The sequence below is a fragment of the Sitophilus oryzae genome, unplaced genomic scaffold (genome assembly GCF_002938485.1).
Source record: "Sitophilus oryzae breed Bouriz unplaced genomic scaffold, Soryzae_2.0 scaffold_1500_pilon_pilon, whole genome shotgun sequence".
Lineage (NCBI taxonomy): Eukaryota > Metazoa > Arthropoda > Insecta > Coleoptera > Curculionidae > Sitophilus > Sitophilus oryzae.
Genome location: NW_022146171.1, coordinates 404108 through 692465, shown reverse-complemented (window position 1 = coordinate 692465; position 288358 = coordinate 404108). Strand labels below are relative to the sequence as shown.

Sequence of the window (288358 nt, the reverse complement as noted above, 5' to 3'; positions counted from 1 at the left end):
AGCGCCATTAAAAAATAAAGAGTATGGCCCAAGGTAATGACACCTATGGCTTGACCTTGCCAAAATTATCATCGATTGACATTCCTCAGCCATCTTTGACGCCGTTTTTTTCATACGGCACTTCTTCAACAAAACATTACAATATGCCTCTCTTTTGTGACTGGTATGGCAATGTGGGTCCTTTTCTCCGCAAGAGAGTGGAATATACAGGGTTTCCCAGAAATAAGTGCAAATATTTTAATTGGTAGTATAGTTCAACCCCAGAAACACGCCTATGAGGTTCTTTTCGCGAAAAAAAAATTTTGAAAATTCAAAATTTTTTGGAATTTTTTTTAGTTTTTAGTTAAAAAACATAATTTAAATTTTGATAATATGGCAACATAGGTGTTAGATTAAATTTACAAGAAAGAAAATCCAGAAAAGATCCAGTGGTTCTCAAAATTTTAGCAAAAAATCATTTCTTTTTTGGAAATTTTCAAAATAAAATAACTCCGTTATTTTGGACATATTTGAAAAACGATAAAGAGAAAATATGTTTCTTTTATCGAGATCTACCACCCCTTAAAATACTTGCACTTATTTTTGGGACACCCTGTATAATGACACTCAGTCGACAAAAAATTTGGAAGAATATGAATATCCATGCAATGGATATAATACAATGACACTCAGTCGACAAAAAATTTGCAGTATTAATTTGCTATAATTTCGTTTTCCTATAAACCTTACCAAACTGTATTTCTAAATAATACTGAAGAATATGAATATTTATGCAAAAAAAAATTGAAATTATGCACCAATAAATACGTTTTTCTGAATAAAATTTAAAAGTTTATAATCATATCAATTCTCAAATAATTAAATTAACAACCTATACGTACACTCAATACAGCAGCATGAAGCGGATGTCTACCTTTATCATCAGGATTTGGCCAGTTTTTGTCAGCCCCCAAAGCAAGTGCCTCGCACATAATGGGAATATTATGTGCTGCTGAAGCTTTATACAATAAGAGATTTGGATGTAACTTTGAAATGTCTTCTTCATCTAAACAAAATCAAATATAATAAATACAGAACCATTCTTTGCTTTTTAACAATGTAATTAAATTTGGTAACTTACCAACTATCTCATTTTCTTCTCCTTCTGTGCTTTCTTGGTCACTGCTTAAATCGATATTACTTATGCGTTGCTTTTCCAGACCACTTCCGAATAATAAAAGGTCATTTTGGGTTTCTGCTAAACTCTTATGAACAGCAGTATTATCACGAATTTTACCTTGGTCGTCATTGGTATTTACGTTCGTTGCAGAGTCTACAGGTTCACCCGACTCGTTAGCTATCTGTTGTTTTTCAACAATCTAAAAAAAATCAGGTCTTTTTTAAGTTTTCTATTTATTATCGACATGATAATTTGTAAGTTTGTACTAAAAACTGACAAATTTTTAACAGTTTAAAATTTATATCCCAGTTGCTGAAAAAATATACTCTGTTTTACGACTCAGGGAATTTCGTCATACAATGACAGAAAAGAAGCAGATGACGTCCATATCAATCCATTTATTTCATTGAAAAAAGCTCCAAATATTTTTTAAGTTAACTATGGATGGGTTTATATATAAATCCGTCATGGCGTCGTCGCATTGTTGTTTTTAATCTTATTGGTTTAAAACGACAATTTTGTAATAAAAAATGTGAAGTTGCCAAATTGATTTATTTATTTCCTGAAATTGTCATTCGTTTTGACACTTCAGTTTTGGTTTAAACCTTTGAATAAGAAGACTAAGGAAGGAGCATATCAAAAATCTTAGGTACACCGCGATGGGCCTCAAATATGGCCGACTTAAATTCCCGTTTATCAGTGTCGTTCTAATTTTATTAAAAAAATGTAAAACTATGATGTAGGGTAGACGTGGGGTAGACTCAATAATTTGTTGTTTTATTTTACGTTGTGAATAAATGTTGGTAGTTATTAAAATTGTTATAAAAATATATAATTCTAATAATAATAGATAAGTTATAAGTATTTATTAACACAAACATCCCATACGCTACTGAAGCAGGTAAGTCAAATTAACGTATCTAAATTCTTTGACAAGTAATAAATAAAAGCAAAATGCAAGAAAAATATATAATTTAGTTAATTTAAGTGAATTTCATAAATGATCGGTTTTACTACACGTATGTATATTATATAGTCACTTACTAGCGAAAAGTTGTTCGATTATTTTCCTCAATTTTGCAGAGATCTACCGCACGCTACACAACCCAACTATTTTAGAGTCTTTTTCGATAAATCGCGATAGTGTCACTGTTAATTTAAGTTCTGCCACAATTTCCATCTAGATTTACTACCTTTATACAGCTATCAGTAGTAGAATAAATAATAAATTACATAAAATAAGCTCCGTAAAGACTGACAAATCCACAAAATTTCAAATCAAATTCAAATGTGTCAAATGAATCGTCAAATAGAACTGTCAAGGATCCCCACCCTAGAGTGCTTTTATGGCGCTTTTTCCGCCCACCATGCATGAATACATGGATAGCATTATGCTCCTTCCTTAGTCTTCTTATTCAAAGGTTTAAACGAATTGTATTTAACTTTTGACATTTTCGCATATAGTTTACTTGAAATTGTAACATGCGGTTCATAACGACAATATGACTCGAAATATCAAGTGTGTGGTACCAAATTATTCGTAAAAAAATGTTTTTTTCCAAATATGCTAACGAGCCACTCTTGTTCCATTTAAAAAAAATGAGATATGATTAAATGAGATACGATTTGGGCATCTTTTAACTGGCCAGGACAAGACACGAAAAACATTAAACAATCAAAACTATTTCTCCGAGGCTCTTTGATTAAAAATTAGTGTTTTTAACACAACCATGGCACTCTAGATTGAAATTTAAAATACGATTTGTTTTTAATCGGAAATGTCAAAAGTTGACATATGATTGCCATTCTATTTAGAGTGTCATTTTCTATGGAATAAAGTAGAAATATACCAAGGGTGCATTTAAAAATGAAAAGTTGTAGTCATTTCCGGTGAAACAGGAAGGGACCAACAATAATTAAATACGTCGGTCAATCCTAATTTATGTCTTATACTAACTCGTTTCTGAAAAAACTAACGCATGCATACAGTAGCCATAAATCGAATAGCTATTAATATTTAATTTACCAAACGCATTCGTAATTAATAGGAACACAACGGTAGCCGTCTAGTCGTCATAGCACAACTTTCCAAGCTGAGTTATATGCTATTGAAACCTGTGTACTGTTCAATTTGCGAAGTTTGAAACTTTCGTCATTATTTTCGGCGCCATATTGGTTTTCACGTATTTCTTGACTTGGTCCATGAGTTGTTTATATCTCTGGTTGTAAACTAACAATAACAAATTTAATAACAAAATATTAAACAATGACAAATTTATTGTAGCCTACCCGCAGTGTATACAATGAATAAATACGTCCTCTATTAATATGTTCATGGATCTTATAAGCAGGAATTCCAGGGGACAAACGAATATTGTGACATTGTGACTTGTTTTGCTGATTTTTGTTCTTTATCTTTCACGATTCCTCTGGAACTTATTTTTTGCACAGTCGAGAATGAAATTCCTAAAGCCTCCGATGCTCTCTATAAAACAGGTGAATATTTTCGATTTAGTTACAAAATATTAACTCGGTAGTTGTCCAATTACATCGTAAACAGCCGACACAGGTAAAAGGTTTTTTTCCACCATCTTTTTCGAGTTTCAAATACTCGATAACTTTTAATATGAGCCCTTGTTCTTTTTCACTAAAACGGGACGGCATTTTAAACACAAATTAAATCACAAATAACCAAATAAACACAGAAAATCCCACAAAAATTTACGGGAAACTATCGGAGTCGTTAAAATTTAACGACAACGTTGACAGTCGGCGATATTCTTTTGTTCGATTTCGGCGGGTAACACAATAAATATGACGTTTGCCTTTTTCTATTCATGCACATTAGACAAGGAAGTACGATTCTTTATACGTAATGAAGGTGATCCGTATACAAAACGAAAAAAATAATCTTATGATGTAAGAAATATAATGGACTTACGTTTTTGACACAAAATTTCCATTTCATGTGATAAACATGGATAAGAGAGAGAATGACAATATGTGACGAAAGACTCAAACTTCGCAAATTGAACAGTACATCAGCTGGTAGAACGGCAATACACCGGGAAAACAATAAGCAAATTTTCGGATAGTCAAGCCGTGTTGAAAGCGCTTGAGGCAACGAAAAGCAAGGCTATGACTGTTCTTCATTGTAGAAAACTACTCAATTTATTAGGAGCTAGGAACAAAGTATCGCTAATATGGATACCGGGACGCGTATTTACTAAATCTAATATCACAGATCATAATCTTTCAGATCATAACGTTTTTTCTTTATTGTTTTTCGTGGTTCCAATTTTCGGAATCGGGCACTAGTTAGGTGACTAGTTTGCGCACATAGCACGCCCACTTATGGTCTCTAAAATTGTGCACAGCGCCTGACCGGCACAGTTATTCGAGAGATATCGGAAATCCGAATAGCGTCATCCAGTATTTACGCGTACCTTATCATGGTTACGATATGCGCGAGTCAATTTTTAACGCAACACCCGCTAATAACGTTACCGCCTAACGTAATTTGCGGATCAATTACACCAAGCGCTCTTTCTAAATAACCTCTGATAACGTTTAAAAATTGCTTAAATGGGCATGTGCGGGTATTTGACAACGGAGCCGGCCGGCGAGATCTTTTATTTTAGGTTATGTTTGAATTGTTTTGAATTATTGCTTTAGTTTTATTAGGTAATTTGATATTTAAGTTGCTGGGATTAGTTTTAATTAAATAAATATGGCCCAAAATATGGATTCCACCTCTTCCAATACTAAAGAACCTATAAAGAGTCTTAGGTTTACAGCAGATGACGACTTAGCCCTTATAAGAGAAATTGTTGCTTGTTGCCCTAAACCCACTGGCAGACGTTGAACAATAAAGCACTGGAAATAAGCACTTTAGCCCTTTAGTTTTAAAATACCTAGTAAACAAAACATTTTCAAAGTTTTAAATTCAAAGTTAGGTTAAGTTTAAATAGCGGACGCGACGCGATCAGAATTCTTTCCGATCCAATAACTATAAATGAAGAGAGTTAATACCACCTCACGTAAAGGAAATAACACCTGGCTAAATATTAACGTCCATGCACGCTATTCGGTTTAGCGATATCTCTCTATTACGCTGTTTATTGTTATTTTACGCGAGTTTATTTTTGCGCACAGGAAATTTGACTCGTTTGCACATCGTCATAAAAAACAATTTTCGTACCACGAATTAGGGACAAGATTTTTACCTGTATACTTATAAGATACCTAATCTGTGCTAATATAGTGCAACGCAAGTAATGCCCCCGTTTAATTTTATTGGTCAATTTAAAATCTAATCCATCACAACGTATCGTTTTAAAATCTAATTGAATACAACGCAGCCACAAACGCCTTACGAGACGCTTGAAAAAAAAATTAGGCTTCTAAATACACACGGTTATAACGCAACCTAGGAAACTCTAATTCGTTGCAGCGCAACCTCTGTTTATTTTCCTTTAAATAAGGTTTGTTAAGGGTTTTCAACCCCAAGAGGTTTTAATTGATGTGGCCAATAATAATAATACAGGTAAGTTGTTTTAAATATTTGTAAAATGATTCGCTAATCTTTTTTTTCTATCGAAAGTATTAATGAAGAACATAAAACAGCGGTGGCTGAATTAAAATCAGAGTTGAGTAGAATCTCCAATTTAGCGGAAACTCAAACATGCAATATTGACCTTATCAAGAAATTTACCAATGCATTGAAAAAATTAACACTGGTAACCAATTAGAATCGTTTTTTGCAATCAACAGACCGACAATGAGACAAGGAGGGATGCAACCAACCAACTGCCCGTGTCAGAAGAAATGCTTCCATTGGATCTAGGCGTGGTGTGCTAAAAGGGTTCAAAGTGGCAGACCAGCAAAGAGTCAAAACATTCCCTAGCGCTAAATATCATGTCCAATATAGTTATTGCTAAAATTCATTAATGCAGTTTTTTTATGTATTGTAATACTTAATCTTGCAATAAAGTTCCTTTGTTTATCTTAATTAATAAAGCTAGCAGGTATCATTTATTAGTGTACGTATATCAGTCGTCCGAAATAAAAAGCGATGCACGTCATCAATGGCACCATGCGTTAACTTATGGAGTTTACTGGTGGTCGTATTGTGACGTGCAAGGATTTTCGATGACCATTGTAACCACCTTATTATTATTGTGTTCATACGCTTTTATACAGGCGGCGCCAAAAAATGTGCTGCAATGAATTAGGTTTTGTCAACAAAATAACAACAATACTCATTACTCGCCGACACTAATAATTGGAGGTTATGTTGTAATATTCTTGTTTTGATTAGATTAATGGCCTTATTTAAAGGAAAATAAACAGAGGTTGCGCTGCAACGAATTAGAGTTTCCTAATTTGGCGTTATAACCGTGTGTATTTAGGAGCCTAATGTCAAAAGGCTCGTAAGACGTTTGTGGCTGCGTTGTATTCAATTAGATTTTAAAACGATACGTTGTGACGGATTAGATTTTAAATTGACCAATAAAATTGAACGGGGGCGTTACTTGCGCTGCACTATATTAGGTTTAGTAAATACGCTACCGGGGCATGTCGGCCTAGAGGAAAACGAACGTACTGACTCGGTCGCCAAAACAGGTGCAGTTAGCGCCCTGCCTTACCCCCGGTGTTTTCAGGTATAGATAGCGCGTTATAATCCGCCATATATATTTTATTTGATGGATAGCAGAAAAAAGTGTGTCTTCACCTATAGATACCAATATCTATTAGATAAAATAACCTTATCCGTCAGATATCCTATTTGGGACCTGAACTGCCAAATATAGCTTTATTTGTTGGATAAATATTTGACAGAAGATTTTGATCTAATTTAATAATAAGTACTTACACATACTTTTTTTCTTGTTTTAATTTCTTATAAATCGCATTCCATCAACAGATCTATTCCACAACTACTATTGAAACTGATTCCCTTTTTCCATAAAGGTAAAATTAATTAACGTATACCATAATAGAACTAGTCAGAGTTGAACACAAAATATATTTTAGTTGAATTTTATTGTTTTTATTTTCATTTTGACGATCTTTTGACAACTGAATAATAACCTCACTTTTTAATCTAACGATTTGAAATTCCCAGTTTTTGTCTCTGTCTGTTGCATAGACTTTTCATATATAACCATCTCAATTTCAGATATCTTATATTGGCAACACTTTCTCTACGGTGTGTCTAACGGTCCGTAGGCGGCCCGTCCTCCAAATTGTTATCTTTTGGACTATTTTGTATGAAAATGAACACAATGTTACCCAGATAAATCGGGCTCATTATAATAATAAAATTATGATTAGGTAGGTAGGTAATAAGTATTGTGTTAAGATGGGTTAATACAGTATTTAAAATAAAACTCTCTATGCATTTGTTTAATATCTATTTATTTCTCCTTATTAACAATTTATTTTTATTTGTTCCGCCTTTAAAATTCGTATTTATGTGATATATTCATATTATGCGATGGTCAGAATTCAACTAAACCCTGACCTGCCCTGATTAAACCGGTAACGCCGCTACATTGAAAGGTGTTACCCGCTCATAAAGGAATTTTTAGGTTAGCCATCGTTTCGCGCGCATTTTGAGAGTCAACCTTCTGGTTGATTTCTATTTTGTGATGAAACTATGAAGCACGTTATGTGTACCTGCTCCGCTGAACAGGTTTGAGGTGTTTGGAACAGGTTTGAGGTGTTTGGCAAAATTACGCTAGACATGAGACCCATAAGACTTATCACCCTCGGATATGACAGCCTATGTTTAAAGGCTGGGTCTTTAATACTTTTTTTAAAGAGATTGTAGAGCTGATCCAGCCACCGCGGCCGCAGTGGAGTGTCCCCACCTGGGACCCACTCTTAGTAAATACAATAATAGTCGCCATGGCGAGGTTACTTATCGCGCTACTTATTTTATTAAACTAATATCACATCTATGTTGGGTTGAATACCCTTACCTTTCCTTTCTTCTCCCTGGAATTTACGCTTCTAGGTCTTCGCCGAATTTTCCTAACACTCCATTTTCGAACTTCCATCAAACCATCTGAGGAATTAGGAGAACTTTGATCAGCACTAAATCGTGGAAATCGTTTAACGTACTTTTTCTCTACATACTTTGTTCTTATCCATTCTTCCCTTATAGTACTGTATAAATCAAAAAAATAAGATATCAGAAGAATCAATATTGTAAGTTTATAAAAAATCTAACCCGGGACAATCTCTAGAAGCTTTAACAACTCCTTCAGGTACGCTGGCTTCATAAATTTGCTTCGAAATATTATTACCTAATTCAGCCATAACTTTTATAATTTCTGGTTCCCAATCGTCTAGGGTCAGTGACCTAACTTTACTATAATGAACTCCTAAACTACGATGAACCCCTGAACATTCTAAAATATTATTTTTATAAAAATTAAAATAAATCTTGAATGTATTTTATACATACCAATACACAAAGTTATTCCTAAATTAATACTAGCCCAACTAGGATTAGGGCAACCGCAATCACAGCAAAAGTTATTTCCAGGAATTTTTAATAATTGCTCCCACATTCTAAAACATTTGAGTAAACTACATACTGAGTTGTCTCAGTCATATTTTAGTGTAAAGATAAATTGTTTCTTTCTATCAATTTTTGGGCGTACCAGTGACGGCTTGACGGCTCGTGACCCGTGTGACTGGGGAGGTGACAAAATTTTAGTTGCGTCTATTAATCTATAATTTACATAATACCCTAGTCCAGTTTGTAAATATATGTTATCTCTGGGTTAAAAACATAGCTCAAAAATATTTAGGACAAAACTAAAGCAAAAATAACAGCATTCAACGTAATGGCATAATGTACAAGTATAGTTTTTATTAATCTATTTTATCTATTATTTCTTTTATCTATTACTATGGAGTAGAGTCACTATGGAGTACATCATAGAATTTTATTTTATTTTTATTTATTTACGCACACTTAAAAATTGGTAGTATTGAGAGAAAGAATAATTATGTTTTATATATTAAATTTAGTCGGTCTCTTAATACCTCGGATGCAAAATTACAAGCTCAGGATTTCTGGAAGAAGAAGTAAGGAAACAAGCCAATAAAGCTGCCGCAATATCAGGACATCTTAAATATCCCATATGGAAAAACAAACATTTGAGTACAGAATGTAAGTCAAGAATATACAAAACCTGCATACGACCAGTGATGACATATGGTGCGAAACCAGAGCTGAAACATCAATAACAAAGAGAATCCTACGAACTACTGAAATGAAGACCTTAAGAATGATAACTGGATACACATTGAGGGACAGACAGAGAAATGTAGACATAAGAGAAAAGTGCCCAACAAACGACGTTGTCAGATGGATAAGGCAGAGAAGAAGAGAATGGAACCAGCATGTCAATAGAATGGGCCCCGACAGAATGGTCATAATAATTCGCAACAACGTACCCCATGGCAGAAGACCTACTGGACGACCACCTAAACGTTGGCAAGACAGTTGGCAGTCAACCTCGCAAGAGTTGCTTCGACGAGGAGGAAACCGGAACTAAACAGGCGATACGCCTTCTAAAAGAAGAAGAAGAAGGTCTCTTAATAAAGAAAAGTTATTTATTATTATATCAGTAAAATTATCAGATTGTTGAAGAGCTATGAAAAGATCTTTTTAGATTGAAAGTAAGGCACGTGGCGATAAACGTTTATTTTTCATGGAATCTCTACTATAAATTTTAATGCATTTCAAACATGAAAAATGTCTCTCAACCCAAGTACTTGTAAATGGTGTAGTAACAAACAAAACAAACAATTTGAAAGCCTCTGGAAATATATTTCCAGAATTATTCTCCTTAAATTATTTTATGCTAGAAATTATCATATCTATTATTAATACCTGCAATTTATTCATTAATTTATGTTGGTCAATAACATTTTTTGTTTGTTAAATCACTATTAAATGCGTTGGAAGTTGGAAATGTATCAATATAACAAGTTTGTTAAAACAGATATTAAATGCATTGGAAACTTTTTATAGGATTCCTTAAATTTCGGATCCGCAAGAGATAAATAAAAATATTTGAGACATACGAGTACCTATCTGCAAACCCTATTTCTAAATGTATAACAATGTTATCTAATATTTCATAAAATAAAATTCGCAAAGATATTTGACTTAGCCGCTTTTATTAACATATCGAATTGAAATAGCAGAGAGCCTTATCTGTAATATCTGTTGTATCGTCTTCTTGCACCGGATATAATAACGCGCTTTTTTATTTCGGATTCTTTTATTTCTGTGGCGTGTTCTGAAATACAACCGGTTATATCATTTGTAATAATTTCGAACAAGCCCGAAAAATGTTCCCAATTTGCTTTAAACGCTTCTCAATTTCCATATAAAAGTTTTAAATGCTACGTATAATGTGTGTGTGAATCATATGAAATATCCCCTTAATGAAATGTGATATATCTCCTTATGAAATATCCGGAATATCCCCTTAACATCTAAGCTTACCGAGCCTCCACGACTTCATGCGAAGGCGACCGGAGATTTCGCCTAAGCCTCGCCTTAATATGATACAACTCTGACTTACGTCGCGTCGCTACCGCACGATGAGTTAGATAGAAACAGAAGACTGCCGTATGTAGTGCATCGCCTCTGATAGTAGGCGATGTAGAAATTGCCGAACAAAGGCACTCCAACGGTCAAAATTATTTTGTTTTCTAATGCAGCGGCACAGTCATCGGTCAGCGTACGCCAGCGGTAGTGAATATGTTAATATACAAGACCACAAATATTAAAATAATATTGATTATTCAAACACACTTCCGTGTATTAACAGTATTTTTATCTATTGGCAACATTAATAGTTAATAATGTAATGTAATAAATCGCTTAAATTCTGCCAAAATCTTAGGGTAGGCGCCGCCTACCTTGCCTACTCTGACGAGCAGCCACTGGGGCGTACTACTTGAGAGCTACTAATTTAGGAAACTTACCGAATTTTCTTAATTTTATTATTGTTATTATTTGCTGAAGTGTCATTATCAGATCCATAAAAACTACTGTTACGATTCTCGCGTTTTTTGTGGCTTTCTATTTCGCTACTTCGAATTCGTTGTATAGCGGCCCCGATTCCTTTCTGAAGAGCTTCAATCCATGCGTCGTACATTTCTTTAGAGTCCGCTTGCAAAATATGGCTTCTAAAAATTAATATGTAAAAAATAACCCATCAGACTACAGTTAAATTTATGAGAAAAGAACTAATTATTATTGTTGATATATCAATGGTCCAAATCTAGCTGCAGCAATGAAACAGTTGGACGGTTTTAAATTATCGATGTAACATTTGGAAATGCCATATAGAATAATAATTGTATCAACACACTGAGTCTTTTTTCTCATATTATATTTTTCAGTTACGATATCTTCATTATCTTACAAGTTAAAATTCAGACCACAGATTTAGGATGACCAAGTGTGTAAAAGTTTATATTAATATTTTTGTAAAACTGTACTTTTAAATAAATTAAGAACACAAAATATTTTATAAATGATAAATGATTCAACACATATATTTATACTGCATTTATAAAGGGAATCTATTTATACTTACTTAGAAGGAGAAACAATTTCAAAACAAAATCTTCTTTCTCCATCAATAACAGGTTTAACAGTACAAATTCTTAGATCGTCTTCCATAACTGTTTCTTGTTCCTCCCCTGACCTTTTCCTAATTAAATAATAAAAAACTGAACTTAAAGGTAATAAATAAGACTTACAGTCTACATACTATTGCAAAAAGTTCAATGCTAGTATTTAATTAAGGTGAACCACAGAAAAATAATGTAATATCTCTTTTATTATTCCAGGTTTTTTAAGAATATATATGTATCACACTTTTCCTAGATTGATAAAAATTAGTAATTTTTATCAAAATTAAAGCGTTTTAATAGTTTCAATCACTAGAGTACTACCACTAATTTTAACATTCTAAATGCTTATATTGAAGTTAGAAGAACAAATTTCTATGCTAATTGAAAACACTAATTTTGAGCTTCTGAATGAAGCATAACTTCAAGAGCCCTCTGTTGTTAATTGAGATTTGCAGTGTCAGATAATATATGGAAGAAATATTTGAGAATTTGAAGTAAATAATGTTCTAAGTGCCAAAATTATTATTTGTGATAAACGGATGTAAACGTTTTGAAATTCTTGATAGGAAATCCGGCAATACCGTATGGAATGAATATATTCGCTCACTTTTTTTCTCTTTTTAACATGTTTCGTTTTTTTAGGGTTCCGTACCTAAAGGGTAAAAACGGGAACCCTATTACTAAGACTTCGCTGTCCGTCCGTCCGTCTGTCACAAAGGTCTATCTTATGAACCGTTATAGCTAGACAGTTGAAATTTTTACAGATAATGTATCTATGTTGCCGCTATAAGAACAAATACTAAAAACTGAATTAAATAAATGTTTATAAATAAAAAAGTACTTTCACTAAACATTATCATTATTATTAAGAATTTTACAGAGAATCTTTCAAGTCCTCAGTGGCCGCGTGGTTTAAAGCGTTACGCTGCTATGACGTGTGAGCCGTAGTAAGGCAGGTTCGAATCCTAGTCAAGGCGACTTTTTTTAATATATAATATCTTGTATAGATAATAAATGGTACGGAACCCTTCGTGCGCGAGTCCGACTCGCACTTGACCAATTTTTTTTTGCTTAACTAAAGGTGTTGTCGTGTTAAGTTGCATAAATGTAATTGAATTGGTTTCTCTCTAAAAATACCTACAGAAATAGCTAAACATATACAGTAGTAGACCGTATGGCGCATCGGAATACGGGACATAAAAAATCCCCTGTAAATTTTGAAAAGGTAAAATATTATCGCTCAAGAAGTCGTTCGGCAAAAGATCCTGGGATCTTTTCCTACTGTAACCCCAACAGACGGGAGTCAATGTTTCTTCTATTATTATTACTATCTATCGGCTCTGGTGCATAATAGGTCCCCAAGCATTTAATACTTTTTTGGGATTTTTTTCAAGATTATCTTAAATTGAACATTTTTAAGCATAAAAATTGTTGGATGAATGTGTTTTATCTTTCAAAAGCGGCAAAAAAAACGTATTTTAGGTACAGGCGACGGACAGTAAATATGTAAAATTTTCTACACGGATTCAGTAAAAACATCACATATTAGCATATTACATACGTGGAATGATCTAATTTAAGCACAAAAATGTAACGAATCTTCTTTGTAAGCATAAAAATTAAGAAAATATATTTATTTACATCATCTTAAGCCAGCAATTTTATGACTTTTTCGATTGACAGTTAATCGATCATCGGTATGTCATCTATGGCCTTCGCATAGTATTTGCGACGTTGTCAATAAAATTATTTTATATGATTTTCTTCTAAAATAAAGTTGACGTTGTGGAGGGACTTAAAACGGTAAGTTATCACTTTAGTGCAACAAAAATTGAACGCTGTCTAGTAGCTTATTGGTTAGTGTGGATTATTTTAAAGCAATTTCTGAAATAAAATTTGCGGGTTTTTCAGGTTCTACGAAAATATAAGTTTTTTAAATATATACTATTTTTCGACGCGTAATCAATGAAGTTTTGTCATTAGGCACAATTAGGTTAGCCTGATTATTTGGAGGGTGGTAATGCATTGGTTAGCCTGGTTATTTGGAGGGTGTTAATGCATTGGTTAGCCTGGTCATTTGGGGGAGGTGTTAATGCATTGGTTAGGTTAGGTCAGATTGTGGGTTAGGTTAGATCAATAGAGTAATCAAAACACGCGTAAGCGTGTTTTGATTGTTCTTGTTTCACTTTGTTTTTTTCCTTTTTCTCTTTTTTAATACGAATTTGATTTAGGTTCTTGTGACGAATATGTATGCAGTCTCCCTTTATGGGAAGTTGCGAAAATCTTAATTATTTTATACAAAATTACTCTATTTGGTACCTACAAATTTTTGGAAACAAAATGTGACATCGAATTTGAGAATGACACAATCACATTTTTGCTGGTATTTTAATTGTAGCTTTCTCTGGGCCGCACTGTGGTTAATTTTGTCAAATTAGCCGGAAAAAAATATTAGTGAAAATTACTTAACTTTGATTACTAGCTATATCCGATTTTATATGTTAGGTATCATAAAATTACATTAAAAATATAATTAATAAGAACAAGTCGTATACAGGGTGTATAATAATTAAAAACTTGGAAAAGTTTCGTTATTTTTTATTTTAAATAGATTTTGGTCGCGATCATTTGCATATGTTAGAGATTTACAAATTATCATATTATAGGAATAATACTATGGATCTTACAGATTTTGCTAACAGTTGCTTTTAAAAAGTCAACAACCTCCAAGCCAAGGATATATAGAATAAGGATATTCGACTGGCCCAAAAAAAACGTGCCGTATTTTGTCGAGGAAGTCGATTTCGTCACGACCAATGGGCGTCGAGTATTTGAAATTGAAAACATATAAATTGACGGTAACCTATGTTTTTTGACTCATTTCACTGACAAATGTGATGAGATTGTTATTGTAATTTATAGATCCAAACGTTTTTTGAAAAAATAATGTATTTTAAAGTTATTTCCTAGAGTTTGGTTTGGCCTTCTATATTCTGGTATTTGTCTACTAATAAATAATATCTTATTTTGTATTTCGATGTATGGAAATCCGCAAGTTTTGTATCTGAAGCCGCAAAGAAATTTCGCTCTATAGTGAGAAAAATGTTATATCTTTTAGACGCGTAGAATAAATTAAAAAAATCTTATTTCAGATGTTCTAAATGTGAGTGCTTAATGTCAAAAATTAAAATATATACTTGAAATATTGGTTGAAATATTTCAAAGTTATACCCTTTGCCTTTGGAAGTAAACAAATATTGAAGAAAGTGTTGTGCCTTCACAGAATTTAAATTGGCATTAGGAATAGATTTCCTTGATTTAGTAATGATATTGCTCATAGAAATTGATAATATACTATTTTATATTCACTCGTTCAAGTGCTGATCTATTTTTAAATTGAATATTTATGTAAGTATTATGTATAACACAATATAAATAATTTAAGGACATAAGAAATTAAAATTTCCAATATATGATTATTTTTCCAGTTTTGTTGACCTTCAAATATATTGAAATTAATATGGAAACAAAAGTTCATAAATATTATTCTTAATTTGTACAAGAATTGAGATTTGGGGATAAGTTTGAAAAGCCATGTCAGAAGAGTATGATTAAAGACAAAGTATGAAGGTAACATATATTTGCATAAAGTTTTTAATAACACTGACAATTTTATTTGTTTATGTTTATTAATTAAAATTTAGTTGCAATTTATTTCATATTCTAATATTTTTGAGAAAATTTTACTTATATACCTGAATATTATGCTGCTTTTTATTTTAAAGTGTGCTGACTGTGCTGTTATTTTTATACTAGTAATATTGTATACTGTAGGTATCGTATTCATATATAGTTATATATATATATATATATATGTATATATATATATATATATATATATATATATATATATATATATATATATATATATATATATATATATATATATATATATATATATATATATATATATATATATATATATATATATATATATATCAGTAGTATAGATACTTACTTTCTTTCTATGCGTACTTATATCCTTTATAGTCTTTCTAAGTGCATATAATACTACTTTTTTAAGAGAAGGCAGTTTTTAATAATCTATTGTTAATTCCCCTAATTCTGTGTCCCCTGGTTCTGCTATACAACAATTATATATTTTTTTATCATTACTGATTTTAAAAGTTTCTTTTCAAAGAATTTTTTTTTCAGAGTAATTGGGCTGTTCCTGAACAATATTGAATATAAATATTCAAAAATATGATTGATAACTGCATATCCTACTAAGTAGATGAATACCAAAATCCCATTAGAGAAATAAGTTAAAATTATGTTTTACTTGTATAATTTTCTTGCTATTTGTCCACCATTATTTGTGACTTAGAAATTAAATAGTCAAAAAGCATTTAGTACCAGTTTTTATTTCCCAAAAAAATTAATTGTTAAATAATTACATATTGCTTAAGATACAGTATATTATATTGTGTTTATAGTTGATAATTCTAGTTCTTAGTTGTTTATAGTTGATAATTAACAATATTTCTGATGTTAGATATTATATTAGATAAAAAAATTTAATTACCAATAGCTACCTACCTATGTAGCTGCAGATTATATATTGTGTAGTAGGTACTGTATAATTCTTTAGTTCAAGAAACAAATATCAGCACAAGTATATAACCAAAAAAAAAATGTTGATGCAATTTCTTTGTATAACATACGTACCCCTATGGTATTCAACTTTTCATTGTTCTTTTAATTAGATACACAATAAGCACATTAATTCGTTTATTAAACAACCAAAACTAACTACTTAAATTCACAATAAATGTATAAGCTTTGATCAATTCCTATTATTAATACCTGACGACTTCATATTTTATAACTACCATAAATATAAATCTGTTCTAAAAAAATACAAAAAAAGACATCGTTATTGCAATAATATAGAAATATATTCCATGTATCATTAACTACCTATAAATACAATACCCACATCTTCTTTTACGCGAATAGTGCGTTAGGAGGCAGAAATATTGCCTGCATTGTACATCGTACAAATTGGCTAGAATTTATTAATATCCATTGCAAACATTTCTCTTTCAAAGGGTCTAAATGTGTTGTCTTTTACTGTGTCCCTGTAATATGTTATCAATTAACAACAGTTATCAAATATGACCTGGACAATAATAATTGTTTTACCTTTTTTTCAAACTAAACTCTTTAAACAAACTATATAAATAAAATTTATCTCATAACCTAACTTGCTGCTAGAATTTCTTTCTTGTTATTCTATGTTCCTGTATTGTTATTCTTCACATTATCAATTTCTATGAGCAATATCATTACTAAATCAAGGAAATCTATTCCTAATGCCAATTTAAATTCTGTGAAGGCACAACACTTTCTTCAATATTTGTTTACTTCCAAAAAATGTCAAAGCATATAACTTGAAATAATATTTCAAGTATATATTTAAATTTTTGACATGCACTCACATTTAGAACATCTGAAATAAGAAATGTTGTAATTCTACACGTCTAAAAAGATATAATAACATTTTTCTCACTATAGAGCGAAATTTCTTTGCTATAAAACTGAATGAAAATGATATAAAACTTGCGGATTTCCATACATCGAAATACAAAATAAGATATTATTTATTAGTAGACAAATACCAGAATATAGAAGGCCAAACCAAACTCTATGAAATAACTTTAAAATACATTATTTTTTCAAAAAACGTTTGGATCTATAAATTAAAATAATAACCTCATCACATCTGTCAGTGAAATGAGTGAAAAAACATAGGTTACCGTCAATTTATATGTTTTCAATTTCAAATACCCGACGCTCATTGGTCGTGACGAAATCGTCTTCCTCGACAAAATACGGCATATTTTCCAACATAGCCCGCTATAGGGAGTTGAATATCCTTCTTCTATATATCCTTACTCCAAGCATTTAATATGGGCAATACGTCCTAAAAATTGCCTGGACTTAATAGACGGACTAGGACGGTAAATTTGTAGGTTTGGTAAAGTTGTCTAATGGTTTAACTATCAACTTAACTTTATTTAAAACTGAAACCTCATAAGACTTTTTTCTGCTAGTTTATTAAAAAAATGTATATTCTAATAATTTAAAAAAAAATCTAACCATATCAAAATTATTTACTCATATTTAATACTCAACAGAAGAACATTAATGTCAAAAAAACTTACTAACAACAATTGCTCTTTCCATTTTAGATAGTATTAATGACATATAACTTTTTGCACGGAATACGCAAATTAAAAACTTTATTTATGTGCAAATAACAAGATTATTTAGTTTAATTTGTCAACTATATACTACACTTTCAATCGAAATAACAGTAAGTTCGCAACGACCTTTGACATATTTGTTCATGAAATGTTTTTAGCAACTATTTCAAAGCCTACTTATGGAGTTTTTGACGCCGCTTAGCCTTATCAGATTTTTTAATATTTTCCTGTTAATTTTTAAAAATTGACCACAGTGGGCCGTATTATAAATTTTACTAATTTGAAGGTAGATTTTTACCAATAACTTTAAATTACTATTCCAAATGAAACGAAATTCCAGACAAAAGTACAAACTTAACGCGTATTCAAAAAAGTCTAATACAACTTATGCATAAAATTATCTGGGGATATAATATTTCACCTTTTCAAAATTTACATGGGATTTACGGTCCCGTGTTCCGATACACCACACGGTATACTTAGCTAGTCTGGTTAGGTTAAGTTACAAATTAACAAAAAATTTAAACATTTTCAGTAAACCTATAACTAAACAATTTTGTGAGTTGTTCTAAAAAATATCTATAACTACTAATATAAGAAAAATGATACTTACATCATCAGCTAATGATTTAAAAAAAGGTTGAAGATCGTCACATAAATCCGACCCCTGATGATAATAAGTAGTACAGGCATGCATATATGATAGAAGCTGAAATAATAAACAAAAAATCATTAGCTTAATAAGTAATATAGTCTTTAAGTCGTTAAGTTTCATAACTATGTTATGTTGTTATATTTGTAGTGGAGTAGAAAATATATCATTGCAGAATGATTTAATGTGTTTGGAAATGTACAGTTATAAGTCAATGATTATCAAAGAAGGTAGTAGGTTAGAAGTAGGGAATTCAATCCCGGGATCCCGGGAAAATAATAACAGATCCCGGGATTTTATATAATATAGTAAAACGCTATTTTTAAGGTTGTATATGCAAAAACTTTCTTTTAGTTGAATTCCTTATAGCGCCGCCGCCGGGCGCCGCCGACAAGCGATACGTCGGTGATTCTTGGAATAATAAAAAACTTTTGAAACAAGAAGTAGCAAACCTCTTAAAACGACTATATATAACAAGTAAAATCATATTAGATTCTTCAGATAGTTCGGAATCGGATGAAGATTTGCCAATTGCTACTATTTAGAACAGGTACCAGGCCTTAAATGATGACCTGTCATTTTCGGAGAGGCTAGATGAAGCGTTAACCAAAAAAATGTCAAATCGAATGACAGTGCCACCAGTAACAAAAACTGATAACTTGGAAGCCCAAATAAAAAATGAAATGGATACGTTCCAGAAGAGTGGACAACGTGGAACAAACTTACAACTAGCTTTTGATTTTTTAAGTACAATACCGCCTACAAGTGTAGAATCGGAAAGGTGTTTTTCGTCAGCAGGCTTGATAGTTACAAAATTTCGTTCTACTATGGGACATGACACAATAGACAATATTATATTTTTGCGCTATTTTTTTAAAAATATGGAATAATATTATCAGTCCAGTTTCTTTTTTGTTTTGTTTGAGATTTTTAATTTTTGTTTAATGTTATTTAAGAAGAATATTTACTTATTTTTGTGTTCCGAAGACTTTGTTTTTGTTTTAACTAATTAACGTTAATTTTAATAAAATGTTATTTCAAAGTAACATTGGTAACATTATTACTGAAATCCCGGGATTGAATCCCCATCATTTCTTGAAATACTTCTCTAACTTTTTTCGATTCTGCATTATCGCATGCAGAATTAAACATCTCGGTTTTTACAGCTCCTGGGCAATAACTTAAGACAGTAAGACTCGGTTGTTCAATAGCTAAAATTTTGAAAAACTGTTGACGTGCTGCTTTGGACGATCCATACAAGGAAAAGTTTTCATATGGCACTATTCCACATCCAGAACTAATATTGATCACAATAGTTTTCTGAGTAACAGGACTTATTTTATGTAGGAAGGCGTTATTTAACAAAACAGTTGAGAACAGATTAAATTCATAGAAGTCTCGCCAGATTTGTAGGTCACTGAGTCCAGCTATTTCTTTGAGTGGTCCATTACTAGCAGCGTTATGAAAAATATACCCATATTCTGTACCAGTAGAATCAATAGTTTTTAAGACTCCATCAAACAGATCATTATAAAATTTAAAATTGGGTTTAGAGAGGTCTGTTACATACGTTAAAACTTTTAAGCCTTTGTCTATTTTTCCAATCTGGGTTTTAGTTTCTTCTAAACCCTCTGTAGATCTTGCCAGTAAAATAAAAACTGAATTTTTATTTACGTTTTTCGCTAGCATTGTTGAAATTTCACGTCCAATGCCTTTCACTGAATCTAATGTGGTTAGTTATCGCGTGTTATGTTAATAACTAATTAATTAAATTGTCGCGATTACTGATGTTCTCTAGTTATAAAAAAATGGACACCTTAACGATATCCTTATAATTCCATTTCAGATGCTCAGACACAGATCTAATGATTTTATCTCGTTATCTTTGCAAAAAAAAAGTCTCTTAAAAATAAGCGGTTTGCTATCGTCATTTTACTTTACTTGATGGGGAAAGTCGTACTGGAGAAATGTGGCAACATTGAGCAACGCCGCAACAGCACACGCACCCAAAAGTAAAAGTTGCCAGCATGGTATGTCGAGGAAAATTTAATTTTAATACTCAGATTAATAGTTATAGAGTGAGAAACCAAGGGTGGCGCCTCTCATACGCCGCCGCGGAGGCTCCAAGGAGAACGACAGTTTGTATTGAAATGAAATTTTGTGGGCATATGTAGGTTAATTCGGAGCACTTTTTAAAAATATAGAGAGTTCTACAGGGTGCCCCCAAAAAAAGTTACATATCAAAGTCGTGTTTTTTGTAATGGAACACCCTATACATTAATTGATTTTCGGATTCTGTGAAATGTAAGGTTTTTGAAATATTTAACATTTTTTAGAAATAAAAAACAATTTTTAAATTACAATAAAGGCTACCTAAATTGGATATAGCCTAATATGTAGTTAAATTAACTATTGCACTTTAGATCAAATTAAAACTTGATCCAAAAAGTCATACAGGGTAAGACAAAATTAATATTGAACATTGGTCACATTTAAAAGCATATTACTCTTTTATTTTAAATGGAACACCCAGTATATTATCCCGTTATTAAATGGAGAATTCATGTCTCTTCAAAACACTGTTAAAGTTGCCTACCCCTCAAACAAAGATTTTCTTAGATATTTTAATTTATATGATTTCATCTGAGTAGATCTTTATTATTTGATAAAATCTAGGTGGCTGTGATATGTCTGAGCTACTTCAACATAGCTTCTCTAATTCGTCCAACTTTAACAACTAGTTATCATTTTGTGTCAGTTACAACAACAAAATTTCTCAGAAATTTACCGAAAATGCAAACTCTACTCTCGATCTACATCAGAGAGAATTGACATGATTCTGTTAGTTGGTGAATGCAGTGTGCATTTACCAATTAATAGAATACTTAAATGCTCGTGATTTTATCTAGTCTGGTTGTTTATGGGGATATGTTAAAGACAGTGTTTACAAAACTCGACCAACTATTGTCGACAACATGAGAGAAATTATTGTTAGTGATGTAAACTTTAGTTACTTTTATGGACTCGTAACTACTATAGTCTGTCCAACGAGAAGATCCTTGACAGTGATAGATGTGTCTGTCATTTTAATTTCAAAGTAGTTTATTTTATTTTACAAAGAAATAAGTTGGTACAACTGGAACGCATAGCAGGATATATTTAAAATTTGATTGACAAGATGACAAGTGATTACTTCAAAATATTGTGAAAAAACTGTATAAAACTGAAAAATGTAATCGAGTTATTTTATTTAATAAAAACGGTATGTGTTAATACAAAACAAACAAGAACAAGGCACTACATACCAAAAAAATATAAAAAATAACTATTATTTACTTTCAAGCTTTATGAAACTACCCGCATTTATGATTATATTTATCAATATAACTTATGTACAAATACAAATTTGTAATATTCCACAGGTATAAATAAAACAACATAGGTAAATACAACAACTATTTTATTAATAATAACACCTACCAAATTTTATACCTTAAAGGTGGATTAATTACCTTTAATCTTAATTTTTTTAAACCAGTACCTTTTGACATTATTTTTCTGCACCAGTACTAAAATCCATTATTTACCTATCGTGTGATGTCGATATTTTACAGCTACTCCAGTTTTTAGTATGTGTTTAGTTTGATCCTTATATACGAAATGCACTTATCTACGACGAAATGGTATACAAACTTTATCGATGGCAACTTCATTGGTGTATAAGACTTTCTGCCTGGGCAGCGTGTATTAACCATAAACTGTGCTCTGGGCCTACAGTTAATTTTCACTCGATTTTTCCTCCACTTGACTTCAAAAGACACAAAACACACGTAATAATACGAATCAAAATGCATCATCTTTCAAAATGCAGGGTATTTAACAAAAGTTGACACAAAATTATAACCAATAATTTGGCAAGACTTTGACAAGCGTCAAAAATGACAAAAATCTAAAGGCGAGTTCATACGCATCGGCGTCCGTTTGTCGTTCATCGTTCCGTCAAACCAATAAAATTGAAATACGATCTGTCATTTTTTAAATAAACCAATAAAACTGGTTAAAAACAACAAGACACGACGCATGACGGATTTATATTTAAACCCATCCATAGATAACTTTAAAATTATTAGAAACTTTTTTTAGTAAAATAAATAGATTGGTATGGGACGTCATCTGCTTTTCTTCTGTCATCGTCTGTCGAAATCTTACGTGAGAAAAAAAACAGAGTATAGTTACTTTTGGTAATAGGACTCGTTACTTTGGACTCGTTACTTTAGTTACTCGTTACTTTGGTACTTAGTATCGTTACTTTATAATCGTTGTTTTGTGTACAGGTTGGAATACTTGGGCTTGACGTGGAACTTCAGGGTTTCTACTTTCTACTTTCTTCTAGTGTAAGGGCTTAATAGGATAATTTCAATACTCGGTATTGAAGTACTCAATAATATGTTTTCAATACTATGTATAATATTTTTATAATGATATGTTAAATAAAACTATGTACTATTAATAAAATTAAAAATAAAAGAAAACAAATCAAACAAAGAAAATATGTGTATAATAAACATTAAGTATTTTTATACTCTCTCTCTCTCTCTCTCTCTCTCTCTCTCTCTCTCTCTCTCTCTCTCTCTCTTTGTATTACATTAATAAATACGAAAACATTAAAGAATAAAAATTAAAAAAATGTATAATTTTTGTTAAAATGTAAAAATATTAAAAAAATGTATATTCCTCTGTGGCGGATTCATCACTTCAAAAAAGTCCTTTAGATTAACGCCCAGCAGTGTTTACTAAAAATTACTATTTTTATTTTGTAGATTTTCTTACAGTGTAAGTGGCGAAATTTCTATTCTCTTTTGAAGAAGAAAAATATTTGCTCTGCTTTTTCAGATGTTAACTTTTTTTGTGACTAACGTGAATCCATTTTTAATTAATATCTAAGACATGTTAATCTAAATAAACAATTCTATTCTATAAATAAAAAGCGACAACAAACGGCAAAGGGACAAACCGCCTCCGGGTCGGCATGTCAATCATAATAATTGTAATAAAAATATCACACATTTGCTATCCAAAACACCGGCCGGCGTCAAGTCAACACTTTAAACATAAACATATTCATAACAACTAGACCTACGTCGAAGCATAACGTCGAAGTAAGGAATATTTCAGTATCGAGTTTCGAGTCCTCGGTTCGTGCATTTCCAGGGATTACGATTACTGCCAGCGCAAAAGTAACGAATTAGCTTAGTAACGAGTAACGAGTCCTAAATTCAAATAGTAAGCGTTACTTCGAGTCCTCGTAAAGTAACTATTACTTTGTAACAATTACTCAGAATTTTTACATCACTAATTATTGTAGCTGCTTTTCGAGATAGAACTCCACATATGCCTTTTAAAATAGAAAGATCCTTTTGAAAAGACAATCATTTTATGCAGTTAACAGGAAAGGAAGCATTTTGAGCACTTCAAATCTAGCTAATTTTTGTTACATAATAATGTTTATATCTAGTTTTAATTGTGTAATAATTAAAATATGTTTTAAACGTGTATTTTTTTTATTACCCTTGGTATTTTACTCTACAATCTTTAATTAATGTTAAGTTAACAAAAGGTATATTACACAGCCACCCTAGATTTTTTCAAATAATAAAGATCTACTGACGCAAAATCATAAAAATTAAAATATATAAGAAAATCTTTGTCTGAGGGGTAGGCAACTTTAATAATATTTTGAAGATATATAAATTCCCCATTGAATATCGAAAAAATATACTGGGTGTTCCATTTAAAATAAATGAGTAACTTGCTTTTAAAACTGACTAATGCTCAATATTAATTTTATCTCACCCTATATAACTTTTCGGGTCAAATTTCAATTTGGTTAACATACAATGGTTACTGTAATTAAATATCAGGCTATACAAGTAGTCAACTAAAATTTAGGTAGCTATTATCGAAATTTAAAATTTGCTCTTCATTTTCACAAAATGTGAAATATGTCAAAATCCTTATATTTTAGATATATGCTTCTTTAATAAAACTCACCTTTATTTTTTCCTAGAATCTGAAAATCAATTAATATATAGGGGGTTCCATTAGAAAAAAACACAACTTTGACGGGTAATTTTTTTTGGGGACACCCTGTATAATTCTATATATTTTTATAAAATGCTTTCAGTTAACCTACATATGTTGCCAAATTTTTATTTCGATATAAACTACCGTTCTCCTTGGAGCTTCGGCGGGGTATGAGAGGCGCCACCCTGTACAGTTTATTTGGCATTTTTAGGCATATTGTTTTAGTAATTCACGCAGATAAAACACGTTTTTGAATAAATAAGTTCAATTAAGGAATTCGCGAAATCTATTGTGGCAGCACCGGCGAAGAATGCACCAAGCCTATAAGCTTTATAGTTGTAATAAAGTATTATCAATAAGCGTAACATCTCTTACAGTGGAACCTTACAGTGGAAAAATTCGAGAGATTTTTCCACTTTAGAACTCTGAATTCAAAAATCGATATCTCGAAATCCATTAGAAATAATTGATTGCAGTTTTTTTTTCAAAAACTTTTTGATCTCTTAGACAACGTGGAAAACCTTGAATATAATCCAAAGAATTTTCTAGTTTGCAATAGAAGTTAGGGAAAATATCTGTTAAGAGTATTTAAAAAGGGAAGAGCGCGATCAGCCAGTTTTAAAGTTTTTAAAAGTTTGAGGTTTGAATAAGTTTTGAATTGTCGATTGAATCGTATGTTTTAAGTTATGAACCCACGGACTCCGTAACAGCCTTAAAAAGATTAATAAAAAAGAAAACTCAATTCCCACATAAAACAAAATACCTAATTAAACTAGTTATTAAAATATGAATTTAAGTGTTTATTTAACTCAATATAACGATATTATTAAAATAAATATCAGAAAAACTTACGGTACTCAAAATTTCATGCCTTTTTTTAGTTTGCAACACACAAATACTGTTAACATAATCCAAAGTTTGATGCCCAAAACAAGATCTTACTGCAAGTAATATATGCTCGACTTCGTCAACCTCTTGCTGCTTACTTCTAGATGTATGAGAATTTCGTACCAACACGTTATCATATTCGGTAGATATTTTTTCGAAGTGCTGCTTGAAGTCTCTCACTGTTTTAATATCCCTAAAATAAAAATAAAATATTATATAAGAAAACATTCTTATTCTTCTGGACGGGCCTCTTGCACACGTTGGGTACAATATAACTATTTATGATTACTAACACATTTTTAGAAAAAAAAATAAAAAAGTAATTATGTAGTTACAAATACAAATATGACTTTTATATACAGAGTGATTCACGGTCATGGCACGTTAGATCTATATGGAGAACCGGTGATAAGATTTTTTTTGAAAATTTAGATTTTTGCATAAAGATACCTGCTCCATCTGTCTAAATTATTTGCAGCATTACAGTGTTGCCGCTTCATACTAAAAGTGGTAGGATCTTTGTTATTTTAAACATTTTTTCAAGTAATTCTTTCTTTATGAATCTATTTTGGGTATCTAAATAGCATAAGATTTTTACAAAAATATTCATTTGTAGTATTTAGAATACACCATATTATAGGTTATAGACATTTATCAAGCAATAACGTGATAACACCGGGGGTTGTAATACAATAATTAAATGTATGGCAATCGCTTCTTTGATTTTAAAGAACATAACATATGTTATGTTTATTTATAACATACGTAAAATTTAAAAATAATCATACAGAAAGTTTGAGGCTTTTTGGTTTTACCTTATTAAGTAATTGTTATCAGGTAGTAATTGTTAATTTTGAAGTTTAACTTGATATAATGTCATTTTAACAGAACGTCAACGGTTTCTTGTAGACGCAGGGGCCGGAAAGTGAAATAGCAAAAGCGGTTCTACCGTTTCCACGGCAATTTCAAATAAAATAGTTCCAGCCTCGGGCGCTAGGTGGTAGTGCAATTAATTTTTAGGTTAAGAAATTGCTACTAGTTATTGCCAGATGGCGTTCAATCAGATTTTTTTTGTAGTTTCCATAGTTTCCAACGGCCATTGTCATACTATTGTCAAATTCTCAAAAAATATTGTTGTTGTCATAGCGCCAATCATCAAAAATGGTTATCAAAACGTTTTTCAAACTAATTTGTTATATGTGTTTTTATTAGACAATTCCTTTTGTTTGTGGCCCTAAAAATATAGTAAGTCTTTTATTTTTGTCATCATTTAAGTACCTATTTATATTTACTCCATTTACAAAACTTTGGGCGTATTACGGTGGTTTTGTTTTATTATAATAAACGATGTTTAAATATTTGACTTATAAATAGAAACTTTAAATAATAAATAATATTTACACGTTTGGCTTTACTTTTATTTAATAATTGTATAAATTATACTGTTAAATCCTATTTTTTACACATCACAACGATACTTGTTATTAGTATTGTTGAATTTGTGTAAAAAATAAGATTTAATGATCAAATTTAATTATTTTAGAGCAAAATTCAATAAATACGGTCATTTAAAAAGCCCGCGCTTCGATCCATTTAAAACAAGCCCTACTCAATAGATGACGCCACTTCTGTAGGACCATTTTTCAGTATGGCAGAGTCCATTCTTTTTCTTCTGTTTTAAAAAAAACTAAAGTGTTCTCATAATAGTTTGAATTTAAATGTTTTAAATAGTTTTTTTCTTTATTCTTTGATTTTTTTTTGCTTCCGACGACGGAAAGAGATATACTTTCCGAAACGTTAAGCATTTTTTTCTTTGTTAGGCAAATTTGTATAACTGTAAACATAACTTCTGACAAGCAGTGTCTGTTTACAGTACGTCTGCTGGATCTGTGTCTATAAAAGGAATGCGGACAACAAATATTTAAATAAACAACAATATATTTTATACGTCGACTTGACGAGTACGTCACCACAAATCGCTCCGCCCACTCATTTTATTGGCTACTTGCAAATTTGTCGAATTTTTATTGATGGGAAGTGTCGTCTAATTTTTTACGAAAAACATCGAGAGAATATTGTTTCCCCTCTCACCGATACCACGTAGCTACAGAACGGACATACGTACTGTAGGTTTAACGCAGAAGTGTTTACAAAAAATAACTATTTTATTTTATAGATTTTCTTGCAGTGCAGTGGCGAAATACCCATAAAGGATTTTTTTTGGAGAGATGAATCCGCCACATAGGTATAGACATTTTTTAATAATTAAATATCAAACTACAAAGGAAAAGAAAAAAGTAAAATAGAGGGTGAGTTTTCTACGATGTTTTCTATGGGTATCTCGAAAACTACTGGAGATAGAGAGTCGGTTAAATGGGGAAAGAATTGTAGTTTTGCGGGGTCATAAATATGCACCTTTCAGATTTTTGAAAAAATTCATGGCTTACTAGATATTTCGAAAAAAATATATTTCGGCTATTTTAAAAATTGTCCCTAATTCCATTATAATCTATTTTAGACAAAAAGTTTTCAGATAAAAGTTGTAGATAATCACATCCTTAATGAGATTGTGTCCCCCGTTTTTTTATAAAGCCTGTCATTTCTGACATATGACACAAACATATTTTTTTTTAATGGAAACTATAGTTGGCCATGACTTCATAAAAAGCGCAATTTTTTAAGCTTTTCGGCGATATAAGCTATATGTTTTGTTCGAAAAATTACCGAGTTATACCCAATCATTTTTAAACAATTTCACTTAGTTAGCCATGGAAACAAGTTCAATTGTCGTTGCTCTCAGAAATGTGAATCTGTCACATCCACACTTTGTAAATTAAAATAAATAAATATTGTAAATATGATTTTTTCAAATGAAGAAAAGCGTGTAGAATTAGTGGTTCAACTTTTCTTGGCCATGCATTTTCGAGGACACATTGACCGGTGAACGTTACTTACGTTTTTTAGAGAACAGTTTTCAAGACATGTTAGAAAAGCTAAATTTAGATACTCACGTATCAATAGGGTGAGTATCATTGTGACCTCCCCCCTCTCCATAATGAAAGAAATGTTAAAAATTATTTTAACCTTATATCATATAATTATGCAAACTCACGGATAGGAAGAGGTGGGCCAATTACATGGGATGGGACACACATTAGGGATGTGATCATCTACAACTTTTATCTGAAAACTTTTCGTCTAAAGTAGATTATAATTGAATTAGGGACAATTTTTAAAATAGTCAAAATTTATTTTTTCCAAATATCTAGTAAGCCGTGAACTTTTTCAAAAATCTGAAAGGCGCATATTTATGACCCCACAAAACTGCAATTCTTTCCCAATTTAACCGACTTTCTATCTTCAGTAGTTTCCGAGATACCCATAGAGAACATCGTAGGAAACTCACCCTGTATATATCAGTTAATTACGACTCTTACAGCGCTTTCACATGGAGCGGACCGTCCGCGACGCAGCGTCGGTGACTTCGAGCAAGTACCATGAGTTTATATGAACAATTTCACATGGGTCACGTATGCTCCGTCCGGATGAGCTATCTTGAAAAAACATCCGCGCGGACGCTCCACGCGCACCGTCCGCTCCATCTGAACGTGCTGTTATGGGCTATAGAAATATAAGGATATTAAAATACGCAACCAACCGTCATACAACCGTCCAATCAAATGAAAGGAGCAATCGTCGTAGATCGTGCGGTATCGCTGAAACTCGGTCCCGGAAAAAAAGCGGGAGAATTGATATTACAACCATAATTGACACTTGCAATTTTGCGCTTTTTGCATCTAACTGCAGCATTTTATATGCTTGTGTTTGAGAATTATTTATTTTTTCTGACTTTTTAGTTGTGAATAAATATAATAATTACTAAAATCAGCAGTTCTTATTGCTATTTAGAGTGTTTACCAATCATTGGTGTTTATTATCGGCAAATTGGTGATTTGTGATTTTAACAACATTTAATAATTTTCAACATTTTAACAACATTTAATAATCTGATATAATCCTCTTTAGTTCTTTATCTCTGGTTTTATATTAAAACAATAAAATCCAAGAAATCAAAAATTATCTATTAACATGGATTTGAATTTGAACGATAATAGGTAAGTATACTTTATAAAGTTATTTCTATTTGCTATAAAATTGTTTATCAGGTTTTCAGTTTGCGATGTTTGTGGAAAAAGATTTTCATGCTCATCGTCTCTGAATCGGCATATGAAGAATATCCACGGAAAAGTAGTCAGTCTGAAGATAAACCAACACATCGTTTGTCCTTTGTGTTCAAACGAAAAGATTTGCTTTTCTTGCCATGAGGGATTATTGGATCATTTAAAAAATATCCACAAGGTAAGTATTAAAGAGAGCGTCTTAAATTTTAGGAACCTTCAAGAATTTGATGCTTGGAAGTGTTTAGAAAATAGAGAAATTGATTATGCTTGTCATCGAAAAATAAAAAAAGCCAATGGAGATGAATATGTATATTATAATTGTAATAGAAGCGATTCTAGGGGTAAAATACTTTATAATTAGTAACTTGTTTTTTTTGATAAGTAGTTGTTTTAGGTTTTGAGAGTAAATCAGTTGAACGGAACCCAAAGTCTGGAGGAAGTATTCGCATACAAGGAATATGCCCAGCAAGGATAATAGTCCAAATCTGTGTTAATGGTAGGCAATTATTCAAGATTTATTCTGTTTAATATTTTAAGTGACTGAAATATGAAATAATTTAAAATATTGGTATTTCCACGTAAGACAATATTATTTTTTTAGGGATGATTAGGGTCCGATACTTCGAAACTCATGTTGGGCATAATATAGAGTTGAGGAGTAGACGACTGACCAAATCTGAACAACAGACAGTCGCAGAAAAATTAATAGCTGGGGTTTCCGTCAATAGAATTATTCAGGATGCAAGAAAAATAGAAAACAGCACATTGGAAAGGATAAATATTATGTCAAGAGGAGATTTAGCATATTTAATGAGAAAATTTAATATTTATAACCAAAGAGATAAAGATGACATGATAGCAACTGCATTGAAAGTTGAAGAATGGAACAAGGACGGAAGGAATTATGCATTTTTGTTCAAACAGATTGGTTTAGTTTATTAAATTCTTTCTAGATACATTATTTTTTGAAACCTTTGTGGTTTATAGGTACAAGCTATCCAGGATTAAAGGATGAAGATTTTGCAGTGGGCTTCATGAATAATATAATGGAAAAAAATTGAAGGATTTTTCAAAGATCATTTGTATGGATGGTACTCACGGAACTAATAGGAGAAATTGGCAGCCGACTACAGTTTTAGTAAAAGATGATCAAAATATGGGTTTCCCTGTGGCATTTTTGGTAACTAATAGATTAGATCAAGTAATACAAAACATTTTTTTTAGAGAATTGAAATCAAGACTGGGACAAACTATCGACGCTGAATATATAATGACTGATGATGATCCAAAATACTATAATGCTTGGACCTTGAACATGGAAACAGGTCAGTCTATATTATATAATATATAATTGTTAGATAAACATTTTTTATAAATGTTCTTAATTATACTCTGTAAATAGAAGAAAAACCAAGAAGACTGCTTTGTACTTGGCATGTGGTTGGTTTCAGTTTATTGTAACACATGTAAGGTATGCATACACAGGTATACATGTCAGTGCCCTGAGTACTTAGTGAAAACTGCAATGTGTAAACATATACATGCTGTTGCCACATTTGAGCAGAGAAGCGAGTCTGTTTCAGGTTCAATTGATAGCCAGGAAGATAATAATTTGTACCTTGAACAGCCAGCAAGTACATCTCAATACAATAATGAATTGGACCATTTTATTCAAGAGAGGGAAGTCAATGATGATTTATACGTAGATAATGAAAGAAGACGTGAGGTATACCTCAGGGTTAAATAATCAGATTTGCAGCAGCAGAGATCTAACAAAAAAGAAACATATTGTAGATTATTTTGCAAGAAATGTGCAACGATATCCGTAGTTATGGCAGTAATTTAAATAATAACGGGTTTGAACAGTTTGTAGTTAGATTTGCAGATTTTAAAAAAAGTTTGAGTTTCACAAGTAATACTGAAACGTCAAGAAAAAGAAAAATAGAGAAACAGGTTTATTTTCCAAATAAAAAATCTAAATAAGGTCTGTTAAAATTGTATAAGTCATATAAAGAAACATTTATATGGATATTTATTTTTCCAGATTCCTTTACTTTTATTTACTTGGTTGTGGTGTTTGCAGATAGAAGCATGTTTTTTTGTTTTAACCAAATACTTTATTTTTGTGAAGATGGTTTATGGCATGTTCATTGTTTATTTTGGTGGTGGAATTTTAACAGAATAATATATTCAGATAACTCGCCTGTTAAAAAAGAGACATTTAATTTTAACACACTCTGTATACATCTTCCTTTCTTGTAATATTTTGTGTTAAAGCTTTGCCTGATTTAATTTGACAATTGTATTATATAACATTTGTATGTATTTAACAGATTTGATTTATGCTGTGAATAATTTTTGTTTTAAAGTTAAATCTAAATGCAATCGGTTACTGTCTATTCGTATTGAGTTTTGTAGTTTACTATGGTCTAGTGTGACAGCAAGAGCCTTGATAATGTAACTAATATTTTCCAAAACATGGCCTGCTAACTAACAAATACCTCTTCAGTTCTGAATGTAACAAATGGGGCATATTTTGGAATGTGTTAAACTACAATTTTTGATATGAGGATAGTACTTAAATTATTATTATTACTCTTTTCTTAAAGTTAACAGCATAATTGGATTCTTTGTAATAACGATCGGGGTTTTCTCTGCCGTGCTCTTTCCCTTGTGAATTCCAGGTTGAGTACACTCCAGGTTGAGTACAGGGCACTCTTTTCATTTATTTAATAAAATAAGTAGGGATGTTTACAAATTTAGCCTTTGATTTACACAACCCATTCTCCTAAAAGTTCTCTAATTTTGTTTGGGCATGTAGTTTTCCATATTTGTTTTATGTAGGTATTTACAATTCCAAATTTCAGGTGAGCGTTTTTTTAACACAAATTATTTTTACACTTTTATGGTGACTTGACATTGTTTTTTTGCTTGAATGTATATATTTTAAATATAATGCATGATTTTGAATTTTTAAAATATATAAATATTATAACTGCCTTTACAAAACTCCATTAAACTGTTAAAGGTGTAATTTACTTCAAACAAATATACATATATATTTATATCAAAAAAATAGTTTTTATTTGCCTAGCACTAATTTAATCATCACATACATATAAACATATATTTTCGTTATTTCAAATGATCTAAAAATTCAACAGGAATGACCTATATTATGCAGCAGACACATATATTAAATTATCGATATATTTTTGTGGGCATTTCACAAAGTCAAATGTCTGATCAAAAACTGAAAATGCAAAACAGATAGTAAGCTTTATAAGTACCTATACAATTTTTAATCATACCTTTACAACTTATATTTATTTAGGTCCTAAAATCCAACAAATAATTTAATATCTAAAGTAAATAATTAAACTTTTTATACCAAGAACAGTAATGTTTCCAAGTGTTCATATAAATCTTTATTTAAATATCCAGGATTAAAAAATATACGATTGTAATTCTTGTTATTTTCCTAAATACGTAATTACAAAATGTAACAAAACAGAAAAATATCTGAAAATATGATGTATGTAAAAACAACAGAAAAATCAGAGAGAAAAACAATAACAAATTGACTACCCTAACCAAAGATTTACCCGTCATACGTCAAACGCATCACGTGACTGCGCAATGCCCTTCGATAGGGTACGATACCTCTTGAATCTGATTGGACGGTTGGTTGCGTATTTTAATGTATCCTAGAAATATAGCCTCAGAAAAAAACAAGGTACTCAACATAACCCTAGAAACATTTTATTCCCTACAATACCATACAGACTAAAAAAAAATATATATCATAGATCAAACAAGAATTTCACCATAAAATTGATCTTTCGTTTAAAACGCCTTTTAAAAGACAAAGAACACTTCAAGGCAATTAAAGTTGTTAAGAGTAAATGTCTATGTAAATTAGCAAATAAAGCGACACATAGACAAATAGACAATTCAAATATAAGAATGTTCTCTAAAGCTTGTCAAAATATTTAGTTGGCTATAGGATGACCTACTCTTCCAAAAGCTCTTTTATTCTATGTATCGATAAGCCGCAATGTAGGGTCTCCAGTGTAGGATAGGATTTAGGGTCTCCAATGAAGGGTCTCCAGTGTCACAACCAAACCTAATTAATGTAAAATTATATGATATGTAAATATCCTTACATTGAGAATTCGTTTGGTCAAAATATTAGTCATAACAAGAATTTATTTTGTTATGAGTTTTTAGCCCAGAATCATATAAAATAAATACATTTTAAAACTACAGAACATTGTTTTTTTTTAGTTTTTGTGCTAATATTTCCAATTAAAATTACCGAATATATTTTGCGGTATAGGTAACCTATTGTTCTTTATTATGGTATAACTGGTCTGAAAACTCAATGCTAACAGAAAAGATGAATTTTGTGCTTTTTAATTATACATTATATTAATTATATTATTAATGTAAATAATATATATTGATATTCAATATAAAAATTAGTTTTTCACATGTATCTACTTTTCTTTTGTAATTAATATTATCTAAATAACAAAACGGCAATAATGTGGCCGGCCGTAGCTCCAGCAGTAGTGTGTCGATCTGCGGAGCGGAAGGTACTGGGTTCGATCCCCAGCCAGTACGGTTGCTTAATTTATTTAAATAAAAATATTTATTTATCTAAATAGAGCGACTAACGAGCCGCCACCTCAAGGAAGGCAATGGCAAACCACCTTGAGTATATTTGCCTTGTACAGGGTGTCCCATTTTGGTTGAAATCGTACGGTATCTCCGTTATTAGTAAAGATAGAAGGGTGCGGTTTGCACCAACCTGTGCCACTTTTTTGTCAAACGGAAGATGCCGTAAACGAAATTTTCATAGCTCTCTTAATTTCTGAGCTGCAGGGTCTTTTCGAAAATTTTACAATTTGGGACAGCCCCCGTATCTCCGTTATTATAGATGATATCGAGAAGGCAAAAACTGATTCTTGTAGAACTTTTTACGTAGAATACGTAATATATTAAATGCGTAGACTGTTTTTCTGCGAAAAAAATATTTTTGAAAATATGAACTAAAGTTATGTATTTTTCAAATGGAACACCCTGTATATTATAAATCCTATGATCCGCCTTGCTATGAGCTTCTCAAATATATAATCACTCTATATTTATTTTTACTATTTACTGCAATATTTAAAATATATAATTTTCTTATTAGTAGGCCGTGATAAATAACAAAATCAAAATGGTATTTCCTAATATAGACATACACATATTAAAATTTTATTTGGGATTGATATATTTTACTTTTGAACTGTTACCACTGAACCTCTGAATATATTTTTCTCTTTTCTATAACAGAATTTATTATAATGGGATGGGTTTGCAAATATCTAAAAGCTTGCATTATTAAAGCATTTTCCAGGTGTTCGACATCGTATTAGTTGCCACGATATATTTCATATTTCAAAAATCCCCAAAATCAGAAATTGAGAACGGACAAATCCGGAAATCAGGGAGGCCATCATATGGGTACATTGGTTCCAATTAATTGATTTGAGAAATAATAATTTAATAAAATTGTTGTAAATTAAGTTGTGAGGGGGAGCCCCATCTTGCTGAAAGTATATTTCACGTAAATTAGCTAAAGAAATATTTAAAAGTTACGATAGCTTCCAAGATTTACAAATAGCGGTAGAGAGTTACGTTTCCCTAATATATAAAGAATTAATTAGTGACTCTCAAAATAAAACAAGAGACAGATAGTAGTATTACTTTTAATAATTCTGTAGTTTTTTTATATACAATCATGGCCTACGAATAAATATGATCTTTTAATATATTTTTTAAAATATTCCATTAAATAATGAAAATAAATATAGAGTATTATATATTTTTGAGAAGATTATGGCAAGCCATATAATCATATAATTTATAAATATACACGGTGTTCCATTTAAGAAAACATAACTTTAGTTCATATCTTTAAAAATATTCTTTTAGTAGAATAACAGACTACGCCACTGTATTCTACGTAAAAAGTTCTACAATAAACAGTTTTCGTAAACAGAGAGGGTGTCCCAAATTGCAAAATTTTCAAAAAGACCCTGTAGCTCAGAAACGAAGAGAGTTATGAAAATTTTGTTTACGGCATCTTCCGTTTGACAAAAAAGTGGCACAGGTTTGTGCAAACCGCGCCCTTCTATCTTCACGAATAACGGAGATACCGTATGATTTCAACCAAAATGGGACACCCTGTACAGCCTCTCAAATAGTGCCGTTGGGATTCGACGATAAACTGTAGGTCCCGTGTACTTGTGAAACACTGATGACACACATCACAAGTAGGGGGGGGGGCTGGTACTGATCCCAGGGGGGGCCTAAGCCCGTGGTTACATTGAATGCGTGCCCGTGCGTTTTTTTGGTCGTACGTGGTCGTACGTGCACGCAGCAAAAAATAAGCAAATGGTATCTACGCAGGCGGTTACATTGCATCGGAGTTTGCGCGTCCGTGCACATACGTCGATTTCCGTTGGTCGGATGAAAACAAACTGGTTTGTTTTTTTAATACGTGTACATCCGAGCGTTCGAATTTTTATATCTCTGGGCCCAATACATTCCCGAAAAATTTGAATATTTTTATTCAAAAATGTTCAGGTTTATATTTTTATTTTAGATATATTAATGTTGCTGGAAACATTCTAAAATATTCAAAAAATTTGACAGGTTGCTGTTTTAATACACCAAATATTTTAAATATTCATTTTCTTCCCCTTTTCTTGCATATAAATCATTTACCTAACATTTTCTTCTGTTCATAAGTAGTTATTTTAACATTAAATCCTCAGACAGCAAAGTAGTGGCGTCCGTTTTGACAAATTCGACACACAGGACACCAAGATCGCATGATCGCATGCGCATCTAATGTAACCACTAAAATAAAATAGTCGTGCGAGTAAATTCCGTCAGAGTTCGCACGTTTAAAAAAACGCCCGGACCCACGTCCAATGTAACCGCGGGCTAACTCTTTTGTTTTTTAAAAAATTAAGAAAAATTAAAAAAACACGTTATTTGAATAAAACGTTTACATGAATTTCTCTATCAATAAATTTCATAGATTTGGTTATCAAATCGTGTTCCCGTAGATTACTAAAATACCTACAAATTTTCTAAAAAAATAAAAATTAACACATTTTTTGAACACAACAAAATAATATTAATTAAACAAAACTCGAAAACGTCATTTTTAGTACATCACAAGCAAATAAAAATTAATACGTAGGCAAGAGTCATAATTTAAGATTTCTCGGGGGGGTGCCCATAAACACATTTTTTTATAGTGTTTGTTAAATATTTTATAGCATATATTATGTATTTATAATAATTTATTAGTTTTATTGCATGAACACGTTTTTAAAATTTATTATTAAAAAAATATTTTATCTATGCCTCTAACCACCGACTTCTATATCTCTGGCTTTTACTCATCAATGAAATCTCAAGGATAAATTCTGTTTTGATGCTCTTCTGCTTTAAACTCCCCTACCACTTTCCTCTTTACCCCGCTGTCGCAACCATAAACTAGGGTAGTGGGGGCACTCACCGATAAAACGATGTGGGCACCTCGATTTTGTGAATTTATGAATGACTTGCTCTATCTATTTTTATTCTTAATCTAAGGTGTTCACTGACCCTGTATATACCAAGCTATTTAGCCCATTTTATTTTGACTACTTATTCCAATAATAAGAAAAGGATCAATAATTAACTTTTTTTTTAAACTCTGAAAGAGCAATTGTGTAGAGAAAACCTTAATCTAAAAATAAAGATTTTTCTAAAACTGCTAGGTACATATTATGCCAATATGATATTTTTGGAATAGGAATCTCAAATCCACTTAAGACAATAAACATTCCGTTTTAAAAAAAACCCATCTTCTGCATAAAATATATTTGAGTCACCCGTATATCTATAAAACTATTCTTAAAATGTGTGCGGATATAGGCTTGGTGCATTTCAGTTTATTTTAAAAATTCCGGCCGCGGCGCTCGATACGGCAGAAATCAGAGGTTTTCGGCTCTGTATTTCACCCCGTCCCGGATACAGTTCATGTTGATCACATTAAAATGACATTGAAATCGTGGTTTTGTCATAATATTTAAGTATTTTAGTTTTTTGCTAGTGCAGTAGTTATTTGCTGTCCTCCATTCGCGAACTTCGAGTTCCGGGCTTTACGCCCTGGGGCTACTCGAGAACGACTCGAGAAGGAGCTGTGCGCGATAGCCAGGTGCCTCAATTGCTGTCCTCCTTTCACGCAGTTGAGCAGCTCTGAACTGTTCAAGAACGCGATACTCCCACTCCCTTCAATTGAGTCATAAAGTTCCAGAACTGTTCCGCGCCATATGGAGGTTATGGAGGTATGAAGTTCGCGAATGGAGGACAGTAAATATGGCGCGGAACAGTTCTGAACTTTATGACTCAAATGAATGGAGGGAGAGTATCGCGTTCTTGAACAGTTCGGAGCTGCTCAACTGCGTGAAAGGAGGGCAGCAATTGAAACTATAAACACTCAGGTACGAGGTTTGTGTGATATAACGCTGTTTCGGGTAGTAAAAATTAAGTAAAAAAGAACTCGAACTGGACATCGCGTTGTGTTGTGACAATTTCAAATGTTAATAAAATCGCCGAAAAAATGTTAACGTGTAAAAGAGGGCGTAATTACGTAGTTGTTGGGTGTTTTTTTCGGATGACGTTCTTTTCGGTTGAAAAAAAATCGGTCGTCGGTTGAGTTGGAAAATACTTATACTAAAATTTATGTAGGGGTGGGGGTAGTTTTCACCCTTCCCGTCCTTTACTTTATTTTTTTGAAAGTCAAATGTTAAAGCATGTAGGAAAACACAGACACATTGCGAATGCAAAGCGCCCTGAAGATTGTGGAATCATGGGTGACACGGAAGGGACTAAATATCAGTCCTACAAAAGACCGTAATAATCCCCTTCACCAAGCGAAGAATTTTGGAAGATCAAGGACCTCTGAAACTCTACGGTGATGAGATTCCTCTCTCGTGGGAGGTCAAGTATCTAGGAATCACGCTGGATACCAAACTGACATGGAACCGACAATTGGTCACAAGGAGGGCGGTGACTACACGAGCGGTAGTCAGTAGTCAGACGACTTCATGGAAAAATCTGGGGCCTCAGATCACAGATGGTGCACTGGCTGTACACTGGAGTAGTGAGGCCTTCAGTAACATATGCATCCTTGGTATGGTGGCCTAAGGTAATGCAACAAACAACAATGCTCAGCCTCAGCAAGGTGCAAAAATTTGCTTGACTGAGCATAACAGAGGCGATGAATCCACGCCTCTTCACATAGTGATCCAGGCGGAGACAAGAATGAGACTCTATCGACAACAAAGTGTGTTGTCTCTGGGAAATAGGAGATAAACAGGATACTTAAAGATGGGAGATTCTATGGGGGGACCTCTACTCCAAATGAGATAGGACCAAATGACCCCTCTTTATCACTACCACAAACCATTCGAGGTGAACAAAATGGATCGAGGAATGTGGACAGATATAACATTCCTTCAGGATGGACTAACCTGGAACACAGAGGGGTCAAAGACCGTTGAAGAAACAGGAGCTGGAGTATTTGGGGAAAAACAAGGGTAAGCTTATCCTTTTCCTTGGGTAAATACTCAACCGTATTCAAGACAGCAATCTTCGCCGTTCTACAATATGCGAGAGAAAATAATAGAAGAGCTTATTCAGGTAAGCTCATCAATATATGCTCAGACAGTCAGGCGGCACTTGGGGCGCTTGGGGCGCTTATGAGCCCAAAGGTATCGTTGAGACTCGTCTGAGAATGCCTAGGTGAACTGGGAGCTCTAACACGAAGACAGAGAATTAAATTATTCTGGGTGCCGTGTCACAGCGGCATCCAAGGCAACGAAAAAGCCGATGAGCTAGCTAGGCAAGGATCATCGGCATCCTATCGTGGTCCAGAGCCAGTACTGGGAATACCCAAATGTATGGCCCGAAGTGCACTAAAACACAGGAAAGATCAGGGAAAAGTAGAATGTCCTTTGGGGAAACAGACAGGGGCACAGGAACAGCAAGGCCTTCTTTCTTCAAGAAGGAAGTCTTTGCTGCAGACTGCGATAAAGGTTCTGAAACAGTGAAGCACATAATATGTCACTGCAAGGCTCTGAATCGCAAGCGTCACTTTTTATTTGGGAAAGCTAAGCTAGAACCCGAGGAACTATGCTCCCATCCTAACAAGGACCTGCATAAGTTAGTACAGGACACAGAGAGACTGGAGACTGGTTGTAGATATAGAAAGGGGACAACCACAATAGGCCTCACAGGTCGCCCCTTGTTAATTGAGAAAAAAAAAGACACTTAAAATCTCATTCAAATCGGAATAACGGTTCTTAAAATATCTGAAAAAATGTATTTATTTTTTTAAAGTTTTATGAACGGACAAAGGAAGCAGTTTTGGATAGAGGTAAATTATGTCCAATGAACTTATATTGATTCCAAAAATACATAGTAGTTATATGTCCACGGAATATTGGGACACCCTGTATATACATATCTACATGCCCTGGTGGCAGTGGCGTAGCGTGAGTTAGGGGCGCCCGGGGCGGAGAACCTTTAGGAGGGAAGTTTGCCGCCCCTACAGAATCCGTCTGCCACCTCTATAACAATTTTTTGTCGCACCGCAGGTACTTGGAAGGTCACCGCCCGGGGCAAAAATGTTGCATTTTTCGACCACCTTTGTATTTCGCCCATAACAAGGGGACTAGAATAAATCTATGTGTAGCATCTTTAGTTTCATGAAAAAGTAGTACACTGATAAATGCATAAATGAGATAATACATAAACGAGAAGCCCTATAAAACACACAAAATGGGAAGGCCTCTACTGTCAAGTACCAACATTAATGAAGTTTTAGTTATAATCTCCTATAGTTTAAAACTGAAAACCCTTATGTGTTAAGTAATTGTAAGATTTCAAGCTGACATTAATAGTGTAATGCCTATTTTGCAATAACTGTAATTGAACACTCTTTGGAGAATTCTTTAACTGAAAACAAAAAGAGGTTCCTCTATCATAGCTGTTTGAAATAAACATATTGATATACAGACCATTACCTTTAGAGCTTCATAGAGAAAAACATATTCTTATAAATAACATATTCCAAAATATTTAATAGAGTTAATATTTAAATTATCACATTAAACAATTAATATTAACTAGGTCTGGCATTAAAACATTAAAATACGGCATTGAAAAGATCTTGTATTATTAATAGTATTAATACTTACTTTTTGATAAATGAAGTAAGGTTCTTCAATACTGTTCGGGAGGCCTGATCCAATAAAATTGTATGAAACTTATTCATTTCTTGCAAACTATGGATTAACTTATTTAGCGAAGATAGAACTTCAGGATCATCTTTAAAATGGGTGCTTAAGTCCCACAGGCTATTAGCAAAAAGACTAACAAACAAAAGAATGATACAAGTTATTATTATGGACTAAAATTATAACTAATCTTTACTACCTTTGCTGTCCAACATACGTTTTTCCACTGTCAATCATGCTACCACAAACTTTTAATATTTTATCCAATCTTTGTTCAAGTTGATCTATACTTTGCTCTTCATGTTCCAGCAATAGTCTATAAAATATTAAAAGATAAGTACTTGGTCCTCTTGTTAATAAAGTTATCATATTTCGCTTACCTAAATTTAGGAGAATCCCTAAGGCACTCTTGTAACTCTATTTTTACAACCATGTTAACTTAAGTGTACATCAACAGTGTAATAATAAGTAGGTAGTTGAATTAAATTTAAATTATTAGAACAGTATTACAATCTAAACTTAAACAGTGTCATGAATCATAAAAACATACTGTTAACAAGAAATTACTCTTCGCAGTATAATCAAGTATAATTCTGTAAATATAATGAAAGGAAATGAATGCCAGTCATATAAACAAGACGACACGAGAACGAAGTAAACTAAAAATATAACTAAAAATACAATATACCGTTAGAATATTGAAATAGCACTGAACTATGCAAATTCAGAATACAATTAATATCTTCTAACACCACATATGTTTTAATAAAACTATAATAACCACCTCCGTAACCACCAACAGAGACAAATTCTGACAAAAATAAATATCTAAATGACCACAGAAATATATAATAATTTAATGACGTCTTAATGACTAATAATAACCATAGAAAAAAACATACATAATTAGGGATGTTCCAAGTTCAAAAACACTGACAAACGTTGGGTTCATATTCACAGATTCAGCTACCAATATTTATATATGATCGACCCTTGGATCGACCTTGCATAGCATCGGTGTCTCGTGCATAGATAAAGGTAGACCTATTATCTATGAGATGAACCTGTCAAAGTCAAAAAGTTTTTAGGTTAAAATATTTAAATCTTTTTCACATCTCATATCTTTAAATGTTTTTTATTACTGCAAATTAACAAATAAACTGATTTTTCCCACATTATATCTTTAAAGATGAAAACTAACGTTAAAATTTCTAATAATCTAATTGAGGTAAGAACCTACTATACACAAAAAATTATTATTTTAAACATATGTTTTTAGAAACTTCAAAAGCTTCATGACCCTTGTTTTGGAAAATTATATGGAATTGTTATTAAAGATACAATATATGTCTTAGGTCTCCAAGTGGATAAAGATGATGCGAATATATTGTATTCATTTCCTAATGAAGTGGATTTCTGTGGGCTTTTTCAATCATATTTGCAAAATCCCGATACTGACACAATAATTCAAAGATGTAATGATATTGACGTTACCGATACCCCAGTTTTCCTTGGAATTAAAATTAATGGTAACAATAACCATATAGTTAGTCATGTTATAGAGAGCAATAAAGTAACAGATGCTAGTTACGTACCAGTAAAGTTAAATGAAATTTACTCAAACTTTGTTCATGTAAGAATAAGAGGAAACCTGTTTTTGAATTCTGAAGCAAGTGAAACAAGATTGCAGGAGAGTTTTAATGAATTGAGTAAGGATATCTTATCAGGTATGTGAATTTAATTCTTTTTAACAAGGAAATATTAATACACAGTAATCCAGCATTCTAAAAAACTTTATATCAAGTTTCTAGTGTTAGAAAATTAAAATCTTCTTTTAATTCTGTAGAATTTGTCATATTCTAGGAGAGTCCGGATTGCAGGAAAGGCACCACATATTGATATGATAGAAAAGAATACAAATAAAATCTATTTTAGGTACTTTAGCGTTTAAATTGCCCAAAGGAAACGTTATATTGACTGGAAAAGATACTGGAAATAATACAGTTGGCCTGGTAGGAGATCCAACCCTTGGTGATATTTTGGAATTAAACCAGAGCAATGAAATAACCCAGAAAAAAAGAAAAGTGGAAGATGATGATTATTCTTTGGACATTATAAATTTAAATTTTATTAAAAAAGTTTCAAACGATAAATATGTTGTTGATCAAAAACAGCATGCCCCTGTTGTCGTATTGGATAAAAGTAAGTAACTGCTTTTTGTTGTTAAATTAAGCAGAACAGTATTTTTATTATAAAATAAATTATTTTCCTGTTACGGCAACAACATATAGTAGGGGAGCTCAAGTGGGTATTCCACCCTGTTAAGTACCCCCACCATACATGAACCTTTTATACAGGGTCGTGCATGTAGGGTAGCCGATCAGAGTAGTAAAGAAAGTCCTTGTTAGAAAAACTCGAGCGCGTCAGATTAAGGTAAGGCAAGTTAATTACATGCAGAAAAGTGTGCATTTAAATAATCTGATAATTTAAGCTTGACATAATGAAATGGGGGGGGAGGGGGTCACAAAGTTGTAAAAAAAAGTTGTCAGCTTGGTATTCTCGAGCGTTGTTATTTTTTTCTAGTTTGAGAGAAATTATTCAAGTATCATGGAAATAACATAATCTGCTGATTCCCGCAAGCCAAAGTAGCTAAAATCAAGAAAGTCCCTCTTCAAAAAAGTCCTCTGAGTATTTCGTCACTTGCGCCATAAAAAAATCTACAAAATAAAATAGTTATTTTTTGTAAACACCGCTGCAACGGATACCAAGTTGTCAGCGATAATTTACTAATAAACAAATTTGCCTAACGGACAAAAAATACTTAACGTTTTGGGAAGTATCGTCGGAACCAAAAAAAAAACAAAGAACAAAGAAAAACTATTTAAAATATCTAAATACAACCAGAGATACAACTATTCAAGAATATTTTGGTTTTTTTTCCCAACAGATATGTCTATTAAAAACCGTTGATGTTAAAATAGTCATTATATCAAGTTAAACTTCAAAATTAACAATTACTACCTGATAACAATTAATTTTAGTTTTTAATTTTTACTTATGTTTATTATAATCAAAGAAGCAAAAGCAATACATTACTAACCTCTACAGATGCCTGAGCAATACATTTTTTTTCAGACGTCACAAAATTATTAATTCTTGCGACGTGATTGACAATATAAAAAGTTATTTTAACGCCTAGGCATAAGAGTAAAGCACTTTTACGCCTAAACACAAAAGTACGAGAATATATTATTAAACTGACGTCTAAAACGTCGAGATGCGGAGACGTAAAAATCGTCTCCGCATCCGATAGACCCTCTGTAGTTAATAAGAGGTATGGCATAACCTAATACCAAAAAAATATAGATAACAATAAATAAAGATTTCAGTTTCATTAATAGAAGGAATAAATACGGTGCAGTGATGGGCATTACGATTTTTTTTAGTGAATCGAATCACACGATTCAGTTTCTCATATTGAATCGACTCCTACGATTTGTTCATTTGAACGAACCACATGCACAATTTACGTTTCATAAAAACAAGAATCGTAACTGGCACTACCGGCGATAATTTGGTCAATTACTTAAGGGACCAGAAAAGAAATATACAGTTCTTTCAACACTTTATGGGACTAATAATATTAAATTATCAATCCAATTCATATGTACTAATTATACCCGAAAATTAAATGCATTACAGATACTCCCATACTAAGCACAATATAAATAAGTTTTTTTCCTGTAAATAACTTTCGTATCGTTTGCATTTATGCCCATGATGCTTGTTTAGGGCTTTTGTTCAAGTCGTATTTGTGCCCAACTATCTCTATGCCAACTCTATGCCAATATCACTGTCGCGCGTTAGAAACGCGCTAGTCGCATTATGATCCGATTCAATTCTTAAGGCCCCTACAGGCGGACGTTTTTGTACGCGTTTATGTACGTGTGTTCAAAAACGTGCACACAAAAACGTCAATGTGTATGCACAGAAACGTCATGTTCTTGAATGATACTAAGCACAATATAAATAAGTTTTTTTTTCTGTAAATAACTTTCGTATCGTTTGCATTTATGCCCATGATGCTTGTTTAGGGCTTTTGTTCAAGTCGTATTTGTGCCCAACTATCTCTATGCCAACTCTATGCCAATATCACTGTCGCGCGTTAGAAACGCGCTAGTCGCATTATGATCCGATTCAATTCTTAAGGCCCCTACAGGCGGACGTTTTTGTACGCGTTTATGTACGTGTGTTCAAAAACGTGCACACAAAAACGTCAATGTGTATGCACAGAAACGTCATGTTCTTGAATGCACATTCGTTTTGAACGACGCTCATGATTTCTGTCGACGACAGAAATTTTGTACGTGCACGCAGGATTTTCTTTCAAGTCTCAACGTGTGGATGTGAACTGTGCGTCGCACAACAGTAGCGTCGATTGGTCCAACAAGCTGCAGCGTTCTGTTGATTTGACTTTGCTAATAATTTCTTAGTAGAAATGTCTGATTGTAGAACACTATCCCGTGAATTCCTGCTGGAATTTATTAAATTGTACAGAGAAATGCCAGGTCTTTGGCAAGTAAAATCCAAACAATATTTAGATAGAATTAAAAAAAAACGAGGCTTACGCAAAGCTGGTTAGGAAGCTACAAGTTGTTCAGCCAAACGCGACTAAGGCTTGAGTTATAACTAAACTTAACAGTCTTCGGGGAGGATGTGGGAGGACTTGGAGGAACTGAACATAAAAAGGTTGTTGACTCCAAGAGATCTGGTTCGGGAGCGGATGAAGTGTATGTTCCATCACTTTGGTATTATGACCAAACCTTTGGCGTTGAAGAAGCCACTCTTTACACCAAATACGGCGCGGTTAGGAAGTTTATTTATTTAGATTAGGTTATTTTTTTTAACTTTCGTTTGAAGCACAGCAGTGCACGCCACTGCTGCCAATGCTAACTCAACCACTTCCTTGGACATCGCTCTAAAATACTGTGGATTTTCAGATTTTGTATGTGCATCTATATGCACTGCTAGTGCACGTTTTTGTGTGCACGTTTTTGAACGCGCGTACATAAACGTGCACACTTAAAATTTATTATTATTTTCTTTTAATTTTATAAATAAAATACAGTGTGGTTGCATACATGAAACTTTATTTTATATAACGACATGTATGATGTATGAAATACCTATGAAGCATTGGAAACCGACGTTATGCCATGATTCACGATGGTTTTTGCAGCTCACAGTTCACAGCACAACTTTTAAAGTTTTTAATGCCACTTTTTCACAATTATCATGGGTTTGAGTAAATAAAACTTAAATTAAACTTACAAGATACACGTGACGTCATACGCCATACAAAAAAACATCCATATTGTTCAATTGCCACTAATAAAAAGAGACCTAAAATAGGGAAGAATTAGGACATAGCCCCAAAAATTTTGTCAAATCATCGAGCTTGACATTTGAAAAGTTATGACACATTTATTGTGTCATCTGTTCGACACTTTGAAATTGGCGCGCAGAGCTTGCCGACCAATAGTGCTGTTTATCTCCTGTCAAGGTTATTAAAAGGTAAGAAGGTTGTCTCGTAACTCGATCCGCCATTATCGAAAACGTCATCTACTACGTCACAAGGATGCTACCGCTCATAGATAAAGGGATAAAAACAGCCGACAGACCGACGGTGCATTTCCAAATCGATATTCATTGTGTATATGGTGTATGGCGTCCATAGTTTCTAGTTGTTTGATGTTTGTTTTCTTTATTACATTGCCCATATATCTCTCTTTGTCCGTTGCATTCTATTCTTTATTCTTTTTATCTATGATTTTATACGTTCTGTCTACGTCACAGTGATGATATTCCGCTTCGCTCCTATTGGTCCAAAAGTTATGAGACAACCTTACCTTGTAATAACCTTGATCTCCTGTGACGTAGTGATCAACTTGCGCAATATCATACCTTGTTTTCTTTGTATCATGTAATTACCCTATAATCACTTACAAGGTATTACTTTTAAATAGTTCTATATTATTTGGGAGATTTGAAATTGTTTAAAAAATTATTTGTGGAATTTGAAAAAAAAATAGCATGTTCTATTCGGAGTAAAAATTACTTTTTGCGCCTCGCCTGTATGTCAAACGTACAACCTCGCCACGAAAAGTAACATCCTAATAAACAATATACTATTAGACTTACTTAGACAATATGTATTAAAAAAAGCCTCTTTTGTTTTTCGTTTAGAAGCAATCGGTTCTTTCATAATAATTTTTGTGTTGTTAAAATCTACTCTTTGTGTCCCACGAATGCTGAGAAATCTTAGATTTGCGAGATCCCCCTTTTTTAAATAATCTTTTTGTTCTTTAATTCGAACATCTAACGATTTAAAGGTTTCACCAATATAAAATTTATCAAGAGAGTGTGATGCTAAGAACTATACAGGGTTGTTCACCACATACGACACGGAGCATTGTAGCCAAACGATTAGATTTTTACAAATTTAAGTTTTGGGTTCGTTGAAGGACTATTAGAGTTACAATTTAAAAATATTTTTCAAGATACAGAGTGTACCAAATAAATAAAAAAATATCAAAGTTGTATTTTTTTAAATGGCACACCTTGTATATTACTGCATTTTTAGTTTCTACGATTAAAATAAAGGTAAATTTGATTAAGGTTTATCACACTTAAACCTTACCGTTTTTGAAATATTTTCAATTTTGTGAAATTGCAGTATAAATTTTAAGGCTTCATTTCTCCGAGGGTATCAAAGTTTTTAATACTAAATATTTACTGAAGTTTATTTATTGATGAGTTATTGTGTTACAATAATAAAAATTATACTACCTTATACAGAGTGTCTAAAAATTTGTTTTAAATAATTACTAGCTTTAAACGGCAATAACTTGTTTAATTTAAATGGAACACCCTGTATATTTTATGAGAATCAGATGCACAATTTAATTGTCCATCAAGTTGTATTATACCACTTTTTACCTATCCCTTCAAGTTCTCGTAGAAAATGCATTTCCTTATAATTTAGACCTCATTTATCAATATACCCATGGAATATGGACATTTTAGATTGTTTTTAAAACAACAAATGTACAAAATATACAGGCTAGTAATATTATCGTTTTTAGTAAAACGATAATATTACTAGCCCATTTGTATGCAAAAAGAAAATTATTTAAATCTTTATAAAAGAGTATACCATTAATTAAATATATCACAAGTATTTCCGCCCAAATACTAATTAATTACATACTTAATTGTGTTCGTTAATAAATTATTCTAAATAAATGTGGATTTGAATCAGAAATCAATATAATAATAAGTGATGAGAATGAACGTCTCTGTTGTTATAAATAAGCATTTGTCAAAAAACAAAATATCATTTTTAAGGTGTTTACCACACTGTCTAAGTTTTTTTACCACACTGTCTAATACACATACATAATTCAGTTTTTTAGTATTTGGAGCAATTATTATTATCAACGCAAACAGTCAATGTAGTTTGAATACTGGAATCATATTAATTGGTCCTCTTTAACAAATATTTAAACAGTTTTTTTTTTATTTTTAAATGAAATAAACAAACTATATCGACAATATTAGTATCTGTACTCTTTAAAAATTTGGTACATCTTTAAAAATAATCTAAAATGCCAGTATTTCATGGGTATATTGATAAATGAGTTCTAAATTACAAGAAAATGCATTTTCTACGGAAACTTGAAGAGATAGGTAAAAAATAGTATAATACAATTTGATAGACAATTAAATTGTGCATCTGATTTTCATAAAATATACAGGGTGTTCCATTTAAATTAAACAAGTTATTGCCGTTTAGACACTTTGTATAAGGTAGTAAAATTTTTATTATTGCAACACAGTAACTAATCAATAAATAAACTTCAGTAAATATTTAGTATTAAAAACTTTGATACCCTCGGAGAAATGAACCCTTAAAATTTATAAATTTATACTGCAATTTCACAAAATTGAAAATAGTTCAAAAACGGTAAGGTTTAAGTGTAATAAACCTAAATCAGATTTACCTTTATTTTAATCGTATAAACTAAAAATGTAATAATATACAGGGTGTTCTAGTTAAAAAAATACAACTTTGATATTTTTTATTTATTTGGGACACTCTGTATCTTGTAAAAATATTTTTAAATTGTAGCTCTAATAGTCCTGATAATAATAATCCTAATTTGATCGTTTAGTTACCATATTCCTTGTCGTATGTGGTGAACAACCCTGTATATTTATAAAAAATCTACTATGATTTTTGGTCGCGTCCAAATATAGAATTTTTATGGTTTACTTAACATCCCATATGAATGTCTAACGCTTTCGAATATTTTTTCTTTCTTATTTTCTACTCTTTAGTATATATGGCCATCCCCACCATGCAAATCAGCAGATGAATATACCTTTCTTATCAGAAACACGTTGGGCGTATTTTTAATTCTCTATTAGTACTATTTATACCCGAATGCACTATTAATACTGGAAACGCCCCAGTATTTCTTTGTAACTTATTTTACCCTTTACTTTTTAGAAAACCCTGTACATGCTACCCATTTTCACAATCCATCACACCCTATCTAGCTATCTGGGGCTCCCCTACTAATCAAATTTAAATGGAGTTTGTAGGTACATATATAATTATTTATTTATTTTAGAACTTGCTGATGTAATAAAAGTCCCAATCAAAATTGATTTTTTGTCTTTAATTCAAAGGAACGTGCATTTTTCAACATTATATAATATTATGCTAGAAAGTATTCTGAAGAATTTGAATTTATTTGAAAATTGTTTGTATGTCGTTTTACGAGAAAATGAAATAAAAGGAAAAATTGATTCGCCAGAAACATTGCATTTCTTTGTCAAAGAATGTGGTCACTTTGTCACACAAATTGTTTTTAACCGTTCAACAGAAATATTAAGTAAGTACGTATGTTATAATTTGAAGGGTGTAGGAAAAAAATAGATATGTAACATTTTATTGAAAATTTGAATATTTGGCGCTATTGAATTATCGGACTTCAGATGTATATTTTAGACAAGTAAAAATGGGGACAAAAACAGCATCTTAAGTAAAATAATATTTAATATATACCCTCAAGGGAAAGAAACAGCTTTGCCCAAGCATCAAGGTAACAGCTCAAGATATCATGTAAATATATGAAGTACTATATAAGATTTTGTCATAGTAAATAACTTGAATATATACAGGGTGTCCCAAAAATGATAGATCGAATTAAAGTAGGAGGTAGGGGAGGTTATTTCCAACAAAAAAAGTCCTATAGACATATGTCCGATTCATGAGCGTTTCCGAGTTATTGCTATTTTTGTAATTTTTATGATAATCTCACATTTCTTTCCAATTTTTTTTCATTATTTTTTTCCCAAATAAAATTTTACTAGCATCCCTATAAAAGATTCTTTATTGTACGGCGCATTTTTTATTGTGCGTGCTGATTATGCAACCTACTGTCATTTTTAAGCACATTTTTAGGATTTTAATTGAAAAACTTTAATGTTTGTGGTAATTTTTCAGAAAAAATACTCAATTAAGAAGGTGTCCCATAACATAAAAAACTACAGTCAGGTATTCTTCTTTAAATAGGGTACTTTTTAAAAATACTCAAATAATTGTTATTGCTGAAATTTGTTAAACATAATAATTGTAATGTCAAAAAAGTGAATTTAAATAAATACATAATATTGATTAATATCAGAGACATAAGACAATGTGATAGTAAGGAGTAAGTTTATTTATAACAAAATTATTTACATAAAAAAACTTATAATAATTATATTACAAAAGGTGCTTAAAATGTCCCTCATTTGCTCTAATACACACTCTGCATCGACGTATAAAATTTCGTTTTATGCGCCTTAAAGTGGGAACATTGGTACGAATTTGCTGTGCCACTACTCCTATTCTTTCACGAAGTTCATCTTCGTTATATTTAAAAAAAAATCCAACGGATTTAAATCCAGCCAACGTGGTGGCCATCTTATTGTTCCTCCTCGCCCTATCCACCTGTTGGGAAATGTTTGGTCAAGAAACTGTCTCACATTGCTAGCAAAGTGAGGGGGAGCCCCGTCAAGCTGAAACCACATATTCGCACGTAAAGCAATCGGAATAGCCTCCAATATCATGTTTAGATCGTCTTGTAAAAAATTAAGGTAATTTGCTCCATTCAGTCTTCTTGGTATTTCAAAGGGGTCTATCAAAGTGCCGTTGATTTAACACGGCTTCCATATCATCGTCATATTGCCTTGGCCTTCCTATATGTTCTATTGGGACTCCAGGTAACCTTCCAGCAACATATGCATTATGTATCCATATAAAAATACGATAATCGGGATAGTGTTGTCGGTTCGTGTAACGTTGACAATAAAGTCTTGCAGCACGTCGAGCACGTCCATTACACGATCCATAAACAAAATGCATTTCTGCATATTCTTGCGAGGTAAAAAGCATTTTGTTAATCTTGTCAGAACTGAACACTTGTCAATACACGACTAAAATACTCTCGTAAAGGCAATGGAATTTTGGTAAAATAAAAACTGTAGGTATTTTCCTCGGTATTTGCAGAATTTTACTAAGTTAATAAACAGATAATTCAATTGGCAGATAAACATTTGACCCATCGAGTTTTAAGAATGTTTAGGCTAAAATGTTGAATTAAAAATTTTACTGTTCCTTCCAATAAGACACAAATAGCTAAATCAGGAGGAAAAATATATATTTTTAATAAAATTTAACAATTAAATTTGTTTTTTGGAAAAAGTGTTAAATTATTATAATAAATCATAAATGGAAAAAATTTTCACCAGCCTTTGTAACCTACTTTTTCTGAGTATTTTCTAATTTGAATAATTTCGTTATAAATAAACTCACTCATTACTATCAAATTGTCTTATTTCTCTGATATAAATTAATATTAAATGTACTTATTTAAATTCAGTTTTTTGACATTACAACTTTAATTCGATCCATCATTTTTGGGACACCCTGAATATATTCAAGTTGTTTACTATGACAAAATCTTATATAGTACTTCGTATATTTACATGATATCGCTGTTACCTTGATGCTTGGACAAAGCTGTTTCTTTCCCAGGGTGTTTTTTGAGGGTATATATTAAATATTATTTTACTTAAGATTATGCTGTTTTTGTTCCCATTTTTACTTGTCTAAAATATACATCTGAAGTCGGATAATTCAATAGCGCCAAATATTCAAATTTTCAATAAAATGTGACATATCTGTTTTTTTTCCTTGGAAATAACTTCCCCTACCTCCTACTTTAATTTGATCCATCATTTTTGGTACACCCTGTATTTTTAGAATAAAAATATTTCGTTTTGACCATTAAAATTTTATTTGCTCAGTTTGAAAATAAAGCAACATGTCTGATTTTTTTCCATACCCTTCATTTATTAGTCAATTAGATTTTTTATTCTATACTTTATATAACTATACCTACAGTGTTTGCCAAAAATTTTACAATAAATGTAATGGATTTTTATTGAATAATCGAAAAAAATAAGCTAATCAATCAAAAGTCATATGACAACTGTCATGACTGGATTTACAATCTCACCGCTATGTGTAGTATAAAATAAAATAAGGAAAAATGTCGAAGAAAAACTTTGTTCGACCTGCAGTTTCCTAAGTAATATCTTAAAAATATCAAATATTTTAGAGAAGGAAAGAGAAGCACTTCATGACATACTCTTAATAAGTAAACAGTACCCAGTATTTCGCAAAGGAAATAAATACCAGTTTTATGATGAAAATAGAAAAAATAAACTATTACTAAATCCACATAAAGGATTAAAGTCAACAAATAATAGTAAGTATTTTAGGTAATATTTCGTTATTATTTTTTTCTAATTTGAAATAAAAATATACCTTGACAAGTTATAGGGGTAATTTTAGATAAGTATAAATATATAAGTAAGTATATATTTTATATAATAAGTATTTAAATTATTTACGCAGTTTGCTGAATATAATTTTAACTAGTGATGGGAAAAACCGATTAATTTCAATAATCGAGTACTCGAGTATCAAGCGATTGCAATAACCGAGTGATCACTCGAGCGAAATATCGCTCGTATTTAAAAATACGATTTTTTGTCCGTCGCATGTTGTAAGTACTCGTTAACGCCAAGCGCCAAGCAGTAAGCTGCGTGCGCAGGCTACATATTCTTTCGGTAATGAACGGCAAGTAGTAAGTGGCGAGCGATTCGCTTGATCGCCTGATGCCTGATTTAGTTTATTTCGAAGCATTGTCGATGTAGATCGTAAAATTTTGTCTCTCAGATACGCAACGAATAAATATACCGGGTGCGTCTCAAAAGTGGATCATCCCTATAAGTTTTTTATTTTTCCAGATAAAACAACGAGATTTGGTATGTTAGTATATGACATAAATTAGGATTGATTGACATATTCAATTGTTTTCGGTCACTTCCGGTTTCACCCGAAATTACTGCAACTTTTTGACATTTTCGCATATGGTTCATTTGAAATTGTAACATGCGGTTCATAACGACAATTCGACTCGAAGTACCAAGTGTGTGGTATCAAATTATTCGTAAAAAAATTCTTTTTCGAAATATGCTAATGATCCACCCTCGTTCCATTTGAAAAAAATTGAGATATGATCAAAAATACGATTTGGGCATCTTTTAACCGGCCAGGGCAAGACACTAAAAACATTAGACGATCAAATCTATTTTTCCAAGGCTTCTTGATTAAAAATTAGCGTTTTTAATACAGCCATGGCACTCTAGATTGCAATTTAAAGTACAATTTGTTTTTAAGCGAATATGTCAAAAGTTGACATATGATACGTCATTCTATTTAGAATGTCATTTTCTATCGAATAAAGTAAAAAAAATACCGAGGGTGCCATTTAAAAATCAAAAATTGTAGTCATTTCCGGTGAAACAGGAAGTGACAGAAAACAATTGAATACGTTAATCAATCCTAATTTATCTCTTATACTAACATACCAAATCTCATTTTTTTATCTAAAAAATAAAAAAGTAATAGGGGTGAGTCACATTTGAGACGCACCCGGTATATACGGCGTCGTATAAATTTGCTACCTTCAATGTATGTAGAAAATTCGCTCGGCTTTTTATCGAATATGTCACATTGGTAGGTACTCGTCACTTGCATCGCTCGTTCATAATCGAGCGATGTCGGTTATTTCAATAATCGAGTACTCGAGCGAATTTTTTATACCCATAAAAATTGTTGTTTCTACATCTTTCCGTTTTCGTATAATCAACCGAAGCGAATGAGGTGCGCCACCCTGTATTTCTGTGATTTTTTACGTAAAAAATGTCTTGGTAAAAATCGCTCCGAGCAACCATTCTCAAGATATTTAGAATGGAAATACTTTAATCAACGAGTGTTTCGCTCGTACGAGCATCATCAGACAAATACAATAAAAGTCAATCCACACACACGTTCACATTTTACATATTGACATATTGATATGTAAAATGTGAACGTGTGTGTGGATTGACTTTTATTGCGTTTGTCTGATGATGCTTGTATCAGCGAAACACGTGTCACTGTTTAACTTAATATAAACGATGAGACCGAGACTTTGAGTCTTTTTTATACTTCTTTTTAATTTAAACCAGGTCTCTTTGAGAATAATGGACGTCTTCTTTAAATTAGATAGTTATATAACTGAAATGATAAATTTGGGAACTTTTTATTTTTTTAAATTAATCATAAATTTATCTTCGAAAAAATGATGATATAACAGTTACTGTTGAATTTTTGGCACACAAATATTTAAAATTTATGATTTCAGTCTAATAGTTATTTAGTCAACATATTTAATTTATGGAAATGAGATAGGGTAATAATTTCGATTTCAAATATCTCGAGAACCGTTACTCATAGCAATTTTTACCTAGATATCTTTTTTACGTAAAAACCTCATAAATGTATATTTTCTTACTCGGTAGTTTTATACAGGTACGGACGAAACGTTATTACTCTTCAAACCAGTTAAAAAATATGTAGGTGGCGCCCTCTACAAACAGGAGTCATACTGACAACAAAATCAAATTTTTCACATAAAAAACTTTTTTGACACCAATTGTCATCCAAATATTGAGGTTACTTCAGAAATTATTTGGAAAAAATCGAAATAAAAATGAAATTTCTACACCCTGTATCTCCGAAACGAAACATTTTAGGACATACATTTATAAGAACTTTTTTACTTATTTTTATATGAAGAATATGCTGCCGAATTTTCCGGAATACAGTTCGGACCACCCTGTATGTATCGGCGGAATACCGAATATTAAAAGAAGTGCCCGAATACCGTATAGTAGCCGAATATTCGTCGCATGTCTACTGGAAAGACTAAAATAAAATAATTTTCTTATTTTTAGGCGGAAAAGTATGTTTAGTTAAAGGAAATTATGAATATTATCACTATTGTCAGGATAAAATTGATGACAATGGATGGGGTTGTGCTTACAGATCATTACAAACTTTAGCGTCATGGTTTAAATTGCAAGTAAGTAAAATGAAAATATATATGGTAATCGCAAAACATTTTCCGATGCACGTGATCAATTTTGAGTGACAAACGATGGCGACAGCGCTGCCAGATTGTGATGGATTTATGAGATGAATCTTAATTTAAAAGTGACAAACAATATATTTATTATTATCATTTTCTTAGATCTTATAAACTTCGTGGATAAAGCTATGCCATATGTATATTACACACGACTTTGTTTACGGGACTTTCACATGCATTTTTCTATTTATTTCTTTCTCGACCAAGATTATCATATAAATCTATCCTTCTCTCTGCGTATGCTACTGAGCATGCGCAGAACGATATTAGACGTAAATGCTAACTTGGAGTGATTTTTTCGCTGCGTTGACAACAATTACTAAAAATATAGACCACTAAAAGTTTTCAATCAAGATATTATCAAGATATAACTGATACGTGTATTTATTATTTTGAAAATATTTGTCATATTATTTCCAATATACTTTTTATATATATTTTAAACAAAAATTAAATCATATAACGATAAATTCTTTTTTAAAAACGTTTTAAAATACTACATTAAAAAATAGCTATTATGAATGAGCAACACATAGAAATCAGTAACCAGGGAAACGTTAAAATATGTTTTGACATTGAAAAGTCAAAACATATTTTAATAAAATAATTTAATTTATGTCATAGATAAATGCAACAAGTTTAGATTGGAAAGCCCGTAAAAATTTTAGGTCGCGAAATTATTTTGGGTCGCGACCGTTATACGCGATCTGGCGCTGCTATAGCGGTCGCTAAGAACAACGGCAAACAAAAACAGAAATAATTTTGTCTCGTCAAAGTCAGAATCTCCAAAAATCATAATAATCTTTCAAAATCTAAACCGCTCTCATTAAAGAAATTCCGAAAAGTGTTTATAGCGTTCATTTTCAAAGTAATTATTGCTATCTTGTGAGTTAAATTCAAGTTTTATTTACTCCAACCGGTGATAATTGTGAAAAAGTGGCATTAAAAGCTTAAAAAGCTGTGCTGTGAACTTTGAACAGCAAAAACCATCGTGGATCGTGGCATAACGTCTGTTTCCAATGTTTCATAGGTATTTCATACATGCGTCCTTATATAAAATAAAGTTTCTTGTATGCAACACACTGTATTTTATTTATAAAATTAAACGAAAATAATAATAAATTTGAATAAACAATATTTGGCGATATAATTCCGGAAAAAGCCGAACCGCTCCGAAATTTTCAAAAGTTTTGGGTCGCGACCGTTGCAAGAACAGCGCCAAATAGTGTTTACATTGTCCTTATGGGCACTTTCCAATCTAAACTTGTTTCATTTATCTATGATTTATGTCACATTTTGTGCTTTTTGTATACTGTTTCACTCGTGATAATAAAGAGTTAATTTGTGGAATTCCGACGAGATATTTTAAATTTGTGTTCTTTTTGAAAGTTTGTTTTTGTAGTGCGATAAAGTTAGTGAATAAATATATAGACATTATGACTGATAAAAGTGTTATATGTGAAGCTGTCCGCAATAGGAAAAATCTTATCCTTAAAAGAACTCCACAACACTATAAAAGTACAAAAGTATGAAAACCTCTGAAGTATGTTCCATATTTTTAAAAAACAAGATATATATTATTTAAAATCGTTTCTTCAACTGACTTTTATTCAGCGAAATACATATTTATGTTAGATAACTTAATCACTTTAAATACTATTAGGTAATTTACCTTTGATTTTTTTTTCGTTAAATAGTTAATATACTAGTTAATATTATCCAATAAATAATTAATATCCCGAATAACAATATTATTTTCTCAAATTTATATATTTACATTTTCTATTTTATACATAAAAATGACATACACAAAACAAAGACAGACGATTGGTCAATCAGTGTCAAAGACAAAGATAATCAGACAGTCGAATGTCGCTGATGTGTTTTCAACAAAAATTAAGCGAATTTACTTATGCACGAAGTTTATAAGATCTAAGATCATTTTTTAAAAAATTTTACGTTTTATTTTTAATTTAATAACTAATATTTTGGTAATTAATTGATTTATTTGTTTTATAGCTTATTTTACTTATTACATATTACAGTTGAGGGTTGGAACCTTTGGTGTTACACAGCAAAATAAAATACTAAATCACCACAATACACCAAAGCACTTTTACTTTTAAATTTACCATGTTAGCATCATCAGTAGATGATTATAAACTAAAATACAATCTACAGTTGGAGCGTTTATATACTCGCTCAGTGGGCACAGAGTGGGCGTGGCAAGATCTAGCCAACCGAGTCAGAACCATCATAGTTTTCCACTTTCCGACGAAAGATATGAAATAGAAAGAGATTACATTAGGAATGTAGCTGAGTGTAATGGATATTCTCTTTCACTAGTTGATAAAATAATTAGAAAACGTAGGTATAGGTTAATGATTTCTGAAAATTCGACTTTTCAAGTGGAGAAAGATACGTCAAAATATTTTTCAATACCGTTTGATAGACAGTTATCCCGTGGTCTAAAAGGAATTTTTAAGATTGTCAATTATAAACTTGTGTATAGTGCTAATAATAAATTACAACAATTATTAAGTAATCCAAAGGATAAAACACCTCTACTGGAAAGGTCGGGTATTTATGAAATCTCCTGTAAAGATTGTAATCAGAAATATGTTGGGCAAACTAGAAGATCAATATTAACTAGATTTAAAGAACATTTAGCTCAGATAAGATATGGTAGACCTGGTAAATCTTGCGTTGCCGAACATATTGTTGATAAAGAACATTGTATAGATCTTAATAACTTAAAATTACTTAAACAAGTCTCAAATTACAGGCAATTAGATGCATATGAAAGCATCAGAATTAATAAATGTAAAGATAGTATGAACAGAGACAACGGTCCAATTCCTTCAAGTTCTTTGTTCCTACTACTCTAGTGGCTGAAATCTAACTGTTACGCTCGGTGGGCTCTGACTCGGCTGGCTAGATCTTGCCACGCCCACTCTGTGCCCACTGAGCGAGTATATAAACGCTCCAATTGTAGATTGTATTTTAGTTTATAATCATCTGCTGATGATGCTAACATGGTTAGCGAAACGCGCGTCCAGTGTAAAAGTGTTTTGGTGTATTGTGGTGATTTAGTGTTTTATTTTGTTATTACATATTGGCAAAAACTAGTCTATTATGAAGATTTTTCTAAGCGTTATTATTGGTTATTTATTTATTTATTGATGTACATCTTACAACGCCAACGCCAACAGAATTTAATAAAAACTAACGTAGAAATAACTTTGAAAGTGGTATAATGTGCTTATCAATCAAACGTACTTCTCCGACTGCAGTCAAGGGTAATACACCTTTATTGTCACGTTCTCGTTCAAAATAGTTTATCAGGGAAGCTACAAGTTCTTTGCTTCGGCTGTTCAAATGCTTCGGCATATTTTCAACACACAATTTCAAGAAATGCAATACAAAAACTCGAAAATTTAGTTCTTGAAAGAACTGTTTGTGCTTAAAAGTACAATTTAAAAAAAATACTATGAAAATAGGCAAAAAAACGAGAATTACTCACAAAGATTCAAGAACAACACGATATTATACAAAATAATAACTGACATTAGGATAATTGTCAAATAATAAACGACAACCTTGCTGAAACCGGCGCAATGTGACCAACATAGCGATAATGAAATTCGGTTTAAACTAATTTTTGCAGCTTTAATCTAAATAAAATACCTGTTACAATCATTTGCTCTATAAAGTAAAATGAAAAGCTGCTCGGTATCTTAAATTATTCAACAAATTTAAACATTCTTGTCAAAATTTTATTTAGTCAGGTTTATAGACTTTAGTGTCAATGTCGATATATAATTGATGACGTGCATCGGAAAATGTTTTGCGATTGCAGTATTTAAATTAAGCGGTACTTTTAAATGATTATTAATACTTTGTATAAGACAAAACTATAAATTTAATTAACTTAATATTTGCTTGAATAAGCTCTTTATAATAATTTGTTTTTTTTTATGATATTATTGTTAGGGATTCCGTGGGTCCACTAATTTAAACTCACGATAAAATACTTAACGGATTTATTTTTCTCACTATATACACGATTTCTACTTTAACTTTTTTTGTACCTTCGCCAATTAATCCACAATTCGCTATTCAAAAACTAACCGTATTTCAAAACTGAACTTCTGAGCGCGGTTGCGCTTATATACCTCCTAGCGGCTGCTTCTCGAACGTTCGAAAATTATCTGTAACGTTCTTTTTGGTTCCTGTAATTTCCACCGACTAGGAATTTTTTATTACAAAACTCGCTTTTCTACTTGGCGCGTTCCCCGAAGATGTCGCCACACATACACCTTGACAATATGATGTTATAACGGATTTCGTAGCGTCTTCAGTCTGCTTTTGTAACCACATTACCTTACCACTACTATAGTCTAGCCAGTGTGAGGGTCCAGCAATGACAGTTTTGTGTGTCATTTTAATTCACAGGTAAATTGTATTTTCTGCCATTTTTTGGATGTCGTCTGGCGCAAACTTTCCTCGAAATCCCTGACTTGTTGGACGAACTATACAAAGAAGACCAGGCTACTAGTAACATAGCAAGTTGCCGGACGAATTTACGTTTACCCGATTTGCGTTTGTACTCGAGATTCACTGCCGGCTAGTCGGCTGGTCAGGCAGTACGCAGTTGCAGTTGTGCTTGGACGGGTCGGTCGTGACAGACTAGGAATACGACGCGAGGAATGCCGAGTATTTATTATTTTCATTTTAAGTGTTTACCTTCACTTAAAATAATATTTAGAATAAAAATACATAAATATTTATTATTTGAGTGTGTTTACAATATTGCGGGCCACAGAATAGTTCCATTTCCACTAATTAAACGGTTGGGAAAAAAATTGTTCAAATATTTTTGAACAATACGGGCATTGTGGGCAGGGCAACCACCTCAGCAATTTGATTACTTGAAAACGTGGGATTTTGATCCGCGGTAGCACAAATGAACACTTGCTTTAACTCCTGTTCTTCATTAATCAACACATCAGGCTTTTTGTGTTTTTGTGGGGACACGCACCCATGTGTTTCAAAATTATTAATAACTCTTGATATAGTAGGTAAAGATGGAATTGGCCTGTTTACAAAACTTTGTGGAAAAATTGTTTGTATATCCCGATAAGACCTATTTTGTAAATACCATTGTACAATTTGAATTTTCTCACGAACTTCGTAAACATCCATTCTTTTACTTAAAAAATAAATTTTACACGAGAACTGTCGCGAGAATCTATGTATTCGTTTGGGCTATTAAAACACGAATAAATACAAATTCTGAAACATTCGTATCACATATCTACCTATTTTTATTTTATCGCATTTTTTCGCCTGCTTTTTATCCGGCGGACGAGTATAGGTTAATTAATCCGGTTCTGTTTATGTTACTACTACCCTTGTTTATATATTCTTAAAGTTGGTCAACCGACTAGACAAAATGTGCTGCTAACTGGAGGACAAATCGTGAACCTTTCGGGGCGGAGTCAAAAATATCGATTATTTTCGTTATTTTCCTCAGAGCAATGTAATAATATAGCCCGGGTATCTGCGAACTTTAATAGTGATCAGCTGATTAAGAAATTTAAACGAAATTTTTATTTTACTGTAAATTGTGGATTATTTTTGCCTGTTATTTTAAGAATTCTAAACTGTATTAACAAAGAAATTATTATTTCGATATGTTGGTACATTATTTATAATTTATGATAATGCTAATTGGCTGTTAATTAATATTTAAAAAAAAGTTACATACCTATTTTAATTTGATTTAATGCAGGTTTATAAAAGAATCATTTCATTCTGAGATTATTTTATTCTAAATTGAGTGCTTTACAGATTTTACGATATTTTTTGAAACATAAAACTTTTTACATTTTGATGCTAACTAATTGGCATGGTATTATTGGTATGGAAATTAGCCAAAAAAGAAAAAGAATTGGCTATAACTTGTAATTTTTCGAAAAAAACATATTATACCTATCGCCGAAAAGCTTAAAAAATGGCGCTTTTTATGAAGTCATGGCCAACTATGGTTTACTAAAAAAACATATGTTTGTGTCATATGTCAAAAAATGACAGACTTTAGAAAAAACAGAAAAACACAAACTCATTAGGTATGTGATTATCTACAACTTTTATCTGAAAACTTTTTGTCTAAAAATACCGTATGATCGAATAAAAACGGCGTCAGCGATGGCTATGAAATGACGATCAATATTTATTTCCATAATTTTACATATAAAATGACAGCGATCTTCACTTCATAGCCATCGTTGACGCCGTTTTTATTCTTCGATCATACAGTAGATTATAATGGAATTAGAGACAAGTTTTAAAATAGCCAAATTTTTTTTTCGAAATATCTAATAAGCCTTGAACTTCTCGAAAAATCCAAAAGGCGCATATTTATAACCCCACAAAATTACAATTCTTTCCCTATTAACCCGACTCTGTATCTCCATTAGTTTCCGAGATGCTCGCAGAAACATCGTAGGAAACTCACCCTGTATGCGCCTGTAAGTACCTATTTTGAAACTAACTATTATTATTATTTGACTAGTTTAATTTGATTAATAAGGCTAGATTAATTTAATTTCAAATAAATTTGATCAGATTTTTTTTCGTATATTCTGCTACCAGAAAACCAAGATTATAACGAAGTTGAAGGAAGATATAGTGTATCTATCACAATACTTAATAGAACTACTACAATTATTACAAGAAAAACAAAAACTTCTTTTTGTTTTTCTTGTAATAATTGTAATAATTGCTAAATACCCCTTGACACTGAACAAATTATCAAACTTACTAATTTATCAAACAAAAAGAAAAAATAACAAAATTATCCCTTCACCTACTATTTAACTACAAAATAAACTATATAAAAACACTACTAAACTATTTTTGGTAGACTACACTAACATGCTACACTAAACACTATAATTAAACTTAATAAATTAATCTTATTTTACACTACACCTACAAAGAGAAGAGAAATATGAACATTTTCTAAAACTAGAAGAAACAGAACTTCCATACGTGCGACCAGGATAATAGGTCAAGGGGACAAAGAATATAAAATACTTTAAAATGTGCATTCAGAAAGAAAAAATACCTCGAAAATTATCTAAACAAACATTTTTATTTGTTATCAGTGAGAAGCATCGGCCTTGTCGGCCTTGAAGAAATTTGTCGGGTATTTACAATGGTCAGATTGTACATAATTGCCAGCTTTTATAGCATATCTAATAGACAAAAAGTATCTGGTCGATTAGTAAACAATTGGCACAGTCCGAAAATTATCGATTTTTATTTTCTCTGTTTTTATTGGTACAGCTTCAAAATTCAGAGTAACAAAAAATATTTTCTGTAGGAAACCGGTCCTGCCATCTAGTAGTCTTAGTCCATAAACGTCTTAGGTTGATCTACTTTATAAATATATTTATATATATATATATATATATATATATATATATATATATATATATATATATATATATATATATATATTATATATATATATATATATATATATATATATATATATATATATATATATATATATATATATATATCTATATATATATATATATATATATATATATATATATATATATACGGGTTTAACAAAGCTACTGTTAGCAATAGGAGATTCTCAATGCGATAAAAAAGATGATGTGCGGCTGCAGTCTACCCTGCAGTGTAAACAAAGACAGATAACTCTGTTTTCCTTCCCACTGATTAGAAGAAGTGACACGATGAGTGAGAAGATCGTTTCTGGGAGAGGGGGCGGGACCACAAGCGTCTGCTTCGCGTCGGCGGTGGAATTTCGACAAACGAAAAAATTCCGGAAAAGAACTTATTAATGAGTGGCAGGACAGGGTTGCCAGATTTCTTAAATAGTAAATTTATTTATTTCCTATTTGATGGTCTTTTATTTATAAATCAAAAGCTTTATTAAATAAAATAATTAGATAATATTTTACGACTTTCTTTTGTTAACAAATATCGATATTTCAAATAATCAGTCAAAAATCAAAAGTATAATAAACTGCGCAAACAAAATAAAATGTTAAATAATTATATTAAACTACAAAATTTGCATTTTTATGTGTTCCTAGAATTAAATACGCAAATAAAATACAAACAAAATAAATATAATAAGAATTATAAATAGCTAGGTATAATATCATTTAATATCAAAAAATCTTATTAACTTAAATTATATTCATATATTAATAAAAACATTTAAAACTAATAAGTAGGGGTATCAGTTACTGTTTACCTTTGTACAAAGTTGGTTAACTCATATCACAAACTAACTTAAACAGATGCGACACCTTATGGGAAATTTTGTGTTCAAAAAGACCTATGTTCGGAAGTGCGACGACAGAGCGGCGATACCGTCGATGAAGGCAAAATATTCGGCCAAACAAACAGCCGTGGTGACTTCAAATGCGTTCCCGCACACCCCCTTCTCTAAGCTTCCATTTCTTTCGTTCTTTCTCGCATTTAACCTTGCCTTTGATACACCGCGCCGCCTCGTCTGGCCGTCGCAGCCGACGTACGATTATAAAGTCAAAGCGAGATTGCCAGCTTGAATTTTTTTTATGTGAGAATTAAATATTATATGTACTTGTATTAGCGCTTTCTCCTGGATAATAATAAATAACTATAATTACATGATGTTAGGAAATATTAGCTAATATTTATTTGCAAAGTATGAGAAATTTACAAACTTGAACAATGGGTTAAGATCAATACATATGTATAAAGAAAATGACGATATCTTTAAAATTAAAAATGATATAAAATATCACAAATATAAAATTCTTAAAGAATAGGATCTTTGTTGTCAGCTTGCCGTTTGTATTTAGCTGTATTTCCAGCTGTTAATTTCAAATATTAATCTAAAAGTTCAGTCCACTATTAGACAGCTTAAATTATCTTTAATTATTTTTATATCCTGCTTGTTAATAGTTTTATACTTTTCTATCATTTTATTTGATATTTTAAATTGATTTAAAATTTAGCAGCTGATCTTTTATATAGCAAATAGGTACTTTTATGATACAGACACGGCATATTGTTTGCATGTGCCGTGATACCGATATAGTTTATACAAATTGGTAAGTAGAATTGGCAACAGTGTCCTAGAAAAGAATATGGGAATCTAAGATGGGAATATTGAGAGAAGGCTTTCAGAGGATTTTAAGTCAGTTTCTTCAGTTGTTTCACATGGATATTACATACATCATTATTATTAGCTGTTTCTGATTTTAATTTTCTGTTGGGTTTTGTTGGTTTACATTTAGTTAGTTCACGGTGTTCTTAGTATTGTTTTAGTTAATTCAGCTATTCAGTTTAAGTTTCTTGTTTTGATTTTATTTAAAATGCTTTTAAAAAATGTGCATTCAATGGATGAGAAAACACTAAAAACTGAAGAAGATACATTTTTAGATTTTCTAGGACTAAATTATATCAAAAACTGTGGGTGTTTTTCCAAAATACCTAGATTTTCTAATAGGAAAAAAGCGAATAGACATACAGTTCGATCAAATAATCGACTTATTAACTACATAAACTTTGTAAAAATATTATACTTCTATGCCAGGTAGTAATAAATTTTCATACCAACTTTCACCCCTATATCATCCCGAGATGATAAATTTTCAAAAATTTCCATTAACATACAAACTGGATAAAATGTTCTCCACATTTATGTCCTGAGCCTGAGAAAAAACAATATGGCGATATTATTATATAACTTGGTAATATATATTTATTGGGTAGTTTCATCTCATTGGAATTTGACTTTCGAAAATCTGTTTGTCAAAATAATTTTTTTTACGTCAAGCAGTTAAGCAGAATCGTAGTTAATCAATTACCCAACTTTTGGAACACCCAGTATGATTTTAAAAAATTCAAAATATAAAAAAACAAAAATAAATTATGCGTGTCCAAGCGTTTTCCCGAAAAGACTAACCGTTTTTTAAATAACAAATATTGTAATATTTGAGGGCATTTTCACCCTCTTGGAATCGAGAACCCCCTCCTTATGGAATCTACACCCCACAGTCAATCCGTTTGCCAAAAAAATCATCAGCTTTAAACGTCAAGCAGTTTAAGCAGAATCGTGATTACTCAATGGTCATATTTTATGAAACACCCTGTATAATTTTTTAAAAATCTTAAAATATGTAAAACAACAAAATAAAATATACGTTTTAGCGAGCTTTTCGAAAAACTCATCGGTTCTTAAATAAAAATATTCTAATATTTGAGGGTGGTTTCACTTGCCCCCTTAGAATTCGAGTTTCGAAAAATCCTTCTTATCGAACCTCTACACCTAAAGTCAATCCGTTTTCCAAAATCAGCTTTTTACGTCAAGCGCTTTAAGCAGGATCGTGATTAATCAATGACCAGATTTTTTCGAAACACCCTGTATACATTTTTTAAAAAAATCTTAAATTATGTAAAAAACAAAATAACATATACGTGTTTAAGCGTTTTTCCGAAACTTGACCGTTTTTAAATAAAAAATATTGTAATATTTGAGGATGGTTTCACCCCTTGGAACTGGAATTTCGAAAAATTTCTTCTTTTTCGAACCTCTACACCCTAGAATCAACCTGTATGTCAAAATTGAGCTTCTTACGTTGAGTGGTTTGAGCAGGATCGTGATTAATCAGTGAGTCAGTCACTTAAGAATTTTATATATTAGTAGGTATAGATTGTGAATGTATCAAAAATTGAAAAAAACTAATGAAATTAAAATCATCTCTATTTGATTCCGAACTACAAAATTCCCTCTCTATTTTCTACACGAAGGAGGCGTGGCTTCTTAGTAAACGAATGGAGGTTACTTTGCTGGTCCGCTGTAAAATTCGCCTATATGACAAATCTAACGGAAAAATTTGCCTGGCGCATTCGCCAAAATGTAATTTTCACATTTGCATTGTTTGTCGCATCTGTTTAGGTTAGTCTGTGCTCATATCTAGAATTAATTTCATTTCAATGGGAAAACTGTTTACTCTCAACTCTCTTTTATTATTATATTTTTTAGACAGAAGAAACACACAAATATTTGTCCGTATTTAGTTTGTTTCTTAACTTAGATTTTTTTCTTTGTTTATTTTTTTGGGGAGAAATGCGGGTTCAACTTAGCAGTAGATGAATAAGACAAAATATTTTCTAAAGATATCATCTTCGGAAATGCCGGAGAAAAGGATAATACGAATGTTTGAGAATATCTCCGTAATTATGCAACCAGACAGAACGATGATCTATAATTTCTAAACAAAATTTAATAAACAATAATATTTACGAATGTCAGATTATACGGTTTACGATGCGATAGTCGCTTAAATGTGTTAGATTTTTAAAAGTGCTTCTATTGTAAAGGCTAAAGACGCAGTTGAACATATCTCTAGACTTTTGTTTAAATCGGTAGATAGGTAGCTTACAGACGAAATCGGTAAGACCTGGCAACTCTGTGGTGGCCTGGCGCGCTGGCGCGACGCGGAGGCGCGGAAGAGAAATAATATTGATGGCGATAAAGGGCAGGTGGGTGGGAGGCGGCGCGGAGGCGGTGCTATTTCCAAATTTGTTGTCTTATTGAGTTTGTCTAACTCGACAGTCACAGTGGAAGTGGAAACGGGGAAGTTGTTATCCATCTCTGTTTTAAGCTTAGACTTTTTATAGGCGTTTCATTCCAATGCATGTAATTCCTATGCCTAGATCTGACATTACCAGACGTGTATATATATATATATATATATATATATATATATATATATATATATATATATATATATATATATATATATATATATACTGAGCTACTACGGTGGTCCGGTCTGTATACTAGTAAATCGTCGCTGAAATGTGATAACCTGCTAACTCCATTATTCCTAATTTTACAGGAGAGCAAAAAAACGGTACAAAAAATATGTACACATGTAGGAAGTACCTATATTCATACGTTAATATAGTAAAGAGATAAGAATATTATTTGTTAGGGAACAATAAAACTCAATATTTCATGTTGCTTTATTTTTTTCAGACAAAATAAGGAGATAGCAGATATTCGTCTTCCAGAAATAAGAAATATAAATATATTTCTGGAGATAGCAACCTTTATTGTTTGAAATTTTGAAAATGGAATTGAATATTACCCAAACATATTTAGAAATAAATCAATTAAATTTAAAAAATATGATATTCATAATTATATATTTATAATATCGTCGGTCTAGAAGCAAAACATAACAGTCCAAAAACGAATAAATTTTTAATTCATTTTTAAGGAACTAAAGTAGCACCATTTTGTACTTAATGAATATGAAAATAATTTAAAAATTAAACTTATAATTCTTAGAAGTTATGGTAGAATCCTTCCATAATGTACAGGGTGAGTCAACGATAGAGTAAAGTCCATTATCTCATTTGTTTCGAGGTTTACAAAAAAACTTTAAATACAAAAGTTATAGGGAAGGTTAGGATACACATGTTAAAATTATTATAGAGTATACAAGGTGCTTCAAAAAAGTGTGGCGGATATAACATGTTTTTTAAATGCAACACCCTATTTTTTATTTTATTTTTAGATTCTGCATAAAATTCCCTAACTTTTTGTATATAATGTTATATACCTAAAACTAATAGTTTTTATAATATTTAAATTTGTTTAAACAAATGTTAAATGTCAGTGTAGTAAAAAATTGTCAGTAGTGTCATTGTTTCTGAAGTTAAAGTACCAAAATTTGGTAGGAGAGTTTTATAGAGATGAAAAGATATATATAAGAAAATACATTTTAGTTAAATGATACAGGGTGTTCAAAATATATTTATAAATTTCAACTACTTCAAATTAAAAAATATCAAATTTTTTAAATGGTACACCCTATATATTATCATTTTTTCTGGTAGATTTTACAAAACTCTTCAACTTTTATTAAGTATGTCATATACCTATTTTTAATAGTTTGCGATTTATTCCAATTTTTTCTATTTTTACCCATATTTTTAATAACAATTACGCTATTACATCATAGTTGCCATGACAAAACAAAACTATTTATTACTTATATTTAACAAGTAGCTTAATAACAATTAGTTACAATTGTTAGAATTAGTTAAAATTAATTAACTTTACTCAAGCAAACTAAAATCGCAGTCGTGAATATCTTGGTGTATTTCTATCGATTTCTATATTATTAAAGATGACACTTGGATTTTCCGTCAGGGCGAATAGCCACAGATTAAGGTAATACTAGATTACCTAATTGTTGATGACTACTGATATAGGAATTTTCTTCAAAATACACGAAGTTTTTTTTTTCGTAGTAATTCTGGCTTATAATTCATTTCATATAGCCAATATTACTACTGCCGCGTAACCGTCCCATTACACACTGAAAATAATATATAATATAATATGAAAATGTTTTCTAGGTAATCTGCATCTATTCTTATAGTGCTTAATAAAGTATTATATAATATATAGTACTGAACCAAAAAATATGTTTTTCTTGACTTCTTCGTGTATATCAGTCATATTGACTAATTCATTTTTCAGGGAAATCTGTAACTATTATCTCTACCAATTTATACTTATTACAACAAATTAAACTAAAATTTAAGTTTTGCTCTTAACTTGCTTAACAGATATGCAATTTTGATAATTATTACTTTTTGTCATGGTAACTATGATGTTATAGCGTAATTGTATTAAAAATATGGGTAAAAATAGAAAATATTGGAATAAATCGCAAACTATTAAAAATAGGTATATGACATACTTAATAAAATTTGAAGAGTTTTATAAAATCTATCAGAAAAAATGATAATATATAGGGTGTACCATTTAAAAAATTTGAAATTTCTTAATTTTAAGTAGTTGAAATTCATAAATATATTTTGAACACCCTGTAGCATCTAACTAAAATATCTTTACATAGGTCTATTGCTATATCTCTATAAAATTATCCGACCAAATTTTACTTGTCCAACTTGAGAAACAATGACATCACTGACAATTTTTTACCACACTGCAATCTAACATTTGTTTAAACAAATTTAAATATTACAAAAACTATTAATTTTAGGTATATAACATTATATACAAAAAAGTTATGGAGTTTTACGCGGAATCTAAAAATAAAATAAAAAATAGGGTATTGCATTTAAAAAAACATATGTTATATTCGCCACACTTTTTTGGAGCACCCTGTATACTCTGTAATAATTTTAGAAAGTGTATCTTGACCTACCCTAAAACTTTTAGATTTAACATTTTTTCGTAAACCTCGAAACAAATGAGATAATGGACTTTACTCTATCGTTGACTCACCCTGTACAGCCCTATATTTTGGAAGAAATCTAGTCAAATGATATTACATTGGCCACTTGGAAATTTGTCGAACTTTAATTGACGGGATGCTTTTCCTATTTTTTTACAACAGTAGTAGACCGCGCTTGGAAAACAGTGCGGTCGTTATATTTGAAATTCTTGTACAAGTAAGTAGTTATTTAAAATATTTATAGCACGCCGATGAATTGCTCGTATATAGAAAATTTCGTTTTTCCCCTTACCCTTTACGGTTACGGATACCCCGTATTTACAGAACGGATCGACGCAGGGTCGGACTGGCCATATTCTATAATATAACTATTAGGGGGGCCCCAGCCTTCGCGGGCCCTCTTTATAGTTCATTATTTATTCTTAACAATATTTGCATTTACATTGCATTGGTTTATCTTGCATTAGGGTAGTTTCCTGATTTCTATACAGGGTGAGTCTTAAATAAGTGCAAATATTTTCAGGACTGGTAAATCTCGATAAAAGAAACATAATATTTTCCCTTTACCTTTTTTTCAAATAAATCCAAAATAACCGAATTATTTCATTTTTGCAATTTCCAATTTTTTGCTAAAATTTTGAGAATCACTGGATTTTCTTTCTTGTAAATTTAATCTACTACCTATGTTGCCATATTACCAACAAAGTATGTTTTTAAATTACAAATTAAAAAAAAATCCAATTTTTTTTTAAATTCCAAATTTTCCAAAAAAAAATGTTCGCGCAAAAAAACCTCATAATCGTGTTTCTTGAGTCGAAATATACTACCCCTAAAAATATTTGCACTTATTTAAGACTCGCCCTGTATATGTATAATAGGGAAAAATTGACCAAAACGTAAGGCGAAAAAATACGCAAAAAAAATCCACACGGGCCCCTTTGGCCTAGTGCGACCCTGGATCGACGTACTGTACTAAAGGAGCATACGAGTAAGAATCCGTGTGTTTGCTTTAGCGTGATCGTAACGGAAATTACGGAGATAGCAGCATTTCGGTGGCTATTTCAGATCACTGGGAGTTAGCAGATATTATTGAGTTAAAATAGCAACTTTTCTTTAATTGTAAAAAATGTATTTGCTTTCCATACTTATAGAGTATTTTTTTCTCTTTCTAATGGTATAAAAAACTTATTAACGTAAAAAATGGAGTTTATTACGCAGATTATTAGCAGATTATTACGTTTCACTGACGAAATTTACTTTTGAATTCTTTGAATAAAAATATTAAAGAAGGAGCATATCAAAAATCTTAGTTCGACCGCGACGGGGTCCTAGAATGGTCGACTTAAATTCCGATTTATCAGTGCCGTTCTAATTTTATTCGAAAAGTATAAAAATATGATGTAGGGTAGACACGGGGTAGACTCAATAATTCGTTTTTTTTTATTTTACGTTGTCAATAAATGTTGGTAGTTATTAAAATTATTATAAAAATATACAATTCTAATAAAAATTGATAAGTTATAATAATTATTTATTAACACAAACATCCGATACGCTACTGAAGCAGGTAAGTCAAATTGACCTATCTAATTCTTTGACATCTAATCTTTGACAAGTACTAAATAAAAGCAAAAATGCAAAAAAATATATAATTAGTTTATTTAAAGTGAATTTCATAAATGATCGGTTTACTACACGTATAGTCACTTACTAGCGTAAAGTTATTCCATTATTTTCCTCGATTTTTGACCGAGATCTACTGCACACCATCTGCACACTACACAACCAACTATTTTACAGTCTTTTTATTTATTTAAAAATTTATACTGTTAATTTAAGTGCTGCTACAAAATTTCCTTCTAGCTTAACTACCTCTAAACAACTATCAGTAGTAGAATAAATAATAAATAACATAAAATAAGCTCAGTAAAGACTGACAAATCCACAAAATTTCAAATCAAATTCAAATGTGTCAAATGAATTGTCAATCAGAACTGTCAAGGATCCCTACCCTAAGGCCCTTTGTCCGTCTACCTTGCATGAATACATGGATAGCATTATACCGTAACCACCGCAATAACAAAGCCGGACAGCTGTGACTAAATAAATAGGGATAATATAATACGGAAAAATTGACCAAAACGTAAGGCGAAAAAATACGCAAAAAAAATCCACACGGACCCCTCCTTACATTGCCATCCGGGCCCCTTTGGCCTAGTGCGACCCTGGATCGACGTACTGTACTATCTCGTGACGTCACCAACTGGAGGCCCAACTCTATTTAGCAGCGTTGATAATTACCCGATAAAAGTTCAAATTGTGGATCTTTTTCCACTCGCCAAATATATTTCGAAGTTTTAAAATGTCTTTTCCGAGTTTTTAAGAATATTATAGTATATAAAAATAGTTTTAATAGAATACGGAAAAAATCATACCAGTCAATAAATGTTTATCTCTCACTTTTTATCAATCAAATTTAATAAAGGAATATTTTAAGTTCACAATAGTGTATAATATGAGAAAAAAACAATAAAAAATAGATATCTTTTATAGTGTATATTATGTATTTTATCGATATTTCACGCCCCCTGCTCCGGGGCGACGGCGCCTGTCGTAGCGCGTAGCGGACTGGTATTACCGCAGTTGACAGTCATCGATTTATCGGTAGGTGTGCGAACGTGGTAATTATAATCGATAATAGAAGGGTGAAAAAAGTTATAAATCTGTAAAAAGAGGTGTTTAAACTATAAAGTGATTATGTGTGTGTGCAATTATACAATTTAAAAGGTATAATGCCTTATAATGTCTAAATAATAAGATGTGAATATTATATTTCAAGCTATATTTCTTCTGTTTTCTCAAATATATTTATATGTATTTTCTAAAGCTTTAACTTATCTTTTACCTCATCTCAAACCTTTCATATTTGAAAGTTACATAAACTAGACCCTCTACATCGATTAACTACAGTCTGACAAACGGATCTGAAACAACGGGGCAACGGTAAGGGGATCGCAATTTTGTGAAATCATGACCGATTTCATTCATAAAATATCCAGGAGCGTGCGGTGTTTCATAAAAATATATCAGGAATTTTTATAATATTTTCAAGTAAAGTTTATAATATTATTTTACTTTAAATGTACCCACATTTTGTTTAGTCATTTCCCAAATATAGTAATACTTGTTAAAACGCGTGTACTTACAATAAGCAGAAATCAAGTTAAAGGCATAAAACACAATATAATACACCGCCACTGGAGTTTTCAGTAGTAGCGGCTGTTTCTACTATTCCTAGAGAGGGACATAAAGTTGGGGGTAATGGCGGCAAGACGTGCGAGAATCTCGACCAATCAGATTGGTTGAATCCGGGATGCCATGATGAATTTTGTCAGCGTTGCCAGCTTGCCCTAAGCGGACGTTATTTTTAGGAAATACTTTACCTTTTATAATAGGCAGAATGAAGGAGATCAGTTAATTAGATAAATATACGTTAATACAATAAGAACAACGTCAAGATATTAGCATATATATAATTATGTATGCTGAAAAGAACAAAAATATATTCAATTTATAGGTAATATTGAGCAACTTTGCTTTTCTATTATTAAGCGTGACAACGTCGACTTTTTTTGCCCGAATTCATCTTGCTATTTTAGATCCGTTTGTCAGATAATACATGTAATGTAGTTTTTAAGAGTAACGTGTAGTTTTCCGAACCCTAATATTAATACTGATCAAATTATTAGTCATGCTTGTTATTTACTAAATTCTTTAAAAGGCGATGAAAATAATAAAAAATTTCTAACTTTTATCTGTGTTCAATATTAAGTTATTAACTTGAGTTGAGTAATAGATTGAGCTTGAAGTAATAAAATATTGTTTTAATGAGTAAAATATGAGGTATGTTTTACTAGAGAACTTGCAAACTGATCCTCTTGAAAGTAGGTTTGGAAAATATAGACAGTTAGCCGGGAGTCAGTACAGTATTTGTGTTCGACATTTATATGAAGGCGAAAAGAAACTTAAGATTCAGTCATTAATGTCACCAAAAATAATTTAACATTTTCAGACAACACTGATATTGAACAAAATTCACTTATAAAAAACCTTACTAAAGGCAGTCTTGGGTTTCCAAAAGATGAACTAACTAATATAGTTTTATTTGAATATATAATTTTTAACAAAGTCTTGCAAGGAGTCATGAGGAGTTTCTCAAAATTCACAATAAAAAAATATTCTTATCAAAAATATCTTTGGATTACATTAAAAGTAATAACACCATTATTAAAATGTTCGCAATGTACTATTTATAATGCTAAGTTATTGTAAAAATTGTCATAAATTCTATTGGAAATACACGTCTGAAAAACTATTGTTGTTAAAAAATAATGATAGACTTGGAAAAGAAAATAAAGAAACTTAGACACACTTACAGCATAAATAAATACAATGACGATGGATAGTGTGAGATAGGATATCAATCTGATGTTTTTTAAATTTTATGTTTAATTATTATTTATTAAAAATTCGGTGCAATTAAAGTTTATATCCATTATATACGTATAAAGTGTATCAAATGCAATCAAAGTTTAGGCCTCCAGTTGATGACGTCACGAATAAGCTGTCCGGCCTTGTTATTACGGTGGTTACGATTATACTCCTTCCTTAATATTTTATTCAAAGTTTGAATTAAAATGACAAAACTGTCATATGCTCATTTGCTGAGCTGACTTCATTTAAAAGTTTTATTTGCAGTTCGCTAATCAAAAACTTATTAAAAGTAAAATTTCTAATTTTCAAATATTTTTTCAAGCGGCCAATTGATTATATCTAAGAAAATATTTTTTCAGGGATATGCAAACAAAGAAGTCCCCACATTTAAGGATATTCAAACATGTCTGGTGGACATCGGCGATAAACCCAGTAGTTTTATAGACTCACGACAGTGGATTGGTTCAACAGAAGTTAGCTTTGTATTGAATACTTTATTAGGTAATTTGTGCGATATGATCAAACGGTTTTAAGCTCAAGCGTGCTTTGTATGATGACGGATAAACAAAAACGGAGTCATTTATCGTTTGTACTTAAATTACTTTTTTTCTAATAAAGTTTCTAATATTTTGAAAAATATTTTTAGGTGTGACTTCAAAAATATTACATGTGAGTTCTGGTGAAGAAATGGCATTTAAAGGACCTGAACTAGTAAATCATTTTGAAGTACATGGATCGCCAATAATGATAGGTAATTATTGTAGTTGTGATTTCACCAGCAGCCTACCATTATACTTAGAAAAAGTTCAAGATAACACTCTGTTGTTTTAGTAGCAATTTTATTTTTAATACCCTAGATCATGTGAACGCAACAAGATTAGCATTAGAAATAATGTCTCCATCATCTCGATAGGCCATTTTGATACCTTCTCTATTGAGCTTATGAATTGTTCAATAGATTTGTCCTTCTGAGAAGCTACATTGCGCAAGTTAGTGGAGCAATTAATAATTGTCCGTATTTTCAATATAATCACAAGTAGTGTGACGTGCACAATATTGTATTAATTTTGTACAAAATATTGGACAATTCATTTGGGAACATTTTAGGAATTTTATATACAATGTGTCCCAATATTACATGGACATAGAACTACTATGTATTTTTGGAATCAAAATAAGTTCATTGGGCACAATTTACCTCTATTCAAAAGTGCTTCGTTTATCCGTTAGAGGGCATCAAACTCTCAAAAAATAAACACGTTTTTTAAGATAGTTTAAGAACCGTTATCCCGATTTGAATGAGATTTTTATGTGTCTATGTTTTGTTAGGTTAGGTTGTAACTAAGAGCTTTAACATTTGGCTGACACAAAAACCAAGAGAAAGTACGGGAAGGATGAAATTACCAACCTAACCTAACCTAACCCACCCCCAAGGATACTATAGAGATAAGGATAGTTCGATTCCTATCTTCCTGTACTGTCAGTTTTTTCACATCATCTAGGGACCGAGTTGAAGTTCGCGCTAAATATTTTAGACAGTGACAGTTATTTTTGCGTTTAACGGACGAGCGCACAGTACGGCGTAGTAAGATAAGTCTAGCGGGACAAAACCATTTGGTTAGAAATAAGCCAAAAAATGTGTACTGATAAGAATTTATTCTTATCAGTACACATTTTTGACATTCCAATTGATAAAAAAATGCATGTATTATTTTTTGGTTCTATATATTCTTTGTATTTCGATACATTTTTATCAACCAAATTTGGTCGTTTTCTGCTCAGCAAGGCAGAGGTTATACGAAAACAAAATATTTACAAGTGCTTATACATTTTATTCCAAAGCCAAATTATGTACTTAAGATTGCCAAAGGTATGTACTTTTATACTGTACATATTAAGATAGTTGAATTTGTTAAAATTCTTCGTGCCTTTGTTCTGCAGATATCAAACTTTCACTTTTTCTTAAATATCGATATATTGAATGATGTTGATCTTTTGATTTACCAATAGTTACCAAAAAGTAGTAGGCAATTTTGATGCTAGAATGTTTGTAGTTTCCATGACCATATTTATTTTTACCGGGTGTTGCCAAATTGTTGAAAAAAAACATGATTTTTAGGAGTCTCGCACCAGTTCAGCTGCCAGGAATTTTTTGAAGCCTTCAAAAAAAAAGGCGTTTTAAAACACATCTAAGACCCGTTTGGCCGTTTTGTGGAATGTCGTGATACAATTTTTGGATCCCAACTCTCTAAGGATATCTACATAGTGAGGCATATCGATGAGATGTTCGCCGCGATGCATCCTACGCGCACTTACTCGCCGTTTTAAAATAGTGCTTAAAACGGGCGTGTAGAATGCATCGCGGCGAGCATAGCATCGAGATGCCCACTCTGTTTGTACCCTTAGTGACGATGAAAAGAAAGGTGTTGAGACCCATCTGAGATCATTTTATTTATTTGTTATGTATTTTTTATTATTAATTTTTTATTTATTTAGCAATAGTTTACAGTATGGTTTTTGTGTGTCATGTACGAATAATATCGTAGTTTTATTATCTTGTATTTATTTATTTATTAATAAATTAAGTTGTTAATAAATAAATAAATTTAACCATTTGGTTGCTATATATTAGACCATTTGCTACGTTCTTAGATTTTAAGTCCCAAATATCGTTCCTGAGATTTTGTCTCGCTAGAATTATCATCAGCCGTACTGTGGAGCGCTGGTCCCTGCGTGACGTAAGCATCCACGGCGACTACGACGGCGACGACTTGAATCGATCGAACAGTCCTTTAGAATATATGCAGTCCTTGACCCACCCCTACATACATTTTAGTATAAATATTTTCAAACTCAACCGAGGACAACTTCTATTATTTGCTACATTTCTTGTCTCTTGTAAAAAAACGCCATCACCCATACTTTTTAAGGAAAAAAATATTTTTCCGAAGCTAACTTCCAAAAAATATTTTTTGTCACATCAAGCTATGGAGGCAAATAAAAACTATTATGCTCTGTTAATCTAGTTGGCGAAAATATGAAATTTTATATTAGTACCACAAATTATATTTGATAACAAGCTTCATAAATGGTTAAAAAAATTAATAAATTTTAAATTAACGAACGGGTTTATTTTTTATTAATGCCATCTAATGGACAAACGAAGCACTTTTGTATCAAAGTAAATTATGTTACAGTTGGGGGTTGGAACCTTTGGTGTTACACAGCAAAATAAAACACTAAATCACCACAATACACCAAAATACTTTTACTTTTACACTGGACTAAATTATATGTAATTAACTTATTTTATTCAAAAAATACGTACCTGTTTCTATGTCCACGGAATATTGGATTTTGTCGGTCTGCTTTGGAAAAATCAATACTCAATATTTTTAAAAAAATAAAAATAAAAAATTCTAAAAATTTTTCTCAAAAAGTATGCGATGTGGCGAGACAAAAAATGTAGTAAACTAAAAGAACCATTTTACGGAAAGAACATCTGTCGTCGGTTGAGTTGGAAAATATTTATACTAAAATTTGTGTAGGGGTGGGGGTAGTTTTCACCCTTTCCGTACGTTTTCTGGATTTTTGTGAAGTCAAATGTTAAAGCACTTAGCAAAACATAAACACCTAAAATCTCATTTAACTCGGAATAACCGTTCTTAAAATATCTGAAAAAATGAAAAGCATGGTACAAAATTCATTGGCAACTTTGAATTTCGTAAACTCTCATTGGTTCTTTAGGGTAATGTCAGCGATACAATAGGTCTGTGGATCAGACTTGGGGATAAAGCTAACGCAGCTTTAATTGTCCCTATATATTCTTGAAAATGACTTGGTAGTTGTCACATGACATCATTTTTTATTTTCTTAGGTGGTGGTGTCCTTGCTCATACAATTCTAGGAGTTGATTATAATCAAGAAACTGGAAATATTAAGTTTCTGATTCTCGATCCTCATTATACTGGTGAAGAAGACTTAAGTATTGTACAAAACAAGGGCTGGTGTGGATGGAAGGGTACAGAATTTTGGGATAAAGGATCATATTATAATATGTGTTTACCTCAGGTTCAGATAGGGGTCTAAAGTGTACATATCAACATTATATATAAAATATTTATTAAAAGGTTTTTGTTAATAATATATGCACATTTTTATAGTGGTTCTTTCATTTATTGATGCAACATGATTTTGTATAACGATTTTTTCATAACGCTGAATGTACCGGGTGACCATGAAATATTTGAACAAACCACGCGGAGTATTGTAGCTAAATGATTAAATTTTTGGAAATTGAAATTGATTGTTGAGGTCAAGGATGGACTCATATGCTACAATTTAAAATTATTTTTGTAAGGTAGGTACAGATTATTTCAAATAAATAAAAAATATTAAAGTTGTATTTTTGGATCAAGGTTTGCCTCATTAATAATTGATCAAGGGCTACCTCATTTAAATCGGTTTTTGAAATACACATTTAAAATCCTTAGAAATTGCAGTAACAATTTTAATGCGTTATTTCGTATGGCGTATTTTTTAGGCGTATTAATGATGTTTTTAAAACCAGATAATGCACTGAGGTTGTTTTATTTACTAGTAATTTTGATTACTAATATTGCACAGTAATACTAAAATATATTAGCTTATACAGTATGTCTAAAATTATAATTTTAAATAATTACAAATTTTAAAACTACAATATCTCATTAATTGGAACACCATGTATATTTTGCAAGCATGAAATGCAAAAGTTAATTATCTATGGAATAATTGAGCGTCCGGATTGCACAATGACATTAGCGCGTGGCCGCGGGCAGCCCAGTAGGCAAACAAGGCAGCGACGCGTTGCGTTGTTGCGCGCCGATTTAACAAAATAAATAATTTTAAACCTGCCGTCATTTCGTTAATAATTATCGTATCGTGTTGAATTTTGCATAGAAATACGCATGAGTCTTTAGCGCTTCCGACAAGCCTAAATAACTGGATTATTTTTTATATATTTTCGATTTGTTTACATTGCCCGAGCCTATTAATAACTTTGAGATAAAAATCTCTGTTATAATTTGTTGTGACAGATATGAATACTATCATTTTATTAGTTATACATTTAGTTACAACATATTCAAAATTTAGGTCTATCGGTTTATTCTAGCAGTAATAACGAGTATAAATAAAAAAAATGGTCAGTATAGTCTCGCCGTTTTTAGCGCACGCTCAGTTTTGGTTTTAGTTTTAGCGCTATTTTTACAGAAAATAAATTCTGAACCTTGATCAAATGACAAGAACGGTATCATTGCCGATATCTCCTGGTTATAATGTAGTTCTTTTTTCAAAATATTGCATTGTTTTAGCTTAAAAAACTTGTATTATGCGGTTTTTTGCGAGAGCTACCGGCGCTGCGTTAATCAAGAGATGGCTGTGTACGTCAATCGAACGACAGTATTTGCGATAGTCTTTTGTTTACACGGAGTATAGAAAATTTTTGCCACAGTTTGTTTACTACCAGTAGTATTTGTGCGTTTTTTTAAATTATTTATTATTAAATAGAGGGAAATGCGACCGAAAAGAAAGGTCAAAAGTTAGTAGAAATCCGGGTAAATGGAAGTGCAATATTTCCAAGAAAATCTCGTGACGAGGTAAAATTATAGTCTATTGTGGCTATGATTGACGTACATAGCCATCTGTTTATTAACGCAGCTCCGGTAGCTCTCGCAAAAAAAACCCGCATAATTCAATTTTTTTTAGGCTAAAACAATGCAATATTTTGAATTATGCAATGATAATATTCTTGTCATTTGATCAAAGTTCAGAATTTATTTGCTGTAAAAATAGCGCTAAAACTAAACCCAAAGCTGAAAGTGCGCTAAAAACGGCGAGCGTTGTACCACAGATTAGGTATCCTATAAGTATACAGATAAAAATCTTGTCCCTAATTCGTGGTACGAAAATTGTTTTTTATGACGATGTGCAAACGAGTCAAATTTCCTGTGCGCAAAAATAAACTCGCGTAAAATAACAATAAACAGCGTAATAGAGAGATATCGCTAAACCGAATAGCGTGCATGGACGTTAATAAGGCCAGGTTTTATTTCCTTTACGTGAGGTGGTATTAACTCTCTTCATTTATAGTTATCGGATCGGAAAGAATTCTGATCGCGTCGCGTCCGCTATATTTAAATTTAACCTAACTTTGAATTTAAACCTTTGAAATTGTTTTGTTTACTAGGTATTTTAAAACTAAAGGGCTAAAGTGCTTATTTCCGGTGCTTTATTGTTCAACGTCTGCCAGTGGGTTTAGGGCAACAAGCAACAAATTCTCTTAGAAGGGCTAAGTCGTCATCTGCTGTAAACCTAAGACTCTTTATAGGTTCTTTAGTATTGGAAGAGGTGGAATCCATATTTTGAGCCATATTTATTTAATTAAAACTAATCCCAGCTACTTAAATATCAAATTACCTAATAAAACTAAAGCAATAATTCAAAACAATTCATGCATAACCTAAAATAAAAGATCTCGCCGACCGGCTCCGGTTGTCAAATACCCGCACATGCCCATTTAAGCAATTTTTAAACGTTATCAGAGGTTATTTAGAAAGAGCGCTTGGTGTAATTGATCTGCAAATTACGTCAGGCGGTAACGTTATTAGCGGGTGTTGCGTTAAAAATTGACTCGCGCATATCGTAACCATGATAAGGTACGCGTAAATCCTGCATGTCGCTATTCGGTTTTCCGATATCTCTCTAATAACTGTGCCGGTTAGGCGCTGTGCACAATTTTAGAGGCCATAAGTGGGCGTGCTATGTGCGCAAACTAGTCACCTAACTAGTGCCCAATTCCGAAAATTGGAACCACGAAAAACAATAAAGAAAAAACAAAGATTATAATCTGTATAATCTGTGGTTGTACTGACCATTTTTTTATTTATACACGTTATTACTGCTAGCATAAACCGATAGACCTAAATTTTGAATATGTTGTAACTAAATGTATAACTAATTAAATGATAGTATTCCATATTTGTCAGTTTTAAAATTTATAACAGAGATTTTTATCTCAAAGTTATAATATGCTCGCGCAATGTAAACAAATCGAAAATATAAAAAATAATCCAGTTATTTAGGCTTGTCGGAAGCGCTAAAGACTCATGAGTATTTCTATGTAAAAATCAACACGATACGATAATTATTAACGAAATGACGGCAGTTTTAAAATTATTTATTTTGTTAAATCGGCGCGCAGCAAAGCGTCGATGTCCCGCTTGCATAATGGGCTGCCCGCGGCCACGCGCTAAGTTCGCTGTGCAATCCGGACTCTCAATTCTATTACACCATTTTTAATTTTATCTCCTCAAATTTTTGAATAAAATGCATATTTTTATTAATCAATATACCCTTGAATTTTGACATATTTTGTCAAAAACAGGTCAAAATTCTTGATTTTTTTTATGTTTTAAAGTTCTTGGCTCATTTGATAAAAAAAATAAAACTATTTAAATATTTGTAAAAGACTACAAATTACGTACGTCACTATTATTTCCGCAAAATCATTAATTATTTCCTTAACTGTTCTAAATATAATATGTAGATTTGAATCAGAAATAATAATAAAACATATGTTTGTGCACGTGGCCGTATTATAAATAAATAAATATTCGTCTTTTATTCCTAAGGTCTACGAGTATATTATTATTTCTTAAGACATCCTACTGTATTAATTTTTCATGTCACTTTTTTGACAATCAATAATAAGACTGTATTATTTCTAAGATTTATTTAGAAAACATATTTTATATTACAAACAATTTAGACGTGAGCATTGCGAATATTAATTTCTAAAAATAAGTATACAGGGTGTCCCAGGCTGAGCGTGCATTACAAGTTTCTAAAGAACTGTAATATCTAGATCGGAGATTTTTTGCACATCATTGTTTTACAAGGAGATCTATCGATTAAAAATATTTTCAATATGGCGGCACTTCCAGAAATATCCGAAGTTGATAGCAACTTTCTTATTTTAAATGGGTACACACATTTTTTATTACATATTTAAATTATCTATAAAATTTTCTGAATTTTTATATTAAACACACTATAACTAACATTAACGGTTTTTGAGAAAAAAAAATATTTCAAATTTTTGGAGAAAAAATTTGCCTGTCAAAAAAGATTATGTAGCCTAAAGGTCAAATTTAGTGATTACAACAGACACTGTGACATAAAGAGAAAACATGGGCCTATCTTTTTCAAAAATTAAATTGTTTGAATGTCATATAATATTTGCCGTAGGCTGTCGTGGAACTGACAGATTAATTATATTTGATTATTAAGAATTATCACATATTTTTTTTTCAAATGGAAACCTACTTTTTTATTTCACTATTAAAAAGGTTTTTTAATTCGTTACTTTTTGATTATACATGTTCCTATATCTAAAATAAATCGTTTTTAGGTTATTTAAGATTTAGTTTTAAAGCGTTATTTTTCTGCTTTTTAACCAGTAGCCTATGACTTTAATCGTCAAGCAATGTAAAATAATACCGTATCATCGAAAAAAAAGGCGTCCAGTTGGCTTGAAAATGACGATCGATGACATTTCCCATATAATTTTACATATAAAATGACAGCGATCTTCATTTCATAGCCATCGTTGACGCCGTTTTTATTCGATCATACGGTATATCTAGCCATGCTATATTGCGACACTTTATTAAAAAACCTGTATATCAAGGATGGTCAATTCCAAGCCAACTTTGCGCCATTTTTTTTTCGATCATATTGAATCATATTGAATGAATACTGAAAGTGACGATATAACTCTAGGAATACCTCAGGGAAGTGTAATCGGTCCAATTTTATTCTTAGTGTATATAAATGATATATTAGAAATAACAGAAAATATTAATTATTGTAACATAGTGACATATGCTGACGATACAAATCTCCTCATTAAAGCAAAAAATATGCCAGAGTTGTTAGATAGATCAAGGGAAATTATAGACAATGCAAACATTTGGTTTAACAAAAATCAGCTTATTTTGAACAAAACTAAAACTAAAATTATTTTCTTTCAAACGAAGCGCACGAATATACAAGAATCTGATATTATTCTTACAGACGATACACATTTAACACCAGAAAACAACGTAAAATTTTTAGGATTATATCTAGACAAAAATCTTTCATGGAGTTTACATGTTAAACATGTTGCTCAGAAAATCTCTAGATCGGTCTACAATCTGCGCATATTAAAAAGATATTTAGACTTTAAAACTTTAAAAAGTGTATACCACGCCATATTTGAGAGTAACATCAGGTATGGAATGGTAATATACGGAAGTACAAATGAACTACATAAAATTTTTAGTTCAGAAAAAAGCCCTACGCGTTATGTTAGGCATGAAAATTAAGGAATCTTGTAGAAATAAGTTTAAAGAGAATAACATACTAACAGTGACGCTATTTTAATTCAGGAGTGCACTTTATTTTTCTTTAAAATAAAAAACCTATTTAACATTGATAAGCCACAGATAGTATATAACACCAGGCATTCTGATTATAATTATCCAGTCCACAGGCTTAAATTAACAGAATTAGGACCATATTATTATTGTTTGAAATTATTTAATAACCTACCCGATTATATGAAACAAATAGATAATATTGTGCCTTTCAAAAATCATTTGTATAAATTTTTAATAGATTTGGAACCATATAATTTAAAGGATTACCTATCTGTAAATTAATATAAATTAATCATAAAACTAGGTTAAGTTATTTTTGTTTTTGACTCTGTTTCGTTTTATGCTATTTAACATACTTTTGAAATAAAGATTATTTATTTATTTATTTATTTATTATTGTTTATTATTCATATCAACTATTAGATGTCACTAAAATACGAGATATATTTTTATAAATACACTTTATAAAGTTTTAGCGCAAAAAGTAACGAATTGAAAAACCTTTTCACTAGTGAAATAAAAAAGTGGGTTTCCATTTGAAAAAAAAATGATTTATGATAATTTTTTAATCTCTCAATTCCTTGACATCTACTGCCATTATTATATGACATTCAAACAATTTAATTTTTGAAATAGACATCCACATGTCTTCTCTTTATGACACAGTAGCTGTGGTAATCAGTAAATTTGACGTTTAGGCTATATACATTTTTTTTGATAGGCAATTCTCTTCCTCTAAAATATTTTAATATTTTTTTTTTCAAAAACAGTCAATGTTAGATATAGACTGTTTTATATCAAAATTCATAAAATTGTACTTTTTTTTTTAAATTCATGTAATTGTAATGGGGATACCCATTTGAAATAAGAAAGTTGCTGTAAAGCTTCCGGTATTTCAGGAAGTGCCACCACATTGAAAATATTTTTAATCGATAGATCTCATTGTAAAACAATGATGTGCAAAAAATCTCCGAATCTAGATATTGTAGTTCTCTAGAAACTTCTATTGCACGCTCAGCCTGTGACACCCTGTATACGTTATTAGAAATTACGTATTGTTAGAAAATAGCAATTTATCATTATTTTATAAAATATAAAAAAATATATAATAAACATAATAATACTTTTTAGACATAAGGTTTTGTTTTGTGAATATAATTCTAAGATACATCTATTTATTTCTCTTTATGATTATTATACTGAGAGTGGCAAGTAAAATTATCCATATTACTGCTACTCCGACACCGAGAATAACACTTTGATGCCATAATGGCCATTTCTTTAGCATCACATTCCGAAATGATTCAATACCTGTCGTACACGGTAGTATTGTTGCTAGTAATCTTAAAAATGTAGGCATACCTTCTATTGGCCAAATTACCCCTGAAAATAAAAGTCAAGAACACTTAAGTACATGGAGTGACTAGTAGAAATTTGGAGTTTAAATAATAAATTTGTTGTACGTGTTGACCCTGGCTGAGCTTTCACTAGAAGTTTCTAGAAAATTAAAACATGATAGAGAGTTTTCTGCAACGGTGCGTCGGGCATCGATATGGTCCAATATACAGGGTTCGGCAATAGTGCGTCGGGCATCTGTAGCTTCTAGAATAAAAAATTTGGGAATTATGTTTAATTTGAAATCTAAAATATGTACTAGGATGTATTTCAAGAAAATATTTTAACTTCTACAGGTTGACTCAAAAAATTGTGGATAGATATATTTTTTTAAATGGAACACCCTGTATATTGTTGCATTTTTGCCTTCCTTTCAGATCACTTTACATAGTCCTAAGATGTGAGTAAATATATTTCCATATTTTTAGAGATATTAACAAATAAATAAAAAATATATATTTTTTAGCCTTTCTTAAAAAAATTTCAAATAAAAGAACTGTCCTGAAATCAAAACTATATTTCTATACTTGGTCTATACTTACTTTGCTATAAATATCGTAATCTTAAATCATGCAGGGTGTTCAAAATTCTAAGGCAAACTTTCTAAAATAAAAAATCATTTCTTCGTTTTTTTTAATAGAACCATGTATATTATTTTCTTAATAGATAGAGAATTAAAGAATTAACATTTTTTTCTATTTAGAGTATTTCAAAAAATTTTACGTTTTCGCAGATACTCGCGGTATTATTTTATATGGCTCTTTCAACGGTAAAATACGGGAGAAACATCATTGGGTTGCTTAGATACAAATTTACTATGGAACATGCCATAATGAAATATAAAACCGCGAATATCTTCGAAACCGTTAAATATTTTAAAATACTAATATTTTAATACTAAATAATAAAATTCTCTCCTTTTAATCTATTAAAAATGTAATATACATTGTTTCCATTTAAAAAAAAAACAAAGAAAAATTATTTTATATTTTAGAGAGTTTGGCGTAGAATTTTGAACACCATGTATGATTTAAGTTTACGATATTTATTTATAGCAAAGCAAGTACAGACCATCTAAAGTAAATACCTAAATATAGTTTTGATCACGATACACGGTAAACACGGTATGTCCGATAGTAGGACGCATTTTAGTCAACTCCGCGCACGTACGTCATCTGCGCTGCAAGCCTATACAGATGGCCGATACGACACATAATCTTTTTAAACGCTGCGTCTGGTTGCTTGTTCAAACGATATTTGCATTTAGCATCGAATTAGTTTGTCTTATCTTCAAGAGACGCATGTTTGTAAAATATTAGGGATTTATTGTGCTATTGTTATTAATAACAAGTATACCCCAGACTTTATTTAAAAATGGTAAACTGTGCTGTGACCGGATGTAAAAACTATGACAGAAATACGAAAGGATCCGATATTAAATATTTTCGGTTTCCGAAAATCGATGAATTTTCAAAACAGTGGTTACGAAAAAAAACAGCCGTCGCCAAGATAAAGTTAATCTAAAAAATGGTGAGTTTTTCTGTAGATATCTATTTAGACAGACAAATTGCCAGATTTTCGAGAATAGAAGAGATAGTATACGACTTCAAAATAATAACGTATTATATCTTTTTAGCAACAATTTGCTCAATCCACTTTGCTTCCGATTGTTATGAAATTCCTTTGAGGTATAAACTATTAAATTATCAACCTAAAACTGCCAGACTCTTGAAGAAAGATGCAATTCCAACGTTAAATTTACCTGGAAATTCAGCTGAGAAACCAATTTTTAAACGATCTATACGAATGGCAAAAAAAGACGGATTGAGTTTATTAGCAATATTTTAACAAAATATGAAGAAGCTTCGACAAGTGCAAAAGGGTTATTTGAAAGTCAGACGGGACTGGAAAATGGGGAGGAAAAAGACTCTGTTGATACAACACATCAATGTGAGCCAAAGTAAGTAATCTGTCTTAAAAACCTATAACATGCCTACAAAGTAAGTTTGTATTTAGTTGCCTATTAAAACAATTGTCCAACTTTAATTTTGTAGGATGCATGAGGGAAATGAAGAAATCATGAGATTAAAAGAAAAAGTCGCGAGTTTAGAAAAATTCAAAAAGGACTTGGAACTTAAAATTCAAAAGATGCAAAATGAAAATGCGGATGCAGTGAAAACTGTTTTGAGTCGGATTTTTACTCCAGGACAAATAAGAAAAATGTTAAATCCTGAAATTAAAACTGTACGTTGGTCGCCAGAAGACATAGCCTCAGCAATTTCGTTATGAAGTGTAAGTCCAAAGGCTTATAGATATTTGAGAGCTAATGGATTTCCTTTACCTGGACTTTCGACACTCAGGACTTGGGCTGGTACGTTTAATTTTGAAGAAGGAATTTTACACAACGTATTTCCATTGCTAAAAGCTAAAGTAGTAGAATTAAGTGAAACTGACAGACTTTGCGTTTTGTCCTTCGACGAAATTTATGTCTCGAATCGAATCGACATTGATAAAAAAAATGAAAAAAAAATAGGTCCACATAAAAATTGCCAAACAATAATGGCAAGGGGACTCCTTAAACACTGGAAGCAACCTATTTATTATAAATTCGATCAGCCCATGAACATTCAAATAATAAACGAAGTAATTTCCGAGTTATATAAAGTAAAATATACTGTCGTTACAGTAGTTAGTGATATGGGTCCTGGAAACAGGAAACTCTGGGCAGAACTTGGTATAAGCTACGATAAGTCTTGTTTCTTTAATCGCCCTGCGAATGACTCCTTAAAAGTTTATGTGTTTGCAGACGCTCCTCATTTAATTAAGCTTGTTCGCAATCATATTATTGACGGAGGAGTTGTTTTGAAAAATTGTTAACTTGCTCAAACTCTGAATTAACGCTAGCACACAAACTTACCCAGTATCATTTAGATGTCAAAGGATCACAGAGACAGCAGGTTAGGCCAGCTGTACAACTACTCTCATTCTCTGTGTCAAAGGCAATTGAATATTTAGGTGAAAAAGGATACATTCCTAACAGCTATTCCTGGAAAAAAGTTTCCGAAATTGTACTAATATTTAATGACTGGTTCGATTTACTCAATTCTAGGTCAAAGTTTATGGGTTGTCCAGAGAAGAATGGCTTTGGCACTAACCCAAAAAGGCAAGAAGAAATATTACATAAAGTATCAAAGGAAATTTTGTCAATCGTCGCTGGAAAACACAAAACACTCCTTTCTTTTAAAAAAGGAATTTTATTAACTAATAAGTCTTTATTAGAGCTCTTTAAATATGTAAATGCAAAATATAATGTAGAATACATTTTGACTTCTAGGCTCAACCAGGATGTCCTCGAAAATTTCTTTTCATATATACGGGGCGTAGGTGGTGCCAATGATCATCCTCATCCTTTAGATTTTAAATATCGCCTGAAATGGTATGTTTTAGGGAAAAACTCGAGTGTATTATTCGCCACAAATAAAAATACCGAGGAAACTTCAGAATCCTGCCTGTTACAACCATTAAAAGCAATCAAGACTGAAAGCATATTCAGTAGTTTAAAAGCCAATTGTGTTGGTAACGTTCAGATTTGTAGTGATGAAATCGCCATAAATGCTAATTCAAGTTTTATTAAACCTCAGTATCAAGAAGAAAACCTTCAAAAATTTGGAACTAATTACGAAATGGAGGAGTCGTTTCAAAATTATGAAATTCAAGACAGAGTTAACAAGGACGCTTTAATATACATTGCGGGATATGTAGCTCATAAATTTAGAGGCAAATACGACGATTTGGGAGTGGCAACTAAAAATATAGAAGTTAATAGAGCATCACATTGTTGGCTGAATTTTATTTCTCGCGGAAATCTACTGTACCCAAACGAAAATTTGTTACGTGTGACTACGTGAGTTTAAAGAAATGCATGGTACTTCCTTGGCAGATGACAAACATTTGTTTACAAATTTATGCAACAGAACGATTGCAAAACTAACCAATGATTTAAAAGCAACAATACCACAAGAAGTAATTTTATGCTTAGCAAGGACACGAACTTACATTAGACTACGTGACTTGAACCGAAGAATTAGTTTTGAAAATTGTCGTAAACGATTGGATAAGAAAATGCCTAAATTTTTAAACTCTAAAAAATAAACTGTATCATTTTCACAATATATTATATTAAAAAAGAATCATGTATCGTTCATACTCTATTTATGTGTTAAGTATGTCACTTCAAAAAAAATAATTGAAATAATTTTTTTATAATTTCCTGTTGTTTATTTTAAATTTTAATTAGTAAAAACACCTAATACACCTAATAAAGGCAATCGGTGTCAAAAAAAATTTTATGATAATATAATAATTCACTTGTAAACATTTTGTTATTTTATCTGTAATCAGTAGAAAGAAAATTGATTACCTTTATTATAATTATATTCACCTGAATAATTATATTGTAATTATTATTGTACAGACATGCTTGTAGTAGCTAAGTTATTTGAATCATGTTTTACTTGTCACTTAAATAATGTTCTCAATAAGTCATAACAAATTTTAGAAATCTTCAAAATTGCATATGTAAAACGGTATTTTCTAAAGAAACGCGCGTTATTTATGCGGATTCTTCATAAGCGCGACTCGTTTTGCAGCGCAGGTGACGTCACGAATTCGATGTCGAGCCAGCCTGCCTGCGCGCGGACATACCGTGTTTATGTGTATCGTGGTTTTGATATCAGGATTGTTCTTATATTTATTTTTAATATTTTTTTAAAGGCTAAAAATACATATTTTTATTTATTTATTAATATCTCTGAAACTATCGAAATATATTTACTCATATCTTAGGATTATGTAAAGTGATATGAAAGGAAGCCAAAAATGCAATAATATGCAGGGTGTTCCATATAAAAAAAATCACCCCGATCCACTCATTTCTCAAAAGTTGTAAATATTTATTAGCAATCAAAATACGGATTGCGTTGGTTTCACTCTTTTTGGTGAGGTTAGACTGATAATTTGGTGGGGTTAGTTGCGTTGGTTATTTGGTGGGGTTGATTGCGTTGGTTAGGTTAGCTATTTGGTGGGGTTGGTTTGGTTTTTACTAATTTACATTTGTTTAGCGTTGGTTAGTCTCTGGGGTAAGTTGTTGGCATTTTTATTTCCGGAGCCGGCATCTGTGCTCCCGAATTTTGGAAGCCGGCACCTACTTCCTTTTAATTAAGTTTATAACTTGTTAGCAAAAATATCATAAGCTGTCAAATGTCACAGATATTGGCATAAAGTATATATTTTTAAATGGGACACCCTGTATATTAGAAGGAAATATAAGAGCTAAAACACACGAGACGCTAAAAAACACGAGGCAAGCTTAGCCAGGACCACGTCTTTAAAAACAAATCTAATAAAAATGGACTAATTTTGTATTACATAATATATTAATAAAATTATACCGGATGCGTCTCAAAAGTTACTCACCCCTATGACTTTTAATTTTTTTTTTTCAGATAAACAACGAAATTTGGTATATTAGTATATGACATAAATTAGGATTGATTGACATATTTAATTGTTTTCGGTCATTTCGGGTTTCACCGGAAATTACTACAATTTTTGATTTTTAAATTACACCCTCGGTATTTTTTACTTTATTCGATAGTCATAAATATGTCAACTTTTGACATTTTCGCATATGGTTTATTTGAAATTGTAAATTATTCATAAAAAACTGCTTTTTCCAAATATGCTTATGAGCCAACCTCGTTCCATTTGAAAAAATTGAGATATGATTAAAAATACGATTTGGGCATCCTTTAACCGGCCAGGACAAGACTCGCAACCTAGATTGAAATTTAAAATACAATTTGTTTTAGAGCGAATATGTCAAAAGTTGACATATGATATGTCATTTCGATTCAGCGTGTCATTTTCTATCAAATAAAGTAAAAAAATACCGAGGGTGCCATTTAAAAATCAAAAGTTTTTTGTAGTCCCCGTTGTGGTCATTTCCGGTGAAACAGGAAGTGACCAAAAACAATTGAATACGTCAATCAATCTTAATTTATGTCATATTATACTAACATACCAAATTTTTTCGTTTTTTTTTATCTGAAAAAAATAAAAAAGTTATAGAGGTGAGCCACTTTTGAGACGCACTCGGTATATAACTTACCACAAATCACTGTCATAGGTAAATATCCACCAGTACACATAATATTAGCTTCTGTAGGAGTCTTACAAATAGAAGACCCAAAGAAACCTGTTAAAAAAATATATGTTCTATTTAAGGATCGTTCTCACAGCTGTAAGAAACATATTTCCAACAGATAATCATGCGCAATAGGGTAAAACGCGTTCGCACAGAAATGTTTGATTGGTTTCCAACCAACAGTACGCTGTTCGCACAGAAAATTCTGATTGTTAGCTGATAGTTAGACCTGTTAGCGGATCTTTTGCAAATAAAGTGTCCGGCGCATGCGTATTGTGATCCGACGTCATTAATTAGTAAACTTAACATACAAAACATGTGTTGTTTTTGTTTAGTGTTTTTTTATTCAAAAAATAAAGAAAAGAAATGAGAGATTTTGAATCTTCCGCAGAATCTGAGGCGTCCGAATTTTCGGATACAGACACAGACCTAGAAGAGCTGATGGAGTCAGGCCCAAGAATCAAAATTATAAAACATTAAAACATTAAAAAGAACAAAACCAAAAACATTAAAAGATGTCTTTGGTTAATTCCCTGTTCGTTTTCTTCTTTATTCGGTATTACTTAAGAGTTAAAATTAGTGGTATTATTAGATCAAAAAATAAGAGTAGGGGATTCTCTGTTCGCACAGACAGTTTGAAATCGACAAGAAACTGCATTATTTGGGACCTGCGCATTAACACCGGTTTGGAAGAAGTCACATACATGTGGGGAACACGCTGTGAGAACAAACCTTTAAACGAACAAATACTGTTTTGTAGTTAAAAGAAGTTTTTAGTGAAAAACGTCGTCGTTTGAAAAAATAAATTAATAATATCGTATTGCTTGACTGAACTCAAGGGAGGGCTAGAACCCCCAAAGCAAAAAACTAAAACTGGAACCCTGAGAGCTGTCTGATACAGTGGGTTAACCTTGTATGTGTAATATATTTTCTTACCAAATGCCATACCGCAGACACCTGTCACATAACAAATTAAAAACATGGTACACAATTTGTCTTCTACGTCCAATCTTAATAGAAAAAACACCATTACGATGCATTCTATACATTGAAAGAACATAATCGCCGATTGGAATAAAAGATGAGCCAAAGTAATTTCTAAAGACGAAGTTCCAGCTATAATACTTCGTTCCCAAATTCCATCCATACGTTCTTTAACGATAATTTCAGAGGTCATCGTTGAGCCTAGTAAAAATGTCAATCTAAAATATAAAAAATAACATAAATAGAATTTAACAGTTTTTTTTAGCTAATCTCACAATACAATGAATCCAGGAGCCATGAAGATTGTCAATGATTGTTGATTGTTTCCATAATAGAATTCTGTTTTGAAAGGAAACTCTAGCAATTTCTTTGATATATTACAATGGATAAAAAGATCTTGTTCAAATTCAGTGAATTGATCGATAAGTTTTCGCTGCAACATTGTACCGACTTGTGAGTTTGACATATCCAAGAAAATTTTAATTTCGCCAAACTCTAAAGTGGATTTTCCGGCTTTATTGCCTAGTCGGATCTAATGCATTAAGATTGCGATTACATTTTTATTATCTGATTAAATTATCGGTGTAAAACTAATAACCATTATTAATTTTATACAGGGTGTCTCTTCTGAAACTACATCGATAGATAATAGCACCATCGACAAAAAAATGACGTTACAGAGTCCTTGAAGTTATAACTGAAATTACATAGTTACAATGAAATTAAATTTTTGAAGCATATGTAGTTTTACATACAGTACGTCCCCGGATTGTCTTTACAAGAGGAAAAACTACGAACTTTTTTCTACGATCGTGCAAAAAGTAGCTATTTTTTACACTATCTATTGTATTAAAAGTCATTTTTTTTTAAAACACCTTGACATTATTAATGACAAGTTGAGCTAAAGAGAGAAAAAATGTAAATTCTTATAAATACTTAAACATGTACCAAATCATGGAAGGTAAACGAAGTACTAGTACTGCCAGTACTGGACACCTCGCAGCAACATTCCGGAAAAGAGTTTTAAGTGAAGAACAAGAAACCGAGACCTCCACGAGCAGAAATGGGAATAAAATTCAAAAGACTACTGGAAATGAAGTTTATCCCTCAATTACCTTAGTGAATTGTTCAAACTGCGACATTAAAATTACAATCAACTAGAAAAAAAAATATTAAAAAATTGTGTGAATTACTGTAAAAACTTTTTAATAAACATTTAAATAAGAATTTCAAATCGATCGTAGAAAAAATCTTGTGTGCAACATGTGCAAAAAGCATATTTGTTGCGCTCAGCATGATTGCAGCTCGAGACGAAGTCGAAGCTCATGCGCCGTACAACAAATATGTACTTTTTGCACTAGTTACACAAATAACTATTATTATTAACATTTTAAAAATTCATTCTTCAGAAAAAATTTTGCTTGTTTTAAAATGGTTAATCCCGTTTATAGGTACATTTATAAATTCACCGGCAAAAAAACCGGCCGCTAAAAACTACCAGTAGTCCCAATTTCAAAGTTGGATTTCTCGCGAACCACTTATTAGATTTTGATGATTTTTTTTTAAATTGCTAATTTACAATTTAAATTGTTTGTTCAAAATTTTTTTTCCTTCTTAACGGATGCTTCGTCAGAAATTTTTATTCCGAATTTATTTTGAACATATACAGGGCACAAGAATGAGATGAAGTTTTGCCGGAACTTTGTAACACCCTGTAGGGTGCAGCAGCTGTAGTAGCTATTGCTAAATCAAATCACATTGTAGCCTCATCTTTTGTGAGCATTTTGTTTTTGTAATCACGACATTATCTCTTTTTTTATTGGAGATACGCTGCTTTAAAGCGAACGTCTTGGAAAAATGCTTCGCAGGCAGAAAGTGTTAGGTGTAAAATCAAGGCGACATAGGCGAAAACGGATTTATGAGTATTTGCAACATGACAACAATGGTTGTCAAATTAAAAAATGCCATTATCATAGGATGCCTGGAATCGGTATATGGAAACGGGAAATTTCACCAGACGAGTGGGTTCCGGAAGGCAAATGCAATTGACGACCACTGTATTGTCCTGAATACTTTACGAAATCGTAGAATTACAGCGTTTCAGAATCGACATCTGCTACTAGCCGTGCGTAGAACTCAAGTCAGTGAGAGAACAATCCAACAAAGACTAAAAGAAAACAGCTTGTCTGCAAGGAGGCCTACCACAGGACCCCAGTTACTTCCAAGACATCGTCGAGCACGTCTTCAGTTTGCGCGTTTACATGTGAATTGGTTTGGTCGCGGTTTTGTCTACAAAGTATTTTTTCGAGACGTTCATTTTAAAGCAGCGTATCTCCAATACAAACAGAGATAATGTGATTATAAAAATATGAGCTCACAAAAGATGAGGCTACAATGTGATTTGATTTAGCAATAGCTACCACAGCTGCTGCACCCTACAGGGTCAGTTCGAGCAAAAAACTTCGTCTTATTGTTGTGGCCTGTATATGCTCAAAATAAATTGGGAATAAAAATTTCTGACGTAGCATCCGTTAAGAAGGAATTGATTTACAATTTAAAAAAAAATCATCAAAATCTAATGAGTGGTTCGCGAGAAATCCAACTCTGAAATTGGAACTAGTTTTTAGTGGCCGATTTTTTTGCCGGTGAGTGTATATTTCCATACCGATTTAGAGAAAATTCAAAAAAAAACATGAAAATATGGTTGAAGTCCTAAAAACCAAGACGCGTTTCTATGGTAATATAATTTCGATTTCGTTCTTTGATAGATATTATTAATTTTGATTAAGTTATATTTTTTGCTGTTGTTAAAAATGTATCGCCCGTTCCGTTGCATTGAACTAAATAAATTTTGTGTTTCTTTAACATTTTAAAACAGCAAACAATATGACGTTAATTAAAATTCTACCAATAACAATCTATCAATATATTACTTGGTTTTTGGATTTCAGGCCAGTTTCATTAAAGAAGTTTATTTCATTTCTGAAAAATGAAGAACAAATTAAAAAACAAGGATACAAGCTACCTAAAATTACAACTTACCCTCTATATAGTAAACGCCACGAATGTTTGGGAGTGATTCAGCGCTTGATGATGTTAGAATCGACACGCGCGCTATCATTTTTACATTAAATTAAATAATAATTAAAAAATTAATTTTTTTCCGCAGACGTAGGTTTTTGAAGGCCCGGTCTAATCATATGCTTGCGCTCCTCCTACTTATTCTAAAATGTTAGCGTGATTGACAAAGACGATACTATATCGCGTTTCTTTGATTGATTCGTTTTTGTGCGTTAGTCCATTGGTGTGCTTGCAGTGCGACCAATGGGGCCATTCCATTTTATATTTTATAACCAAATATATGTTTTGACATGGTTTTGACAAGACTTTGACAGTTAAAACAACAAATTACAACAGATTATATATTGACTATTATATGACTTGAAACACCACGGCACTGGAATTAAGTTTTATGTGACCTTGAACAGATTAGTTCACATGGTAGCGACCGATGAATCACTCCCAAACATTCGTGGAGTTTACTATAGTAATTCAGTAATGTTAAAGTAACCGTTACACGATAAACCACATTTAAATTCGATGTAAGAATATATACAAGGTGAGACCAAATTTATATCCCTGGGACCCCCAGTATATTATTTTGCTGTTAGATGCAGAAATTAGGTTTATCCCCAATACTGTTAAGGTTGCCTCCCTTTTAAATAGTTTTTTAGTTATTTTCACTTTTATGTTACATATTAAAAAGAGCTAGAAGTAAGGAAAGAATGAAAACGTAGCCTTATCATCAACGTAGCTTATATCAACGTAGCCTTATCGGTCAGATACACTTGCCGTTGAGCTACAGGCCAAACTCGTTAAGGTGCGGTATCTGTGAAGTAATTTATGAAGAGACACCATGTATACATCTGAATTAAATGAAATAGTAAAAATTACATATTACCCTATCTTCATAAGATTTTGAAAAATTATATGGTATATCCACTACACCGATAAGTTTACCATGTTTCACATCATCAATTGCAATTGATGTAGAATTATAGAATTTCTAAAATAATTTTATAAAAAAATTGTTTGTTATAATATATGTATATGAAAATAATTAAAAAAATAGCTACTTTTATGATCATCGGTGGTTGAAAATAATTTATCATATTGCATGAGATATATTCCAACTGGCACTTCTCATTATTGGAAGGAAGGACAGACATATTCCAGTTCATAAATTCTAAACATGTATTTGATAGTTCACCATTTACAATACCAACATTTAAGTTTATTGGAGTAGTTCCAAGAGAATTAGCAAAAAACCATAATTGTAATATTGGAAAAGATATTAGAAACAAAATTCCCCTAAAAATAATATATATGTATATTTATATCACACAATCAATAAAGTATAATAAATTAATTATTAAACATAAAATATATACATAAATAATAAGAATTTCAGTCCGGAATAAAACAAATGTAGATATTTAATATAATAATGATAATTATTATTATCATAAAGAATATCAACGAATGCTCTCTTCAGGCGGAGATTGACTCGAGCCGACAAGTCAAGTCACTCAACGCTACAGAACAAGAAGTAATAAAAGAACTACTTGATCATAATATCGACATCTGCGCCGTACAGGAAACTAAAAAGAAAGGAAAAGGTCAAAAACAATACCAAGAATACCTAATGATCTACAGTGGAGACGAAAGGCAGGAACGAGCCAAAGAAAGAGTGGCCTTACTGATACACAATAAATATAAGTCAAATATAAACGAATGCCGTTATATATCATCACGCATACTTGTCGCTAAATATGCACCGGAAGATAATAAACCCAGGCACGAGCGCGAGGCATTCTATGATCAACCATGACACGATCAATTCTTTACCAGCAAATGAAATGATAATTATTCTAGGAGACTTCAATGCACAAATTGGCAGCGAAATAATACCAAGAGTGAAACAACGATTTAACGAATGTCTAAATAGCAACGGGGAGATTATAATTAACTTTTGCACGCTAAACGAACTAAGAATAAATAATACATTCTTTGATCATAAACCTCAATTTAAATATACATTCGAAAACACAAGAGGACAAAGATCAACAACTGACTACATACTAAGCAACAGACGGGTACGTTCAACACAGATACAAGACGTCAGAATATTAAATTCAGCCAGTGTCGGTAGTGATCATAGTCTGTTCTCGGAAAGATCAAAATAAAACTTTCCCAGATCAAAGTTTCCCAGAGAATAAACAGAGAACCAGAAAGAAAAGAATAAAAATTAATATAGAAACGTTATGGAACTATTCGACAAGAGCGCTGTATCAAAACAGATTAGAAGTGAAGATAGATATAAACCCAATAAATGAGATAGAAGATGTAAATACCCAGCTGGGAATAAATTAAAGGATAACATCCAAGGAGCTGCAGTCGAAGCACTTGGTACCCGCACTATAAGCAGACCTAACAAAAAACACAATAAAACACCATGGTTCTCTCAATAAATCAATAATAAAAGCGAAGAAAAGAAGAAAGCTTATCTAAACTATCGAACACTGAGGACACCAGACGTATATGAATAATATAAGGCAATTCGCAATGAGACGAGAGCACTAGTAAGAAGAATTAAGGCCGATCACTGGAAAGTTTTCTCAAGAAGAATGGAAGGAGACTTTTACGATCTCGAAAAACAAATCTGGGGATTAATTAGAAATCAAAAGAAGGAGACTAACGAACTAATTGAACCTCAGCATATTATAAAGGATACTTGGGTTGACTACCCCACAAGGCTCTACAGCAAAGAGGAAGATACAATCGAGCAGAATGATACACCAGAGATAATCACTAACGAAAACATACAAATAGAAAGTAAAGACATAGATATGGCGCTCCGACAATTAAAAAACAGAAAAAGTCCTGGACAAGACAACATCCCGAATGAACTACTTAAGAATGGAGGACAATATCTAATCCAGCAACTAACTAAACTAATTAAATATATCTTTCGCTACCATAGAATACCCGACGAATGGCGAACAAGTACCACTATACTTATGTTTAAGAAGGGAGATAAAGAACGGCCATAAAACTATAGAGGCATAAATCTTCTCAGCATAACATTAAAATTAACAGTAGTACTAAAAAACTTAAACTAACCCTTAGTAGATGTTGTACATTTACTTTATGTCAGACAAGTACCCTTAATTAAAGTCATAGAAAATATATACAGGGTGGCGCACCTCATTCGCCTCGGTTGATTATACAAAAACGAAAAGATGTAGAAACGAAATATTTTATGAGTATATGTGGGAGGGCAATGTGCACAATTTAAAATTATTTTGAAATGTACAGGGTGTTTCAGAACTAAGATCCATACCAAAGTTGTATTTTTTCTTATGGAACACCCTGTATTTTACTTCATTTTTGGATTCTTGGGCCCAAAAAAAGGTATTTATTATAAGGGTTAAATATGTTTAAAATCTTTGGTTTTTGAGATATTTAAAGATGTTTGAAAATGCATGCTACAATAGAATAGCTTATTAACACCCTGTACATTGCTTTTCAGAATGTAAGTCAGAGAAATAAACTTTACTGAAAAAATTAATTCCTTCGTTTACTGAATACAGGGGTATCAAAAATTGCTGGTCTATTTTAAATATTTATTTTACATAAAAACTTCGTTATTTCAAATACAACACCCTGTATTTTTTCAAATAAATCGAAGCAGATTTAAATGCTCTTTCAAACTATTAAGGGTTTCCTATACCTATCTAGCTCAGATTTTGAATAAAGAGCCATTTTTCAATAAAATGGGAACCAAGATGGCTGATGTCAAGTTTTTAGTGACAGTTAGTAGCTATTTTCAAAATCGAAATTAGTTTATGGACTTTATTTAAATGTATAGCAGTTTACTTTTATTTAATTTGCCTACAGTAGTTTAATAAATAATATTTATTAAATATGTATTTATTATTCTTTCAAGAAAAACGAAGAAGTAGTTCTCTCATTTATTTTATGATCACTCGTATATATATGGATTTTCTATAAAAGAGCCAATTACGGCAAATTCATTTTCTTTACTTCCAACGACAGGTTTCTGCCTAATAGGTTTTTTATAAACCACATTACCATAGCTCTGCGAAATAGAAAAGTATTTTTTCAAGGAACGCTTATCAGGAAGATTCCTATATCTTTGAGCATAAACTCTTGAGGCGAAGAAACAATTTTCCTCACAAAATAAAACCACTAGTAACATATCCATTCGTTCCGCCAGCAGATACTGCTTTATTTTTCTTGAAAAAATACTGAATAATGAAGTTTAATTAGTATTGAACTATTGTAGCTAAATTTAAGTAAACTGTTATAAATCTAAATAATAATGTCCACAAACTAATGTGGATTTTGAAAAGAGTTACTAGCTTTAACCAGAAAATTGCCATAGCGACACCAGCCATCTTGATTGCCATTTTATTGAAAAATCGCTTTTTATTTAAAATCTGTGCTAGATAGGTATAGGAAACCCTTATATAGTTTGAAAGAGCATTTAAATCTGCTTCGATTTATTTGAAAAAATACAGGGTGTTGTATTTGAAATAACGAAGTTTTTATGTAAAATAAATATTTAAAATAGACCAGCAATTTTTGATACCCCTGTATTCAGTAAACGAAGGAATTAATTTTTTCAGTAAAGTTTATTTCTCTGACTTAAAAGTCAGCACAGCAATTAGTTCTGAAAAGCAATGTACAGGATGTTAATAGTCTATTCTAATGTAGCATGCATTTTTAAATATTCTTAAATATCTCAAAAACCAAAGATTTTAAACATATTTAATCCTTATAATAAATACCTTTTTTTGGGCCCAAGAATCCAAAATTGAAATAAAATACCGGGTGTTCCATAAGAAAAAATATAACTTAATAATCATGGGCGAAATAATCAAACAAGTGCGCCATTTAAATGGATACAAAATGGGAGACCGTAATATGACAATTCTATGTTATGCCGACCACGCTGTGCTACTCACAGAAAATTAGGACGACCTCCAAAGACTATTATATCGCTTCAATCTAGAATAGGGTTGCCAAGTTTTTCAAAAGCTAGGGGAGGACATTTCTTTTTTGAGGGGGGGAGGGGGGTATACAAATATTTGGATTGCAATACTGCATGAACGATTTATTGAAAAAAAAACATTTTTTTAAAGAAAAATAAAAACTAGGTATCTACATAATGAATAACAAGGATAAACTAAAAAAGCATCCATATCAATATTACCAACTTCACATCATCTCAGGTACAAACCTATTTTTTTATAATAAACTTAGATTTCACTGGTTTAAGGTATTTTTTTTGTCAAAGATTGCAAAAGAAGGACATTTGGGTACAAAAGGAGGCAGGAGGACATTTCTTCTAAAAGGAGGACTGTCCTCCCGAAAGGAGGACACTTGGCAACCCTAATCTAGAAGCAAAATCTTATAACATGATAATATCTGCATCCAAAACAAAGATCCTGACAACATCAAAAATACGTATCAGATGTAAGATTGTCGTGGATAATACAATAATAAAGAAAGAAATGAAATTTAAATATCTCGGTATAGAGTAATCCGGTTATGGCGATATCGAAACAGAGGTAAGACAACAAACAACAAAAGCAATGAGAGTGGCTGGATGTATGGACGACACCATATGGAAAAATAAATACATAGGTGTCGAGGTCAAGTCAAGAATATATAATTCTGTCGTCAGACCCATAATGACTTACACAGCAGAAACCAGACCGGATACAGCAAAAACAAAAATATTTTTGGAAACAAGCGAGATGAAAATCACAGATAAAACGCTGCTAGATAGAGAACGAAGCGACAACATAAGGCAAACATGCAAGGTGGATAGCATTAGGGCATAGAATGGGTATTGAGCAGAAGACGCGAATGGAATGAACATATAAGCCGAATGGACGAGGGAAGAATAGTAAGGTCAGCTCGAGACAAATCACCACTGGGAAGAAGAAGTACGGGAAGGCCAAGAAAAAGATGGTGTAATTACCTTACCATCGATTGAAACTGTAGGCATGATGCGAAGAATGAACAAGCAATCTGCCTAATATAGAGTAGGAAGAAGAAATTTCCTGATTTTTCATTTTTTCGTTTGGTTACCTATAGGCTAAACGCGAAATAAAATTCAAAATTTAAAGTTTGTGAAACTTCTAGAAGTATCTTAGAATTAATTGGCAATATTAGCCAGTTATAGAATATTCTCTTGACGACTAAAAATTACGATTCTTGCGTTATCCATAACGAAGTTACAGGAAATCAATAATCTAGTTAGTTAAATGAGACTTGACATATTGAGATGCGATGTAAAATGCTTACCCAATATTTCTATAAAATTGTTTCCAATTCTTAACAAGAAGTGCATGCATTCTGTTTAAGCTGAAACCAATATTTTCTGAAACTGCCTGTTTTTCCTTTTTCATTTTTTCCTGATAGATATGATGTCGCTAAAAAGGTAATAGAAATTTCCATTCTAGTTCAATTAAAACATTCAAGACGTACATCTCCAAATTCGCATTTTTTTATCAAATGCTGTACAGACAACTGCTCCAAAATTTGTTCATTATGGCTTTCAAAAGTATAAGGAGTATTATCATTTTCTTTATCTTGTGCTTTGCATAGTTCAAGAAATGCCGTTTCTAAAGAGTCTGTATGAAAATGCGATAATAGATTAGCTGGTGATGTCTCTGCCAATAGCCTTCCTCCTCTCATTAATCCAATCTAAAAAATAGATTAATAAAATAATAAAATGGAAAAATTCATAAATAGGGAGTAATTAAAATTAGCCGTATGTGTTCCCTGAACGCGCACAAATTCATTCTGGAATACAGCGGCTGACCGACCACTGAGAATTTTGCTCAGCGGCTGACCGTTTGTGTCAAAATCCTGTAAAAATAGACGGTTTGGAGAAATCGCTTACTCAGCCGCTGACAGTCCCCGTCGGAAAAAAAACGCGAAATAACTGAAAATCTCTTAGAGATATCGGTAAACAGTTTGCTGCAGTCAATTCTACGTAAAATGAACTATCAATAAGAATATTTTAGTTGCGATCTGAGACATTTCGGTTTTTGAGAAAATCGACAGAGGGGTGACGAGGAATTTTTTCGAAAAATTTTGGAAAATCAATTTTGCTTATTTGGGAATATATTGTAGTCCTAAATGTGTAATTTACAAACCCGTTTCGTTTTTGAGATTGGCTGTTTTTGTTCCGGAGACATTCGTTGTTGAACTCTTTCGACAGTTTAATGACTCGCACATTTTGTAAAAAAGTTTGTGAGCTTTTTTGAAAAAATGGAGAACCCTGTATAATGTGATATTATTAATTAATTAAGCTATTTAAATTACACAGGTTTTCATTTTTGATGCCATCAGGTTAATAAAATTATTGTTAATTTGATGAGTTAAAAAACATGTTTTTTTGCATGTAATAATTAAAAATAATAAGTAAGGATATAAACTATTTTATCTACATAATTTTTATAATAACGACTTTTATAGAATGTTGCTTTAAAATTTAATTGATTTTTTGCCAACCATCAATGTATTATAATTTATAGACCTATTTATTTAATTAATCTGTTTTCCAATAACCGAAGTAATTTTTCTAGACAATTAATTTTAACGCAAAAAGTTAAGGCTTGTAAACGGTTTTCAGATTGGTCATATAATTTTCAAGTAGTATTTTTAATAATTTCGAATCGTGGGATCTATTTTCGTTGAGGTTTATGATATTTGATGGAGGTTTATTTTAAAAATCAAGGTCATACTCAGTAGCGGATACAGAGGGGGCCACACGGGGCCAAGCCCCCCCCTAAAATCTATGAATTGGGTTAAATATTAAGCTTTTGGGTTAAAAATGTCGTTCTAAAAAGTATATTCTACGTTACTTTTTATTTGCCCCCCCCTAAAATATATTCCTAAAATATATGTGTAGATAATGATCTCCTATTTAAACCCTAAAAAGTCCCATTCAGTCCCAGTGGAGGTAGTTTGAAAAAAAACGCCGCCATCTTGAATTTTTTCGTTTTTTTCAAATATCTCCGTTTGCATAACTTTTTTCGGAAAAACTAAAGATATATTTTTTGTAGGGAACTAAATTTAGAATATTTTACCTTTAATCATTTTTTTTTCTAAAATAAATAGTAATAGAGATAGGGCAATTTTTTCCTTTTTAAACCAATCAGCTATAATTTTTGCGTTAACAATATAGTGTTAGTATAGATAACCAATAAATTTAAGCATTAAAACAATTAAAAATAACATTTAAATATTATTTATTAAATAAAATTATTGTTACAAAAATTATTATTAAATTAAAGTTATTAAATAAAATCAACTATGACGTCATCCTGAGCGTCATTTTCGTCCTCAACTAAAATACAAAAGTTTGTGCAACTGATTCCGTAGCATTGACCACACTTTGAAGTGAACATTTGAAACATTTAAGAGCCAATTTTCTATAAGAGCAATTTTTAGAGCACTGACTCTTTGCAATTGCAAAATATTAATTTTAGTAGGTCAGGAGGCGCCGTATAGGCGTTGATTGAATAGGTATCAGATTGCTATGTATGTATGTATGTATGTATGTATGTATCAGATTGTGTCTTTTTGATCTTTCTTTCATCCATATTGTAAAGGATCTAACTTGTTACAAATCCATTCTTGAATCTAAAAAATACAACTTATAACATTTCCTATAACAGATATATCTTTACAGTTACTTGAAAGTAAAAAGTCCTGAGTAAATGGAGTTTTGCAGAGTTCTCAGTTGGAGGCAAATTAGCTAAATTAAAGGTAGTCTTAAGGGCTTGTCTTGATGTAATCCTTTTGTATAGAGTGTATCTCAGATGGTTAATATTTTTAATATAGCTTGGGCTTGGTGGCAGCTCAGGCAAGTCATCTTTGTTAGGACTTTTTTCTAAAATTACGTCGAGGTATTGACAAAGATCGTCATCTTTTTTCAGTACCGACAGGCACATTTTTGACTTGTTTCAGTCAGAATTAAATTATCTTTTAAAGCTATATCACTGCCCAAGCTATATTAAACATATAAACCATCTGAGAATTCCTTAAGACTACCTTTAATTTAGCTAATTTGCCTCCAACTGAGATCTCTGCAAAACCCCATTTACTCAGGACATACTTCAGGTAACTGTAAAGCTATATATATTATAGGAAATGTTATAAGTTATATTGTTTAGATTCAAGAATGGATAGGTAACAAGTTAGATCCTTTACGGATGGAAGGAAGGATGGTTGGGAAGGGGAAGATGGAAAGAGCGAAGTTTGGATGGAAGAAAGATCAAAAAGGCAATGTATGACACCTATTCATTCAACAGAAGATGTGGCGCCTCCTGACCTACTAAAATTATTTTTTTTTGCAATTGCAAAGAGAGTCAGTGCTCTAAAAATTGCTCTTGTAGAAAACTGGGTTTTGCATGTTCTTCAAAGTGTGGTCAGTGCTACGGAATTAGTTGCACAAACTTTTATATTTTAGTTGAGGCTAAAATGACGCTCAGGATGACGTCATTTATTATTAGGCAGATTTTATTTAATAACTTGTTAAAATTATTTTAATGCTTAAATTTATACTTGGTTTATCTATATTAACACTATACTGTTAACGCAAAAATTATAGCTGATTGGTTTAAAAAAACTGGAAAATGTATAAACCGTATAATAAAAAATTGCTCTATCTCTATTACCATTTATTTTAGAAAAAAAATGATTGAAGGTAAAATATTCTAAATTTAAAAAACATATCTTTAGTTTTTTCGAAAAAAGTTATGCAAACGGAGATATTTGAAAAAAAAACGAAAAAATCCAAGATGGCAGCGATCTTTTTCAAACTTCCCCCACTGGGACCGAATGGGACTTTTGGAGGGTTAAATAGGAGATCATTATCTACTTATTCCCGTTGAGATTGGTTGGTTACTATTTTTTTCCACCTTTAGGTACATATAATACTCGGCTACCATTACTGGCCTAAATATTGGCACGATGAACCTGAACTTTTGACGTCAAATTGTCCTTTTACACTGTGAAATAAATTGGACAAGATATTAGCCCCCCACACACCAGAAGATTTGGCCTGCGGACTTCGCCTGCGAATAAAAACTTCGCGTCTGTGGGGCGAACCAAGTCTGGGGTAGACCAAGCCTGTGAGAGGCCAAATCGGCGGCTTTGAACTGTTAGATTAGATTGGTCAGCGAAATGGATCTTCTGGTGTTTGGGGGGCTATTGATCAAACGAATTTAGCAAATAAAGTGTCAGATGTAAAACCGCTATAAGTATATAATAATATGATTCTTACCTTATCAGCATCTTTACATTCATCTATATAATGTGTTGTAATCACCACAGAGAAATTATTTGACTTCACAATTTCACTGAGATATATCCATATTCTGTTATACATTTACATAAAATAAAACATTTTATTACTTTTAAATATGTTTTTTGAAGATACATATATACTTCTCTCTTAGTAATGGATCTAGTCCAACTGTAGGTTCGTCTAAAATTAACAGTTTCGGTTTGTGTAATAAGGCTACTGCAAGTGATACTCTTCTTTGTTGTCCTCCACTGCAATGCTTCAAATATCTAAAAAATATGCATAGTGATTTTATTTATTTTAGATAAACAGACCAAACTGAAAATTGAAACCTTTACGCATGCAGCGTATTTTGTGTATATTCTAAATTATATGATATTATAATCTTATACTAGATATGTATAAAGATTATAATTATCATACTTTTAGAATAGGAATGGCAAATCCACTGTTCAAAAAATATATAACATTCTATTTAACGTTAAATTAAATTATATTCTTAATGGTAAAAATAAGCTTGCATTACAAAAATATTCATATATACAGGGTGTCCCAGTCTGAGCGTGCATTAAAAGTTTCTAGAGAACCACAATATCTATATCGGAGATTTTTTGCACATCATTGTTTCACGAGATCTATCGATTAAAAATATTTTCAATATGGCGGCACTTCCGGAAATACCCATTTTTTATTACATACTTAAATTCTCTGTAAAATTCTATGAATATTGATGTTAAACACACTATATCTAACATTAACCGTTTTTGAGAAACAAAATATTTAAAATTTTTGGCCAAAAAAACTACCTGTCAAAAAAATTTGTGTAGCCTAAAAGTCAAATTTAGTGATTACCACAGCCACTGTGACATAAAGAGAACATATGTGGCTATCTATTTCAAAAATTAAATTGTTCAAATGTCATATACAGTGGCGTGTCGTATAGGGGGGGCGAACGCCCCCTCCGCCCCTAGGCGCTTAGCGCCTCTGGCGCCCTTTGAAAAAAAAAATAGAAAAACTAAATTTAACGCAAAAAAACGTCCCCGTACCGTGCCCTTAGCTCTTCAAGATAAAAAAAATGATGTAAATAAAGCTCTTAGCTCTTCAAGATAAAAAAATTCATGATGGAATCCAGAATAATTACCTACATCAAAATTCTGAAGATAATTTCAAGATATCAGTGTTTTATGGTACTTTAGACATTTTAACTGGTACTCTAGAAAATCGGTTTGAAGACTTCTTTAATATACAGGGTTGTTCACCACATACGACACGAAGTATTGTAGCTTCGTTGAAGGACTATTAGAGCTACAATTTAGAAATAATTTTACAAGATGCAGAGTGTCCCAAATAAGTAAAAAATATCAAAGTTGTATTTTTTTAAATGGAACACCCTGTATATTATTAAATTTCTAGTTTCTACGATTAAAATAAAGGTAAATTTGATTAAGGTTTATTATATTTAAACCTTACCGTTTTTGAAATATTTTCAATTTTGTGAAATTGCAGTAAAAATTTAGCTAAATTTATTGTTTTACATCACTTGACGTTTAAAGTCATAGCACAAATTAGGTATCCTATAAGTATACAGATAAAAATCTTGTCTCTAATTCGTGGTACGAAAATTGTTTTTTATGACGATGAGCAAACGAGTAAATTTTCTTGTGCGCAAAACAAACTCCCACTTAAACAGCGTTATAATTAGGCCGACCACAAGGCCGGTCAGGCGCTGTGCACAATTTTAGAGGCAATAAGTGGGCGTGTTTGTGCGCAAACTAGTATCCTAACTAGTGCGCGACTCCAAAAATTGGAACCACGAAAAGCAATACTTTTGACGATAAGTTTATAATCTGTATAATCTGTGGTCATAGGCTACTTGTTAAAATCAAGAAAAATATATGATTTAAAACTAAATCTTAAATAAATTAAAAACGATTTATTTTAGGTATAGGAACATGTATAGCCAAAAAGTAACGAATTGAAAAGCCTTTTCACTAGTGATAGTGATATAATAAAAGTGGGTTTTCATTTGAAAAAAATGATTTATGATAATTTTGTAATCGCTCAATTCTATGACAGCTGCGGCCATTATTATATGACATTCGAACAATTTAACTTTTGAAATAGATAGCCACATGTTTTCTCTTTATGGCACAGTGGTTGTGGTAATCACTAAATTTGACTTCTAGGCTACACAAGTTTTTTTGACAGGTAGATTTTTTCGTCCAAAAATTTTAAATATTTTTTTTCTCAAAAACGGTTAATGTTAGGTATAGTGTGTTTAATATCAATATTCATAGAATTTTACAGAGAATTTAAGTATGTAATAAATAAAAAATCGGTAAAAATTTTTTTTAAGTTAAACGGTTTTATCTTATGTGCACTGAAATCTAGAAAATAATATTAACAATTAGGTATTTTGAACTTCTAGTTCAGAAATATTTTAGTACTAGGCAGAATAGCTTTTAGGCATATTAGACTAAAATAAAAACGTGGGGCCCATTAACTATTGCTGTAATACTTTCTTCTATACCAAGTGTGGATTGCATCGACTTACTATAATCGTAACTGGAGATTTTGACAATCAATAACCAGCCTAACGGAACTAAAGGTGTGTACCAAATTTCAGATCAATCTGACAACAGGAAGGTAGCTAAATTTCAATTTCTAATTTTGACCCAAATAAACAAACAAATAAATAAATACCGTACGGGTCGAGCTAAATAAAACCGTTTAAAAATGGGGGCACCCATTTAAAATAAGAAAGTTGCTGTCAACTTCCGGTATTTCCGGAAATGCCGCCATATTGAAAATATTTTTAATCGATAGATCTCGTTGTGAAACTATGATGTGCAAAAAATCTCCGAGCTATAAATAGATGTTGTAATTCTCTAGAAACTTCTAATGCACGCTCAGCCTGGGACACCCTGTATATAAAATATTAATTTAGCTTAATTTCTTGAACTATAATATTTATAAATTATGCACAAATTCTTAGGAATACAATTTAGTTTAAATAATAGACATTATATGTATGTTATATTATGTCTTTCTAATAATTTAGTTATAAAAACGTTTCGACCACAATCTGGTCATCAGTTTCTCTATAATTGGTGGAAGAAAAAGAAGAAAAATCAACAAAAAATACATTAAACAATTTTTCACATTGACTTATCCACGTATTTATAAATTGTAAATCTAAAATGTGTGTGTGAGTACGGTCAACAAGCTTTGTAAAATATACCGGCTGCGGTGCGTTTCGAAAGTGGCTCACCCCTATAATTTTTTTATTTTTGCAGATAAAAAAACGAGATTTGGTATGTTAATATTAATATGTGACATAAATTAGGATTGATTGACGTATTCACTTGTTTTTGGCCACATTCTGTTTCACCGGACATGGCTACAACTTTTGATTTTTAAATGACACCCTCGGTATATTTCTACTTTATTCGATAAAAAATATATCCCTCTGAATAGAATGACATATCATATGTCAACTTTTTACATTTTCTGCAATACCTGTTTTTTACATTTCCTGCAATAAAACTGTTATAAATTATAAATAGTAATGTCCATAAACTGATGTCGACATTGAAAATACTTACTAACTGTCACTAGAAATTTGCCATGGCGATACCAGCCATCTTGATTACCATTTTATTCAAAAATCGATTTTTATTCAAAATCTGAGCTAGATAGGTATAGGAAACGCTAATATAGTTTGAAAGAGCATTTGAATCTGCTTCGATTTATTTTAAAAAAATACAGGGTGTTGCATTTAAAAATAACGAAGTTTTTATATAAAATATATCCTTAAAATAGATCAGCAACTTTTGATAGCCCTGTATAAATTTAAGGAACCAATACCATTTTTCAGTAAAGTTTATTTCTCTACCTTTAAACTCAGCATAAGAATTAATTCTAAAAAGTAATGTACAGGGTGTTAATAGTCTATTCTATTGTAGCATGCAAATTTAAATATCTTTAAATATCTCAAAAACTAAAAATTTTAAACATTTTTAACCCTTATAAATGCCTCTTTTTGGGCCCAAGAATCCAAAAATGAAATAAAATACCACGTTCCATAAGAAAAAATATAACTTTGGTATGGATCTTAGTTCTGAAACACCCTGTATATTTCAAAATAATTTTAAATTGTGCACATTGTCTTCCCACATACAGGGTGAGTTTCCTACGATGTTCTCTATGGGTATCTTGGAAACTACTGGAGACAGAGAATCGGTTAAATGGGGAAAGAATTGCAGTTTTGTGGGGTCATATATATGCGCCTTTCAGATTTTTGAAAAAGTTCATGGCTTACTAGATATTTCGAAAAAAACAAATTTTGGCTATTTTAAAAATTGTCTCTAATTCCATTATAATCTATTTTAGACAAAAAGTTTTCAGATAAAAGTTGTAGATAATCACATCCCTAATGAGATTGTGTTCTCCGACTTTTTCTAAAGCCTGTCATTTTTGACATATGACACAAACATATGTTTTTTTAAATGGAAACCATAGTTGGCCATGACTTCATAAAAAGCGCCATTTTTTAAGCTTTTCAGCGATATAAGCTATAATATGTTTCTTTCGCAAAATTACTGAGTTATAGCCAATTCTTATCTTTCTTGACTAATTTCACTTAGTTAGCCATGGAAACAAGTTCAATCGTTGTTGCTCTCAGAAATATGAAATTGTCACATCCAATCATTGTAAATTAAAATAAACAAAAATTGTAAATAAGAGTTTTTCAAATGAAGAAAAGCGTGTAGGATTATTGGTTCAACTTTTCTTGGCCATACAGTTTCGAAGATACGTTGGCCGTTGACCGGTGAACGTTACTTACGTTTTTTAGAGAACGGTTTTCAAGACATGTTAGAAAAGTTAAATTTTGATACTAGCGCATTAATAGAGTGGCTCAAACATGACTTTCATTATAACACACTAAACCCCCCCCCCACAATGAAAGAAATGTTAAAAATTATTTATATCATAATTATGTAGACTCAGGGATAGAAAGAGGTGGACCAATTGCATGGGTCTCCTCGGTCACTTGACCTATCCATTTTAGATTTTTTTTATGCGGTATGGATAACAACAAGGTTTACAAAAGAACTTATGAATTGAGAGAAGCACTTCAAGAGGCGAAACAGGAGAAGTTTAATTAAGTCGACCGGTCGTTCTGTGAGAGCTAGAAATTCAGTTTTAAAAAGATGCATTTATGTACTCAAAACAATTGCGGATTTTTTGAAAATTTTCTAGAATAACTTGTAGTGATATTATTTTTTAAATTTTAGTTTGTGTAATGCAAATTGTAAAGAGCCGTTTAATAATATATTTTGTCTTTTTGTAAGTTATAAATCATAACAAAATTAGAACACTATTGAAAATCGTTCTCTAAAAAACGTAAGTAACTTTCACCGGTCAACGTATCCTCGAAACTGTATAGCCAAGAAAATTTGAACCAATAATCCTACACGCTTTTCTTCATTTGAAAAATTTTTATTTACAATTTTTGTTTATTTTAATTTACAAAGATCGGATGTGACAATTTCACATTTCTGAGAGCAACGACGATTCAACTTGTTTCCATGGCTAACTAAGTGAAATTAATCAAGAAAGATAAGACTTGGTTATAACTCAGTAATTTTGTGAAAGAAACATATTATAGCTTATATCGCTGAAAAGCTTAAAAAATGGCGCTTTTTATGAAGTCATGGCCAACTATAGTTTCCATTTAAAAAAACATATGTTTGTGTCATAAGTCAAAAATGACAGGCTTTAGAAAAAATCGGAGAACACAAACTCATTAGGAATGTGATTATCTACAACTTTTATGTGAACACTTTTTGTCTAAAATAGATTATAATGGAATTAGGGACAATTTTTAAAATAGCAAAAATTTGTTTTTTTCGAAATATCTAGTAAGCCATGAACTTTTTCAAAAATCTGAATCTCTATCTCCAGTAGTTTCCGAGATACCCATAGAGAACATCGTAGGAAACTCACCCTGTATACTCATAAAATATTTTGTTTCTACATCTTTCCGTTTTCGTATAATCAACCGAGGCGAATGAGGTGCGCCACCCTGTATACTGACTAAAGACAGAAGAACACAAATACGTTTAAATTACCGGAATTTTATATTTAATTATACGGAAATTTAAACGTATTTGGAAGAACAATTATTTTCTAACCTAACCAAGCGCATGGAATCTAGCGTCAGATTAAGTGGTTTTGTTATTGTATCATGGTGGTTTTGTAATAAATACTTCGTATTTTTGCTCTCTCCGACTTACTAGATTGCCATAGCGATTCACTCCTATACATGTAAACGCCGACCAAAGGTTTCGCTTGCCAGAATGGTATATACAGGGTGTTCCTTAATGATATGCTAATATTTAAAAGGTAATTCTTGGACATCTTCTAAGAAAAAAAATTCATATGAAAGTATGTCCTAAATATCTTACCTTTTTAGATACAAGGTGGTAAAATTTACTAAATAAAAGTTTTTTTCATAATATCTCTGATGTTATAAATACTTTTATGAAATTTGATACACGTCTTCTATGCATAAAAATGAACTTTTTCATGTAAAAAAAGATTTTTTGCTATCCAGACGATGCAGAAACAAAAGATTTGAATTAAGCAAAAACTACGCGTCGAACTAATAAAATCAAGAGGTGAAAAGTGTTTAGAAATGAATGGACATTTTGAAAATAATCAGTGACGTACTATTTTCATCTTCAAAATATTCGATATAAAACCCGTGTGAAATGAAGCCCGTCAATGGTCGAAGTTAATAAAATTATTTATACATAAAAAAGGACATTTTGATGAATATACTACGTATATAAGTGTCCCAAGTTTCATAACGATATTTACAATAACATCAGAGTTATTACAAAAAAAAAAAAGTTTTTTAGAATAGTCGAGTAAAAAGATATAAAAATGTGTCAAAATATTTTTTGGAGGTATAACTGCATGCTATCTATACAGGATTATCAGTTAGGGCTTTGTGCATGTGAAATGACTAATTACGACTTTTTTGGAGGGGTCAGACATTTTTTATCCCGGAAAATCTCAAAAATCTGTCAAAAATGTATAACCATGTTTTTTTACCTTTCCTACGCGATAACTCCTAAACTAATCAACTTATTCACATACTCTTTTTTTAATCGATTTGGAACACATAGGCGGTGATAGCTGAAGTAATTAAAGTTCCATAATGAGCGTATTTTTTTTGGAAAATGGACTAAACTTCAAACATTAACTTTATTGTATCATGGTTTTCGGTAAGCGAGAAACTTTTTTATTTGAACGAATTTTTACATAGTATCTGCGTATGAAATAAAGAAAAAATATTGAAAAAGTTTTTAAAACTCGTTACAACCTTCTATTACTAATAGTTTTATAGTTATCCTAAATTAGATATATAGAATAGGCCGCGCGCGAGACCGATCGGCGCTCGGGCCGATATAGCCGCCCCGAGACACGATTTTATTTAGTGGCACGGCGGACGCGAAGTTCCGTAAGCCTATTTCTCATTATATGCATTGTACCTGCAGTTTGAAATTTAGTAAATTCTGTACGTTATAAATTATTTAGTTATGTACTGTTTAATTTGCAGAAAAAACTATAAACGAAAATTATAAGTTTTTTATTAAAAATACTACTATACGAGACCTAAAAAAACGCATCATAAATGCTGCGGAAAAAAGGCAAGATGTATATAACCAAAAATCAAAAATTACCATCAAAAATCGTACATTTCTATTATTATTTATTAAAGTTTATTTTTATTAAGGCCGACTCTAACTACTCGTGTACTTGTACAAACATTTGATAGTGGGATACACTTGCCATGATGGTGTGAGTGGTTCCTCGTGCAATTATTTGTCACTCGCCGCGTAGCGTGAGCGTCAAGCTTGTTGCAAAAAAATGTTGTTTACAAAAATAGTATACTTGCCAAGTACGCAAATATTGGCGTACTTGCCAAGTACACGAGTCGTCAGAATCCGACTTTATATACTTTATTTTGTACGGAAATCTTTCTGGATATGACGATTTATTTGCATATGCTAAATACCACAACGTTTGGTTATAAATAATCCCTAACAAATCAAGGCTAAATTAACAACATTTTTAATTAAGAAAGCATACTATACATTAGATGAATTTTTCACTGACTTAGATAAGCATAATTTATAATATCTCTTCCCGCTTTTATTGTTTGTGAAAAAAATTTTGTGCTGTTTTCTGGGGTGCTTTTTTTTTTAATTATAGTTTTTGTGTTATAGATAGCATTTATAGCATATTTCACATGTAGGTACTTTAATTTCTAATTCTATGTTAAAATTACTTTTAGTAAAGTTTTACGCATTTTAATTGAAAGTATATTTATTTTTAAAATATTTATTTAATATTAAATGTTAATAAAAAATAAATGTTAAATACATACATATGCATATATTTTTATTCAACTGTAGTCATATACATATAATGTAAGTATTATTTTTTTAAGCTTAAGTTAACTCAATTTTAACAATGTTCCATGCTTATTAGGCTTTGTAACAATAATTTGTTATAGTTAGAGATCAAATAAATATTATCTAGCCTAACATCCTTCATTAAAATTTATAACGTTGGATAGAAAAGTATCTAAAAAAAGATTCGAAGAAGAGAAAAATCTAAAAAAGAATCTAGCATGGCAAGTAGTAAGTAATTTAGCATGGCAAGTAAAATAACTTTTTTAAACTGGACTGATTTTAACAACACTTTAGTTGAAAAAATATTATACTTGCCATTTATAAACAATCCACCTACCGAATGTGATACCATATATACTTCGATATATATTCGATATACTTCGACTTACTTATAGTTGCCGATGCTCTTTTTAGGAGTTTGTTTAAATCTTAGTGTAAGTGGTATAAAGAGCAACAGCAGAAAACACAAATGATAACACCTACAACTTAACAAGTATAGCTAGAAACGTGAGAAATATAAAATAACACGCGACCGGTGCTATCCCCAAGTCTCTTCCTATATTTGTACAACTGTACATATGTATATATTAAAAGAAGAAATTCGTAGTTTAATAAAAGAGTTTCAATCATATGCAAACTTCAAGATATTTATGTCCTTATTTATAATTGTTTATAAAATTATTTATAAACATTATTATTTAATAAAAATAATGTAATCATGTTTTCATAAAAAAATATTACAAAAATATGTCATATTAAATCGACACCTACATATGTGCTGCTCAGATATTAAATAAATTTATGATTACTTTAAAGAGAATTACTTTCTTTAAAGTAATCATAAATCTTACTTCTTTTACTTACTAAAAGAATTGTCTACATTTACTCTAAAACATAAATTAATGCCACATCTAGCACGCCGTACAACGTGATGCAGGCCGGGCGGTATAGCGCGGCGCGGCGCGGGCGTCTCTAACTACAGCCGTAACGAGCTTTCATCCTGTCACTGGTTAGCGCAATCTTACTTCTAACGGTCTTATGAATTCCCAATAATCTTTCCTTTCTAACGATTCTTTCGAGCGACAGTCCAACGTTATCTTGTTCCATTTTTCCCCCAGATCGAGTACTTGGTCCTTGTCTGGCTGCACAAGTCTTACAATGTTGACACCACTTCTTGACATCTTCGCAATAATCCACCCAGTAAAAACGATCTCTCAGCTTGCTCAAGGTCTTGTTTACTCCAAGATGGGCTCCAGTTTTACCACCATGAATTTCTTCCAATACCTGGGTAACTTTCTTCCTTGGTACCAGTAACTGAGTTGTTACTGTTTTGCCATCCGCACTTTCCCACGTGCGCTTTAACAAACCATTCTCAATCACCAGTGAATTCCACTGAGCCCAGAGAGCTTTGAAAACCAGCCCTCTGTCCGCAATATCCTGCCACGGTGGTCTCTCGCCGTTACCTTCCTTGAGCCGTAGTATTGCTCCGATGTCTGGATCTTCCATTTGATCTTTCCTCAATTGTATCGTCGTCCATTATTCGTCAGTTCTCGGTTTAAAATTCCTTACTCTGATAGTGCTTTCGCGATGTTTCATTTTCTTATCGAAGGTAGCTCGTCGTCGATCTGGCTCGTTGTCGATAATTTGTACCCGTCCTACACTGCACTCAGGGGTTTTCTCCATTTTCCCGAACACAGTCTTCTTGCCATCACCAGGTATCATCACAATTTCCGCTGATCTTGCTTCCATATTTCCTGGTATCTTCTCTTTAGATACAGCAAATTCCTCATTTCCGATTTTCAGGATGTTTCTATGGTGATCGAACGAAAAACCATGTTGACATGGTTTTTCGCATGAATCACATCCATACCCATGATAAAATCCATACCCATGATAAAATCATCTTCAATGTCTGCCACTAAAACGCTATACCGAAACTTCAAATTCCCTAACTCCAGTTCCATGAAAGCTCTCCTCGTACAACGGCCATTTCCCCCGTAACTGTACGTAAATACACTCTTCTTCTAAGAGGCATCATCTTCAATCCCTGCACTGAGTTAGTCCGCACCAACGATACCATAGCGCCTGTATCCACAGTCATTCGAATTCTTTTACCATTGACCTTCCCGTTGATCACCAAACTGTCAGCGGTTTTTCCTAGACTCCTAATGGAAAACATCCTAGAGGCTCTGTTTTCTTCAGCCAATACTCGCTCATTACTATTTATTTCCTGGTGCCTATGTTCTCTTGATGGTAAACGGAATCGCACTTGGGCGCGGCAATCCCGTTTGATGTGGCCATTCCTGCCACATCTATAGCAACTTATGTCCTGGGATCTTCCGATGAGCCGATGTTCTCTTGCTGATGAACGGAATGGCATTTGGATGTGGCAATCCCGTTGGATATGGCCATTCCTGCCACATCTATAGCACCTAATGGATCTTCTCTGGTTCTCTGTCTGGGTGTTGTTGACTCTCTTGTTCACTAGTAACTCACATAGTTTATTAAACATCTCCTCCAAACGTATGTCAGAACTCTTTGGCTGTTCCTCAACCGTTACCGAACCTATCTTCGGTTTAGGAATGGCGCTAAATGCAGCTTCTATTTCCAGCGCCCTGACAAGTACTTCGCTGCTGGTCGAAAACCGCGATATTTGCAGCGCCCTCTGTAACTCGTGGTCCCTCAGTCCGCTGATAAAGAACTGAGCAGGAGTTCCTCCCTAAATCCTTCCGGTGCTTCTGGATATGCCAGATGTACCAGCCGACGTAAGTCTGCTTCAAATTCCTGCAGACTCTCTCCGGACCTCTGCAGGCGTGTCTTGATCTGAGCCTGGTAAAGTTGGCGTCGATGTTGGTCGCCATATCTTCTGTCCAGTGCAGCGACCAAAGTTTGGTATTCCTGCTGTTGGGCTGCAGGGATAGTTTGCAGCAGTTCCAGGGCAGGGCCACGCAGCGCGATGACAAGTGTTGCTGCTTTCTCTTGGTCAGTCCATCCATTGGCAGCAGCCGCTGCTTCAAACTGGCGGTGGTACATCGTCCAAGTGGTTTGTCCATCGTAAGTCGGTGCCTTAAGATTCGCAGTTCCTTGAACGCCAGGTGTTCTTACTTGCGCCCTGGTCTTCTGTAGGTCCATCTCTAATTTTTCCATTTTCTGCTGAAGGCGTTCCTCAAGATCTTCTACGGCTTCTTGAAGGTGATTTTCCTGCCGTTTTTCCTGGTCTTCAAAATTCTTCTGTAGTCGAAATTTCTGATTTTCCAATGTTTTCTTAAGACGGTCCTGATCTTCTTGTCTTTCTTTCTGGCGGTGCGTCTCTATATCTTCTAAAATTTCCCTCCATTCATTCTTCTGACGGATTTCTAAATTGCCTAAAATTTTCTCAAGACTGTCCTGTTCTTCTTCTTTGTCTTGTTATCGTTGAATTTTCAAATCTTCGAAAATGTTCTCAAGCCGGTCCTGTTCTTGTTGACGTCGTAGTTTTTCCTCTTCCTTTTCTCTTTCTAATCGGGCTCGCTCTTCTTCTCGTTCTTTACGCAGTCTTTCTTGTTCTTCTGCTTTCTCTCTTCTCATATTCTCCATAAAGTCGCCCAATAATTTGCTTACTTCCTCCATTTTCTTCGCTTGCTCCCTTGTACCAACCACAAAAATACTCTAATTCGGTCTAAAAGTCTTCCAATCCACCTAATTTCTTCTTAAAATCCTCTTGAATCGCACTTCCGACACCAATTGTTACGGATTCCGTGAGTCCACTATTTAAACTCACGATAAAATACTTAACGAATTTATTTATCTCACTCTGTACACACAACTTATACTATTTACAACACAATTTATGCAACTACTATTACTCTAACGGTATTTCACAATTTAAGGCGCGGTATTATCAAACTTCAGACTGTCTTCTGACTTCAACTATCAAAGCGCGGGCCTTATATACCCCCTGGTGATGGTTTCTGGAATGTTCTAAAGAATTCTGTAATTTTCTTTTACTTTCTGGCGAATTCGCCAGGTTCTTCAATGCACGTTGCGGTTATGAAGCAGTAATGCAGTTATGCAACCAGTAATACACCTTGACTTTGACAGTATGATCAAAAACCAGCTTCAGAAGTTACCTTAATGATTAAAGATTACTATGTTGTAGTTTAAAAAAAATCATTTCAGAATTTTATTTGACGAAGTTAAAATAGTAATAATAATATATTTAATAAAGTAGTAATAAGTCCGTAGTAAGTAAAATTAGTTCAGTTTTTATACCGGGTGCCTCTCAAAAGTGGCTCACCCCTATAACTTTTTTATTTTTTTTTTCAGATAAAAAAATGAGATTTGGTATGTTAGTACATATATAACATAAATTAGGATTAACTGAAGTATTCATTTGTTTACTGTCACTTCCTGTTTCACCGGAAATTACTACAACTTTTGATTTTTAAATAGCACCCTTGGTATTTTTTTACTTTATTTGATAGAAAATGACATTCTGAATATAATACCATATCATATGTCAATTTTTGACATTCTCGCTTAATAAAAAATTGTATTTTTATATTCAATCTAGAGTGCCATGGCTATGTTAAAACACTAATTTTTAATCAAGAAGCCTTGGAAAAAATAGATTTGATCGTCTAATGTTTTTAGTGTCTTGTTCTAGCCGGTTAAAAGATGCCCAAATCGTATTTTTAATCATATTTTAATTTTTTCAAATGGAACGAGGGTGGATCATTAGCATATTTGGAAAAAGCATTTTTTTACGAATAATTTGATACCACTACCACACACTTGGTATTTTGACTCAAATTGTCGTTATGAACCACATGTTACAATTTCAAATAAACCTTATTCGAAAATGTCAAAAGTTGACATATGATATGTCATTCTATTCAGGATGTCCTTTTCTATATAGGTCCCATTTAAAAATCAAAAGTTATAGTAATTTCCGGTGAAACAATTGAATACGTCAATCAATCCTAATTTACGTCATGTACTAGTGATGGGAAAAACCGATTAATTTCAATAATCGAGTATCAATCGATTGCAATAACCGAGTAATCACTCGAGCGAAATATCGCTCGTATTTAAAAATACGGCTTTTTGTCCGTCGCATGTTGTAAGTTGTAAGTACTCGTTAACGCCAAGCGCCAAGCAGTAAGCTGCGTGCGCAGGGCACATATTCTTTCGGTAATGAACGGCAAGTAGTAAGCGGCAAGCGATTCGCTTGATCGCCTGATTTAGTTTATTTCGAAGCATTGTCGATGTAGGTCGAAAAATTTTGTCTCTCAGATACGCAATACGCAACGGATAAATATACCGGGTGCGTCTCAAAAGTGGACCACCCCTATAACTTTTTTATTTTTTCAGATAAAACGAGATTTGGTATGTTAGTATATGACATAAATTAGGATTGATTGACATATTCAATTGTTTTCGGTCACTTCCGGTTTCCTCGGAAATGACTGCAACTTTTGATTTTTAAATCGCACCCTCGGTATCTTTTTACTTTATTCGGTAGAAAATGACACTCTGAATAGAATGACATATCACATGTCAACTTTTGACATTTTCGCATATGGTTTATTTGAAATTGTAACATGCGGTTTATAACGACAATTGGCATTATTTGCAAAAAAATCTTTTTCGAAATATGCTAATGATCCACCCTCCTTCCGTTTGCAAAATTTTGAGATATGATCAAAAATACGATTTGGGCATCTTTTAGCCGGCCAGGGCAAGACACTAAAAACATTAGACGATCAAATTTATTTTTCAAAGGCTCCTTGATTAAAGATTAGTGTTTTTAACACACTCTAGATTGAAATTTAAAATACAATTTGTTTTTAAGCGAATATGTCAAAAGTTGATATATAGTACGTCATTCTATTTAGAATGTCATTTTCTATCGAATAAAGTAAAAAAAATACCGAGGGTGCCATTTAAAAATCGTAGTCATTTCCGGTGAAACAGGAAGTGACAGAAAACTAAAGACAGAAAATCCTAATTTATGTCATATACTAACATACCAAATCTCATTTTTTATCTAAAAAATAAAAAAGTAATAGGGGTGAGCCACTTTTGAGACGCATCCGGTATATACGGCGTCGTATAAATTTGCTACCTGCAATGTATGTAGAAAATTCGCTCGGCTTTTTATCGAGTAGGTCACATTAAAATCGGATTTCAATTTATTTCATTCTAGGACCGGTTGCGTTCGTCGCTTGGTACTCGTCACTTGCATCGCTCGTTCATAATCGCGCGATGTCGGTTATTTCAATAATCGAGTACTCGAGCGAATTTTCGTTCGAGTTATCCCATCACTAGTACTAAAATACCAAATCTTGTTTTTAACTGAAAAAGTAAAAAAGTTATAGGGGTGAGCCACTTTTGAGACGCACCCAGTATAGTTAGTTATTGTATTAACCAACCCTACTGTATTTTTCACCACCTGTATTTATAATCTTATTTAAAAAATATACAGGGTATAAAATGGAGATATCTTATAAAAAAAATATACAGGGTCTTCCATTTAAAAAAAAACGAAGAAAAAATATGTTTTATTTTAGAATGTGAGACTGTGAAACTATCGAAATATATTTACTCATATCTTAAGATTACGTAAAGTGAACTGAAGGTAGGTCAAAAATGCAATAATATACAGGATGTTCCATTTAAAAAAAAACCATCCCGATCCACTCACACTTTTTTGAACCACCCTGTAGAAGTTAAAATATTTTCCTGAAATACATCCTAGTACATATAAACTTTAGGTTTGCATTTAAACAAAATTCCCAAGTTTTTTATTATAGGAGCTACAGATGCCTGCCGCACTATGGCCAGACCCTGTATTTACCTGCTTTTAGGAGGCAAATCCAGCAATACTGTCAAAATATCGAAATTCTTTTTAATATCTACATCTTCCATATTATACATTTTTCCAAAGTAATTTATAGTGTCACTTATAGTAAATTCCTGTATTAACCCAATGTCCTTAAAACAATACATTTTTTGTATTAGATTGATTAAAATATAGATAATATAATATCTCACCTGTGGCATATATCCAACTTTTACTGTACGTATATTACTATCATTTTTATCTATTTTCTTTCCTAATATCCAGATATCTCCAGACTCTACACTTTTTCGTCCCAGAATAGTATTTAAAAGGGTTGTTTTCCCGCAACCACTAGCACCCAAAAGTCCATATCTATCAAAAATGTTCGTAGAAAACATAGTCCAGTAAGTAAGGGCACGAAAAGACCCAAACCTCGGCATAATTTGTCAACCATGACTTTTTAGGCGCATTGTGTACCTTTTGGGAAGTAGTTTTAGGGGAAAAATTGTAACAACCGTGCATGGCCGGCTTTGGGTGAAAAAATGGCTCCAAATGGCCGAAAAATCAAGCAATTTACAATTTTTTTCTTGAAATAAAAGCTTAAAATGAATGAAGTAGGTAGTTAGGTCATTATCTGGCCATAGAGGGTCAAAGAACGTTTCTTTCGCCATTATTGGCCGAAATATGGCATGAAGATGATTTTCATGATCGCCAAATGGAACATTGTGTCCTTAAAGAGTAAGATCCCAGAGCATCTGACATAACTTATTTTCACAATGATGAAACCTTCAGGCTCAGGCTCTCAGTAGTGCTCTCATGCGCTTTGAATACCGACGTGTTTGAAGAGTTCGCCCTGTGACACCCTGGTAGATACAGGGTGAAAAAGGTAACTTAAATTAAGTTACTTAACTTAAATTTGTATGACTGATTTTTGTATAAATATTGTAGAATATTACTCTGAAGTAGTATCAAAAGTATCAGACACTTTCCATGAACCTGAACTATTATCAGACGATAGCAAATCAAAAAGTGGATGTTTGACAAGATAGACTTTATCAAAGCTCCACAAAAAATAAATGAACTTTACTTATTTTTACATGTCTGATTTTTACATATTATGTTATTAAGACAGCTAAAGTTATATTTTATCAGTCAGACAAATTGTAATGATCAAACATCCTCTAAACACAAAAAATATTCAGCCGTGACTATGAGCGCGGGAGAACTATGCGCATGCGCAGGGGCGGATACAGGAATTTATTTTAGGGGGGGCCCAAAATAAAAAGTAATATAGAATATGCTTTTAGGACGCCATTTTTAACAAAAAAGCCTAATATTTAACATAATTTACAGATTTTAGGGGGGGGCCGGGTCCCATGGGCCCCCCCTCTGTATCCGCCACTGCGCATGCGTTTCCGAGTAAAGTATTTAAATATTTTAAAAATACTTACTGCTTTCGATTATTTTTGCATCTCTATTTAAATAAGATGAGCTTTTTTATTAAAATAATAAGTAACAATTATTAAATTAAATTAATTTATTGCATATAAACTACTCAAAAGAATTGTCGCATATTTTCTAAAATAATATTAATTTGAAAAACAAGACACCTTGAATTCTCTGACTTACGTTTTTAACTAGTATGGATACGGTAAAGGGAAATATTCGAAAATAAGTCTGGGGGTGACAGGCAATTCTTAGTCGCCGACTATTTAGTTGCAGATTTGTAACCAATAGAGTTCTTATTAGTGATGGGAATACCGGTTCCACGTGAGTCGCGTTACAATAGCGACCGTTCCAGAAAAATATCGCGACAAAATACCGCGATTTTGTAACCGAGGTTCCGACTTCCAAAGTGTTGCGGTCCTCGCTAAAAATATATCTAACTTATCTATATTTGTAGATTAATGTAACTTTTATCCGCCACTCATTTGCCAAATATCGAGTTTATAATTGTGTATAGCCAATCTATTTCATTTTTACAAAAGCGATGACATTCCTTGTTATTTTTTTTTCTTTATCAATTTTCGTTTAAATAAAATGAACGGTTCATATTTATGTGTATTGCAATATAATATATTTAATGTTAAAATCAAGAACAAAGTCCAAACCACTGTCAAAAAAAATGTTTATTGGTCTAACCTAACCTTAAAAATAGATATAAACAATAAAACTTATATAAATGTATAAAAGCAAATAAAATATTTTTATTTTATTTTATTTGCTTTTACGTTTCATCTTTTATCCATTCAAGGAGATTTATTATAATGGGAGGCTAGCCAAATCCGGTAATGTTGCTAAAGAGACTTCGTCTGGTACAGTCTTTAATTCACCTGAAGATTTAAACACTTACTTTGTTAATGTGGCTAAAAATTTAGTGAACACCATAACTTCTTCCCATGATTCACCTTCATATCTCCCTAAAGCAAATGAGAATTTACACAGTTTCTTCTTCACGCCCGTAGCATTAGATGAGCTCCGTAGTACAATTAAAAGTATTAAAAATAAATTCTCATCTGGGGACTGATGGGCTTACTCTCAAAATGTTCTCTGAACTTCCGGACTGCACATTAATCTATCTTACTATTTTAATTAATGAGTCATTCCAAAAAGGAGTTTTTCCAAACTGCCTTAAGACAGCAATAATTATTCCTCTGCATAAAGGAGGAGATAAAGATCAAGCTTCGAACTATCGCCCAATTGTGTGCTCTCCTGCCCACATTATATAAGATCATTGAAAGATTGGTTAAAAAACGGCTTCTATCTTTTCTCCTTAAATATAAAGTACTTTCTACCCATCAATTTGGATTTCTAAGTAACAGTTGCACAAATGATGCTATGTTCGACCTTTTTAATAATCTATACTCTAGCCTGAATAATCACTCTACAGCTACAATTTTCTGTGATTTCTCTAAGGCTTTCGACTGTGTAAATTATAATATCTTAATTAACAAATTGCAATACTATGGATTCAGGGGAGTGCCACTCGAATGGCTTAAGTCGTATCTTGGCAACAGAAGGCAGCTTGTGAGGATTGATACGTCTATGTCTTCTTGTAAGCCTATAGAATGTGGTGTCCCTCAGGGTTCAGTACTTGGCCCTATTTTATTTCTGGTGTTTATCAACGACATTGCAAGTCTAGACATTAGCGGTAAAATCTGCCTCTTTGCGGACGATACTAGTTTCACTTGGAGCGGCCCAGATGTTACGGCACTATATAATACTATATCCACCATTCCACCATTAAATCTTGGTGCTATATCCACCATTAAATCTTGGTGCGATTCTAATCTCCTATGCCTCAACCTTTCAAAAACTAAAGTTTTGTCATATAAAAGTACTATACAACCTTTTGTACTTAATAACACCACTATTGACGTCGTGGACTGTGTGAGATTCTTAGGACTTGTTGTAGACAACTCGTTAAAATGGGACTTGCATATCGAAGCCTTATCAAAGAAACTAAGGTCTGCCTGTTTTGCACTAAGATCAGTTTCTAAGGAACTAAACTCATCAACCTCTAGAATGGTCTATTATGCCCTTTTTGAGTCGCATCTTCGTTATGCCCTTCCATTCTGGAGTACTTGCTGCGCGACAAAATTTGATCGTATTTTCAAACTTCAAAAGAGAGCAGTTCGATACTTATTGGGACTAAACAGTAGAACTCACTGCCAGAATTTCTTTAAAAATTTCAAAATACTGACTCTTCCTTCCTTATTCATTTTTGAATCCGTTTGCTTAATCCGCAAGATATTCTCTATTCCGGAAAGGCCTTCTCACAACTATCCACTTAGGAATGCGCAGCACGATATTTATCTGCCAACCCCGAGCTCAGAACTAGTTAAGGGCTCAATACTGTACAATGCCAAGAAAATGTACAATCTGCCTTCGAATATCAAGTCACTTTCATTCTTTCCTGCATTTCGCAAAGCTCTGAAATTATACTTACTGGAGAGAGCCCTATATGCGGTAAACGACTTTTTTGTTGATGTTTAATCATGAACAATTTTGAATTTTAAAATTTTGATCATCTCACACACTGGTTAAAGGTCTAGTATTTAATATTTAATATTTTATAACTCTCGATTTTATGATATATAACATTATTTTATCCATTTACAGTTTTCCTTTTGTAAAATTTTCTAGATACGCCTGTGTTCTGCAATGTCCATATATGTTTTATTTGTAATTTTATGACGTAAATTTTTTGGAATTGATTTGTATTGTATGACATTTTATTTTATTATTTTTTTTTATTATTTGTATATTTGTTTTTGTGCTTTTTGTTTTGCTTTGTCGATGAAGCTGTTTTGGCTTTTGGTACAATAAAGCTTTATTTTTTTTTTCTTTCAAACAACACTATTTTATACCATGCCTAGTACATACCAAAAATCGCTATTTCGAAAGTCACGTAGCGACGGGAGCACCAACGCCAATAGTAACCGACCAAATCGCGACAGGCAAAACCGAAACCCTAGAAGCGCTTCAGCGACTGCTGGAACGAAGTACGTGGCCGCCGAGGTCGAGCGTCGATAATCAGTTACAGCAGTTACTTCTGTTCGCGACAGGGAACTAAAACTCTAGGAGCGCGACGGCTGGAGCGAAGTAGGTCGCCGCCGAGGTCGAGCGTCGATGACCAAATTCAGCAGTTACAGTTACTTCTGTTCGCGACCGACGAAATCGCGACGGCTGGAGCTAAACACGTCTTTACGGTTACTACGGTTCGAGCGGTTACTACGGTTTGAGCTAACTACAAGTGTGATTATAAATAATTTATTTGCAAATTATTAATAATTTATAATTTTGTCGTCATTATGATCGTCGTTCTTCAGTAACAGGTTCCTGATTCGTTGCGGAGCGCGACACGACGTTACAAAAAAAATACCGCTCCAAAATCACGTTACTCAAATACCGACACATCGCTAGTTCTTATGGAGCCGCGCTCACATGCAATCAAATAATAGTCGGCCGATAATAAAATAAGTAAAGTTCATTTATTTTTTGTGGGCTTTGATAAACTCTATCTTTATCAAAGATCCACTTTTTGATTTGCTATCGTCTGATAAAAGTTCAGGTCCATGGAAAGTGTCTGATACTTTTGATACTAGTTCAGAGTAATTCTACAATATTTATACAAAAATCAGCCATACAAATTTAAGTTAAGTAACTCTTATTTTTAGTTATCTTTCTGACCCGGTATCTGCCAAGGTGTCACAGGGCGAACTCCCCAAACACGCCGGTATTCAAAGCATATGAGAGCACTACTGAGAGCCTAAGGTTTCATCCTTGTGAAAATAAGTTATGTCAGATCGCTCTGGGATCTTGAACTATTAGCTGAAAATATGATCTGACAACTTTTTCATAGAGTTGTTTCTTTTGTTGATGATACTTTCGGGAAATTCCAAAAAAAAGCGGAAAAGGCACTCACCTAGTTATTTTTTATTAAAATGTGATAAAGAAATTCTTCAAATTTTCTGAGTTGCTTAAAGAGACTCTAAGAGCAACTGTTCAAAAAAGCTAGACAAATAAGCTATTATAAGTGAAAATATGAATAAGTTTTTAAAAATCTGAAAATTTTTAGACCAAGGAATGTTTGTCCGTTTTTTTCTTATTATAAAATATAACAAAATTCAAACAAGTTCTAAAATGTGATAGCTGTTGATTCTACCTTTTAAATGAACTTTGAATCATCAAAAAATATTAAATTATAGCCCAGTTATTAAACAATTTGTCCTATCAATCAATGAGACGGTTATGAAATCTATCTTCGGAGCTTTAAGACTTGGAGAGAAAATTGAGGGATCTTCGAGGGGGAATATCTCGAAAACTAGGAATTCTACGTAAAACATTATAAGAATCATTTCTAATTTGTAGGAAAATTATTAATTTTTTATTTCAACAAAAGTTTTGTAAATTGAATATTTTGTTAGATATTTGCGAAAAACTGATTTTTCGACCATTTGGAGTCAATTTTTCCGGAATCAAAGCCCACATTATAAAAATATTTAACATTTTTCGTAACAGGGTTCAAGTATATTTTTATACCAAAGTTATACTACAACAGACAAAAATAACTAGTTATTTTTTGAAAATGCAGTTCTGTACATTTTTTTGCTCATTATAGATAGAATATTCCAATAACACAAAACCATAACCTATACTATATACAGGGTGGTCCGAACTGTATTCCGGAAACTTCAGCAGCATATTCTGCAAATAAAAGTAAGTAAAAAAGTTCTTATAAATGTATGTCCTAAAATGCTTAGTTTCGGAGATACAGGGTGTAGAAGTTTCATTTTTATTTTGATTTTTTCCAAATAATTTCTGAAGTAACATCAATATTTGGATGAAATTTGGTGTCTGGGAGTTTTTTGATATGAGAAATTCGATTTTGATGTCAATATGACTCCTACTTGTAGAGGGCGCCACCTACATTTTTAACTGGTTTGAAGAGTAATAACTTTTCGTCCGTACCTGTATAAAATTACTAAGTAAACAAAATATACATTTACGACGTTTTTAACGTAAAAAAGATCTCTTAATAAAAATCGCTACGAGTAACAGTTCTCGAGATATTTGAAATCGAAATTATCAATACCTGTCATCATTGACATAAATTAAACATGTTGACTAAATCGTTAATAGACGGAAATCATAAATTTGAAATGTTTTTGTGCCAAACCATCATCAATCATCATTTTTTCGAAGAAAATTTTATGATTAATTTAAAAAAATAAAAATTTTCCAAATTTATCTTTTTAGTCAAATGACTATCTACTCAACATGTTTATTTTTTGTCAATAATGACATGTATTGACTATTCCCATTCTAATTATCTCGAGAAGGGTTGCTCGTAACGATTTTTATCAAGAGACATTTTTTACGTAAAAAATACGAAAATGTATATTTTTTCACTCAGCAGTTCTATACAGGTACGAACAAAAAGTTATTACTCTTCAAAACAGTTAAAACACATGTAGGTGGCGTCCTCTACAAATAAGAGTCGTAATGACATCAAAATCAAATTTCTCATGTCAAAAAACTAACAGACACCAATTTTCATACAAATATTGACGTTCCTTCAACTGAAATTATTTGGAAAAAATCGAAATAAAAATGAGACTTCTACACCCTGTATCTCCGAAACTAAGCCTTTTAGGACATACATTTATAAGAAGTTTTTTACTTCTTTTTATCTGGAGAATATGCTCCCGAAGTTTCCGGAATACAATTCGGACCACCCTGTATGCAGGGTGTCCGGAAAGTAATGAAACAAAATTAGGTCATAGATTCTTGAAAAAAAAATAGGTGACCCGTATTTTTTATTTTTAGCAAGTGGCCCCCCTTTTCGGATTTACAGCCTCCTGAATTTCGCCCCTAAAAAGAGTTTTTTTTAATATCTCAGGGCCCTGTTGGACGAAAATCCCTAAATTTGGTACACGTTGTTCTACTATAAAATGACATTTTTTGATAATATTATCTTTTTTTTAATTTCATCAGTGGCGTCCCTACGGTATTTAAACTATATATTATTGAAGAAAAAATGGTACGCCAATGTTTTTTTTTAAATAAAAATTATTTTTAAAATCTACATTGGATTTGGAACAACTTTATCTCTTGACTTTTTTTTCGTACGACGCACTGTTTTCGCGTAAAAAAATAAAAACCATTTTCATACATGATCAAATCGCTAAAATTTTAATGTAAATTTTCATAGCAAAATTTAAAAAACGGCAAATTAGGTTTTTGGACATTTTGGTTCGCACTTAGGTAATAAAAACAAGATTTTGGAAAATAAAAAATAATTTTAAACTCAAGTTTACCGTTTAAAAATTTTGCCATTGAAATTTACGGTAAAATTTTAGCGATTTAGTCATGTATGAAAATGGTTTTTATTTTTTTACGCCAAAACGGTTTAAAGAGAAAAAAAATAGATAAAGTTGTTCCAAATCTAATGTAGAAAAAACAGTGGCGTACCATTTTTTCTTCAATAATATTTAGTTTAAATACCGTAGGGACGCCACTGATGAAAATAAAAAAAGTTAATAGCATCAAAAAATGTCATTTTATGGTAAAACAACGTGTACCAAATTTAGTGATTTTTGCCCAACAGGGCCCTGAGATATTAAAAAAAGTCTTATTAGGGGCGAAATTCAGGAGGCTGTAAATCCGAAAAGGACTTCCACTTGCCAAAAATAAAAAAATATGGGTCACCTATTTTTTTTCAAGAATCTAGGACCAAATTTTGTTGCATTAATTTCCGGACACCCTGTATATATCTATACCGGGTGGTTTTTAAAATCTAACAATTTTTAGATTAAATTTTCTATATATTTATATTTATAAAACAGCTCTAAAAATACAAACGCTAATTTTTGATGATTTTTAACTGGAAGCATTTTTTCATAGTGTCTTCTTTTATACCTTAACATAATAAAATAGTTTAAATTGCTTGGTATATCTGATGTTTGCCAAAAGTGGGTCACTCTGGGTCACTCTTATAACTTTTTTATTTTCAGAGATTTGGTATAGGACATAAATCAGGATCGATTGGCATATTCAACTGTTAATTTATTATGTACATAATATAATGACTTTCATTACTACAACTTTGGATTTTTAAATCACACCCCGATATTTCTTTATTTATTTGATAAAAAGTGGCACTCTGAATACAATGACATGACATTTTCGCTCAAAAATCGTATTTTAAATTTTAATCTAGAGTGCTATGGTTGTGTTAAAAACACTAATTTTTAATCAGGGAGCCTTGGAAAGATAGATTTGATCGTCTAATGTTTTTCGTGTCCTGTCCTGGCCGGTTAAAAATGCACAAATCGTATTTTTAATCATATCCCAATTTTTTCAAACGGAACGAGGGTAACTCGATAGTATATTTGGAAAAAGATTTTTTTTTTGAAAAATTTGGTACCACTCACTTGGTATTTCGAATCAAATTGTCGTTATGAACCGTCAGTCAATCAGTCCTGATTTATGTCATATACTCACGTACTAAATCTCGTTTTTTATCTAAAAAAATCAAAAAAGTTAGAGGAGTGAGTCACTTTTGAGAAACACCCTGTATAGACGGTATAGAGGGTCAAAATTGCTTGGTAATAGGGTCGAAACTAGATATAATGTTTTCCCTGCTATTTGAAATAAAACACCCTGTAGTTTATAAAAAATAGAGATTTTGTCATTATAATTACATTTGTGTCGAGGAAAAAATTTGCGAGAATGTAGGTGTTTGTAAGTATCCAATCCCGTATAATCGAAAAAAAAAAAGATTTTTCGAAATTCCAGTTCCAAGAGGGTGAAACCACCCCTCAAATATTAAAATATTTTTTATTTAAAAAACGGTCAAGTTTCCGAAAAAACGCTTAAACACGTATATTTTATTCTGTTTTTACATATCTTAAGATTTTTTAAAAATGTATACAGGGTGTTTCGAAAAATCTGGTCATTGTTTAATCACGATCCTGCTTAAAGCGCTTGACGTAAAAAGCTAATTTTTGGAAAACATATTGACTTTAGGGTGTAGAGGTTCGATAAGAAGGGATTTTTCGAAACTCGAATTCTAAAGTGGTGAAACTATACATATAATAATATCGCCATATTGTTTTTTCTCATGCTGACATAAATGTGTGAAAATTTTATCCAGTTTGTATGTTAATGAAAATTCTTGCTTTGCTTTATCATCACCATTACAAATGATTAATTCAACGCGAACGAAGTCGCTGGTACACGCTAGTTTTACATATAAAATTTAATCGATTGCCATTTCTAAGGTAATTTGACGCCACTTTTTATGATCATATGGTATGTGTGTATTTATCATTAACCTTTCTATTTTCTATTTTTTTAATAAAGAATGTGTGAATTTTTTTATTGCATACAGATATGAGGGGGGCAATTTAAAAATTTGCAACGGGCGGCCAAAAGTCTAGCGACGGCCCTGACCGACAGTGTTACAATTTGCCCCCCTAAAACTACTCCCCAAAATGTACCCAATCCGCCTGAAAAGTCCCGGTCGACGAATTAAGCCGTGGTTTCAACCTTCATTTACTGAACTAATAAATAAAAATGCTAAAATATTAACTTACATGACGCCTTTTTCAACACTTAAAGAAACATCATTGAGAACGGCATGATTTCCATAATGCTTCACTAGATTTCTGGCACAAATCGCGTAATCTTCCATATTGCGAAGTAACAAAACCAAACTAAAAAATATCCCTTTAGAATTATTACAATAATTTCAAAAACTGCTTTAAACACCTTCTGAGAATATCTTTAAATACTTATATGCACCTCAATTAAATGATTGTAATTATATTCGTATAATAATTGATGTTAATATATTTTTAACTTTTAATTTGAAACATAATTTTTACAAAGTGTCAACATATTTAAAAGTTCGCAATAATTTTGAACGAGTGCCTACAAGACTACTGAAATCGTTTCCTGTGTCTGACGCAAAATGATTACATGAAATACATACAAAACAAAATTCATTGCCTTTGTTTTAATATAATTTACATAGACACCGTACAAATTTTAAGTGAGGTAATTTTAAGTCATAAATTATTAATAACAGCTATGAGATTTTGGGTTCATCTAAAGGTATAGTAATAGCACAGTGTACAGGGTGGGTCAAATTGGACGTTTTTAAAGGAAAACACCCTTTTCTACAGGAAATAGACGAAAACTAATATCGGTGTCTGGAGCTCATTTTTTATGAAAAACATGATGGTGAACACCACACATCGATATCTGTTACCGTTTCGGAGTTACGGAGTGTTTTTCAAAAATGTGCATTTTTAACAAATCGCTGTAACTTTCTTGTTATGGAAAACTTTGTATTTTTGTGAAAACATTTCCAAAGCACCTTTTACGTAGAATTTAATGGTTTAAGTATAATTTTTATCTTTCCAAAAATATAGCATACTTGATATTTTGCTCGATTCCTCTTCGAAATATAGTTTTTAAAAATTCGCCCACTTTGAATAAGTAGGCTTTGAACGGCGCCGGCTGTAATGCAAAAAAAATCTAACTCTGAGCAGCAATTAAACGAAAATAACATTTCCAATGAGAGATGCAGAATTTTATACCAATTTAAACTATATTTAACAACATCAACACATTTAAACTATATCTCACAGCAATAAAAATTAATAGCAAACCAAGACATGAGATTTTGTTACAGGTGTTCGACATGTCGACCGTTTTCTGTTATGGCCAGACGGGACCGTTTTTGAACATTTCTCGCGAAATTCATTAACTCAGTGGGAGTTTTCTTAGATACCCTCGCATAACCGCTAAATACTTCTAATTCTTGTCTAGATTACACGGGCAATTTTAAAATAAGAACCGTTATTCTTCCGCAAAGATAAAAATCCACTAAGGATAACAGGCACAAGTCCGGCGGCCTCAGGGGCTTCGACGGCCAACGGCTGGGATCTTGGTTAGCAATTCAATTATTATTCTCGAAATTGGCTGCAAAAATTTGCTGATATTTTCAGCGTTCTGAGGCGGTGCCTCATCTTGCTGGAAAAATATGTTTTTGAGTTCCATTAGGGGCAGAGGGGTCCAAAGCCTACTAGTTAAAAGTGGCGAACTTATAAAAATTCTGTATTTTGGAGAGGACTATAACAAAATATCAAGTGTGCCATATTTTTGGAAAGATAATTTAAGTTCTTTTCATTTAATTAAAAATATACAGTCTGTCCCATATAAAAAAACAACTTTTCTGTTGATATCTCTTAAACTATTAATTTTAAAAAAATTATACTTAAACCATTAAATTCTACGTAAAATGGTGCTTTAAAAGTGTTTTCATAAAAATACAAAATTTTCCGTAGCAAAAAAGTTATAGCGACTTGTTAAAAATGCACATTTTTGAAAAACACCCCGTAACTCATAAAAGGTAACAGTTATCGATGAGCGGTTTTCACCATCATGTTTTTGACAAAAATTGAGCTCCAGACACCGATATTAGTTTTTGTTTATCTTCTATAGAAAGGGGTGTTTCCCTTTAAAAGCGTCGAATTTGACCAACTCTGTACAGGGTGGCTCACTATTAAATTTAAGTTAAACGATTTTTTTATACAAAATATGCGGCAACTGGATTATAACGCACATTTTAAAAATATTTCGTTAATCATTAGATCTTTAAACATTATAAATATGGAGTTTTTGGATGGAAGGATGTACTACTAGGAAGTGTCCCAAAATAAATAATAATATATTATAATTAAAATACTTTCTTACTCTGCACGGTTTAGATTTACTTAATAATCGAAATGGTAAATTATTCTTTTATAATTATTATAGTGCCGCGCAATTTTATAATTATTATAGTGCCGTGCTAAGTCTTGCTAGCCGCTACCAGTAACCGACTTTCCGGCGATAGTAATAGGAGGACCGATGACAGGATTGTTTTGAAAATTTGGATTTTTATATAAAAACAACTGCTCTATCTACCTAAAATATTATCAGCGTTACCGTGTTGCCGGGTCATTTGAAAAGCGGTAGCATCTTTGTTATTTTAAATGGAACACCCAGTATATTATTACATTTTTGGAAACTACTCTCATATCTCATAATTTCTCTATTATACTAACCTATACCTATCTCTTATACAGGTTATTAACTCGACAGTTACTTATAAGGGAACAGAATGGCAACACTGCCTATTGAGAACGCATGCATTATTGATGTTTCTGCCGACTCGTCCCGTCCCGTCGTCATTAGTGATGGGTTGTTATTTAACTATCTGTTATTTTATAACAATTATTTAGAAATAACATAACGCAACCGTTACTGCTTTTAAAAAATAACAGATATAAAATAACGACACGCAGAGATCGAGTGTTCGTGAAACGAAGTCGGCGCCTGCACCGCCACGAAATTCGATGCTGCTCGAAGCAATTCCAAAAAACAACTAGTATGGATGGAAAACCTATTATTTCGACAACCATCGATACAGGCGGCGAGATACAACGGACAACGGAGTGGGGTATGCGCTACGGCGCGGCGCGTCGTGTTGGGCTGACAACAGCTTAAAAATAATAGGATATAAAAGAAGCAGCTTTTTTGAAACAGTTGCGGGCATAACGCCTGGCTGTCGAGATAACAGGAGTGGGAAAGGAGCGCTGCTGCATCGGTCGATTGTCGATGGAGGCTCGCAACGGGTTGGAGAATAACGCATCAGTTGTTTTAGCTATGTTGTTTTTTTACCTGTTACGAGCATAACAGAACGGCGTTCGAGATAATCGGAGGTTTGAAACAGGTTGGAGAATAACGCATCAGTTGTTTTAGATACATATTGTTTTTCAACCTGTTACGAGCATAACGGGCGGAGGTCGAGATATTATGGCGCTGTATGTTTCAATACTTTGTTATTAAGTTTCAATATTTAAGTATTTATTTATTCTGAAAAATTTTCAGAATAATATTTTAAGATTTTTTAAAAATGTATACAGGGTGTTTTGAAAAATCTGGTCATTGATTAATCACGATCCTGCTTAAAGCCCTTGACGTAAAAAGCTGATTTTTGGAAAACGGATTGACTTTAGGGTGTAGAGGTGCGATAAGAAGGGATTTTTCGAAACTCAAATTCTAAGGGGGTGAAACCACCCTCAAATATTAGAATATTTTTTATTTAAAAACTGGTGAGTTTTTCGAAAAAACTCTTAAACACGTATATTTTATTTTGTTGTTTTACATATTTTGAGATTTTTACAAAATATATACAGGGTGTTTCATAAAATATGACCACTGAGTAATCACTATTCTGCTTAAACTGCTTGACGTTTAAAGCTGATTTTTGGTAAACGGATTGACTGTGGGGTGTAGAGGTGCGATAAGGAGGGGTTTCTCGAATCTCAAATTCCAAGAGGGTGAAAACGCCCCTCAAATATTACAATATTTATTATTTAAAAAACGGTTAGTCTTTCGGGAAAACGATTGGACACGCATAATTTATTTTGTTTTTTTACATATTTTGAAATTTTTTAAAAAATAATACAGGGTGTTCCAAAAAGTTGAGTAATTGATTAACCACGATTCTGCTTAAACTGCTCGACGTTTAAAGCATATTTTTGGCAAATGTGAGAAAATTTTATCCAGTTTGTATGTTAATGGAAATTCTTGCTTTGCTTTATCATCACCATTACAAATTAATAATTCGATGCGAACGAAGTCGCGGGTACAACTTAACAAGTATAGCTAGAGACGTGAGAAATATAAAATAAGAGACGCCCCCCGATGCGCAGTGGACATCCCACAAATTTGCTTCAATCAGATTTTTCGTAGCGTAACTGCATCTCTCTTCCGCCGAATGCGTTCTCTCTCTATCGTGTGCGCGACCGGTGCTATCCCCAAGTCTCTTCCTATATTTGTCAAACTGTACATGCTAGTTTAAGTGTAAAATTAATTCGAACTCTAGTGTGTAGTTGGTTTACTTATGAAGAATATACTACACATTTTCTTATATTGCTATTTTTTGACCGCAAATGGTAAAATCATAACGAAGAGCTTCTCGCCCGTCGAGTGAGATGCACCCTGTACACTGCTACGCAATTCAGAATCTACGCGGATCGAGGGGTAGGGCGTAGGTAGATCGGAATTTATAGATATAGACGAGTGGCGGCATTTTGGCTTTTTTATATCGCAATTTGTAAACAGCGCTTATTTGTAAACAACCCCCGTTTTTAGAGAGGTATTTTAGATAACAATCGATATTTAGAAATGTTATGACACCCTGGAAATACTACCACCGAGCACGTCATTGTTGCAACTGCGTTAATACGCCTGGCGGTGATCGCCTCATATTCTTTCAGATATTTAGCAATAAAATAAAGAAACCTGTTGTTTTTAAGCTGTTATTTTAAGCTGTTTTTTATAAATAACTATAACAGTTTCAACTGTTATCTAAAAATAACAGTTTTGCCCATCACTAGTCGTCATCGACGAGCGGGCCGAGGTTGCCATATTTCAACCATAAAACTCTTGCCGCGAATAATAAACAAATTAACAACCTGTATACAGGGTGTCCCAGAAATAAGTGCAAGTATTTTAAGGGGTGGTAGATCTCTATAAACGAACCATTTTCTCTTTATCGTTTTTTTTAAATTAAAGGAGTTATTTTACTTTGAAAATTTCCAAAAAATGCTTTTTGCTAAAATTTTGAAAATCACTGGATCTTTTATGGATTTTTTTTCTTATAAATTTAATCTAATACCTATGTTGCTATATTATCAAGAAATTATGTTTTTAACTAAATACTAAAAAAAAATCCAAAAAATTTTTCAAAAAATTTCGAATTTTTATTTTTTTTTCGCGGAAAAAACCTCATAGGCGTGTTTCTGGGGTTGAACTATACTACCAGTTAAAATACTTGCACTTATTTCTGGGACACTCTGTATTTTTAAGATGCATAAGGATGTTTCGAGTTTTTTCATTTTTTCTTTCTGTTATAAGCTCAAAGCTACCTAAAATTAAAATTTGAAGTTTGTGGAACTTCTAGAAGTACCTTAGAATTTTGATGACCGATCACTGATCAATGAGTCACTGTCGAAAGTAAAGAAATTTGACAAGCCATCTGTAAGGTAGAATTATTAAGGTAGAATTATTATATTGGTAAAATAGTATAGAATGTTCTCACGATTAGTGAAAATTAATATTCTTGCTTTATCCGCAATGAAGTTACAGGGGTATCAAAAGTGCCGTGAGTTGCTTCGGCATGCCGTGGCCTAGAATTTATCTCTAAAATTATATTATTCTAGAGATTTTATACATTGTATTTGTTTTCGATATCTCTTCAAGTTATAAAATATGCTAATTTTTGTATTTTTTAATTCAGACCTTTAAAAATTGTATTATTGAATGGATTATGTACAAACTTACCCATGGAATCTTGGCAATTCAGTATTATTTAAAACAATTGCAATTTTGGTGTAATAAACTTCATACAGCTTGTCCTAAATTTGAGATATAACTTCATCAACACTGTTTTTAAATGACAACTTTAATACACATTCTTAATAAACTACATCAAGTTATACCGTATGATCGAAAAAAAAACCGCGCCAGCGATGGCTATATGCAAAATTATGGGGAATGGCATCGATGTTCATTTCTAAGCCAACTGGACGCCGTTTTTTTCAATCATAGGGTATTAATCATCATCACAGACCTTATTATAGTTTTAGATCTGAATAACCATACAGCACGAACCAAAAAGTTCTAGAGGACATGTCTGAAAAAGTGTAGTTTGAAATGGTCAAAAAGTGATAAATTAAAAATTAATAAATAATTTGGTTCACTTTCACAAAATTTATATTAAAATGACCGTCTGTCCGCTTGTGGACTCCATTCGGATACCTCTATCCACGTGCCGAGTTTGGTTCCAATCGACCCATAATTAAGAAAAATCTAGATAATTTCGTCACTCTATAGGAATGGGTTCGAAATGTCGAGTGCAGCTCGTCTCAGATTATGCCGAAATCGACCCACATATTTCTTCAATATCAAATCCTTAGTCCCACCCTGATGAAGAACGAAACGTCGTATCCAACTTTGCAGGGTGGGAGCATGTGCACCGTCGCTCACATAGCCTACTCACCAAATTTGGTCGTTATCGGACGACATTAATTTTCGACTTGTGTCAAAACTAAGTGTCACAGTGACACGTGTCGTACACGGTCAACTTGGCCTTGGTCCAATCTATTGACATACCAAATTTCATTTAAATCGAACGAGTTTTTCTAAGACTTGGCTGTCCTTACGCTTCGTTCTAAGTAGGAGACAAAAGCGCGCGATTCGGGCGGTGCGAGCGACGCGTATTTATCAAACGTTTTCTTATGAAGCTGTTCCAGGTAGGAGATGCGCGCGACTGAAGCCGCATCGCAGGCAATTGAAATATGTCGCGCGAGTTGAGTTCATCGCCCTCTGTTGTTGCACGCGTCGCCCTCTGTTGTTGCTCGCTTATGTCGCCCACGTAGGACGAAGCGTTACTAATTTTCCTCTCGCCTGTCATGTCACGTGTCGTGTCACAGCCTTGAATTTTCACTCCCAGCGCGCGTAAAGAAGTTTCACTTCAAAAATTCTCTTTAGAAATGCACAAAGTGGGGTTAGGTGGCAAAATGTTAAACAAAGTAAAAAAAACTTGTTCAGAATTTGATATTACCATCTTTGTACTAAGACTAAAAAAATGTAAATCCAGAACGAATAGTTCTAAAAAATCCAGTAAAAATTAAAAAAGTAGATGTTTAAATATATATTAATTTATTAACATATACATTTATTTCAATTATAAAACTATTTAAAAAAAACATTATCTAAATATTAATATAGGATTAAATAAAACATTTAAAACAAACTTCCAGCTATCATAAAATCCAATCATAAAATATGAGAACGCATTACTTTGGTTACTTTTTGCAGTGGTTAGTTCATAGTCTACACATGAAATACAACCGATTTCATTACCTTTGATGTAAATATGTAAAGAACCTAATATCCCATCATTACCAACATTATTATTACTATTGTACAAAACACCTTTAAACCAAACTTGATCCTTTTCTTTAAGTCTGAGAGTGAAATTTGTAAAATCATTAGAGAGAGCTAAGTGTACCACCGGAGTTAAACTCCAATATGATGATGACATCTTTAATGTAAGTTCGTATGTATAGGAATTATAATCTTGTAAACTACATCTTTTTGTAACGGATTCTTGAAAAATCATACAATTTCTAATTTGCTTTGCGTCATTTTGATCACATGTAGACGCTATTTCTTTCCCATACAAGCAATATAATTCGTCTGCGATAAACTTGGGAAACTTATCAAATATGTTTTTGTATTTATTTTGAATTGATAATAACTTAACGTCGGTAATGGTCGCTTCCCAGAAAATAGGCGTGTTTTCTAATTCAGAGCATTTAATTTGCGCTTGTACGCTATTTTCACTTCCTTCCCACAAGTCTTTATAACATAAATGTTCGAAATTCTCCCACGATAAGGTTTTAGATTCAATATTAACATCGGATGCGTGCTGTGACGATCTTAGTAGAACAAAGGAAGTTACAAGCATAAGTACAATTTGTACTATCGCAGTATATTTGGCATATTTGGTCTTAGCACATACGTAGCAAACTGCTAGGCATATCATAAGTAAGAAGATAAATAGACCGATGGTATAGATCATATTTGACGAGATGAGCCATTTTGAAAGGGCGGCTACTGGTAAAATAACTGACATTAAACCAACTAATGGCAAAAATAAAACAGATCCGACTAATGCTAGAGTGGCACGGTAGAGGCCATAGGTGGTTGCATTATGCGAACATAACGCAAAATACTGTAACCAGCTTAAAGTGACTAGATGAGGTAGAAGGACTTTATAAATACCACGCCAGTTATCTCTTACAGCCATTCGAGATAAAATTATGGGTATAATTGAATAGAGTAAAGATCGAAAACTGATACAAAATTCGATTCCATTACCGACTACGTAACTTGGAAACGATGGAACGTTAAGATCTAAAAACCTCCATCCTTGAGATACTATGGGATCAGTCTCGTATGGATATCTGGCAAGCACATTTATTGCAAAACTAAACAGAGTCAATAAATCAAACACTGTTTTCGATCGACGTTTAGGCAAAAATCCAAATAACGTCATAAATATCAAACAAAACGATATTACAGTAAACTCGGACTCTACTTTCACTGAAGTGATTGAATAACAAAAATAATGTATCAATAAACTACAAAAATACCAAATGTATGGTTTAATATGATTAAAAATAAATTGCACTTCGAAGCTATGTTCGTTCAAATTTCCATTTGAATAACAAATAAATAGTCCTCTCCACAAAGAGAATTCATGCAAGTCTCTTTGAATTTGTAGCATTTGTAGCGTGGTAAAGAGCATAACTATAAACGATAAATAAAAAACAAGTGTGGGCAAAAAATAAATAAAATCTCTAAAATTTATAAGACAATACGTTAAAATTATAAATAAAGAAATATTAAGCCTAGAAAACGCGAAAGGAAGGGATTTTGCGCCTAAAAACTTAATAAGTTTAAAGTATATCACATTTAAAGACAATATTGGATGAACTATACACCAATAAACAAAGGGGATGTGATCTAAAGACCTTAAATTTGGCTCGGTTAAAGATAGCATATTATTAACAACTGGAAGATGACCGTGAGAAAATGTTATAGCAGCCGACAAAACTTTATCTTCAGTTAGTTTTTCATTATTTAAATTCGATTTTTGTAACCAATTAGTTTCTTCTTCCGATTCACTAGACAAATCGTCAAAGTCGTTTATAATTTCTCCATTGGCTTCTTCACAAGTAGTCTCTAGATCCCCTGCATCTTTTCTCTCTCTATTTTTGGAATAACTTTCACCCCGTTCAATAGAAAGAATTTTCTTCTGAAGCTGATGAGAGGTAATATATTCTCCGCCATTTGACAAACTAAAAAAAATTATGAATAATTTTATATAGCTATAACAATATATATTACCTAGCAAATATTTCTTTAGCAGCTCTTCTGACAATTTTTTCATCCTGTGTCATGGTGATAGAACTTTTCACGTCAATATAATTATGTTCATTTATACCTTTCCCCGTTTCTAAACATGTTTTTAATAGTTGTGTTGCTTCTGAATTTCCCTGTTCGGATGCTTTTATTAACCAATATACTCCTAACTTGGCATTTTCTTTTTGTTCAGATTCAAATTCTAAAAAAAATATTTTTTTTTAATAATCAAATACCATAGTTCTATAAAATATAAAAATAATTCATTAAAAATATTAACAATCGGAAATTGATATATGATAACAATTCGTTAATAAAATAATAACCATTTAAAATTTCGTTAGTTCTCAACTACCTGAACAGTCAAAATCGAAAATTTGAAAATCGTGAGTAAAAAATTTGTAATCGTGATTTTGTGAGTAAGCTTGATTTTCATGCATCCGTATACGTTGGTACGTTGGTCCGACGGTGCTCTGATTGGTCATAGCGTTTTCGCGCCACTTTTCATCCGTAAATATTTTACTTCAGCTCGTCAACGGACCCGTTCATACGATAACGGACGTTTTGACACTTTTTTGACAAATTTAGTCTAACAATAATAAAAATATAACTAAAATAGCAAAATCGTTATGGAAACGAAAATATAAAATAACACCAACGTATATCCGATAAACGGAGGCATGAAAATGCAATAAAATTAAAAACTGCGTTTTTTTCTAACCAATCAAAGTCTTTAAATTCTACCAATAAAATTAATATCGTATCAACGTATCGTCGGACAACGGATGCATGAAAATCAAGCTATAATAATAAAAGGCGGATGGTCAAGCAGTTCAAACTGTAATTCGTGGATTTTCGCCATGGCAACCGCTGAGGTTTGAGTCTTAATAGAAGATTATTTTCTTTTATCTATGGGTTTGAGACGGTGCGTTATCTTGGTGAAACAGGATTTTCTTTTTCTGTAAAGGTGGCCGTTTTTTTCGCAAGTTCTGGTTTTAGCTTGTCAAGTAATGATGTATGCTCCTGTGATGGTCTTTCCTTTTTGAAGATAATCAATTAAAATAACTCCATGACTATCCCAAAAAACAGTCGCCATCACTTTCCCAGCCGAAATTACAGTTTTTACTTTTTTGGAGCCGGTTGCCCTTTGCCGTCCACTGTTTGGAATGTATTTTTGTTTCTGGTGTATAGTGGTGTATCTCATCTACAGTAATCAATCGACGCCAAAACTCGGGGCACCTGCCTCGGGCGCCAGTGTCAGGGGGCGCCAAAATCATAATATAATATGGTTGAAAATCAATAAAATTGCTCTACAAAGCGCCTAGTATACACCTTACGTTCTTCTATCAAGTATTCATTTTATTTTAAAACGCCCAGTTAGTTTTTGAACACATTATAAAGTTTTATTCAGAACCTCGCAGTTAGTGGAATAAATTAGCGGTTTCACTAATTACACTTTATACTTTTTACTTTACGATCATTCACAATGTTTAAAAAACACAATTAAAATTAATAGAATATCCTAGCAACAGCTTGCGGTAGTCAGTTGTATCCATAAAGAAAGCCAAATATTTAGCTTATAAAACAATAAACTTTTGATTTCTAACCACGATTTCTCTTGACGGATGCTAATCAATGGCCAAAATGACATTTCCCGCAAAATTTGAAGTATAATTAGTGGAAAAGTCAAAAGTTTGTTTACTTTTTCTACTAATTTAAAATGACTACCACTAATTTAGACGTTCTGAATGCTTACATTGAAATTAAAGGAACAAACTTCTTCGCTAATTGAAACCACTAATTTATTCCACTAATTCGGAGGTTTTGAATGAAGCTTAAAGGTTGATTCTCACTATATACGTTCCATATCAGCTCCCTTCCGTTTACATAAAATATTATATTATGTAAATGAATAGGACAATGCACACTATCCGTTCCGTTTCCCTTCCGTTCCATATCCTTTCCTTCCATACATTTTTTTAGCGGACGGACTGAAGCGTATCGGAAACAGCGTTGTCAGGTTCTTACATTTGTACCAGCTCTGTTAACAATATGCTGATATTTATTTATTCTTTCACTTCTTAATTAAATCTATTACCTTTTTCAAAAGATACAAATGTTTAAAATAAAACTTTCCTAATGATATAAATTGTACAATAAAAAGTATGGAACTGATACGGAACGGAAGCTTACGTATAGCGTCAACACAATAAAAAATACGGAACGGATATGGAATGGAAACGGAAGGTATAGTGAGAATCAACCTTAAGGGCTCATTCTGTCCCGCCTACGAAAAATGCCTACCTATATCTAGATATTTGCAAGTTTTTTAAATTAATTTATTGCAAACGCTGAAGAGAGGGGGCGCTACTATCATTTTTTTGCCCTGGTAATAAAAAATTGTAGATCCGGTGCTGCCAAAACTCGGATTTATTACGCCTAAATTGCGCCAACATAGTGTTGGAAATGTTCTTTCGAACACGCTTTTGGTGTAACGCGCGGACAGCTTTCTCATGCCTAAATCTTGATTTAATATGTGACAAACACGTTCTTTTGATATGTTCATAACCTCTGCTATCTTTCTGACATTAATTCGGCGGTCGTCTAGCACCATTTGGTGAACTTTGGCGATGTTATCGTCGGTAGTTGCAGTTTTTGGACGTCCCTAATGTTCATCGTCTCCTTTTTACTGTATTAAATGATGATGCAGAGTCCCCATACTCAGAATCCAACTCATGTTTAATTTGTGTAGGCGTATTGGCTTTCAAAACCAGATATTTAATGATAGCTCGATGCTCGATTTTGTCCATTTTCACAAAAACACTCACATCAACTCACTCAAACGACTGTTACATAACAACTGCGCATCCAAAATGGCTGAAATTTTGGTGAATAACTGTCAACAGATGAATAATGAAAATTCACTAGCTTTTATCTACGAGTGCTGCTATCTTCACGTTGAGGTCGGAAACTTTTCAGACCATCCTCGTAAGTCTTAAGCTCTGTTTTTTGCTATTTTCACAATGTTCCATGCTTGCGGGCTCTTGTAACTTTTGGTTAATCGGAACAAATAAATGAATATCTATCTATCTATCTATCTATTTACATGTGTGGAAGTAAATCGCATAAGGATCTTATTTACTGTCCTCCATTCACGAATTTCAAATTCCAGATCTTTAAGCCTGGGCTACTCGAAAACGGTTCTGAAAGGAGCTGTGCGCGATAGACTGGTGCGAAAATTTGAAACCACACATGTCAATTGTCAAGTTGAAAACACTGTCAAACTTTAAAAAGTTAATCCCATTTAAGATGGATAAAGTGGATATTGATTTCTCCATATCTCCATAATTTTTCAATCGGGAACCATTAAAAGTGGTCAACAGTCAATCATTATTCTTAACCTCACTTAAATAGCTGGGAACTCCGAGCACTAATTTATAGGAAGGTGCTCGAGGCGGCTCGAGGGGAAAAGGGATCTCGGCGCGGAATATGTCTGAACTTTACGACTCAATTGAATGGAGGGAGAGTATCGCGTTCTTGGAGAGTTCAGAGCTGCACAACGCACAACTGCGAGAATGAAGGACAGTAATTAAGTCGGAGTAAGAGAAATGCGACGGTGTGCTGTTGCGGCGTTGTCACATTTCTCCGGTACGCCATTCTCCATCAAGTAAAGTAAAATCACGATCGCAAACCGCTTATTTTTAAGACTTTTTTTTGGAAAAGATAACTAGATAAAATCATTAGATATGTTTCTCAGCATCTGAAATGGAATTATAAGGATATCGTCAGGGTAGCCATATATTTTATAACGAGAAAACGTCAGTAATCGCGATAATTGAAAAACTCAACTTTTTAACATATAACACGCGATAACTCAAAAACAACTTTAGATATTGAAACTTTGTTTCGTTTTGAAGTTTGGATCTTTTACAAGATGTTTAAATGAGAAAAATTCGATAGGCTTGTTTTTTTTTCATTCAAAAATTGAAAAAAAACCGTTCATTTACTTTTAGTGCATAACAATTTTCGGCAATCGTGTAACTTAATTATTATTTATTTATTAACCACTCGTTAATCACGAGACGTAATTAAATCGTAAAGCTGAACGCATGATATACACCCTTCTCTAGAATTTTAAGTAGGTACTGATTGTTTGGGTCGACCGGTTGATTGCGACGAATCTGCTGAATCCCCTTCCACGTCTCTTAGCAATGTGCACAGATTCTAGGTTTATTTCATACGTTTGGCAACGTTTTTACTGTTCTCTCTTTGTTCAGTACATTATAAAAGCATTGTGCTCTTCTGACATACGGAAATCTCGACCCAAAACTAACCTTTGCCAGCCCTTAGTATGTATAGACATATTTTTAAACTTACCACATTCTTCATACAGCAATTGTTTAGCAAGAACTACTTGGGATTCTGGGCATCCATCAGACGCTAATTGACTACGAAGGTGTTTTAGAGCACTTCTTTGAGCACCTAATATTTACAGCATAAGATGTAATTATTACTGATAACTTCGAAAAAAAAATATATAATTACCATGTAAACTCCATTGTTTTCTACCACTTTTCCCCGAAACAGATTTTTTAGGTATAACGCCAGCCATCGCTGGGTAAGAACAAAGATAGATGAAGGTTACCTCATGAATGACTAGTGCTAAAGATTACTACCGCAACTGAAATAAAAAAGAAATAATCATATGAAATGTAGCTAACAAATCAGTTTCCAAATAGATGGTTGACTAATTCGCAAAATTATTTCTAATTCTACTAATATGCAACAGCAAGTAATATTATTGATTTGATAGTAAAGTTATGCTTAAGTCTGTAAAGCCGTTACCGTGAAGAAAGAGAAGGTAGGATAGATCCAATGTAGAAATTCTCAATTACATCATTCTTGGTAATTTCATTCCTGAATAATTTTGATGCTTGATTTTTGCGTAAAAAACGCGCGTTGTAAAGACCTTAATTGCAACCTTAATATCAATAGATCTATAAGGTCGCGGTGATTAACTTCCCTCCTAAACATTCTACAAAAACCTTAATATCCACCTATACTTTAATATACCGTATGATCTAAAAAAAATCAGCATCCAGCTGGCTTAGACATGAACATCGATGACATTCCCCATATAATTTTACATATAGTCCAGGAGGCAGTGAATATTTTCGGTATTTATATTGTGGTAGACCTTTTAAATATGAAATGTAAGTGGCTATCTAGTGCTCTGCCTGTGGCAAGATGTCATACTATAGTCAAACCCAAGTCAAACCAGTACATATTTAACAAATTTCATATCATAATAGGAAACGATCCAAAAAATTAATTAGACATTATTTATATTTTTACTCCTTTCTAAACCTTAATAAAACTATATATATTTAGATTGTTTATTAATTTATAGAAAATTAATTATAATATAGGTACTTAAATACTGATCTGGTATAATCAACGGCAATATCTTTTTTATTTCATAAATTTCTATAAAAAAACATTTTTGGCAGGATTACTTTATAAAATAAAAAGATATTAAAGTATCTTCTAGTCTAGTTGCTAAATATAAAAGACTGACACAAATATTTTACTACCTAATTTTAGAATACCTTTACCTACCTTTTTTGTCTTCAAATCCATTTACGAAAAACCTTAAATAATTTATTGTATTGCACTTTACTCAAATATTTGATGTCACTTTAAACAGAGTACCTGCTTTAAATGCTTTAAACAAAATAAATAATAAATCCTGTATGAATTCTCTGAATCCTGTCATCCTGTCAAAAATTATATTCAAAAATTTCAAAAATGTTTGGTTAGAGTTGGTTGGAGTTAAATAATTATATATGAGGAATCATAGCAGAAACAATAAATCATATGTCGGCCTTGTGGTCGAAATGATTGCGTCGCTTTCTAGTAGACGCAAGGTCGCCGGTTCGATTCCGACCTCGGACATGGGTGTTAAACATGGTACAAAGAATACAAGGTATGATATTGCGCAGGTTGGTCGCTACGTCACAGGTGATAACAGGCGCTATTGGTCAGCACGCTCCGCGCGCCAGTTCAAATCGTCAAGATATTGTTATAAACCTGTTTTTTTGTTTATATACCGTCATTGAATTATCGCTAAGCAAGTTACTGTGGAGCAGTGCGTAAAGGAGTTGGGCTGGAAGCGAGAAAGAGTTCGAATCTCGGCCGGGACATAACTTTTTATTTATTTTTTTAAATACTGTTGTATTCTATAGTTTATTTTGTAGTATAAAAAGAAAGAACTATTTATTCCGTTATTTTTTAATCTCCGTTATTAATATAAATTGATTGTTAGTACAACATTTAATATAAAATAATATTCTACTTTTTGAAATGTATCGGGCCCTAATTGTACCTAAAAGTAATATATTTTTAGTGATATACCATATTGTAAACTATTTAATATTTCAGTCACTTAAAAAGTTAATTTGCATTGAATAATTGCCTACCATTAAAGGAAATTTGAGCTATATAATCCTTGATGGGCATATTCTGGGTATGCAAATACTTCCTTTAAATTTTGGGTGTCGTTCAACCGATTTATTCTAAAAAACCAGAAACATCTACATATAAAAAGAAGCACAGGTCACTAATTATAATAAATTTCACCCTTGGTATTACTTCCACTAATTATAATAAACTTCACCCTTAGAATTACATCTATCACAATTACAATACGTTCATCTGCATTGGCATTTTCTACTTTTCGATGTGAAACAATAAACTTCCCAACATTTTTTAAATGATGTAACAATTCCTCTTGTGGTTACTTTTCCATAGATATCCTCAACTCTGTCCTCATGTGAATTCAGGCACTCGTCGAAAATTATTTACCATAAACATCGCAAACTAAAAACCTAATAAACAATTTTATACCGAATATAGAAATAAATTTAGATATTCTTACCCATCGTCCAAATCCATGTTAATAGATAATTATTATTTTTAAATATATTTTGGAACTGCTGGTTTTATCAGTAATTGTTAAATTAAACGAACTAAAAGTCTTAAAAAATAAACAATTCTTAACCATAACCCCAAAAAATGCAGATCTCCTGTCAACTTTCTTTATTTTTTATTTATTCATTATTTTCCTGGTGACGTCACAGGTGGTATGCGCGAACTGAACGAAATTGGAGCCGCTATCGATCATACCTTGTATTCTTTGTACCATGGGTGTTAAATGTGTGTGTGAGTCTGTATTTGTCCAATTTTAAACGCTAATTAAAAGAAATAAGCTGGCTGAATGTCGTAATAGACAAGTGGCCAAAAATAGGAAAAAAAAAAATAAATCATATATAATAATTCCTGCATTGTTTTTGTTTTCATTTTCATTGATTTTTGATTACATGATTTCCTGCATTATTTCCATGATTTTAATATTTTAACTTAACCTCCATAATTATTTGTCGCAAATTTTTTTAAAATTAACTTTAAAAAGTGCAAGTAAGAATAAAAAGTAGAAACAGTGCGCAAAATTGTTTTCTCAACATGTCTTGATCGAGTATACATTTTCAAGTTAATATGGAATATGGATACATCTCTCAAAATACTTTATGCCTTTAGAGGATGGATAGGATTTGTTGCTTTTATGGATTTAGGAACCACTGCTAAAAGCTTTATTGAAAAAAAGTCTTTTTTAACTAAATCTGTTATAGATTACAACGATGAAGAATTTACTACGTCTCGAATAGTGGGCATGTTTGCCTTTTTAAAAGCACTTGTATTAATATATTCTGCTGTTTATATCCATTATAAACCTGTAGTCGACTTAGGAAAGTGGTCTTTAGGTATTGCAATTGCACTATATTTAAATGAGACGTTCTACTTTAAAACTGTAAATTTAATTCCGTCTGTTACGTTTCCGTGTATTTTAAATGTAATAACTTTAATTGGATTGGTATATATACCATCGAAACTTAATATATGGAATGTTAATTATAACGCTGAGGATGAAAATATACAGTTAATGAAGCAAAATGGAAAAGGACACCGCAAGAAAAGATCATAATTTTTTCATTTTACTAAGTCTTGAAAATATTTTTTTAAGTATCAGAAATTTTTCCTTGTAGTCATTTATTTCCGCATTTACTTTAGTTATGTCACTGATAGTAGGTACAATTGTTAAAAATATTATATCTGTAATAAAGTTTTTTATTATCAAGTTGGTTTAGATACTTAATTATATTCATAATCTTATTTATCTTTATACCTAGTCTATTCTAGTTATAAAATATATCTGATATTTCAGAAATACCAGAAGAGTATTAAAATATGCAATAAAGATAGCTGCAAATTTTAATTACTAATTTCATCCTACACAAATAATAAGTATGTTAGTCACAGGTACTCACCCTCTAGACCTTTTATAAAGTGCATTATTGCAGTTCTAGCCGGTTTTAGCCTTAATAGGTACTGTACACCCTGTACACTATAATTATCAAAGTTTTACGATCAAGCGCGGTTTGATTATTGTTTTTGACAACAAATCTAATGTAATCAGAATGTAATTTATTCTCATACTAATTGTTTTTCTTTCATCTTCACAGTACAGGGTGGCTCGAATTCGACGCTCATCATTGGGATTTCGGAAACCATAAGAGATACAGGATCGGTTAAATGGAGACAAAGTTGCGCAATTTGATGCTCAATAAAATGCCGTATTGCATTTTGAAAAATTCCGAATACTTCCGAATATATTCGAAAAAAAAAACGGAATTTTCAATTTTGTTTTCTATTGTTTCTTGGCTTTATTTGTTAAGATAACTTAAAATGAAAAACACATTTTCATTGCCACTTTTTCTGCTCTATAACTCTGTGTGAAATATTGACTCTGACGTTTCGGCTTCTGGCGACCATCATCAACTTAATTTTTTTAAATACGGACCTGATTTTTTTTTTCAATTTAATTAAATCCTTTCATCACTCTTAAAACACTATATATCTATAGTCACTTTGTTATTTGCCGACGTTTCGTACAGAAAATTCCATCACCAGAATATTTTATGCAAAAAAAATAAATAAAAAATAAAAATGCAATACGGCATTTTATTGAGCATCAAATTGCGCAACTTTGCCTCCATTTAACCGATCCTGTATCTCTTACGGTTTTCGAAATCCCAATGATGAGCGTCGAATTCGAGCCACCCTGTACAATCGTACATTTGACCAATAAACTTTTTGATCACATTATCAGATTATGTCACAACATGATAACAAGATACAATTTATTACTTTATGAAAACATTTAAATATTTGATTTTTTTAATCTATTAAATAATTCCCAAGTTCCATTTCTTTAAATTTATATTTTACAAAAAGGAACGCTTTCTATAATAGCCGATACTTATTTTTTTTCGTTCTGTTTTTAGTTCTAGAAAAACAAGTATCTATAAAAACTATACACTTAAATTATTTATTCTTTGAATTTAACCATTTTCGAAAAATTCAAAAATTGAACAAAAGCCGTAGTATCGAAAAATAAATAATAAATTATATTTTTTTGCGAAAAAAAAAATTAAAATTTGAAATTTTTTGAAAAAAAATTTAGAAATTTTTTTAGTTTTAAGTTAAAAAAATAATTTCTTGATAATATGGCAACATAGGTAGTAGCTTAAATTTACATGAAAGAAAATCCAGAAAAGATCCAGTGGTTCCCAAAATTTTAGCAAAAAATCATTTTTTTTAGAAATTTTTAAAGTAAAATAACTTGGTTATTTTGGACTTATTTGAAAAACGGTAAAGAGAAAAAATGTTTCTTTTGACCAGATCCACCACCCCTTAAAATACTTGCACTCATTTCTGGGACACCCTGTATTTGAGATTTGAGACATATACAAGGTGAATTTTAAATAAGTACATGTATTTTCAGTGCTGGTAGATCTCGATAAAAGAAACATATTTTCTCTTTACCAATTTCCAATATCAAATAAATTCAAAATAACCCAGTTAATTCACGACATTTCGAAAATTTCCAAAAATAATTTTTTCCTAAAATTTTGAGAACCACTGGATCTTTTCTGGATTTTCTTTACCTTATTGTAAATTTAATGTACTACCTATATTGCCATATTATCAAGAAATTATGTTTTTAAAATGTTAAAAATATAACTTTGGTATGGATCTTTAGTTCTGACACACCCTGTACATTTGAAAATAATTTTAAATTATGCACATTGCCTCTCTACATATACCCATAAAAAATTTTGTTTCTACACCTTTCCGTTTTCGTATAATCAACCGAGGCGAATGAAGTGCGCCATCCTGTATATGATCGAAAAAACGGCGGATTTCCCATATAAATTTACATATACAATGACAGCGATCTTCATTTCATAGTCATCGCTAACGCCATTTTTTTTTCGATTGTACGGTATTATTTTGGTATTATTATTTTAATATTTCACACAATAATACGTAAACGCTTATTATGTATTTTCATAGTCAATAAAATTAAATAGAAATAAAACTCTAGATTGATATAATTAGTCTAATTGCTCTAGATTATTATGCTACGTTTAAAATGTGCTTTATTAAAAATTCGGAAAATTAAAAGGGATGTGACCCAGTTTCTTTTTTTTAATTTTTAAATGCTGTAGCTCCATAGTATGTTCATATTAGGTTTTATAACATTCCATTAAAACTACGTAGGCCTTAAAAAGGCCCCCATAATTATAAATGTAGATTCATCAATATTAATAGCTACCTTGTTTAATTCTGCTTATACGTATATTGCATTATAGGCCAATCAAATTAGAGGGTTCACTTGGAAAAAGGTATTGGAAAGCTAATTATGGTCTTGATTTGTTCAGTTGACATGAAAGATGAGTAGGTATCCTAGTTTTGCACGGTTGCTCGATCGTCCTCGACTCAGGAGGACCAAAAGATGGTAAAATTCTTGGACTTTCTTCAGACTTATATATCCATTCTTAATCTTTCGATTTCTGCCATACCACTAGACCGAATTGAACAAATTGATACTTATTATACGCAGAATTGAATGGTCTTTAATTTTTGTAATAGTAAAATATTGGCTAGAACGCAACGTTTCGGAACTATAAGCAAAAATCTGAAAAAAGTCCAAGAATTTTACCTTTCTTTTGGTCCTCCTGAGTCAAGCGGCGGTCGAGCAACCGTGCAAAACTAGGATACCCATCTTTCATGCCAACTGAACAAATCAAAACCATAATTAGCTTTCCAACACTTATTTCCAAGTGACCCCTATAATTGATCTTATTTGACTGGCCTATTAATTTTTTGCAACCTTAAAATTTTTCTATTCTTACACCTAATTTTTTTTAGCATATATGATTTATACACAATATTTTTCCTAATGGAAGGATTTGCAAGTATTAAGATATCTTAACATTTATTCTCCACAGCATAATATGGATAGTAGGTACCGTATGATCGAAAAAAACGGCGTCCAGCTGGCTGGAAATGAACATTGATGACATTTCCCATATAAATTTACATATAAAATGACAGCGATCTTCATTCCATAGCCATCGCTGACGCCGTTTTTTCTCGATCATACGGTATTATGACTTAAAAAAATTATAAGAAATATCTTAATATAAATCACAAACTAACTTAAGTCTTAAGTTGGTCTGTGTATAAATCTAATAAGATCAAAAATGAAAACCTTCACCATATTATCAAGATTTTGGCATTACCGACAGAAATTACAGTAAATTCAGTGGCGGCTTGTCAGGTGCAGTAGGTGAAGGGGCACTTTACCGAAAAAAATACTCAAATTAAAGAAAAAACTTTACTGCTTAAAATATTAATTTAGTTTAAGATATTTGGTAAAGGTGTGGATCCGGTGGCTGACCTTGAAGCCCATATTTGCTGCATTTGATCATCGATTCTACGCAAGCGCACATCGTCGATGTTGCCACATTGCAGTTTATTTTCGAATTATTTTTAGTCAAAAACAAATGTTTTTTGACTGTTAATCAGTAATAAAAATATTTCAAATTCTACAATTAATTTTATAATTTCAGATTTATCTTGATATCAAAAATTAAGGTAAGAAAGATAATGTGAAGTTAAGGTATTATAATTGTAATCGGAGTTCTAAGTAATATATAATAATGTAATAATAATATATTTATTTATATATTTACATTATAATTAAAAATTATCATTTACGGATTTTTTCTTATTAGTTTTAAACCTATTAGAATTATTTTGTATCATCAATATGACACATTTATTGCAGCCATTGTAGGTATATATTTTATCGAAGAATGCTGATAGGATTAAAATAAGTTTTATGCTTTATCTTTTTCTGTTACTGTTTTCCTGTTACTGTGTGTACTTAATATCCTGTATATTCTTTTCTTAATTTACTGTAATTTCTTTCCTATATAATACCAATATCTTGATAATATGGTGAAGATTCATTTCTGATCTTATTAGACTAACTTAAAACTTAAGTTAGTTTGTGATTTATATTAAGATATTTCTTATAATTTTTATGTCTTAATACCTCTACTACATATTATACTTTGTGGTGTGGAGAATAAATGATAAGATATCTTAATACCTGCAAATCCTTTCCATTAGGAAAAATATTGTTTATAGATCATATTATATGCTAATAAGAAAATCACATAAATTAGGTGTAAGATAGAAAAATCTTGTTACAGAAAAATTAATGCAATATAAGCAGATACAAAATAAGATACCTATTAATACTGCTCACTCTACAGTTATAATTACGGAGACCTTTTTAAGGCCTACGTAGTTTTAATGGAATGTTATAAAATCTATTATGAACATGATATGGTGCTACAGCATTTAAAAATTCAAAAAAAGAAGAAACTTGGACACATCCCTTAATTTTGCGAATTTTTAATAAAGCACTTTTTAAACGTAGTATAATAAATCTAGAGCAATTAGATTAGAGTTTTATTTCTATTTAATTTTATTGACTATGAAAACACATAATAAGCGTTCACGTATTGTGTGAATATTAAAATAATACCAAAATAATATCGTATGATCGAAAAAAGTGGCGTCAGCGATGACTATGAAATGAAGATCGTTTTCATTTTATATGGAAAATGTCATCGATCCTCATTTCGCAGCCAAATGGATGCCGTTTTTTTTCGATCATACGGTATACATTGACCAAAAAACGCTGAAAAATACAATATTTGTTTTCGTCTGAAAATAATTCCAAAATAACCTGCAATCTGGCAACATCGACGATGTGCGCATGCGTAGTATCTGTGACTATATGCAGCAGAAACTCGTTTCAAGGTCAGCCACCGGATCCACACCATTACCAGATATTTATATGTATCGATGTATCTAAATAATAAAATGGTAATTTTTTATAAATTATTTTTTTTCCGGGCGGACCTCTGCATAATAGGTCCACCGCATCGTTAATTCCGGCTGAAAAAGTAGCATTTTTGGCCCGCACGCGCCTATTTTTCGACGAAGCCACAAGTGAAGTGAAAATATTTGTGAGCCAAGCAGCTGCACGGTTTCCATGGTAACGTGACATCAACCTAGCGGCAGCATGTAAATCCCCCGCCCCGAAATTTTTATCGGCGACCGATGTGAATTAGTTTTTGGGCAGTTCGCTTCGTCTTCCTTTATGCTAATATTCGGCTACTTGGGCGAGTAATTAACTGTGTAAAGACTGTAAAGTTGTTTTGATTATTTATTGTTGTTTGTTAATGGTTTTTGTTGATTTAACCTGTTAATTTTCTTCATAAAGAACTTTTAAATGAACTTATGAGTGAAAATCCGTTTTATGACGATATTACTGATAAGTTTGCATCAATAAAGAACAGAAGAATTGAGCTGATTTACAAAAATTAGTAAGGTTAGTAATATAAATACGTCAAATTTATTTTGGTTAATATTGCTTAGTAAGCGATGTAATAATAATTAATGTAATAATAATTAATGTAATAATTGAATAATAATTGAAGGCTCCTCGGTTGTAATCAATAATTTTTTCAATATCGAAATTTAGTGAAAAACCGAGGAAAAAACGTTATATGAAAATTACAACCTTTTTCCATTTTGAAACAAATGTCGGTTACAACGTTTTTCGGGGAAGCCATTCAATAATTACAGCTTTACAGTGTCCGCCATAATGTTGAATCCATACCTATGGACGTTTTTTTTGGTATTAGAGTTAAAAAAACTTTTTGTGGAAATCAATTCTGCTTTAAAAACAACTTAAAATGCACCAAGTCAAAGTTGAAACATAATTTTGTTTGTTACTTTTTTTAAAATAATAATAGTTTAACCAATTTTTAAAAATTTCTCTTAAATATTTTGTCGTTTTTTGACAGCTCCCAGATGTTACCTGTCAACTTTGACGTGCATTTTAAGTTGTTTTTTCAAAGCAGAAGTGATTGCCACAAAAAGATTTTTTAAAACTCTAATATAAAAAAACGTCCATATTGATCCAACTTTATGGTGAACACTGTATACTGTATATAGTGTTTATTATATTTTCACTGGAATGCAAAATAATGTGTTTATCGAAAACTGTTTGTATCTCTTTTTACTTAATGCGTTTTAGCCCAAACTAAAAGGAAAAGGTATATATAGGTATTAGTGTATAAATAATAACAAAAAAAAATGTTGACAAAATGGTGAATACACCAAAAATTTTTCAAATAATGATTTAAAAAATGTTGACAAAATGGTGAATGTGCCAAAAAAAATTTCGCTTGCGGCGCAATTTAAAAAAAAACCTTCACCTATTTTTATACCCACGAGCCGCTACTGAGTAAATTAAGAAAAGAATATCAAAGTACAGGATATTAAATGCTGTAATGTATTCTACGACACAAACCATATCCCTTCTGAAGAGAAAAAGATAAAAGCTTATTTTAATCCTATCAGCATTCTTCGATAAAATATATGCCTACAATGGATGTAATAAATGTGTTATATTGATGATACAAAATAATTCTAATAGGTTTACAATCAATAAGAAAAAATCCGTAAATGATAATTTTTAATTTTATTGTAAATATATAAATAAATGTTATTATTACAATTTTGATTACAATATTAAATTACAACTCCGATTACAATCCTAATAACTTCACAATCTCCATTATCCTTCTTACCTTAATTTTTGATATCAAGATAAATTTGAAATTCTAAAATTAATTATAGAATTTGTATTATTATTATTATTATTACTGATTAACAGTCAAAAAACGAAAACCTTGCAAAAAACGTTTGTTTTCAACTAAAAATAATTCGAGAATAAACAATTTGGCAACATCGACGATGTGCTCTTGGGTAGTATCGATCAAATGCAGCAAATATGGGCTTCTAGGTCAGCCACCGGATCCACACCTTTACCAAAAAAAAATTAATGAAAATATGAATACATAAATAAATCTCAAGTGGTCCTGGGTGGACAAGGAATACGTAGTCAAAAAGCCACGGACCTATATTAAATTTTATATGACTTTAACGTACCATATGTACGTCCCTGCAAAAACTTTTAATACACGCTCCTTCCTGATAATAATTTCCCATCCCTAAATCCCATGTCAAACTGTCAAAGTCAAATGTCATTGTCAAAAATATTTAATACATTTTTCTCGACGGCCACATAGCAAATTTATAATTTCGTGTAATTTCATATTTCTACTTTGTAAATTAGTGAACAATTTTAGTTTTACCGAATTAAAAATGGATAATCTTTTTAGTCTTTGGAAAGTACGTGAAATTGCAGATAAAGTGTAAGTTTGTTTTACGATTATTATAAACAGATGTTTTATGTTATGTTCTTTTATTTTTTAGTACAAATGTAGTTATGAATTATACTGAAATCGAAGCCAAAGTTAGAGAAGCTACAAATGATGAAGCCTGGGGACCTACGGGAGCCTTAATGCAGGAATTAGCCCATGCAACATTTACATATGAACATTTTCCAGAAGTGATGTCAATGCTTTGGAAGAGAATGTTACAGGACAGTAAGCAGCATTGGCGAAGAACTTACAAGGTATGTAGGTTTTTCTTATAAATTACACGGTAGTTGGATCAGTTTATTAAAAGTATTATGCACTTATACAAGAAGAATGTAACAGAATATTACTCTCGGTTTAAAATATAACATTTGGTTAAAGAAAGATTCTACAAAAAATATATTGAGTTCTGGTTGTATTCTTGTTTATTATTAGAACATTAAATTATTATACTATAAGGGGTTTGAAAATATACGAGTGGTGTAAAAATATCAATTGGGATAGTTTGTTTACTTTAGAGAACAATATTTGGATCATGATATCTAGAATTTATATTGTGCAAATCATCATTTATGCTGGATTCAGAGTTCCGTAGCCGTAAGACGTAAGCCGTATCGTTAAGACGTAAGGGATATCGACCTTCACAATCACATGATTGCGTTCATAGATTTCCGTATGCCGTAAGCCGTATGCCGTAAGACGTAAGAAATGAACCAATTTTAATTCTTACGTTACGTCTTATCGAATCGGGTGTTGTCGGCTAGGTTCGGTGGTACTCGGTAGCCATTTCTACAACTTTTATAATATATTTCACAGATATTTCACTTCGGCAACGAAAATATAATTGTCCGTGTCCATTTTAGTTCAATTAAATTAATAATAACAAAATAAATAAGGAGTATTATAGTTTTATTCACAACATTCACAGCCCAAACAACAACATAACCTATTAGTTCTGGTTGTATTCTTGTTTATTATTAGAACATTAAATTATTATACGATGAAGTTATCGTATACGTCTTACGGCAACTATGAATGGCTTTCCTTGCGTCTTAAGTCTTACGGAACAACGATTTGGATCTTGACGTCTTACGGCTATACTCTGCAATCCAGCATTACAGTGTAATTATGAAATGTATTTTAATATATAAATAATGCTAAAAATGAAATTATCATACAGTCAGTTATGTTGGCCATAATTTTCAATATTTTTACAATTCTTATATGAATCATGGAAACAGTACAGTATAAAAATATATTAATCTCAACAATATGTACGCTGCACGCTGAGAATAAATTTTATTAATTCTTATCTCAGCTGTACTAGTAAGTTTTTTTTATAACTTTCTGAATAGGCTACATTAAAATAATTACATATATTAAGAAAATTACTTAAAACACAAAACACTATTCTTTAAAGCCAACATTTTAGATTCACATTCACTGTGTTAGCAACATCAACAGATGATTAGGAAATCCATTTAAATAGAATTTATTCAAAAGTTTACCATGTACCAGACATAAATTACATAATTTTAGCTGATCTAAATTATATCAAAAGTACATTAAAATGGCGATATGTAAAAAGAGATCCTATAATTCTATACATTTAACAAATTATTTTCAACTATTGAATTAAAATTAATGTTTATTAAATTATGAAATCATATTTGAGTAACTATTGAATAATGTTGAAGCTTCCTAATGATGTCATAATTATTGCCAAGTAGTCGTTATTGGTCAATCATTTTTGATAAATTAATATATCAACTTTGTTTATCAGTATACATATTATATATATCGGGTGCGTCTCTCAAAAGTGGCTCACCCCTATAACTTTTTATTTTTTTTGATAAAAAATCGAGATTTGGTATGTTACTATATGACATAAATTAGGATTGATAATAAATTAGGCACCGAAAGGGTGCATCTCAAAAGTGGCTGACCCCCTATAACTTTTTTATTTTTTCTGATAAAAAATCGAGATTTGGTATATTACTATATGACATAAATTAGGATTGATTGACATATTCAATTGTTTTTGGTCACTTCCTGTTTCACCAGAAATGACTACAACTTATCATTTTTAAATGGCACCCTCGGTATTTTGTTACTTTATTCGATAGAAAGTGACAGTCTCAAGTCTGTATAGAATGACACATATCATATGTCAACTTTTGACATGGCCGCCCTTGTGGTCGAAATGATTGCTGCTATCTAGTAGACGCAAGATCGCTGGTTCGAATCCATCTCAGGGCATGGATGTTAAATGTGTGTGTGAATCTGTGTTTGTCCGATTTTTTACTCTTTAAATTAGAAAGGTAATTTGCCAGAATGGACATGGCAGCCTAGGCAATGAAAAAAGGAAAAAAAAAACTTTTGACATTTTCGAATATGGTTTATTTGAAATTGCAACATGGGATTCATAACGACAATTTGACTCGAAATACCAAGTGTGTAGTACCAAATTGTTCGTAAAATAATGTTTTTTCCAAATATGCTAATGAGCTGCCCTTGTTCCATTTGAAAAATTGAGATATGATTCAAAATGCGATATGGGCATCTTTTAACCGGCTAGGACAAAACACGAAAAACATTAGACGAACAGATCTATTTTTCCAAGGCTCCTTGATTAAAAATTAGTGTTATTAACACAGCCATGGCACTCTACATTGAACTTTAAAATACGATTTTGCTTTAAGCCAAAAATGTCAAAAGTTGACATATAATATGTCAGTCTATTCCGAGTGTATATTCTGTGTGTATCAAATAAAGTAAAAAAATACCGAGGGTGCCATTTAAAAATTAAAAGTTAGTAATTTCCGGTAAAACAGGAAGTGGCCGAAAGGAATTAAATACGTCAGTCAATCCTAATTTATGTCATATACTAATAAACCAAATCTTGTTTTTTATCTGAAAAAAAAGTTATAGGGGTGAGCCACTTTTGAGACGCACCCGGTATATAGGGAGGTTCGAATTGTATTCGGGAAACTGTAGCAGGTATAGTCTGCAGGTAAAAATAAGTAAAAAAGTTGGTATAAATATATGTCCTAAATGCTTTGTTTCGGAGGTACAGGGTGTAGAAGTTTCATTTTGATTTTGATTGTTTCCCAATAATTACCGAACTAATGTCAATATTTAGGTGAAAATTGGTGTCTGGGTATTTTTTTACATGAGAAATTTGATTTAGATGTCATTATGATTTCTACTTGCAGAGGGCGCCACCTACTAATTTTTTACTGGTTTGAAAGGAATAAGTTATTGTCCGTATCTGTGGAAAACTTCTGTATTCTACGGCCCAAAAATATACATTTTTGCACGTAAAAATGGCCTTTTGGTAAAAATCGCTACCACTAGCCGTTCTCAAAATATTTGGAATGTAAATTATCAATACATATATTTTTTGACAAAAAATAAACATTAACTCCACTCACCGGCAAAAAAATCGGCCACTAAAAACTAGTCCCAATTTCAAAGTTGGATTTCTCGCGAACCACTCATTAGACTTTGATGATTTTTTTAAATTGTAAATTTTTATTCCAAATTTATTTTGACCATATGCAGGGCATAACAATAAGACGGAAGTTTTTTGCCCGAACTTTGTAACACCCTGTGGAGTGCAGCAGCTGTAGCAGCTTTTTCTAAATCAAATCACATTGTAGCCTCATCTTTTGTGAGCATTTTGTTTTTTTAATCACAACATTATCTCTGTTTGTATTGGAGATATGTTGTTTTAAAAAAAACGTCTTGGAAAAATGGTTCGCAGGCAGAAAGCTTTTATGTGTAAATAATCAAGGCGACATAGGCGAAAACGGATTCATGAGTAAGTATTTGCAATATGACAATAACGGTTGTCAAATTAAAAAATGCCATTATCTGTGACAGATATTGCTGGTATTGTGGTTTTAATTGAGGATGGCCGAAATCAACGTTATGTGCACGATACCCTGGGTATACCTCGAACAACAATCCAGGATGCCTGGAATGGAAGATATGGAAACGGCAAATTTCACCAGGGCGAGTGGGTTTCGGAAGAAAACGGAAGACAAACGCAATTGACGACCGCTTTATTGTCCTGAATACTTTGCGAAATGGTCAGATTAAACTTACCTACGTTCTGATGTTTGATTTGTTTTTAAAGCTTTTTCGAGGCATTTGTTTTAAAGCAGCGTATCTCCAATACAAACAGAGATAATGTAATTAAAAATACAAAATACAAAAGATGAGGCTACAATGTGACTTGATTTAGCAATAGGTACTACAACTGCTACACCCTACAGGGTGTTACACAGTTCGGGCAAAAAACTTCGTCTTATTGTTGTGCCTTGTTTATGCTCAAAATAAATTCTGAAGAAAAATTTCTGACGTAGCATCCGTTAAGAAGGAATTAATTTACAAATTAAAAAAAAAATCATCAAAGTCTAATGAGTGGTTCGCGAGAAATCCAACTTTGAAATTGGGACTAGTTTTTAGTGGCCGGTTTTTTTTGCCGGTGAGTTTAGATAGTTATTTGACTGAAATTATAAATCTGGAAACTTCCTATCTTTTAAATTAATCATTTTTTTCTATAAAAAATTGTCCGTTGAACCTTTGGTACAAAAACGTTTCAAATTTATGACTTCAGTCTAGTACCTAACTATCTATATGTGTTAATGGTGACATGTATTGATTATTTCGCTTCTAAATATCTGGAGAACCATTAGTCTTAGCAATTTTTACCAAGAGACCTTTTTACGAAAAAAAAGCGCGGAAATGTATATTTTTTCACACAGAAGTTTTATACAGATACAGACAAAAAGTTACTACTCTTCAAACCAGTTAAAAAATATGTAGATGGCGCCTCTTAGTCAATTAACATCGAAATCAATTATCTCATGTCAATGAGCATCAGTTTTAATCATCTACTGCTGATGAAACATGGTTAGCAAAACGAGCGTCCAGTGCAAAAGTAAAGTATTTTGGTGTATTGTGGTGTATTAGTGTTTTATTATGTTATCTGTATATCTTCAGAATTTTTTGTTGCATTGTATATTGCTAGTCATGAATTGCTAATCAAAATTCAATCATACTTTCTATACTTAAGGTCAAGTTCACAATGTGCACTTTCCAATGAAGCTTAACATTCAAGGTTTTGCCAAAATAATTCAGTCCATTGTTATTTGGTATCATTGTACTTTTTTTAGATGATTGTATAATCATTTAGCCAATTTTCTATCCTTTTCCTTAGTTTTCAATTTACTAATAAGCATTTTACAACATATTATGTATACGACCGGTATTTAATTGGTATTATCTAGTATCATCTGCAAATGTGGCAAGGGCTTTGTCACTTGTATATAATATAGAATTTATTTTATTACTCTGCGGATAGTTTCTAACATTTTTTTAAGTTAAACCTAATCTTTAATACTGATGATTTTATTCAAATATAATTTTTATAAATATAAAATTGCATACCCTGAAATAATTTAAAGTGTGTTTAACAAAAAATACATGACAGTAATTGGAAAACGGATTGTCTTTACGGTGTAGAGGTTCGATAAGAAGGGATTTTTCGAAACTCTAATTTTAAGGGGGTGAAACCACTCCTCAAATATTAGAATATTTTTTATTTAAAAACCGGTGAGTTTTTCGGAAAAACTCTTAAACACGGACTATATTTTATTTTGTTGTTTTACATATTTTAAGATTTTTTAAAAATTTATACAGGGTGTTTCATAAAATATGACCATTGTGTAATCACGATTCTGCTTAAACTGCTCAACGTTTAAAGCTGATTTTTGGTAAACGGATTGACTGTGGGGTGTAGAGGTTCGATAAGGAGGGGATTCTTGAATCTCAAATTCCAAGAGGGTGAAAACACCCTTCAAATATTACAATATTTGTTAGTTAAAAAACGGTTAGTCTTTCGGGAAAACGCTTGGACACGCATAATTTATTTTGTTTTTTTACATATTTGGAAATTTTTTAAAAAATCATACAGGGTGTTCCAAAAAGTTGGGTAATTGATTAACCACGATTCTGCTTAAACTGTTTGACGTAAAAAGCTTATTTTTGGGAAACGGATTGTTCGAAAGTCAAATTCCAAGAGATGAAACTACCCCTCAAATATTACCAAGTTATATAATAATATCGCCATATTGTTTTTTCTCATGCTGACATAAATGCGAGAAAATCTTATCCAGTTTGTATGTTAATGGAAATTCTTGCTTTGCTTTATCATCCCCATTACAAATGATTAATTCGACGCGAACGAAGTCGCGGGTACACGCTAGTATACATATAAACACATTACTTGAAAAAAATCACATATTAATTTTGTCATTTTGTACGCTTTTTGGGCTACTTTAGAAAAAAATCCGAATTTTTTCGTTGCAGATGGCGTTTTTTATAATGATTTATAATTATTTATACATTGATAATCGACTTGATCATTTTAGTTTAATTACTAGGATATTGTGATATATTGCATATCCATATTTAGTATACACAACTAACGTTATTGAATATATATTATTCAATTAACTACTTATGTGTAATATTGATTTTAAATTTATTTAACATGAATACATTTATACAGTGTTCCGATATTTCGTAGACATACGATGTATTTTTGGGATACTACCATACTCTTTATTTTTGGAATAAAAATAAGATAATTGAACACACATACAAAAGTGCTTCGATTGTCCGTTAGAGGGCATAAATCTTTAAAAAAATAAACATCATTTTTTTAGATTTTTTAAGAATCGATATTCTGATTTGAATGAAATTTTGGGTGCATATGTTCTGCTAGGCGCTTAAACATTTGACTTTCACAAAAAGCAGAAAGGGTAGCAGAAGGGTTAAAATTACCGTCAGTGTCTTATATAGCAGATATATTTTGCAACTTCAGCGACGTCTTGTTTTTTTCGTAAAAAATACCACCTCGCATATTTTTTGAGAAAACAATGGAATGTTATGTCAGTGTCACAAACGGTTTTGACAATAAGCTTCATAAACATAGTTAAAGGAAATAAATTTAGATTGGAATGCCCGTCCAAATTTTGGGTCGCGAAATTTGTTTTGGGTCGCGACCGTTGTACGCGATCTGGCGCTGCTATAGCGGTTGCTGAGAACAACCGCAAACAAAAACAGAAATAATTTTCTCTTGTCCATATCTCTTGTCAAAGTCAGAATCTTCAAAAATTATAAAATCTTTCAAAATCTAAAACGCTCTCATTGAAAAAATTCCGAAAAGTGTTAAAGCGTTCATTTTCAAAGTAATTATTGCTATCTTGTGAGTTAAATAATACATTCCATTTAAATGTAATATATTATTTTACAATTAAAAAAATGTAAATTTAAAAGATATATTAAAAATATATATAGGCATTAATTGAAATTTTTTGAGTGCGAACAAACACGAGAGGCGCTTTATTATTTACTTTCATTTCTTAACATGACAGACGAAATTCTAAAGGGGGATGTTTTGTGGTCAAAATTTAAACCGCCATCATTGAAAAAATACCGAAAAGTGTTTAAAGCGTCCATTCTCAATGTAATTATTGCTATCTTGTGAGTTTAATTTAAATTTTACTTACTCAAACCGTGATAATTGTGAAAAAGTGGCATTAAAAACTTAAAAAGCTGTGCTGTGAACTGTGAAGTGCAAAAACCATCGTGGATCGTGGCATAACGTCGGTTTCCAATGTTTCATAGGTATTTCATACATGACCTTATATAAAATAAAGTTTCTTTTATGCAACACACTGTATTTTATTTATAAAATTAAAAGAGAATAATAATAAATTTGAATAAATAATATTTAGCGATATAATTCCGGAAAAAGCCGAACCGCTCCGAAATTTTCAAAAGCTTTACAGTAAGAATCAAAATGCCGGAAGTGTAAAGTGCATTTGATAATCTAATATAAAAGGTAATAAAAAATACTGATTTAACCAACAATACTACCAGATATTTTTAATACCTTTTTTATGACTACTGCCGGTAAAATATCTAAAAACGTGCTGGACAATGACAAATCTTTTGAATTAATTTGTATCATTATCGTATTGGTATCTCGGTAACCGTAATAGATACGAACATAGTTAAACTGGGACAAAGTTGCGCTTTGGGATATTCACCAAGATGCTATCAAAAAAGTTTAAAAAATTTCAAGGATTGCTGGTTTTTTGGAAAAAAACGTTTTTTTTAAATCAATTTTATTTTTCCTGTCGTTACTTTTTAGAAAACAAAAAATTAATTGCACGTTCTCATAGCCACTTTATTAGGGCTCTCTGATAGTATTTTTAGATTTTCAAATTAGCTGACAATTTGTGAGGTACGGAGGCCAACTTGATTTTTTTAAATACGGACCTGCCTTTTTTATTTCAGGGTTTGTAAGAAATCGGTCTTCTGAGTACAATGATATGCTACAATGTTACACTTATTTTTTTTTGTTTCGGACATTTGAACACAATTTATTTAAACTAATTTCAAGTCCGTTCTGTTTTTTTAAATATTTAATCTATTCATCGTTAGAATATTGATAAGCTTTCAAATTTAATAACGACTTGGGGTAAAACATTGAATACGGAAAATCAGATGCAATCAAGTAATAAAAAATAATATAAATATATTATAATATAAACAATTAGATCATTTTCCCGGAAGATGGATTGGAAATGGTAGCGCAGTATAATGGTCAGCGAGATTATCCCTTTTTCTCAAAAAACTCAGCAATCCTTGACATTTTTGAAAGTTTTTTGATAGCATGTTCGCGAACATCTTAAATCGTTGGTCAATCCTGTGAATAAAATCCGCCGAGAAAAAATCTCTGTTTAGTCCAAGGCATAGATAAACGAAACAAGTTTAGATTGGAAAGTGCCCATAAAGGTGCCCATGCATGGACAATGTAAACACTATTTGACGCTATTCTTGCAACGGTCACGACCCAAAGCTTTTGATAATTTCCGATCGGTTCGGCTTTTTCCGGAATTATGTCGCCAAATATTATTTTTTATTCAAATTTATTATTATTTTCTTTTAATTTTATAAATAAAATACAGTGTGTTGCATACAAAAAACTTTATTTTATATAAGGACATGTATGAAATACCTATGAAACATTGGAAACCGATGTTATGCCACTGTCCACGATGGTTTTTGTAGTTCACAGTTCATAACACAGTTTTTTTTTGTTTTTAATGACACTGTTTCACAATTATCACGGTTTGAGTAAGTAAAATTTAAATTAAACTCACAAGATAGCAATAATTACATTGAGAATGGACGCTTTAAACACTTTTCGGTATTTTTTCAATGAGGGCGGTTTAAATTTTGACCACAAAACATCCCCCTTTAGAACTTTTTCTTTAATGGCCGTAAGCGGGAGTAATAAACCAACCGCTCGAACAAACACTAGAGGCGCCACCGGTCATCAAATGGTGTAGAAACTGCGAAAATTTAATCATCTAATTTTGACACAAGGGGCCGCGCTTAACTTTTTTAATTTTAATTCAATATTCATTGTTTTCAAACTATATTATTAGACTTTGTTGTATTTTGTGAATGTATAAATGTTTTCTTATTATAAAGTTGCATTATATTAATTTAAATAATATTACATACATATTTAAAATTCAAATATTATGACATATATGTCAGTTGCCGTCTAAAATGTCATCTTGATAACAAAAAGTTAGTTATTGTCAGAAATAGTTAAAATCATGTTAAAATATTAAAATTTACAAGTTATAATTAGATATTTTATATTATTTCTAGAACGAAAACATAATAGTACAGCGTAATGTTGATATGCAGGTCCAAAACAAAAAGTGCCGTTATATTTTCCAGTTTTCGTTGTCAGCCGCGGAAGTTTCAGTGATTTTAGTGTTGTCGGATATTTTTATTCGTGAAATAGAAATATTGCGTTTGGATTGCAAAACTAAAAGTGGAAGTTTTATTGCAATGTAAGTAAGCGATTGTACATTTTTTATTTCACTTTTTTCATACCTACGACAAATATATACTCTGTTTTTTTTCTCATTCGACAGACGATGACAGAAAAAAAGCAGATGACGTCCCATACCAATCTATTTATTTTACTAAAAAAAGTTTCTAATAATTTTTAAGTTAACTATGGATGGGTTGAAATATAAATCCGTCATGCGTCGTCTCTTGTTGTTTTTAACTAGTTTTATTGGTTTATTTCAAAAATGACAGATCGTATTTCAATTTTATTGGTTTGACGGAACGATGAACGACAAACGGACGCCGATGCGTATGAAGTCGTCTTTAGATTTTTGACAAGCGTCAAAGTCTTGCCAAATTAGAGGTTATAATTTTGTGTCAACTTTTGTCAAATACCCTGCGTTTTGGAAGACGATGCATTTTGATTCGTGTTATTACGTGTGTTTTGTGTCTTTTGAAGTCAAGTGGAGGAAAAATCGAGTGAAAATTAACTGTAGACCACAGTTTATGGTTAATACTCGCTGCCCAGGCAGAAAGTCTTATACACCAATAAAATTACCATCAATAAAGTTCGTATACCATCTCGTCGTAGAAAAGTGTATCTCGTATATGGTAGAAGGACCATACTAAACACTTACTAAAAACTGAAGTAGCTGTAAAATATCGACATCACACGATAGGTAAATAATGGATTTTGTTACTACAGAAAAATAATGTCAAAAGGTAGTGGTTTGAAAAAATTAAGATTAAAGTAAATTAATCAACCTTTAAGGTATAAAATTTGGTAAGTGTTATTATTAATAAAATAGTTTGTTTTATTTATGTTGTTTTATTTGTTCCTGTGGAATATTACAAATTTGTATTTGTACATATTATAACTAATATTGATAAATATAATCATAAATGCGGGAAGTTTCATGAAGCTTGAAAGTAAGAAATAGTTCTTTTTTATACTTTTTTGGTATGTGGTGTCTTGTTCTTGTTTCTTTTGTATTAACACATACCTACCAACTCGATTAGATTTTTTCAGTTTTATACATTTTTTTTCACAATATTTTGAAGTTTGTCAGTCAAATTTTAAATATATCAATTTCCTGCTATGCGTTCCAATTGTACCAACTTATTTCTTTGTAAAATAAAATAAACTAATTTGAAATTAAAATGACAGACACATCTATCACTGTCAAGGATCTTGTCGTTGGACAGACTATACAAATATTGAAATTTTATAATTCGTTTTATTTAAAAAATGTTAGAAAACAAGCTTGTAATCTTGTAATTGACATAGTTGTTATGCAATACATTCCATTTAAATGTAATATATTACTTTACAATTAGAAAAATGTAAATTTAAAAAATTATTAAAAATATATACAGGCATTAATTGAAATTTTTAGTGTGCGAACAAACACGAGAGCCGCTTTATTATTTACTTTCATTTCTTAACATGACAGACGAAGTTCTAAAAGGGGATGTTTTGTGAAGATCTTATATTTTTTTAAGATTCTGTCTTTGATAAGAGAAAATTATTTCTGTTATTCTTTGGCGGTTGTTCTTAGCAACCGCTATAACAGCGCTAGATCGCGTACAACGGTCGCGACCCAAACCAATTATATATTGTTAAGGTCAAGGTGTATTACTGGTTGCATAACCGCAACGTCCATTGAGGAACCTGGCGAATTCGACAGAAAGTAAAAGAAAATTACAGAATTCTTTAGAAAATTCCGGAAACCATCGCCAGGGGGTATATAAGGCCCGCGCTTTGACAGTTGGAAGTCTGAAGGTAGTCTGAAGTTTGAAAATACCGCGAAATACCGTTAGAGTAATAGTAGTTGCATAAGTTGTGTTGTAAATAGTATAAGTTGTGTGTACAGAGTGAAACAAATAAATTCGTTAAGTATTTTATCGTGAGTTTAAATAGTGGACCCACACACACGGAATCCGTAACAATTGGTGTCAGAAGTGCGATTCAAGAGGATTTTAAGAAGAAATTAAGTGGATTGGAAGATTTTTAGACCGAATTAGAGTATTTTTATGGTTGGTACAAGGGAGCAAACGAAGAAAATGGAAGAAGTAAGCAAATTATTGGGCGATTTTATGGAGAATATGAGAAGAGAGAAAGCTGAAGCACAGGACCGGCTTGAGAAAATTTTTGAAGATTTGAAAATTCAACGACAACAAGAAAAACAAGAAGAACAAGAAAGACTACGTAAAGATAAGGAAGAGGAAAAATTACAACGACAACAAGAAAAACAAGAAGAACAGGACCGGCTTGGGAAAATTCTGGAAGGCTTAGAGGCGCGTTATCAGAAAGAAAGACAAGAGGAACAGGACCGGCTCGAGAAAATTTTACAAGGTTTTGAAGTGCGCCGACAAGAAGAAAAACTTGAAGAGCAGGACCGTATCAAGAAAAGTTTTGAAAAATGGAAAAAGCAACAATCAATGTTGGAAGTACGTTGCCAGGAACAACAGAACCACTTCCAAGAAGCTGTAGAAGATCTGGAGGAGCGCCTTCAGCAGAAGATAGAAAAATTAGAGATGGACCTACAGAAGACCAAGGTACAAGTAAGGACACCTGGCGTTCATGGAACTGCGAACCTCAAGGCCCCGAACTACGATAGATAGACCACCTGGACGATGTACCACCGCCAGTTTGAAGCAGCGGCTGCTGCCAATGGATGGACTGACCAAGAGAAAGCAGCAGCACTTGTCATCGCGCTGCGTGGCCCTGCCCTAGAACTGTTGCACACTATTCCTGCAGCCCAACAACAGGAATACCAAACTTTGATTGCTGCACTGGACAGAAGATATGGCGACCAACATCGACGTCAACTTTACCAGGCCCAGATCAAGACACGCCTGCAGAGGTCCGGAGAGAGTCTGCAGGAATTTGAAGCAGACTTACGTCGGCTGGTACACCTAGCGTATCCTGAAGCACCGGAAGGATTTAGGGAGGAACTCGCTGCTCAGTGCTTTATCAGCGGACTGAGGGACAACGAATTACAGAGGGCGCTGCAAATATCCCGATTTTCTACCAGCAGCGAAGCACTGGTCAGGGCGCTGGAAATCGAAACTGCTTTTAGCGCCATCCCTAGACCGAAGATAAGATCGGTAACGGTAGAGGAACAGCCGAGAGTACCCACAGAAGTTTGGAGGAGATGTGTAGAAAATTCGACAAACTATGTGAGCTACTAATAAACAAGGGAGTCAACAATAACCAGACAGAGAACCAGAGAAGATCCCAGGACATAAGGTGCTATAGATGTGGCAGGAATGGCCACATCAAACGGGATTGCCGCGTTCAAATGCGATCCCGTTCACCATCCAGAGAACGTAGGCACCAGGAAAACTAAAATCAGTCAGTACTAAGGGGCAAGTATTGACTGGGGAGAACAGAGCCCCCAGGATTTTTTCCATTAGGAGTCTAGGAAGAACCGCTGACAGTTTGGTGATCGACGGGAAAGTCAATGGAAAGGGAATTCGAATGACTGTGGACACTGGCGCTATGGTATCGTTGGTAAGGGCTAACTCAGTGCAAGGGTTGAAGCTGATACCTCTGAGAAGAAGAGTGTGTTTACGTATAGTCACGGGGGAAATAGCCGTTGTACGGGGAGAGGCTATCGTCGAACTGAAGTTAGGAAATTTGAAGTTCCGGCATAGCGTTTTAGTGGCGGATATTGAAGATGACTTCATCTTGGGCATGGATGTGATTCGTCAACATGGATTTTCGTTCGATCACCAGAGAAATATCCTGAATATCGGAAATGAAGAGTTTATGTTATCTCCAGACGAGGGACCAGGAAGAATGGATGTAAGATCAGCGAAAACTGTGGTGATACCTGGTAATACCGAGAAGATCGTATTCGGTAAAGTGGAGAAAATCGCTGGGTGCTGTGTTGGACTGGTACAAAGTAGCGACAACAAACAAGATAGGTACTTAGTAGGAAAGTCATTGGTGAACACTGACAAGAATATACCGATCAGAATTGCGAATGTTTTCCCGAATTGTGTCAAGATTCAAAAAGGTGACAAGATAGCCATCTGCGAACCTGTAAGAAGTGTCACCCGATGTGATGAAGTGCCGTCAGCTGTTACACAAATGGCATCCAAAGAAACACTAAAACATCTAGAGCAGCCATGGGATCACCTAACATCTGAGGAGAAACAGAAGGCTAAGCAGTTCCTGCTAAAAAGCATGGCAGTATTTTTGAGAAGAACAACAGCGGAAGAACGGATTTTGTGAAGCACCGGATTAATACTGGTCATGCTCAGCCGATTCGACAACGTCCTAGAAGGGTGCCCCTTTCCAAACAACAAGAAATGGAGACAATGGTAGATAAGATGCTAGAAGATGGAGTTATCGAAGAATCATCGAGTCCATGGTCATCTCCTGTTGTTTTGGTGACGAAGAAAGATGGTAGTACACGATTCTGCGTGGACTATCGGAAGCTCAATGACGTCACTAAGAAGGACAGCTACCCACTGCCACGTATAGACGACACGTTAACCACACTGGCAGGTTCGTGCGGGTTCTCCACTCTCGACTTAAAGAGTGGATACTGGCAAGTTGGTCTAGACGAGGAAGACAAAGAAAAGACGGCTTTTTCTACAGGAAACGGACTATACCAATTCAAGGTCATGCCGTTTGGATTATGCAATGCTCCAGCCACTTTCGAACGTCTCATGGAGGTGGTGTTAAGAGGATTAACTTGGAAAACGTGCGTGGTTTACCTCGACGATGTATTGGTTATGGGAAGAACTTTTGAGGAGCATTTGCGAAATTTAGAAGACTTCGGCCGCATACGGAATGCTCACCTGTACTTGAACCCGAAGAAGTGTAGCTTATTCCAGCGACAAGTGGAATTTTTGGGCCATGTAGTCTCAGCAGACGGAATTTACACCGACCAGAAGAAAATCGCTGCAATCAAGGATTGGCCTAAACCTCGCGACAAACATGAACTTAGAAGTTTTCTGGGTTTATGCACCTATTACAGAAGATTTGTCAAGGGATTTGCCAATATAGCTGCACCCTTACATAGACTTACAGGTGATGAAGTCGGCTACGAATGGAACACCGATTGTGATGTAGCCTTTGGAAGACTCAAGGCGGCTTTATGTTCAAGTCCTATTTTAGCCTACCCACAACAACAAGGGAGGTATATGCTGGATACCGACGCCAGCAACATCGGCATCGGTGCAGTGCTATCACAAGTGCAAGATGGCGAAGAACGAGTGATAGAATATTACAGTCGAGTTCTATCTAAACCAGAAAGGAATTACTCCGTTACCCGGAAGGAGCTGCTAGCAATTGTAAAAGCAGTTGATCATTTCCATAAATATCTGTATGGCCAAGAATTTTTAATTAGGACAGATCATGCGGCTCTCAAGTGGCTTATGGAGATGAAACAACCTGAAGGTCAAATAGCACGATGGCTCGAGAAGCTCCAGCAGTATCACTTTACCATCCAACATCGTGCTGGAAAGATGCATGGTAACGCAGACGGTTTATCCAGAAGACCCTGTCAAATCGATTGTAAGCACTGCTGTAAAACGGAACAACGCGAAGGCACTGTTATGATAAGGAGTTTTAAGCTTGGAACCGATGAAAAGTGGACGACGACACAATTGAGGAAAGACCAAATGGAAGATCCAGACATCGGGGCAATACTACGGCTCAAGGAAGGTAACGGCGAGAGACCACCGTGGCAGGATATTGCGGACAGAGGGCTCGTTTTCAAAGCTCTCTGGGCTCAGTGGAATTCACTGGTTATTGAGAATGGATTGTTAAAGCGCACATGGGAAAGTGCGGATGGCAGCACAGTAACAACTCAGTTACTGGTACCAAGGAAGAAAGTTACCCAGGTATTGAAAGAAATTCACGGTGGTAAAACTGGAGCCCATCTTGGGGTAAACCAGACCTTGAGCAAGCTGAGAGATCGCTTTTACTGGGTGGATTATTGCGAAGATGTCAAGAAATGGTGTCGACAATGTAAAATTTGTGCAGCCAGCCAAGGACCTAGCACTCGATCTAGGGGAAAAATGAAACAATATAACGTTGGACTGCCATTCGAAAGAATCGCTGTTGACATTGCAGGCCCATTCCCTGAAACGCACAAGGGCAACAAGTACGTTTTAGTGGCGATGGATTATTTCAGTAAATTGCCAGAAGTTTTTGCCATTCCAAACCAAGAAGCAACGATTGTAGCTGAAGTATTAGTCAATAATGTCTTCAGTAGATTTGGAATTCCTTTAGAGCTTCACACTGACCAAGGAAGGAACTTCGAGTCAAGACTGTTCCAGAAGATGTGTGATCTGCTTGGTATTCACAAGACTAGGACAACAGCTTTACATCCGCAGTCTGATGGGATGGTCGAGAGATTCAATAAGACCATTGAAGAACATCTCTCGAAAATGGTGGATGAACATCAAAGAGATTGGGATCAGCATATACCACTATTCCTAATGGCATATAGAAGTGCAGTTCACAACACCACCGGACTTTCACCATCGAAGATTTTATTTGGTCGAGAATTACGGTTGCCTTGTGACTTGGTGTTCGGATCACCAGACGACAGCACCACGAGCGTAGAGGACTACGCGGATGAACTGAAGGAACGGTTATTGGGAATTCATAAGGCCGTGAGAAGTGCGATTACGCTAGCCAGTGACCGGATGAAAGCTCGTTACAACCTCAGAGCTAATTCTACGGGATTTCAACAGGACGATAGGGTATGGTTGTATAACCCACAGCGCAAGAAAGGAAGGTCCCCAAAGTTAACTCCAGCATGGGAAGGTCCTTATACAGTCATCAAGAGGATAAATGATGTTGTGTACCGGATTCAACGCAGCTCTAGAAGTAAGATGAAAGTAGTTCATCTGGATCGATTGAAGAGATACCAGACAGGAAACCTTGATCGGGACGATCAAATTTGAGAAGGGGGCAATGTTAAGGTCAAGGTGTATTACTGGTTGCATAACCGCAACGTGCATTGAGGAACCTGGCGAATTCGACAGAAAGTAAAAGAAAATTACAGAATTCTTTAGAAAATTCCGGAAACCATCGCCAGGGGGTATATAAGGCCCGCGCTTTGACAGTTGGAAGTCTGAAGGTAGTCTGAAGTTTGAAAATACCGCGAAATACCGTTAGAGTAATAGTAGTTGCATAAGTTGTGTTGTAAATAGTTTAAGTTGTGTGTACAGAGTGAAACAAATAAATTCGTTAAGTATTTTATCGTGAGTTTAAATAGTGGACCCACACGGAATCCGTAACAATATTTTGACGGGCTTTCCAATCTAAATTTATTTCCTTTATCTATGGTCTAAGGATAGAACCTGTTCAAGGATTGGAGAGTTGTCCTAATCTAACTGATACAATCGCCACCTTTCGTGAATCGGAGTGTACTGAGTTGATTATTATTATAACCTGTTGACTGTTGATAGATATAAATACAACGACATGTATTCTGCGCAATTAATACCTAGATTTATCTATTCTAGGCTTTACTCGTGCTGAACTACTTGGTTCGGAATGGATCTGAAAGGGTGGTAACATCATCGAGAGAACACATCTACGATTTGAGGTCGTTAGAAAACTACACCTTTATAGACGACAATGGAAAAGATCAAGGAGTTAATATTCGGCACAAAGTTAAAGATCTCATCGATTTTATCCAAGACGACGATAGACTGAGAGAAGAAAGGAAAAAAGCTAAAAAGAACAAAGACAAATACATCGGAATGAGTTCAGATATGATGGGAATGAGATTTGGAGGTACATCTTACTTTATTATCTCTAATTAACGTAAAAGAATAAGTGCTTAAAATTCGGGAAACTTTAAAAATACAGGCTATTTTTCACTTAAAACTTTTCTATTCAATTTTTCGAATCCAACTCAATATCATATTTTAGTCAATATAATTTTCATGTTTAATTTTTTTCTTGAAAACTATTAATGAAAATTATGATATATAAAAATAGTTTTCAAAAAGTTAAAAATGTACTGGGTGCATCATTTATAATAACAGAGGTTTACTACTTTTCAAATAAGCGGCAACAGGGGTAACACCATAAAGCTTGATTTTCATGCGTCCGTTACTCGCTGATACGATGGTCCGACGGTGATTATTGGTCATAGCGTTTTGGCGCCACATTTTATCCGTAAATTTTTTACCCCAGCCCGTTAACGGAGGAAGATCGTACGATAACGGACGTTTTGACACTTTTTTGACAAATTTAATCTAACCTTAATAAAAATATAATAATACAAGAGCTAGGAACGTCGGGAAAATGAGAATTTTAAGAAAGCTGGTTCTTTAGTATATCTTTTGCTATGCTCTTCTGTGCTCTCCTGACTAAAGTGCGGGCTGTCTGGCTGCCGGTAGACTACTGTGGTTTACTACTACGCATCACATCTGTACAGGGTATCCCATTTTGGTGTGTTTTATGGGATTTCTCGTTTTTGTGTAGAGATACCATGAGGCAATTTTCACATTACTTTGCTATTTTTTTATGAAACTAAATTTGATACACATATGTTTGTCCTAGCCTCCTTAGTTCCTGAAATACAGGGTAAATTTGTGATGCGCTGTAGTGAACAGATGTTGAATACAAATATGATGCGCAGTAGTGAACGCAACGTCTACCGACGGTCCGCTTTGATTGGTAAATTTTCTAACCAAACGAAGTCATTAATTCAACCAATAAAATTAATATCGTATTATCGTATCCTCGGATAATGGATACATGAACATGAAAATCAAGCTTAAGTCTGAAAATAATTTAGGTTGATGGAGCAGCTAACAATTAAATTTTATAAATTAAACTGACAGTTATAAAATAATAATAACCGTCTTTATTGTATAATCTGATCTGCATAAAAGTGTAACGCTAATTTTAGCAAATGGCTGAATCATATGTACGTATTAATAATTAAATTTATTTAAAATTTAGGATCAGAGAAATGGGACGAACGACCTTACACACGAAACGAGTTTGCTGATCAGGAATGGGACGACCCATCAACTAATAGATATCGGGATAAATCTCGTGAAGAGGAGGACGATCGTGACAATATAGACAGTGACGAAGAAACTTCTGGAAGAATAGGTAAGTACATAAGTATGTAGGCTATTTCAAAATTTCAACCGATTTTTGAACTTATGAGAGCAGCGCTCGGTAGGGCAGAAATCAGAACTCTCTGACTAAGGCTAAGAACATAGTGGAGCGACGAGGATAGCGGCGAGCAAGCAGAGCGATACCGCGTCGAGCAAGCCTCGAGGTGCAGAAACATAGTAGAGCGGCGAGGAATAGCGAGTTATTTGTGTGGAATTTTATTGTTTTCATTTGCTTATTGATAATTTAAAATGTTAACAGTGGCTAAAATTCTGGGCAGTAGTAGTGTCGCAAACATTTGGTTAGATGAAGTTTTCAAAAACCCGAGAAAGTATGGCAAGTTTTATAACCTTTACGAAAATTTGTTGCCACTTCATCTTATAACTTATCTAAAATGTACCGGTTATGGTGATTACTATCTTTCTGATCCCATAAAATCTCTCTTACAAATACTAAATCTATTAATTTTTGAGAATCTATCATTTTCTGCAGCGCGACACAGCGACGAAAACAAAATTATTTGAATCGATCTCGCCGCTCGATCTAACCGCTCGAGCAGATCGCTTTACTATGTTCGCACGTACTTGTCTTCACAGGTTTGTTTTGGACGCGATGTCGATGTGTGTCATGTGGGGAATTTCTGGGGAATCGGTACAATTTTTTCTCCTCAAATTGTTTAATTTTATTTAGATTTTTGGATACCTAATTTAGAAAAATTACATTGGCAAAGCCGATATAATTTGGAATATTATGTGATGTATTACAGCTAGGAGTAAAATTACTAATTATTGTTGATGTATTAATGGTTCTAACCAACTGTCGTCCTATTTGAAATGCCTACTTGGGTGGTTTTGTATCTTTGGTACAAAAACTGGTAATACAGCATAGAAGAAATGCACCAGCCTACTTTGTGCCTCTTTCTAACAAAGCCAAGCAAGCTGTTAAAGATATATTTATTGGAAATATAGTTTTTTTTATTTACAGGCAAGACAAGTAATACCATCAAATATAAGGATGATGGTAAATCGGAAAACTTTCAGAGTTCAAATACAATTCAATCAGAAAAAAGAATTGCTAGTTTGAGTCTGAATTCTGGCAGAACAGATTCCCCGAAGAGAACACAGAAGCCTATCAAAAAGGTATATTAACTCTTAATTATCATTATAAGATATTTTGATTATTGATAGACGGAATCAGAAATGTCGGTAATCATAAATGATGTGTATTCTTTTGGATTTATAAACCAGGTCTCTTTGGGAATAATGGACGCCTTTTTTAAATAAAAATACCACTTCAGTTCTGTTCAAACAGTACTTTACCAATTTTTGACAATTATTGCGTTATGATTTAAAACTCGTGTTCATTTTTTAAAAAAAAGTGAATATAATATATAAATATGTAGTTACAAAAAAGAGACAAGCTATTTGGAAAGCAATTTTTATTTTGTAGTTTTAAAATTTAACATGGACTTACAATCTTTTTATAAAATAATATAATAATAGCTCCCGTATATAGCGTTTAACGCCTTGGGAGTAGCAAGGTACAGCTTGGCATACTAGAGCCGTTCGGTATACAAGGAAGGTAATGTGGCTAGCACTACGCTTCAACCGCCTATTATTACCTCGGAATTGTGAATCCCAAGTACTCATTTAAGGTTGAGTCGACCGAGGTACCCCAACTATTTTTATTTTTAATAAAAATAGTCGGCTGATGCAATGCCGGGTGTGGGATTCGAATCCACTACCTTGAGATTGGTAGACGAGAGCCTCTACGCCACCGGGCACCTTTACACACAATCTTTTTTATTTTCCAATTTTCAGGTTGATCTAGGGGCGGCAGCTAATTTTGGCAGAGATGCGACACAAAGTCCCCTTCCGCGTCCCCCAAGTGGAGGTGGCTTAGATTTACTTGACGATTTTGATCCTCGGGCAGAAGAAAAAGCTGGTGCTAATTCAACTAACGAGTTTGGCGAATTCGAAGCCGCCTTTAAACATAATACTGCTACGCCTTTGTCAAACGCTGCAAATGACGAAGGTTTTGCCGATTTTGGTTCTGCATTTTCGACGTCCAACAGGTTTGATTAACTTTAACAACTTTATTATTCACACCGCACAGAATTTATCGCATTATTACCGTTTGTAAATATATTGACACCGTGAAATCTATGTTTAATACCATATGATCGAAAAAAAAACGGCGTCAAAGACGGCTGGGGAATGGCAATCGATAATAATTTTGGCAAGGTTAATCTCTAGACGTCGTTTACTAAAAATTGACATAAAACTTGTCAAAAATTAACACTAATATAGAAAGATTAAGAAAAGGATATAACGTTTTCAGACGCACAAATTTATTTCCGAAAATTTTTTTTCTAGAATTTGAAACTAGGTACACTATTCAAAAATCTCTTAGGTTAGATCACATGGTATTATTTCTATCTGGGGGCACGGCAGTGCCCCCGTCGAAGGTATTAGCTGCACTTTTGACCACCCTGTAACTTCGTTGTGGATAAAGCAAGAATATTAATTTTCACTACACTTGAAGACTGGCTAGGTTACCAAAATATCTAATAATTATCCCTCATTGTTTGCAGAGCCGTAAATAGGGCGGTGCCATCGGTGCCCAGCCATAGGGCGTTTGGGGGGCGCAAGAATGGCCAGATCAGGCAGGACTCTTATTTTTTCGGTTTGCTTCTGATAAGATTGCTAATTAACCAGCTGAAGAACTAAAAAAAAACATGCCACTGATTTGGGTATCAAATATTCACCAGATATTAATGCTACTGAATTTTGGGCTGAATTAGACACTTTAAAGAGTCAAGTTGAAACGACTATATTATTTGATAAATGTGACCGTAGTTCAAGTCTGGATCTTCTTAAAGCTATAGTCGAACTAGATTTAAAAGAGATGTTTCCCAATGTAGTAGTCGCTATAAAGATTTTTTTAACAATGTCAGTGACTGTAGCTTCCTGCGAAAGATCATTCAGTAATCTCAAATTAATAAAAACTTACTTGCGCTCAACGATCGGTCAAGAAAGAAAAATTAACCGGCCTAGCGATTTTGTCGATTTCATGCGACATAGGACGGTGCCTGTCATATGAAAAGGTTATCAACGATTCCGCAATGAAGAAAGCGCGAAAAGTAAATCTAAAAAAGTTTATGGCTTGCTTTAATAAATCTTTACTATGTGAACTCATTCATTTGTGGTATCATTCGTGTATTGTGTAGTTGTGAATTATCTTGCAAATATTTTCGAATAAACGTTTTTTCACCAATTCATACTTTAACGCAATTTATATTATGCTACCTTCCTTCCTTATTCAAAACTCTACCATACCAAGTACTTAAAATTAAATTAATTTACAGTTTACTGAAACTTCGCAGGGTTTTATTTTATTATAGAAATATAAAGACCATAGTGGCCCAAAAATTAAATCTTAAGCATCATCTTTTAGTGAGTGAGACACAGTGATATAATAGAATAGGCAAAGGGTCCACTTACATCAAATGGCTCGTCTGCCTGTTTGCCCACAGTTCTTTAAAAAAATAAAAATTTCTCTCAAAATATTAGATAATTGATCCATCAATTTCAAGTTCTTTGTGCTTTATTTTATCACCCTGAATGAAATAAAGTATTTTCCAGATTTGCCAGATTGTGATGGATTTATGAGATGAATCTTAATTTAAAAGTGACAAACAATATATTTAGTATATAATTTTTATATATACTTTTTTTTGGCAGCAGCTACCCGCTACAAATTGAAATAAGTAGAAATAACTTGAAAGTGGTATAATGTGCTTACCAATCAATCTTACTTCTCTAACTGCATTCAAGTGTAATAAAGGACCTTTATTGTCACGTTCGCGCTCAAAATATTTTATCAGGGAAGCTACAAGCGCTTTGCTTCGACTGTTTAAAGGCTTCGGCATATTTTCAATCCACAATTTCAAAAAATGCAGTAAAAAATCTTGAAAATTTAGTTCTTAAAAGAACTTTTTGTGCTTAGAAGTACAATTTAAGAAAAAAAAATATGAAAAACGGCAAAAAACGAGAATTACTCCCAAAAATTCAACAACACGATATTATACAAAATAATGACTGACACTAGGAAAACTGTCAAATAATACACGACAACATTGCTGAACATGGCGCAATGTGACCAACAAGGCGATAATAAAAATCGGTCTAAACTAATTTTTGCAGCTTTAATCTAAATAAAATATCTGTTACAATCATTTGCTCTATAAAGTATAATGAAGAGCTGCTTGGTATTTTACTTTAGTCAACAAATTTAAACATTTTTGCTAAAATTTCATTTACTCAGGTTTATAAGCTTTAGTGTCAATTTCGATGTGATTGATGACGTGCATCGGAAAATGTTTTAAAATTTCTTTATCAATGTACCAACAATAATTCAAGGATTATGATTTTTATCTAGTCAGACTTTAACTTGTAATGAAGTCCCTATTAATATGTTAAATACTGGGCTTGAATATATATCGAGCAAGGCTCGATAGCGCGGCGCGAAAGTATTTACCGCTAGTACATCGGGAGACCCGAGTTCGAGGCTGCCGCGGGGCATATTTTTTTTTATTTTACTTTCGTTAATATTCTGATTGTAAAATATTAAATACATATCTTAAACAATAATGCAAGAATTATGATTTTTTTCTAGTCAAACTTGAACACGTGAGTCATTTTTGTCAAACAAAAGTGACTCACTCGCATGCCCGGCACCATAATTATAAAAAAGAATAATCTATTTCGATTACTAAGTAAATCTAAACGGTGCACTTAAGAATAAAGTTTTTTAATTACTATAGAATATCATATCGTGCAATTGCCAAATCATTATAATAATTATTACAGAAACAAAGATGACTAATATTGATACTAACAATTTATAACAAAATTGTTGAATAGGTGCTTAAAGAGAGATTAAATAAAATAAACTGACTTGTTTTTACATGAGATCTCACAACTTTTTGTAGGCGAAGGAACTGTGTTGCGAGACTTGGCATTTTTGTACATTCTATGTTTTTAATGCGATCATTTTTACTCAATATAAAATAAATTACAATCTTCTTAGTTCAACTGGCAGTAAGCGCAATTAAAAAATAAAGAACAGTACGGGCCAAGTAATGATGTCTAGGGCTTGACCTCGCCAAAATTATCATCGATTGTCATTCCCCAACCGTTTTTACGCTATTGTTTTTTGGATCGTATGATATATTCATGTGTATTTTCCGATTTTTTTAAAGTTTTTTTTGTTAGGGAAATTGTCGATAGCGATCTTTCTGATGTGCTAGCTCTTGTGGGGAGATTACTCACGTAAAAATAAGATTTATTTTTAGCCGACCATACCAATAGGTATGGTTTTGTTTGGTTTGGCCATTGGTTGACCATACCAATAGGTATGGTAGGCTATTCAGATCGGCAAAAAAAAAGTTTTTTTAATTTCACTCAAAATGAGTTATTTGGGTCATAAATGACCTAAATACAAAATATTTTCATGGTGTCTGTCTGTCTGTTTGTCTGCCGTCTGTAACACGATAACTCAAAAACCGCTGAACCGATTTTAACCAAATTTGGCACAAAAATACTGTGGCACCCGAGAATCTGGCCATTAGTTTTTGGTGGGGGTGGGGTGGGGGTTGGTAAGGGGTATGGGAGGGGTTAAAATTTAAAAATCGTAACTCCAAAATTACAGTAGCTAGCGAAACGCGGTTTTCAAATTAAGATTAGGAATAATATTTGCAACAAAATTTGTAATAACATCAAAATCAGTCAAAGTGGCAGTTTTCGAGATATTAGCATATTTTAGTATGGGCGGCTATACGTGCCTCCCGGCGCCAATTTTTTTGTATCAACATTAGGGTGAGCCAAAAAAACTAACCTATGGAATTTATGGGTTAAAATGAACCTAATAACCGAGAAAAAAAATCCCCGGAAAGCAGGATTTTTAGCTCACTTTTAAAAGGCACCTACACCCAAACCAAACCAAACATTCAAAATTTTCTATTTAAATAACTCGTACGTAAAAAAATCTTTTTCCATTAAAAATACCATAACTTTGAAAAGGTTTACGATAACAAATTTTACATCGCAGATTCTTGTAGAACATAAAATTTACTAAAAACCTATCTGAGAGTAATTTTTTCAGTTCAATAATTCGTATATTTGAAAGCTTTGACAAGTGAAAAAAAATCAAAAATCAATCAGTTTTAGTGTTTATTGATTAAAAATTTTCATATATAGTAAAAAGAAACTAGGTTAATCTCAGATAGATTTTTTAGAAAATTTTATGCTATACAAGAATCCGCAATGTTTTTTTTTTATCGTAAACCGTTTCAAAGTTATGGTACTTTAAATGGAAAAAGATTTTTTTTACGTGTTATTTAGCTAAAAATCCCGCCTTCCGGGGATATTTTTTCTCGGTTATTAGGTTCATTTTAACCCATAAATTCCATAGGTTCGTTTTTTGGCTTACCCTAATTAACATAGGTCCAATTCTGCTTTGTTTCGTAGTAACAGGGGTTTGAGTATACCGGGTGCGTTTCAAAAGTGGCTCACCCCTATAACTTCTTTTTTTTTTCAGATAAAAAAACAAATTTGGTATGTTAGCATATAACATAAAATAAGATTGATTGACGCACTCAATTATTTTTGGTCACGCTTCCTGTGTCACCGGAAATTACTACAGCTTTTGATTTTTAAATGGTACCTTCGGTATATTTCTACTTTATTTGATAGAAAATGACACTCTGATTAGAATGATATTTCATATGTCAACTTTTGACATTTTTGCATATGGTTTATTTGAAATTGTAACATGAGGTTCATAACGACAACTTGCCTCGAAATACCAAGTGTGTAGTACCAAATTATTCGTAAGAAATTGCTTTTTCCAAATATGCTAATGAGCCACACTCGTTCCATTTGAAGAAGTTGAAATATGATTAAAAATACATCTTTTAATTGGCCATCAGGACAAGACACGAAAAACATTAGACGATCAAAACTATTTTTCCAAGGCTCCTTGATTAAAAATTAGTGTTTTTAGCACAGCCATGGCACTCTAGATTGAAATTTAAAATACTATTTTATTAAAGCGAAAGTATCAAAAGTTGACATATGATATGCCATTCTAATCAGAGTGTTATTTTCTATCAAATAAAGTAAAAGAAAAATACCGAGGGTGCCATTTAAAAATCAAAACTTGTATTCATTTCCGGTGAAACAGGAAGTGACCAGAAACAATTGAATTTGTCAATGGATCCTAATTTATGTTATACACGAACATACCAAATCTCGTTTTTTTTAACTGAACAAATAAAAAAGTTATAGGGGTGAGCCACTTTCGAGACGCATCCGGTAAAGTAACTTTTACCCCCAAATTTTTATTTGAATCGCTGAAAAGTACTTGTAAGATAATTATAACAATAAAACAAAGCAGAATCGGACCTATGTTGATATAAGAAATAAATCTTATTTTTACATAAGAACGTCCCCACGAGAGGTGGCACATTTTTTTTGAAACACCTTGTATAAATAACTATTATTAGTCATTCTTGTTATATTTGCCGACTCGTTGTTTTATATATTTTTGATTTAATGTAACTATTCTATAACTAAACGAATTCTGTGGATATGTTGATACCATAGACTTAAAATAAAATACAGACTACACTATTTACATTTGAACGCGGTCAAACAGTCATTTTTGTACACATGTTTACTTCTGAGTACACTCGACCGCAGCCGTACAAACCTTCCTCGTCCAGCCTATGTTGTCACGTCTTTAATATTATCAATATTTTTTTACTCATTATACACATATATTGAGATATTAATACAGCATTTTAATAAAGTAGGTTTTAATATTCCATAGATGTATTAAATAGTCCTTATACTACTTAATTATAAGTCGAATACTATGTAAAAAGGATAAATCCTTTACAATATGGCAACACCTATTAGAGGCGAGGTCGCCTGTTCATTCTTCTATTAACTTGTAGTACGCGTCGCATGTGTGTAGTAAAGCATTGTTGCCGCTACTTCTCTCTGGTTGTATTATTGCATTTTCTTAGTTTGTAGTCTTTAAATGTTTATTTTATTTACTTTTTGTATTCAAGAACTATAAAATATGGTTCGCCAGTGCCAAATTTGCAAGAAATTTGACTTAAATAATCCATTTGAGTCTTGAAACGACTTTCGACCGGTAGGCAACTTTCAATTTACCAATTGGGAGTCAGTGGTGTTGTTGTAGAAAGGCGCTTATTTATATAATATTTTAGTAAAATGTAAAATCTGAATTTTTCCTATTACATAATTATTTATATAAAAGTTTTTGTAACAAAATCATAATTATAACCCTTTTATTATACAAGATAAATTATATTAGGCATCGGTTAAAAAATTAATCATGTTTTTATTAAAAATATATTCCGGTTTATTCTAAAACTATCTTCAGAATCTAAAATAACATACAAGAATTCTAAAATGATATTACATTATGAAACATTATTTTTTAATATACCGGGTGCGTCTCAAAAGTGGCTCACCCCTATGACTTTTATTTTTTCAGATAAAAAAACAGATTTGTATGTTAGTATATGACATAAATTAATTATTTTTAATTATTATTAATAGAATGACATATATGTCAACTTTTGGCATCGTCGGTTAAAAACAAATCGTATTTTAAATGTCAATCCAGGGTGCCATGGCGGTGTTAAAAACACTAAGTTTTAATCAATGAGCCTTGGAAAAATAGTTTTGATCATCTAATGTTTTTCGTGTCTTGTCTAGGCCGGTTAAAAGATATACAAATCGTATTTTTAATCATATGTCAATTTTTTCAAATGGAACAATGGTGACTCATTAGCATATTTCGAAAAAGCATTTTTTTATGAATATATTGATACTTGGTATTTCGAGTCCAATTGTCGTTATGAACCGCTTGTTACAATTTCAATTAAATAAGAAATTGTCAAAACTTGACATATGATATGTCATTCTATTCAGAGTGTCATTTTCTATCGAATAAAGTAGAGATATACCTAGGGTGCCATTTAAAAATCAGAAGTTATATTCATTTCCGGTGAAACAGGAAGTGACCAAAAACAATTGAATGTGTCAATCAATCCTAATTTATGTCATGTACTAACATACCAAATCTTCTTTTTTTACTTGAAAAAATAAAAAAAATATGGGGGTGAGTCACTTTTGGGACGCAGCCGGTATAATAAAGACAGTAGCGAGTTAAATAAATGCAGTCTTCATTTACAAATTATTACACTTCCTAAAAGCTTGCTTTAATGGAACAGATTTCTATTTTCTCTAATTTACATAAAAAGACATCACTTATCAGAAAAAAAAATTACAATAATCATGAAGTTTTTTCTCTTTCCATGTCGCCGATTCTATTATATCTATAGAATAGATCCTGTTTTTATTTTTAGATAATGTTTGATTAAAATTAATAATTTATTATTAATTTCAAAAATTAAATACGTAATTTCGATTATAATTTTTTTTTCTATAACATGTATTTTATTATTTTTATCGTTTTTGGACGTTTTTTTCTAGAGTTTTATTTAAAAAAGCCTCTCCTAAATCTTAATAAAATATAAAAAAGTTAAATACGATATATTTTTAATTGAATTAAAGCCTCATTAAAATAAAAAAAATTACCCGGCTATGGTACGGAGAGTTCAGGTGTACTGAGGAACAAAAGACAATGTCGTGTCGCACTCGTTAGAGCTTAAAATAATAACAAGACATTGTCCGTCCGCATTTTCCAGCTATTTATGAATGAGATTCTCAGTCTATATTTTATTTTAAGTCTATGGTTGATACGGTATTTTTTAGTTGCTGTACTCATACATTACTTTTCATTTTTTACAGTACGGCTCCTCCTAGCTTACTTTCATCACCGAATAATCCCACCGTCTTACCAAGTATTATACCGTCGAGCCTCGGAGTATCCAATCAAAACTTGTTAGTGAATCAACCTATTGCTCAAGTACAACCATCCAATCCTTTACAAAATCCTCTTCATAACGAACCTTTTGGTGGGGTAGGCAGTTTATATGAAGATTTAGGTAAACCAAGCCAAACTTTCGGTACTTCTACAGTTCAACAACCAATTCCCGGAAATAAAAATGAAAACGATTTGTTGAGCGATCTGAGTAATTTTGGTTTAAGTACTACGCCTAACTTGTTAGTAGGAAATGGCAACAATAACAATATCAACTATGGTCTGTCACATAATGCGGGACTCTTAGATAATCTTGACGGTAAGTAAAACATTTTGAATCAATGTTATTTTTTTATCTAAATAAAAAATATTTGTGCAAATGCTTAATTCGAGAATAGACGGGAAATTTATGAGAATTTCCCCTTGCAGATAAAAGCAAAACAAACACGGCACAATCTCAATATGAAAAACAGAAGAGAAAGGGAAATCAAACAGAACTAGAAGAGTTAACGATATATGCTGTGGAAAGTTTGAGAAAAATTGATAAAATAACATCACAGTCAAATATCTCTGACATTTTAAAATTGTTAGACGATATTCTTGTACACATACCTGCCTGTTATAACGTTCAGAAACTCACGCTGTTAGATAACATTTCGTTTAAAAGTTACGCAGAAAATTATTACTCTCTTTTGTTAAATGAACTTATACGCTTATTTGATTATACATTTCCTTTTCAAAACGGTATTATGTATGAAAGTATGGCCAAAATATTAACTTTAGAAGATCCCGATATTTTTGAAATAAGTCTGAAAATATTCATACAAGAAATAAAAAATAAATCAAGTTCTGTCAATATTGTAGGCTGTCTAGAAACTTTATTAAAATCTGAAAATCTATTTGTTACATTAGTCACGAATAGTTATAATATTGACGAATTTAATGAGTCTTGGTCTAAAACAGTAAATTTGTTAATCTCTTTACCTAGTCGTATCGCAAATATTTGTGAGGTTAACTCACCGACGTTTTTTAAAAATAATCATTATTCATATTGGCTTCTATATAATTTTTTAAAAGCTGTCGAATTTATTGTATTAGTTACTTTACATGACTCCGATATGTTAAGAAATGCGAATTTAGAAAAGTTAGCTTATGTTTTGAGTAAAATATGTATTAATTTTAGTGAAAGAGCAAATTGTGATGGGTTAAATTACTTTGTAGACATTGTAGCAGCTCTAACGTGCAAACCATCTGAAAAACAACATTTGTACAGAAGTGTTTTTCATAAAATATTTGGGTACTTAGAAAAAGCTAGTGTAGAAGTGATTGCAAAATTAGTTTTTATCAGAATGGATCCTAAAATCTATAGTATGGGTGAAATATTGGGAAAAGATCTTATTAATATAAACAGTGATTGGAAATATACATTATGTACAAAAATACCATTATTGACATTTGTAGAAAGAAACCATGAGAATTTGGTGACAAATTTAATAAGTTATCTTCATAGTGTATCACAAGAGGATTCGAAGACATTACTATTAAATTTGACAAAAATATGGGCCGATAAATCTTCTATTAAGCATATTAGTGTTGAACATCATATGCTTATATCAAAATATATTGTATGCCTTGTAAACTCGTTAAACAAAACTGAATTAAGTGATCAATATCAGGAACAAATTAAACAAATAGTATATCAAGGACTACCTACACATTTAGAAAGTACAGTACCGGTTATTAGATATTCTGGAATGAAAACAGGTGAATACATTATTAATTCTTTCCTAAAGAAACAGGAAACAGATTCAAGCGAATCAAACGAATTAAAATTTGACTATAAAATATTAAGTTCAGACTGCCAAGAAGCCATTCAAATACTCCAGAATTTTATTAATTTAGATTTTTCTAATTCACGTCAACAAAAAAACATCGTCAATATCGATATTCAACAGATTTTAACAATACTAAATAACGGATTTAAGTCTCGTGAAGAATATATTCCACCAGACAGGCAATTTAGAGGAAAAAGTAAAAACGAAAACCAAAAAAATGATGTTGTTTTAACAACTTGTTCCAATATTAAACAAAGCAATATAAATATCATAGCTGATGGTGTAGCAGATGATTCAGACGACGATTTCGAACCGGATGATATGTCTGACGACATAAAATTGCCACCTAAACCTCCACCAGCCTATTTAAGAGACCTTCGAGATAATTTAATTGAATTAGAGGATCCGGATACTTTTATCGTAAGTTTAGAAGCGGCAGAGCAATTAATTACTGAACAGTTGCCAAATGACGATCCGGAAATAGGATTAGAAATATTGGAAATCCTTATAAGTTTGGAATGTAAATATTATATGGAAAATTTTGACGACTTGGTTTTTCGTAGCTGTCTAGCAATTGTTTGTATTTATCCTTCTATATACGTTAATTTTCTATGCAGGGAATTTCATTCGGATATTGGAAAATATTCGTTGGTTCATAGAATTTTAATGTTAAATATAATACGTAAAGCGGCTGTACGTCTATCAGAGATTAAGCAAGAAACTAATGAGGATTTGCGAAATACAACGAAGATAAAAACGAAAAGTATTGCTTCAGAAGTGGTGGCAAAAAGACTAGAAAGCAAAACTCGATACTTCAGTACACATAAGTCTGTAAGAATTGAACAAAAAAACAAATTTTCCGACGTAGCGGGTACATTTTTCTTCCCCTTACTTTACGGATATAATCAAAACAAACTTTTGTCACAACAAATTATCAAAGATAACGAAGATTATATACTCTTAATTAATTTCATTGAAACTTTATCGGTAGTTTTGTGGAGTTCCCAAAATTGTAACATAATACATCGAATGGCAAAAGAGAGTTTACATTTTTCATGGTATATGAAATACCATAAAGACGTAAAAGTGAAGATAGCTATAATACAACTTATAGCAACGGTTGTTACGGTGATACCTCATTTTATGCTCTTAAATGATTTCATGAATGAGATATTTGAAATCAGACTTTGGCTAGTTGAATTACTGAGTCCCAACATAAACATAGGTAACTCAAATGAAGAATTAAGGTATTTGGCGGCCTGTACCGTAGCTGCAATTGAAAGCGTCTTAAAAGTTAACGATGAAGATTCTAACCAATAGTTGGTCACTGACTGTAAATTATTCACTCCTAACATATACAGGGTTGTTCACCACATACGACACGGAGTATTGTAGCTAAACAACTAGATTTTTACAAATTGTAAGTTTTGGGTTGGTTGAAGGACTATTAGAACTACAATTTAAAAATATTTTTACAACATACAGAGTGTCCCAAATCAATAAAAAAATCAAAGTTGTATTTTTTTAAATGGAACACCCTGTATATTATTACATTTTTAGTTTCTACGATTAAAATAAAAGTAAATTTGATTAAGGTTTATCACCCTTAAACCTTACCGTTTTTGAAATATTTTCAATTTTGTGAAATTGCAGTAAAAATTTCAAGGCTTCATTTCTCCAAGGGTATCAAAGCTTTTAATACTAAATATTTACTGAAGTTTAAGTATTGATTAGTTATTGTGTTGCAATAATAAAAGTAATACTACTTCATACAGAGTGTCTAAAAATTTATTTTAAATAATTTCTAGCTTTAAACGGCAATAACTTGTTTAATTTAAATGGAACACCCTGTATATTTTAGGAGAATCAGATGCACAATTTAATTGTCCATCAAATTGTATTATACCATTTTTTACCTATCTCTTCAAGTTTTCGTAGAAAATGCGTTTTCTAATAATTTAAACTTCATTATACTACTTTATATTATACCCATGGAATATTAACATTTTAGATGATTTTTAAAACAACAAATGTACAAAATGTACAGGTGCTAAAAATGATAATATTACCAGCCTATTTGTATACAAAAAAAAACTATTTAAATCTTTATAAAAGACTATACCTACCATTAATTAAATATACCACCAGTATTTCCGGCCAAATGTTAATTAATTACATATTTAATTGTGTTAGTTAATAAATTATTCTAAATAAATGGGGATTTGGAATCAGAAATCAATATAATAATAAGTTATGAAAATGAACATCTCTGTTGTTATAAATAAGCATTTGTCAAAAAATGAAATAAAATTTTTAAGGTGTTACTTTTTACCTTACTGTCTAATATACATTGCAATTATTATTAATCAATGCAAGCAGTCCATTAATGTAGTTTGAATACTGGAATCATATTAATTGGTCCTTTCTACAAATATTTAAACATTTTTTTTTATTTTTTAATGACATAAACGAACTATATCGACAATATTGGTATCTGTACCCTTTAAAAATTTGTTACATCTTTAAAAATAATCTAAAATGTCAATATTCCATGGGTATATTGATAATTGACGACTAAATTATAAGAAAATGCATTTTCTACGAAAACCTGAAGATATAGGTAAAAAATGATATAATATAATTTGATAGACAATTAAATTGTGCATCTGATTCTCATAAAATATACAGGGTGTTCCATTTAAATTAAAGAAGTTATTGCCGTTTAAAACTAGTTATTATTTAAAATAAATTTTTAGACGCTCCGTATAAGATAGTATAATTTTTATTATTGCAACACAAAATTTAGTGTATAGAAATATTTCAATACAATATTTGGTTTTAAAAACTTAAATACGCCTAGAAAAATAAAGCATTATAATTATTACTGTATTTTGACAAAAACCTGAATATTTCAAAAACCGTAAGATTAAAAGCGGCAAACCTTAATCAAATTTACCTTTATTTTAATCGTAGAAACTAAAAATGTAATAATATACAGGGTGTTCCATTTAAAAAAGTACAACTTTGATATTTTTTATTTATTTGGTACACTCTGTATCTTGTAAAAATATTTTTAAATTGTAGCTCTAATAGTCCTTCAACGAACCCAAAACTTACAATTTGCAAAAATTAAATAGTTTAGCTACAATACTACGCGTCGTATGTGGTGGACAACCCTGTATACACTCAGATGCAACAAAACACAACGGACAAATTTTGGTCAAATTTAAAGTGTTATAATTTTGTTATTTTTAGCCCTATTTTCATGATTTTTTAAGCAAAGCTTTTTATAAACTTTAGTATTTGGAATATTATACAGGGTTAATAGGGGGGTTGTTTTTTTACCCTAACTTTAAAACACCCTGTGCAATAATTTCGGGTGTAAATTTTGCTAAAACATAATTTTATGGTCAGAAACATGACACCTCAGCATTTTGTTTTGTGATTTATGTCAATACATGCTTTAGTTAAATTTGAAGAGCAAAATGAACTGATCACGGTCAATTTGCAATTTTTAATAATTTTTTAATATGACGAGATGGATTTGGTGACTATTGTCGTAACGTCATATTACGCTGTTATGGATTCTCTATAGGTACTAAATAAAAAAAAACGTTAAAGACTAACGATACAGTCCTGGTTTTAATAATCATCAATAACGATAACAGAACTAACGATATTAAAGAAACATCTGTAATACTCCATCCAGTATACAAACAGAAAAAAAGTTGTAAAAAATACCCTAATTCTTTGTATTGCCTCCCTTGGTTGCTATAACTGTCTGTATACGTCCGTCCATACTGTCATTGAGGCCTGTATTGACTGATCCGAAAAACAATATGCTCAGGAGACATGGTTCTGACCGTAAAATTATACTTTAGGAAAATTTACACACGAAATTATTGCACAGGGTGTTTTAAAGTTAGGATAAAAAACAACCCCTCGATTAACCCTATATAATATGTGAAATACTAAAGTTTATAAAAAAAATCATGAAAATAGGGCTAAAAATAACAAAAATATAACACTCGCGTTTTTTTTTGCATCTGAGTGTACAATTTCGAACTGTACTTATTGCCATAGAAATGTAATGCATGAATTACTCCAAAGGAAAGTTATTAGAGAACAGATTGCATTGATTGAGATTGCAGAACATTCTGTAGTATAGAAATTAAAGTTTTTCAAACAATTTGTAAAAAAGAAATCTATAGAACATGTCATTCAAACTTTTATAAAATTATACTTAACTATTATCAGATAAAAGCCTTAGCAATAGGATTAATATCAGCAAATATACATATTAAGATTTGATCAAATTCTAATTGTTTTCTTTTAAGAATTTTTATGTTAATAGGTATTACTTTTATCTTAAGAATGTTTTGATTTAAGCAATAGGAGTAAAATGCGCATTAGTTTTTGGTTTTACATTAGGCTATATTATCATTACATTTAATTATTTTAAATAACATCTTTCGAGTTTAGAAATAAGTAAATCCACTAAAGTAATGTTTAATAATACACTACGTAAGAATGTTAATCTGTATTTATTTCAATTAAAAAAAGACATGCCCAGATTTTCATTCATAGCATCAATATTAATATATGTATTTAAAGTGTATTAGTATTTATATTCTATTCTTATATGTATCTCCTTTGTTCTTTGATCGAATTATTTATAATTTTATCAATAAAATATTTTTTTATTGATTACCGAAAATTGTGGTTATTATTTATCTTTGAAGATAAAAAGCATAAATATTTTATATACCAATTAATATTATAATAAGGTCTATATTTCTAGATAAAATATTATACAAGGTAACCTTACTACATATTCCTAAAAATATCCATATACATTTTTTATATTGGGTGGCTCGTTATACTGCGGAGTGGCCCGTTTATACCGGGTGGTTCGTTAGTCCTATATTATAATATAGGTCCCATAGCGAGGAGGTCCCGTATCATGTTGATAAAGATATGAAACAAAGTTTAATATAAACGTTGCATAATTTATAAAGGTACATATCCTAAAATTATTTTGTATATACGGTATCCCAAAAAAAGTAATGATGAAGTATTTTTTTTAATCGCAACTTGGGTCAGCATAAAATTCTGCTACAGTACACTATTTTTGTTTAAAGGAATCTGTGTCTCCATGCTATATCTTATTTACTAAAACGTTTATATTAACACTTACCTATATTTTCTTTAACCCCAATGATAACAGAATAAATCCGTGATAAAAAAAATTACATTACCTTATACTGGACATTTTTTATTCCGTGGCCAACATATTTAGAATGCTATATCTCATTTTTTTTTTAAATGCAACACCCTGTATATTATTTTTTTTAGATGCAGAATTAAAAATACAATAACGCGAATAACTGCTAAACCGTTAAAAATTTAGGAACACTTATTTAAAGTGTTCCTAAATTTGAATAATTTAGGAACAAAAACAAAAAATTGAATATTTTTTATATTTACAAAAAATATTCAATTTTTCATTCTGCATCTAAAAAAATAATATACAGGATATTACATTTAAAAAAAATTGAGATATAGCATTCTAAATATTGCAATGTTGGTCACGCCATAAAAATATCATGTTTAAGGTAATGATGAGTGACCAAAAACAACTGAATACGTCAATTATTCCTAATTTACGTCGTATACTAACATACCAAATCTCGTTATTTTGACTGAAAAAATAAAAAAGTTATAGAGGTGAGCCACTTTTGAGACGCACCCGGTAGTTTTTTTTTGAGGCGGTGGTAAAAAAACCTTTTATAGGTGAGTGGTGTTCGTTCCCATCACCATCTCGAGAGAGACGATCATAGAGACGAACCCCAAACAGTGTGGGAGTCGAATTGTTACCCACTAAAAAAGTCCACCTCCGAGGAGTCAGCTCCTCCTCTCCCTTTACCCGGAACCGCCGCATGGCATTACTTCGGGTACATGCGTTATTTTATCTATGTTATTTTTTTTATCTATATTCTATCCTATTTATTTTTAGGACACTTCCGCATTTGTTATTTTTTTTATCTATATTCTATCCTATTTATTTTTAGGACACTTCCGCATTTCTTGCCTTTTCATCTTTTCCTTTCTCTATTATTATTTCTTTCATAAATGCCCCTACCTTTCCCCATATTTGGCTAGTTTTGGTCATTTTCATAATCAAGGTGTCCGAAGTTAACATTCCTACATCCGACAATAAGGCAGACCTTCCGTTTTCCCATCTTGGACAGCAGAACAACGTATGCTCGGCATCGTCGATTTCGTCGCAGTACATGCAGTTGCCATTTGGTATTTTCTTTATTCTGTGCAAGAAGTCCATGAAGACTCCATGCCGGGAAAGGAACTGCGTAATGTAATAGTCCACGTCTCCGTATTTCCTACTTGTCCAGTCCTCCACGTTGTGTATTAACTTTCTAGTCCACCTTCCTTTGTCGGATGTATCCCACTCCTCTTGCCATTTTTGATAGGTACCTTTTGATACGTCGTTGCTGTTTTTTCACCTCATTGTTAATCTCTGCTCTGACATATAACTCTCGCTTTTCCTCAGCTGCTAAATGCAGCGGGATCAGCCCAGCTATAACCAACACGGCATCTGTTGATATCGTACGATACGCTGAACAGATCCTTAGGGCCATTTTTCTCTGTGTGGAAAGCAATATATTTTTCGTCCGTTGGAATTTTACTGCCTCGACCCATACAGGAGCGCCGTATAGAATTATATTTTGCATTGATACCGCAAGAACTTTTCTTTTTTTTGAGGAGGGTCCTTTTAGGTTCGGAAGTAGTCCAGATATAGCTTTGACAGTTCTGTTTGCTTTTCCGCAAGCATCTTTTACAAGTTGACAACAAAGATGACGTACAATTTATCTTGGATAGGAACTATCGAAAACAGGAAATTGCCATCCTATCCGATAGTCAAGCAGCACTTAACGCGATCAACTCAGTAACCATCAATTCGAAGTTGGTCAAAGAATGCCTAGAGAAGCTCAACAAATTAGGCAAAGAAAATAAAGTCCTCCTACTCTGGGTGCCTGCTCACCAAGGGATAGAAGGCAATGAAAAAGCAAATTATCTAGCTAGAAAAGGAGCGAACACTCCACTAATTGGACCAGAACCGTTCTGTTTTCCAAACGGGAACCAACTGAAAGCGGAACTGAAGAATCTGGAAGACTCCATCGGTAACTTGGAATGGGTGACCTCCAACGGTCTAAGACACTCGAAAATGTTCCTCAGAACTTAGGACCGAGAAAAATCAAAGGTGTTTCTTGATTTAAGTAAAAACAATCTTCAGATTGTCACGGGGTTTCTAACAGGACACTGTCTCCTCAACGAACACATCAGTAGGCTGAAACTGAGAAACAACGGCGAATGCAGATTTTGTGGGGAAAATGGGGAACACCAGAACACCTTATCACTGAGTGCGCCGAGACGACGACCATTCGTGCCATGAACTTTGGCACGTCTGATGTCGAGGATGGAGAGCTGGCTCTCTGTGGAGCCGTCTCAGATACTGGCTTTTCTCAAAGCCCTGAGACTGTATGATGAGTTATAACTCGTTATACCGCAAGAACTTTTCTTTTTTTTGAGGAGGGTCCTTTTAGGTTCGGAAGTAGTCCAGATATAGCTTTGACAGTTCTGTTTGCTTTTCCGCAAGCATCTTTTACATGTTGACTGTAAGTTAGCCCTCTATCAAGTGTTATTCCGAGGTATTTTACTGTATTAGTTGGTTTAACGTACTTTCCACCGACTTTAAATTGTATACCACCTATCTTTGTTTTTCAGTTTAGAAGAATAGCAGTTGTTTTTTCCGGCGCAACTTTCAACTGGTTTTGATTCATCCACAAGTATATATAATGTAGAGCCTCTTCGGTTTTGCTTCGGAGGTTTCAGCTGTGGTTAATACAGCCAGATCATCTGATTATTTTTACTCCTTGAGGTACCCTTATTTCCATTACGTCATCGTAAAGGATGTTCCAAAGGGTAGGACCCAAAACCGAACAATGGGGTACGCCTCCCCCAACCTCTTCTTGGTGGTCTTTATCCAAGTTTACAGTACGCTGTGTAAAATATGACCAAACCAAACCAAACCTCACTCGGTAGTGTACTATAGCAGAATTTTATGTTGAATCCAATTCTGTACTGAAAAATGGAGGTTTCAATTTAAAAAATCATTACTTCTTTTTGGGATATCCTGTATACAACAAAATATTTTTAGGATATGCACTTTTTTAGATCATGTAACATTTATATTAAACTTTTTTATCTTTGTCTACAACCGTTCACCCTGTATATATTTTAAAGCAATTTTCTAAAAGAATATGGGAGTAATAGAGTATGCATCTCTTAATAAAAGAGCACGAGTGTCGTCACCTAGGGATCGTCTGACTTACACTGGCGCCTCCCTGATTGCCTCAAGGGAGAAGCCCATCGTTGACATGACGCTCGTGGATTTTTCTTAGCCGATTCTTACTTTAGTAACATCCACTTCTAAATATATTGTCATTGATATACAGAGCGATTATAATATTTTTACACTAAAATTTTAGTTTTTTTAAAAGATGCTTTTTATTTTTTTGCGCAGTGATATGATGCCATAAAATACTATGTCATATGTACTCAGTGGATTTTGTAATATGAGCATTTGTATAGTAAATTTTCTGCATATCTAATGGTTACTCAGAATTTTAAAATCACAGTTTTTCTTCAAAGGATATAAATGGAAAATAAACAAAATGTCAATCTTGAAAATGAGCCAACACTCAGTGTGTATCCATTGTAAAGGAGCAATACGAAAAATACTACACAAACTATTTAATAAATGGCTAGTAGTTATGGAGATAAAAGTTTCTGCATCTTCAGGTCACAAAAATATATCATACATAGTATTATAGTATAAAATTACTAAATAGTTAACAGGAACACAACCAGTAAAAGAAGTACAAGTTAAACAAACATGAAACAATAATCAGATATAAAGTATCAAAACTTTATCATTACAGAAATTAAAAAAAATACTGGTTATTTATTATTTTCATTTTAAAATTTAGAATAATGGGAGAAATTGTATTTTGTATTGTATATCTATAAAATTTGACATTTTATTTTCTTTGCTTGTTTCATATTTGATTGACTATCCTTCTTTGACCGGTTGTGTACCTATTAATTGATATACTTTTTTATATATTTTTAACAAAATGCTTGTTATAGTCTAACCAATGATAGGATCTGAAACTGATGTTTTTTTGTTTACATTTTTATGTATAATTCTTATTAAATAATAATGTAAATTAAAAATAAACCGCATAGAGAAGTCACTGAGTGTCACATTATACACGCACCAATATTCGCTTACAGAAAAACGTATGAAATTAATTTATTGATATAATAAAATACAGGCTTTAGCCACGTACGTTCATAAAAACGAACCAGTGTGCGACGGGACGCGGACGCCAGGCGTCGCTAGGAAATCACACCTTTAATAGTTCTCTGAAACTAGTAGCCATCGTCTAAACAGTTTGTGAAGTAAACACTAATATTGTATTTGTCCTGTTATTCTTTTACGTGACATTATTCACTGTTAAGTCTTTGGTTGATTTAATTTTGCATCTTTCTGTAGGGAACTTGTTGAAACAAAAAAAGAACAATTTTAAACTTAGCATTGACATTTACAAACAAATATATCCCATTTTAAAGAACAGTGAATGCTTATTTACAAAAATGCATTTATTATACTGTTTATAAATAAAAATAAAGAAAATATTAAATAACTTTCATTATACTTCGATTATTACTACGATATTATTGTGTTGAATGAAATGGACCTTCTAAAAATTTAGTTTAATGCCAATGTCTGTCTTCCTTTCTAAACCAAAGAACTATACTTTTTGTCTAATATTACTACTATTATGTGTACCTAGCAAATCTGTCCAACGAGTCGAGGAAGAAAGACAGAAGGCAATCAAGAAATGACAGAAAATACAATTTACCTGTGAACTAAAATAGCAGACCACTGTCACTGGACAACTCTAGTTGGACACACCTTAATTCGTCGGTGAAATGTGATAAACTGCTAACTCCATTATTCCTAATTTTACAGGAGAGCAAAAAAACGGTACAAAAAAATATGTAGACATGTAGGAAGTATTTTCATGCGTTAATATGATAAAGAGATAAGAATTGTATTTGCTGGAAAAAAAATATAACTCAATATTTCGTATTACATCATTTTTGACACAATAGGGAGATAGCAGATATTCGTCTTGCAGAAATAAGAAATAAAAATATACTTCTGGAGATAGCAACCTTTATTGTTTGAAATTTTAAAAATAGAATTGAATATTACCCAAACAGATTTAGAAATAATCAGTTAAATTTAAAAAATATATGATATTCATAACCATATATTTATAATATCGTCGGTCTAGAAGCAAAACATACAAGTCCAAAAACGAACAAATTTTTAATGCATTTTTAAAGATCTGAAGTAGCAGCATTTTGGACTTAATGAATATGAAAATAATTTAAAAATTAAACTTATAATTCTTAGAAGATATGGTAGAATCCTTCCATGCTTATCCTAATTTTTATACAACTGTAGTAGACCGAGCTTGGAAAACCAGTGCGTGATTTTATTAAATTTTTATTACTTTTCTCCTTATTTTTTTAATTTTTATAAAAATTATGTATCATTTACGTGGAAAACGTGAAAAAAAATAGGTATAGGTATTATGGAAATTCTTGTACAAGTAAGTAATGTTATTTAAACTATTTGTAGCACGCCGATGAATTGCTCGTATATAGAGAATTTCATTTTTCCCCTTACCCTTTACGGGTACCCCGTATTTACAGAACGGATCGACGCAGTGTCGGACTGGCCATATTATATATATAACTATTAGGGGGGCCCCAGCCTTCGCGGGCCCCCTTTATAGTTCATTATTTATTCTTAACAATATTTGCTTTTGCATTGCATTATGGTATTTGCATTGCATTGGTGTACCTTGCATTAGGGTAGTTCCCCGATTTATATACAGGGTGGGTCTTAAATAAGTGCAAATATTTTCAGGGCTGGTAAATCTCGATAAAAGAAACAAAATATTTTCTCTTTACCGTTTTTTCAAATAAATCCGAAACAATCGAGTTATTTCACTTTTAAAATTACAATTTTTTGCTATAATTTTGAGAATCATTGGATTTTCTTTCTTGTAAATTTAATCTACTACCTCTGTTGCCATATTACAAACAAAGTATGTTTTTAAACTAAAAATTAAAAAAAATTCCAAATTTTAAATATCGCCCAAAAAACCTCATAATCGTGTTTCTTGGGTCGAAATATACTACCCCTAAAAACATTTACATTTATTTAAGATTCACCCTGTATATAATAGGGAAAAATTGACCAAAAGATAAGGCGAAAAAATACGCAAAAAAATCCACACTGGCCCCTTCTTACATTGCCATCCGGGCCGCATTTTTCCGTTTCCTATACGGCTAGCGCAACCGATTGCGTTAATCGCATAGGAAACGGACCCGAGACCTGCAACTCCGTTTACTAAGTGGTTAACGCAACCAATGCAAATGATATTGTTATAATGAGTCATAATATTATCATTATGACAGGTGGACCTGCATAGGTGTTAAATTTATTAAATTTAAATTAATAATGAGGTATTTTATTCTTGATTCCAAAAAACAGCAACATAATTGAGAGATAAATCTAATAGGTAACTATTAACGTTTTATATTCTAATATTGGCAAGGCAGTTCGGCAACACAGCTTTAAGACGTGGTTGATATGTCAATCTGTTTTTTTTTAATAAATAATACTGAGTCGGTGGTTGCTTCCTTGTGAAACATCGTTGAAATATTAGAATTTTTATAAAACACGCTTTTAGATGTATCAAAAAAAAATTAAAAAGAGTAACTTAGCATTTTAAGAGTTCTTTAAAAACTAACCGTCTGACTACATTTTAAGGATACATATACCTATAATATATTTGCTATGGTTGTGGATTTAAGGAGTTTACAATAGCGGTGATAAAAATGTGTTTAGAAATCCTTGTTGGTCGTTTACATTATTGTCGTTTTTAGCTGATGATTTTAATATTTATAACTATTCTATGTAATTTAAGCGTCTGCCTTTTGTTTCTCTATCTAATAACTTAATTGAGTTTTCATTAACTGTGTGACTATTTAAAATACAATGAGTTACTAGACCGGAACTTCGCTGAAGATTATTAATAGATGTTGTTTAATAAGATATGTTCTTTAATCATTATATCTAAATTTCTACCTGTTTGACCTATACGTACATGGCATTACAATTATCGCAGTCCATCCTATATAAATCAATGAATGGAATTATTATGATTTTCATTGTTGGAATAATATTTTTGTAATTTTATTTATTTGATTAATTGTGGAATTAAATTGTTTAAATCTTAATTCTTAAAGTTTTGTTATAGTGTAGTGTTTACAAGTAATATTGAGTGTCCCATTTTCTGTGTCCTAAGTGACTACAAATACAGCATACCTAGAAAGTTCATTGCAAGCGCTTCTTTGCATGGGTTGCGATGACCACTTAGTAAACGGAGTTGCAGAACTCGAGTCCGTTTCCTATGCGATTAACGCAATCGGTTGCGCTAGCCGTATAGGAAACGGAAAAATGCATACGGGCCCCTTTGGCCTAGTGCTACCCTGGATCGAAGTACTGTCCTAAAGAAACATACGAGTAAGAATCCGTGTGTTTGCTTTAGCGTGATCGTAACGGAAATTATGGACTTAGCAACATTTCGGTTGCTATTTCAGATCACTGGGAGTTAGCAGATATTATTGAGTTAAAATTGCAAATTTTCTTTAATGGAAAAAAATCTATTTGCTTTCCCTACTTATAGAGTCTTTTTTTTCTCTTTCTAATGGTATAAAAAACTTATTAACGTAAAAAATGGAGTTAGCAGGTTATCACGTTTCACTGACGAATTGTTGAAAATAGCTATAAGGTCAGCACCAACGAAAGCTATAAGAGATGAAGATGCGATTTCACACATCAAGATTAAAGATGGAAGGATTCATGGCGTTTAAATTTTTAAAAAATATGTTCACGTTTCAGTTAATCAATGTATGAAAAATGTGAAAAAAATTATAAACCCCTTTAACAAAAAGCTGTTATAGTATAATTTCTTCCGTAAATTATTTTTGTTACTTTTAATGTATGTACTATATCCATGGTTTTTGTTTAATTACTCATTATAAAAACTTACAGGAGGTTTACTAAGTCCGACTGTAGCCGCGCCGTTACAGCCAATGTCTTCCAGCACCAACAACACTGCTGCCGTTACAAGTCCACAGTCAACTAAAACCAACCAAGCGATGGGTTCCACATGGGTAAATTCGGGAAACGTAAATATTGATTTAGATAACCTAATGATTAGTAAACCGAAACTCCCGCTGTCTCCAAGTATGAACGAAATGGCTAGTAATCCGACATCTCCAATAAACCGAGCTAAAATAGGCAATAATAGTATTTCAAATGTACGAAATAATTTTAATAATATACAAGATCGCATTCCCCAACAAAACCCAAATTTTTTCTCTGGTTTTAAATAAATACAGTGTAAGATATAAATACAATGTGAACATTTATTTTCAGTTGGTTCATTTATTTCTAAACACATATCATTTACCAAGAGCTATATTAAATATAGGTTGAAGAAATGTTGAACGTTCAAGTTAGACTGTAGATATCAATATAATTTATTTTAAACTAATTCGTGATGACCTCGTAATTCTGTTTAATGCTCATAGTTTCACTGGGTGCTGGGTATTAGGGATTTGATTTCAAATTGTATAGTGTTTTGATTTTAACTTTATAATGTCAAATGTACAAAATAAAGTTGTTTGTAATATCACAATATCTTTCTATAATTATTAGTTCTATAAAGAAATTATAGCAATATTATACTTTTATAAGTAACTTTGTTGTGTTTTTATTACATTGAATAAAATTATATTTTTAATTCTTTTTTTATTTTTTATTAGACATTTACAACCTCTAGTAAATTATATCAATTTTGATGTGGTCGTGGTTTGGTGGCAATTATATTAAATCGCAAACCCGACTACTGTAGGGAGTTCAATCCCCATCCAGCACAGTATTATTCAGGGTATTTCAAAAAGCGTGGGGATTCCTCGCGTGGGAATTCCTCACGCAAAAATAATGTTTTTTTTATATCAACATAGGTCCGATTCTGCTTTGTGTCGTAGCTACAAGGGGTTAAAGTGTCGTCACTGGAATATTTTTCTAAAAAAAATCATGTGGCGCCACTGTCTCTATAAATGTTTAATAAAGTAAGATCCTCTAAAGCTTTAGATTGACGATTTAATAAAAAAAAGTTTTTTGGCGTGGTCGCGTGACAATATTTTCCTAAGGCTTTGCACCCCTAAAGTATTGGACTATGCGTCGCCACTGATGATAATAAAGATAGCACATAAGCGTTTTCTGCATACTGCCAACAATCTGCCGAATTTACGGCCACACAGAAAGCGAGTAAAGCTTGATTTTCATGCATCCGTTATACGTTGGTCCGACGGTGCTCTGATTGGTCATAGCGTTTTCGCGCCACTTTTCATCCGTAAATATTTTACTTCAGCCCGTCAACGGACCCGTTCATACGATAACGGACGTTTTGACACTTTTTTGACAAATTTAATCTAACCTTAATAAAAATATAAGTAAAATAGCAAAGTCGTTATGGAAACGAAAATATAAAATAACACCAACGTATATCCGATAAACGGAGGCATGAAAATGCAATAAATTTAAAAACTGCCTTATTTTCTAATCAATCAAAGTATTTAAATTCTACCAATAAAATTAATATCGTATCAACGTATCGTCGGACAACGGATGCATGAAAATCAAGCTTAAAGCGACTTAAGCTTTTTTTTCCAAATTCCAAGAAATTTAAAGTTACTTTTTTCCATGTGTTCAAATATTTTGAACTTACTGTATATTGATATTTTTTTTCCCAAGGAGATTTAGCATCTCAAAAGTCGTTCCTTCATTTAAATTATAAAAATTGTGATTTTCAAATACAGTCGACTCTCGATAATTTGAAACTCAAGGGACCAGGAAAAAAATTCAATATAAAGAGAGTTCAAAATAATAGAAGTTCAAATAATCAAGAGGAAATAGGGATAAATTCAAATAAACAAGAGTTGTCGATGTAAACTAACGACAGGTCTGTACAGGAAAACAATACCGACGCAATGACTACATTACTGACTAAACAAATGGCAAATAGGCAAATACATAATCACGGACTTCAAAATATGGGATTTCTTACTTCAAATTATAAAATGTCGAGTTCAAATTATGGAGAGTAAGGAAGCTCTCACTTCAAATTATAGAATGTGGGCGAGCAAGAATTCATTCAAATTATCAAGGGGAAATTATATTAAATTTTTTCAATTTATCGAGTATTTTCTTAAAGGACTTCAATATATTGAGATATTCAAATTAACGAGTGTCAAATTATCGAGAGTCGACTGTACAACGTCATTCTATTTGGAACTTAACGATAAAGTGTATTTTATCACATAACTTAAAAAAATAATAGCATCAATTATATCTGTAATTTAAAAGCTTACTGCATAACCAATAAATACATCAAAAAGATAAAAGCTCGGGTCTTTTTAAAAGAAAATTTTTTAAAACTAATTTTTTACTCATAACAACTGTTATACATAAGTAAAACTTAAATTTTAAAATATGTCCTTATAATGTAATATATCTACTATCTATAATATTGTTGATTATTAGCCCACTGTGTCGTTCCAGTAGTGTAATCGTATTGTTGAGTCACTCTGGATGGCACTGGTGCAGTCGGTGCTACGTATTGTTGCTGAGTTCCCGTGGCAGTTCCAGCATAATTTGTATAATTTTGTCCAGCAGGACTATAGGTGGGCGCTGTATAGTATTGCGCTTGCGTCTGTGGCGGGGGAATGTGCATAGGTGGAAGAGTCTGACCATAGGCTGCTGGTTGTAAGTTACCTATAAATCAAGCATTTATTCAGATAAACGAATAAATAGGTAGGTAAAAAAAGTTAAATATTTTAATTTAATGGTTCTACAAATTCGGGGTACCAGCACTGGTATCTCGGCAACCGTAATAGATACGAACATTAACCTAACCTAACCGACCGATCGGTCTAATAATCTTTTTATTCAAAGGTTGAAAGATATCATGCCTATATGAAATACTAAAAAAAGTTTGTCTTAAAAAATCAGTTTGAGAAGAATTCATAAAATTCTACCAGCCTGTATAATGATTAATAACTTACATTGAAAAAAAATAGCCACAAACATGCTTAAGCTACTACTAATAGCACGTTTAGTGTTTTAAAATTGTCAATTTTTCTAAATAATAGCCACACAGATGCTTCCGTGACTTCAGGAGGCACAGGTATATGCATCTTCTCAGAGGAACTAGACATCCGACGATCTTGAAGGCTATTGGATGGCTGTAATGTTCTACAAGCAGAGGTTTACACTATAAAGGAAGCGGTCAGTTATATACGAAGGAAAATCGCTGATAGACCGATATGGGATATCGTGATATACTCTGATATCTTGGGCGCTTTAAGAAGCATCACCATGCAATCAGTGAGATCGCAAACTGTGATTGACTGCCGAGCAGCACGGTCCTGGCTGCGTTAAGGCGGGGCCACTCTGTTGGGTGCCGGGCCACAGCAATGTCGTGGGCAACCAAGAAGCGGATAGACTTGTCAAAGAGAGGGCCAGGGGAGAGGCTGTGGCAGATGACCCACCACTTGTGACGATCAACACACTGAAGGAGCTATAGGAACTACCATCAAGCAACAAGAGACGTTACAACACCGTGATGACAGCGGTACAGCTCGAAGACTGTTGCTAGTGCATAGCAAAAAGACAAAACAACTACTAGGGCACAAAAAGAACGTAGTACGCATAATTTTAGGTGTAGTTACTGGAAACTGCCTCACGGGAGTAAATCTCGTGAGATGGAAGATTTCCAACGACGACTACTGCAGCAGAGAATGCGGAGAGGAAGAAGAATCCATAGAGCAACTGCTGTGCACTGGAATACCGATGCTTTATAATTTTAGGGCACGGTTTTTTGGAGGAACTAGAGGAAGCAGCAGAAGCCAGGGACAAAATTTTACGGCCTACATCGACAATGCTTTGAAATAAACTAAATGAAGCGATCAAGCGAATCGCTTGCTGCTTGCCATTCATCACCGAAAGAAAATGTGCCCTGCGCACGCAACTCACTGCTTGCGCTTGGCGTTAACGAGTACTTACAACAAGCGACGCGACGGTCGAAAAACCGTATTTTTAAATATGAACGATGTTTCGCTCGAGCGATCGCTCGATTATTGCAATCGCTTGAAACTCGAGTACTCGATTATTGAAATTAATCGGTTTTCCCCATTTTCCACTATTTTTAGATATTGCTTGAACTTGAGGAACATTCCCCCTTTCGGGAACGCCGCCTTTGAATTGGAAGCCTCCCAATTATTATGAACAATATTTATAGTACATCTTTATAGAAAATAAATCTCATGCATTGCCATTAAGCAAAGATAAAAGACATTCTTACAAAATGAAATATCTTACCTTGTGTATGTGTATATTGGTTATAATAATTTTGTGATGCAGGTATAGTCTCATGGTTTACTGAGGCTGTTTCTTGTATCGGTACAGTAATCAGATTCGTTCTTAAGCCTGACGATTGAATTTGTGAAGGTCGACGCGTCCCAGCTGAATTTGGATTACGAGGATCGTTAATTATGTTTGGCTTTTGCCGAATCGAAGGTCTTTCGGGTTCAGCTACAATTACCTATAATAAAAATATTAGTAATAAGTAGGTAGTAAGGCAGTGTTATAGTCTGTCCAATGAGAAAATGCATGACAGTGACAGTTGTCTATCATTTTAATTCAAAAGTAATATATAATTAACTGAAAACATTGAATAAACAGAAAAAGGAGTCAAATTCTATTTTTATATACATACATAGACAGCAGCTAACTCATTGTAATCACTTGAAAAGCTTTTCTGTCAGTTTTGACCCTTCTGTCGATAAATTTCTGTGAATTTAGTGTGCTTTTTTATGTTTATTTTATATTATTTCTTGCTTGTTATTTTATAATAGATTTTATACAAAGTGTATTAATGTGGAAAAACATTGTGCCGGAACTTGAATTACTGTAAAATCAAAAAAAAATAATTACTTGTACAACGTGTGATCGTTTTTAGACTAAACCCAAAAAAATAATGAATAACTTTTCACTTGTAATTATACTTGTATATGTTATGAATAGTAAATTAATCAATTAAGAAATTCGTTTAGAATTAACTACATCTGGAACCATGTTATTATACCCTTTATTGCATATACAGGGTGTTCCTTAATGACATGCTAATATTTAAGCCCACGGCCACACAGAAAATGTTTTTAGCGTTTTGCGTTTTTTGCGTCTCAAGCGCTTTTTGCGATTTTACCGTTTTAAGCGCTTTTTTCGATTTGTGTCCATTAAAAACACGCGAAAGACGCGGCAGGTCGGCAGATTCTATCAAATTGTCAATTAGTAACGTCGCAAGCTCGTGGATTCCCGGCTCGTCCAACAATCCTGTGAGAGAGATAGGCGAGATCGGTGCCGTTAGCGTTGAAAAGACGAAGATAAAAGATGCTGGGATTGAACTGTGGACGGGCCGGGGCATATATTCGGAGACAAATACAATCTACTGCTAGTGCCAGTGGTGTGTAAAAATAATAATTATTATTTGCCATTTATTTTACGAATTTTAGTTTTTTTATGTTGTAGTGTTGTGGTTAGTACTTATTATAATTATAATATAATATAATAAATAATTATAATTATATAATAGAATAGTAAATATTTCTAGTTGCTAATGCAATTTTAGAACATGATTTATGAAACATTTTGGAGTGAAACTTCTTTTCGCGCACTGGGAGTAAAAATTCAAGGCCGTGACATACGAGCTAGTGAGACGGCCCTGACACACGAGCTCGTTGTAACGAAACGTGTTAACAGCTTAGAAATACGTAGTGACGCGACGTTTATTTGTGAGCAGTCCACGTGTTTATCAAAAATATTCATATTTCAATACAAATTTTGTAAAAGTGTGTCAAATTATTACGTGTAAAAAACATTTGTTACACATAAAAAATTATGTTTATTATTTTACGCGAATAAAACTGTTATACGTAAAAAACTATTTTTTTACGCGTCAGAAACTTATTGTTTCATTGTACCATTGTACCTTTCTTACGCAAAAAAAATATTTTTTACGTGTAAAAAACTATTTGTTACACGTAAAAAACTAATTTTTACGCAAAAAACGCTTTCTGTGTGGCCCTGGGCTAAGGAAGTGGTTCTTGGACTTATTTTAAGAAAAAAACTTCATATGAATGTATGTCCTAAACATCTTAACTTTTGTGATACAAGGTGGTAACATTTTCTAAAAAAAATGTTTCTTCATAATAACTCTGATGTTGTTGTAGATATCTTTATGAAATTTCATACAAGTCTTCTGATGAAAAATGATTTTTTTTGGTGTATAAAAAAATGTGTTGTATCTCTTAATTTCTTTTCAGCTGATGCAGAAATGATTTCCACACAACAGTCAATTTTTTATAATTTTTAAATTTCATAAAAATATCTATAAGAACATCTATAGAGTTATTATAAAAAGTTTTTTTAGAAAATTTTACCACCCTATATCTTAAAAGTTAAGATGTTTAGGACACATATTCATATGAAGTTTTTTTCTTAGAATAGGTCCAGGAATCACTCCCTTAAATATTAGTATGTCATTAAGGAACACCTTGTATATACTATACCGTAAGATCGAAAAAAAAAACGGCGTCCAGTTAGCTGGGAAATGACGATCGATGACATTTCCCATATAAAATGACAGGGATCTTCATTTCATAGACATCGGTATAAAAAATATAGAATTTTATTCAGTTGCTGCAGCAGCGTACTCATATTTTTGGTTTTAGATAATTGCAATATCTTATATAGGTTCATTATATATTTTAAATTAAGTTTAATTACTATTAACATTTATTGTCTCGATGTAAAATATAACCAGCAAACTACTGTGTGTACTCAATTTTATTTCTATTATTTTAACGTGTTAAAAAAAGTCAATCACTACCGATTAATAGCAATTTAAATCCGCCGTCTTGGAAACCCTTCACGGCCTTACCAACTTTGTTAATATACCCCTATAGGTACCCAGTAGCTAGGTAACCAAGAGCCCTGGGGCAAATTAAAAAATGGGGCCCCACTGCTATGTATACTGATAAGGTTTACAATTAATGCTTGGTGTAGGTTTGGCTAATAAAACGAAATAGAGAAGATTCAAGGGTTTATTATACAGGGTGTCCCAGAAATAAATGCAAGTATTTTAAGGGGTGGTAGATCTCGATAAAAGAAACATTAAACTTTACCGTTTTTCAAATAAGTCCAAAATAACGGAGTTATTTTACTTAAAAAAGAATGATTTTTTGCTAAAATTTTGAGAACCACTGGATCTTTTCTGGATTTTATTTCATGTAAATTTAATCTAATATTTATGTTGCAATATTATCAAGAAATTATGTTTTGTAACTAAAAACAAAAAAAATTTCCAAAAATTTTTTAAAAAAATATCGAATTTTCAAAGAAATAATCGCCAAAAAAACCTCATAGGCGTGTCTCTGGGGTTGAATTTTATTTGAAAAAATCAAATAAAATTAAACCACTATATTAACCAGTACAAAAAAGTTTATTGACATTGGCTTACTTACTCCTGATACAGCATTAATTTTTTAACCGTTCTCGAAAAAAAAATCTTAACTCAAATTCAAAATAAAACGCCCATCGATAAATAATAAAACGCACATATCACTATCCGTCAAATTGACAACACTGCCAACCTACAGAAAGAATTTAGGGGAATTCCCTAGGCATAACTTTTTGAATTTCTCTCAACTGAGTTATCACGATTAAAGTGGGGTTGCAACCTGTCATATTTATTTTGAAAATGGGAGAAATTTCCAAAAGTTCAGTTCGATCAAGATTTCTGGTAAGGATTCGAGGGTCCCCTGAGCTTGAGGGCCCCGGGGCACTGCCCCGCCTAGCCCCTAGGTAACTACGCCACTGTAGGTACCCCTAAATATCTTTTTATTCAATGATTGAAGATTGATAGATAAATTTTTTTCTATCAATTTACAGATTGTCATTTATCGAAATCGTCCCTTTTTTTATTGGACAGACTTTCCTTAATTTTAGATAGATCTTACTTCCATAGGTTGTGGAATTTGTAGTTGTTGTGCAGTGAGATTTGACACGTGTCTATGATTGATATGTGCTTGTAAATCTCTCTGTGACAGATAAGTCCTTCTGCAACCAGTTGTTCCATATCTAGTTCCCCCATGAGTACACATAAAAACAGTACCTAGACCAGTCTGCTCCACTCTAGAAATCTTTTCAAAACATCTCGGACATTGTTTTTGCTCTTCCTTGCCACATGCCAAACAAAAAACATGTTTACATGGGATCTAAAAATTCTAACTTAAAAAATATATATGTATATTTACTGTATTATATTTATTACCATCCTGCCATATATTAAAATGGGTTTTAAGCATTTATCGCAGCAATGTATCATTGGATTTAATACTTTTTCACCGATTAAACTAACTTTGTGATCCCAGTTTAATCTTAACATAGGCTCTGGTGGCCCCCTATTAATTGTTGTAAATGTAGGTGCTTCCAGTTGCGAAATATCTGCTTCCAAATCAACTAAAAAAATTGATGGATTTGTAAAAAATATACAGTGAGTGCCAAAGAGTTCGCAACTACAGTCTGACAAACGGATCTGAAACAACGGGGCAACGGCAAGGGGATCGCAATTTTCTAAAATCATGAGCAATTTCATTCACAAAATATCCACGAGCGTGCGGCGTTTCATAAAAATATATCAGCGTTTCATAAAAATATATCAGGAATTTTTATAATATTTTCCAGTAAAGTTTATAATATTATTTTACTTTAAATGTACCTACATTTTGTTTAGTCATTTGCCAAACATAGTAATATTTGTTAAAACGCGTGTACTAATTACAATAAACACAAATCAAGTTAAAGATATAAAACACAATACAATAACACCGCCACTGGATTTTTCAATAGTAGTGACTGTTTCTACTATTCCTAGAGAGGGGCATAAAGTTGGGGGTAATGGCGACAAGACGTGCAAGAATCTCGACCAATCAGACTGGTTGAATCCGAGATGCCATGATGAATTTTGTCAGCGTTGCCAGCTTACCCTGAGCGGACGTTATCTTAAGGAAATACTTTACCTTTTATAATAGGCAGAATGAACGAAATCAGTTAATTAGATAAATATACATTATTATAATAAGAACTACGTCAACATATTAGCATATATATAATTATGTATGCTGAAATGAACTAAAATATAATCAATTTATAGGTAATATCGAGCAACTATGCTTTTCTATAATTAAACGTGACAACATCGACTTTTTTTGCCCGAATTCCTTCCGCTGTTTTAAGGTGCGTATTTACTATCCGAACGAACGAACGAATGTTCATTCGTTCGTTCGGTAGTAGTATGGACGGGACCGGATTTTAGAACCAAACGAAAACACCTTAACCCATTCGTTTGCGAACGCCTTTGATGTACCGACTCGAAACGGATGGCCGAACGAACAAACGAACGACCGCATGCGTTCGGTCCACCGTCCAAATATACCGAATTCCATTCGCTCGACCATCCGTTTCGAGTCGGTACATCAAAGGCGTTCGCCAACAAATGCCTCCGGTCTTCTCGTGCGGTTCTATCGTACGGTCCCCGTCCATACCACTAGCGAACGTTCGTTCGTTCGTTCGTGCGGATAATGAATACGCACCTTTAGATTCGTTTGTCAGATAATAGAGGATCCGAACTAGTTTCAATGAACTATTCCGATACAGGAACGAAAAGAACTAGTTCCCGATTTCTTAACAGACTAATTCCTCGGGAACTATTCGCTCCGCAGTTCCGACGGCCAAGATATAGAATTATGCAACGGCGACGGATCGGTCGGCGCGGGGACGGAACGAAAGGAACTATTATAGTTCCCGGTTTCTCAAAACTATTTCACGGGGAACTATTCAATCTTCAGTTTCGATATATGACACAAGGGCGATGATGATGACGGCGACAATGGATCCAGACGCGCAGAAAAGTGTCGTGGATACTGATATTAATTTTTAGCTTAGATCAAGTCCGTGGACTTGGTCTGTGGCAGGCTTGCTCTGCCATAAGCTTGATTTAAATAATTATAAAAATTTCAAACTGTAAATTTTTGAGATCAAATGTGTTACCAGAAGCCTACAGAATATAAACATTTTTTTCATCTAATATAGAGAATTAATTCATTTTAATTTTTACATTTTTTAATATAATATTTATATGTACAGGGAGGTCGAATTCGACGCTCATCATTGGGATTTCGGAAACCGTAAGACATACAGGATTCATTATTAAATAAAATCATGATATTGTACTTCTTCAACGCTATTTGAACGAAAAACGTGCAATGAAAAGAAATGTGTTTGTACGGATTAGGAATATGTGATTTGATTTAGTATTCAAATTGATGAAGGGGATAGTTCGGAAACAAGTCCGGGAACAAAAATGTATAGAATCATTTTTATAGAGAATTTTGTCAGCTTTATTTTCACATATAGATCGTTTTTCGGTAGATGTCATAATTTCCGAGATATAACCAAAAAAGGAAAAAATTGATATTTAACTCCTTCCCACTCCTCGCGCTCATCGTCTACCTTCGGGAACTTTTGACACATATAAGCCCAAGTCTAGAGGAATTGTTTAAAACCATTTTCAAAACTGTGGGAATTTTTTCCAATGATGGGCCTTTTTTAACTAATTTGACTGGGGTATAATAGACCAAAATTGTTTTATTAAAATTCCGAACACATATTTCGCTAACCACGTCATGATTAGTGAAAGAATTATTGTATAAAAAATGAGTTTTAACTCTCAGTAGATGATTGAAACTAGAATCTTTCACTGGTTGCTTGCTACCTAACTTACTGCCCAGAAAAACAGATTAAATAAATTTATAATTGAGAGAGTGCATTATTTCGTATTACAACGTTACAATAGGGATAGAAAAATCAAAGAAAGCGCTATCTCTGTTCACATTTTATTTAGGATGACCAAGTGTGTAAATTGTAGTTAAAATTCCAATTACGAACACTAATGTATTAATTAGAATTGGAGGAATACTTACTTGGGGGAGGGCCAGTTTCTTCTGGAATTTCGCTCGGAGTTTGAAGTTCTTCGGTTGCTTCTGGAGGTAAAACAACTTTATTTTCAATTTCTTCATCACTTTCAATAACCTTTATCGCTTTTTTTCCTCTGCCCCGACCTCTACCGCGACCTCGTCCACGACCTCTGCCTCCTCTTCCTCTGCCACGGCCCCTTTTCGGTGCCTCGTCCATTTTACACTATATGTGATTTAATTAAAATAAAAATACTTTAGCATAAACTGGCATAAACAATCATCACTTTTCATGTTGACATTAACAGGTTATGTTGTAATATTCTACTTTTTAGTTTTACACAACGGCTTCAACTGTCAGGGCTATTCGGGGATATAAGAAGATATCAGAAGTTATCCACCCTACCGCCCTGACTGTATTGAGAAGTTCGAGCAGAAATAGTATTCCCGAGGACCGCGGCTTGGATTCCCCAAACAAAGTTGGTCCACGGTAGCCCTGTCCAGAGACATAAAAGTAGGTTCTACTTCTATGTTTCTGTCTTCGTTCAAACTCGACCAGAATTTAGTTTGGGAAACGCAAGTTTTTTAAAAGATAAATATTAGAAAAAAGTAAAATTTTATTCAAGAATTTTGAGAACAAGGTCTTCGCCGGATAGTCCTAGCAGCTAAGGCCTTTAAAAAGGATTTTACCCACTTACCACAGAGTAGGTGCTAGGGGTGCTAGAGAGCCCAAAGTAGTAAAAGAAGATTAAATTTAGTTGACTTCAGTTGACTTTCAAAATTAAAAACATCGCTGGTAACGGTCATTTGCTTTCGTTTTTTTGATTTTAGATGAAATAATTTAAAACCTGTGATAATTAATTAGATTCCTAGATGGATTTTAGACAAATAACTGAAAATGCAGAGAAACACATCACACCCAAGTCTGAAATTGCTATATTTAATAGAAAAAATTGTCATGGTGTAGGTACAACAAATAGTCCTTTTAGAACTATGCCAAGTTTTTCTACTCCACCATCTAGATTTGCAAGAATTATTAATCCATTCGATTCACACTTAATAGATAGGTTACATCTTCCGACATTTAGGTAAGTTAGTTATGAAAATTAGTTTAATAAATCCAGTGTATAATAATTATATTCAGTAGTTAAAGTAAAAAGTATATAAAGTTTCCTAAAATGTTTTATGTCTTAAACATGTTGTAGAGAAATAATAATTTTGTGCTCGCAAAGTAGTGGTGGTGTAGTAAATGGGTATTTTAAGATTTTCTACAAGAGATAATAATCTGTATCAGTAAACCATCATATCTTGAATTAAATGTTTCATTTAGAAATTTATTATAATAATATAATCCTATCAATCAAATCACAGTTTCCGAAAACCCCTTATCAGATATAGCAAGCAAATAACACTCTGAATAGAATGACATATCAGATGTCAAGATTTGACATTTTTGCATATGGTTTATTTGAAATTGTAGCATGCAGTTCAGAACTACAATTTGACTCGAAATACCAAGTGTGTGGTACCAAAGTATTGATAAAAATGATTTTTCCAAATATGCTAATGACCCACCCCTGTTTCATTAAAAAAAAGAGATATTATTAAAAATACATATACTTAAGGGATATATTTTCAAAAATAGATTCTCAGTACTTACGTTTTTTCATTTAATGGACCTCTGTGTGTAAATTTCATACTTCTAGAACCGTTACAATTTTTTGTACAAATATCCAAAAGTTCACTTGTATAAAATTTCCCCCTCTTAGGGGATGGATTTCAAAAAATCGTTTTTGAGTACTTACTTTCATCACTTAAAGACACAATATTCTGTGCAAATTTTCATACTCTTAAAAAAATATTTTTCTGAACATTCACCCCTCATCTGGCACCCTTAAAAGGCGAATTTCTAAAAATCGCCCCTTACTGTTCAATTACGTTACCTAAGGAACTTCTACGCAAAATTTCATACTTCCAAAACCGCGTTTAACAGTTTTTTGAGACAACTTTCACCCTTTATATTCACCCTCTTGGGAGGTGAATTTCCAAGAAATCGCGACTAAATACTAAGTTTGGCCACTTAAGGAACCTCTCTCTATACAAAATATCATACCCCTAGGACTATTTTTAAAAAAATATACAAAATTTCACAATCAGTTTCACCCCCTTAGAAGATGAATTTCCGAAAATCGCTTCTGTTCAATTAGGCCTCTGCAAAATTTCATACTGCTAGGAGAGATTTAAATTTTTCTGTATACATCATTCAAATTCAAAATTTATCCCCTAAGGGGATGAAATGAGGGGTCGATTCTAAGTACTCTTTATAACTACTAATTTTAAAGGTCTTTGGATCTTTTTTTAAGACTATTTTTAAAGAAAATTATACAAAATTCACTCCCATTTTCATCCGAAGAAGGTAAAGGAGATAAAGGAGATAAATTTCCGAAAATAGCTTCTAACTGTTCAATTACGCCACATAAGGAACCCCTGTGCAAAATTTTATACTGCCAGGACAGATTTTTTTAGCCGACCATACCGACAGGTATGGTAGGCTATTAAGATCGGTAAAAAAAGTTTTTTTAATTTCACTCAAAATGAGTTATTTGGGTCATAAATGACCTAAATACAAAATAGTTTCATGGTGTCTGTCTGTCTGTCCGTCTGTAAGACGATAACTCAAAAACCGCTAAACCGATTTTAACCAAATTTGGCACAAAAATACTGTGGCACCCGAGAATCTGGCCATTAGTTTTTGTTGGGGGTGAGGGTTGGTATGGGAGGGGGCTAAAAATTTTAAAAAATTGTAACTCCAAAATTACAGTAGCTCGCGAAACGCGGTTTTCAATTAAGATTAGGAATAATATTTGCAAAAAAATTTGTAATATCAAAATCAGTCAAAGTCGCAGTTTTTGAGATAAAAAAAATTGGCGCCGGGAGGCACGTTTAGCCGCCCATACTAAAATATGTTAATAAAAAGTTGGTAGGCAGTTCTTTTAGCTTCAAAGTAAAGGAATTTTTCCAATTTTGTTTTATTTCAAAAACTGTGATTTTGACTGATTTTGATGTTATTACGAATTACGAATTTTGTTGCAAATATTATTCCTAATCTTAAATTGAAAACCGCGTTTCCCTAGCTACTGTAATTTTGGAGTTTTTAAAAATTTTATCCCCCTCCCATACCCTTTTACCAACCCCTCACCCCCACCAAAAACTAATGGCCAGTTTCTCGGGTGCCACAGTATTTTTGTGCCAAATTTGGTTAAAATCGGTTTAGCAGTTTTTGAGTTATCGCGTTACAGACGGACGGAAAATATTTTGTATTTAGGTCATTTATGACCCAAATAACTAATTAAAATTTTGAGTGAAATTAAAAAAACTTTTTTTTGCCGATCTTAATAACCTACCATACCTGTTGGTATGGTCGGCTAAAAATATCAAGTATGGGCGGCTATACGTGCCCCCCCGGCGCCAATTTTTTGTATACAGAAATCCACCACTCATTTCACTCCCTTACAGGGCGAAGTTCTAAAAATCGCCCCTTAGTGCTCAATTACGTCACCCAAGATGCCTCCGTGCAAAATTTCATACTCCTAGAACAGATTTTAACAAATTTTTATGCAACCTTTCATCTTAAGCATCTTTGCTTCCTATTGCATTTCTGCATCGAAATAGTTGGAAAGTACAGATTTCTCTAAAATTTTAAAGTTACTTTCCACTTTTCGTTACTTTTCGACAAAATCAAAAAAGACTTAAGATTTCTATGAGCTTGCAGCTCTGTCTAGATCTAGGTTTTGAACATATCTTTTCAAGTATCTTCCATAAATATATTCGTACTCTGAGCAAAATTCACATAAATTTGTTCCACAAAATCAAAAGAGTTGCTTATTTCAGAGACACTTCGTACACCGCCATTTGAGACCAAATTGAAACTTAGCAGCAGGAAAAAATCGTTATGTAGTAAGAAGTAAGGAAATGAACAAAAATAAAGTTTTCTAATCCAGTTAGTAATGCTTATCAATTAGAATAATGAGAAAATAAGCATATGTGTAGTTGTAGCAAATTTCTACTTTTTGGTTGTAGTTTGTATTTTACAGTAACAAATTGTTCAATATGAATTTGTAAGGCATGCAACAGGAACACGTTTGAACACCGGTAGTTACGTCACTGCCCCAAGGGTTAGTCGGTCCACTTCTACAGAGGGGGACATAAGGGAGACGAGAATACAATGGGTTACCCCGGTTACCCCCTGGTTCACCAAGGTTGATACCAGTAGAGGCTAGTCTTCTATCTAGCCACGCATCCCATTGACCTGGTCACGCCATCATAGGATTTAGGTTTTTGGTGAGGTTATCTCCTCTTGGTCCGGGCGGTTAAATTAAGACCCTCCACTCCCTCTACCCGTGATATATGACCACAGGCAGTAGAGGGTGCCTGGTATGACGGATAGGGTAGTCCTATCCGGCATTGTTATACACACATGGCCAAAATTATTGCATATCTCGTTTAAAAATATACGGAAAGGAATTTAAAGAATCTTTTTTTATACATAGCTTTGATAATCTAATAAGATAAGATAATAATAAATGTTTATCATTCAGACCCAATATTATTACAAATTCTTGCACATTTCGATTTGTGGTCTCTTGGGTTTCAGAAGAAATTTGACCATTGTTTTGGCCTTAAAATGCCTAGAAACAGTATTCAGTTTAATAGAGCCAGAATAGTAGCTACCGGCAAGTTGCAATAGCTCAAATTGTAGGAGTTAACCAAAGCGATGTTTCGCGAATATTAAAAAAATTCAGGGAGATAAACGAGGTTACAGACCGGCCTGAAAGAGAGTTACTACTGCTGTGCAAGACCGTCAAATATTCCTAATTGCACGACGCAATCCTCTGCTTTCTAGTACTGCTATTAAAAATGAGTTAGCTCGCCTTGAAGGAGTAAATGTTTCAAGAAAGACCATAGCAAGAAGACTCCATGACAGAGGATTACATTTAAGGAGGCCTTTATGTGTTCCGAAGCTTAATTTACAGCACAAAATTACGCGACTACAATGGGCTGAGGAGATGAGAACAAATGGACCTAATTGGAATTTCGTCATGTTTAGTGATGAAACAAGAATAGGCCTAGTGTCAAACTCGCGACGACCTTTGGTCTGGAGAGCATCTGGAAGACGAGCACGCTTGAATGCAGCTCAACCCCGTGTCCCGTTTCAAGGGGGAAGCTTTATGGTATAGGCAGGTATAATGCACGGAGCTCGAACTCCTCTTGTCATTATTGATGGCACAATGACAGGTGTCTCAGGGTGCATCCACACTATCCTAAAAACGGCGTATCGGCGTAACGACCTTGAATCGATTTCCAGTAATTCTATTGGCTGAAATTTTCGACAGATGAATTTGACAGATAAAATTTCTGACAGATGAATTTTTCAGGCAATAGAATTACTGGAAATCGATTCAAGGTCGTTACGCCGTTACGCCGATACGCCGTTTTTAGGATAGTGTGTATGCACCCTCATCTCTTAGAGACGTTTTAGAGCCCATTGTGCGTCCATTTCGAGGGGCAGTGGGGAATGAATTTGTTTACATGGACGATAATGCTCCTCCCCATCGCACTTTTGCGGTTCGCGAATTTTGTGAGGAAGAGGGTATAAGAAAACTGGTGACCACCGATGTCTCCAGATATGAATGTGATCGAGCATGCTTGGGACATGCTAAAACGCCATATTGCCAAAAGGAATGATCCCCCCCGTATCTTAGATGAATTGAAAATTGCTGCGCGCGAAACATGGGAAGCCATTCCTCAACATCTTCTGGACAACTTAATTGAGAACATGCCACGTCATCTCACAGCTTGCATTGAGGCTCGAGGAAGCAATACAGACTATTAGTTGTGAGAAATAATTAAAATTATTTTCAATATTTTCTGTTTAGAATGAAATTTGTTTTTGTTGATTTTTACTCATTATGAAATAAAATTATAATAACAGCCTAGTTGTACTTAGATTTTTAATTTTATATTAGTTAGTCGTGTAGTAAGCCAATATGTCCAAAAATATAAAACGAATCATATTAGGTCCAAAATAAAATAAAAATATCGTTATATGGAAATAATTTTGGCCATGTGTGTACATCTTGGTGCAATTCCCTGGCCACGACACTACAGCCAGGGACAAGACAATGAGATGCTCCTTAGACCCAGCTAAAGTGCCAGAGGGGATTCCCCTCAGATGCAAGACAAGGTCTTGCATGTCCTAGAGGAAGTTCTGGATCCATACTTGGCAGAGTTATTTGTAACCGATAAAAGCTTATTTCATCCCCTGATTTTTTGGCCTTTGTTCTGCTATTATAATCTAAGATCCGACTGCAGGATTATTGCGCTCATTATGTTAATCAAAATCTAATTTTTACACATATATTTATGAATAGGGGAGAATACAAAGAGTGGAGGGGAATACATAGGTGGAGTAACAGGGTTGTGAATAGGCGAATATACTTTTAAGAAGGTACCAATCAAAAAGTGGCTGCAAATAGGGGTTACCACGGTCCAAAGTCGTTCCTACTACTTTATACGGGTCCGGCAACGGTGCGTCGGGCATCTGTAGCTTCTATAATAAAAAAAAATAGGAATTTTGTGTGCAAAACGAAAGTATGTTATTAGGATGTACATACATCCCATCAGGAAAATATTTTAACTTGTACAGGATGGCTCAAAGCTGGCTCAAAAGTGTGAGTGGATCAGGATGATTTTTTTAAATGGAACACCCTATACCGGGTGTGTCTCAAAAGTGGCTCACCCCTATAACTTTTTATTTTTTCAGATAAAAAAACGAGATTTGGTATGTTAGTATATGACATAAATTAAGATTGATTGACGTATTCAATTATTGTTTTTGGTCACTTTCTGTTTTACCGGAAAAGATGACAACTTTTGGTTTTTAAACGGCACCCTCGGTATATTTTCACTTTTTTCAATAGAAAATGACATTCTGAATATAATGACATATCATATGTCAACTTTTGACATTTTCACTTTAAAGAAAATCGTATTTTAAATTTCAATCTAGAGTGCCATGGCTGTGTTAAAAACACTAATTTTAATCAATTAGAATTGCAAAATAAAACACTAAATCACCACAATACACCAAAACACTTTTGCTTTTACACTGGACGCGCGTTTCGCTAACCATGTTAGCATCATCAGCAGATGATTATAAACTAAAATACAATCTACAATTGGACCGTTTATATACTCGCTCAGTGGGCATAGAGTGGGCGTGACAAGATCTAGCCAACCGAGTCAGAGCCCACCGAGCGTAACAGTTAGATTTCAGCCACTAGAGTAGTAGGAACAAAGAACTTGAAGGAATTGGACCGTTGTCTCTGTTCATACTATCTTTACATTTATTAATTCTGATGCTTTCATATGCATCTAGAATTGGAAATAAGCAATTAGAATTGGAAAAATAGATTTGATCGTGTTTTTCGTGTCTTGTCCTGGCCGTTTAAAAGATGCCCAAATCGTATTTTTAATTATATCTATCAAATAAAGTAAAAAAAAATACCGAGGGTGTCATTTCAAAGTCAAAAGTTGTTGTCAGTTCCGGAAACAGGAAGTGGTCAAAAACAACTGAATACGTCAATCATTCCTAATTTATGTAATATTAACATTCCAAATGTCGGTTTTTTAACTGAAAAAATAAAAAAGTTATAGGGGTGAGTCACTTTTGAGACACACCCTGTATATTATTGCATTTTTGACTTCCTTTCGGATCATTTTACATAATCTTAGATATCATAATAATAATAGTAATGTCTGGCCGGCAAGGGTAATGCAGCCAGCAGTATACCTACCGCTATCGTATGCGGAATCGGTACAGCCAGTAACGCCAGCTTTTCGCTGTCCCTAGACCCTGTCCTGGTACTTACCCGCAATACTTACCTATTCTAACCATTATATCCCTTACTTCCTTCTATTTTCCGAAATGCAATCCTCCTCCTGACATCTTGGAGACACACTGGGAAGGAAAAAGATGTAGGAGGTTTTCCCACCACCTTAAACAAAAAAGGAACCAAATCCAGAAGCGTCTGCACCCAGAATGGGCAGCTCCCTGGTCAGCGTCTGATCTCAGAGTGAGCGGCTGATGCACGTTGCTCGTGAAGCATATTCACAACCAAATACCCATTATGATGGAGAAAATAATTAACCTAGCCTCGGATAATCTTAACAGCGTAAACGGGACCATTGATTCACATATCAGTCGTGTCGCGCTCGGCAGGGGTGAGGAGGTAGCCCAGGTCGTCGTCATGCGAAACCCTCCAAACACTCAAAACAGCAATCAATCTTCAAGTGTAGACGGCAACCAAACACTGACCCTGTCACAACCTGGCCTGTCTAACACAACACCATCCTCTGATGAATCAACAAATTCTCGACAAAAATGGAGGATCGAAGATTATAAGGAAGTGATACGATGCTATCAATACGCTATTCGGAATAGAACAACCCGAAACGTGACACAGAGGACATTTGAGATATGGAGAGAAAGAAATCCGGCCGCTTTTCCAAAAATGAATGCCAACACTCTAGCTAACCAACGGCGCTTCATAGTTAAAAATAAAAAGTTAACCAGTATTGAGTTACAAACAATTGAACAGGAAGTGAAAGAAAACATAAGAATTAATCGAGAAACCTTGGAAGACCAGCAAAGTCTTCAAACCAACGACATAGAATTAAATGATATGACTGATACAAACCAAACTGAAAATACAGAAGAAACGTCCATCGCAGTAACCGAAGATATAGTCGATCAAGAAAAATCCAAAAACAACAGAAATATTGAAGAAGATAAAGAAGTATTAGACATGGAAAAACTATTATTGACAAACTCCAAGAAATAGAAAAACTTAAATTTGAAGAAAGAAACAATCTAAATAAAGTAATAGTCAACAACGACTTAAGACGGAAATAAAGCAGTAAGTAGAATAACTGATATGTGCGATTTAAATTTATCAGAAATCAACAACCTATTATATGCTATAGCAGCAACCATAGGAGGAGAAGCGGACTGCACAAAAGTCAATGTGGCAAAATACAAAGAACCGAGATGGAAAATCCGAATTAAAAAACCATAGAAACTTATCGAACGGAGATAGCAATTCTGGAAGAATACAAAAAAGGAGTATCCACAAAAAAAGTAATGAATAAGACTATTGTAATATTCAGGAAATATGGATATCAGACCACTGAGGAGCTAGTGACTAAACTGAAAATGAAATTGCAAGCAAAAGCACAACGCCTCCGTAGATACACAAAAAGGAGTGATCAATATCGTCAAAATAAAATGTTCAATGAAGATATGAAAAAGTTCTATCGAAGTAACCTAAATAAAGTAAACAATAACGAAATAAAAGAGACACCTTACCCAGATGAATTAGAATGCTTCTGGCGGGGAATATTTGAAGAGGCAATATTTTGAATATTGAATATTGGACACATAACAAAGATGCAAGCTGGATACAACAGAAAAGATAGATCAAGAACACATAAATGAGGATGAATGGAAAGATCTGGAAAATGACGAAATCATTGCTACCATCAAAAGAACCCACAATTGGAAATCACCGGGCCCAGACAAAGTTCACAATTTCTGGATCAAACAATTAACATCACTGCACACTCACATAACAGGAGCACATAAAAATCCTGAAAACACCCCTGAATGGCTAACAACTGGAAAAACAATACTACTTTCAAAAGGGAACAACACAAAAGACCCAAGAAACTACAGGCCTATCACCTGCCTTCCTACCTTGTACAAAATTATGACTCAAGCACTAAGCAATAGAATCTATAATCACTTAAACAAAAATAATATACTCCCACCTGAGCAAAAAGGATGCAAAAAAGGATCAAGAGGATGCAAAGACCAACTCCTTCTTAGTAAGATCATAATGGACTCAGCAAAGAAACAGAAGAAGAATCTATGCATGTCGTGGATTGACTACAAAAAAGCTTTTGACAGCCTACCACACACCTGGATAATCGAAATTCTGCAAACATATAAAATAAGTTTAGAAATCATAGCATTTATAAAGTCATCTATGGGGAAATGGAAAACAAATATAAAACTTTATTACTCTGAAGGAGAACTCGATGTTAATAACATTGCAATCAAGAGGGGAATTTTTCAGGGAGACTCCCTATCACCTTTGTTATTCTGCGTAGCTCTCATACCCCTTACTAACTTACTGAAAAAGAAAAACCTTGGGTATCAAATAGATTGCAATGTTAAGATAAACCACCTATTATATCTAGATGACTTGAAACTATTTACAAAAACAGAAAAGGAAATGGAACAAATGCTCAAAATTGTCAAAACATTCAACCAAGACATCAATATGGAGTTTGGTTTAGACAAGTGCGCCACAGCTACATTCATGAAGGGGAAGTTGACAAAAAGTAAGAACATAAAAGTAGAATCGAACATAGAACTTGAAATAAAATTTGGATCCAGAGGAAACTTTACAAATACTTAGGCTTAGAAGATCCAGACGAAATCGACAACACTTAGGCTTAGAAGAATAATAAATTAAGGAAAGAATATTATAGGAGAATCAAAAAAGTGCTTGACACAGAATTATGTGCAAAAAACAAAATAAAAGCTATAAACACAATAGCAATTCCAGTAATGACTTACAGTTTTGGTTTAGTGGAATGGCCAAAAGAAGAGATAAAGAAAATTGACAGAAAGACTAGAAAACTATTTACCTCAGGGAAAATTCACCACCCAAAAGACAATGTTGATAGGATCTATATGAGAAGACTAAGCTGATGGAGGAAGAGGTTTGCTAGAGCTTGAGGAAGCATTTGAAACTGCAATCATGGGACTGAGTGAGTACATAAAAGAGGAAAAAAGATGACATCCTTCGCAAAGTGTTGAACTAAGTTGCTTTGATCCCAGGCCGGGAACTGGACTTAGTCAATAATTACCGGAGAACTTCAACCGCCATGATCCACCTCCTCCATGGAAGAATATATACGGGAGCTATTATTATTTAACATGGAATATGTTAAATAATAATAGCTTCCGTATATAGCGTTTAACGCCTTGGAAGTAGCAAGGTACAGCTTGCCATACTAGAGCCGTTCGGTATACAAGAAAGGTAATGTGGCTAGCACTACGCTTCAACCGCCTATTGTGAATACTACTATTGTGAATCCCAAGTACTCATTTAAGGCTGAGTCGACCTAGGTACCCAAACTATTTTTATTTTAATAAAAATAGTCGACTGATGAAATGCCGGGTGTAGGATTCGAACCCACAACCTTGAGATTGGTAAACGAGAGCCTGTACCTCTACGCCACCGGGCACCAGATATCATTAAATACGATTTGGTAGTTTCAGAAATATTAACTTTTATTTCAGGGACACTGTATTTTTCTCTTCCAGGAGCATAGTAGTAATTATTGCTACTCTGTGTGATTTATTATTAATTTTAACTTTTCTATTTACAGTCCAAACGTTTTTGCTCAGACTTCTTCACCTAATGTCGAACACAAGTTTAAATGGACCATTGAAGAGATTGCAAATCTTAAACCCGCCGAGATCGATGAGAGCACCATAAGTCAACATGTATTTAATTCGGACGATCCAAAACTGGACCTTGTAGTTCAAGAAAAAATCGAAACATTCTTCTGTGAAAAGGAAATTGTCCCTAGTCCACTTCACATAAAACCATCTACTGTTTCTTCATTAAAAGATTATATTGTAGAAGAAAAGCACTCACTTCATCAATCGTTTAGTAAAAATGGGAAAAGTGAAAGTAATAATTATAACTAAATTATATCACAATAAAACTAAAAGTTATTTTTGGTAGATTCAACTCAGACTTTATTAGCTCTTCCTCCCGTGCTGCCGTCAAGTTTAGAAGAGGCTTTGAAACCATATCTGAGCCAAGACTGTCAAAGTAATGAAGATAATTTAAGAAACAATTCGCTTTATAAAAAATTATTTGATTATGAGGATAATTTTGACGAATCCAGTCATAATTTGCAAGATGGAGTATCCAGTCACTCATCCCCTGCTTTATCTACAGGTACAGTTCATACCAAATAAAGTTTTAAACCCCGTTCTCAGAACGACGTCGTATCGCGGGCGACACAGTTTGACATTTCAAACAACCAATGGGAGCTGTACTAAATTTAAAATTGACAGCTGTTTGAATTTTGTACAAATCTGATTGGTTCTTTTGTCGTGTCGCTGGCTGCAGTCGCAGTTCTGAGAACGGAGCTTTAGTTGCGTGATTAAGCTTCACCGGCACAGCGTTGCCCAATTTTATATATTTTCTTTTAATCAAAATATTTTAGGAATCAAAAATAAATAAATTATAAATATAAACTTACGTGCATAGAAATCGTATGTTTTTAACTGTATGTTTTAGAATCTATTTATCAGAGCAAGTAAAAAATATGAGCTGTTTCAAAGACAATTTAACATGCTTTAATATGAGTATAAATTTATCCAGAGTACTTATCGTTTATATGCGTAGTAACAGAACAATGAAAGGTATTAGTGTTGTGGCGATTGCAATTACTACATTTGTAATCGAAATTTTCACATTGTTCTTTTATTCTTTAATTAGTTGTGTTTCATTGTTTGATTAGTGTTTCAATTTAATGCATACATCACCGGAAAAAGCCGCCCAAGTAATCGCTTTAATCGAAAATGGACTTAAACAGAGAGCTGTAGCTCGGCAACTACATATGACACGCGGAGCGGTTCAAAGAGTGTGTGAACGATATGAGGAGACCCGATTCTTTCGTAGGCGACGTGAAACTGGTAGAAAGAGATATACAACAGATCGTGATGACCGCTGTATTGTGTCAACAAGGTTAAGAAATCGGCGTCTTAATGCTATTCAGGTGCAACAACAGGTGATTATTAGTCAGTGGACAGTAAGACGAAGATTGAAGGAAAGTAACATGACCCCCAAAACACCTGCAATTGGTCCAAGACTTACCCCAGCTCATCGTCAAGCACGCCTGCGTTTTGCACGGGAACATTGTATTAGACACTAGAAAAATGGGAATCTGTTCTATTCCCAGATGGGACCGGGATATGCCTCTATGGTAGCGACCGAAGAAGAAAAATGTACCGGAGGCCAGGTCAGCGATTCGCAGAATGCTGCATTGAGGAGCGGATTGCTTATGGAGATGGTTCCTGCATGATCTGGGGTGCAATTTCTATGACTGCGCGAACCGACCCAGTTTTCTTCCGTTGGGGCGACCGTCGGCACGGGAGAGGAGGTTTAACTGGTGCTAGGTATATTGATGAAATTTTGCAGTTTATGGTGGTACCTTACGTCGATTACATTGGAAACGAATTCACTTTTATGCATGACAATTCGAGGGCACACACATCAAGAATCGTACACGATTACATTTCAGAAGTCGGTTTCTGATCATGGAATGATGATCAGCATGCAGTCCAGACTTAAACCCGATAGAACATTTATGGGATGAGCTAAAACGAAGAATTCGTGCTAGACGAAGAGCCCGAACATCTATCCCCGAGCTCATTGTTGCAGTAGAGGAAGAGTGGCTTAACATCCCACAAGAAACAATATCAAATTTGATCGAATCTATGCCAAATCGTATGAGAGATGTTGTTAGAGCAAGAGGGGGTCATACACATTATTGAAAATTTAGTTTAGTCCATAAATAAATAAATAAATAATAACATACCTCTTAGTAATAAAAAACGATAATTGGTTTCCTGCATTAATTTAATAATTTTAATCCAAATAAACCAAAATACAAATTAATATCTCTAAACTCTTTTCAAAGAATATGAAATTGTCTTTCAAACAGCATATATTTTTTCTTAATCTGACAAATAGATTCTAAAAAATATATAGTTATTAACTTTGTTTATTTAGTTTGCCTTGGGCCGATTTCTATGCACGCAAATATAAACAGTTATTATTTACATCAACAAAACTCTCCTTGTTAACAGCACTTAAGAGGCATAAAGGGCCATTACTACCGCTTTCCCCTTCAAAATATTGTAATAGAGTTGCGATGAGTTTTTTACGGCTATTAAGCTATCTTGTACACTTCGCATTAAAAGATGTTCTAAAAAGAACAATGTTCGGCTGCAAGGTCTACTAATAAACATTTTCAAGCTTAAAGTATCACAACACTATTTATTTAAAACAAAAACTCGTAGTACAAAACTAAAGTGTCAAAACGAATGACAATGTCAGGAAATAAATAAATAAATGCGGCAACTTGACATTTTTTACAGCAGAGCTATCACCTGAATCGCCAGCGCGAAATTTAAATTCCAGTTAGTCAGCACGGCGCCGAATATGTCCATGGTTGGCAAACAAATGAATTTAAAAACCACGCCCTCGATTACGTAACTAAAAGATTAATTGATATGAAATATAGGTCCTAATTTCTTTACAAAGACACTATTTTGGTTTTTGCATAATGTTTTAACCCTCAACTGGCGTGGTAAGGTTTTTCGTACCGCTTATGGCGTTCTAGGGTCTGACGGACCCCAATTTTTTTTCAGTTAAAAATACACGATGAAGGGATTTTATAAAAAGCTTGTTATTTTAACACTGTTTACAATATATTCAAACTTGTGAGCAAACAAATTCATTAATTTTTAACAAATTAATAAGAACGGACACAAAAATAAAATAAAACGCATTTTTGACAACAGAAATATAACTTGACTAAGAAATCCATAAAAATTAAAAACATATATTTTATGATTTTACCGTATTATTAAACGTACAAACAACTGAAATGTGAAGCTAAAGTAATAAACATAAATTATTGTCAACAAAACTGCAAACCTTGAATGTACATACATACTTTTTTCAAATACAGTTCATGCTAATATAGGATCTGCATTTGCCGCACATGGATCGTGCACATTTGATTCATGAGATTTTTGTTTTTTGTAATTTCTTCGTTGACATATGGTTGACATATACCACACCTCTTTCTTTTCTGGTATTGATTATTCAATTTTCTCTCTTCTATAAGTAAGAGATTCAGAATCGGAGTTATGGTTACTTTTCGGAGAAAAATCAGTGTCTCGATGATCTTCATTTCACTTAAGCCTCTTTATTCAAACCACTCAATTAATGCTTCCTCAAAATTAGCGTCCCAGTGAGGCACACTTTTTAGACTACCCACCATCCTAATAAAGAAATATTCTCGGCGTGGTGGTGCCACACAGACCCCAGTGAAACTTTGGCCGCCGCTGGTAGGAACAATACTTGATAAAATCAAGTGCGCCCTTAACAGTTGCATATTGGTACCCTAACTTAAAGGTAAATGGCGCGGCGAGGCCTAATTCTTAAACGTAAACATTTTACAGAGGTTTAAATAGTGCTTGGGGTCCGCTAGACCCCACCACGCCAGTTGAGGGTTAAAAAATAGTTATAGTAGTCTATTTAAATGTTTTATAATTATTTTTTTCCAATACTATAAATAGGATATATATTTTAGGGTTTTCGCCAATTTCATTTTCTCCATCAAAGAAAGATTTCGGAAGTCCATTTGACAAGATTCAATTTGCAGACTGCAACCTTTCGCCTATTTCCAAGAGTTCATCAACTTCAGACTCTAAAATGTGTCGGTCGGCATGCAGATTAAATTTTCAAGATAACATGAGTGTGGATGCTAGTTTCATTGTTCCTGATATTCAGTGTCTGCAGTCTTCTAGCAGCTGTGAAATTGGTAAGTAGGTAATAAATGGAATAGTGGAACACCGTATCTTTATTTGGAATATTTATATTCATTAATATAATTGAATCTAACAGATGCCTGCTTAAATTAAAACCTGTTTTTACTTATTTATAGATACTGACATATCCCCACTGCCCAGGACTGTGGAACCTGTATTAGAAACTACATTAAACTGGAATATGGAATACTCACAGATATCTCTTGGATCTACGTCGGCAGATTCGGATCAAATGGACGTTTCAACGTCGAATACACCTCATTCTAGGATGTTTACAGGTAATGCACCATGTCTCTTAAGGTTCTTAAGAACAATATGAACTAAATAAATTGATATATCAATGTAGGTCTTATTTTATTTATTCGTGCCAAAAGCGTTGCATATAAAAATATATTAAAATTTTAATAAAAAAAGACAAAATGTATAAGGACAAACAGAAGAAAAATGTAAAGATAAAATTCAAGACAGTTACAAACATAGAACTGTAAAAAATTAAATGAACAGACCAAAAATTAGCGTTGATGTCCATGCAACGGATGAGCAGCATATACTTTTATGTCCCTCTGTGTTCGCGGCAGCTTCCCTTCTTATATCTGGTGGGGCTATCCCTACCAAACTGTAGAGTTTGTAGGTGGCGTGGCCTTTAGGTATCCTGTTATTATTCGACATGTCTCGTGTAAAGGCAATATCCACATGATTGGTATGAGCAGATCTGTACCAAACAGGGCAGACATATTCTGCAGCAGAATAGCATAATGCAAGTGCCAGTGTTTTGAGTACTATTGGTTGAGCACCCCATCCGTTACTTGTGAGCTTTCTAATAATATTATTAATATTATTGCGGGGAGATACTTTTGGTTTTGTATTTAAACAGTGCTAGTAAACTAAGCGGACAAAACATTTGTTTCTGGGTGTTGTCGGACTATCCTTAATTTATCCTTTCTTCTATCGGTTTTCCATTCAGTAGCACCTGATCGGCCACTTAATTTGGTCTTACTATGGGTGCAGTAGGATCATTACTGAGTCGCTTGAGCGGTTGCCAAGCCTTTCTGCTGTTTTTGAACATGTCATTTAGTGATGGGATAACTCGAGCGAAAATTCGCTCGAGTACTCGATTATTGAAATAACTGACATCGCTCGATTATGAACGAGCGATGCAAGTGACGAGTACCAAGCGACGAACGCAAGCGATCCTAGAATGAAATAAATTGAAATCCGATTTTAATGAACGAGGGTGGATCATTAGCATATTTCGAAAAAGAATTTTTTTACGAATAATTTGATACCACACACTTGGTATTTCGAGTCAAATTGTCGTTATGAACCGCATGTTACAATTTCAAATAAACCATATGCGAAAATGTCAAAAGTTGATATGTGATATGTCATTCTATTCAGAGAGTCATTTTCTACCGAATAAAGTAAAAAAATACCGAGGATGCGATTTAAAAATCAAAAGTTGCAGTCATTTCCGGTGAAACCGGAAGTGACCGAAAACAATTGAATAAGTCAATCAATCCTAATTTATGTCATATACTAACATACCAAATCTCGTTGTTTTATCTGAAAAAAATAAAAAAGTTATAGGGGTGATCCACTTTTGAGACGCACCCGGTATATTTATCCGTTGCGTATCTGAGAGACAACATTTTACGACCTACATCGACAATGCTTCGAAATAAACTAAATCAGGCGATCAAGCGAATCGCTCGCCGCTTACTACTTGCCGTTCATTACCGAAAGAATATGCCAAACCAAAAACCGTATTTTTAAATACGAGCTATATTTCGCTCGAGTGATCACTCGGTTATTGCAATCGCTTGATACTCGAGTACTCGATTATTGAAATTAATCGGTTTTTCCCATCACTAATGTCAATACCGTTTAACGTTTCAATCCAGCGGTTTTGTTTTGCTTTCACAAATTCCTGAGATAATGCCGATCCTGATTCTATTGTATCTCTCTCCTAAACGGATTTTCATCAAATAGTCTAAAGTATTCATGAACTTTTGAGGATAATTCTTCGTTCGCATCATCATCCTCATATCCCCAAACACCACTATGGCTGTTAAAATCATCTACAATAAAATGGGTATTCTGATTCTGGAAATATTCTGGAGGAGTAAAATTAAATTTTTCATTGGGAGGCTTGTAAGTGGATATTACTGGGCAACTACTCAGCTCTACGGTTAAAATTTCAATGTCGTTTTCCTCTGTTAGGCCAAAGTACTCTCATGTACAAACCTGGTGACGTCATATAGCGCAGGCGATTTGCGGATCTTTTTTATTCGGTGGATATATTTCCTTAGACAACTGTTAAGAATCAAATGGTACCACCATGTCTCAAACGTATCAATCCTTGAAAAAGCAAGCTGCGGGAGCGCTGAAGTTATGATTACTAAATCTCGCTTAAGATGGGCTGGCCACGTATGCAGGATGCAAGAAAACCGCCTACCCAAATCTTTACGGTGAACTTGTAGAGGGTAAGAGAAAACCGGGTGGACAACTCAAAAGATACAAGGATGTTTTTCATGAAAACTTAAAGAGGATAAGTATGCAGCATCAGCGGGAGCAAGAAGCGCACAATAGAACGCAATGGAGGAGAATTGTAAACTCAGTTAACAACGACAACCAAAAAGTAAAGAGGCAACAAAGTAATTAGATTTTTGAATGTCTGGAGTGCGGAAGAGAGATAACATCACGTATCGGGCTTTTCAGTCACAGAAAAGCTAATAAAAGGAAACGCCTTGCTTGACCATCTTCTGATGCGTGTCAAATACTCGTCAGCGAGTAATGGCAATAAGTAAGGATATATTTCGGGTTTGAAAAACTCTTTTGACATTTTAAAATCACATCTCACAGACTATTCAGTAGGGTTGGAAAAAATCATGATTTTTTAAAAAAAATCAAAAAAATCAGATTTATTTGATTTAAATCAGATTTTTTTGATTTTAATTCAAAACAATATTTAAATCGGATTTTCAAATGACCAGGACTTATTTCCAATGAAAGTCCTATCCTAAATGGCTAAATCTTTATAACTCTGCTTGATATCGATAACATTCTACAATGCGTTTGACATTTTTCCACATCGGTCACCAATATATTTCGCAAAAAATTCGCCCGCTTCAGATCAAAAGGATTTTTTCAAACGTCTCAAAAGTACTAACTTTTGTCATTTTAACGCCTAGTATAAAAGTAAAGCACTGTTACGCCTAAGCACAAAAGTACAAAAATATATTATTAAACTGATATTAAGTGTCAAATTTAACGAGTGTACAAATTGTTGCTCGATTACTGTTTATATTATTTGTAATGTTTGAAATTGATTAAAAAATGATTTGTTGTTGTTTTAAAAAAATAGTATATTCTATTCGGAGTAAAAATGTACTTTTTGTGCTTCCTTGTAACGTCGGAATAGCTTTACGATGGTTCTTCAAAGGTCCGCATCAAAACAAAAACAGCATCATCAAAAAAAGTATATTTTTTACTCCTAATAAAACAATACACTATTGTTCGGAAATAGTCTTAAATCGAGAATGAAATTAGTATCATCTAATGTCAAAGTGTAGAATACTTACTGCAGATCAAAATGTCGGTAAGAATTTGGAAAAATAAACCATTTCAAAAAAATATAAAACAACATATTTCCTGACAACGATTATAGATTCTCGGGAATGAAGATATACCTAGTGTCTATATCAGAAGAACCTAGTTCTGCACTAGACTGCGGATGATATGTATTCGAACAGCGAATTTTTGTCATTTATACATAAATTTTAAAATAAATTCCTGCCTTTAGTGGTTAATGGATTCACACGAAATTACTTCAAAAATCGGCCCAACATTTAAATTGATGAATATATATTTTTATATAGTTTTATAACATTTACAATTACTTTTCGATTTATTATCTGTTATATTTTTTATAGAAATATTTTTTATAGTTTGGTAATAATAACTTTTACAGTTATTTTTTGATTTATAATAAAGTTTCAATAAAATTATTTTTTTTTATTTAAATCACATGATTAAAATTAAAAAAATCACTTGATTTAAATCATGTCAACCCTGCTATACAGTGTGTATGTAAATAAGTTAGAAAAAATCAATTCTACATCATTTTACTATTGGATTTGGCGTTTTCCTCCATCAATATTTATAGGAAAACGGAATATAACGTGAACTAAAAATGAAGTATCTACATCATAGCATGATAAAATGTGATTAGTTTATTTAATCTTAAATTTTCTCCAATACCCAATCCCCCTCCATCAATCTCCAATGCCTGTGCTCCCCAAGCCTGAAAACCCTCAATTGCGTATATGCATATATTTCTTATTTATATGTTAAAAGAAAAATATATGTATTTTTTACAGATTCTTAACTATGCTAAGTCTCTAATTATAATTTAAAAAAATTGCAGGACAAAGGAAAAGACTTAGTGAAAGCTTCAAGACTGAGGAACTAAAAACAGAAGACTTAATCAAAGAAAGCGCCCCTCTGTGTCGAAGTAAAACGTTTCGTAGTGATTTAACTGATACGGGGTATTGTACATCCGAAACAGGTGAATATCCTTCAAACGTTTTTTCTTCAACACCAAGCAAGAGGAATAGTGATATTTATTTTTAATGGACCTAGAGTAGGTAACTTAGGTGTGGGCGTAGGTAATTTGTAAAGAACTGAAAGAATTATTGTATAAATTCTGATTATAATGTACATATTACAAGTGCACTTTCATTACAATTAGGTTAAATACAAAAAAGTATGTAATAAGTAAATGGGATAAAGGGGGACAATCAACACTAGCGTGTTTGAAATATTTGAATATATATTATTGATTTCATGCTTGATTTGTACATTTTAATCATGTTTTATTTGAATTTTAGTCAAGTGATATTAAGACTTTATGTAAAAACTATACTCAAATTTCATTTATGCATAACGGAAACGAGGTAGAGGATATATTAATACGCGATATAGTATGATTAAAGTATGATTAATACGCGATATTTTATATTTCGTCGTCGTAGTGATTTTTACCCTTATTACCCGCCAAATCGTTTTAAATTTTGGTTTTTGGTTGGTATAGATTTGTCACTACTGCAATAAAAAATGCATTATCTTTATTTTTATTACCTCAAGCCAGTGTTCGTTTTTTTTCTAATTCTGTCTTCTAATTTAAAGAATGTAATTTTTATTGTCCCATTTTCAAAAATCAAGCCTATAAAATTCGGACTTGTTTTATTGATTTAAATTTAAATTTTTTTTGCTTTATTTTTGATATGTTCTTTTATTTCGTTTTATTAAAAAAAAACTTTATTATTACGTATCTACTTTAGTACTTCATGGTATTCCTATATATTACGGAAAAAAATACAATTTTAATTTACTGCAACATCTTATTTCTGCTATACTCCCAGTCAAGCATGACTATAAACGTGCTGCTTAGCATGGAGCATGAACCAGTATTGTATTCAAAAATCTGTTCAACGAGAGCCACATGACAGTGACAGTTGTTGTCTGTCATTTTAGTTCCCATTAAAACCTTATTTTCAGTCATTTTTTAATTGTCATCTGTCAAAATCTTCCCTGACTCGTTGGAAATACTTTATTGTGTTAGACTGAAAAGCCGCTACAAAATATCTATAGTTAAATCACGAAGGATGATGATTTTATTATACAGAATTTTCTAACAAACTAAAGATGAGTTTATATGCGTACGTAATGCTTCGTCCATCGTTCCGTCACACCAATCATATTTAAGTATGAGCTCTCATTTTTGAAATAAACCAATAAAGAGGCATAAAATCAATGATGGACGACGCATTACGAATGCATGTAACCCACACTTATAATAGAATGACGGTGTTATAATGCTTCGAGCATCTGTAGCGCTTAGAATAAAAAAATTGAGAATTGTTTGTATATCACAACCTAAAGTAGGTATGTACAGTATGTCCCATTTTGGTTGAAATCATAGGGTATCTCCGTTATTAGTGAAGATAGAAGGGTGCGGTTTGCACAAACTTGTCCCACTTTTTCGTCAAACGGAAGATGCAGTAAACAAAATTTTCATAGCCCTCTTCATTTCTGAGCTACAGGGTCTTTTCAAAAATTTTGCAATTTGGAACACCCCCTGTATCTCTGTTATTGTTAAAGGTATCGAGAAGGCGAAAATTGCTTATTGTAGAACTTTTTACGTAGAATACAGTGGCGTAGTCTGTTTTTCTACCAAAAAAATATTTTTGAAAATATGAACTAAAGTTATGTTTTTTCAAATGGAATACCCTGTATATTTATAAATCATATGATCTGTTTTGCTATGAGCTTCTCAAAAATATATATCACTCTATATTTATTTTTACTATTTACTGCAATATTTAAAATATATCATTTTCTTATTAGTAGGCCGTGATAAATAACAAAAAATCAAAATGGTATTTACTAAAATAGTCATACACATATTAAAATTTATCTGGGATTGATATATTTTACTTTCGAAATAACTGTTACCACTGAAACTGTGAATATATTTTTCTTTTTTTATAACGGGATGGGTTTGCAAATATCTAAATCTTGAATTATTAAAGCATTTTTCAGGTGTTCGAAATTGTTGTAGTGCCCACGATATATTTCGTATTTCGAAAATCCTCAAAATCAGAAATCGAGAACGACGAAATCCGGGAATCGAGGAGGCTATCAATATGTGTTCATTGGTTCCAATTCATTGATTTGAAAAATAATAATTTAACAGTATTCTAATATTTCCATAGTTATGTGGGGGAATGTTCCCCATCTTGCTGAAAGTATATTTGACGTAAATTAGCTAAAGGAATATCTAAAATTTCCGATACGATAGATTAGTCTTACGTATACACGTATTCCAAGATTTACAAATAGCGGTAGAGACTTAAGTTTCCCTAATATATAAAGAATTTATTAGCGGCTCCCAAAATAAAACAAAAGACAGATAGCAGTATACTTTTAATAATTCTTTAGATTCTTTTATTATCAATCATGGCCTACTAATAAATATGATCTTTTAATAAAAACTTTTAAATATTGCAGTAAATAGTGAAAATAAATATAGAGTGATATGTATTTTTGAGAAGCTTATGCCAAGACAGATCATATGATTTATAAATATACAGGGTGATCCATTTAAAAAAACATAACTTTAGTTCATATTTTCAAAAATATTTTTTTTGTAGAAAAACAGACTACGCCACTGTATTCTACGTAAAAAGTTCTACAATAAACAGTTTTCACCTTCTCGATAGCTTTAACAATAATAGAGATACAGGAGGTGACCCAAATTGCAAAACTTTCAAAAAGACCCTGTAGCTCGGAAACGAAGAGGGCTATGAAAATTTTGTTTACGGCATCTTCCGTTTGACAAAAAAGTGAGACAGGTTTGTGCAAACCGCACCCTTCTATCTTCACTAATAACGGAGATACCGTATGATTTCAACCAAAATGGGACACCCTGTACAAGGATGTATTTCAGGAAATTATTTTAATTAATAAAAAACTGCTACGCTTTTTGCAAGATACTTACCAAAAAACTAGTACATATATTTAAAAAATGGATAAAAAATCATAAAAATAGTACACCTACATGTGAAAAATCTTGTTTTGATGATGTCTGAAAAAAACTATTGACTGTCCTTTAGACGTGACATTTTTCTTTATTTTTCTACTACCACGGTCCGTCTCCTCAACTACATGGTCCCCAATCGTAGTTCCATTCATTATTTTAAGTAGTATTATTCACAATACACTCTTCATCTGGCAATGACAAACAGCAGTATGTCCACAGCACAAAAGGACATACTTCTGTTTGTTTGTCTACCGCCAAACCAAATACACCACATAGAAAGTCTCAAAGGTATTTTCGCCATTTCATTCGAATGGGATAAAAATAGAAAGAGATAGAATAAGGAAGTAACGCGTGGTTTAATTTCGTCAGTTTCGGCCGCTTTCCTGCACAGTGATGAGTGCAGGTGAATATTAGAAGGATGAATATTAGAAGGTTCCGATAACAATCTTTTTGTGTCTTTGATATTGTTATATACGGCTATTTTTAAATTAATTACAACGCTAAGCTCATCATTCAGAACAACATCAATTAGTCAGTAATCTTTCATTAAAATAAGTGAAAATTGTGGAGATGAGTTTTACTCAGACTCTGTTCAACAAAGTTCATTAGTATCAGCTAGTAAGTACTTAGTTCTAAAAAGTTGATCGATTGTGAGCATAAATGAAATTTGTTTATAATAGAATGATAAATTAGAAGTTTGCATAAACATCTGGTTTAAAAGAAAACACATATCTGAATAGACAATTAGGTTCTAGTTCTAAAATGTCTGCCAAGGGGCAAGATTTATACAATCTACAATATTGAATGGATACAAATTATCTGTTTCTATATTAATCGCTGAGGAAATCATTGATCATGAAGTGTTGCTGCTTCAAATTGATTTATAAATTACAATGTTGTGTAAACTGGACTTTATTTTTATTTTACAAACTTTTCAATAAATAAATTTTAAACTTTTAATAACGTCTTTATGTTAAGTTTTATTGTATTATTATAATTATTTTAGGTATAAAAGTAAGGTGCTGCGATATATTATTTTAATATGTAGTTATAATGTAGTTCAAACAACCAGATGTTTTATGTATTAGTAAGTAATGAAATTTTAATGAATTTTTTGAAGCACTGCCATTTTAAAAGTCTGCTTAACATGTAACGAAAATATTATATATAATTTTATTATTTATTGTGTGCAATTGTAAGGGGGATTTTAATAAAAACAAACACCATGTACTTTTTATCTAATATATTAAAAAAAATAAGTTAACAATAATATAGTTTATATTTATGACTCCTACACTCTACTTTCCTATTTTTATAATAACAGTTTCTTACTTTAAACTATTATACAAGTTTAAAAATAAATTATATATCTATAATCATTCAGTCATCCTTCATTTAATACAAAGTGAACAAAAGAGACCAGAACATTTATACAGTTAATAAATGGAAAAATTTTTGCTTCATCTCGTCAGTTACAAACCTTAAAACAACGAAACACTAGATTATTCTTCTTTTATTTTCCCTTATTTACACGAGACAAAAACCTACAACAAATGGTTTGTTAATTGTTTTCTCTTATTTTGAAGTATTCTATATTATACATTTAACCTGTAAGAGTGTAAGACGGTTTAAGTACAATAATAGGAATTTAAATATGTTAAAGAGACAAAAACGCGAAAAGAGGAGAATATACAGGGTGGTCCGAACTGTATTCCGGAAACTTCGGCAGCTTATTTGACTGATAAAAATAAGTAAAAAAGTTCATATATATGTATGTCCTAAAATGCTTAGTTTCGGAGATACAGGGTGTAGAAGTTTCATTTTTATTTCGATTTTTTCCAAATAATTTCTGAAGTAACATCAATATTTGGATGAACATTGGTGTCTGGGAGTTTTTTGACATGATAAATTTTATTTTGATCTCAATATGACTCCTATTTGTAGGGCGCCACCTACATGTGTTTTAACTGTTTTTAAGAGTAATAACTTTTTGTCCGTATCTGTATAAAACTACTGAGTGAAAAAATATACATTTCCGTGATTTTCTCCGTAAAAAATGTCTCTTGGTAAAAATCGCTACGAGCAACCGTTATCAAGACATTTACAATGGAAATAGTCAATACATGTCATTATTGACTAAAAATAAACATGTTTTGAGTAGATAGTTATTTGACTGAAATGAGAAATTTGGGAACTTTTTATTTTTTTAAACTAATCATAAATTTTTCTTCGAAAAAATGATGATAAAACAGTTTCTGTTGAACTTTTGGCACAAAAATATTTCAAATTTATGATTTTAGTCTAATAACTAATTAGTCAACATGTCTAATTTATGTCAATGATTACAGGTATTGGTAATTTCGATTCCAAATATCTCGAGAACCATTACTCGTAGCGATTTTTACCAAGAGACCTTTTTTACGTAAAAAACGTCGTAAATGTATATTTTTTAACTAGTTAGTTTTATACAGATACGGACGAAAAGTTATTACTCTTCAAACCGGTTAAAAAATAAGTAGGTGGCGCCCTCTATGAGTAAGAGTCATATTGACATCGAAATCAAATTTCTCATGTCAAAAAACTCCCAGACACCAATTTTCATCCAAATATTGACGTTACTTCAGAAAGTATTTGGAAAAAATCGAAATAAAAATGAAACTTCTACATCCTGTATCTCCAAAACTAAGCATTTTAGGACATACATTTATAAGAACTTTTTTACTTATTTTTATCTGCAGAATATGTTGCCGAAATTTCCGGAATACAGTTCGGACCACCCTGTATAAATTTTCCCTTTAATAATTTAAAACCGATCGTGAAGACATTTTGAAAGATATTGCAGGAAAATTAAACCCTTAATATATCAAAACAGTTAATTAGTTATTTTGCTACAGCTACAGATACCGTGCACTTGACGTGATCACGTTAGGGTTTTGTACGAATTCTGGTATAGTATTTCCGAAGTCCATTGAAAGTACTGAGACTCTTAATTCCGGTGTCTCGACGACGCCGATAAAGACAGTGCCAAAACTAAGAGTCCCAATCCATTCCAACTGACTTCAGATAAACCGTGCTGGAAGTACACACTCGCCGAGGGGACCCGAGGCGTCACAAAAAGTGCGAGGTCCAGCGAGGCGCCCCGAGACAGCGCAAAAACACACCAATAAAATTTTGCAGGACATAAATAAATATATTCTGAAGAATAATTTTGTAAAAATAAAAATAATAAGGCGCTCATCGAGGTAAATTTAATAACACTTTTGGGAAAATTTGGGCAAACATTTTTCTTATATCCCATTTAAAACCAACCTGAATGTTTGTCATGAAAACCAATATAACGTTGAAAATGATGACATAACTGCCAAGGATTGAAACACAAACTGTATTTTCGACTTTATGTTGCCGAAATGAGGTGTATTAAAAAATTTTAAAAAATAATTAATAGCTAAAATGAAAAAGAAAACATAATGCCGCATAAAAACGTAAAATATTTGCTATTTTACCTAATAATATTAAAACAAACTATTTTACATTATAAAAAATAAATCTTTATTTTTAACTGAGAATAAAAGAGACTAATCAATAATTTTGTAATTAGAGTAATAATTCTTATGTTAATGATGACGAAAAAGCGAAAACAGTGTCTAGAAAGTCTTTAACATAATATCTTTCACGTACATTATAATTATCTTAGTTTAAAAGACGCAATAACGACACGTTTATACCAATAACGACACGTTTTTTGCTAATATCTCAAAATGGATGTATTTCGTTTTGTTTGATCGCTTCTCAATTATTAAAATAAACGTATATACTTATAGAAACTAATGAATGTTTATATTAGGTTGGCAGCCATATATTTGAATTTGAAGACTTTCCATCAAACTGAATGAAAACCTCGTGTATAGCTTTTAATAGACGTGTTTTTCTTTCTTAAACGGCCCGGAAAGTGACCTTTAAAGAATCTTTTTTTTTCTACAGTTCTCTTACAGATTTTTCGGTACTTTGACTAAAGTCGTTTATCCACTGTATTAAATAATTTAAATACCAAAAATACGCGTCAACTCAAAATCCGGTCTCAGATCTCCCGAGAGCACCGTGTATATTTTGGCGGGACCTCCTTCTTAACGCTTTCGCTATAGAAAAATATAGAATGTATTGTGTCTCTCTTTTATTTAGTTTCTCTGTGGCTCTCGTCTCCTTTGACTCGTGCTGGAGACCGCCTCTAGACCGAGCGCTCCCAAGACGAGGCGAGAGGCACCGAGGCAAAACGAGAGCCCCAAGTACACATTCGCCTTGTCGAATGTGTACTTGGGGCTAAGCGTGTACTTGCACCATAACAGTTTATTTCGTGATTTTTGATATCAGTGATTAAATTATAGTTTCTGATACTGATATTTTAAAAACATCTTCCTCAGTGAAACGTGATAACCTGCTAACTCCATTTTTGACTTTAAGTAAATAATACGTTTAATACATCATTTTTACGTAAAATTTTTAACAACAAATATTGTTATCCCATTGTCATATTAAAGCATGAATATACTTGCTACATGTGTACATATTTTTTTGTACCGTTTCTTTTCTCTCCTCTAAAATTAGGAATAATGGAGTTAGCAGTTTATTACATTTCACCGACGCTGTATCAAAATTAAACACACAAATAAAAATTATTTTCAGATTTTGAAAACCTTGTAAATAAATTAAGTGATTATGGTATACCCGTCTAAATCTGTGGTTTGTATTTTAATGATTATGACAAAGATAACGGTAGTTGAATTAAGATATAATTAGTTGCTATACAGGAACACCAAGAAATCCAAGGTTGCCGATTCCTATGTACGGTAAGATTTTAGAATGGTACACTACTAGAAAGAGATATACATATTATGCAAGATATTACAACTGTAGAACCACGAATACTTAAAGCTAGATATATTACAAAAAAAATAGTTCCAATGTTACAAAAATGTGTTCTTTGTCTGTTTTAAATAGTTAAATACTGAACTAGTATTACAAATTTGCATTTGATTGATCAAAAATAAACGGTGTTAGCGACGGCTACGAAATGAAGATCGCGGTCATTTTATATGTAAAATGATATAGGGAATGTCATCGATGTTCATTTCCAAGCCAACTGGACGCCGTATATTTCCAAACCCCAACAACCAAACCCCACTTTTTGTCCATTTTTAACATGTTTGAATTTGCATTAGGGTATCTCTATAGATATCTTACACATTAAAATCTAGATCAATGATTTAGTATGATAAGGTAAGTACAGTAGGACCAAGTTAACGCATACCCGAAATATTATCTTTTAGTCCAGTAGCAGAACCCGGATTTTTCCCTGAAGTGCCAATTGTGGGATTAAGTTTTTTTATGACGGATTATTATAGATCTATATGTCTATTTTCCATATTCAGCTGATGACAAGCTGTCACCTTTGGGGAAATCCAGATATACAGGGTGTCCCAAAATATAAGACATAAAAATGTATTCGATAGGTTTTTAAGCTTTAGGCCTTAATTTTTGTGTGGGTTGGTCAATTTATTGTATTTATACTATATATAGGCTTACCTTTATAACATAAAAATAATAATCATTATTATTTGTAATATACAGGGTGATCAAAAAAAAACTTATACCTACATTTTTCCGATTAATATTTTTCTTGTTTTCAGAATCTTAAATTCAATTCAACAATCATTATTGGTATTAATAATTTTAGGTTAATGTTCGAAGGTCTTTGAATTACCGATGATTTTGTGTTTTCACTTCAATGATTCTGTAAAATGTACACACATTTTTAATAATTTAGAATAAAGCAATAACATTGAGTTAATGAAGCCTCAACAAAAACGAGGGCATAGAAATATGGGACTTTTTATTACAGTTGCTGATACTTTTAGTTTGTAATCTTAAGTATCAGTAAAAATAAATAATATAAATATCATAAACCTTTTCATTAAGGCTCCATTAACTCAATTTTATTACTTACATAATTATGTTATATTAAATATATATTTTTCAGGGTGATGAAGGAAAATGTTTAGTTTGTCGATATAATTGTCCTTAATTAAAGCCTAATAATTTATAAGCCCTGCAGTTCGCAGTTGCAAGCTGTAGTTGGCCGTTCCAAGTTCATGAAATTTTAAATCTGATGGAACGGCCGACTGCGACTACTGACTGCAAACTGCAGGTCTATCCCAAGGCAGAAAAATAACAGTGATTTCTCTTTCAGATTAAACTTTCATTGTAACAATAATACCTAATGAGTGAAAAGTGTTTTTTGACTGGAAGTTTTCCTGTCAGAAGAAAAGTGAAAAACTTTTAATTGCTGGTGCCCAACGCATAGAAACTATTATAAAGTATAGCAAAGTGTTATCAAAACTCTAAAAAAAGGACACTCTTTGTTTTACTTAGGCCAAAGAAACAAAAATATGGATGAAATCACAAGTCAGGCTACTAAATTTATAACAGCATATTATGGAAGAGCATCTTGTTATTCCACATCCGAGGCTCGTGTACAACTTTGGGCAGAAAGAACTACATGCGGAAGGTCACAATTGCCTCTTTTTCGCTCGGTTCCGCCAAAGAACGAGGCATTCGCAGAAAATGTGAAACGGGCGCACCTACAGACTTGTATATAGCTAAATGCTTTAGAACCTAATCCGCCAAACCTACAACCGACGGACTATGAATTTTTTAAAGATGCCAACGGAAAGCATTTGTTACCAGTCACCCTACCAGAAAGGGCCGACGTGGCACTCTCCGATATATTACAATTGATTCGTTGCTCTTGTTCAAGTGCCAGTCCGTGTCGCACAAAAAGATGTGGGTGTAAAGATGCTAGATTGTCTTGTACAATGTTTTGTATGTGCCACGGGAACGACCATTGTTGCAACGAACTGACCCTCGCTGTACCGGCTAATGATAATGAGGATGAAGATGTGGTTTCCGATAAAGAAGTTGATTCTGAGGTTGATACCGACTGATAAACATTAATGTTTTATGATATGCGTGTTTAAAATATCTACCCTAGTCCTTCAACGGAAATAATGCTATTTTTGAAATACCCATTAGGTATATACATACCTACAAAGTATACAAAATGCAAGAATTTAATTTTTCTTTACCTTCAATTAACGTGAAGAAATATTATGTTTTTTTTAATCACCCTGTATATAAGATGTTTCGTTATCACTTATACCTATGAAAAAACCTACATTATTAAATAAATCAACGTAAAAACCATTTTTTCACGTTAAAAACACACAAAATAATTCGATAACTCGAATAACACTCGATTTCACATAATTGATAATGAATCACCCTGTATCTTAATTTCCTACTCGGATATCAAAAGTAGGATACCTATAGATGATAAATCCGTTTTCAAAAAAACTTAATCCCAAAATTTTGGGTTTACCCTAGCGGCTGCCGGACTATTTTGGCTGATTGGCATATTCGTTTGAACATCAGTGTCATTCATTCACATGACTTATATAGCGTTCCAATCAGAGAGCTTACTGTCGACATGCACAATAATCGTAATCCTACATTTGAATAGGGAATCAATTTCACAAGAGCCAACTATAGCCGGCTATTCTGCTGTAAGTAATGCTATCAGGGTTGCCACCCGTCCCGATTTTCCATATCATTTTAATATATCGCATATAAGAATTTTTAGATTTTATTAAAAATGACAAGGCTCTTATTATTACACCAACAAAAGAAATAAAAAATATTCAATACAGTGGGAGGTTGGAACCTTTGAGGTCGATTTATAGATTGAAAACGTTGCGGTTCGACGCCCGACGTTACGGTCGGTAAAAAGTTCGTTTATACGTAGGATGTTTTGTTGATTATAAATTTTTCGGTTGTTGTTGCGGTTGACGTTTTACGTCAAAAGTTAACCAACTTTTAACTTCGTCAGGAACGTTGACCTTGAAACGTTAGTAATAGCCAATAGAAATAATCGCAACCGCAACGTCGAACCGCACCGTTTTCAATCTATAAATCGACCTTTAGTGTTACAACAGCAAAATAAAGCACTAATTAACCGCGATACACCAAAACACTTTGCTTTTAACACTGGACGCTCGTTTCGCTAACCATAAATTTGAAGCTAACCATCAGTTTTCATCATCTGCTGATGATGCTAAGCTGGTTAACGAAACGCACGTCCAGTGATAAAAGTAAAGTGTTGGAAACTACCGCACGTGTAGGGGTTAAGGCCTTTTATGCTTGTGTATACTAAGTATGTTATATTTTAAAGTGTTTTGGTGTATTGTGAGGAATTAGTATTTTATTTTACCAAAAATGTTCATTTAAAGATAATTAAATAAACTAATAAAACCAATTATACAGATTATACAGCTGAAACTTTTGATTTTGTTTTGTTCTAGTTGTTTTAGATTTAATTGATTGTTTACTAATTTTGTTTTCAACTTTTCATTTTTACCTAATTTTTAATAAATTATGAATAGTTTTTTAAGCTGTTAACACAAAAAGGCAGAAAATGTTTCAAAATCCGAAGGGCACATAAAATTTTACAGTTAAGAAAAAAGGTTGCACCAGTGCTATCCCGATTCTTTAAATACAATAAGTGGCAACCCTAAATGCTATACCTATATTTGTCGAACCTCAAGAATTTAGAGAAGATATGGGCTTTACTGAGAATAATGAAGCATAAGCATGTTGGAGGTTCATGCTTTACGACTAGTTCCCGGTTCATTACTACCCGTAATGCAATGCAAATGTAAATATAGTTAATTTATTCCAAAAAAGGTTTTGGAGATAACCTCAGAATATTACCGTCAGTTTTTTCTGTTTCATTTCTACACGGAAAATAACATTTAGATATAAAAAACTAGAACATTGCACCGCAGATTGTACTTAGATTTTTGTAAACATATGACACACAATTATTGTTAGATTAGCTAAGTTATTATTCTTCCCCAACTTATTCTACAATAGTGCGTAGTAATTGCAAATTGTGTCACAAAATATAGTTAGTAGTGCTATAATTTGTAATAATGATCTTAATTTAAATTTCAACGAGTATAATCTGAATATTCTTTGACACAAATTGTGACAATTACCACCACACTTGTTCGCTATTTTCGTATAAAATCAAGGGGGGGGGCGAAGGCTGGGGCCCGGGTGACAATCGCCACAATGGCTATATGGCCAGACCGACCCTGCTCACGCGTTCACATTTTACACATTAAAACAACACGGAGATGAGGCTGAAATGAACGGCAAATATTTGTCAATAAAAACAAACAGGAACAAAAAATTAAATAAAATCAAAAAGAAAACAAAATAAAATAAACCTAGTGGGATTTGAACCCAGGGCTCCCGGGTAGGAACTAGAGAATAAAACCGCTAAGCTACCATGCTGTTGAAACAATTATTATACCCGGTAGAATTAATCTTTCAGATAATTAAAAATTAAGATTGGTTCAAAATTAAAAAAGCTATTTACGCTCTTTACGGATAAATTTACTTACTAGACAGCTTAATTCTAAGTATCTTCTGAAGTAGCTTTAACAGCTGGTGTGGAGGGAATGGGTATTGAAACCGCTTCTTGTACATTTTGAGATGTTGATGATTCTTCCCGATTTTGGGCTACAACTGGGGGTAAGCTTACATTGGCTGTTGAACCACTTAATGGTAATAACGGCTGCTTGTCACTGTACGATTTAGAAAGTCTTTCGCTCAGAGCTTTTAAAGCTATTTGCCTAAAATATAAAGACTTTTTATATACTTATAATAATATCTAGTGTTAAATAGCCAATTTTGATTTAAAAAAGAAACTGATTTTAAGGTCTAGTTTACAGCTTACACCGGCCGCCTATGTTAAGCTACATGGCCAGATGTTCCCGTGTTTTAGGCTGCCGCGCGCATGACGTCACTCACAGAATGATTTCCATTATGGAGACAGGCCCGTGTACGCATTTTCTTGGCAAACGCGTTTAATTTCATTTTTAGATAAAATTTTAAATCCAAAAGATGTTTTTAATGGTTAATTTTAAAATTTAAGAATATCAAATTAAGAGATTAAGCATGGCAGGTTGTTGTTGAACGTTTTAGATTTCCTTCAAGAAGTTATGTTCCTTTTAAGGTTTTTGTTACAATTTTGGCGGAACAGGTGAAAGAAAATAACATAATTGGCACCTAATGGATTTAATTAACACAACAATATATTGTTTTTTAATGAGTTATTTTATTTAGGCAGTTTGTAGGTAGGGGATAATGCCCAACAGTGTGACACATTTTTTTAAGACCGTAAAAAATATTTTATTTTTTCGTCAAAATAAACTATTTTAGTATACTTTAAAGGCAACCACTCTCTCCTAAACATGTTTAATTAACTACTCTCATTGAGACAAAACATGTCTTAAAATTAACAATATTATTATTATTGCATTTGTCTCATTGTTGGGCCCTAAGGTCTAACAGTAAGACAGAGGAAGTTTTAAACAAATAACTATTTATTAATTACTTAAAAATAGTTAAGAGTATTTATTTGCGTTTGGCATAAAACAAAGTAGAGCTGTCTTAAACAAAGAACTTAAAATATAAACACAAGTGCTAAAAATATAATTAACTTAATCAACTAACGAAATAAAAAAAAGAGTTTCATAGGTTTTTGTTGTTAATGTAACTTCGACTTAAAATAAAGAAAAGCTCTGTTATATAACAATCAATAACATGATAGACATGTTCAACAATGCCAACGAGTGCCCAAAAGGTACATATGTCCCAGTCTTAACGGGTGCACTGTCTGTCGGACACTGTCTCACTGTTGGGAACATAGACTTAAAATAAAATATAGACTACACTATTTACATCTCAACGCGGACAAACAACCTTTTTAGTACACATGTTTACTTCTGGGTACAGTCGACCGAGCCTTCCCATCCAGCCTATGTTGTCACGTCTTTAATATTATCAATATTTTTTTCTTGTTATACACATATATTGAGATATTAATACTACAGTTTAATAAAGTAGGTTTTAATATTCCATAGATGTATTAAATAGTCCTTATACTACTAAATTATAAGTCGGATACTGTTTAAAAAGGATAAGTTCTTTACAATATGATAACACCGATTAGAGGCGAGGGAGCCTATTCATTCATTTATTACCTTGTAGTACGCGTGGCAAGTGTGCGGTAAAGCTTTGATGCCGCTATGTCCCCGGCTGTATTAACGCATTTTCTTAGTTTGTAGTCCTTAAGTGTTTATTTTATTGACTTTTTCTGTTCAAGAACTATAAAATATGGTTCGCCAGTGCCAAATTTGCAAGAAATTTGACTTAAATAATCCATTTAAGTCTTGAAACGACTTTCGACCGGTAGACAACTCTCAATTTGCCCATTGGGAGCCAGTGGCGTTGTTGTAGAAAGGCGCTTATTTAGATAATATTTTAGTAAAATGTAAAATCTGAATTTTTTCTCATTACATTATTTACTTACTTACATTGTAACAAAGTCATAATTATAACCCTGTTAATAATTAATAATGATTTTATTAAAAATATGGTTTATTCTAAAATTATCTTGAGCATATAAAATAACATACAAGAATTTTAAATTGATATTACATTATGAAACAATATTTTTTAATATACCGGGTCGTCTCAAAAGTGGCTCACCCCCTATAACTTTTTTATTTTTTCAGATAAAAAAAACAGATTTGTATGTTATAGGTATATGACATAAATTAGGATTTATTGATGTATTCAGTTGTTTTTGGTCTCTTCCTGTTTCACCGAAATGATTACATCTTTTTATTTTTAAAGGCAACCTCGGTATATTGCTACTTTATTCGATAAAAAATGACACTCTGAATAGAATGACATATCATATGTCAACTTTTGACATTGTCGCTGAAAAACAAATCGTATTTTAAATTTCAATCCAGGGTGCCATGGTGTTGTTAAAAACACTAAGTTTTAATCAAGGAGCCTTGGAAAAATAGTTTTGATCGTCTAATAGGTTTCGTGTCTTGTCTAAGTCGGTTAAAATATGTACAAATCGTATTTTTAATCATACATATGTCAATTTTTTCAAATGGAACAAGGGTGACTCATTAGCATATTTGGAAAAAGCATTTTTTTATGAATATATTGATACCACACACTTGGTATTTCGAGTCAAATTGTCGTTATGAACCACGTGTTACAATTACAATTAAACCATATGCGAAAGTGTCAAAAGTTGACATATGATATGTCATTCTATTCAGAGTGTCATTTTCTATCAAATAAAGTAGAAATATACCGAGGGTGCCGTTTAAAAATTAAAAGTTATAGTCATTTCCGGTGAAACAGAAAGTGACCAAAAACAATTGAATGCGTCAATCAATCCTAATTTATGTCATATACTAACATACTAAATCTTGTTTTTTTATTTGAAAATATAAAAAAATTATGGGGTTGAGCCACTTTTGGGACGCACCCGGTATAATAAAGACAGTACCGAGTTAAATAAATGTAGTTTTCATTTTATCCCCTTCCTATCACCTTCCTTGCTTTAATGGAACAGATTTATGTTTTCTCTATTTTACATAATAAGACATCACTTAACCAGAAAAAAAATTACAACAATCATATTTTTTTTTCTCTCTCTGTCGCCGATTCTATTATATCTGTGGAATAGATCCTGTTTTCATTAATATTAGGGGTTGTAAATGTTTGACTAAAATTAATAATTTATTATTAATTTCAAAAATTACCTAATTTCAATTATAAAATTTCTTCTATAACGTGTATTTTATTATTTTTATCCTTTTTGGACTCTAAATTGTTTTTTCTAAACTTATATTTAAAAAACCTGTCCTAAATCTTAATAAAATATAAAAAAGTTTAAATACGATATATTTTTAATTTAATTATAGCTTCATTAAAATAAAAAAATTACCCGGCTATGATACGGAGAGTTCAGGTGTACTTGAGAAACGAAAGTTTGTGTTGTGTTTCTCGGCAGAGTCGTCAGGGAACGACCGTTACGACAGTCTATCGCTCGTGTCGCACTCGTTATAACCTAAAACAATAACACAACAATAACAAGACAGTGTCTGACCGCATGTTCCAGCTATTTATGAATGAGATGCTCAGTCTATATTTTATTTTAAGTCTATGGTTGGGAAATATATTTTGTATCACTGCTGGACATTAACACCAGTCGGCCATTTTGTAATTTATTTTATTCTAAAATTACTTGAACAAAAAAACTTAGAGGTATATTCTAAAAAAACATTCTAAACTTACCTCTACACTAATGGATTTATTAAAAACTAAGTGTTGGTCTTACAGACTGAAGAAAACGCACGTGTTAAAAATTATTTTTCGCTTCAGAAATTGTATTGGGTGCAGTTGATATATATATCTCCCAACACTGCAGGTTCCATATTTGATACAAAATAGTTGGTATATAGGTAGTGTTTTACTCTCGAAAGGGGAATTGGATTCGACGCGTTTTAAATGAAGGGGATTAAATGTCTCACTGTTGGACCTGTCTCGCTGTTGGGCATTCTCCCCTACATTGATTTTTTTTTTCAGAAAAAAATCCATTTCTTACATAAGAGTGGACAAATTACTATATTTCACCACAAAAAATTAAAAAATTACTATGACGTATGAAATTAAATGTCAAAAGTTGACATACGATATGTCATTCTATTCAGAGTGTCATTTTCTATTGAATAAAGTAAAAAAATACCGAGGGTGCCATTTAAAAATCAGAAGTTGTAGTCATTTCCGGTGAAACAAGAAGTGACCGAAAACAATAATTGTTAATCAATCCTAATTTATGTCATGTACTAACATACCAAATCTCGTTGTTTTATCTGAAAAAAAAGTTATAGGGGTGAGCCACTTTTGAGCCGCACCCGGTAGATCTCTCAGTAGTAATGTGTTTAAAATAAAATTTAAAGAAATAATTTGATAAGTTCTTACTTAATATTTATATACAGGTGCGTCTCAGAAGTGGCTCACCCCTATAACTTTTTCATTTTTTCAGATAACAAAACGAGATTTGGTATGTTAGTATATGACATAAATTAGGATTGATTGACGTATTCAATTGTATTTGGTCACTTCCTATTGCACCGGAAATGACTACAACTTTTGATTTTTAAATGACACCCTGGGCTTTTTGTTAATTTATTTGATAGAATATGACACTCTGTATAGAATGACATATCATATGTCAACTTTTGACATTTTCCCATATGATTTATTTGAAATTGTAACATGCGGTTCATCACGACAATTTGACTCAAAATACCAAGTGTGTGGTACCAAATTATTAGCAAAAAATACTTTTTCCAAATATGCTAATGGGCCACCCTTGTTCCATTTGAAAAAATTGAGATATGATTAAAAATACGATTTGGGCATCTTTTAACTGGACACGAAAAACATTAGACAGTGAAGTCTATTTTTCTATGGCTCCTTGATTAAAAATTAGTATTTTTAACCCAGCTATGGCACTCTAAATTGAAATTTAAAATACAATTTGTTTTTAAGGGAAAAATGTCAAAAGTGTTGACATATGATATGTCATTCTATTCAGAGTGTCATATTCTATTGAATAAATTTAAAAAATGCAGAGAGTGTCATTTAAAAATCAAAAGTTGTAGTCATTTCCGGTGAAATAGGAAGTGACCAAAAACAATTAAGTAGGTCAATCAATCCTAATTTATGTCATATACTAACATAACAAATCTAGTTTTTTTATCTGAGGGGATAAAAAAGTTATAGGGGTGAGTCACTTTTGAGATGAATCTGGTATAATATTGCTAAAATTCTGAATCTAAAACAATCTAACTCAAGTACTGAAAAATTGTATTATGCAATGTTCAGATAAAATTTTCAATTTATCAAGTGAATTGTATGAAAATGTTTGAACAAAATAAATTAAATACCTTCTCCTTTCCATATCATGCTGATCCATATTAGAAACTGATATTGTTACACCTGAAGGATTTGTCATGTCAAATTTTCTCAAATTTCTTTTACATATTCCTATTTTCACTAATCCATTGTAAATACTGTTACTTATTATCGTAATGGGCGGTTGAATAACATTTGGAAAAAAACTAAAACAATAATGGATATATGGACTGTAAGAAAATTGTAAACAAATAAAGATACCTAGCAAATGTAAAGTAATCTGCCATATCACCCCTTGTGCCATTGCTGTGTTTCTGGTAAAACCTTAAGTAAATCCAACTTACTATTAAACCTAAAAAATACATTGTAGGATATGTCCCATCGACTAGACCAACAATTTTAAAAATCAGCGACAGAAAGAATACAGACAAAGGTACATTTCGATTGCTTAATTTTCCCAAAGGAGTTTTTATTATTACTAAATCAGGCATTATTTGTTTGACAGCAACAGAAACACCAGCAATATAACCCGCCAGTCCATGTATATAAACATTATAAAGACACTGTATATCATTCAAACAATAGTATAAAATAAAGTAAAAAGTTGTAGTCAATATTCCTACACCAAAATTGACAATTGCAAAAAACGTCAACATTTCTACTGGTCCCCATAGAGGTTCAATCAGTTTACCACACAGGCCCACTGTTACGATATCAATCAAAACTTCCCAGAAATGTATTTCCATAAAACAAAATGTGAATAACGACCAAAGTCGCAGTGGTGGCATAATATATCCTGGAGTAACAGAAATTACTTCCACTGCCAGGTCCCAATAGGATAGGGCATAACTGATTAGAACTACGAAACATATTAGCTTCACTGAATTACTAGTGTTTCCTAATAAAGCACAAAGTTGCTGCTTCAAATAAGGGACATTTCGTCGCAATGTTCTAAACACAGCCATCATCAAATCATTACTTCTATAATGTTCTATATTCTATATGCCCTTTGCTATTATCATCAGATTATTATTGCATTTATTTTGAAGGATTGAGGATTGAGGTTAGCTAATCAAACTTCTTCTTATTATTCTGTTTAAGGCAAAATAAGCTAAGTTCTCAGAGCATTCAGGGCAGAGATATCGAAGTGTGTATGTCTTTGGCACAGCTTTCTTTGGTGTTGGTGTGTATGTATCCATGATGTATCCCTAAGATGTATCCCTTCAATATATCTCATTCAGGGGCGTCCCCGAAAATTCAAGGACTAAATTAGAGAAATATAGAGAAAAATCACTGGACTAAACAAATAATTTCTGGAAAAGAAGAAACAGACGATGCGAGTGGATCAGAGTCCATATCTCTTGAGTGGATGGACCTCATGATACAATAAACAAGTCGGATAATCACCATTATGGTCACCAGTCACCATATAATCACCTGGTCGGGGTCGGATATCGGTACACCCGGATATCTCGTCGAGTCGCTCGCCAAGTCGGTAGGCTATTAACAATGATCTGGCCGAGGACCGTGGTTCGGATTCCGCGTAAACAAAGTAGGCCCCGTTAACATTAAGCCCTATCAGCAGAAAAGAGACGTTGAATACCACTTTTTTGAAAAGAAGAAACAGCTTCAGCCGCAACCTAACCCAACTATTAAAAAAGTTTTTAACAAATGCCGTCGTCGTTTGGATTGTTTTTACACGTGGTGTAGTGTTCTCTTAATTTTTTTATTAAACAGTTTCTTATATATAAAAATGGTAAGTATTTTAATGTTTGGTGAACAATGATCTAATTTCTGTATTTATGCATGTATTATGCTGTATTTCTGTATGTCTGCTTTAAAAACTTGTATACTCATGTGATTTGAGTCTTCTGTATCGTAATACTTCTTTATTGGACTTCCTCAATTAAATACAAGACACATTAATGAATGTTTTGATAATTGTAGCCCTATAACTGTAAATAATGTCTGTTCAATTTTATTTATTTCTCATGTCACCAATTTTGTGACTATTTAATATGCATTTGGTTGTTCTGACTTGGATATTACATCCTAATTATTTTTTATATGTTGATTATTTAGCAAACTATACTAAGCATTATACTATACTACTGGTTTAGCAAACTTTATGTTTTGGTATAAAAAGAGGGGGTAAACCACTGGTGTATTTTGGTGTACAAGATGTTGGCATTATTTGGTGTTAGTGGTATTATTCGTGGTATTAGTGTACATGCATTTGTTAGCAGTTTACCCCTCGTATAAACATAATATATTTGAGAATTATTACCCCAGTTTACTTAGACAAGGAAAGAAAGGGGACGCGTAATCAACATCTACGGCCAATATCAAATTTTGTGATTTGTCTGGCTCCTAAAAATTGTGTTTTTTTTGTATTTTGTGCCATAAAAAGCTTTTTAAAGATTTGAAATTATTATTATTTAATTATGGTGTTTTGTTGTGCTTACAACTGTAAGAGAGAAAGAACCAGGAATCACTTTTCACAAACGGCCTTAGCCTAGTGATTTTCCATCACAAAATTTCTACTGGTATAACCCGCCCCCCTCTTTCCTTGTCTAAGCCAGTTTATATACCTATATCTGTGCTTTGTCTCTGTTCATTATTTCTCTACTCTGCTTATACAGGATATGTATTATAACTACAATAAGATAAAAAACAGGGTAATTATTGGGAAAACTGGAAATCGTCCGATTTTCACCAAAATTGGTATACACCCTATTTTGAGGTCGTAGATTACTCAACTTTGAACTCAATTAGCTTATCTTTTCAATACTTGCCTCGGCTGTTTCTCGTGGTGTGTTTCTGTCTTTTAAAAACATTAATAACTTAAAAGCAAAAGCAAACCATTTTGAATTATCCACTTCATCTGAACCATGCAGTACCTGATTTGCATTTCTTTTGTTCCCTCTGGAACTGGCCTATTAGATAACAAATTATTTTTTTCACAACTTTTTCTCTTTCCAAATACTTACTATGAAATGAAGATCGCTGTCATTTTATATGGAAAATTATATGGGGAATGTCATCGATTGTCATGTCCAAACCAACTGGACGGGAGGCCGACGGGACGCAGTTTTTTTTCGATCATAAACAAACCAATATCAGCTCACTACACTAAGATTCTGTCGCGCACGTCCCTGAAAATATGAGCGGCTAAACTAGAAATTTAGCAAGTGTGGACACGTTGTTTCATGTTACAATAGCAATGTTGCACAACATCTTTTGATCTTTACCGACTACAAATGGATAACATCTAGCAAGTTATATAGCATCGAAATTTGCTAAATATAACTAAAAAATATGTAACATGTTATGTAACTTTGCTATATAGCAGTGTTATATAGCAAGTGTGGACCGTCCTTTATGCGCAAAAATTCGCCTTAAGTCTAGAATACATTTGTCTCTCTCATTACATAGGAGAGAGAAAGAAGGATATATGAAATGTCAAACTTCCATCTGGTCTCAATTTTCTTTGTTATTTTGATAGAAAAGTGTTTTTCAGTAAAATTTTGGACATTTTTCTTCCTCAATCAAGTGTGGCTTTTAGATAAACTATAATATAAGGAAAATATAGTGAAATTATTACTTTATAAAGGGCCGAAATAAAGAAAAATTCAATGTTGAAATTATTTTCCGTTTTTCTGAAAAACGGTAAGAGACCGCCAAGAAAAAAGTTTGGAATCATAATCTACGACTTCAAAAAAGGGGTATACCAATTTTGGTGAAAATCGGACGATTTCCAGTTTTTCCAGTAATTACCAAAAACGGCGTTAACGATGGCTATGTAATGAAGATCGCTGTCACTTATATGGTATATGTCATGGATCGTCATTTCCCAGTGAACTAGACGCCTTTTTTTTTCGATCATAATACATAATGCACCTCTAACAAATGTTTTTTGTCTTTTGAATTATTTACTGTATTGACTATTTTATCTCTAAATAGGATAACTTTTATGTTTCACATTCTCTTCTGAGTATCTATTCTTAGTTAATTATAATGTTAAAATTTTGTAAAAAAATATAATTATGAACATAATTATAAAATGTAAATTAAATTAAAATATTAAATATAATATTGTCTTAATCATCTGCTGATGATGCTAATATGGTTAGCAAAACGCGCGTCCAGTGTAAAAGTAAAAGTGTTTTGGTGTATTGTCAAAAACTACACGTATTGCGGTGATTTAGTGTTTTATTTTGCTAAAAAATATTTTTCCAGATTCTATAGTCTATAGGCTATTCACAAGCAGTTCCTAATGCTTTTTTCTCAATGTTTACTTTTCTATTTTCTGTTGAACTGTTAAATGTGTTTGCTTTTCATAATCTGATCAAATTTCTATGATATCAATTTATTATTTTTTTTCTGTATTTACAGTTTTTTTACTAAGATTTTACAAGAAATGAGAAACGATCTTTGAGACCTTTGATCTTCAATATCTTAAGACCTGCACATATTTATACTTATTGATCACCCTTTCTAGCCTAAGGTCTTGCTGATCCATCTGAAAATGATCACCGAAATACAGAAAATTAGTGAATAACTTTGGATAAGATATTATTTATCAAAACATAAAGTTCTAGTTTGTCCAACGACAAAATCGATGTGTCACAGTAAAGTAGTTTATTTTCTTTTACAAAGATATAAGTTGGTACAATTGGAATGCAAAGAAATTAATATAATTTTTTTAAATTTTAGTGACGGATGATTACTTATCAACCAAAATGCAAAATTAATATCGCAAATATTTATTATTTTCCAAATCGCTATTTATACTTTGACACAAATTATAACTTTTAATTTGACAAGTTTCAGAAGTCGAGTTCATACGCATCTGCGTCCGCCCGCGGTTCATCGTTCCGTCACTCCAATCATATGGAAATAAGATCTGTAATTTTTGAAATGACAGATCAAATGTCAGAAACCAATAAGACTGGTTAAAAACAAGCGACGACCCATGACGTATTTATATACCGTGCTTTTATTTTAACTGTGAACATAGAGCTTAACACAGTGCAATGCTTTTTTGCTAAGTATGTTTATTTTTAAAGCGGAACAGTCAATGCATTGAATTTGAGTGAATAGTATGCAACAAATACTCACACAACAAATAATATGTTATAAAATATTTATTTTTCTTTAGCTAAAAATAGTTCTAGCTCAAAACATTTCCAAAATCCTAAATTTCGATGAAAAAAAAATATTTTGAATTTTATTTCATGTCTATTAATTTTTCGGCGTAAACACAGTATTGCCTGTCGGTATTTCATCAATGGATGATAAAATGTTGGTTATGGACTGACCACAGGGGAGTGATTTACAAATTAAAATGATGGACGCCTATGTTCATAGTTAAAACAGAAGCTCTGTATAAACCCATCCATAGTTAAAAAATATTAGAAACTTTTTAGTGAAATTAATGGATTGGTATGGACGTCATTTTCAGACGTCAGACTTTTTTCGTAAAAAACATGAGTAATATAAAGATAAATACCGTATGATCAAAGAAAAAAAAACTGAAAATCTGGAAATGACGGTCCATGCCATTTCTCATATAAATTTACATATAAAATGACAGCAATCTTCATTTCATAGCCATCGCTGACGCCCTTTTTTTTCGATCATACGTTATACCGGGTGCGTCTGAAAGTGGCTCAGGGTGCATCCACATCATCCTAGAAAAAGGGGAACGCCGCGCCGAATTGAGCTAGAATTTATCTGTCAAAAATTTCAGCTAATAGAATTGCTGGAAATCTATTCAAGGTCGTTACGCCGATACGCCGATCCGCTTTTTTTAGGTGTGGATGCACCCTCACCCCTATTTTTTTTTATTTAAAAAAAAACGAGATTTGGTATGTTATGTCTTATTACCAATATGACGAATGCGCTGGGCAAATTCCACGGTACAAATTTATTGGCACCATTTCGTACCCCACAAAAACTCTGGTATGCGAGTAGAACTATTGGTAGGTTTTTGCTGCGCGTTTTATTATTCGCATTTAAATAGCCAATCGAATAGCCACGAGGGTTACAGTGCGTAATTTGCTAAATACTATTTATCTGTATCCTGGTATTAGGTAAGTCGTTTGATAACCGCATATTACATATTTTACCACAATTCTATCACATTATACAGGGTGTCCCAGGCTGAGCGTGTATTAGAAATTTCTAGAGAACCACGATATCGAGATCGTATCATTGTTTTACAACTAGATTTATCGATTAAAAATATTTTCAATATGGCGGCACTTTCGGAAATACCGGAAGTTGATAGCAACTTTCTTATTTTAAATGGATGCCCCCATTTTTTATTATATACTTGAATTCTCTGTAAAATGCTATGAATATTGATGTTAAACTATCTATCTTCTATAAACTAATCTAATATATCTATCTATAAACTATCTCTTAAACACTCTATATCTAACATTAACCGTTTTTGAGAGAAAAAAAAATTGGACGAAAAAAACTACCCGTCAAAAAATTTGTATAGCCTAAAAGTTAAAAAAATCTTGTTTTACATCACTTGACGTTTAAAGTCATATGCTACTGGTTAAAATCAAGAAAAATATACCCTTCGAAACTAAATCTTAAATAACTTAAAAACAATTTATTTTACGTATAGAATTGTGTATAGTCACAAAGTAACTTGAAAAGTCTTTTCACTAGTGAAATAAAAAAAGTGTGTTTCCATTTGAAAAAAATGATTTCTGATAATTTTTTAATCGCTCAATTCCATGACAGCTGCGGTCATATATATGACATTCGAACAATTTCATTTTTGAAATAGATAGCCACATGTCTTCTCTTTATGGCACAGTGGCTGTGGTCAATTAATAAATTTGACGTTTAAGCTATACACATATTTTTGACAGGTAGTTTTTTTCCAAAAAATTTAAATATTTTTTTATCAAAAACGGTTAATGTTAGGTACAGAGTGTTTAATATCAAAATTCATAAAATTATACAGAGAATTTAAGTATGTAATAAAAAATGGGGGCACCCATTTAAAATAAGAAAGTTGTTGTCAACTTCCGGTATTTCCGGAAGTTCCGCCATATTGAAAATGTTTTTAATCGATAAATATCTTTGTGAAAAAAAATCTCCGATCTAGATATTGTAGTTCTCTAGAAACTTCTAATGCACACTCAGCCTGGGACACCCTGTATATTGTGTTAGATTGAGCCTGGATCGAATAAAGCTGAACATAAGCGTAAATATTTAGTTTTCCATCTCTAAGTCAACCCTCAAATCCACCCCAGTACATTTTCGTGTGTTTTATGTGGTTTCTCGTTTATAAGCAGAGATACAAAGATGCGGATTTCACATTACTATTGTACTTTTTTATGAAACTAAAGACGCTACACATATATTTGCCATAGTCCCCTTGTTTTCTGAAATATAGAGCCAGTTTAAAATTGTTGCATGTTCCGATCCCCTTCGTAAAAAATGCATTTTTTATCTTAAACCTAGTTTAAAAGGGTATTATCATTTTATTTAACTTAACCAAATAGTTTTGCATTCAGTTTTAAACTGCACTGCTTCTCTTCATAAACTGCACTTAACTGCATTTTCTACCTTATTTGTGAAAATAAGTATAGATTATGTTATATTTTATAGTTTATCACTAAACAACAGGGTGGTCCGAACTGTATTCCGGAAACTTCGGCAGCATATTCTGCAGATAAAAATAAGTAAAAAAGTTCGTATAAATGTATGCCCTAAAATGATTAGTTTCGGAGATACAGGGTGTAGAAGTTTCATTTTTATTTCGATTTTTCCATATAATTTCTGAAGTAACGTCAATATTTGCATGAAAATTGGTGTCTGAGAGTTCTTTGACTTGAGAAATTTGATTTTGATGTCAGTATGACTCCTACTTGTAGATGGCGCCACCTACATTTTTTTAACTGGTTTGAAGAGTAATAACTTTTCGTCCGTACCTGTATAAAACTACTGCGTAAAAATGTACATTTGCAACGTTTTTTACGTAAAAAAGTCTCTTGGTAAAATCGCTACAAGTAATGGTTCTCGAGATATTTGGAACCCAAATTAACAATACCTGTCATCATTGACATAAATTAAACATGTTGACTAAATTAGTTATTAGATTGAAATCATAAATCTGAAATATTTTGTACCAAAAGTTCAACAGAAACTGTTTTATAATCATTTTTTCGAAGAAAGAAAAATTTATGATTAATTTAAAAAAATAAAAAGTTCCCGAATTTATCATTATCATCTACTCAACTTGTTTATTTTTTGTCAATAATGACATGTATTGACTGTTTCTATTCTAAATATCTTGAGAACAGTTATCAAGAGACATTTTTTACGAAGAAAATTACAGAAGTGTATATTTTTTCACTCAGTAGTTTTATACAGGTGCGGACGAAAAGTTATTACTCTTTAAAACAGTTAAAACACATGTAGGAGGCGCCTGCTACCAATAGGAGTCATATTGACATCACAATCAAATTTCTCATGTCAAAAAATCCCAGACACCAATTTTCATCCAAATATTAACGTTACTGTTATACAAAGATGGTATCTTGATGCATAGAAGACGTGTATCAAGTTTCATAAAGATATCTGAAATAAAATGAGTTATTATCTTTGAATAAGAAGACTAAGGAAGGAGCATAATGCTATTCATGTATTCATGCATGGTGGGCGGAAAAGCCACCATAAAAGCTCTCTAGGGTGGGGATTCTTGACATGTCTGTTTGACGTTCTGTTCATTTGACACATTTGAATTTGATTTGAAATTTTGTGGATTTGTTAGTTTTTACGGAGCTTATTTTATGTTATTTATTATTTATTCTACTACTGATAGTTGTATAAAGGTAGTAAATGTAGATGGAAATTGTGGCAGAACTTAAATTTACAGTGACACTATCGCGATTTATCGAAAAAGACTCTAAAATAGTTTGTTGTGTAGCGTGCGGTAGAACTCGGCAAAAATTGAGTGAAATAATGGAACAACTTTTCGCTAGTAAGTGACTATATAATATACATACGTGTAGTAAACCGATCATTTATGAAATTCACTTAAATTAGCTAAATTATATATTTTTCTTGCATTTTAGCTTTTATTTATTACTTGTCAAAGATTAGATGTCAAAGAATTTAGATACGTTAATTTGACTTACCTGCTTCAGTAGCGTATCGGATATTTGTGTTAATAAATACTTATTATAACTTATCTATTTTTATTAGAATTATATATTTTTATAACAATTTTAATAACTACCAACATTTATTCACAACGTAAAATAAAACAACAAATTATTGAGTCTACCCCACGTCTACCCTACATCATAGTTTTACTTTTTTAAAATAAAATTAGAACGACACTGATAAACCGGAATTTAAGTCGGCCATATTTGAGGCCTATCGCGGTGTACCTAAGATTTTTGATATGCTCCTTCCTTAGTCTTCTTATTCAAAGGTTATTATAGTTCAGTCATTGGGGATCAAAAAAGGAGCCTGCTTGGAAAAAAGTCCGGAAGTGTTGAAACTTTGCAGGTTTATAGGTTTTGGGGTCCCTAACTAAAATCCATAAAATGCACATTTCCAGACTTGCCGCCGGCGGGCGCCGCCATCTTGCCAAGATGGCGCCCAAAATCGGTATTTTGTGAATATCTCGAAAAACTATGCGTTTTTCGCAAAAATTTGAGGAGAGCACAATTAAAGAGAATAAAATTTCCTATAAAAAGGTTATATGAAAATTTTCACTAAAGTCAACCGTTTACGCACAAAATCCATGAAAATTTTACAATTTTGCGTGAAGTATGATATACATAAATATAGTCGATTTTCCGAAATCAAATGTCGATTAGTGTTCACTAAAACTAGTTTTAGTTTAGTTTCTTCAATTTTGTCATGAAACAGTGGCGTATCATTAATGCGCTCATTAATTTATGAGTAATTAATTGTCGTGCTGGACAGCATTCATTGCGAACTTACCACCAGGAATGGGGTTGGAAGAAAACAAAAACAGGCATTACTCCAGTCACAACGTTGAAAGATCCAGCTCCAACTACCCTATTGGCATTTTTATCCTGTAAATGCAAAACCAACAACTGTGGTAAAGCCTGCGGATGCAGAAAAGCAGGATTAAAATGTTCAATGATTTATACTGCAATGGGAAATCCTGAGACAACGTCACTGAAGTGTCACTCGACGAATCCGATGAAGATGAGTTGGACTTGCCTGTAGATATCTCTCTGGCGGCTGAAGATGAAGAGTTGGACGTATTAAGAGACTACCCTGATGAGCCCAGCACAGCATCGACTTTGACATCAATGAGCCAGATCCGTCGGGCTTGTGCAGATAAGTTAAAATTTTTATTTTACCTAGTGGAGTAGGCCTCCGGGGAGACCACGTTTAAATAAACGCGCCATGTACTTACGCTAAAAGGACACAATAATTAAAATTAATTATTCATAAATTAATGATACGCCACTGTTTTATGACAAAATTGAAGAAACTAAACTAAAACTAGTTTTAGTGAACCCTAATCGATATTTGATTTGGGAAAATCGACTATACATAATATATCATATTTTACGCAAAATTGTAAAATTTCAGGGATTTTGTGCCTAAACGGTTGACTTTAGCAAAAAATTTCCATAAAACCTTTTTATAGGAAATTTTATTCTCTTTAATTGCTCAATTTTTCGCGAAAAACGCATAGTTTTCGAGATATTCACAAAATATCGATTTTGGGCGCCATCTTGGCAAGATGGCGGCGCCGGCGGCAAGTCTGGAAATTTGCATTTTATGGATTTTAGTTAGGGACCCCAAAACCTATAAACCTGCAAAGTTGCAAAACTTCCGGACTTTTTTCCAAGCAAAAATCCCCAATACCTGGACTATTATGAAAAAAAAAAAAATAGAAAAATTTACCACCCTGTATCTAAGAAATTAAGATGTTTAGGGCTTACATTCATATGAAGTTTTTCTCTTAGAATAGGTTCAATAATCACATCCTTAAATAATAGCATGTCTTTAAGGAACACCCTGTATTCAGGGTGTCCCACTTAAGATGGATAAAAGCCAATATCTTTGTTGAGCGATCTTTTTCATTTTTGGCAGGAGGCTGTATGGTTATAAGACGTACATTTTGCCCAGGATAAGAAATGCGATACCTCATAGACGTACGTTTTAATGGTGTTTGATATTTTTCGAGTGAAGAGTAAACTACCCTTAGAACAGTATTTATTTCAAATCTGATAAATTATATTGAATCCTCCTTACCTAAGATACTTAAGTTCCAATTTTGATAAATATTGATTCAGGGTGTGTCATTAAAATAAGATTTTTATTATTATTATTAATTTTTAAGTACTTTCGACGCCACTGGATAAATAACTGGTTTATTATCAAAAAACAATTATAGCCAATTATCAATTAATAATCGTTTTTTATGGTGGTTTGGTCGAATATGTGACTTTTAGTTCGTTATAGTTTTATAAATCTTTGTTTAGAGCATATTTTTCAAAGTTAATAGTGATTGTTTTAAATATCTAACTATTTGGATTTTTTAAAATATTCTTCAATAAAACGAATAAAAATCATATTTCAGATCCCATTGAAAACTGGGTTTTTAAATTATTTTGTAACTCATTTTATTCATTTGTATTAGCAAACTTAAAAAACAATTTTTTAAAGTAAACAAAATAAATTGAAAATATTTAGTTTTTTGTATCGTATCTTAATTATTATGGAAGCTATCTGAAAACTTAAATCGATTATTAATTGATAATGGTTATAATTGGTTATTGATAATAAACCTGTTGTTTATTCAGTGGCGTCTTAAGTACTTAAAGAAATAATAATAAAAATAAAAATGTCTTATTTTAATGACGCATCCTGTATCAATATTTATCAATTAGAACTTAAGTATCATTTATCAGATTTGAAATAAATACTGTCCTAAGGGTAGTTTACTCTTCACTCGAAAAATATCAACCTCATTAAAACGTACGTCTATGAGGTATCGCATTTCTCACACTGGGCAAAATGTACGTGCTATATCCATACAGTCTCCTGCCAAAAATGAAAAAGATCGCTCAACAAACAACCAATATATTGGTTTGTATTCATCTTAAGTGGGACACCCTGTATGTAGTATCTCTATTATACAGGGTGTCCCAGAAATAAGAGCAAGTATTTTAACCCCAGAAACACACCTGAGTTTTTTTGCGAAATTTTTTTTTTAATTTTTAGTTAAAAAACATAATTTCTTGATAATATGGCAACATAGGTATTAGATTAAATTTATCAGAAAGAAAATCCAGAAAAGATCCAATGGTTCTCAAAATTTTAGCAAAAAATATTTTTTTTTTGGAAGTAAAATAACTCCGTTATTTTGGGCTTATTTGAAAAACGATAAGGAAAAAAATATGTTTTTTTTTATCAAGATCTACCACCCCTTAAAATACTTGTACTTATTTCTGGGACACCCTGTATAGTTTTAATAAATGAATAAAATTAATTAATTAATATTTTATTTCCAGGTGAAATTGTTTGCTCTTTTTGAGCATGCTGCTGGCTATGGAATATTCAAAGTTCAGGAGTTCGAAGAAATTGGAATTATTTCACCTCAACTTGAAGCTTCAATTAATAACTTTCCCCAATTTAACAGCATTGTACAGCTTGTCAGTTTTTCGCCTTTTAAAACTGCAGTTGCAGCTTTGGACAATATTAATGCAATATCCGAGGGCGTTTTACCAGAAGATTTACAGAACTTTTTAGATATAACTGTTCCAAAAAAGAAATCAGTTACTTTGGGTGTAAGCGATCCAAAATTAGGTGCTGCGATCACTGAGGCGCTCGCTATTCAATGCAGTCATGTAGGTGCGGTTCCTGAAATTATGCGAGGTTGGTAAATCATATTTTATAACAGTCCATAATCCCTTTCAAATTTGACTCTGACGATTGTGAGACAGTTAAAGATACATAATGGTTCAAGAGTGTCTGTGTCTCTCTGACCGTTTCTGATATTTTTGATGATACACTCACCTGCACGAATAACGGCCATCTTAAAATTTTGATGTATTTTAAAGTTTAATAATATATTTTGTTCTAGTGGGTCGATTTTGATGATTTTTTAGCAATTTGTTGCTAAATTATTTGACTTTTTAGTATCTCTTTCTAAATTAAAAATGAAAGTTTCCGTCTGTCAGTTATACGACGGAAAACAAAATGTTGATATTTTGGTGAAAATTTGAAAAGTCCTGTGGAATATGTTAACAAAGAAATTAAAAGGAATTTAAAAATAATTTTATCATCTAGGTAGGTGTTTTCTCGATAGTTTGTTTTTTGATTCATCTCAATTAGCTTTATTTTTATTGGAGATATTCGCTTTTGAATAAGACAGTAGCGATTTACAGCAATTTTAGCATTGGTTTTGGGTCCTCATCAGTACACTTATAAAAGAGTGATTATTTTTTTTGTAATGTCTCTGTCATTGAAGCGTCATATTATTATTGTTTATTGACGTTTACTCTAGTAGAGATGGTTGTAAGTTCTGGACTATCGGCTATTGCTGCTTTAATTGATCATGGTAGAGATCGACTTTTGGACTTAAAACCATATCTCTAGTGTAACTGCCCAACAGACAATAATAATATGATTTTTCAAAGACAGTTACATTACATAAATTATAACCTCTATTTTATAGGTCTGTTGACTAGGACCAAAAGCAAAGGCATGGTTTTAATGTAAAAAATATTGTTGCGGACCCGTGCCGTGTGAACTCAGCCTTAGGCCTGGCCACTCGCCTATGACTTATACGCCCAGCGATGCCGACGTTCTAGAACGAATAAGAATTGACTAGACAAATCTGGATTGTCTGTTTCTCTCCTATATAAGCAGACGCCGGGGCCTAAGGAGGACAGAGATAAATAATCGATCGACGCGTACAGTTACAATCGCCGCGCTAATTCAAAATAGATTTCTGTTAGATAAATTGTAAATAAGTTATAAATAGTTCTTTAAGTCTTTTAATCGTTATTGTTTTTGTTAATTAGTGTTAAATAAATTGTGACTCTCTATCCACACGGAACCGACGAAAAACGTAACAATATGAAAAAATGTTAGTGTCTTCTTCAAAAACGAATATCTCAAAAAAAAGCTATTAGAATTTTAGAATAAGTGGGAGGGGGGTTAATCTCTGCGACCTTAGAGATCTATTGCGTCCCCCTTTCTTGAGTTATAACTCATCATACAGTCCCAGGACTTCCTACGGAGACCCGTGTCCTTCACAGTCGAGGAGCTACGACCCAGGCCGGGTAGACAAAACGGTAGCTTGTGTCGCCTGTTGGGTTTAGAGGTAGGAGGTAGGCTCCTGACCCTTGGAGGAGGTGGTAACTTGTATGCCACTTACGGAGGATGGTCTCACGCAAGTGTCAGCCACCTCTCCTGTAGTTCTCTTTGGGTTTGGCCCTTTGGAACTTTCACTGTTCCCAGTGTTGCTAGGGGTTTTCCCCACAGCTTCACCGGTGATGTTTTTATCACTATTATTACCAGATCTCATAGTGTTCCCATGAGTCGCTAGGGACAGTCGGTCCCACTTCTACAGAGTCCCGCATGTAGAAGTAAGGGGGTAAATACAATGGGGTGCCCCCGGTGCCCCAAGGTTGAGGCTGTCCGTAGCCCCGCCCGGTATCGTTATATGTCTTGGTGCAATTCCCTGGCCACGACACTACAGTCAGGGACAAGACGATGAGTGAGATGCTTCTTAGACCAAGCGAAGTGCTAGGGGGGATTCCCCCCAGCACCTGACCAGGAGCTTCCCCACCAACAACAAGGTCTTGCATCTCCTAGGGGAAGAAAAAGCTATTAAGATGAATAAAAAACTATCGAGAAAAAATACACCTAGATGATAAAATGATTCTTAAATTCTTTGCTTTTTTGTTAACGTACTCTACAGGGTGTTCAACTTTCACCAACATATCAACATTTTGTTTTCCTTTGTTGCAAAGCTTGTTGCCCTCGTATAATTGACATACGTATTGCAACATTCATTTTTAACTTAGAAAGCTTTTAGAAAGAGATACCAAAAAGTTAAATAATTTAGCTACAAATTGCTTAAAAATCATCAAAATCGGTCCACTAGAACACACTGTATAAAACTTTAAAGTATATGAAAATTTTAAGATCCTAACTAAACTGCCCGTCAAATTAAATACCACAGCGATTTTTTTACTCATTTTCAACGAATTGTAACTTTGAAAAAAAAATGGACCAATTTTGTTGATTTTTTAGCATATTAAAGATCGTTTTTCGTAGATTGATCTGATTTTTCTAAATTTTGTATTAGATTTAGTTTTCTATGATATACTGGGTGTAAAAAAAAAGGAATGTAATTTTTGTGTTGTTGCCATTTTGCTAAAAAACAAAATTTAACTAGAATTATAAGTTCTGGGAATAGCTAAGACTAATATCTCGGGACGTATTTGGAATTTTTACGATATCTCATCGGGAATAAAAGATAATCAATTTTTACTCTAACTTGTATTTTTTCTACCTTTCTCAAGAGATAAAGCTAACAACACTGAAATTAACTTTAAAATTGTAGGATATTCGTTACTAATGTGAAATTAAAAAAAAATGATTTAACTAACGCAGTTTAATACATGATCTCTTAAAAATACGACCAGCGAAAAAGTAAAATTATTTTTTTAATATTCTGAACTTAACAGCCCATAAGGTTAATATAAAAGCTCGACAGGTATTTGATATTGTATGCAACTGTTTTTTTTTAATTTCACATTGTAAAAGTCACGAATATCCTACAATGTTAAAGTTAATTTCAGTTTTGTTAGCATATCTCTTAAGAAAGGTAGAAAAATACAAGTTAGAGTAAAAATTGATTATCTTTTATTCCAGATGAGTTATCGTAAAAATTCTAAATACTTCCCGAGATATTAGTCTTAGCTATACCCAGAACTTATAATTCTAGTTAAATTTTGTTTTTTAGCAAAATGGCAGCAACACAAAAATTACATTCCTTTTTTTCACACCCTGTATATCATAGAAAACTAAATCTCATACAAAATTGAGAAAAATCAGATCAATTTACGATAACCGATCTTTAATATGTTAAAAAAATCAACAAAATTGGTCCATTTTTTCCAAAGTTACAACTCGTTGAAAATGAGTAAAAAAATCGCTGTGGTATTTAATTTGACGGGCAGTTTAGTAGAGATTTTGTATTGTGACACGCCATGTGTTTTTTAAGCATAAAAATTTTGAGTTTAACCTTACTTACTACTAAATTACTTATTTTCAGGAATTCGTCATCACTTCCACAATTTAATAAACGGTTTTACACTAAAGAGTTCTGGAACTGCTCAGCTAGGTTTAGGACATTCTTATTCAAGAGCCAAAATTAAGTTTAATGTACATAGGGCAGATAACATGATTATTCAATCAATAGCTTTGTTGGATCAATTGGACAAGGATATAAATACATTTTCTATGAGGATAAGGTAAAATATGTCATTTAATTATTTAAGCTGTTGCTAAATTATTACAAATGAAAGTAGCTATTTGTATAGCCTTTTCTTAGGGTTTATTTAAGGTTTTAGTCTCTTTAGGGTTAATACCCTAACCCTAAAGAGGCTGTTTTTTATTTTACTATAGAAGTAATGCATATATTATTATGTATGTATGTACAGGGTGGCGCCTCTCATACGCCGCGGAAGCTCCAAGGAGAACGGTAGTTTGTATCGAAATGAAATTTTGGCAGCTTATGTAGGTTAACTGAAAGTATTTTATAAAAATATATAGAATTATACAGGGTGACCCCAAAAAAAGTTACACATCAAAGTGATTTTTCTAATGGAACATTATATATATTAATTGATTTTTGGATTCTAGGAAAAAAATAAAGGTGAGTTTTATTAAAGAAGCATATACCTAAAATCTAAGGATTTTGATATATTTCACATTTTGTGAAAATGAAGAGTAAATTTTAAATTTCGATAACAGCTACCTAAATTTAAGTTTACCTTGTATAGCCTGATATTTAATTACAGTAACCATTGTATGTTAAACAAAATTGAAATTTGACTCGGAAAGTTATACAGGGTGAGACAAAATTAATATGGAACATTAGTCACTTTTAAAAACAAATTACTCCATTATTTTAATATGTCAAAAACACACAGTATATTCTTCCCGATGTTCAATGGGGAATTTATATATCTTCAAAATATTATTAAGGTTGCCTTCCCTTAGACAAAGATTTTCCTAGATATTTTATTTTTTTGATTTAACGTCAGTAGATCTTTATTATTTGAAAAAATCTAGGTGGCTGTGTGATATATCTTATGCTCACAAAATTTCATTTCAATACAAACTGTCGTTCTCCTTGGAGCCTCCTCGGCGTATGAGAGGCGCCACCCTATAATAATGTGACATTACATATAGCTAGATGAAATCAAAAAAAAAAATGCTTCCAGTTGGCTGTTAACTGCATAAATGATTGTCATTTTCAATATAATCTTTTCATATAAAATGACATCTCTTCATTTCATAGCCATCGCTGAGCGCTACAATAATTTCGATCATACGGTCGACAATAGTATGTAATGTTTTACTAGTTGATATTGGTATTAATATATTTGGTTTAACAAATTTGGTATTAACTAAATTTCTATTTATAGTGTTAACCATTTTTGAAAAAAAGTCGATAATACCATTTTGGCCCACCTTATACATACATGTGTAAGGTGGGCCAATTATCCACCTTATATACATACCATACAATTGAAAAAAAAACTGCGTCAAACACTGCTGGGGAATGACAATCGATAATTTTGGCCAGGTCAAGCCATAGCCGTCATTTACTTGGCTCTCACTCTTCTTTATTTTTTTATGGCGCTTACTGCCAGCTTCCTATGGGAGGGTTGTAATTTATTTTTATATTGAGTAAGAATGATTTTTAAATAGTGTAGTTTAAAATTCGAGAAAAAATAATTTGTGGAAATAGATTGCTGTGTCTGGAAACTTTCTATCCTTTTAATCTTTCTATTAGTGTTAATTTTGCTTAAGTTTTATGTCAATTTTTAATTAATGACGTCTAGAGATTAACCTCGCCAAGTGTATCATCGATTGTCATTCCCCAGCTGTCTTTGACAACATATTTTTTTCGATCATACGGTATATACCGTATGTATATACCGTACGGTATTACTGTATGTATATGTTATGGTTAAAGTTCGATGTCCGGTTAATGTCGACATTAACATGTTAATGTTAGGGTTAGGTTATGTTTTTGGTTGTTTTGTTTTGTGTTATTCTCGAGATTAACCGGGTAATGTCGACATTAACCGGACATCGGACCTTAACCGTAACATATACTGTATTACTTTGTTACATAAATTGTACATAAATATGTTGTGTTATTTTATAAATAAGCTTACAAGGAAATGCCAAATTAAAAAAATATATATATTAAAAGTCTTTTGTATCTGTTGATACAGCAGTCATCTTAATTCCCACTTATTTATTTACAGTTTGTATAATACAAGTAACATTTATTGCCTTTAATAATATTGAATTGGTAGAGGGTATTTTGTGAACTGATAATTAACGAAGGCTTTTTAAAACGAAGGTGGTTTTTTTTTATTTTGCAGAGAATGGTATTCTTATCATTTCCCTGAATTGGTAAAAGTAGTTCCAGAAAATTATACATATGCTAAATTAGTGAAACTGATTAAAAATCGGAAGGATTTAACCGAAGAGTCTTTAGATAGTTTGGAAGAAATTACAATGGACTCTGGCAAGGCTCAAGCAATTTTAAGTGCTGCCAGATCAAGTATGGGAATGGACATCAATCCAATTGACTTACTCAATATTGAAATGTTTGCGAGTAGGGTCATATCGTTGACGGAGTATCGAAAACAGGTTAGGTATTGCACAAGTTATTATCTTAGTGTTATTTGTCATTTGGTAATCCATTATGACATGGTTAAAAATTTTGACCACATACATTAGAATCAATATTTGTTTTGTTTTGTAGTTTTCCTTTATTATCTTACTCTACGTTTTATTCAATGTTTTATAAATTTATCAATAATAATGGTTTATTTTTATAGTTATCTGAGTATTTGAAATCTAAAATGTCAGATGTGGCTCCAAATCTGGGTCAACTTATAGGAGAACAAGTAGGAGCTAGGTTAATTGCCCATGCTGGATCATTAACAAATTTGGCGAAATACCCTGCATCGACAGTTCAGATATTAGGCGCCGAAAAAGCTTTATTTAGAGCTTTAAAAACAAGAGGTAATTATTTTTATCAAAAAAATTTTTGAGTGGAGCCTCGAATTTAAGCGAGTTACAATTTTAAATTAGGCTTATTTCATGTCTGTTTACCTGAAGTTTTTCCAACAAGTGTTAAAATATAATAAACCTGTGAATTAAAATGACAGACTAACTGTCACTGTCATGTATACGCGCATTGGACAAGCTATACAGGGTGCGTCTCAAAAGTGGATCACCCTTGTAACTTTTTAATTTTTTTAGATGAAAAACGAGAATTGGTTTGTTAGTATATGACATAAATTAGGATTGAATGACGTATTCAATTGTTTTTGGTCACTTCCTGTTTCACCGGAAATGACTATAACTTTTGATTTTTAAATTGCATCCTCAGTATATTTTTACTTTTGACATTTTCGCTTAAAAAAAATCGTTTTTTAAATTTAAATCTAGAGTGCCATGGTTGTGTAAAAACACTAATTTTTAATCAAGGAGCCTTGGAAAAATAGATTTGATCGTCCAATGTTTATTGCGTCTTGTCCTGGCCACTTAAAAGATGCCCAAATCGTATTTTTAATCAATCTCAATTTTTCCAAATGGAACAAGTGTAGCTCATTAGCATATTTGGAGAAATTTTTTTAAGAATAATTTGGCACCACACATTTGGTATTTCGAGTCAAATTGTCGTTATGAACCGCAAGTTACAATTTCAAATAAATCATATGCGAAAATGTCAAAAATTGACATATTATATGTCATTCTATTGAAAGTGTCATTTTCTATTGAATAAAGTAAAAAAATACAGGGGGTGCCATTTAAAAATCAAAAGTTGTAGTCATTTCCGGTGAAATAGGAAGTGACCAAAAATAATTGAATATGTAAATCAATCTTATTATATTATATATTTATTATACAGGGTGGCGCACCTCATTCGCCTCGGTTGATTATACGAAAACGGAAAGATGTAGAAACAAAATATTTTAAGGATATATGTGGGGAGACAACGTACACAATTTAAATTATTTTGAAATATACAGGGTGCTTCAGAATTAAGATCCATACCAAAGTTATATTTTTTCTTATGAAACACCCGGTATTTTATTTCTTTTTTGGATTCTTGGGCCCCAAAAAAGGCATTTATTATAAGGATTAAATATGTTTGAAATCTTTAGTTTTTGAGATATTTAAAGATTTTTAAATTTACATGCTAAAATAGAATAGACTATTAACACCCTGTACATTACGTTTCATAATTAATTCTTATGCTGAGTTTAAAGGTAGAGAAATAAACTTTACTGAAAAACGGTATTGGTTCCTTAAATTTATACAGGGCTATCAAAAGTTGCTGATCTATTTTAAGGATAATATATTTTATATAAAAACTTTGTTGTTTCAAATGTAACACCCTGTATTTTTTTAAATAAATCAAAGCAGATTCAAATGCTCTTTCTTCAAACTATATTAGGGTTTCCTATATCTATCTAGCTCAGATTTTGAATAAAAAGCGATTTTTAAATAAAATTGTAATCAAGATGGCTGGTAACTATTTTCAAAGTCGACATTAGTTTATGGACATTATTATTTATAATTTATAACAGTTTACTTAAATTTACCTACAGTAGTTTTATAAGTAAGTATTCATTATTTTATCAAGAAAAATAAAGCAGTATCTGCTGGCGGAACAAATAGATATGTTACTAGTGATAATATTTTGTGAGGAAAATTGCTTCTTGACCTCAAGGGCTTATGCTCAAAGATATCCAAATAGGAATCTTCCTGATAAGAGTTTCTTTGAAAAACTTCTTGTCCTATTTCGCCTGGTAGTGTGGTTTATAAAAAAAACCTATTAGGCAGAAACCTGTCGTTGGAAGTGAAGAAAATGAATTTGCCGTAATTGGCTCTTTTATAGAAAATCCATGTATCTACAAGTCAACGTAAAATAATTCAAATACTACTTCTTTGTTTTTCTTGATAGAATAATAAACACATATTTAATAAATATTATTTATTAAACTATTGTAGGTAAATTAAATAAAAATGAACTGGTATAAATTTAAATAAGTCACTAATTTCGATTTTGAAAATAGCTACTAACTGTCACTAGAAATATGCCATGACAACACTAGCCATCTTGATTGCAATTTTATTGAAAAATCGCTTTTTATTCAAAATCTGAGCCAGATAGGTATAGGAAACCCTAATATAGTTTGAAAGAGCATTTCAATCTGCTTCGACTTATTTAAAAAAATACATAGTGTTGCATTTGAAATAACGAAGTTTTTATGAAAAATAAATATTTAAAATAGACTAGCAATTTTTAATACCCCTGTATACATTTAAGGAAGGAATAACATTTTTCTGTAGAGTTTATATCTCTACCTTTAAACTCAGCACAAGAACTAATTCTGAAAAGTAATGTACAGGGCGTTAATAATCTATTCTATTGTAGCATGCAAATTTAAATATCTTTCAATATCTCAAAAACCAAAGATTTTAAACATATTTAACCCTTATAATAAATACCTTTTTTTGGGCCTAAGAATCCAAAAATGAAATAAAATATGGGGTGTTCCACAAGAAAAAATATAACTTTGGTATGGATCTTAGTTCTGAAACACCCTGTACATTTCAAAATAATTTTAAATTGTGCACATTACCTCCCCACATATACCCATAAAATATTTTGTTTCTGCATCTTTCCGTTTTCGTATAATCAATCGAGGCGAATGAGGTGCGCCACCCTGTATATATTTCTGTCATAACTAACATACCAAATCTCGTTGTTAATCTAGAAAAGTAAAAAAGTTATAGGGGTGAGCCACTTTTGAGACGCACCCGGTAGATATCTCCTGGGGGTTTGCTTCGAACTGAGAAAGTCTACTCACTGCTAGTTACAGATTGTCTTGTCTGTCTAACACACTTATACAGTGATGAGTACAGTGACGCAAACTCTCGAAAATATGATGTATCGACCTGGTCATTTAATATCAGTAGCCTGTTTTTTTAATAAGACCAAGATAAAGATATCTGTCATAACTAGGGTTCAGAACTGGTTTCGAAAGTACCGGGAATTCATGGTTCTTTTGAGACATTAAAGAACCGGCATTCCAAATTATTAATTCCCAGTTCTTTCAATACTTTCGGGACTCCGGACTGTCCGAAAGTCCATTGACACTTTCTAGCTGTCGAAATTAAACTATTCTAAATAAGCAGTGATGTTATCTCTTATTGTTTGTACTTCTGAAGTTCTTTTGAGGTTCCTATAATGTTTATTAGCAAATGTTGAAGTTTAAATATGTTATTTTATTATTTTGTAATATATAATGTTCAATGTATTATATACAGGGTTGTCCGAACTGTATTCCGGAAACTTCGGCAGCATATTCTGCAGATAAAAATAAGTAAAAATGTTCGTATAAATGTATGTCCTAAAATGCTTAGTTTCAGAGATACAGGGTGTAGAAGTTTCATTTTTATTTCTATGTTTTCTAAATAATTTCTGAAGTAACGTCAATATTTGGATGAAAATTGGTGTTTGGGAGCTTGTTGACATGAGAAATTTGATTTTGATGTCAATATGACTCCTACTAGTAGAGGGCGCCACCTACACGTGTTTTAAGTGTTTTGAAGCGTAATAAGTTTTTGTCCGTACCTGTATAAAACTACCGAGCGAAAAAATATACATTTCTGTGGCATTTTACGTAAAAAATATGTCTTTGTAAAAATCGCTACGAGCAACCGTTCTTAAGATATTTAGAATGGAAATAGTCAATACATGTCATTATTGACGAAAGTAGATAATTATTTCACTGAATTCACCGACGTTGAGTAGATAATTATTTCACTGAAATAATAAATTTGAGAATTTTTTTTTTCAATTATTTATAAGTTTTTCTGCAAAAAATGATGATAAAACAATTTCTGTTGAACTGTTGGCACAAAAACGTTTCAAATTTATGATTTCAGTCTAATAACTATTTAGTCAACATGTTTAATTTATGTCAATGATGACAGGTATTGATAATTTCGATTCCGAATATTTCGAAAACCATTACTCGTAGCGATTTTTACCAAGAGCCCTTTTTCACGTAAAAAATGTCGTAAATGTATATTTTTTTAGTCAGTAGTTTCTTACAGGTACGGACGAAAAGTTATTACTCTTCAAACCAGTTAAAAAATATGTAGGTGGCGCCCTCTATTAGTAGGCTCATATTGACATAAAAATCAAATTTCTCATGTCAAAAAACTCACGGACACAAATTTTCATCCAAATATTGACAATACTTGAACTGAAATTAGTTGGAAAAATCGAAATAAAAACCTTCTACACCACGTATCTCCGAAACCAGAGAAGAACAAACGTAGAGAAGCGACAAAACGAATTCCGCCTAAAAATTTGGAGTGGGAGGTAAACATGCTAACTGTCATCTCAACGTGTTTTCGGAATACGGCGAGCGTTGCCATTGTTAATGATAAGTCCTGAAATCTTACTATTTTTTTATTTGTGTAAATAATCTTTTTTTGAATTAATTAATCTATATTTTATCCTTACCTTATAATAGTACTTAAAGAAAGAAACTAACTTTCAGGACTAAATATTATTAAAACTTAAAATAGATGCAGATTTTTAGCGTTCAATTATTAAAAACTGCCTTTTGCAAAATTAATAAACTGCCCCCTTGTGAAAAGGGGGTTTAAATTAAAAGCCTTGTGATATAAATGAATAAATGAATTAGAAAAAATATTTACGTAATTCTAATTTTGAGAATATTAGTACTGGGCCATCAATTTCAGAAAAACTGTATAGTCTAATGAACCAAGAACATTTGGAACACCCATGTCCTCAATTTCCAAAAGGCTATGGTCTAAAACTCTTTATCAGGCTGAAAATATTCTATACTATAAAATATACGAATAGGAACCTCAAAATAAAACAAAAAGATAAGAAAACTATTAGAAAATTATTAAATATTTTATCGCATATATAATTTAATAGCGGCGCTAATTTGAGTTGTGTTATCTTTAAATGTAATATGGTTTTTTTATGTAAAATATGATTTTTTAATATATAGAGTGAGTCTTAAATAAGTGCAAATATTTTCAGGGCTGGTAGACCTCGATAAATGAAGCATATTTTCTCTTTACCGTTTTTCAAACAAGTCCAGAATAACCGAGATACTTTAAAAATTAAAAAAAAAAAACAATTTTGGTTACATTTTTAGAACCGCTGAATCTTTTCTGGGTTTTCTTTCTTGTAAATTTAATCTACCACCTCTGTTCTCATATTATAAAGACATTATGTTTTTTAATCATCTGCTGATGCACTGATGTAAAGTGTTTTAGTGTATTGTGGTAAATTAGTGTTTTATTTTGCTGTTTTAATACCCCAGTTCCAACCCTCAACTGTAATCATGTTATTTACTTTTTAGTTTGATAATGCTTGTGATAACAGCTGATAAATATTCGAATTTTTCTTAAAATTGTTTTACTTAAAAACCAACTTTCAAATATTAATTTCGAAACAAAAAATATTATCAGATACGATTTGAAAATGTCTCTCTAAAAGGAATATGTTAGAAAATGGTTAGAACGCGGTAAATCCACAAATCGCCGAAAACCGTTAAATCTTAAAAATAATTACTATTCAATATGATTCCTAAATATTTCTAATATACTTTTTACTGAACACATGTTTTTTCAGTGTACAACTTTTCTTATTTCTTTTGCCTTCATTGAATTTCTCTCAGTGTAGCTATAAACATAAACTACTATAAACATGCTATCTGTCACGTACGCCAATTTGATGGTCACAAAACTTGGTCCCCCCTACTTCAATAGTGCCGACGGTTTTTGTCGCTTCTCTACGTTTGTTCTTCTCTGCCGAAACTAAGCATTTTAGGACATACATTTATACGAACTTTTTTACTTATTTTTATCTGCAGAATATGCTGCCGAAGTTTCCGGAATACAGTTCGGACCATCCTGTATGTTGTTTTGATAGTTTTTTTTTAAATTTAGTTAAGTTGGTTTATGTTGTTTGATGTAAATTTTAAGTTACCTAACTTATGTTTTTCTTCCCTTCTGTTCATTAGTGTTCGTGTTAATTTTTTCGTTACTCATTACTTAATAATTTGTTGTTATTTTCATTTAAAACTCATTTTGTATTTACTTGCGAAAAGCATCCCCTGCTTGCTGATAGACGAACAGCACCATCATTGAACGAAAAATTGCTAGTACCCAAAGTACCGACAAAATTCGGGAATAGAGGCAGGGTACAGAAATTTCCGGGTCCGAAAAATATCTCCGGTTGCGGAAACCCTAGTTATAACTCGTTGATTGACAGTATACAAAGAGACTTAATAGTCTATAGTATCTCCCCGGATGGTCTTTACAAGAGGAAAAACTTTTTTATTATTGACATTTTGAGAAAACTGCATTCTTCATAAAAAATTTTGCTTGTTCTAAAATGGTTAAAGCCGTTTATACTTTTTCCAAATTTCCATACCGTTTTAGAGAAAATTTAAAAAAAAACGACATAAAAATAAGGTTGAATTTTTTCTAAAGTCCTAAAAATCAAAAGGTGTTTCTATGGTAATATCATTTCGATTTCGTTCTTCACAGATTGTTATTAATAGAATTTTAATTAACGTCATTTTGCTGTTTTAAAATGTTAAAGAAGTACAAAATTTATTTAGTTCATTTCTACTGTAAGAGTGATAATAGTTATCGGAAAATGTGATACTTTAACGACTGTAAAAAATATGACGTTAATGGAAATTAATAATAATTATATCAAAGAATAAAATCTAAATGATATTAACATAGAGACCGCCTTTTCATTTTTAGGACTTATACAGTGGCTAAATACCCATAAAGGATTTTTTATATTTTCATGTTTTTTTTTAATTTCCTCTGGTATGGAATTTTGGAAAAGTATAAACGGGATTAACCATTTTAGTGCAACCAAAATTTTTTTATGAAGAATGCGTTTTTTCTCAAAATGTCAATAATAAAAAAGTTTTTTTCCTCTTTTAAAGACAATCCGGGAACATACTGTATATAATTTATTATTGTTAAAATCATTTTTTTATTGTTAGGAAACACTCCCAAGTATGGTTTATTGTTCCATACAACATTTATTGGAAGGGCCGGAACGAAAAATAAAGGTCGGATATCCCGTTATTTAGCAAATAAATGTTCAATAGCGTCCAGAATTGACTGCTTCACTGAAGTTCCTAGTCAAGTATTTGGAGAAAAATTGAGGCAACAGGTAAATATATGAAAAGTGTTTTTTAGGAAATAGTACAGAATAAAGTATCTATATAAAAAATAATGTTTATAAGTCGTTTAATAGAAGAAATTTAATTATTAAAAGTTTCTGTAATAATATAGGGGTATTCTGTTAAAAAATATACAACTTTAGTATTTTTTATTATATTCTGTCTAGTTAGGGTTACCAGACGTCCGGATTAATCAGGACATGCCGGATTTTCACTACATCCGGTTGGGTACGGGCGGATTTTTCATAAGCGTCCGGATTTTAATGTGCCATGATGCAATAATGCAATATTAGTTTTAATAAATTTAGTTACTTCAATGACTAAAGAATACAAGGACATGTAACGCCCATATACAGGTTGCAGTAGAATTTGTGATGTTAGACGCCATATTTTTGGTTGTAACGAGTGACTCATCAGCTGGACATCAGCGACAATTTTAGCGATTTTTAATAGTTTGTGTAGTGAACTTTGTATAAACTTTATTACAGTGGTGATTAGTTGTTCAGCTTTCAAGTGTAAAAGCCGCAGCAATAAGAAAGAGTCAGGAGTTACGTTTCATAGGTAAATAAACAGTTCACTTCACCTTTTTAGCGTTTTCTTTTATCGAATTGGATAATTATTTTTCTGATATTATATGTACTTGATATGTGCTATACGTCGACACTAGTTTTGTACCTTTTGTCAACATTTTAATACGTTTTTTTCGTAATTAATTAGTATGATAAAACCGCATACACCATAGGCGTAGTCAAAACATTTATCAAAAATATAAATATCTCTCCTAGCGGCTATGTTAAGAAAAATATGTGCCACGGTACTATTTGGTGGTATGGTAACAATTCTGTTGCAGGTGTTATTTGTCCTTGTATTCTTTAGTCATTGAGTTACTTAAAAATAGTCGATAAAGTGTAATTTCATTGTTTTACTGTGTGAGTTTTATGTTTTGAAAGTTATAAATATATTTTTTGCTCTTATACATAGTTGTTTGTTATAAATAAAACAGTGTTATAAATAAAATAAAAATGATAATTATCACCAAGCAGTAGGGGTGGAAAACATCATGATTTTTTTAAAAAAATCAGATTTTTTTAATTTAAATCAGATTTTTTTATTTTAATTCAAAACAATATTTAAATCGGATTTCGAAATGACTAGGACTTATTTCCAATTAAAGTCCTAACCTAAATGGCTAAATCTATACCCTGATACCGATAACATTAACAATTCTACGGGGCGTTGTGATTTTTCCACATCGGTCACCAATATATTCCGCAAAAAAAGTCCTTCGCTTTAGATCAAAAGGATTTATTTTCAAACGTCTCAAAAGTAGGTATTAATTTTTGTCATTTTAACGTCTAGGCATAAAAGTAAAGCACTGTTACGCTTAAGCACAAAAGTACAAAAATATACTATTAAACTGATATTAAGTGTCAAATTCAACGAGTGTACAAATTGTTACTCGGTTACTGTTTATATTATTTGCAATGTTTGAAATTAATTAAAAAATTATTTGCAATGTTTAAAAATATAGTATTTTCTATTCGGAGTAAAAATGTACATTTTGTGCCTCACTGTAACGTCGGAATAGCTTTACGATGGTCCTTCAAAGGTACAGCATCGTCAAAAAAGTATAATTTTTACTCCTAATAAAACAATACACTATTGTTCGGAAATAGTCTTAAGTCAAGAATGATATTAGTATGTATTATCTAATGTCAAAGTATAAAGTGCTTACTGCAGATCAAAATGTCGGTAGGAATTTGAAAACATACAACCGTTTCAAAAAATATAAAACATATTTTCTGACAACGAGTATAGATTCTCGGGAATCAAGATATGGTCTCTATATCAGAAGAACCTAGTTCTGGCACTAGACTTTGTGAATGATATGTATTCGAACAGCGAATTTTTGTCACTTATACATAAATTTTAAAATAAATCCCTACGTTTAGCGGATTCACAAGAAATTAGTTTAAAATTCGGTAAAGCAATTAAATTGATGAATAGATATTTTTATATAGTTTTATAACATTTACAATTATTTTTCGATTTATTATCTGTTATATCTGTTACAGAAATATTTTTTATAGTTTTCTAGGACACATTTTTATAACTTTTACAGTTATTTTTTGATTTATAATAAAGTTTCAATAAAATTATTTTTTTCTGATTTAAATCACGTGATTAAAATTTAAAAAATAATTTGATTTAAATCACGATTTAAATCATGATTTAAATCATGCCAACCCTGCCAAGCAGTAGGTAATGTAAAAAATGCTACTTACTAAAAATTATGATGTCCGGATTTTGTCCGGATTTTTGGGAAGGCTTGTCCGGCGTGAAGAAGTTTTCATCTGGTAACCCTATGCTTTACTCATTAGATCAATATAAAAAATATACAGTATATCCCCGGATTGTCTTTACAAGGGGAGATACTGTTTTATTCTTGACATTTTGAGAAAAATGTATTGTTTATAGAGATTTTTGCTTCTTCTAAAATGGTTAATCCCGTTTATACTTTTACAAATTTTCATACCGTTTTAGAGAAAGTAAAAAAAACATGAAAATATGGTTGAATTTTTCCTTGAATGGTGATGGTATTTTTCGCGTTTCTATGGTAATATCATTTTGTTTTTTAAAAGACAAACAAAAGACAAACGTGTACGCACACTGGTGCGATCATGGCCGCGATCACGATAGCCACGCGGCCGCAGCCAAAAGTTGCTGAAGAATACGTATGAGCCGTTTCACATTGGCGCGATCGAGTTTTGGAGACGAATCGGCCTGTCGATACAACTGATAGGAATTTTCCTTTATTTTGTGTGTTTTTTCTTGTTGCAATTTAGAAATGGAGTTAACAGAGCAGCTAATTAAGGCTGTAAAAATACACAAAATTCTATATGATTAAATTTTATCCGATCCAAGTTACAAAAATAAAAATTTGAGACAAAATTGGAATTGCAATTGGATTGGATAGTACATATATGTATACTTTTTTATTGTTTAAGTTTAAATATTGTAGGTAAATATTTAAGAATTTTTTTTTTGGGTATACATAATTCACATTTTTAATTTGTACCTATGTATACCTACAGGATGGCGCACTACATATAGGTACGGTGGTGAACGTGAACGCGTTAGTGTGTGCTAGAATGATCGCTCATGTAATCGCTGCCCTGATCGTGATCGTGATCGCGGCGGTGATCGCATCAGTGTGCGTGTAGCTAATATATTCTTCGATAGAACTTGAATTAACGTAATCTTTATTGCTGTTTTTTAAATGTTAAAGAAGCACAACATTTATTTAATTCAATGCTACGGAAATTAATAATAACCATCTATCAAAGAATGAATTCAAAATGATATTGCCATAGAAACGCCTTTTGATTTTTAGGACTTTAGAAAAAATTAAACCTTATTTTCAGTTTTTTTTTAATTTTCTCTAAAACGGTATGGAAATTTGGAATATTTTAAATGGAATTAACAATTTTAGAACAAGCTAACCTTTTTATGAAGAATGTATTTTTCTCAAAATGTCAATAATAAAAAAGTTTTTTCTCTTGTAAAGACAATCCTTTTTTTTGTAAAGACAATATACTTTATAGAAGTTATATCATAAACTTTAAACATACATTAATTTTAAAGAACATATTGCAAACTGATACTATATCCAGTCGACAGACTGGATGTAATATCAGTTTGCATTTTTTTTTGCAAATTTCATTGGCTCTGTATACTATACTTTCTTGTGCAAGCAGCAGTTATAAATAGCATTTTAATTCTTTTTTGTAGGTTGAAGATCGTCTCAAATTTTATGAAACAGGCGAAGCTCCTAAGAAGAATATTGATGTAATGAAAGAAGCAATTGAGGAAGTTCACCAGCTTAATGCAGCGCAGAAGAAAAAGAAGAAGAAAAAGGTAACATAATATCTATTAGCTACAGGGAAATATTTAATATTATTATTATAGAAAACTGCTTCTGAAGCTTTAAGTAATGGCGATGAAACTAATGCTAATGGGTCTTTAAATGCAGATGAAGATCATGTACCCAAAAAGAAAAAGAAAAAGCGTAATATTGAAGAATCTGTTGATAATGGTGAGTTTAATTTTTTGGTATGATAATAAGTCATTAATTTTCATAAGGACATAATGAAAACTATAAGATATTGATAGATAATTCATTTCTTTTTTTGTATAAAAAAGGGTCATTTCCTAGTTTTTCCTCCAAGTCATGTCCAAATATTCCGTTGACATAGAACTACTACGTATTTTTGGAATCAAAATAAGTTCATTAGACACAATTTACCTCTCTACAAAAGTGCTTCGTTTGTCCGCTAGAGGGCATCAAACTTCAAAAAAAATAAACACATTTTTTCAAATATTTTAAGAATCATTATTCCGATTTGAATGAGATTTTGGGTGATTATGTTTTGGCAAGTGCTTTAACATTTGACATTCACAAAAATCAAGAAAAAGTTCGGGAAGGGCGAAAACTACCCCCACTCCTTCATAAATTTTAATTTAAATATTTTAAATATTGTCCAACTCAACTGACGACCGATTTTATTTTCGTAAAATGTCCTTTCTATTATTTATGACATTTTTTATCTCTTTAAAAAAAACGCGACATCCTATATAGTTTTTGAGAAAAATTTTTTTACAGAATTTATTTTTCCAAAGCAGATCTACAAAATATACAGGGACTTCCGATATTCCGTGGACATAGGACAGCTACGTATTCTTTAAATCAAAATAAGTTAATTGCATATAATTTACCTTTATACAAAAGTGCTGTTTGTTCGTTAGAGGGTATCAATCAAAAACAAACCCGAATGCTATTAATTTAAAAGTTATTATTTTTTTCAAGCTTATAAAAAGCTTATTGTCAAATATAATTTGTAATACTAACGTAAAATTTCATATTTTCGCATACGGAATATTGGGACACCCTGTATATTGAACTTAAATATTTGAAAGTTTGTTGAGTGCCGTCTAAATATTTTAAAATAGATATGTATTTACATTACACATTTTATTATTTTTTAAATGCCCAGATAAGGTGAAAATATCACTTACATGGGAGGATAGTTCAAAACTAAAAAATATTAATTAGAATGGAAACGCAGTTTATACTAAAAATGCAAATTGTTTGTCCTTGTGTATTTTTTTATGTTACTTATTTTTATTAAGCAGAAATAGATACCTCAGTGTCAGAACCACCCAAAAAGAAGAAAAAGAAGAATAAATCAGAATAATGGAATCCAACAGTTTGAGGTTATATTTTAGTGTAAGTGACTGCATATTTCTGTATGCTATTTTATTGTATGTGTAAAAGGGCAAAATGTCTAAATATTAAAATATTGTTTTATTTAACAATGTTGACATGAAATAAATAAAAAACATATATTTTTAGTACTGGTTATCAGATTTTTTGTTAAATATACAAATTATTGCTATTATTAAATAAAAAAAAATGATTAATTGGTTAAACGTCTTGATTTTATATATGTATTGTATATTATTAGTTAATACTTGTGTTGTACAATATATATTTAATGTAACTTTGACATTACTGAATTTAAATAAAATTGTTTTTTTTAATTTACAGGTTAAAGAAAATATTAAGCTTCCTATATAAAAACCTTAGAAAATGTTCTGCAATCAATAAGTTTTTTGATAAAGAGGGCTTTAGCTTGGGCATTAATACAATTTGTTTAATTCCCTACTAGAATTGTTTGTTTCTCATTGTACAATGGCACTCTTGATCATAAATCTTTTTGATTGCGTTGTATTTACTTGTTATAAATGCGTGTAAAGTATTATGATACGGCAGTTTTACTAAGTGGAAAGCCCGTAAAATTATTTTAATTTAACGACTCCTTGCTATAGAGTGTATGGGTGGAGCTTACTTTGTTTACCTCTATTCTAAACCCAGTCACCATGACCGATCGACTTAGATAGTATCTAAGTCGACTGTTACTATTATCAGCAGATTTTAGAAGCTACAAAAAGGGCATTTTTCAGGTGGTCACTCGTTGAGTTCCACACTTAAAGCATTTATGCAAAGTTTCATACTTCCAGACCAAATACTAATGAATTTTCGAACAAATATTTACCCCCATTTTATTGAATTCTTTAAGGCTCCGTTGTGCAAATATTGTGGATCCGTTGTGCAATTATTCTACTCAAGGTGGAACCCTTGTGCAATTATTCTACCTAACCTTTGTGCCAAATGTACTAGGCCATAGTCAATCATTGCTATCATCAGCATTGCGTTTTATACACAGATTACAGATCGATATTTTTCATTGTGTTATCCAATCAAATGGTGGCGGTGCAACATGCAAACTCAACATGGTCGTAGTACAACATGCAAACTGTCTTGAGATCTGAACTATAGAATTTTGACAGCAGAAAAACTACGTCTGCGTGTGATATGTTCTGTCGAATTTTTGATATGGCTGTTGTAATAAAATATGTTGTCTGTTTTCCTAACTTACTTTAATGAACTTTTTTGATAAAAAAAGATAATAGTAATTAATTACAAGGAAAAATTAATGTTGGTTTCACACGTTTCAAAAGACTCAGATAGAATATACAAAGAATTCCGCCCTAACTTGGATTGTGATCGTTTGATGTAGGAGCAAAATGTCTGGAGTTTATGAATGCTTCCACCTGTACCCTATGTATCTAGTCTTACGAAATATAAACTTAAGCAGAAATAAAAAAATAGTGTTTTATTTAGAAAGTCATCAAATGCGTTACTGAAAAGCGCTGACAAGCAAACTTCTTTTAATGGTGTTTTTATACTTTCATTGCGGCAGTCGATATAACAGCTTGTACCTTTTGCTTCCACCATGCAGTTTACGCCACTTTAATACTTTTTCAAGCAACTATATCCCGAAACTAAGTCCTGGTTTCCTCGTGTATCAGGCATGAACGTCATAGTCTATCATAGATTATCGTTTGAATATTGCATATTATATCTTACACTGTTATATTCTATCTTAATTACCTGGCTAGAAATTACGTAAATTACTTTTTTTTCAGTCTCTGGGAGAGACTTTTTTACAAATTTCGTTTTTATTGATGTTTATTTTCTAAATTGGTTTAATGATACTGTTGTTTTAGTATTTCTGTTTTTTTTATTTACTAATTAAAATTACTATTAAATTTATATACTAATCTACACTATGTAAATAAGTGTGCAACAATCCTGGAGGAGATTCCTTTTTTTAGTATGTGGGTTTCTTATACCCCTTGAATTCTTCTTATAATATGTTAATTCTTAATTCTAAATCTAGTCGTATGACGCAAGCCTGACACGGCGGCGCGTTCTGCGTTCTTAGTTGCTTGGGTTACATTATATCTGTCGAAAAAAAAGTATTTATAGCATAGTCAGATTATTTTGTAATAAAATTATGTGTATTATGGGTGGAGCTTACTTTGTTTACCTCGATTCTAAACCCAGTTACCATGACCTATCGACTTAGATAGTATCCAAATCGACTGTTACTATTATCAGCAGATTTTAGAAGCTACAAAAGGGCGTTTTTCTGGTGGTCACTCGTTGAGTTCTACACTTAAAACATTTATATGCAAAGTTTCATACTTCCAGACCAAATACTAAAGAAGAAGAAGAAGGATTTTATATAAGCCGCATAAGCTGCTGGGCCATTTAGCGGCATTGATCAAATTAAAGATACATTAAACTATAAAATACTAAAGACTTTTCGAACAAATATTTACCCCCATTTTATTGAATTCTTTAAGGATCCGTTGTGCAATTATTCTACTCAAGGTGGATCCGTTGTGCAATTATTTTACCTAACCTTTGTGCCAATGTACTTCTAGGCCATAGTCAATCAGCATTGCGTTTTATACACATATAGATTACAGATCGATATTTTTCAATTGTGTTATCCAATCAAATGGTATGCACCATGCAAACTCAGCATGGTCGTAGAACAACATGCAAACTCTATTGAGATCTGAATTATAGAATTTTGATAGCAGAAAAACTATGCGTGTGATATGTTCTGGCTTATTTTTGATATGGCTGTTGTAATAAAATATGTTGTCTGTTTTCCTAACTTACTTTAATGAACTTTTTTGATAAGAAAAGATAATAGTAATTAATTACAAGGAAAAATTAATGTTGGTTTCACATGTTTCAAAAGAGTCAGATAGAATATACGGAGAATTCCGCTCTAACTTAGATTGCATCTTTGATGTAGGAGCAAAATGTCTGGAGTTCATGAATATTTCTACCTGTACCCTATGTATCTAGTCTTAGGAAATATAAACTTTAGTAGAAATAAAAAAAATAGTGTTTTATTTAGAAATACATCAAATGAGTTACTGAAAAGCGCTGAGAAGCAAACTTCTTTTAATGGTGTTTTTATACTTTCATTGCGGCGGCAGTTGATATAACAGCTTGTACCTTTTGCTTTCACCATGCAGCTTACGTCACTTTAATACTTTTTCAAGCAACTATATCCCGAAACTAAGTCCTGGTTTCCTCGTGTATCAGACATGAACATCATAGTTTAGCGTTTGAATATTGCATATTATATCTTACTCTGTTATATTCTATCTTAATTATCTGGCTAGAAATGCCGTAAATTACTTTCTTCTCAGTCTCTCGGAGAGACTTCTTTACAAATTTCATTCTTATTGATGCTTATTTTCTAAATGGGTTTAATGATATTGTTGTTTTCAGTATTTCTTTTTTTTTGCATCTACAATTTATATACTAATCTACACTATGTAAATAAGTGTGCAACAATTCTGGAGGAGATTCCTTTTTTAGTATCTGTGTTTTTTAGACCTCTCTTAAATATTTTTCTTATATATTAATTGTTAATTCTAAATTTTGTCGTATGACGCAAGCCTGACACGGTGGCGCATTCTGCGTTCTTGTGTGTAAGTTATTCTGTGTGTAAGTGTTCGCAATGAAGTTCCCACTCTTTGTGAACACAAGCACAAATTATACCTAATTATTTATTAGGATTCTTCATGAACAGAAGAGTCACGCTGTTTGGTGCCCCACACAGTTGCCCCAAGCCCACCATATAATTGCATTGCTTGTATTGCGAAAGTAACCTGATCTCCCAGAGTCATACTCAATAGGTACATTTCAATCTACTTTTTTCACGATGATTTTTGAACCATCTACCAAGGTTTGATACCATCTTTATGTTATTATTTGATGGTACGTAAAGTATAACGTCAAAATACCATAATGTCTTTTATAAGACTTGGATGCATTTCCAAAGATCGCTACTTAGTGCTCAATTACACCACTCAAGGTACTTTTGTGTCAAATTTCGTACCTCTAGGGCAAGTGGTCTTGGTCTGTGCGTTGATATCTAAGTCAATCATAGTCAATCAGCATTGCGTTTTATATACACATAGATTACAGATCGACATTTTTCGATTGTGTTATCCAGTCAAATGGGGATGTGTGATAGAAAAACAACATACGAACTCTCTTGGAGTTCTGTTCCATAGAATTTTGACAGCAGAAAAACTACATCTGCGTTCTGGTTTATTGTTGATATGGTTGCTGTAATGTATGGTCTCCGTTGTCCTAACTTACCTTTATGAACTTCCTTGAAAAGGGAAGATGATAGTAATAAGTTACAAGGAAAAATTAATGTTGATTTCACATGTTTCAAAAGAGTCAGATTGAATACACGAAGAATTCCGCTCTAACTTAGATTGCATCTTTGATGTAGGAGCAAAATGTCTGGAGTTCATGAATATTTCTACCTGTACCCTATGTATCTAGTCTTAGGAAATATAAACTTTAGTAGAAATAAAAAAAATAGTGTTTTATTTAGAAATACATCAAATGAGTTACTGAAAAGCGCTGAGAAGCAACTTCTTTTAATGGTGTTTTTATACTTTCATTGCGGCGACAGTTGATATAACAGCTTGTAACTTTCGCTTCCCATAGCTTACATCACCTAAATACTTCTTCAAGCAACAATATCCCGAAACCAACTCCTGATTTCCTCGTATGTCATAGGTCATTCTATCATTTGAGTATTGCATATTATATCTTACTCTGTTATATTCTATCTTAATTATCTGGCTAGAAATAACGTAAATTACTTCCTTCTCAGTCTCTGGGAGAGACTTCTTTACAAATTTTATTTTTATTGATGTTTATTTTCTATATTGGTTTAATGATACTGCTGTTTTCAGTATTTCTTTTTTTTTGCATCTACAATCTATATACTAATCTACACTATGTAAATAAGTGTGCAACAATTCTGGAGGAGATTCCTTTTTTAGTATCTGGGTTCTTTAGACCTCTCTTATAAATATTTTTCTTATATGTTAATTGTTAATTCTAAATTTTGTCGTATGACGCAAGCCTGACACGGCGGCGCATTCTGCGTTCTTGTGTGTAAGTGTTCTCAATGAAGTTCCCACTCTTTGTGAACACAAGCACAAATTATACCTAATTATTTATTAGGATTCTTCATGAACAGAAGAGTCACGCCGTTTGGTGCCCCACACAGTTGCCCCAAGCCCACCATATCATTTTTTTTGCATTGCTTGTATTGCGAAAGTAACCTAATCTCCCAGAGTCATACTCAATAGGTACATTTCAATCTACTTTTTTCACGATGATTTTTGAACCATCTACCAAGGTTTGGTACCATCTTTATGTTATTATTTGATGGTACGTAAAGTATAACATCAAAATACCATAATGTCTTATATAAGACTTGGATGCATTTCCAAAGATCGCTACTTTGTGCTCAATTACACCACTCAAGGAACTTTTGTGTCAAATTTCGTACCTCTAGGGCAAGTGGTTTTGGTCTGTGCGTTGATATCTAAGTCAATCATAGTCAATCAGCATTGCGTTTTATATACACATAGATTACAGATCGACATTTTTCGATTGTGTTATCCAGTCAAATGGGGATGTGTGATAGAAAAACAACATACGAAGTCTCTTGGAGTTCTGTTCCATAGAATTTTGACAGCAGAAAAACTACATCTGCGTGTGATATGTTGTGGTTTATTGTTGATATGGTTGCTGTAATGTATGGTCTTCGTTGTCCTAACTTACGTTTATGAACTTCCTTGAAAAGGGAAGATGATAGTAATAAGTTACAAGGAAAAATTAATGTTGATTTCACATGTTTCAAAAGAGTCAGATTGAATAGACGAAGAATTCCGCTCTAACTTAGATTGCATGTTTGATGTAGGAGCAAAATGTCTGGAGTTCAGGAATATTTCTACCTGTACCCTATGTATCTAGTCTTAGGAAACATAAACTTTAGTAGAAATAAAAAAACAGTGTTTTATTTAGAAATACATCAAATGAGTTACTGAAAAGCGCTGAGAAGCAAA

The 288358-nt window shown here is 32.4% G+C and overlaps 10 protein-coding genes across 17 annotated transcripts in view; 5 read left to right on the top strand and 5 right to left on the bottom strand.

Moving 5' to 3' along the window:
* Window positions 1-42089, bottom strand: part of LOC115878047 (arf-GAP with coiled-coil, ANK repeat and PH domain-containing protein 2) — a 62467-nt gene extending 20378 nt beyond the window's left edge. Inside the window, exons 1-13 of the mRNA XM_030894402.1 lie at window positions 41645-42089; window positions 41464-41580; window positions 41226-41399; window positions 25694-25922; window positions 18719-18814; window positions 16703-16746; window positions 11797-11913; window positions 11180-11383; window positions 8634-8740; window positions 8397-8577; window positions 8146-8332; window positions 1121-1358; window positions 882-1045 (exon numbers count right to left, since the gene is read on the bottom strand). Of these exons, the coding sequence (XP_030750262.1) occupies window positions 882-1045; window positions 1121-1358; window positions 8146-8332; window positions 8397-8577; window positions 8634-8740; window positions 11180-11383; window positions 11797-11913; window positions 16703-16746; window positions 18719-18814; window positions 25694-25922; window positions 41226-41399; window positions 41464-41580; window positions 41645-41697 (1911 nt within the window). The 5' untranslated portion in view covers window positions 41698-42089. The remainder of the gene's footprint in view (window positions 1-881; window positions 1046-1120; window positions 1359-8145; window positions 8333-8396; window positions 8578-8633; window positions 8741-11179; window positions 11384-11796; window positions 11914-16702; window positions 16747-18718; window positions 18815-25693; window positions 25923-41225; window positions 41400-41463; window positions 41581-41644) is intronic.
* Window positions 29897-31353, top strand: LOC115878086. Its single transcript, XM_030894443.1, has 5 exons — window positions 29897-30251; window positions 30305-30406; window positions 30512-30838; window positions 30898-31235; window positions 31313-31353. The coding sequence occupies exons 1-4, from the start codon at window positions 29957-29959 to the stop codon at window positions 30969-30971; spliced, it is 798 nt and encodes a 265-aa protein (XP_030750303.1). The 5' UTR covers window positions 29897-29956; the 3' UTR covers window positions 30972-31235; window positions 31313-31353.
* A 247-nt stretch (window positions 42090-42336) lies between the features above and the next one.
* Window positions 42337-78899, top strand: LOC115878085 (ufm1-specific protease 2). Of its 2 annotated transcripts, XM_030894442.1 has the most exons (9): window positions 42337-42492; window positions 42544-42991; window positions 43200-43466; window positions 49961-50224; window positions 53000-53149; window positions 55728-55855; window positions 75096-75237; window positions 75383-75487; window positions 78614-78899. In XM_030894442.1, the coding sequence occupies exons 1-9, from the start codon at window positions 42454-42456 to the stop codon at window positions 78823-78825; spliced, it is 1755 nt and encodes a 584-aa protein (XP_030750302.1). In that variant the 5' UTR covers window positions 42337-42453; the 3' UTR covers window positions 78826-78899. The 2 variants fall into 2 exon arrangements, 1 of the variants encoding a protein (XP_030750302.1); XR_004049463.1 differs by lacking the exon at window positions 78614-78899 and having other exon boundaries at window positions 75096-75325; window positions 75383-75474.
* A 6072-nt stretch (window positions 78900-84971) lies between these two features.
* On the bottom strand, window positions 84972-131971 carry LOC115878083 (ABC transporter G family member 23-like). Of its 3 annotated transcripts, XM_030894440.1 has the most exons (14): window positions 131789-131971; window positions 131614-131733; window positions 121723-121882; window positions 121526-121662; window positions 106342-106467; window positions 106178-106271; window positions 102367-102585; window positions 102184-102311; window positions 96921-97155; window positions 96746-96850; window positions 93060-93316; window positions 92737-93002; window positions 91765-91851; window positions 84972-85583 (listed from the first exon to the last, which is right to left on the bottom strand). In XM_030894440.1, the coding sequence occupies exons 2-14, from the start codon at window positions 131709-131711 to the stop codon at window positions 85372-85374; spliced, it is 2124 nt and encodes a 707-aa protein (XP_030750300.1). In that variant the 5' UTR covers window positions 131712-131733; window positions 131789-131971; the 3' UTR covers window positions 84972-85371. The 3 variants fall into 3 exon arrangements, with proteins under 3 accessions (XP_030750300.1, XP_030750299.1, XP_030750301.1); XM_030894439.1 differs by lacking the exon at window positions 131789-131971 and having other exon boundaries at window positions 131614-131780; XM_030894441.1 differs by lacking the exons at window positions 93060-93316; window positions 96746-96850; window positions 96921-97155; window positions 131789-131971 and having other exon boundaries at window positions 131614-131780.
* A 6811-nt stretch (window positions 131972-138782) lies between these two features.
* LOC115878082 (wolframin) lies at window positions 138783-146979 on the bottom strand. Of its 2 annotated transcripts, XM_030894437.1 has the most exons (5): window positions 146691-146979; window positions 145616-145753; window positions 145448-145552; window positions 141056-141272; window positions 138783-141006 (listed from the first exon to the last, which is right to left on the bottom strand). In XM_030894437.1, the coding sequence occupies exons 2-5, from the start codon at window positions 145680-145682 to the stop codon at window positions 138849-138851; spliced, it is 2547 nt and encodes an 848-aa protein (XP_030750297.1). In that variant the 5' UTR covers window positions 145683-145753; window positions 146691-146979; the 3' UTR covers window positions 138783-138848. The 2 variants fall into 2 exon arrangements, with proteins under 2 accessions (XP_030750297.1, XP_030750298.1); XM_030894438.1 differs by lacking the exons at window positions 145448-145552; window positions 145616-145753; window positions 146691-146979 and adding an exon at window positions 141397-141483.
* A 9692-nt stretch (window positions 146980-156671) lies between these two features.
* LOC115878081 (clathrin interactor 1) lies at window positions 156672-201659 on the top strand. 2 transcript variants are annotated; one of them, XM_030894435.1, is made up of 8 exons: window positions 156672-156837; window positions 156899-157100; window positions 174295-174568; window positions 175748-175903; window positions 176894-177048; window positions 177730-177983; window positions 185821-186212; window positions 186323-189127. In XM_030894435.1, exons 1-8 carry the CDS (start codon window positions 156788-156790, stop codon window positions 189046-189048), a joined length of 4209 nt encoding a protein of 1402 aa, XP_030750295.1. In that variant the 5' UTR covers window positions 156672-156787; the 3' UTR covers window positions 189049-189127. The 2 variants fall into 2 exon arrangements, with proteins under 2 accessions (XP_030750295.1, XP_030750296.1); XM_030894436.1 differs by lacking the exon at window positions 186323-189127 and adding an exon at window positions 201011-201659 and having other exon boundaries at window positions 156675-156837.
* A 1794-nt stretch (window positions 201660-203453) lies between these two features.
* Window positions 203454-212421, bottom strand: LOC115878080 (E3 ubiquitin-protein ligase Hakai). Its single transcript, XM_030894434.1, has 5 exons — window positions 212128-212421; window positions 209418-209605; window positions 209104-209361; window positions 205406-205628; window positions 203454-203800 (listed from the first exon to the last, which is right to left on the bottom strand). Exons 1-5 carry the CDS (start codon window positions 212336-212338, stop codon window positions 203544-203546), a joined length of 1137 nt encoding a protein of 378 aa, XP_030750294.1. The 5' UTR covers window positions 212339-212421; the 3' UTR covers window positions 203454-203543.
* A 464-nt stretch (window positions 212422-212885) lies between these two features.
* On the top strand, window positions 212886-233902 carry LOC115878079. The gene is made up of 6 exons (XM_030894432.1): window positions 212886-213206; window positions 223639-223946; window positions 224001-224219; window positions 227653-227883; window positions 228007-228168; window positions 232317-233902. Exons 1-6 carry the CDS (start codon window positions 212992-212994, stop codon window positions 232520-232522), a joined length of 1341 nt encoding a protein of 446 aa, XP_030750292.1. The 5' UTR covers window positions 212886-212991; the 3' UTR covers window positions 232523-233902.
* Window positions 233903-236753: 2851 nt separating this feature from the next.
* LOC115878078 (transmembrane protein 115) lies at window positions 236754-251480 on the bottom strand. The gene is made up of 4 exons (XM_030894431.1): window positions 250668-251480; window positions 250439-250612; window positions 245012-245242; window positions 236754-237037 (listed from the first exon to the last, which is right to left on the bottom strand). The coding sequence occupies exons 1-3, from the start codon at window positions 251372-251374 to the stop codon at window positions 245026-245028; spliced, it is 1098 nt and encodes a 365-aa protein (XP_030750291.1). The 5' UTR covers window positions 251375-251480; the 3' UTR covers window positions 236754-237037; window positions 245012-245025.
* Window positions 251481-252036: 556 nt separating this feature from the next.
* Window positions 252037-282581, top strand: LOC115878077 (nucleolar protein 56). Of its 3 annotated transcripts, none has more exons than XM_030894428.1 (9): window positions 252037-252162; window positions 262949-263312; window positions 266728-266926; window positions 269078-269348; window positions 269540-269726; window positions 276800-276972; window positions 280775-280900; window positions 280952-281078; window positions 282173-282581. In XM_030894428.1, the coding sequence occupies exons 1-9, from the start codon at window positions 252160-252162 to the stop codon at window positions 282235-282237; spliced, it is 1515 nt and encodes a 504-aa protein (XP_030750288.1). In that variant the 5' UTR covers window positions 252037-252159; the 3' UTR covers window positions 282238-282581. The 3 variants fall into 3 exon arrangements, with proteins under 3 accessions (XP_030750288.1, XP_030750289.1, XP_030750290.1); XM_030894429.1 differs by having other exon boundaries at window positions 282176-282404; XM_030894430.1 differs by lacking the exon at window positions 252037-252162 and adding an exon at window positions 256384-256501.
* The last annotated feature ends 5777 nt before the right edge of the window (window positions 282582-288358 follow it).

Bases quoted from the DNA above. Each gene is read 5' to 3' on its own strand.
- LOC115878086 (XM_030894443.1), top strand. From the start codon at position 29,957: ATGAAGAATATCCACGGAAAAGTAGTCAGTCTGAAGATAAACCAACAC. The intron at 30,407-30,511 runs GTAGGCAATTAT...TTATTTTTTTAG, and splicing joins AGTCCAAATCTGTGTTAATG to GGATGATTAGGGTCCGATAC. The intron at 30,839-30,897 runs GTTTAGTTTATT...TGTGGTTTATAG, and splicing joins ATTTTTGTTCAAACAGATTG to GTACAAGCTATCCAGGATTA.
- LOC115878085 (XM_030894442.1), top strand. From the start codon at position 42,454: ATGAAAACTAACGTTAAAATTTCTAATAATCTAATTGAG. The intron at 55,856-75,095 runs GTAAGTAAAATG...ATATTTTTTCAG, and splicing joins CGTCATGGTTTAAATTGCAA to GGATATGCAAACAAAGAAGT. The intron at 75,238-75,382 runs GTAATTTGTGCG...AAATATTTTTAG, and splicing joins TGTATTGAATACTTTATTAG to GTGTGACTTCAAAAATATTA.
- LOC115878083 (XM_030894440.1), bottom strand. From the start codon at position 131,711: ATGGAAGATTACGCGATTTGTGCCAGAAATCTAGTGAAGCATTATGGA. The intron at 106,272-106,341 runs GTATATATGTAT...AATGTATAACAG, and splicing joins GATCCATTACTAAGAGAGAA to AATATGGATATATCTCAGTG. The intron at 93,003-93,059 runs GTGAGATTAGCT...TTTATATTTTAG, and splicing joins GCTCCTGGATTCATTGTATT to ATTGACATTTTTACTAGGCT.
- LOC115878082 (XM_030894437.1), bottom strand. From the start codon at position 145,682: ATGGCTGGCGTTATACCTAAAAAATCTGTTTCGGGGAAAAGTGGTAGA. The intron at 141,273-145,447 runs GTAAGTTTAAAA...TATTTTTTTTAG, and splicing joins ATTGCTGTATGAAGAATGTG to AATTTGAATCTGAACAAAAA. The intron at 141,007-141,055 runs GTAATATATATT...AATTTTTTTTAG, and splicing joins GCTAAAGAAATATTTGCTAG to TTTGTCAAATGGCGGAGAAT.
- LOC115878081 (XM_030894435.1), top strand. From the start codon at position 156,788: ATGGATAATCTTTTTAGTCTTTGGAAAGTACGTGAAATTGCAGATAAA. The intron at 174,569-175,747 runs GTACATCTTACT...TTTAAAATTTAG, and splicing joins GATGGGAATGAGATTTGGAG to GATCAGAGAAATGGGACGAA. The intron at 186,213-186,322 runs GTAAGTAAAACA...TTCCCCTTGCAG, and splicing joins ACTCTTAGATAATCTTGACG to ATAAAAGCAAAACAAACACG.
- LOC115878080 (XM_030894434.1), bottom strand. From the start codon at position 212,338: ATGGACGAGGCACCGAAAAGGGGCCGTGGCAGAGGAAGAGGAGGCAGA. The intron at 209,606-212,127 runs GTAAGTATTCCT...CAATTTTTTTAG, and splicing joins AGAAACTGGCCCTCCCCCAA to TTGATTTGGAAGCAGATATT. The intron at 209,362-209,417 runs GTAATAAATATA...TAGAATTTTTAG, and splicing joins TTTTAATATATGGCAGGATG to ATCCCATGTAAACATGTTTT.
- LOC115878079 (XM_030894432.1), top strand. From the start codon at position 212,992: ATGGATTTTAGACAAATAACTGAAAATGCAGAGAAACACATCACACCC. The intron at 223,947-224,000 runs GTAATAATTATA...TATTTTTGGTAG, and splicing joins TAAAAATGGGAAAAGTGAAA to ATTCAACTCAGACTTTATTA. The intron at 224,220-227,652 runs GTACAGTTCATA...TATATATTTTAG, and splicing joins ATCCCCTGCTTTATCTACAG to GGTTTTCGCCAATTTCATTT.
- LOC115878078 (XM_030894431.1), bottom strand. From the start codon at position 251,374: ATGATGGCTGTGTTTAGAACATTGCGACGAAATGTCCCTTATTTGAAG. The intron at 250,613-250,667 runs GTATCTTTATTT...TTATTGTTTTAG, and splicing joins GATTACTTTACATTTGCTAG to TTTTTTTCCAAATGTTATTC. The intron at 245,243-250,438 runs GTATTTAATTTA...TTTATATTTTAG, and splicing joins CATGATATGGAAAGGAGAAG to GCAAATAGCTTTAAAAGCTC.
- LOC115878077 (XM_030894428.1), top strand. The intron at 266,927-269,077 runs GTAAAATATGTC...TTTATTTTGCAG, and splicing joins ACATTTTCTATGAGGATAAG to AGAATGGTATTCTTATCATT. The intron at 269,349-269,539 runs GTTAGGTATTGC...TTATTTTTATAG, and splicing joins TGACGGAGTATCGAAAACAG to TTATCTGAGTATTTGAAATC.